The sequence below is a fragment of the Macaca mulatta genome, chromosome 9 (assembly GCF_049350105.2).
Source record: "Macaca mulatta isolate MMU2019108-1 chromosome 9, T2T-MMU8v2.0, whole genome shotgun sequence".
NCBI classification, from domain to species: domain Eukaryota; kingdom Metazoa; phylum Chordata; class Mammalia; order Primates; family Cercopithecidae; genus Macaca; species Macaca mulatta.
In genome coordinates this window covers 132,807,265-133,060,337 of record NC_133414.1, presented here as the reverse complement: position 1 = coordinate 133,060,337, position 253,073 = coordinate 132,807,265, and the positions used below count along the sequence as shown (strand labels likewise).

The 253,073-nt window shown below is 41.3% G+C and overlaps 1 protein-coding gene and 1 long non-coding RNA gene across 2 annotated transcripts; one reads left to right on the top strand and one right to left on the bottom strand.

Annotated features, from left to right (window-relative positions):
• Positions 1 to 42,032: 42,032 nt before the first annotated feature.
• On the bottom strand, positions 42,033 to 97,323 carry WDR11 (WD repeat domain 11). Its single transcript, NM_001266829.1, is given in 29 exon segments — positions 42,033 to 42,499; positions 44,267 to 44,346; positions 45,108 to 45,253; positions 45,701 to 45,798; positions 46,304 to 46,469; positions 46,980 to 47,075; positions 47,973 to 48,150; positions 48,887 to 48,952; positions 50,110 to 50,172; positions 51,111 to 51,219; positions 59,119 to 59,290; positions 60,016 to 60,130; positions 60,528 to 60,634; positions 62,870 to 63,017; positions 63,758 to 63,882; positions 65,838 to 65,946; positions 68,812 to 68,887; positions 71,199 to 71,305; positions 75,997 to 76,081; positions 78,555 to 78,731; positions 81,801 to 81,904; positions 82,196 to 82,391; positions 83,219 to 83,333; positions 83,773 to 83,938; positions 86,040 to 86,226; positions 88,646 to 88,819; positions 89,833 to 89,986; positions 96,045 to 96,156; positions 97,176 to 97,323. Coding segments are annotated over 29 exon segments (3,675 nt in total). The 5' UTR covers positions 97,262 to 97,323; the 3' UTR covers positions 42,033 to 42,341.
• Positions 97,324 to 97,502: 179 nt separating this feature from the next.
• Positions 97,503 to 182,742, top strand: LOC107000297 (uncharacterized). The gene is made up of 3 exons (XR_001447343.3): positions 97,503 to 97,989; positions 168,302 to 168,451; positions 180,887 to 182,742. It is a non-coding gene; the product is annotated as an uncharacterized LOC107000297 (long non-coding RNA).
• Positions 182,743 to 253,073: the final 70,331 nt, after the last annotated feature.

Below are 253,073 nucleotides of genomic sequence, written 5' to 3'. Positions count from 1 at the left end.
CTCCTGCCTCAGCCTCCGAGTAGCTGGGACTACAGGCGCCCGCCACCACGCCCGGCTAGTTTTTTGTATTTTTAGTAGAGACGGGGTTTCACCATGTTAGCCAGGATGGTCTCGATCTCCTGACTTCGTGATCCACCCGCCTCGGCCTCCCAAAGTACTGGGATTACAGGCTTGAGCCACCGCGCCCGGCCTCCATGTATAATTTTCTTTCTCAGCTCATTGGCCAGAACTAGTCACACGGCCCCACCTATCTGCAAGGAGGCTGGCGAATATGCCTGGGAAAGGGGATATGGCATTTGGTGAGCAGGAAATGTCTCCACCATTTCCACCATGATGAGAGGAAATATCTCAGCATCAATAAGTCTACAGTAATGAGTCTTACTAAAGGATTGTTTTAGTTTTGGGGACAGGGAGGGGAAATTCTGAGCTTTAATTAATGAGAAAGTACAGATGCACAAGGATTTTTATGTGCATCTCTATCCCAGTGGCAGAATAGGTTAGGACCCTGGTAAATATTTGATGGTTGGTGCATAATTGGTCAAGTGGGGTCTAAGAACTGAAAGAGGATGCTTAGTGGCTTCAGCAGAAATAAGCCAGTTAAGGTTTATTTGGGTCTGCCTTAAGGCCGTGAAGAACCCTGGAGTAGCATCCATGGTTCCCGCCCCTCCCCTCTATGAGCCCTGTCAACAAGGATGGTAGGAAATAGATTTATGAAGCTTAGAAAGAGATGAACTGAAAGTGTGTATCAAGAGAAATGTACATTTGTATTCATACCCTGAGTCCTCCAGTTTAAGCACATTAGAATTTCTGTAAGTGGTTTTGATGAGAAAGGGTCACCTTCTCTGTTGATAGTTGGCCAAGTCCAACTAATGCCTAAGGACCTAGTTGAACCAGGGCCTGGCTTAGCTATATCAGTTAGTCACTCAGATATTTACTTTGTCTCTATCATGTGCCAAATACAATGTGAAATGTTTTGATGGTTACCAAAGAAAAGTACGATGGGGCTACAAGGCAACGAGACAGGTTTCATAGTAAAACATGGTGCTTTTGTAAAATGTAGCCCAGAACACCTTGTCTTTCACAGTAGTCCCCTTCGAAGGCTGTGCATTTATTTCTGAGATGTAGTTGAGAAGGGCTCCTCCATCCAGTTGGAAATGTCTTTGGGCCCCTGGTCCGGTCTCAGCTGGCTGTTACCATTGTAACATTTCCTATTCCGGATCCACTGTCATCCTGCAGAGTTATCTGCGTTGTTTGCTGGAGTCAGCTCTCAATATCTTTTGTCTGTTCTCACAAATCAAATATATGCTCAACAGTGGAAAGGTAGCCACACCACCAAATATCTAGAAAACAATGTTCAGTAGCCTTGAAAGGCAAATCCCAAAGTATATTTTTAAACTCTCTGGCAGATTATATTTTCCAAAACAATACTTCTCATCCTACGTGCTTTTTGAGAAACTTACCATTCACCCATTGAGAGGTGGAGTGTAATTCCTCTCCCCTTAAATGAGGATGGGCTTCTGACTCACATGTACCCAACAGAATGCAGTGGAGGTAATGTCAGACTTCAGTGGCCAGATCATAAAGCAATTCAGCTCTGCCATGGGAACAGAAAACTAACTGGAGCCCTGAGAATCATTCTGACTGTTCTGACCGCCATGTTGTGAGGAAGCCCAAGCTATCCTACATGCAGAAACCACGTGACAACAAAGTGTGAGAGATTCCCAGTCAACCCCCAGCTGCTCACCCTCCCCCTCTCCCAGCTCCAGCCACACCCTCTGACTGCAACCACATAACAGACACAGGACCATTTAATCAAGTCCCTCTCAATTTCCTGTCCCACAGAAACTGGGAGAGACAATAAAATGTTGTTTTAAGCACAGCCATTGGTGTGCTTGTAAATTTTTCTCCATGGGAAAAAAAAAAAAAAAAAGCCACCCTGATTTGTAGCGTTCAGCTATTTCTGTGGTGTAAAGCTCCTACAATGGCCAATCTTAAGCTACTAATGTGATAAACAAGAGTTGAGATGCACACAATTGGTTCTCACGAGTAGTGTGAGCGGACTCCAGCACACCCCTGTATACAGTACTAGAGTAAATCTTTAAAAGGGACAGCTCTGAAGGCCAATTGCACTCCTGAGGATGTTTTAAAGTTCTTTTTCCAATTTATGTGACAGAGTCCAGAGCCAGGAAGCATTGGGATTGGTGGAGTCTATCTGTGCCTATCTTTGGCTAAGACACAGAATGAGGCCCACTGACTTCATAGTAGACAGAGCACGGAAACATCTTCCCAGACCTAAGAGACCCCTAATTTGACAGTATCTTCCGCAATACAGAAAAATATAGGGGAGCAAGACCTGCACCTGTGGAGAGGTAGATATGCAGATGGCTGTGGGTAAGTGAGGCCACAGCTCCTTGAGGGTTTTGAAGACTCTCCTCCCCTAGCTGGGCTGCTGAGGGATTGGATGAATGTAGAACGACCATGCAAGAAGCTAATGGGAGTGCCAGGCCCGCTGCTGCGTGAGAACACAGCCATGTCTCCTGCTAAGCATGTTTTCACCATCGCCCGGGAAAAACATCTGCCCCCACCAGCTGCCAACAGGGTCTGTGTGGGGAGATCACACAGAGGTGGTCAGGCTATTTTCAATAACTTGTTTTCTATCATAAATTTATATATCTTATTGTGGAAAAAATGAGCACATAAAAAGAGAAAATTATACCCAATTCTCACTAACCCCACTGAAAACTTTTGGATTTTTTCTTTTTTTAGTTCTTTACTATATACAATACGTACCTTTCGACATCCAAAGTCTTGCACTTAGCATGCCATCATGATCATGCCCCCACATCCTTAAATATTAAAAAAGTTAATGGCTGCATATTATTCTAGCATTTGGATGGTAGCAATTCTCATTACTGGTTAGAGAGCTTATTTCTCAAAATGTTTAATCCCCAAAGTAGGCATCCCCGAAAATAAGTCTTCGTACTTTTATCTGATTGTAGAGCATTTGTAGAAATAGAAAAAAATTACAAAAGTATGTGGCCACTTTTAAGGCCCTCAGTGAATTACACAAAGTCTCTGTCGGTGGAAAGTCACACCTGCAATGCGTAACGGTGCATGTCGTATAGGAATTTGACAGGCAAAGTGAATTTTTATTTTGTTTTTGATATTTGAAAATCTTGTTTATTGAATATTTGTATTTGTATTATTTACTTGTGTTCTTTGTCCAATTTAACAGTATTAGGATAGCACTTTTCTCATTGTTTTGCAATAAACTTTCACATAAAAATGGATTCTTTCTGACATTTATCCAAACATCTTTCCAGTATTACTGATATCTAGAAGTTTTAATGTTGTTGTCGTCAACTCAATCATCTTTTACTTTTTAACCTATTCCTAAGCATTTGTATCAACAAAGTCCTGCTCTCAAGATCTGAAGTTTACCTGTCTTTCATTTGTATGTTATTTTTGCATATAAGTGTTAAATGCATGTGGAATTTATTTTGGTATAGGGATTACCTTTAATTTTTTCCATATGATTGGTCTTGACATCATTTATTGACTAATCTCCCTTTCCTCACAGATCTTTACCACATACTAATTTTTTTGTCTATATTACCTCTACTAGGGCCTGTGTTTGAGACATTCTGTTATATTGATTCATCTGTTCACGGTTTAATTTGGCTATTGAAGCTTTAAAATACCATCCCCTCACCCTTTTCTCCTCATTGTGATAGAATATTTTTAATATACTTCTTTCTCAAAATATTCTGGGCTGAATTGTGCTACTAAAAATGTCTTCAAAGGCACAGTCCAGGCTACAGCAGACCTGGTGTGTACATAACTCTTGTTGACCTGAACAGTCAACACTATCTCCCTCTAAGAGGTCAAGTTTACAACTTTCTTCCAAGAAACTGATCTTTTGATTTTTCCTGGCTCACGGTGGCCTTTTGCTTTGGAATGGAGAAGCAAGAAGGACAGAGTGAAGGAACAGCTTGGGCCTTGCTGGGATACGTTGACAGGAAATTAACATGTATGGTCACCCTCTTTTTATTAAGAGAATCATGTGCTATTGGCCAGAAAGCAATAACTTGCACTTAGCTCTCTTCACTGCACCCTGGCAGAGGGGCACCCATAAATGAGACTGGTAGCTGTCCATTAAGGAACACTCAGCAAAGGGTAAAGTCTCTATTTGCAACCTTATCACTGAATTATCTTGGGTAAGCTATCTCATGGCGGAATTCCACCATACAACCTGTGACATCCTTCCAGCCTGGACATCCTTCCAGCTCCAACATAGGGCCACTGGTTACAGGCAGCCCTATCCAAATCTTGCAATGAAATCCTCAAAGTGTCTGCCTTTGTTTCCTGAAACCAGCATTTGTCAGAACTCTTCAACAGTGCTGAATTTAGACATCTTTTTGTTTTCCTGAGACTTCTTGCTTTGTGAATGATCCTTTCAAGATCCCAGGGATAAAAGTGTCCGCAAAGTTTGAAACAGATAAAAAGCAATCGCTTTCACACAAGAAGAAGAAAGTTGAGTTTTCTTCCCTTCCTCTCATTAGTTTAACTTCTGACTGATTTAGACATTTGTTACACTTTCCCTGGAAATGTAAAAGTTTAATTTGGAATGCAGTCACGGAGCAAAAATTCTGCTGAGTATATAATGCAAAAATATGGTTGCTAATGAGTGGCACTGATTTAACAGGAAATAAGGAAGAAAAATACAAATTTTGGAAGAAAATAAGCAATTTTATAATGTTTCCACTTGTTCCAAATCCAACTTCATTGCTTCAAGGGGTAGCTTGGAAATTTTTCTCAAGAAAGCACAGTAAATATTCCTGAAGGCGAACTATTTTCTGGCCTGGAAGAAATGGGTAGAAATGACAAATTTCCTACAACAACCTCTGAGAAATTTGTGTTGATGACACCTCTGATGTTAAATTCTTCTTTCCTCCAGCAATACATATAATGAAGAACAAAGAAGAAGGCAACAAATTCCCGCTTTTTAAATTAAAATCCTTTAAGTCCTTGTAGCTGCATTGTTTGTGTGTGAATGTGTGTGTGTTAAAGACATTTTGAGATAGTTTAGGGAGATATCACAAAAAAATCTTCCTCCTCCCATTAGAAATTCTGATTTTACACCGTTAATTGGCATTTTCAAAACACCAAGCGCCCAGTTTGAAGTCTACAAATAAAACACAAGCCCAGATGTTGCAGTTTACACTTGCATGCATTTAACACTTCATAAGTAGTTCATTAAACTGATAACATTTTAAACAGTAACACTGGCTCTTTCAGTCTCCCTCAGCTTGTAATTGTCCTGAGGCACCGAATGAACCCTTCCTAGGCTGAGAACCACAGGAATTTACATTCTTGACATGTATCTCTTAATTATCGACACTCTGGGGTCCCTGGCTGACTCAGGGAGGGCCGGCTCGGGTCTGCACGCCCCAGTGACCGCTCGCAGGGACAGGCCTGAGGGCCGGTGGGCCAGGGACACCGAGCAGGGACACAGCCTTGGGACTCACGCAGGGCTGACGTCAGACACCGAACGAACGGAGCGAGCTGGAGCCTCCCCACCTCCTCAAGCACCGCGGCTGGGTTCCCGCTGAGCCTCTTGGGTTTACTAAGCAGCTTCTTTCTGACCAGAACAGTTTTCCAGCAATGCCTCTCCCCATGTTTAACGGCCTTGGGATGAATGCTCACCTCCCTCTTGCCTTTCCTTCCAAGGATGGCATTCCCGGCTGCCCAAGTTCTCCCTAGAAAATGGGAGACCTTGGTTCGGCGTGGGTCCCATCTCCAGGGAATAAGCCTCTAGGCCCTGGGGTGACCGTAGTGTGGGATAGGCCGCGGAGGCCCGGGGTGTCCTCCTGTCCACTCACGGGACAGGCGCAGAACAGGGAAGGGAAGGGTTGCTAGCGGTGTGCCAGGCACCGTGCGCAGCTCCGCAGGCGTTTCGTTCAGTTCCACCACACGCGGATGCCGCAAGTACAGGGCGGACCTCGTCCCTCCTGCGGAGATGAGCCCAGGTCAACTTGCCCGAGCCCACGTGGCTGCAGACGATGCGCCCCGCGGTGCTGACTCGGCGCGGGGCACTGTGCTTAGGAGCCCTGTGCTGCCCCATCTCCGTCAATCCTACCAACTGGTCGGGATCTTTATCACCCTCATTTTCAAAAGAGAGTGATGACAGAAAGGAAGGAGGAATTGGGACTCAAGTCCGCCTGGCTGCCTTCCGACAGCGGGCTTGGCCTCTGAACTATGGCCCCCTCTGCAGACACGGGGTGTGCATGGCGAGTTAGAGGGTCTCAAAGCCTGGGCCCAGAGATTTCACCCCAGGGGATGGAGAACCCTCTTCGTTCGCCCCTCCAGCCGCATCAGGACCCCGGGCGCCCTGCGCTCCCACGCCTCCCGCCCTAGGCATGGTCCCCAGCCCCACGCAGCTGATAGGGAACGGATGGATGACTGAGCGGCTGCTGATTGGTTAACCTAGCTGGGCTGCAGCGAGGCCCGAGGCGGCCAGCGAGCTTCCTTCCCAGGCAGAGAGCCCCGCGGCCCCACGGAGCCGGGAACCGTAGCCCGAACCCCTGCTCCGAGCCTGGAGTCGGGACCCAGACCCGAGAGCGCGAGCGGGAGCCGGACGTGCAGGGGCTCCGCGGCCGGGTGCACAGCGCCATCGCGTGGCCAGCTCGGGGCCGCGGCTCCGTCCCTGTGGACGCGGCGATGGGCGGAACCACTGCGTCCCTTTAGGATCATCCCCTTATCTCCGGCTCTGGGCTCCGTGTGGCTGCAACAAGAAAGGCAATGGGCCAGTGGACTCTTAGCGGGGACGCCTTGGTCAGTTCTGAACTGTTCGCACTGTTCTTAGTGGAGGTAGCAAGACCCCCGTCTTTCCTGGTGGGCAGTGGGGATGTCGCGGAGAAGCTCAGGTGGCAAAGGGTGGTGGAACCTTTTGCACTTTCCAGAATACATGGGTCCATGGACATGGGCACGGCCATGTTAAGACTCACGTTCATTTGTTCAGTTCGCTTATTTAATTCATTTGTTCAGTGGTTCCTTCATTAATTCAGTCAAAAATATTGTCTTGAGCATTTACTGTGTGCCAGAACCCAAGATCGGGACTAAGGATAGAAAAGAGAACGCGGGAGGCTGAGGCAGGAGAATCGCTTGAACCCGGGAGGTGGAGGTTGCAGTGAGCCGAGCTCACCACTGTACTCCAGCCTGGGCGACAGAGTGAGAGTCTCCGTCTCAAAAATAGAAAAAAAGAAAAGAAAAGAAAAAAAGAAAGAAAAGAGAACGGAAAAGATGGCTTACCGTCTTTCTTGCCAGTCTCATGAGGCCAGAATATTTGAAGAAAGCATAAATATACACAGGATTATGAAACAAACCGATTATACTGATATGCAGTTATCAAAATATTTTTAAGCAGTGCTATAGTCGTATATTTTCTTTGTTGATAGAGGATGTAACGGGATCTACAGACCAATCTATTAACTACAGTCATTTCAAAATAGTGATGAGCCCAACTGATATTTTGAGATGATTGCATCAACTACGATGTGGTAGAAAAACAGCTGTGATTTCTGTTGGAGACAAAGTCACAGACACTGCTAATACACTGTGGCATGTTGCCTATTTTCATAATTGAGTAAACTGTAAAATCTCAGTTAGACATTAGTGAAAATAATGATGTAAATGTTTCCCTGTCCAAGTTCATGGAACCCCCTCCTCCAGATTTTATTCACAGACTCCTTGGTGAGCAGAAATAAACAGGGTGAGTGTGGACAGTGATGAGGGCTTGGAGGAAATCAACAGGGAGAGGGACTAAAGATAAAATCGGAAGGGAGGCCCTGTGTGGGATGCGATGATCGGGGAAGGCCTGGATGAGACCACGGTTCACTGTAAAAGTCCCATACAGAGGTAGGAAATGGCTACTAGGGACTCTGACTTAGCCCGTAAGTCTGCAGTCTTCTTGAACACTTGTATCTGGTGTTCAGGCCTGGACTCACCTTGTGACCACAAGGCCTCCCAATCCCAAAAGTCCAGGTCAGCCTCGTGGACATCCAGAGATTTCATCCCAGGGCACTGAAGATGAAATCTCTGCCTGGGCCCTGAAGGCACTTGATTTTGCAACTTTACCACCTAAACGTTCCTGGGTCACTCTTGAGGCAACCCATCCTGGGCAAGAGTAGTTTGCATGGCAAATGGAACTTTCCCAAGTTTAACCTGAAGAAGGTGGTCGGCATCGTGTCCTATTTAGAAACCAGGCTCCTTCCAGCCTGGGGATCCCCTGAATCTTCCAGATCTTTATCCACCTTTCATTCAACCTGTGATTCCCCAGGGCCCCTTCTAAGCCAGCAGCTGCGTGACATCTCTGTTCTCATCCACCCATTTCCAGGCAGCAGCGTGTTGGAGGTGGTTGGGGAGTGTAGTGCTGGGTCACAGGCAGCCTTTGTAACTGCATATGAACCAGTGTGGCAAGCGTGCAGGATGATGTCAGAGCTGGCACTGGCAAAGAACAACTTTGTTGACAAGAAGATTAATTAGACAAATGTAGTGCCCATCAGTTACTGCCACCGCCTCCTTGGGGGTCAGCTCTAGTCAGGCCTTTGCTAGAGATTTCTTTTTCGTCTTTGTAGAGAAAGCTTAATCTCCTAACAAGGCAGCCAAGAAACAGTTCATGGCGTGCCAGAATAGCAAGTGCATACAAGCATGTTCTGAAGTGAGGGTGCCTACACACCGCCAGGCTGCAGGGCTGGGGCTGGCCCAGCCTTGGAGCCAACTGGGCCTCTTCCTTCTACCTGTACAGACCCAGCCCCAGGAAGCGTGTTGAGCCCTGAATCCTTCCTCACAAGGGAAGACATCCATTTGTGAGCTCTCTTGGCTCCCTCTTCCTCTCTTGCTTTCCTGTGAGAGTTCCCCCTTTCATGGAGGGGTGGGCAGACAGCCATGCAGGGTCTTCAGAGCTCGGAGGCTTCCGCCACCTACACCTTCCCTCTTTATCCGAAAGGCACCTGCCCCATTGTCCCATTGTGGGAAGAGGCAATGAATGAATCGCTGAGTGGTAGTGGCCTTATTCATCATTCATCAAATACTCAGTAGGTTTATAGGCATATTACATCCCAGCAACACTGCAGTAAAGGAATGATTCCCACATATCAGGCCCTGGCCCTGGGTAAGGGGTTATATTCTAGAGGGGGAGGCATGGCAATGTGAACCTGTGGTAAAGGCCAAGAAGGAGCTAGGAGAGGGGATGTGGTGGTGAGGGCCGGGAGATGGCAGCTGTTTTGGAAAAGGTGCCCCTGAGAAGGTGAAATTAGAATTGAAACTTGAGGAGGGAGAGAATCTGTGGGGAAGAGCTGAACTGTTCGTACTGTTCTTAGTGAAAGTAGCAAGACCCCCGTCTTTCCTGGTGGGCAGTGGGGAAGAGCTGACTCCCTGTTGGCTGCAGGGGACAGGAATCTGACAGTGCCGAGGGAGGGGATGTTCTGTGGATATCTGTTGACTGCATGAATAAAACAAAATGTTTCCAAGCTGTGCTTCTCACACTTTAGTGTTGTGTTAGACTCCTTAGGAAGGAGGGTCTTGTTAAAAAGTAGATATCCAGCTCCACTGCTTCAGAAGGGCTGGTGCAGGGCCCAGAGAGCTGCATTTTAACAGCCCTTCCTCCAGGCAGCCCTCCCAGCCCCTCCCGGAGCCCCATCTCCAGGAAGGCACTCAGCCCTGGATTGCAGTCCTGTCTGTCTGTCTGTCAGGCCTACCTGAGGTTTCAGAAAGGCCTCACAGTCAGGATCCCAGGGGCCCAAAGCCAGTGTGGCTTTGGTGGGACCATTCTGACAGCTCCTTATAACTCCAAGGCCTCCACCTCCCACTGGCCAGCAAGGAGCCCTGGCGAGCAGGGGCGGGGCCTGCTCTGTCTCATCAGGCTCTGGGTCCCTGGGGCTGGGGATGAGCCTCCCCTGCATCCTGTTCCCCTTCTTTTAGAGTAACGGACACCTGGAACCCTGAGCCAACCTCCAGGTCTGTGTGGGCCTCTCTCCCTGGGTCCATCATTCTTCTGTGGGTGATGGTTCAGCTGGAACTGGGTGGGGGTGTGGACATGTGGGGCTGATGGGTATACACGCTGGTACACACACACACGTGTGTGTGCACTAGAAAGCCAAGTGGGGTGAGGTGTGAAGGGGGTAGGCTGCAGCCTGGCTGTCTGTGCTGCCTTTTTCCGAGAGGCAACTCCTCAGAATTCTAAATTCAAACCTTGCCTTCATGATGATGAAGATGTATTTATCAAGGTAGAAAAATTATGTGTTTGATCTTCTAACAACTGATTGGATTGGTAACCTTTTTTTTTTTTTTTTTTTTTTTTTTTTTTTTTTTTTTTTGTGAGAAGGAGCCTTACTCTGTCACCCAAGCTGGAGTGCAACAGTGCGATCTTGGCTCACTGCAACCTCCGCCTCCCAGGTTCAAGCGATTCTCCTGCCTCAGCCTCTCAGGTAACTGGGATTACAGGTGCACGGCGCCACGCCCAGCTAATTTTTTTGTATTTTAGTAGAGATGGGGTTTCACCGTGTTGCCCAGGCTGGTCTCGAACTCCTGAACTCAGGCAGTCCACCTGCCTTGGCCTCCCAAAATGCTGGGATTACAGGCATGAGCCACTACACCCGGCCTCAGATTGATAACATTTTAATAGTTGACACATGGTATGGGACCTTCACTTTTATTCTCATCTTGGGCCCCCAGAATGTTAGGATGATTGGAGACAGTTACAGGGAAGGTACCAGAACCAAGGAATTTTCCCTATGAATGGGGAGTATGATTCCAAGAACGGAGACTGTGAATTCCCAGTGTTGCCTGCCACCTATCTTTTCACCTTCACCACCCAGGCTTAACCTCCAGGCCAGAGATTGGCCAGGTCTGGTTGGGCAAACCACCGTCAGCGTCTGTTTAGCAAGTGGATTCCAGGACCACACCCAAACCTGATGAATGCCGTCCCTGCAGGTGGGGCTCAGGAGGCAGAATTTTCTGCCCCCTCCCGGTGACTTAGAGGCACTAGGAAATGTGAAATCCACGGTGGGGGAGAGGTGTGGGCTCTTCATTCAGATGGATCCACACTTGGAAACGAGGAGGGGGTTCTGAGCTTGAAGACCAGCTGGAAAGGCGCAGTCTGGGATTCATCTGCTGTCTCTGAACAGATGTTTGGGGACTCCAGGGTCACACATTTACAGGGAACTCCCTTTTCCAGCTCCGTGTAGAGGGGGCTTTAAATGCACGGGGCCCTACTTGGGAAGCCTCTCAAGTCCTTCCTACATCCATGAGTCCCTGGGGTTCCTCCTGCCCCCCGGCACCATGGAAGAAAGCTACCCTCATGTCCACTCGCCAATTCTCTTCTAGGAGGGAATGTAAAACTCAGCTTGGGACGGAGCGGAAAGGCCCATGCGTGTTCCTGAACCTACCACCAGCAGGAGGCCACGGGCTCTTCCCTCTCTGGGCTGGGTTTTCAAGATGATACCAGGATCCAACTCTAAGAAATACATTTCAATGTAAGGCATCACTTCACTTTTCTTAGTCATTGGAGAGCAAAGGGATGAGGAAATGTCTTTTTTCTTTGGCTAATGGTTTCGGCCGTGCTAAGCGACAGGTGAGAGAACTCATTTCAGCAGTGGGAGCAGCCGCCTGCCGGGGCGCCGTTTCCTGATCTCTGCTGCCCTCTGCTGTCCGGTGCCGGCTGAGACGTGCCGATGCGACGCAGGGTCCACAGCATCACAGAGCTGCATCCTAAGAGGTTGTTTGCCAACAAGGAATCTGAGGCTCAGAATGGGCTGTGACTTCTTCCAGGCCACACAGCAGGTCACCAGAGCTCCTGCCTCCCCAGCAGTCGGGCAGAGTCCTCTGGCTGACGGAGTCTCCAAGCGTGGTCGCCAGACCAGCAGCATCAACGTCCCCTGAGAACCTGTCTTCTGGGGTCTCACCTCAGACCTCCTAAATAATAAACTCCGTGGGTGAAGATCAGCGCTCAGCATCCTAGCAAACTCTCCAAGTAACCTGAGAACCTTTGCTATCTCTTTGGAAATCGAAATCCAGAAGAGAAACAGACATTCTTATCAGATTGTCCATCTTTAAAACTGAAATAAGACATGGAAAAATGCAGGAGTCTGACTCTTCGTTTTCATTTCATGTTTTAAAAGGTCAGCGCTGTGCGAACATTCAGATTTCCGCAGCTCACACGTATCTTAATCCGAACTTTGCAGCAGAGACTTCTCAGGGACAAATACTTAGAAGGTCTCTGCGATCAGGTGATGTCTATGGAACTCCAGTGAGTGGTAACATGCCTCCGCTCTTGAGTAGGATTTCTGCATTTTGGAGACGCACATCTGATGGCAGACGTAATCAAAGGCAGGGATTTCAATTTCAGAGACGGTCCTGTTTTGCATTCATTCATTCATTCATTCATTTGTTCATTTAGCAACTGTTGATCGAGCATTGACTATGAATTATAAAGACTATGCTAACTATTAGGGTAGGTGATCCCTTCTTTAAATTACAGCCCCAGGGAGACAGAGAGCAGGCCAGAAATTGCACATAAAATGGATTAGCTGAAATTAATTAGACAAAATCATTAATGAGTGAGGGCTATGAAGAAGACATTCTGAGTGCTCCCATCGGGAGGAGGGTGCAGGGAGAGGGAGGATTTTGAAATGGTGATGACTCATCTTATGAAGGAGGCTGTCCCAGGTGCTATGGGAGAGACAAGGATGCCTCAAGCTTCACCTTCTCAGGTGTGGTGCAGATGGAGCTTAGAGGAAACATTTCACAGGGTCTGGGGATTTGTGGGCAGAGTCTTTTTACAATGAGAATTAAGCAAAATTTTTATTTTTTTATTGTGGAATAATTGCTATTGTTACCATTTATTAAAAATTGATTCAGTCTGGGCACCGTGACTCATACCTGTAATCCTAACACTTTGAGAGTTGAGGTGGGGAATTGCTTGGGGCCAGGAGTTTGAGACTGACCTGGGCAATATTGCAAGACCTCTGTCTCTACAAATAGATAAATAAAATATAGTTAAAATCTGGGCCGGGCGCAGTGGTTCAAGCCTGTAATCCCAGCACTTTGGGAGGCCGAGACGGGCGGATCACAAGGTTAGGAGATCAAGACCATCCTGGCTAATATGGTGAAACCCCATCTCTACTAAAAATACAAAAAAACTAGCCAGGCGGATGGCCGAATAGGAACAGCTCCAGTCTCCAACTCCCAGCGCGAGCGACACAGAAGACCAGTGATTTCTGCATTTTCAACTGAGGTACTGGGTTCATCTCACTAGGGAGTGCCGGACAATCAGTGCTGGTCAGCTGCTGCAGCCCGACCAGCGAGAGCTAAAGCAGGGAGAGGCATCACCTCACCTGGGAAGCACAAGGGGGAAGGGAATCCCTTTTCCTAGCCAGGGGAACTGAGACACACAACACCTGGAAAATCAGGTAACTCCCACCCCAATACTGCACTTTAAGCAAACAGGCACACCAGGAGATTATATCCCACACCTGGCCGGGAGGGTCCCACGCCAACGGAGCCTCCCTCATTGCTAGCACAGCAGTCTGCGATCTAACCGCAAGGCAGCAGCGAGGCTGGGGGAGGGGCGCCCACCATTGCTGAGGCTTAAGTAGGTAAACAAAGCCGCTGGGAAGCTCAAACTGGGTGGAGCTCACAGCAGCTCAAGGAAACCTGCCTGTCTCTGTAGACTCCACCTCTGGGGACAGGGCACAGCTAAACAACAACAAAAGCAGCAGAAACCTCTGCAGACGCAAACGACTCTGTCTGACAGCTTTGAAGAGAGCGGTGGATCTCCCAACACGAAGGTTGAGATCTGAGAAGGGACAGACTGCCTGCTCAAGTGGGTCTCTGACCCCTTAGTAGCCTAACTGGGAGACATCCCCCACTAGGGGCAGTCTGACACCCCACACCTCACAGGGTGGAGTACACCCCTGAGAGGAAGCCTCCAAAGCAAGATTCAGACAGGTACACTCGCTGTTCGGCAATATTCTATCTTCTGCAGCCTCTGCTGCTGACACCCAGGCAAACAGGGTCCGGAGTGGACCTCAAGCAATCAACCAACAGACCTACAGCTGAGAGTCCTGATTGTTAGAAGGAAAACTATCAAACAGGAAGGACACCTACACCAAAACCCCATCAGTACGTCACCATCATTATCAAAGACCAGAGGCAGATAAAACCACAAAGATGGGGAAAAAGGAGGGCAGAAAAGCTGGAAATTCAAAAAATAAGAGCGCATCTCCCCCGGCAAAGGAGCGCAGCTCATCGCCAGCAATGGATCAAAGCTGGACGGAGAATGACTTTGACGAGATGAGAGAAGAAGGCTTCAGTCCATCAAACTTCTCAGAGCTAAAGGAGGAATTACTTACCCAGCGCAAAGAAACTAAAAATCTTGAAAAAAAAGTGGAAGAATTGATGGCTAGAGTAATTAATGCAGAGAAGGTCTATAAACGAAATGAAAGAGATGAAAACCATGACACAAGAAATACGTGACAAATGCACAAGCTTCAGTAACCGACTCGATCGACTGGAAGAAAGAGTATCAGCGATTGAGGATCAAGTGAACGAAATGAAGCGAGAAGAGAAACCAAAAGAAAAAAGAAGAAAAAGAAATGAACAAAGCCTGCAAGAAGTATGGGATTATGTAAAAAGACCAAACCTATGTCTGATTGGGGTGCCTGAAAGTAGGGGGGAAAATGGAACCAAGTTGGAAAACACTCTTCAGGATATCATCCAGGAGAACTTCCCCAACCTAGTAGGGCAGGCCAACATTCAAATCCAGGAAATACAGAGAACGCCACAAAGATACTCCTCGAGAAGAGCAACTCCAAGACACATAATTGCCAGATTCACCAAAGTTAAAGGAAAAAATCTTAAGGGCAGCCAGAGAGAAAGGTCGGGTTACCCACAAAGGGAAGCCCATCAGACAACAGCAGATCTCTCGGCAGAAACTCTACAAGCCAGAAGAGAGTGGGGGCCAATATTCAACATTCTTAAAGAAAAGAATTTTAAACCCAGAATTTCATATCCAGCCAAACTAAGTTTCATAAGTGAAGGAGAAATAAAATCCTTTACAGATAAGCAAATGCTTAGAGATTTTGTTACCACTAGGCCTGTCTTACAAGAGACCCTGAAGGAAGCACTAAACATGGAAAGGAACAACCGGTACCAGCCATTGCAAAAACATGCCAAAATGTAAAGACCATCAAGGCTAGGAAGAAACTGCATCAACTAATGAGCAAAATAACCAGTTAATATCATAATGGCAGGATCAAGTTCACACATAACAATATTAACCTTAAATGTAAATGGACTAAATGCTCCAATTAAAAGACACAGACTGGCAAACTGGATAAAGAGTCAAGACCCATCAGTCTGCTGTATTCAGGAGACTCATCTCACATGCAGAGACATACATAGGCTCAAAATCAAGGGATGGAGGAAGATTTACCAAGCAAATGGAGAACAAAAAAAAGCAGGGGTTGCAATACTAGTCTCTGATAAAACAGACTTTAAACCATCAAAGATCAAAAGAGACAAAGAAGGCCATTACATAATGGTAAAAGGATCAATTCAACAGGAAGAGCTAACTATCCTAAATATATATGCACCCAATACAGGAGCACCTAGATTCATAAAGCAAGTCCTTAGAGACTTACAAAGAGACTTAGACTCCCATACAATGATAATGGGAGACTTCAACACTCCACTGTCAACATTAGACAGATCAACGAGACAGAAAGTTAAAAAGGATATCCAGGAATTGAATTCATCTCTGCAGCAAGCAGACCTAATAGACATCTATAGAACTCTCCACCCCAAATCAACAGAATATACATTCTTCTCAGCACCACATCGCACTTATTCCAAAATTGACCACATAATTGGAAGTAAAGCACTCCTCAGCAAATGTACAAGAACAGAAATTATAACAAACTGTCTCTCAGACCACAGTGCAATCAAACTAGAACTCAGGACTAAGAAACTCAATCAAAACCGCTCAACTACATGGAAACTGAACAACCTGCTCCTGAATGACTACTGGGTACATAATGAAATGAAGGCAGAAATAAAGATGTTCTTTGAAACCAATGAGAACAAAGATACAACATACCAGAATCTCTGGGACACATTTAAAGCAGTGTGTAGAGGGAAATTTATAGCACTAAATGCCCACAAGAGAAAGCAGGAAAGATCTAAAATTGGCACTGTAACATCACAATTAAAAGAACTAGAGAAGCAAGAGCAAACACATTCAAAAGCTAGCAGAAGGCAAGAAATAACTAAGATCAGAACAGAACTGAAGGAGATAGAGACACAAAAAAACCCTCCAAAAAATCAATGAATCCAGGAGTTGGTTTTTTGAAAAGATCAACAAAATTGACAGACCACTAGCAAGACTAATAAGAAGAAAAGAGAGAAGAATCAAATAGACGCAATAAAAAATGATAAAGGAGATATCACCACCGACCCCACAGAAATACAAACTACCATCAGAGAATACTATAAACACCTCTACGCAAATAAACTAGAAAATCTAGAAGAAATGGATAATTTCCTGGACACTTACACTCTTCCAAGACTAAACCAGGAAGAAGTTGAATCCCTGAGTAGACCAATAGCAGGCTCTGAAATTGAGGCAATAATTAATAGCCTACCAACCAAAAAAAGTCCAGGACCAGATGGATTCACAGCTGAATTCTACCAGAGGCACAAGGAAGAGCTGGTACCATTCCTTCTGAAACTATTCCAATCAATAGAAAAAGAGGGAATCCTCCCTAACTCATTTTATGAGGCCAACATCATCCTGATACCAAAGCCTGGCAGAGACACACCAAAAAAAGAGAATTTTAGACCAATATCCCTGATGAACATCGATGCAAAAATCCTCAATAAAATACTGGCAAACCAGATTCAGCAGCACATCAAAAAGCTTATCCACCATGATCAAGTGGGCTTCATCCCTGGGATGCAAGGCTGGTTCAACATTCGCTAATCAATAAACATAATCCAGCATATAAACAGAACCAAAGACAAGAACCACATGATTATCTCAATAGATGCAGAAAAGGCTTTTGACAAAATTCAACAGCCCTTCATGCTAAAAACGCTCAATAAATTCGGTATTGATGGAACGTACCTCAAAATAATAAGAGCTATTTATGACAAACCCACAGCCAATATCATACTGAATGGGCAAAAACTGGAAAAATTCACTTTGAAAACTGGCTCAAGACAGGGATGCCCTCTCTTACCACTCCTATTCAACATAGTGTCGGAAGTTCTGGCTAGGGCAATCAGGCAAGAGAAAGAAATCAAGGGTATTCAGTTAGGAAAAGAAGAAGTCAAATTGTCCCTGTTTGCAGATGACATGATTGTATATTTAGAAAACCCCATTGTCTCAGCCCAAAACCTCCTTAAGCTGATAAGCAACTTCAGCAAAGTCTCAGGATACAAAATTAATGTGCAAAAATCACAAGCATTCTTATACACCAGTAACAGACAAACAGAGAGCCAAATCATGAACGAACTTCCATTCACAATTGCTTCAAAGAGAATAAAATACCTAGGAATCCAACTTACAAGGGATGTAAAGGACCTCTTCAAGGAGAACTACAAACCACTGCTCAGTGAAATAAAAGAGGACACAAACAAATGGAAGAACATACCATGCTCATGGATAGGAAGAATCAATATCGTGAAAATGGCCATACTGCCCAAGGTAATTTATAGATTCAATGCCATCCCCATCAAGCTACCAATGAGTTTCTTCACAGAATTCGAAAAAACTGCTTTAAAGTTCATATGGAACCAAAAAAGAGCCCGCATCTCCAAGACAATCCTAAGTCAAAAGAACAAAGCTGGAGGCATCATGCTACCTGACTTCAAACTATACTACAAGGCTACAGTAACCAAAACAGCATGGTACTGGTACCAAAACAGAGATATAGACCAATGGAACAGAACAGAGTCCTCAGAAATAATACCACATATCTACAGCCATCTGATCTTTGACAAACCTGAGAGAAACAAGAAATGGGGAAAGGATTCCCTATTTAATAAATGGTGCTGGGAAAATTGGCTAGCCATAAGTAGAAAGCTGAAACTGGATCCTTTCCTTACTCCTTATATGAAAATTAATTCAAGATGGATTAGAGACTTAAATGTTAGACCTAATACCATAAAAATCCTAGAGGAAAACCTAGGTAGTACCATTCAGGACATAGGCATGGGCAAAGACTTCATGTCTAAAACACCAAAAGCAACGGCAGCAAAAGCCAAAATTGACAAATGGGATCTCATTAAACTAAAGAGCTTCTGCACAGCAAAAGAAACTACCATCAGAGTGAACAGGCAACCTACAGAATGGGAGAAAATTTTTGCAATCTACTCATCTGACAAAGGGCTAATATCCAGAACCTACAAAGAACTCAAACAAATTTACAAGAAAAAAACAAACAACCCCATCAAAAAGTGGGCAAAGGATATGAACAGACATTTCTCAAAAGAAGACATTCATACAGCCAACAGACACATGAAAAAATGCTCATCATCACTGGCCATCAGAGAAATGCAAATCAAAACCACAATGAGATACCATCTCACACCAGTTAGAATGGCGATCATTAAAAAGTCAGGAAACAACAGGTGCTGGAGAGGATGTGGAGAAATAGGAACACTTTGACACTGTTGGTGGGATTGTAAACTAGTTCAACCATTATGGAAAACAGTATGGCGATTCCTTAAGGATCTAGTACTAGATGTACCATATGACCCAGCCATCCCATTACTGGGTATATACCCAAAGGATTATAAATCATGCTGCTATAAAGACACATGCACACGTATGTTTATTGCAGCACTATTCACAATAGCAAAGACTTGGAATCAACCCAAATGTCCATCAGTGACAGACTGGATTAAGAAAATGTGGCACATATACACCATGGAATACTATGCAGCCATCAAAAAGGATGAGTTTGTGTCCTTTGTAGGGACATGGATGCAGCTGGAAACCATCATTCTTAGCAAACTATCACAAGAACACAAAACCAAACACCGCATGTTCTCACTCATAGGTGGGAACTGAACAATGAGATCACTTGGACTCAGGAAGGGGGACATCACACACCGGGGCCTATCATGGGGAGGGGGGAGGGGGAGGGATTGCATTGGGAGTTATACCTGATGTAAATGACGAGTTGATGGGTGCTGATGAGTTGATGGGTGCAGCACAGCAACATGGCACAAGTATACATATGTAACAAACCTGCACGTTATGCACATGTACCCTAGAACTTAAAGTATAATAATAAAAAAAAAAAAAAAAAAAAAACCAGCCAGGCGTGGTAGCGGGTGCCTGTAGTCCCAGCTACTCGGGAGGCTGAGGCAGGAGAATGGTGTGAACCCAGGAGGCGGAGCTTGCAGTGAGCCGAGATCACGCCACTGTGCCCCAGCCTGGGTGGCAGAGCAAGACTCCGTCTCAAAAAAAAAAAAAAACATCTGGAAAATATAGCTAATACAGAGAAGGTGAACACTTGAAACCGTTTATAATCCCACCGTGTATACTTAACCACTGACAAGAGTTTGTGGAAGAGTCTTCTGGAATTTTTAATATTAATCCATGTATTCTTGTATTCTATTGCATTATACTGTGCTATGTTATATATGCCATCATACTGTTTTGTAGTTTGCTTTTTAAATTACAATGTAGCATGGTCATTCTTACATGTTGATTGAGCACCTCCTCTGTGTGAGGCATACGAAGTGTTCAGTGCTGGATGTACCCTGTAAACAAAGCCCACCGGGATGCCATCCTTGGGGATTTGCTAGGTGTAATAAATGGAACAGGGAAAACAGAAAGAACAAGGTACAGTGAGTAACAATAGCAGCAACCCCATTTGAACAGAAAGATTAAGGGAAGCCTCTCTGAGAAATGAAGGATGCAGAGAAGTTACCCTGGGTGCCAGGCAGGCGAAGCCGACTGATGCAGGGAATAGCATATCCAAAGTCCAGAGATGAGGCAGGGCTAGGCGCATCCCAGGGCGCTGATAGAAGGTGGGTGTGGCCAGAGCAGGGCGGGAGGGAGGCACTGTTTGACAGGGGCGTGACAAGCTCAGGGCCCCAGGTTGAGGCCGGTGTCCTCCTGTGGGACCCCCAGGTGGACAAGCGCCTGGTTACAGAGTACACAGGGACTTGATGGTACACAGCTTGGGGAGGGAATTCACATGCTCATCTCATTACAATGGAAATGCCTTATGGGCCTTTAAACTGCCCAATGGCATGATTCAGGCTTTTAGTTCTCACCCAACGCCAGGTGCCAATGATTTGGAAAGGAGCAAAGAGGGATGTCCAGAGGCCTGTTAGAAGGCTTTCAGAAGTCCAGAGCAGGGGTGACAGTTCCAAATACAAAATTTACATGTGCCTCAGGGTTTTTAATGCCTAGGATTCCATGGTATGGATGCACTAGGATTGCTTTAAGCAACACTGGGGTGTTTCAGATTGCTACAAGTACATCTTTGCAGCTGAATTTTTGTGCCCATTCATGTTTGCCAGGCAAAATGTCTACAAGTGGAATTTCTTAGCCACTTTAAAGACTTTACTTGTCTCAACAAATGATGCTATGGAAAAACTGTGTCAAATTGCACCCCCAGTAGGCGAGTGTCAAGGGCTTCCTTCACTGCTCAGGCCTCCTCCGGAAGAATGAGAAGTTCCTGGCCCACCCAAGGACCAGAGGAGCACCTGAGGAGCACCCGAGGAGCAGAAGCTGCTCCCTGGGATGAATGCGGCCCGGGGCAGGGTGGGGCTAGAAGGCTGAGCCCCGGGAAGCGTCTGGTGGGAGGGAGTGCCAGGCCAAGATGGGGGCATCATTCTGAAGATGGGAGGGAAGCTTCAAAGGGCTGGGGCAGCACATGGGGCAAACTCTCATCTGGAGGAGACACCCCCTGCCTACACCGGAAGTGTGGAGGATGATTTCCAGGCACCTAGATTGGCTGGGTGAGGGGTGGAGTCATTAATTAGTCAGGGAAAGGGACAAGCAGGGAAGGGGGAGCTATAAAGGGACGTGCATCCAGAGCCCATGTTATTCTCATCCCCTTGGGGTTGGTCCTCGGCGCCCAAGTGTACCCTGCACCATGTCCGATAACTGGGAGGGACTTCTGTTCCTGAAAATACGGCTGCTTTAAGAAGACAGTGGCAGGGTTCTAGGGCTTCCTGTGTGGAGAAAAAAAAAAAAATCGTGACGGAATGCAGAGATACTGATGGCCCACCAGCCAGGAGGGCAGGCTATTGGAATCTGAGAGCTCAGGGCAGGATGAAGGGAGGGGGACAATGAGTCTCTGCTCAGACAGAGCCTTAGAGGGGAGGCGCAGAGACAGGGTGGGGGCACATTGGGCAAACCATAGTGGGCTGGAACCTGGCGGGGGAGCAGAGGGGCAGAACTGAGGTGCTCACGGCCCACTTGCCTCTCTGAAGGGGCTGACATCAGTAACAAGGACCAAGGTCTCCTTTCCACAGTCGGAGCTAATAAGCGTGGGAAGCCACGTTCCAGCCCTGTGTCCTGGACCAGGCATGGCCCTAGAGCTCAACCTCTGGGGGTGACAGGGCCCTTTGCAAAGGTTCTGGTGACGCTGAGGCAGGAAGGCTTCCCTGAGGACAGTGGGTCCCATGGCAGGGCCTGCGTGAAGCAGCGTGGGAGTGTTTCCTGGGAGAGCAGAGGAGGGGCGGAGGCTGGACACGCACCAAGGTCTGGGGGCAGAGGACCTGAGAAAACCAGCGCCCAGGTGTGCACCGCACCCCACAGCTTGCTACCAGCGCCCACGTGTGCGCCGCACCCCACAGCTTGCTACCAGCGCCCATGTGTGCACCGCACTCCACAGCTTGCTAGCTGCTTGCAGAATTTTCCATCTCACCAGCACCAGCATTACCATCTTGTTAAAAGTAGAAAAAAAGGAGGTCAAATAGCAAGTGTCCAATCTAGCCAGGAAGTGACAGAGGACACCACTCCAGGTATTTTGTTGCCAAATTTCATGCCCTTTCTCCTGTCCTGTGACAGGTCCAGAAAGTGGGCCCAGGTGTGTGTGGACGTCTTGCTCGAAAATGGTCCTTTCTAAGCCACTGGGGACTTGGGCAAACGGGGTGGCTATCGGGACTTAGTCACCATCTTAGTCACCATCCCTCCCTTAGGAGGACAGGGGATTGAGGAGCGAAATGAACTCAGCTCTGGCTGCACATTAAAATCACCTGGGCTGCTGTACAAGCCTCAGATGCTCAGGCCCCAGCTTTCAGAACTCCACCTGAATAAGTGGTGTGGTTATATAACTTTAAACAAAATTCGCACATACAGTTCAGGTGATCAGGAATGAGGCAGAAACATCTGGGAAGTGTGTCCAGGATGGGCCCTAAGCAGTACAGCAAGACCAAGACGCCCTGAAGTGTTGCACATATGCCAGTTTCCTTGGTGTCTTAAGAGAGTGAATAAAAGATGCACCACAAGCCGGGCACGGTGGCTCACGCCTGTAATCCCAGCACTTTGGGAGGCCAAGGCAGGCGAATCAAGAAGTCAGGAGATCCAGACCATCCTGGCTAACACGATGAAACCCCATCTCTACTAAAAATACAAAAATTTAGCTGGACGTGGTAGCGAGTGCCTGTAGTCCCAGCTACTCGGGTGGCTGAGGCAGGAGAATGGCGTGAACCAGGGAGGCGGAGCTTGCAGTGAGCCAAGATCATACCACTGCACTCCAGCCTGGGTGACAGAGCAAGACTCCGTCTCAAAAAAAAAGAAAGAAAAGATGCACCACAATGCCTATGCTTATTTTTATTATTATCAAAGCCACAAACTGTCAACACAAGGGCTGATTTTTGGCCCAGAGATATATTTTGTTTGGCTTACACTGGACTTTTTTTCAGTCAAGCCAAAAATTGGCTATTTCACCTAGTTATTTGAATTTCTGGCTTCTTTTGAAAGATCAAGGGATCTGACATTCTGGGTCCCAATTTGTCTGTGCCAAGAGTCAGCTGGAGCTGAATGGCTGCTACTGATCTTTGAGAGCCTGCAGCCCTGGAACCCCCTCACACAGGGTGGGCATAAGTGCTACACCTTGACCATCCCCTCACACTCTGGTTGCTCCATCCCTACCAGCACTTGACTTTCAGACTTGCTCTAGAGCCTGTGGATCACAGTCATCCATAAAAGAAAGAAGTTTGGGTTCATCTCAACCTAGTCCGCACTCCAATCCAGCTGCACAAATCAAGGAGCCCATTGGCTCTCTTTGTGTGACACCAGAAATGTGTAAACATTTCATTCAATCCCACAAACCAGCCAAACGACGCCAGTCAAGTAGCCAAAAAGACAGCAGCACTGCATGTTTTTATTTTCCTAAATATTATAACCACAAACACATCCAGAAAAAAAAATAGCCATTGACCTCAACATTGCTGGTCATCTCCACACTTCCTGTTATGCACTGCGTTTTGTCATTTTGCTCATTAGCGGAATATAAACATCATGAAAACCTGTGGAACATTTGACAGAGACTTGCTTTCCTTTGGTGACCTGGGGGGCATACCTTACTTGGCAATTATAACAGGGCACGGTGCCGCCTGTAGACCACATAGATAGGGCAACGGGGCCTCTGGAATCTTACTCCATCTTCAAGAAGTGACCACAATGTTTTTTCCTGGGTTTGCAAGTGGTGACTGAGAGGCTGAGAATCTAAGTGGAGCTTTTAATAGACACAAGGAGCTTGGCGGGCTCTGCAAGGCTGCACTCTAAAAAATGCACCAGAAATAGACCAGACCTCACAAAGGTCAATGCCTAGTTCTGAATCATCTCAGGTCCTAATTGGATTTAAGTAACCTGGGGTTTCTAATGTTTAGCTGCCTGCAAAAAGCAAAAGTAAATCCTCTCTGGAGGAAGACAACATCATTCAAATTCTCAAATTAAATTTAATTTTAAAAATATTAATATTTTAAAAATACAGGCCAGGTGCGGTGGCTCACACCTGGAATCCTAGCACTTTGGGAGGCCCAGGTAGGCAGATCATGAGGTCAGGAGTTCAGGCCAGCCTGGCCAATGTGGTGAAACCCCATCTCTACTAAAAAGAAAAATAACAAAAATTGGCTGGGCATGGTGGCATGCACCTGTAGTCCCAGCTACTTGGGAGGTTGAGACAGGAGAATCACTTGAACCCGGGAGACAGAGGTTGCAGTGAGCCAAGATTGCACCATTGCACTCCAGCCTGGGTAACAGAGCGAGACTCTGCCTCTCCCTCTCTCTAGATAGATAGATAGATAGATAGATAGATAGATAGATAGATAGATAGATAGATAGATAGATAGATAGTGTCTGACAATCAAAAATGATCAGGCAAACCCAAAGGAATGTCACTAAAACTGACAAGTGGCATTTCTACAGAAATAGCAGAAGCTAGAAGACAATGGAATAGCTGCAAAGTGTTGAAAGATAATAATTCCCAACCCAGACTAGCCAGTGAAAACAGCCGTAAAGCATGCAGGTGAGAGATTACTGTTTAAACTGGGTGATGTGTCCATAGAGGTTTATTACATTATCTTCTCTACTTCTGTATGCTTGACATTTTCCATAAAGGAAATGAAAGCAAAATGAAGACAGCTAAGGCAAGCAGAAGCTGTGAGAATTTATTAACAGTAGACGGGCACCAAAGGAAATACAGAAAAGTGTTCTTCAGGCAGAGAAGAAATGATCCCAGATGGCAGCTTAGAGATACAGGAAGGTCTAAGGAGAGATAATGTTGGTGTGCCTAAAGGGGTATTCACCAAATAGAATCATAATTATTATGTCTTGAGGGAGTTTCGGATGCATAAAGAATTAAAATACACAATAGCAATTGCACCTAAACCAGAAGAGGGATAAACAGAACTAGAATGTTCTAAGGTCCTTTTCACTCACCTGGAAAGTGGAAGTACAAATTTACATTAGACTTCAATAATAAGTCAAGGACAAATGATGTAATCCAACAGATAATCACTAAGTGGATAGAAAAGAATCTATAAGCAACAAGACAACAGAGTGGAAAATGGAGTAATAATAAAAAAAATACTAATCCAAAAGAAGAGAGAAGGGAAAAGGAACATCAAACAGGTGAGAAAAAACGGAAGTAAATAATAAGATGATGGATTTAAACGGAACCACATTAGTAACATCATTGTATGTAAATTGTCTGATCTCCAGTTGGAAGACAGAGCAAATAAAAAACCAAGAACCCAATTACTTGGTACTTAGAAGGGATACATTGTTAAGAATAGCGAAGGCTGAACATAAAACAGTATAAGCACATGGGAGAAGAAAAATAGTGTAGCTGTGCTAATATCAAACAAAGTAGACATGAAGGCAAGAAGCAAAGACTGTAGATAAGGGTGACTTACAGACCCGATGGGCTTGTCCTCACCCCAGTAAAAACATGGCCGGTGGGCTGGGCACGGTGACTCATGCCTGTAATCCCAGCACTTTGGGACGCCGAGGCAGGCAGATCACCCTAGGCCAGGAGTTTGAGACTAGCCTGGCCAACATGGTGAAATCCCATCTCTACTAAAGATTTAAAAATTAGCCTGGCGTGGTGGCATGCACCTGTAATCTCAGCTACCCAGGAGGCTGAGGCAGGAGAATCGCTGGAACCTGGGAGGAAGAGGCTGCGGTGAGCCGAGATCGTGCCACTGCACTCTAGCCTGGGTGGCTGTTTTAAGACTGTGTCTTAAAAAACAAACAAACAAACAACAAAAAACAAACAACAACAACAACAAAAAACGTGGCCGGTAAATGTCCAGGACCCCAATATGTCAAATCACGAAGCAGGTGCATGGAGACCTGGAAGTGTCCAACACTGTAGAAGATGCTGGAGATGGTGTGGTGGGTAAGACCTGTCCAGGACTTATCATTCAGGTCATCACAGACAGGCCAGTGAGTGGTACATTATCGTCATGGTGAATGTTAGGTGTCAAATGGATTGGATTGAGGGAGCCCTCGATGTCTGTGAAGCATTGTTTCTGGGTGTCTATGTGGGGGTTTACATGAGATTGCGGTATGAGTCAGTGGACTGAGGGAGGAAGATCTGCCTTCAACGTGGGGTCACTATGCAATCAGCTGGGGCCTGGCCGGGACAAAGCAGGCAGAGGGAGGGGGGTACCCAGCTGGCTCTCGTTCTTCTCTCTCTCTCTTCTAAAGTGGGATGCCATTTTCTCCTCTTGCCCTTGGATATCACTCTAGATTGGCCTTTGTTGGGCTTGCACTAGCAGCCTTCCAGGCTCTCAGCCCTCCAGCCTCAGACTGGGGCTGTACTATCAGCTTCCCTTGCCCTGAGGCTTTTGGGCTTAGACTGAGCTATGCTAATAGCTTCTCTGGTTTTCCAGCTTGCACACTGTGGTGAGACTTCATCTTGTGACCATGTGAGCCAATTCCCCAGAATAAATCCCCTTTTATTCATATATATACGCTACTGGTTCCGTCCCCCTGGAGAACTCTGGCTAACACAATTATTATGTAGAGGAGCAGATCTTGTGGTGAGCTCAGGGGTGTGGGCTCAGAGGTAGGCTCCTGATCCAGATAAGGGGAGGCACTGGGGAGTGGGCACAAAACCTCAAGGATGTGTCCTTGTTTGTCAGATGATTCAGGCCGCTGGTGTTTCAGACAGCAAGAGCAACGCTGTGATGGTGCTGTGGGTTCAGAACCACACGAGTTTCAGGCCCATTTCGAGGGGTACAGATGGTAGACACTGAGCAGGACAGGTTGCCTGGCTCTGGATTTTGGGGGGATCTTTTATGCCATTCAAAAGCAAACTCTCGCCGTGGCGGCTTGAGACCTAGTGAAAAGTTCTGGACCAGGAAGCTGCATAATTACATGGATTTATGGGAAAAACTGGAGGGGGCAGAGTGACTTCCTTAAAACATGGAAGAGAAGCAAGGAAGGGATTTCTTCATTGCTGAAGTTCATAAAAGCACTGTCAGGCAGAGGCAGGCAGAACACAGAGGAAAAACTATGATTAACAAACCTGAGAATCCCCAAATACCATATCCTTTGCTTGGAGGGGCACAACTTGTATTTGGCATGTTAAAGCCTCTGAGAAGTTCTGCAGTAAGAAAGTCATTTAATTATATTTACTTTGGAAGTTCCCAGACAAATTTGATCACGATGCTTTAAAAATGTTTAAATATTTAAACATTTTGCAGGGCATTAACATTACAGTTAGTATTTTGCAGGGCATTACAGCTCCAGGGAGTACAGATTGGAATATATTGGCCAAAGGGATTCTGGGCTCCAGAAGTTAGAAAGCTAAAGCCAAAGAGATTCCCTGACTCTGAAACCTTCCCCAAGGCACCATCATGGGTCCAATGTCTTTGACAAGCTGGACGTTTCCCAGGCTCTGAGTTTGGGACTTGCTGGTGTTCACAGTTCCCTCTGATCAGCAGCGGACAACAGAAAGAAATGCCACCAAGCCTGGGAGGGCTGCTGAACATGGTGACAGAAGTCGAAGGTGCCGAACTTGTGGTGTAAATCTGGCTGCAAATGGGATTCCTAGGTCCAGAGGTACAACTGAAGGACATCCTTTTCTTCGTAGAAAGTGGCTCCTTACTTGACCAGGACTCTGAGTAAAACAAACACAAGCCAGAGGCCTCCTTCTAGCCACCCTTGGCCAGAGAGAAGGACAGGAGGGTCGAGTTAGAATTCTTACTCTTTTGGGCAAAGAGCAGGGGGATTATCTCTACAACTTGAAGAGGACCTGGGAGAATTCTGGGTCCTCGTTTTTGTTCATTGGAGGTGGTTAGCTTCTTCGAGCTGCTGTAACAAATGACCACAAATGTGCTAGCTTAAAACAACAGAAATCTGTTCTCGCCGTTCTGGAGACCAACTGTCTGATATCAGGGTTGGCAGGACCATGCTCGCTCTGCAGGTTCTAGGGTGGGACCCTCCTTGCCTCTTCCTAGCCTCTGGAGGCGACTGGCAAACCTTGGGGTTTCTCGGCCTATGGCAGCACAACTCCAATCTCTCTCTCACATTATCAAATGTCCTTCTTGCCTCTGCGTGAGTCTCTGTGTCCTCTCCTCTTCTTGTGAAGATAGCAGTCATTGCATTTCATCTCAAGATCTTTAATTACATCTGCAGAGACCCTATTTTCATGTAAGGTCGCATTCTGAGGTTCCAGATGGAGGTGAATTTGGGATGCTATTCACTCCACTACAGGAGAGTCAGATGTGCCAGAGTCCTGGCTGTCAGCTCAGGTGGACGCTCATGTCTGTGGCTCAGGGTGCGGGAGGATGGCTGTGGGAAGGTCCATCAGAGGCTGGGCCTGAGGCCCACCGAGCATCGTGATGACTTTATGAAAAGCCACTAGCCTCTCAGTTCTCAAACACAGCATTTCCATTCATACTCCCACTAATGTATATGAGTTAAGCTGCCTCAACAGCTGATGGCTTAAAGCCACAGTCTCTAATGAACATAAGGGTCAGTCTGGTGACCGAAGGCTAAAAGTGCCATTTGCTTCACAGGCCCAGGCCACAAAGGGAGGTTTTCCCAGGACTATATTCCATGTCATTGGTTCTCCAAGGCACAAGTGCCTCCCTGTGTCTTCAGATGGGAGCTGGATCTTCACGAACTTTCAGATGAGCTTTTGCCCTCCTTCTGGCAGCTGGAGAGTGAGCTCAGGCCACTCTGTATTAGTCGGGACTTGATTCTCCACTTAACAGTCTAATGGCCTTACGTGGTTTCACGTGGTCTAATTCACACCCAGCAAGACTCTTAGGCCGACTCACGAGGAGTGGCAAACAGGCAAGTTGGTCAGGGTAGGAAAGGAAAGCAGGGAGGAAGAGATGAGAGTAGGGGTGGGCCAGGAAACAAATACAAGGAAACGGAGCAACCTCTCTGGAGCTTTCTGAAAGTTTCATCCCCCTGCAAGTGCAGGCAACATCCCGACTGTTTATGAAATCTTAACAGTCACAATGCTTCCGCCTGCAAGCAGTGTTACAGCTTTATTTAAACCGCATTGGAGGTTTATTTAGTTTATTTATTGCATCTGATCCCACCGGGATTCCTGAGTAGATCAAACAGTGGAAGGTGGCCCTGAGCGTGGCAATCTCTGAGACCAGGGTTGGGATGACTAGTGGCCACTGTGACCCTGTCCTCATGAAGAATGACCCTAGTGCCATTGTCAGGAGCGAGCATTGTCTTTTGCTGGCCTTGTAATTAAAAACCGAGCCACCTCCAAGGTAGCAGGAAAAGCTTCCTGGTTCTGAAGCCCAGACGCTGTAGACTGATGTTTTGGTTTTCAGCCAACAGGTACAGTTTCATTTTCTATTCGTTCAAAAGAAAAGTAAGGGCAGAAGCAGCAGTAATGGCTTTCTTTCGTAGTTTTTGTATGAAAGGAGAGCAACCCAAACCAAAATGGTATAACTTGGTGCAGTTTTGCAAATAAGTTTACTTGGAATGGCCAAAGTCCACCACGCAAGAGAGTTTAAAAATGTTTTGAAAACTACATTCTTTCCAACAGAGCATGGCTAAGAAGACAGTCCTTTAATTCTGGCCCCTGCTGGATTCTGGGCCTTCCTGTCTCATTTGTTGACTGAACTCAGCCTCCCCCTCCTGCAGGAAGAGAACACTTGGGATTCCAGCGCCACTGCCGATCAGATCTTTCTAAATTCTCCCTCCTCTGGAAAGCCGTTTAGAGTGGAAGCAGCTCAGACCAGGATGTCAGGCAGGGCTGTATCTTGCATCTCAAATTTGTCACTTAATTGCAGCACGACCAACTGTCCCAGTTTACCCAGGACTGTCCTAGTTGAAAGTCTGGTGTCCTAGGAAACTCCTCCTTTTGGGGCAATCCAGAATGGTTGGTCACCCCGGTTTTCTCAACCTCTCTGAGCCTAGTTAACACCTCTGTGAAGTGGGGTGATCGTGGCTACCCTGAAGCTGTGAGGGTCAGATGGTGCATGGTTTGGCAAGTGCGAATCAATGGAAGCTTCACTTCCTGAGAGTCTGAGGTTAGCGGGGGCTCCCAGCAGGACACCCACTCACGGGTGCTGTCCCATCCAGGTCACTTGGATGTTTTCCATCTGTGATGTACTTTGACCTGGCCCAATATCCTTTCCATCCTCCTGTCCCTCACCTACTCTCTAGCTGCTTCCAGTGGGGCCCCTGTGTACATCCCCAGGAAACTGGGTCTGTGGGCTGGGGGATGAAGCATCTCTGGGGACTAAGAGTGGCTCCAGATGTCCTCAGGGCTGTCTTCAGCAAGAGGCAACAGGTTCCTGGTCCCAGGGTCCTGGGGAATTCCACCTGGGACACTGCTCCTTTACCAGGTCCCAAGGCTTGAAAGCAGATGGTGAGTGAAGTTAGGGGACACCCTTTCATTATTGGCAGCCACATAGGTTCCTGCAGAAGAAGAGGGTGATGAGCTACACAAACATTCACGTCCAGAGTCTCTAGATGAGCCTCAGTGAATCAGAAAATGAGACCAGAACGCCATAATCTAAAGGGAAGATAGAGGACCTGAGCTTTCAGCACAAGAATTTACCACAGTGGATGGACAGAGTAGTGCCCAGTGTCCTGGTCTTTCCCTGGCCTTTTCCTCCTGGTGCCATGACTGTGCCTTTGGGACATGGCTGCCTGGTGTAAGTCCAAAGGGCTGTCCAGGCTAAGTGCACAGACCTGTATGTGCTTGGTGGAGAATCTAGAAAAGACTGCGCTGCTGAATGTCCCAAGTCATCACAATTTAGAAAAGAATAGCATCAAACCCTTGTATAGCACTATGCGCCACACACTGATATGAGTGTTATCACTCAGCAACCCTATGGGATAAGTCCAGCGTGTGAGCCCCCATTTTGCAGGTGAGTAAACTGAGGCACAGAGCAGTGTGGCACGTTGCCTACTTGTACATAGCTCATAAGTGGTGGAGCTGGGATTCTAACCCAGGAGGTCTAATTCAGAATCCAGAGTTTCAATGCCTACACTAGACAACCAGTCTGATGTGGGAGATCTCTGGACTCATCTTACTGTTATCTAAAACACATTCTGGTGATGGAAGTTAAGAGTAATACAAGGGACAGCCTGGGAGGTAGTGAGCAGCCCATCATTGGAGGTGTGTAAGCAGAGACAGGATGCCACTTGGAAGGGACCATGGCAAAGCTGAGTCCTCTTACCCTGGGAATCCTAAGAACCAAAAAAGAAGGAAGGTTGTGGTTGCGTAAATTATTCAGAAGCTTGTAAAGGCTCAGAAATCTCATGAGTGTGTTTCTGTTCTCAGAGTTGCTTTTGTTTTGTTTTGGTTTGATTTGGCTTACATGTTTTTGTTGTTTTCTTCCCCATGAAACTTCTAGGCTTGGAAAAAATTGTTTGATGGTCTCTCAGCTTCGTATATAGAAAATATTTCATTTCTCTCTGGGAAAAGACATTAAATCCTTTTGCATCAGCCAAAGGCAGATCAGTTGAAGGGAGCCTTGAGGCTGTGCTCTGGAAAGAAGCCATCTGTCTCCATGGTTGAGGTGCCAGCCTCCTACAAGGCTTAGAGCCCTGGGTCATCCCTGGTACTGCAGTGCTGGGCCTTCCAGAAATCCTGGTGAGAGAGTGGCACCATTGCTCTGTTGCCTGCCTAGAAAGGCTTTCTAGGCCGGGTGTGGTGGCTCACGCCTGTAATCCCAGCACTTTGGGAGACCGAGGCAGGCGAATCACGAGATCACGTGAAACACGGTGAAACACCATCTCTACTAAAAATACAAAAAATTAGCCGAGTGGGGTGGCGGGCGCCTGTAGTCCCAGCTGCTCGGGAGGCTGAGGCAGGAGAATGGCGTGAACCCGGGAGGCGGAGCTTGCAGTGAGCGGAGATCATGCCACTTCACTCCAGCCTAGGCGACAGAGTGAGACTCCATCTCAAAAAAACCCAAAAAACCAAAAAAACAACAACAAAAAAAAAACAAAGAAATGGTTTCTATGGCACACCCAGCAAGTTCCTGTGCTTCTCGAGCAACTGTGCCCACTCTGAATCCAGCAGGATTCCATGGGGCATTCACAGCATGGATGGAAGGGAGGAAGGGAGGGAGGGAGAGGGGGAGGGAGGAAGGGAGGGAAAGCAACGAGGGGAGAAGGAAATTCTTCAGCAAATGGGTTTAGCTAGTATTGGCTGAAACACATTTAAGCAGGTGTCTTTATGGTAGGACTTCTCAGAGCCTTTGAAGTGCTAACGTGCACTGGGAAGCTCTGAGGGGAGACATCCAAATGCCTCGTTTTCCCAACTCATTTGGTCCCTATCCCGTTTGTTTTTTCTCAGGAATATCTTGTGGGACTGAGAAAATAATATGTTAACCTTAAACTGTCACCTCTGGATTCTGATCTTCCCTCTGCACAGACACTCACTCCCACAAACACGGAGCCCTTCTTGTGAGCCTACCAGGGGCTGAATAGGGATCTAGGGAGATCTCGGAAGGGACCTGTTTCTCCCGTTGGTTTACTGAGCTCCATTCGGCCAAGAGATAGGGCTTTTACAGCACAAATAGTGACAGGCAACGTTTTTCTGCCAAGCTGTGTTCTAAGAGCTCTATGACTGCACGAGGGAAGCACTGTCATTAAGCCAATTTTGCAGCTGGGGAAACTGAGGCATGGCAAATGGCAGAGCTGGGAATCACCTCTGGGGGTCTGGCTCCAGGGCCTAGCTCTTTACTGCCTGGGGAGCCACAGCTCAGGCACTCGCAGGGCTGCCGAGGGGACACGCGTGGACAGAGTGAGAAGACCAGGTAGTGGGTGAAGGACTCAGTTCACCCCTCTATTCTATACCCCACCCCAAACACACATACGTTCTAGAAACAGAAATACCAGCTTTTCAAGACAGAGATTGCTGCTCGGTTTCATACCCGTCTACAGATTTGAGAAAACAAAACACAAAACAAGACACATCATTTTTCTTCCTTGAAAGTACTTTTTTCTGTATTCATCACTTCAATAAATGTTGTCAGACTAACTAAACACTGCAGTTATTAAATTTTCTGAGAATTGCACTTAAATCAAACACCGTGTGCATTTGCTAAAGGAAATGGAATCTGATGAGAAGAGGGGAGAGGAGTCGTCTTGTTATATGTGCCGGGGGAAAAAAAAAAACTTTTTTGAAATGTAATTAGCCTATACCTGTTGGTCACCTTTCTAGAACACTGCAGACAGTCAAGGCACTTGTGATGGCAGAGTCAGGTGGGAAGGCCTCTGGTGCCTGGGGGGTGAGGACTCAGGCTGCTGCTGGCTGGTTCACCTGGTTCTGCTGAGCCCTCCAAAGGCCCCGGCTCTTAGCAGCCAGGTGCAGACAGACCCTTCCTGGGCCAGACCCGTGTGACCCTATCAGTGACCCTTTTGGGGACCTAAATGTGTGGCTGCTCGCTTCATCATGTGGGTTTAGGCTGTTTCAGTCTTGATTTAACATTCAGTTCCCCTCTCTGGCTCTTCCCTCAAACCGAATCACATTAAGCATATGGTGGATTTCATAATTTCACTAAGGCTTTGTAAAGTCCCGAGGAGGGGTACATGGCCCAGTCTGTGGCATTCCTGAGAAAGGTCCCCATTACCTGTGCATCTCCTTCCAAGGCAGCTCAGTGTCATCACAGCGACTGTGTTGATTGCTGACAGAGCAGGGCAAGCACCAAGCTCTGACAACACCCTGGAGGCTGTGGGCAGCCCCTCTCCAGCCTCCCACCCCAGCAGGCTGAGACGGTTCTAAACGAGCCCAGCAATCTGGAAACGGTGCTGCAGAACCACTTCCTTGCTGTAGCTGCTGCTGAACCGCAGGGAGCTCCCAGGACTCCCCTCAGTTCCGATTTTTTCTTTCCCGTCCCTGAGTTTCCCTCTGCCTGCCATGGCTTTGCCACCTTCTTGAGTTCCTGGGGCTCTTCGGACCACACTGAGACTGATTCCTCTGCAGGGGGGATCCTGGCTGCAGCCCCTCGCTGAGCTCACACCGGGCCCTCAAGTGGCATGTGCCCTCCCGCCTGCTCACCTCTGCCCCACTGTCCACACTGCCTGCAGGGGTCTCCTCTCCTGCTGCCAGCCTCTGGCCGGCCCCCTGCCCGCAGGGCTGCTCCCTGGCCCCCTTCATTTACCTGTATCTCCTCCCACCTCCCCAGAACTGCTGCCCTCCCCACTGAGTCTGCATCCAAGCCACAACTCAGGTATTCCCAATGACCCCAGTTGGCTGATCTCCACTGCGACCCTGTGCCCTCCTACAGGGGCGGTGAGTCCCTGGAAGGAGGTGGTGGCTCAATGAGTACTTGGAGCTTGGTGGTTCCCATGGATGGGATGGGGCGGGGGGTCCGGGGGTGCAGGGATGGGGCGGGGGTCCGGGGGTGCAGGGATGGGGCGGGGGTCCGGGGGTGCAGGGATGGGGCGGGGGGTCCGGGGGTGCAGGGATGGGGCGGGGGGTCCGGGGGTGCAGGGATGGGGCGGGGGTCCGGGGGTGCAGGGATGGGGCGGGGGGTCCGGGGGTGCAGGGATGGGGCGGGGGGTCCGGGGGTGCAGGGATGGGGCGGGGGGTCCGGGGGTGCAGGGATGGGACGGGGGGTCCGGGGGTGCAGGGATGGGGCGGGGGGTCCGGGGGTGCAGGGATGGGGCGGGGGGTCCGGGGGTGCAGGGATGGGGCGGGGGGTCCGGGGGTGCAGGGGTGGGGCGGGGGGTCCGGGGGTGCAGGGGTGGGGCGGGGGGTCCGGGGGTGCAGGGGTGGGGCGGGGGGTCCGGGGGTGCAGGGATGGGGCGGGGGTCCGGGGGTGCAGGGATGGGGCGGGGGGTCCGGGGGTGCAGGGGTGGGGCGGGGGGTCCGGGGGTGCAGGGGTGGGGCGGGGGGTCCGGGGGTGCAGGGATGGGGCGGGGGTCCGGGGGTGCAGGGATGGGGCGGGGGTCCGGGGGTGCAGGGATGGGGCGGGGGGTCCGGGGGTGCAGGGATGGGGCGGGGGTCCGGGGGTGCAGGGATGGGGCGGGGGGTCCGAAAGGACTGGAGAGACTTGAATTCTCAGGCAGGAGGAGACCTGCGGAGTGTGAGATTCGCAGTGGAGGAAGTGCCAGCTCACAGAGCCTGTTTCCGGAGCTGCCTCCAGGAGAGAAGGTGACCTACCTGGCTCCGGATCAAGTTCTTTCTGCTCAAAACAAGCTTTCTGCACTTGTAGGGTGAGAGATTTTAGAGATTTGGGGAATCAATCTTTGCTTCTTTCCTTGTTTCTCTCTCTCCTTCCCAGTCCCACCCACTCTAATCCCAGCTCCTGCTTATCTAAGCCCCTCAAGCAAGACTCTCTTCAGTGAATGAAAACTGACAATGTGAGTCTCAGCCTCCTTCCCAGGAGCAGCTAAACTGACAGATCCTTGATCTTGACAAGCCCTCGCAGCTTCCTTCTCTGACTCTCAGCCACCCCTGGAGGGAGACCCTATATCACCATTTTACAAGTGAGGCTCAGGTGGTAACTTGTCCAAGGCCAGGCAGCCAGATTGCCGGGAAGCAGGTGTTCCCAGCCCCACAGCTTTCACCCTGTTCCACATCTCTGGTCCTTGTGTTTAGAACCATTCTTGAGTGGGTTTGCCAAAGGCAAAAAACAAAACCAAGGCTCGGCTGACAGTTACTGAGGCCCTCTGAAATGTGCACTGGCAATTCCAGAAACACAAGCTCGGATCAGATCCTTAGCATTCGAATGAACTTATGTCAGGTTTGCTGCAACATGATCTGCTGAAACAGCTTTCTAATTCCTCAACGGGATGAGGTATATTTTCCTTGGCCTATTCTAGGCGAAGATCAGCAACTTCAAACAAGGAGCTGTTCTTCAGTTAAATTCCTGATTGATACACATTTTTGAAGAACACTGGGTAGTAAAAACCTGGAGGACTAAATTGTGTTGTTGGGCAGATAGTTCTTAAGAAAATGATCTGTGTCATGTCTCCCCAAATCAGCCTCGTTTCTTAGGATTCCCTCCCTTCCTTCCATAACATACCTGTGCAAAGGTAATGGTTTGCCAATTTCCTCCTTGAATTGTCTCCATTGGATTATGTTGCAGACTTGTACATTTCTCACTTCTGATTATTGTGCCACCTCCTGGCCCAGCTCTGTGGGATTATTTGAAGCCCCAGTCATTGGACCCTGTAGGATTCCCTGACCTGCGATGCGCTTCCCAAGTGGGATGTACGTGGGTCCCTGCACCCATGGATTCTCTTCTACGACAGTAGTGCATGCCACTTATTTGGGACACAAATATTTTTTTCATCTTCCAGCCTGCCTGAAGTACTTTGGCTTAAAAATGATGGTAGAATGCAAAAGATTGGAATAAAGTGAAGATCTCATAGCAGAACGTGTTCAGAAGTATCTGGAGTAAAATGGAGATTTGCTTACAAATATTTCACAATGAAATGGCACTTGGAGTTAAACTTTTCGATCATCTGTTGATGCCTTTTACCTCAGATTTATCAACAATAAGACTAAGGTTAGCCTGGCCGATAAATCTTGGAGTCTCCTGTGCCCATTCCCATGGCAACTTGGGCCTATGAAGAAGCCAGATGGGATGGAGCTTATAACAACAACCTTCTAAGGAAGTAGGTTCTAATGCACCTAACTGTAGAAAAATTACAAAGGACGTCATACCAGTCTGTAAACAATACGGCAGTTGGACAGCTGAGATTTCATCACCAGGAAGCATTTTGACCCTAGAGAAGGAGTTATTAAACTATTTTTCTGTAAAGACCCAGATAGTAAATATTTTAGGCTTTTCAGGCCACTTGATTCCCTTCTAACTTTTCAGCGCTATCATTGAAAACAGCCAGACGATGAACAGGTGGGCACAGTTTTGTTGCAGTAACACCGTATTTCTGGAAACAGGCAGGGATCAGGCTGCCGGATGTGGTTTGCTGACCCTAAACCTGCAACATCACTGACCAGGAACAGGAACAGCAGAGGCCCCATCGTGTACAGCTTTTCTGTCTCTGCTTCCACATCAGCTGCCTTGCTTCAAGTGATAGCTCACACCTGTAATCCCAGCACTTTGGGAGGCCAAGGCGGGCAGATCATGAGGTGAAGAGATCGAGACCATCCCGGCCAACATGGTGAAACCCTGTCTCTACTGAAAATAGAAAAAAATTAGCTAGTATGGTGGCACACACCTGTAGTCCCAGCTACTAGGGAGGCTGAGGCAGAAGAATTGCTTGAACCCGTGAGGCAGAGGTTGCAGTGAGTCGAATAGCACCACTGCACTCCAGCCTGGCGACAGAGCAAGACTCCATCTCAAAACAAAAACAAAAACAAAACAAAGCCAAAAAATACCCTAACTGCAAAGAGAAAATTGACCCCTCTGGTTATATTTTGTTTTGGTTTTGGTTTTTGAGATGGAGTCTCGCTCTGTGCCAGGCTGGACTGCAGTGGTGCAATCTCAGCTCACTGCAACCTCCGCCTCCTGGGTTCAAGTGATTCTCCTGCCTCAGCCCCCCGGTAGCTAAGACTACAGGCGACCGCCACCACGCCCAGCTAATTTTTTTCTATTTTCAGCAGAGACGGGGTTTCACCATGTTGGCCAGGATGGTCTCGATCTCTTGACCTTGTGATCTGCCTGCCTCGGCCTCCCAAAGTCTGGTTACATTTTTAAGGCAGTGACTACTGAGGATTGTCTTTTTATCTGTTCTTAAATTCTCAATGATTTGTTCAAATCCCATCTTTCTGAAGCAGCCCATCAGAGCCTCTTTTTTTTTTTTTTTTTTTTTTTTGACTTGAGATGGAGTTTTGCTCTTGTTGCCCAGGCTGGAGTGCAGTGGTGTGATCTCAGCTCACTGCAATCTCCTTTTCCCAGGTTCAAATGGTTCTCCTGCCTCAGTCTCCCAAGTAGCTGGGAATACAGGTGCCCACCACCACACTGGGATAATTTGAGCATCTTTCTTTTTTCCTTTTTTTTTTTTTTTTTTAAAGAGACAGAGTCTCACTGTCGCCCAGGCTGGCGTGCAGTGGTGCCATCTCAGTTCATCTCAAACTCCGCCTCCCGATTTCAAGCAGTTCTCCTGCCTCAGCCTCCCGAGTACCTGGGACTACAGGTGCACACCACCACACCCAGCTACTTATGTTTTGTATTTTAGTAGAGATGGGGTTTCACCATGTTGCCCAGGCTGGTCTTGAACTCCTGAGCTCCAGCAATCTGCCCACCTCGGCCTCCCAAACTGCAAAGATTACAGGCGTGAGCCACAGCGCCAGGCAATTTGAGCATCTTTAATTGTCCTTGGCTTTGCTCACTTTACATATGGAAGATGGGAAAGCTAAAAATCATGTCAGGTCACCTCAGAATGTCCTTCTTTCTCTTATACTTAGGACATATTTTATCTTAAGTCATACTTCTCAATGTTCTTGAAAAAAATAAGGTGGGAGTGGTGTTTATTTGGCATTTTTAGGCATCAGGCCAAACACCAAAGAGAAAGGCCTGAAATTGCCTGCAGGGACTCCTGTGAGAGCCTCGCCATCTCTCAGCGGGAGAAAAGCAGGGCTTTCCTGGGTTATTTTGAATGCGTGCTGTGTGCTGACCAAACAGACATGGAAGGAAAGAAAACATACAGGACCCTTGCAGGAAAGGCAATGCAAGGCGAGGCGGTGGCCGTCTGCCCTTCCGACTTCCTCTTAGACCTGCCATCTCACTGGATTCCAGCAGTTTTCAGAAGGGCCTTCCAAAAGCCAGCTCCTCCTTCCTTCTTTTAAAGCGGCAGCAACATGTCATCGATTAAAACTGCCGTTACATTTTAATTAAAAGGGTTCTTTCATTCACAAATCATTTTGAGTCAGTCAAAATAATCTCACGCAGGCTCCCAGAGAAACATCCCCACTGCCTAGAACATTCTCCCTTGTGTGCCTTCCCTGCGTGGCCCTCCTTTATTTCCGTAGCACTGTTACAAGTTTGTGCCTGAATGCTTTACTTCAGTCACATCCTGTTGCTGAGAATGGAATATCCTGGGTGGTCACAGAGCTCAGGATTCACTGAAACCTAACACCATCCTGAGGCAAGAGGAAGCCTCCAGTAATCAAACAGACGAGAGAGAAACTGTTTTCTTATTTAATGATGTCTACATGTTGAGACTCTCTGATCAGGTACCTGTGTGAGGGACATGAGGCTTGTATGAATCTGCTCTGTTAACTATTTTGAAAGAATAAAATGTCCTGCTACTACGTCCAAAGCAATGATTAGACCTAGAGCAAGACTGTGGTGGGGCAGCCAGCTACATTCAGCAGAGGATTTCATTAGCAACAGAGCAGGAAAAAGGTGACGGTGTGCAGTAGGAAATGGCTCTAAGACCAGCCAAGCGGAAGCACCTGCCATCCACCACCTGGCCTTCCTCCTGAAGCCCCACCTCCAGGGGGGCTCCTCCACCCCCACCCAGGCTTTGTGGCAAAGGGAAGGGCCCAGGCCTTGCCCAGCAGCTTCTGTAGGGGCCGGCACTGGGGCTGGGGGCTGCTGTCCTGGAGTCATTCTGTCTTATTCCCAATTTCAGCTGCTTGTTTCAGCTCGTGAAGACACCTCATTAGTGCGTTGACAACACATATTCTTAACGATCTTTCATGGAAAGATATTCAGAAAGGCCAAATATGAAAAACGATTCACACTTGTTCAGCTCTTGATTTCTAATGCTTGATGGAGGCGAGTGTGACAGTTTTCAGCAACGTGGCCATGAACATCACCAGAGAGCACCTGTTCTGTTTGGAAGGGGGTTTTCAGTTGTGTCTCGACACAGGCTTGGTCTCTGTGTCTCCGTGGGAGTCCTAACTGCTAACTAGCCAGCTAGACTGACACAAACCCAGGCTCTGGGCCTTGTCTGCTCACTGTGTTCACACCCAGCTGCCATGCCTGACCCTGCTTTGCTCTCACAATCAGGCAGTGCCTTAGTACCTATTTGTTGGCCTTAAATCCAAAGCATTTTCGTTTTTCAAAATGCACGACTCTGGTATAAAGCTTTTTCTTTCTCTCTGACTCCTAAGTTTGGTAATTCATATAATGAAGCCTTATCATCCAGTGTGATGGTATTTGAGGGTTCAGCCTTTGGAAGTAATTAGGCTGAGGTTGACCCCATGATGGGATTAGGGCTCATTTAAGGGGAAGATAGAGCACCGCTTGCTTCACGTGCATACACAGAGGAAAGGCCACATGAGTATGCAGCAAGAAGGCAGCGCTCTACAAGCCAGGAAGTTCCTCACCAGGAACAAATCTGCTGGCACCTTGGTCTTGGACCTCCAACCTCTAGAACTCTGAGAGATAAATGTCTGTTGTTTAAGCCACTCAGTCTATGTATTTGGTCATAGCAGCCAAAGCTAAGACAATGGTTGAATAAACAAATCTGGACAAATAATAAACAATGTAAAGAAAGCTGTATTTGCCCGTGGCCTTTAGAGTCTACTGCAGTGTGCCTAGGCAAAGAAACGGCAGGAAACATGAGCCACGTACAGGACCAATAATGGATCCTGGATTTCTTCTAGAACTGAGAGGTGAAGCCAGTTGGACTTCCTGGGTCAAGTGGGGACTTGGAGAACTTTTCTGTCTAGCTAGAGGATTGTAAACGCACCAATCAGCATTCTGTGTCTAGCTAAAGGATTGTAAATGCACCAATTGGCACTGTAAAAACGCACCAATCAGTACTCTGTGTCTAGCTAAAGGACTGTAAATGCAGCAATTAGCACTCTGTAAAAATGCACCAATCAGCGCTGTGTCTAGCTAAAGGACTGCAAATGCACCAATCAGCACTCTGTAAAAACGCACCAATCAGCACTCTGTATCTAGCTAAAGGATTGTAAACACACCAATCAGCACTCTGTAAAATGGACCAATCAGCAGGATGTTGGCAGGGTCAAATAAGGGAATAAAAGCTGGCCATCCCAGCCAGTAGTGGCAACCCGCTTGGGTCCCCTTCCATGCTGTGGAAGCTTTGTTCTTTCGCTCTTCACAATAAATCTTGCTGCTGCTCACTCTTTGGGTCTGTGCTACCTTTAAGAGCTGTAACACTGCGAAGGTCTGCAGCTTCATTCTTGAAGTCAGTGAGACCAAGAACCCACTGGAAGTAACCAACTCCGGACACAGAACCGCTTGCCAAAGCACCGAGCTGGGGACAAGTATTCCTGGGACAGGCCTTCCTTTCCATGGAGCTCAGTTCCTTGGCAGAGGGTGTCAGACTGGTTGGTCTAAGGGTAGAAAGAGGCTATGCTTCTCTTTAAAAACTGTACCTCTTGGTGGGTATGATGTGTCACCCAACAGGCTCAGGAGGGAAAAGACAGAAATGCTCACGCCCTCATCTCCAAGTGCACTAAGCCACGTTCCCACCCGGGAACTCAGAGGTAGACTTGCCTAGGGTGTGGGTGTCCTTCCTGCCCTGTGCCGTACTCATAGGATTCCCACATACAGGTTTCTCTGGATACAGCAGGAGCAGCCAGGCTTTCGAGGCTGGGTGACCAGATGACGCCTGAGGAGCCAGCTCATCACCTGGCCTCATGCACAGCAATGCAGAGAACACAAAGGCCTGGAGGGAAGTTTTTATTTATTTATCATGTTTGTAAGTTACAGACATTTACGTTTTCAGCAATAATTTATAACAGTTACATCTCATACTTCAACTATCAGAACAGAGAGAACATTAAAGTACAAATACTTCAAAAATGAGGTTACTGTGATGTATCATAAAAGGAGTTAAAATTCAAAATATCAAAGACCTCACCTACCGAACTAAACATAAATATTAAAACCTCCTGTAGCCTCTGAGCCTGAAGTTACAAAACTTAGTGACTGCTTAAACCAAGGAATTAACAGTTCTGTGTTTTCAAGGTAAGAAAACAAAAATGCTTTGGTAAGCTATCTTTAATACTAGTTTAAATGTTTCTGTCCTGTTTGTATCTTGAAAGACTGTATATAAGTACAGGCGCAGCATATATTTGAGAAAACATCTCACAAATTTCATTTACTATAGGTTTCTCAATCATGTTTACATTTAATCAATGAGAAAAGTGATTCAGTCTCTTGAATTTTAAGTTAAAAAAATTAGAAAGTATTTCCAGGGACTCTTAAAGCTCTCTCCAAAAGTATAAAATATTATATACTTTCAAAATCTTAAGCATTCACATTCTTTCTGAGATCAACACAGGATACAAACTTACTCCCAACATAGACGCTCATGTGCTTTTGGGCACACATAGCCTTAGAACAGTGGTCAAACAGCTCACAGGACCCTGTACTCCTCTTCATCCTGGACTGTGGCGGTGACCACAGTCAGACCAGCCCCCTCCCATCTGCCTTCCAGGTCAGATTCCCTGGAATTTATTAAGCTGTCACTCTTCGATGCGTTCTTCCTTGGAGGACTCAAGCTCATTTAGTAAGTCTTTGCCAGCTGCTCCAGCTTTTGAAGCAAAGAGAACGGCTCCCTGCTTAAAACCGAGGTTCTTCAAACTCCTGGCATAATCTGCATATACAGCAGTGATAAGTTTCTGTAAACCACAGCTAAGGAAAAGAAGAGTAAAAAGGGCTGTGATGAGGCTCCGCACAGGCTCCTAGAAACAGGAAAGGTGAGTTGCGTCTGCTCTGCTGGCTGCTCGGAAGGGACCTGGTGTCCACAGCGGGCAGCACAGGATGAACACAGGAGCCTTTTTGTAGGCGGAGGGTGATTCCCGGCTATAGGAGGCCATATCTCAGTCTGTACAATCACTACCTTTCGCATCAGCTGAGGCCAAAGCTTCTCCTTCCAGAGGACTCAACCAACATCCTTCCAGATTCTCCCACAACCTACACTCAACTAAAGATTGGAAGATGAATGATATGAGAAGAGAAACTCAACCTGCATATCCTCATTCCATTTGAAAGTGTGAGAGGCTGGCAGTTTGGGGGCAGATATTTATTTCTCAACATTCCCTATATCTGGATGTTGGGTTTTTAGAAAGGCCTGCCTATTGTTTTTAAAAACTTTTTTTTTTTTTTTTAAACAGCCTATTGGGTACTCTGTGCTGATGCTTTGATCCTCAAAATGGATACACTGAACCAGTCACCTTCCCAATGACTAGGTACATGATCTTGAGTAGGCTCAGGCTTCAGTTTAATTTAAAAAAAAACTTTCAGTGTAGGGCTGGGTGGCTCATGCCTGTAATCTCAGCACTTTGGGAGGCCAAGGTGAGAGGATCGCTTGAGTTGGAGTTTAAGGCCAGCCTGGGCAGCATAGACCTGCATCACTACCAAAACAAAACAAAACAAAACAACAACAAAAAACCCAGGCACAGTGGTGTGGACCTATGGTCCCAGCTACTGGGGAGGCTGAGGTGGGAGGATTGCTTGAGCCCAGGAAGTCAAGGCTGCAGTGAGCCATGATTGTGCCACTCACTCCAGTCTGGGCAGAAGAGTGAGACCTTGCCTCAAAAACAGGAAAAAAAAAATTTAGTTTAGTCTTAGTTTAATTTTCTGTAAGAAAAAAAAAAAATATATATATATATATATGTATATATGTGTGTGTGTGTATATATATACACACAGAGAGAGAAAGAGGGAGAAAGAGAGAGAGAACCAAGTAGCTGCCATGTAGAAATGAGAGCAAATTTAAGAATTCGAAGCAAAGTGTAGTGAGCAGCAGCAGGGCCACACAAGCACTGGCCCAAGTTCATTCTTTTCTGGTCCTGGGAGTTGCATTCTCAAGTTCACTCTTTTCAAAGAAACCGATGTTGCTCAAGTGACATTTAGAAGAAATAAAATGTTGCGGCTGATGGGTGGATCATGGTGGCTGGCCTGAGCAACACCCCTCTTTAAGTGCTGTATTTTGTACCATAGCATATTGTCATTAGAGGTGATCGTGGGAGTCTTTTTTAGTTATTCCAGTTTATTTTTTCTAGATAAATATATAAGATGTATTCCATGGAATGCCTGGTCTGGAAAAAGTACTATCTGAAAGTACCAAGTCCTTCTCCCTGTTCCCCAAATCATTCCTTCATCTTATTTTAAAGTTCAAACAAGACTTGGGGGCCCTGTCCTGCATAGTCCTTCCTGCCTCCCTCCATTCTAGTCAAAGCTGACACCCACGGTGCAGCCACCTTCTTTTCTGATTCTTTGTCCTCTAATTTCTCCCTCTTTCCTGGCTTTGGTGAATCAGAAAATCAGAACATGGATCTTTCACAACATAATATAGCTCCTGTCCAGGCAGCACAACTAAGGGAAATTCCAAAACCCATGCATGTCACTTTCTTCCTCGTCACTATAAAAACCTTGCAAAGGATATCTGTGTCCTCAGTGACTTCAAATGCTCCATACTTGAGGCAAGCTTCCACAAATAAGGCCGCTCTATCAAAGTATCGCATGCTGCTCAACAGAACAAAACAAGAGTTATGCTTTGTGATTTATGTCACTGGTGGGCAGCACCACTGAAGGGTATATTTCTGTATAAAGACATTTACACATTTTCCCTGGAAACCTTCGTACTACATTAAGATACAAGCACTTTTCTAAGCCCTGGTTTATTAAAAAAAGGAGGGAAGAATACTCACATCTCCAAACCCAAGCTTTTTAAAATTAATACTTTAAAAAATTGTGAAATAGTTTAAATACACAAAAATCTACAGAGATGACAAGTGCCCATGTACCCAGTATCCAGAGTTGACAAGTAATCTTTTGTCATATTTCCTTAATCTACCTCCCTTAGTTTTGAATAAATGAAATGCTCCACAATTAGTGATGGTTGTTCCTCTTCCAGATTTTCAGACAGGATGTCTCCACCTCACCATGCCTTCTGTCACCTCTCCCCCTGCTCTCTGGGCCTCCTCTCAGTTGCTCTAGTCAAAGCTGAATGGACCCCAATTCTCTGAAGACTTTTAAATTCCTTTTTACTAGGTGCCTGTTAGGTTTGATCAGCATATTAGTAGGAAACTATCATAGCTCCCAGACCAAATGAAGACGTAATGAACATGGACAGTTCCACTCTCCTTTGGGTTTTTTGACAAACCTGAAATGTATACTTCTCCTTTCACTTCACATTGAGTACCACCACCTGCTAGAACCGCGAGAGAACATGAAGTGACTGCTCACGGGCAGTCCTGAGCAGCCCATGTGAACTCTCGGTTTACCTGTGAAGCGTCTCTGCCACGCTGAAAAAGCAGCCCAGAGAGAGGAGGACCAGGAGAGCCTTTGATTTCTGATTGACTTGTGGAGAACAAAGGTGGTCAACCCACCGCTTTAAAACGTCGGCACACTCCTCAGGATTCAAACGGACCTGAGAAAGATGCCTGTGTTAACAACAAAAACATCCTGCGCTCTATAAAGAAAAAATAATAATTCCGTTAAAGTGAGATCTGTTTCTATGAAACACAGGCTAGGCTCTGCTTGACTAGAACACTGCCCCGAAGCTGCTGCACACCCTGAATGATGCTAAGTCTGTGCCTACAGGACCCAATACCTCTGGACTGTAGTTCAGGCTCAGACTCTAGGAGGAAGAGGAGGCAGCTGCTTTTACTTAATTGCTACCAATGCAAGATCCATTTTTAAATAAGTAATGCTATTTACACTCATAAAGAATAGGAAAAGGATGAAGGTTGCAAGAAAATATTTGCAAAGCAGCTTTGCAGCCCAAAAAATGTTTCAAAGTCGTAAGTCCAAAGTTCAGGACTGAACTTTCTATCCCAAATGTTGAGGGCACCTACTGAAACTTGGAACCACCTACTTTCGCCAGCCATGCAGCCCGATTCCACTCGCCGTATGTCTGCAGGTAGCGACAGGCATCTGCAGCCTTGTCTATCAGACAGAGCAACTGAACGCCCTCTGAAAGACAAACGCACACCCCCTCAAGTGACACTGCAGCTCTTTCTTTGAGAAGTCATTAAAAAGTTAAATCCCCATTTGACCTTATTTAGTCTTGCCCATTTTATACCTACTGAAGACAGGCTTGATTTAAATTTTGAAACATAATATTCAGGGTTTTACTGTTATTACTCAAGTAACCAGGGTAGGAAGCACAATACAGTCTGGAGAATAAGTAGGGAAAGCATAGTTCTCTCGCAGGTTTTATTGTTCTGGCTTGCCTAGGATTGTTGGATTTATGCCTATTATCTCAGCAATTATTAATAGAGCCCCCTTTCACTCTGAAAAGTGTAAACAGTTAATTCTGGTTTAGACAATTATAGTCATCTGATTTATAGGTAGCAATCATTCTTCTTTTTCTTCAGCATATGTAAAAAAGAAAGAAATGTCCCTACTAATCAAATACTTTGCTGGGAACAAGGTCTCATTTTTCAGAGAGATGACAAATATATCATGTGTGCCTTACCTGCCAGTTTGCCATTGGCAATCATATTCGTCGCCACCAACTTAATGGTGCTCTGAGAGGGGCCTGACGAGGTGACAGTAGTGACTAAACAGGCTTTCAGTGAATCACAGTAATAATGCTGGTTATCTGCACTTGTTTCCAACAGCAACTGCACAGCTCTGTCTGTCTAGTAAGAGAAACGGTTTTTCTAATTACGAGAACATTTTCCTCCAACATAACTTTTTAAAATTCATAATGTGGAAAACTAAAGGAAAACACTCATTGTCAAAAACTGCAATTGAATATTTTGTTTACAAATACAAAAATTAAACAGAGGTGCTACACTACTATTTTGAGACAAACAAAGCCAGAGTCTGGTGTATCTAGGTGCTCGAGTAATTGCCTATTTTAGCTTTGCACCAGTGAATTCGGACACACACACAAAAAAACAAAACAAATAGCTGGGCTCCACTGGACATTATGGAAGTCTAAATTACAAGCTGGTTAACCACATGTTTTTACTTTCTTATGAAGTTTATTGGTATTATTTTGAAAGAAAGCCTGAACTGTCTATAGGGAAGGAGGTACATTCAAGGGGAAAATACTATGAGATATATACATACAGATATATTGCTCTGAAATACTAATTAACTAGCAATTTAATGAAGCATGTAAAGAGTTACAAAAACTCACATACTTGACCCAAGAGTAGGAGCTGGTCTGTACATTTCCTTGTATGATCGTAAGTTGACCGTTTCACTTCCTGTAGATTAACCCTTTCTAGCTGAAATTTCTAGAATTGGAAAAAAAAAAAAGAAAAATTAAGCCTGGATTATGAGAGTCTGGAATTATTTAAATTTTACTGTACTTAATAAGATCACTTTAATAAACTACTTTGCCTTTTCAGGTTAATAATCAACTTTATAGCGTTCCAAATATTTAAGAAGAATTTGGAAAGAAAAAATGTTGATAGACATTATTGCTTGAATGCATGCCTGCCTGCCCACAGAAACTGGCGCTTAAGTAGAGCTGCATAAAAACCTATGTGCACTGAAGCATTCTGCAGGAGGTTAAAGAAATTCTGATGCGAACAGCAAATTCAATTCAAGTGTATAAAGTATTTGTTATTTATAGAAAATTAATGACAATTAAAATGAAGCTAACTTAAAAATGTAGACAAATTAAACAATTAAGACTGTTTAATAATAAAATTTTAATGCTTAGTAAAAAACTCAGTAATTGCCTATGAGCTTTTCAAATCCTGAATCAGGCTTTTTTTAATGCAAATGTACCAAGGGCTTCCTTCCTCTCCTTCCTTTCCTTCCTTTCCTTCCTTCTCTCCCTCCCTTCCTCTCTCCCTCCCTCCCTCCCTCCCCTCCCCTCCTTTCTTTTTTTTTTCTTTTTTTTTTTTTTGAGACAGAGTCTTGCTCTGTTGCCCAGGCTGGAATGCAGTGGCATGATCTCAGCTCACTGCAACCTCCACCTCCCGGGTTCAAGTGATTCTCCTGCTTCAGCCTCCTGAGTAGCTGGGACTACAGGCACGTGCCACCACACCCAGCTAATTTTCAAGGGCTTATTTCTATTACTGAACAGTAACTTAGTTTGAAAGTTTCCCAAGTTTAAGATATTGACAAAGATATAAGTAATCAAGATGACAGCTCTAAAGCTTTTGCTATGTGAAGTAGACTACCTGAAAGTAGGCATTTTCGCAGAGCACATCATAGCATATATCCAGTGGGTTGCTTAGTTTGTCTCGAGGAGCAGCTTCTTTAGGAGCTGTTGTGCTGGCTGACTTTTCCTGGGATAAGCTGTGCAGATAGTGGGCAGCGACAGTCCAGAAGTGCAGCTCCGATTCGTCACCATAGAGCCTGGCAAGGATGAAGCAACGTTTCAACTGCACTTGCAGCACACCTGGCCTGGATGGCTTGCTAGAGTAGACTGAAGGACTGGAAGGGAGTGTTGTCACATGTCCACTCGGATACTGGCATGGGGCCTGGCAGGGTGAAAGGGGGAGGCAGCAAGTTCTCCAGCCCTGCTACTGGGCCTCCAACAATACAAAGACCTGACTTCATAGGACCCCTTCAGACCCCAACATCTTTCCGTTCTGTGTTAAGAACAATTATTTACCTGGTTTGCCATTAGCATACCTTTCAATGTGGGACACTGATTCACATTAGGAAGAAGTTCTTCTGGGATAACTGGCTAGATAAGGTATGAAAGTAATGTGCTATTTATTCTGTAGGGAGAGGAGTCTTTTTTTTACAAGTGACAAACTCTACTGTAAGTCAGGATATACAGGTTGTTGCTTCTAAATATAATTTATTGTTATATTTAAATATATGCAGTTTGTATCTGATATTTTAAAACACATATTTTAAAAAGCTGTAGGAGGGAGTGCTTTCCAGAGAGAAGGCCTAGATCTCACATTTTAAATGCAATTTGATTTTTTTCCGATTTGTTATTACTACTATCAAAATTATTTTAAGTTAAATCTAAAGGATGAACTGATACATTTTTCTAAAATCTAAGTGTTTGTAACTAAAAACCCTTAAAAAAAACGAGTTGACTTGAAATCCTTATACAGAATACATCAAACAATATTACCTTGAAACAAGCAGGCACCTCTGCAAGAGAGTGAATTCTGGATCAAGCAACAGTTTCTTTATCTCACTGCGGAAGGAATCCGGACAAAAGTAAGACAAAAGTTTTCAATCAAACAATAAAGCATGGGGGTTGACCAATATACTCTTGAAATGAAAAATTCCAGTCAAATAACATGTGTAGAATTTACACAAAACAAGGTACTTTACTATGACACTGAAATCATAAAAGCTGAAGGGGGCTGAGAGTGTTCTCAAGGCTTGGAGAAGTAGCAGCTTTTGGCCACCACAGGGAGCTGCAGCGCTCTCATTTCTGGTTTATAGGCTTACAACAGTTTTTGAAAGTATCAGCTGCCTAACTACTGGAACAAGAATGCCATTGTTGACAAAGTCATTTTGCTAATCATCAAGAACAGTAAATACTTTAAAGAAGATGACATTCGTAATTTATTCTGAAACTATTCCAAAAACAAAGTATCTAAGGAAAAATGGTTAGTGCTTTTATAAATTCATGTTTCTAAAATAGTCAAATACTTAATATTCACAAATCAGGCAGGAAGATATTCTTTAAATCTATAGTTTCTCATTTAAACATAAATGTTAATCTTTGCATAGAAAAAACTAATTATTTTGAATTTTCCATCAATAAAATCTCACGTTTAATTTGTTAAATACTATAATTATATGTAATAGATTCTAGACTGCGAACATGTGTTATGCTTTCCCCAAGAACTCCCTGTAGGCCCATATTTTTTCCTTTCTTATTCCCAGTACATTCTGTTCAATGCCCTTGGCTCTAGGGAGCACATTCATTTCTTAGCCAGACTTGTGCACACCAGCACCTGACACAGAGAACTCATTTTAGAAGCGGGAAGCAGACCCAGAATCACCCTGCGATTCGTCTCCCACTGTGAGGCTTCATGGATGTTTGTAGCAGAGGCAGGCTGAGCTACAAGGACGCTCACACTATGCATCTAGTCCTGCCCTAATGTGAGACCGGAGCAGCTGGTGCTCATGAACTTGGTGAAGACAGATGCTCTCTCACTGTAACTACTAAGTACTTTTTCTGCAAAACAGACTCTAAAGGGAGGCAAACCTCTGTAAACAGAATGGTCTCTTCTTGGGCCATTAATACTTTCTAAAACATAACTTATTTTAATTTTGAAAAGTTGAATTATATTTTTCTTTCTCATATTCCTATTTTTTAATAAAACATGGAGTGCTTACTTAGACAATGAATTCAACTGCTCTTGGAGGAGATTCTTTATTTCTTCATTTTCTGGATAGTCACTGTAAAGAAAAGATTCTGAATGAGTTCATTATAGTCACTGTAAAGAAAAGATTTTGAATGAGTTCATTATCTCTTCACTTAAAACCATGTATTTCTTCACCTCAAAAAAGTTGTGTTAATATAGAGATAATCTTCTTTGTAGTTCTTGGTTAAAAACCTGGTGATAGACCAAAATAACAAAAATCTACTCAGGACCTCACCAATCAACTTTAATATCTGCTTGTATCTTATTGAGTCAAAAACAACAAAACGAGTAAAGAAAGTCTCCTTGGCTTTCAAGAAACCAGGAAATTTATTAGCAGGCTTTAAAATCTATCAGGTTAGATTCCTTTTAATGAAGAACTCAGCAATAACTAAAGGAATCTGCGCATTCACTAAACTCTGCAGAATGAGTATTTTGAGGAGACAGTGCTTGGAGAACAGACACTTCCTGGCATTACTTTTAAATGCCCCATCCGTGCTGCACATGGCAGGAGTTCAGTAATATTTGTGAATTTAATTAATAATCACTAATAGTTTCTGTGAATATTTTTTTGCAATGAGGCAAATATTGAGATTTATAAGACACAGTATACCCCTGCAGCTAATGATGCTGCTTTTAAAAAGAATGTGCCTGGCTCCAAATTCCCCTGGCTTCCATTGCCCTCTTCACACGCATCCTTTTCATCATCATGACACATCCATGTTCAGACCATAAGACAAGCACACAGACACCTGAGAGCAATACATGCCCTCACAGCTCCTCACTGACCCACACTTCTACAAAGGCCCCTGAGAACCCAGAGGCAGCCTGGCAATTCTGTAGTGTCTCTACCTTCTCTTGGCTTTAAAGGCTCCATTCCCTTTAAATGCTGGAGTACAGGCCATGGCTGACTTTCATGGGTGTCCTTCAACCCCAAGTAAATTATGAAAGAAAAAGAAAAATGAAAAAACTTACACATGAGAAATGTCCAAAGAATACTGTCCATTCCAAGGCTGGTGTAATAAGAAGGCTTTCAAGGCAAGGGAGGCCCTTGGAACAAGCAGATAGGGGCACCACACAGGCTCTAGACAACAAAGAAAAGTTTTTAAAAATAAAATGAAGTTTTACATTACAATGAAGCTTCAGCTGTAAATCATTTACAGAGAGCAACAGGTAAATCTGGAACAACTGAGAGAATATATTCAATGTAGTCACTGCTTAGAAACACAAGCCAAGAGCAGAGAGTCTCTGCATTCAAATCTGATTAACATATTCTTCTTCCCCTCATTTTATTTTATTTTATTTTATATTTTATTTTAAAGACAAAGTCTTGCTCTGTCACCCAGGCTGGAGTGCAATGGCGAGATCTTGGCTCACTGCAACCTCCGCCTCCTGGGTTCAAGCGATTCTCCTGCCTCAGCCTCCCAAGTAGCTGAGATTACAGGCACCCGCCACCATGGCTGGCTAATTTTTGCATTTTTAGTAGAGATGGGGTTTCACCATGTTGTCCAGGTTGGTCTTGAACTCCTGACCTTGGGCAATCTGCACACCTTGACCTTCCAAAGTTCTGGGATTATAAGCATGAGCCACTACGACCGGCCTTCTTTTCCCTTTTTAAATTTAAGTATCCTGTGTGGTATACAACTCTGGTACTACTTGAATAAAGGATTCAATGCAATGACTCAACAAATAACAATAAAGTTCATTATTTTTAAATATTAAAAATAAATATATTTACCTGTATGTGCCTTTTGTACTTTTGTTTTTCTGAGACTATTCAATTAACATGGCCTATCAACCTTGAGTATGTCACTGAAGGGATCAGGCCACCTGTGATCACTAGCATTCCCAGGTCTCACTTATAATGGCAGCCCTTGAACACAGGGGCTATCCTCTTAGACTCTAGGCCCTAGCATCCCCCACATCCAGCAGCTGGCTTACTTAGAACACTAACAAACAAGATTTGCCTAGTTGTCAACATGTTTCAGTGCAAAGCAGCAGAAGACCTAAAGGCTGCAATGCCCAGCAGCTCTGCTCTGACCACCCTATACTCTATAGGACTCGACCTTAGCTCTAATTTTCTAGGGCTGCCTTGGCTGTTACAACTCGGCCTTATTACCAACTCCCCTCCAGAATCCTGCACAGGCTTTATCCATGGATCCCTTGAATAGATACAATTATGTAAAATGACACAAACTTATAAACAGCTAAATACCGTTGGCTTATTTAAGTGACTGTATTTGTCCGTTTTCATGCTGCTGTAAAGAACTACCTGAGACCAGGTAATTTATAAAGAAAAGAGGTTTAATTGACTCACAGTTCCGTATGGCTGGGGAGGCAAACTTACAATCATGGCAGGTGAAGGGAAGCAAGACACATCTTACATGGCAGCAGGAGAGAGAGAGTGAGGGGGCAAGTGCCACACCTTTAAGCCATCAGATCTCCTGAGAACTCAGTCACTATTGTAAGAACAGTAAGGGCGAAAGCTGCCACCATGATCCAATCACCCCCCACCAGCTGCCTCCCCTGACCTGTGGGGATTACAATTTGACATGAGATTTGGGTGGAGACACAGAGCCAAATCCTATCAGTGATCCACATCAACCTTAGACTGTGCAATTATCCAGTATTATATCCAATATGATAGTCACTTAAAATATGGCTAGTATAATTAAAGAAATGAATGTTTGTCTTATTTAATTTAAACTTAAAAAGTGATTATTGATTCAGTCATTGAATAACTTTTAAGTATGTTTGAAACAACTTGAATACATTACTAGTTTTCAACTGAAAATTTCATAAAATCTAAATAGAGCTTGACTGTTTCTGCTGAAAATTTGTCCTCTAAATTTAGAGGGCAATTCAAGTTATTTTACAATAAATGTAAAATACTCACTGAATTTTGAAGAATGAATACTTTAAAAAAAGTAAAATGTCTCACTAGTAACTTTTAATACTGATTATATGTTGAAATAAAACTTTGGATATATTGGCTTAAATAACATTTTAATTAAAATAAATTTCTTTTTTTTTTTTAAATGTGGATACTTAAATTTAAACTTACATATGTGGCTCACATTATGTTTCTATTGGAAAGCTCTGCTTTAGAAAACTTCATTCTATGTAGTTAAATAAAAATTAAATTATACATAAAATATTTTATGTGGACTTTTCCATTTAAAAGCCAGAAAGTGATTGGAAATATTTTTAATAATACTTTTTTCACACCCAAGAATTTTAACATTGATTCAGTAAAATCACTTAAAATGCAGTCCAAATTCAAAAGTCCCTTGTTATTCCCCAAATGTCCTGAGAGCTATATTATTTTTAAAAATCTGGGGCCCAGTCAAGGCTGGTACACTGCATTGTCATGTCTCTTTAGTCTACTCCAATCTAGAACGCTCCTCCTCCCTTTTGGCTTTGGCCTTACATGACCTTTTCATTTTTGGAGTCCTGGTCAGCAGCTGTGGAGAATGCCCTACGTTCTAACTTCTCTGTTTTCTGATTATCAGACTCAGGTTAAACATTTTTGGCAGAGTCTGAACAAAGGATGTTGTGTACTTTTCACTGCATTGCACCAGAAGGAACATGTTAGCTGTCTGGTTACAGGAAACACTAACTCTGATCCTCTAGATAAGGGGTATTCACCAGAACTTCCTTATCAGGGCACCTTCCCCCCTATATAATTAATTAGTAAGTAACATGTGGGGGAAATACTGTCAGATTGCATTTCCTATTCTCAAACATCCTTTTATTCAGTGATCTGACATCCACAAGTGATCCTTGTTTGAATTAATTATTGTATCAGGGGCTGCAAACTGCTGACTTTCTCATCTTATTATTTCTGCATTCGTCAGCTGGCATTCTTCTGTCCACCTGAGCTTTTGCTTCTTGCCCACTTCCCCTTTCCTTACTGTGACTATTACTATTGAGTGAGGGTTTCTTTGGTATTCTGCACTTACATCAATACCACCATTAGTTTACATGATGCTCAGACTACCCCCAATTTGACAGGAGAAGCCTCTTATGTCAGGTCCTCCTCGGTTTTTCAATTCCTTACTTGAGTTCCGGCACCACGCAAGATGCCCCAGACCCATCTTGCACTTTTTGTGCCTCTGTCCTGAAATAAACTTTTTGTCCAAGGACCTCTGGCTCCTTTTAGCCTGGAAATGGAATTTACAAAGTAAAATCTGGGTGCTATGTGTGCTCACTGCCATTGAGTGTCATTGCAAGAAAACTCTCTGTGAGCAGAGCCAGGGAATATACATGTTCAAGAAGTCATGATTTTTTATCAATCCAAATCCACCCTTGGAGTGTTTCTTCCCACCACCGCCACTTCACATCTGCATCTCCCTTTCTATCAGCACAGACCCTGGTTCCCAAAAACTGCAATTTCGTTACTAATTTGTTCCAGACTATAACATGCACAAAACAGCTTCAGAATTACTAGTGCCACTGTCAGCTACTCAAGTAAAGTTCAACATTCCTTAGCAATTCTGTCCTTAGAATATAAACCACTAAAGGTGTGCAGTGAGTGAGTTCTGTGTTTTAGTTATTTGAACTGTTTTTTTTGTGTGTGTGTAGTTACGTTACCAATATTTGTTATACAGTTTGGTTCAACTGTGTCTTGTATTCAATTTTAGGGTTTGCTTTTTCTTTCACCCTTGTTTTCACTGTATATTTTGAATATGTAAAATACATAAATGGTTCAAAACTTGAAACTATATAACAAATATAGAGAAGTTTCACTGCTATCCCCATAGTCTCCATTTTTCCATCTACATCCTCTAACTATTCTCATTGGTTTCTGGATTATTCTGTGTACGTGTGTGTTAGTAAGCAAACATATGTGTGCATGCACCTATGTATAAAATTCACCTTTGCACACAAGCAGGCTATACATACTCTTTTACACTTGCATTTTTCACTTACACATATCCTGGATATCACTCCACATCAGGTCATAGAGCTATTCCTCACTATTTTACAGCTGCACAGATTATTCCATTCTGCAGATGTCCCCAAATTTATTCAACCAATCTCCTATGGCTAAGCAGTTAGGCTTTTTCCAAAATTTTGCTATGAATAAATTTGTGTGCATTTTGGTCACAATGTACGAATGTACATCTTAAAATGTATGAATGTACATCTTAAATTCTAAGCACTGGGATTGCTGGGTAAAAAGGTAAATGTGCACGTAGCTCTGTTAGATATTGCCCAATTCCTTCCTACAGGGGTCTCACTGTGAGCAATGGATGAGAGTGCTTATTTCCTCACAGCCTTGCCAACACAGTATATTTTCAAGCTTTTGAATCTGACAGGTAAGAAACAATTTTAATTTGTATTTTTCTCTTTTTAAAATTTTACTTTTTAAATTTCTTTTTCTTCTTTTATCCTTACCAGTAAGAGGTCAAATATTTTTCTTATTATAAATAAAGTTGAGTATCATTTCATATGTTGAAGGGTCATTTGTTTATCTGTTTTTCCCCTCTGTACACAGTCTGTGACTTGTAAATTACTTTCCCCCGGGTGATCATTTGTATTTGGCTTGCTTATTGAACACTTTATTTTATTCTTATTAAAGCTTTTCCTTTGTTTTGAATTTTTTTTTTTTTAATTTCTACTTAGTCATCTTTTCTTTTACATCTGGGCTATAAAGGAAGGATTGTATCTTGGAAAAATGAGGCTTATCTAACTACCTTCAGAAGCACTGAACACTTAGCACTGAAAAGGATGCAGGTGGCTAACTTACTTACCTTTCTTTCTATTCATCCCTCATAGATGACAATCTATATAATTCTCAAGTCAGCCCCACTCATGTTTTAGATGGTATATGTGTATGTTCTAGGTAGATTCATGTAGTACTTGTTGGTATTACATCACAGTATGTTTGGAAATGGTAAATGTCAGGGAAAAAAATTAATTATACATAATAATCTTGGAATGGTTCAAGGAAAGTTCTCATGCTGTGTGGTAATTTCTTAATCAATGAACAAATGAAAAGATACAAGAGAATTCACGTAGAAAGCAGCATCGAGTGTTCACATCATGCAAGCAAGACAACATTTACCAAGTCTGAGTAAAAGGAGGGAAATATCTTATTTTTAAAAACAAATACATGCTATTTCCCCAAAAGCAAAATATTGTTGACAGCATCCCAATGAGCATGAACAAACTGAAACTGACCCTAACTACTTCCCTCCCTCAAGTGAATTTAAATCTTTCTTCTGAAGGGTAAAGATCAGCCACGAAAAAGTAATAGGTGATCAACTCACAGCTGTAGAAACTCACCTGCAAGAGCTCATTCACCTCTTAAAATTACACAATTAGAACGCAAAAGCAGTTAGCATCACTGCTGTTTGTCATAGATTCTGCTCCATCTGGGCTAAAGTTATGTGAGGTGTGAATCATAACATCCCGGTTTTTAGCTACCTACATGACAGGAATGTAGAAAATCAGTAACCAAAGAGCCAAGAAGTAAAGCAGTAGAAAAAAGTTACTCCTCCACCACTTGGAAGAGGCAGCAACATTAAGGTGAGCTGGAAGTCTGGGAAGAAAAGGACCCTATTTTGTGATTTTGTTCAGTGTGATTCAATGAGCGGGGAAAAAGAGAGCTAAGGAACACTACTGGTGTTCGGGCAGGACACTTCTTCATTGCACTAGATCGTTCCAGGTTGTTCAGCATCCCTGGACCTCCCCTCATCTGCAAGTCATTGTGAGACATTTCTGAACGCCCCAAGATTACTGAAAATGACTGCGGAAAGCTGTGGCACATGAAGAGGAAAGGTTTGTGCATAAATCTGATTTTGGAAAGCTTCCTTCTATATATGCTTACTTAGGGAAAATGTGCTTAGCAGTGGCCTTTAACACGGGGGAGGAAATTAGGTTGAACAGTCCCTGATATCAAGTCAACACTATTTGAAGGGTGTGGAAACTGCATGATACTAGAATGCTATTAAACAAATCTCATACTCTTACATTCCTTTTAGATGTGGCTAAAAAGACTATTAAGATTTATTTTGATGGCACTTTATGTCCCTGACAAATTAGGCAGCAGATAAGAAAGGTTCTCCAACTCAAAAACAGGAACTCTAATCTTCTAATTTGACTGCCCTCTTTATTGGAGGAAGAAGTGGCCTATCTAAGCTGCTCTAAAAAAATGTACAGATGTGAATCAATATTTTATGATATTCTCTACTTATCAAGGAGAATTGAAGAAAACATAGGAAATACCAATGTCTATGACCTATTTTATTTTTATCCCACGTCAGTAAGCCCCAAATATACTTCTAATTCCTCAGAATAGAAATATACTATATTAAGCTTATTTTCCCCAAGACCAAATTGGCCATGAATCTGGAGGTGAACACACAGATGTCTTTTTTCTCACTTCACATTTACACTACCACAGTTTTCATTCTTTAACATTTATTGAGGGTTGTTCTGAGTTTAAAGCTCAATTTGTGGAATGAATACACAATTGCATTGACCTTTCCTGATTGCTATTTGGATTTTTTTCCTCTTTCTGGCTGAGGCTATAACATTCGAGATTGAGAAGAATTTTAAAAAATATATATTAGAAAAATTTTAAAAGAAACATGTGATCTAAAATCTGGCCACAGGCTAGATGTTCAAGTACGGTATTGAACATGGGTTAATATGGTAGACTCCATTTCTGTAGTCAGTTTAAGAACAAGCTACACCTTGACTTTGGAGCTTTTTAGATTCAAATTTTTTATTAGAAGTGAAGGAAAAGCTCTCCAAACATGTAGACTGCAGTTCCACACTTCTTTACCTAGAATTAGTAACTAATTTTTTTCAAAAACCACCCTTGAAGTTCCTTCAATTTCCTCAATACCTTTAGGTTTCAAATGAATACCAATGCTTGCCCTTTCCTAGGAGGCCATCCTGATGCTTCCCCAGAGCTGGCAAATGACTCAAGGACAGACACGGGAAAGTAGGTCTTGAATTCTGGCTTCACCTGCTGGCAGTTACACAGTAAGAAGTGGTGGTGCCCAAATGCAGTGGGCAGGGGTGGGCGGTGACAAACACCAAAGCACACCTAATGTAAGCTAAAGACGGCCCCACTAACATCAGCAGCAACTTGGTAGGCCTCAAGCATGAGCACAAAGTGAAAAACCAGGTTTTCAAAACCTTACTGTGTCTGAAGTGCCAAATACTGACTCTACAAAGGTTCAGAAAAGTCTCATGAAATTTTATATGTATCAGCCTGGAGTGTGCACCAAAGTTGTGCTGGGAGAATACTCAGGCAAGAAGTTCCCTCCTCTGCTCCAATTAGGATCAACTATCTTCCAAGGATGAACACTGTATTTCATCAGCCAAAAGCTGCCTTTTAAACTGATAAATGGATGCACTCACAATCATCCCATTCTTTTTTTTTTTTTTTGGAGTCACATATGGGGTATATTCTACTAAAATGTTTTTTATTCTGGTAAAAAGCAATATCAAAACAACCATACAAAAGAGAGCAAGATACTACAGTCTCCTAATCTGCTTGACTAGTCATTTTACTAGTCACAGATTGGCATCAAAATTCATAATACTCAGAATACTTTGCAAAGTGACTTTTCAATGATATATGGTTGCAAAAGATGTAAGGCCATTATTTAAAAGCCAGCAGTCTTATCACTAGATTTATGTCCTCTGATGAGTTCACCTAAATTCTGGGTAAGCCATTTTTATAAATGTAAACATCTTTTATCTTGTTAACAAACCAAAGAAAAGAGTCAAAAAAGGGGCACTTATAAAACCTGAGTTGGGAATAACTGACATCTATAGTTACGAAGACTGCAGCATCTCAGCAGTAAAAACACTCAAGCTTCAACTTAATATATTTTCTTAAACTCAGATTCTAAGAAAATAAGACTGAAATGAAACAAAGCAGCAGCTCTCTCCCCAAAATATAGCAGCTTGTGGCAAAGTAAAGACAGGTTCCAAAGACCCCATCATTAGGATTCCATACCGGTTAACTCCTGTTCATCCATTCTAAAGCACGCAGACTTCATAGACATCTCTAGGACTCTGATGCACCCATCATCTGAAGCCAAGATCACTTTATCTGACGTACACCAGTCCACATCCAATATACGAAAGGTCACATTTCTGCCACTTCTTAAACTGCTCACCATCTGAACCTTCAAGAGTGAATTTGGGCATCACTTCCAGACAGAAAAGGAAGATGTTTATTATTCTAGATTAAATGGTCAAGGAAGACAGTCTGTGGCAAAGGCCCAGTGCAAGCTGAGAACTCGGCAGCCTCTGGCAATCTTCCTTCCACAAAGAGGCAGCGTTTTAAAGGTCTCAAAGACAGTGATAATATTAAAAAATAAATAAATCGGCTGGGCGCGGTGGCTCATGCCTATAATCCCAGCACTTTAGGAGGCTGAGGTGGGCAGATCACCTGAGGTCAGGAGTTTGAGACCAGCCTGCCCAATATGGCGAAACCCCGTCTCTACTAAAAATACAAAAAATTAGCCGGGTGTGGTGGTGGGTGCCTCTAATCCCAGCTACTCAGAAGGCTGAGGCAGGAGAATTGCTTAGAACCTGGGAGGCGGAGGTTGTGGTGAGTCGAGATGGCACCATTGCACTCCAGCCCGGGTGACAAGAGCGAAACTCCACTTCAAAATAGAAAATAAAAAATAAAAATAATAAAATAAAATAAATAAATAAATCTTGAGTTGTTACCTTTAGAACAGAAACATCGTAAAGTAAAAGTTTTTAAAAGAAAATAATTTGTTATGAGAAACTTGACAAACTCATTAAGTACTTTTCTAAATCGGAAAGAAGTATTTTTTTTAACAAAGCACAGTTCCTATGGCTAACAATCCATTTACATTTTTTCCTCATGGAGAGGGCCTACCTCTTTGGTATCCCACACTTCGGCTCCATCATTGTACATTGCTATTAATTTTTGATTTCCTTTACCAGGAGCAAAACGAATCTTCCTCACCCAACTTCGGTGTGTAGGTATTCCTCTGAAGACAAAGAGACAAAAACACCAATACAATGTAGAGTGAGATCTGGTCATCAGAAGCTATATCTAATGTCTCTCACTATTTCCAGTTCTGACAGGTCTGATGATGGGAGAACCCTTTACTTGCTAGGACTGGGGGCCACATCTGACAGAAAGGGCCTGTCCTTTAAGGTCAGCTAAGACTTCTGCAGAAGCCACTTGCAGACAACTATCTCCTAAGAATGACTGGCTCGAGCTCCATCCTCCCAAGTTTAGGTGAAGGGACCCAAGGTTCCAAGCTACACTTCCACGAGTTTACTGATCCTGCTTGCCAAGTCACAAGCCTCTAATGGAACCATATCAAGATGTCATTTTTTTTTTTTTAAACAAAAGAACAAGATTTCATTCTTGGCTTATACCTGGATACTCTGCCTTTCAAGTCCCAGAAATTTAAATTTCCATCCATATCTCCAAGCACTAATGTATCACCTTTCCAAGCGATGCAGGTAATACTACCCATACTTCCCTAGAAAACAAGAGCAACAAACACACATAAATTTCACTATGCCGTATAAGACATCATGATAAATAAATATTTTAATAAAACTTAATTTAAAGGGCTGTGCTTTAGTATGCTTTTAGTCATCAAATCCTAAAACAGACTTCAGACACTAACAAAGAGCTACACTGCCTATCAATTTCAACTATGAAGAAATAAGAGATTGCAACTTGATAGACATTAAGTAGTTACTGGAACTAGATTTAAAGAGAGGGTATGTCTTTTGAGGAACAAATACCTCAAAACAAAAAAAAAGGAAATTAAAGTAACAAAAGGAGAGACGTAAAGGGAAGGTTTTCCAGAGAGCCTACTCAAACTTATCTCACACCGCCTTTAAATCCATTCCAAGGGAAACTTAAAGCTCTTTTATAACTAATTGTGTGGTGATTTTTCTATTGAAAAAAAGGATCCAGAGTTTCACTGATACCTTTTGGAACACTGTGGAATCATGAAGGTGAAGAAATGCTGTTTACTAAAGGCATATGCAGTTTAAATTCATAGAAAGCTTTGCACAGAAGCTACATAAAGAAGCACAATATCAGAATGAAATGCTGCTATAATCAATCTAACTTGGAGGAAGAAAGGAATAAGAAAGGAACTTGCAGTTCTAACAGATGCTTAGAGGCGGTATCATGGAGGGCTCAGCAGCCTGGGCTCTGGAGTCAGACTGCCTGGGCTTGAATCCCAGCTTGAAACTGGCATGTGATTTGAGGTATGTTTACTTAACCTTTCTGTCTTGGATTTATTGTCAATAAAGAAGTTCGTGAAATTTGAGTTGTTGCTAATATTAATAAATGTATAAAGGCAGTAGCCTTAAAGCAATGCCTGCCATGCAGTAGTCAATACATGTTAGCTATTAAATAATATTACTGCTATTTATTAAAAGAAATCTTGTTTTTGCATTTATTGTACAATATAAAAATTCAAATGGTATCCATGGTAAAAAGTAAGAAAATTCTAGTGGTTTGAATAATTGACCATTAGTAGACTAGCATACACACTGAATACTGCATAAACTCTGGTAATAGTCAAGAAACCAAACAAAAACTGGATTTAAAAATCAGTATTATAATAAATTAATTTAAAAACTTAGTTATATTAAAGAAATGAAATTCTGTATAATATGAAGCAACACTTTAAGATATCTACTTTCCTAACAATATAATAGAATGTTAATTAAGAAGTTGCCTTTGAAGAGACTTCTGAAACTAGGTCATAATAGATTCTGCAACTTCCTTCTTGCCGTCTCAGCTCATGTGCTCTAGGAGAGGCCAGTTGTCATGCATGAGGATACTCAAGCAGCCTTACAGAAAGACGGACATGAGGAAGAACTAAGGTCCCTTGTCAACAGTCAGCATTAATGTGCAATAGCCTTGTGAGTCAGCCATCTTGAAAACGGATCCTTCTGCCCCGTCACACTTCAAAAGACTAGCCACAGCCAACATCTAGATTGTAACTTTATGAGACCCCAAAGCCACCTATAAAATTATGGGGGTTGGCATTCTACTAGAGCATTCTATTTTTAGATGGCAATTTAAAATAAATATACATATTTTTAAAAATCCCCTCATGCCTTCATTTAACCATTATAATAGCCTGTATTAGTTAACATAAACATTTTCATGATCCATCTATTAAAAACTATCTATGAGATGCATGCTGACACAAATGATTAATGGCAAAACTTTAGTTACAGATTCCACAAGGCCATAAGAAGGAAATATGTTAGTTAGTAAATGTTAATAATACTATTACACTTACAACCTGATTACTATTATCCAAAAATAATACTAGATTGTAAGTCAAATCCTTCAGGGTAATGCCTGAAATGGAAAGAAGACAGATACTGAAGTCAGACAGGCCTGAGTTTAAAACACTGCTCTGCCATATAAGTAAGCTGGGTAACCTTGGGAAAGTTACTTATTCTCTCTCAGTTTTGTTATAGGTAAAATGGAGATAACTCCTCATGGATTATTATGGGGATAAAAATGAGTAGCACATAGTAAACATTTAATCAAAATAGTTACAGCGTTATTCTCCTGCAGTATTCTCTAGCAGGTTTAATCGAAGATAATATCTCCTTAAGTAAAGTTTATTTACATTAGGCTTTTTTGAAGTTTTCCAACTTAACTATGCCTTCACTGGATATGGAACCAACAAAACAAAATCTTCTGATGAAGATTTAATTAAGGTTGTACTCACATCTGGTGGAATCCGAGCACTATCTTTTACTGAGTTTCCTTCAACAGTGAGATGATAAACTTGGCCATCATTATCCGTAAATACAAAATGTTCCCGGGCAGAGATGTTCTGACTAAGTTCAGATTTACTTTCTGCCTCCTGCAGCAAGCTTTGGGATGGTGAAAAATAAGATAAAGACTTTTCTTTTCCCTAGAGTGATACCCATAATTAATTAACTTGCCCAAAGTACAGATGCATTAAGAGGAGGTCCAAAACTATTTTTTGAAAAGTCTGAAACTAATATTTGCCCAAACTAATTTTGGGTAAACACGAATCACTCCTAAACAGTCACAACATCAGAGGAAGTTTACCCTGGACAGAGAAAAATGGTGATCTAAACTTAATACAAGAGAAATAAACTTCATAGAGGTTTTTGCTATAGAACTCTTCTCAATAGAAGGGAGGCTGTACAGTGACCCAACATTATCTCTGAAGCTTTTTATCTGTAAGATTGGCATGGATGGGGTGGCGCACAAATTTAGGATTCCCAACACATTTTCTTTGGTGTGCATAAATGATAATATGATCTATCTCTATGTCTATGCTATGTTCATTTGAATTTCAGGAACTGAAGTGTATGGAGTAGAAGGGCACTTGGAATGATCACATGTACTAACAGAGGCTGATGGGTGAATATTACTGCATTTGTTATTAGTTACAATAAACAGTATAGTATAATAAAAATGATAAACTTTTTAGTAATCTGGGTATGTACTAAAAGATGAAACTAAGTATATTCAAAAGCAGAGTCCAACTTGCTACCACAGACACCTTTGGATGACACTTGTCAACTTCCCAGACATGACACTAACAGCACAAATGACAGTGTCAAGAAACCCTGTACTGTACCTGATCACAGATGATTCAACAATACTCAGCTCTGTGTCTGAGACCACAGTCTGGCGGGCCATGGCCTCTCGAGTAGCAAGTTGCTTCTTTCTCAGGCTCTTCAAGTTGTGAGATGGTGACCATTCCTGTAAAGCAAAAGCAGGCAGACAAACCGAGACGTGCTAGGTTTCCTTCTGTCAAAGAATCCTCCAGAACAGCTGGGCACACACACCACTGCCCAGTATCATTTATTATTACCGCACATGAATCCACAATTTGTTCTTTAGATTTTACCTACTTAGAGAAAAGCTGAATGAATGCATTTTAATTAGAGCTTTTATGGCAAACTTCCAAAAGGTCTGAGCTTTTGATATTTTTAAAAAATTTTACAAAATGAAAATAATGAATTCAACGATAGTATGGCCTATTCTCATCTCCTCCTTCATCTCTTGTGTGCACAGGATAAGACAATCACAATTCTCCAACCAGGGTCCTTTATCATCCATAGATCCCTCCAAAATCACTTGTTTTATTTATATATTCTTTCATATTCCGCCTATCGTAAAACCTTCAGTCCAACATCCTCACATATGTATAAGTTCTTAACGTGTAGTTATTTCACATGTATTTCTAATTTACATAAATAGTATGGTGTTTACATATAAATGTGTGTGTGTGTGTGTATATATATGTATTTTATCCTGTTTCTTACTCCTTCCACTGTATTTAAGTCCTCTTCCTCCTGTTTCTGCATGCTACATAACACTCCATGGCTGCATCAGCCAACTGTTAATCTGTCTCCTCTCTCTCGGTAAAAAACATGCAGATGGTCTCCAAACTCACATCATGACAAAACACACCACAGTCAATATCCTTGCAAGAGCTCGGCAGACACAGAGGATGTCTGTGTTTGCCCAAGTGCTGCCAGTGTGCTTTACAGAATGGCTGCATTGGTCTACATTCCTACCAGCAATGCACAAGGATTCCCATACCCTATGTTCCACCCACACTTGACACTACATGGCTTTCCAGTTTTTGTTAGTCTAAAAGGTAGATCCATATCATGGTTTGAACATCTCTGAAAACTGATGAGTCTGAACATTCCTTTATATGGCTTGTTGGCGTTTTAGGTTTCTCTGCCTCTCATTAGCTCTTCACCAACTTTGTTCATTTTTCCACTAGGGTTCCTGCTTTTTTTCACTGTTGATTTGCAGGAGTTTCTAGTTAAATTTAGATGCTGGAAAATTTGTTTTCCCAAAATGTCTTCTGTATTTAAGTTTGACAATGATATTTTTCATCAAACAAAAAGCATTAATCTTGATTAATTAAATGCATTAAGTTTCTTTTTCTTTTCTTTTTTTTTTTTTTTTTTTTTTTTTTTGCCTTTTGGTTTGATCTTCTGATGTCTCCTCCTCCCTCTAGGTCACAAAAATATTTTGCATTTTGTTATATTCAATTGTATAGCTTTACATTTTTTACATTTAGGTCTGTAGTGCTGTAACACTCACTTCTATATATGGTATTAAGTAGAGAACAAGTATTTTTCTCCATAAAGTAAGACAGTTTTCCCAACACCATCTATTACACAGTCCATCCATCCTCTTTGATTTGTGCTGCTTCACTGTATATTAAGTCCCCAAATATTCATGGGTCTATTTCTGAGCTCTTTATTATGTTGACTCACTTCCTATTCTTGTGCCAATATAATACTGATTTTATTTCCATGGTTTTGTAAGATGTACTAATATCAGGTAGGAATGGCAAACCCCACCCATACCTCCCACATTTACTCCTCTTTATTCAAGGATGACTTAGCTATTTAGGACCTTTATTCTTTCATAAATATTTTACTATATGTTTATCATATTCCTCAAAATATCCAAATGAAATTTCAATTGGAATTGCACTAATATAATATTAGGTTGATCCACCCAAGAAAATAAGAGTTATCTCCATTTATTTAGATCATCTTCTCTGAACACACATTTTTAACAAGAAAATATGACATTGGCAGTAATGATTTTGATTCAAGCTTAAGCAAAACATTCACCACATACATATATACCTAAATAAGCTATTTAATTCTTAAACTGTAACTTACCAAAGCAGTTATTGCAGGGAAGTTTTTGGACATTTCTCTAAGAAGGGTACAAGTCCTAACATCCCATAGCTCCAGGGGTTTATCTTTGAATACAACTGCCAAATACTGCCTAAAATAAAGAAAATTGCTAAATAAGCCCCTTTTTGCAAAACTTTCACCATGAATTAGACCAAATAAAAAGTTCAGTAAATTGAAAAACTCAGCTGACGCATTCTAAATATAGACAATTTAAACCACCATTTAGCACCCATGATGAACAGTCCTAAGAAGGTAAAGCTTTAAGATGACCTGTGAGAGAACATATAGTCTCACACAATTGGGCAAGTAGTCCAACTCGGAAGAAAGAGTGACACAGATTCAAACCCTGATGCCGCAACTTATGTTAACCCTCCTGAGGCTCAATTTCTCACATATGACATGGGAATCTCATCATGGACCTCAAAGCATTGATATACAGATTATGGTAGGCATTCAGTGAAAAAGTATGTAAAGTTTCTATCATCCTATTACAGTTGGTATTCAACGAATGCCACTTTATTCACTTTCTGTTAAGCCTGGAAGAAGTACTGAATGATGTCAATAAGTGCAATTCAATAAACATAATTTGAGCATTGATTACTCAATAAGCATTATGAGGAGCTAAAATATTATTCAGCAAATGATGGCTGACATAGAGGAAATGTGACAAGAGTAGGCAGATCCCTGTACTCCCTGTATGAAAGGACTGAGATTCTTCCACTCAGGACCACCTGTGACCCCCAACAGAAAGTAGAAATTTACAGAAAGATACCTGGCAAAACACCCACATAGTTGGAAGTTAAAAAATACACCTCTGAATGACATCCCATGGAAACTGTCAAAGCGTATAAAGTGAATTAAAATGAGAACATATTACCATATCAAAAATTGCAGGATACAGGAAAAGTAGTGCTTACATAGCATGAAATCTTTACATTACATTTTAGAGAATCATCTTAATTTAATTATCTAAGTTTCTATTTTAGAAAACTATGCAAAAAAAAGAAGAGCATATTTAAGAAGTAAGCAGAAGAACAAAAGATAAGCATGATAGTCAATTAAATTGAAAATGGAAAAATCATAGAGAAGAATCAAATGAACCAAAAGTAGTTTCTTGGAAAAGATCAATAAATAAAATTGGTTGATATAATTTACTGATATTAGGAGTGGGAGAGATAATCACTGATCATAGAGACATGATGAACAAGCTTATTTCAATAAATTAATAAACTCAGCAACTTCAACAAAATGGACAGATTACTTGAAAGACACCAATTACCAAAACTCAAAAAAAGGTAGAGAATCTAAATAGTCCTATATTTATGAAAAAAACTGAATTTGTATTTAAAAACTTTTCCACAAAGAAAATTTTAGGTTCAGATGGGTTGCCTAATGAATTTTTCCTATTTAGTAAGAAATAATAGCAATTCTACACAAACTCATTATTCAAAAAAAAGGAGAGAGAATACTTTACAACACATTCTGCAAGGTCAATATTACCCTGATAACAAAACGAAGGATATTACATAAAAATGAGACCAATATCCTTCATGAACATAGATATAAAAACTCTTCATAATATATCAAGAAATCACATCCAGCAATATGTCAAAACAGTAATACATCATGACCAACTAGAGTTTATTCCAGGAATGTCATGTTGGTTTAACATCTGAATATCAATCGATGTAATTCACCATATTAGTGAACTTCAAAACAAAAAGAAAAACAAAATAACACACACACGCCATATGATGATGTCAATGAATACAGAAAAAGCATTTGACAAATTCAACACCTACTCATGATACAAAGGCTCAGCAACTAGGAATAAAACTTTTTCAACTAGATAAAGTAAATATACAAAAAATATACAGCTAATATCATACTTAGTGTTGAAAGACTGAATGCTTTCTTAAAGATCCAGGATCAGAGCAAGATACCTGGCAAAGTTCTAAGTTCTAATCAACACTATACAGGAGAGGTCCTAATTAGTGCAAGCAAAAAGAAGGCCTATAGATCGAAAAGATGTAAAGGTGTCTTTACTGGCAAACGAGACTGTCTCTATAGAAAATCCTAAAGAATCAACAAAAGCACCTATACTAGAAGTAATAACTAAGCTTAGCATGGTCACCAGGCACAAGGTCAATATCAAAAAATTAACTGTATTTTAGTATAAAAATAATAAATAATTGAAATTTTAAAACACCATTTATAAAAGCATCAAAGAAAACACAAAATATAATTAACAAATAATATGTAAGACTTATACACTGAAAACTACAAAATATTGCTGCAATTTTAAAAGACCTAAATAAGTGGAGAAATACACCACGTTCATTACGTTTATGAATTATAAAACTTGTTAAGATGCCAATTCTTCCCCACACTGATTGATGGGTTCAGTGCAATCCCAATCAAAATCTCAGGAAGATTTTTTGGTAAAACTGATAGGTTGATTCTAAAATTTATATGGTAATGCAAAGATCTTAGAAAAGCCAAAACAAGTTTGAAAACTATTTTAGAAAGCTTACTCTTTGTAATTTTGATTGATTTTCATTTGGTTTCTATTTTTAATAATACTGCTTTACATGTTATTTTCCCTTGAAACAAAAAAACTCAATTTCTGGAAGCAAAATGGGTTTAAATTATACATAAAGAGAATGGATTCTTTCACTCAGCAACTCCATGCTTAGATAGAAGTGCGTAAGAACTTTATCCGAAAGTAAACAATTCATGCAAAAGCTACCTCATCTTTTTAGAAGTGGAGAATTAAAAGTGATAGCAACTTAATTTTGTAATCAAAATATTTTCTTTGGGCTGCATATCACTATTTCCTATCACTAAAAAGATTCTATGTGCATTCCAGCACATTCCCATTTTCTTAAAGATTAAAAAAATCCATGAGATTTCATTGTGATAACACCATAGATTTTTTTTTTAGGTCGACACTTACTTCAAATGAGATACTTTAATCATTTCGATGGGAGATTCATCATTGCCTCTTTCACCGCGAAAAGCAATGCTCCTACCTTTAATTACAAATATTTAAAAAAGTGAGAACAGTGCATAAAACATGTATGAAAAACAAGAAGCCACACCAATGTAATTTGATCGGTTCTACCCTTCCTACCCTCTGTTCTCCTATTCATTCTTCCATTTGCTTCAAATCTGTTTCTGTTTTTTTTTTTTTTTTGAGACGGAGTCTCACTTTGTCACCCAGGCTAGAGTGCAGTGGCGCGATCTTGGCTCACTGCAACCTCCGCCACCCAGGTTCAAGTGATTTTCTTGCCTTAGCCTCCCGAGTAGCTGGGATTACAGGTGCTCGCCACCACGCCGGCTAATTTTTGTACTTTTAGTAGAGATGGGGTTTCACCATGTTGGCCAGGCTGGTCTCGATCTCCTAACCTCCAGTGATTCACCTGCCTCGGCCTCCCAAAACACTGGGATTACAGCTGTGAGCCACAGCGCCCAACTGCTTCTAAGCTGTTTCTAATAACATAAGTTCAAAGAATATTCTCAAAACTGTTACAAATTAATGATCAATAATACATCACATATTCAGACATTTATTTTGTAAAAAGGCATTTTCATTTGTTACACAGTTTCTTGAATTCTGTAATTCAATTTTAGAAATTTAAAAAAACAATGATAAGTTTTAAGATATCTATAGGAGAGCAGTTGTCTGGTGCGAAAACTATTTATTTAAAGTAACATTTAATACAAACATTCTCATGTTTCCAAATACTAACTAGTGGGGGAAAAACTCTTGAAACATGTATTTAAGATTTTCTTGTCCCATGTGTAAAATACTAGTTAAATATTTTGAAAATGTTTCTCTGAAAACATCTTTATAAACTGGAAACTACGGAATAACTACCGTGTTCATGTATGCTGTAAAAGAATGAGTTACCCACAAAGGAAGCTACATGATTTTCTGTGAATAAAAAAAAGTATAAATTCTAACTTGTATGTTTAGTATCTTGTGATAGATTTTTATCTACATTAAACAAAAGAGAGAACATACTCAATTCAAGGCCATCTGAAGGCCTAAATGTCTTCCTGCTCTTCATTGAGATTCCATCATGTGGAATCTCAGTATACTCACTATTATTATACCCCAAACAGCCCATGTCCTGTCCTAACTGCACTAGTCTGCTGCCTTCCTTAGAAGCCCAGGCTATAAAAGTGTATAATCTATGAACTCAAATATCCCACTTAAGGAAATCAGTAACTGTTACTTATGTGCAAAGCAGATTTTAAGTTATCCAACAGTCCTCAATCTGAGCTGACCAAAACAAATACACAGGGATTTTTTTTTCTTTTTTTTTTTTAGTCAATGGTACTAGACAACAGCATTTTATCCCTGGGATCACTAGAGACAGAGCCAGTACCACTCTGTTGGCAAATTAGGAACTTGGGAATGAGAGTCAATGGGCATGTCACTTCCAATGAAACCAGAGCAGCAACACTGGACTAAAGATGGGGATGATTCCTTGAAGTTCAGTAACACACCCTGAGAAATAAGAACAACTGGATCTTTGAGAGCTTGAAAATACATATGGAGACTATAAAAAAGCGACCATGTACTTCATTTGTTTACAACTTACTTGATTTACAACCATTTATTTGATTTATTCATTTTACACACACATACACACGCTCTCATTGGTTAAGATCATCTGCATATGATTCATGTTGCTATACCATTTTAAAGAAACTCATCACAATTTTGTTTAAAAAAAAAAACCTCTTTGAAACTACTGCATATTTTCAAATTCTTCACTTTGAAATTCACTGGTTTTAGGCTTTTAACAATTCTGAAAAAGTTACCTTATTGGGACGTTTCCTACTGTAGAATCTTCAAAATCCCAAATTAAGTTTCTCTATTCATTCAGCCAGAGACTATTACAAGTTTTAAATTTGAGCATTTAAAAACAATCCTTAACCTATAAATTTTCTAAATGTTTCCTATGAAGGCCAAAATTTTCAGCAGAGATGCTAATAAAGTCCATTGATAGAGTTATTTTTAAATTGATCTTTTAAAGTTGGTTATATATAACAATGCACTTAAAAGTAGAACTGGTATCCTCCTATGTTTTAATGAATCTGTCTGTTCAGGCTAATGGTCCTCCATTTTACCATGTATTTGTGCCAACAACATTTCCATGCAAACAACAATGAAGCCTTTCTAGGGCAATTATTAAAGAATAAAAGGATAAATACATAAACATGAAATATAAGAAAAAACTCCAAGATGAAAGAAGTACTTTCAAACATGTTTTATAAATAGCAACATGTTTATTCAATATGACAAATCAATTTGAATCTTTAAAAACAAACCTGTTGGAAGATCAACCAGTTGAAGCTCATTTCTCACTAATCCCATATTGTTTGGTGTTGAGGTAGCAAAAGAAAGAAAACTAGTCAAACTTGTCCATTCAATACCCCTATAATAGGAAATGAGATAAAGGTTAAACTAATACTCTTTTTTATTTGAAAGGTTCATTTATTTGAAAAATAAGTTTTCCAAAGACCTAAATTGTATTACGCAAATTAATTAAAAAGTAAGCATGACCTTTTATCTTAACATGACCTTTTATTTGAGACTGTATTACCATACCTAACACATACAAAATTATTTCTAACTAAAACTTTATCTACAAATGTAATGACAAGATAGTTTAGTTATCAAGATTCACATCAGGCCGGGCGCGGTGGCTCAAGCCTGTAATCCCAGCACTTTGGGAGGCCGAGACGGGCGGATCATGAGGTCAGGAGATCGAGACCATCCTGGCTAACACGGTGAAACCCCGTCTCTACTAAAAATACAAGAAAATTAGCCGGGCGAGGTGGCGGGCGCCTGTAGTCCCAGCTACTCGGGAGGCTGAGGCAGGAGAATGGCGTGAACCCGGGGGAGCGGAGCTTGCAGTGAGCCGAGATCGCGCCACTGCACTCCAGCCTGGGGCACAGAGCAAGACTCCGCGTCAAAAAAAAAAAAAAAAAAAGATTCACATCAGTATTAACATGACTATTAAAACCTGGCCAGGGAGAGAGTCATATTACAGTAGTTTCAGCCTACCAGACCAAGACACAAACTAACGACCTAAGAAAATCCACATGTACCTCTCTATTTTGTTTACTTCTAAGTATCTTCCATTGCATTATAAGCTTCAAAGGCTTTGTCTGTTTACAAGCATAGAGAAGATACTCAACAGATAATTGTAAAGCATTGTGAGTTAAAACAAGCTTTTAAAAACATACACACGTTGCACTAACTGCTGTCATGAGTCCCCGGCACAGTATACACAAACCTTCAAGTGCTTCAGATTATGATTTTTAAAAGCACACTTAATAAAAGGTAGGAAAACAACTTTCTAAAAGTTAATCTTATTTGGACATGAAAATCTAAAATGTTTTGAGTTTACTGCTAGTAAGTTAAGAGATTTTTATAATACATCCGTGAAAGTTTTTTTTTTTTTTTTTTGAGACAGGGTCTCACTCTGTCACCCAAGCTGGAGTGCAGTGGCACGATCTCAACTCACTGCAACCTCTGCCTCCCAGGCTCAAGAGATCCTCCCACCTCAGGCTCTCAAATAGCTAAGCCTACAGTGTGTGCCACCACATCCAGCTAATTTTTGTATTTCTGTGAAATTTTCTTAATGGCTTTTGATTATAACACGAAAATTACATTAACTGAAACATAAAGCAGGATTTTAGCGTTCTCTTGGCCAGTATCTCTGAATATAAAATACAAATTATTTTGAAAATGTCAATGAAGAGGAAAAATTCATGTAAAAATAGAGTATCTTTGTATGATCATTCATGACATTTATCTCCCTAAGTAGTATATCCCTCAGAGTTAGTATCCCAAGTAACACTTATAATCAATTTCAATGTTACTCAACCATAAATATTATCTTAGCATGTATAAGTCAAGTATTTAGTGACATCTATAACCTGACTAATCCAGGATAATAAACCTTACTTAAAATTAATACCTCTCTGATTAATTAGCTATTAAAACTTTGTGTTTGAAAAAAATGACACCATGTTTGACTTTTCAGAAGCATGTGTGAAATTCTTAGCACAAATCTTGGCTCAGCCAACATTTTAATTTTACTGCCAACATGATTCCTACTAACCTATGTGCGTATTTCAGCAGGAGATGTAGCATATGTACTGTAAGGATAAGTGAAGAGTTCAGGCTCTGAGGCTTGAAAGGCCTAGAGTGAATTCCATCTAGCTCCTTCACAAATTACTCTGTAATTTTCAGTTTCTTACTCTGTAGACTGGAAATACAATACCTGCCCTATACAATTGTAGTGGGGATTCAATGAAATGATGCATGCAAAGTATTAATACTTAACATAATCCCTAGAGTAAGTAGTGATTAAATGGAGAGTTTCCCCTGGTTAGTGTTGACCATAAACGGAAACACCAGACACATAAGGCAAGGTGAAAGGAAATGTCGAGAGAAGAGTAGATGGGAAAGAGAGAGAGAGAAGATTCAGCAGTGCAAGCAGAGACTACTAGAAGTGCCAGAATGGCAAGCTACAGACACTGCAACAGAAAAAAAGAGACGACTAACAGCCTGAAAGAGTCCAAACAGACACCTTTGTCACTGCACCTCAAAAGCCCAAAGTTTTTAAAGACATTATTCCACGCAAATGTATTTGGGGAGATGCTGTACAGGAACAGCCTAAGGTGACAATAAACAGTCACCTGGGCTGCGCCACACAACAATGCACTTGAAACAATAAGACGATGCAAACTTTTCAGAGATTTCCATCACAATCAGAAGCTGTGATACTTAAAAGGTTAACCTGGCCTGGCACAGTGGCTCACGCCTGTAATCCCAGCACTTTGGGAGGCAGAGGCAGGTGGATCATCTGAGGTCAGGAGTTCAAGACTGGCCTGACCAACATGGTGAAACCCTGTCTCTACTAAAAATACAAAAATTAGCTGGGTATGGTGGCATACACCTGTAATCCCAGCTACTTGGGAGGATGAGGCAGGACAATTGCTTGAACCTGGGAGGCAGAGGTTGCAGTGAGCTGAGATGGCGCCACTGCATTGTAGCCTGGGTGACAAGAGCAAAACTCCATCTCAAAAAAAAAAAAAAAAAAAGAAGGGAAAAAAAGGTTAACCCTTCTCCATTAAGAAAATGCATGTACTCAGGATAATGTGTTTGCTAAGGGTTCACTGAGAATTTTTATACACAAGACCTACATTTAATGTACAGAAAACAGAAAATGACCTTTCTTATGCTTTCACTGAAAGATCATAAAAAAATACTGGAAACTGGCAGGGGGCAGTGGCTCATGCCCGTAATCCCAGCACTTTGGGAGGCTGAAGTGGGTGGATCACTTGAGGTGAGGAGTTCAACACCAGCCTGGCCAACATGGTGAAACCCCGTCTCTACTAAAAATATAAAATTTAGCTGGGCATGGTGGCACATGCCTGTAATCCTAGCTACTCAAGAGGCTGAGACACAAGAATCACTTGAACCCGGGAGGCGGAGATTGTAGTGAGCTGAGATCGCACCACTGCACTCTAGCCTGGGTGACAGAGTAAGACTCTGTCTCAAAAAACAAACAAAAAACTGGAAATTCATATTTTATATGTGTAACTCTACAATCTATCATTGATAGGACACAAAAGGAAAATAGCCTTGCGTTCAACAGAATAATGCTATGGACAGTACAGGTATGCATTCTGGAACAGAAAGCAAGAAGCACTCTTCTGTCAATTTAGCCTTCCCTCAGATAGCTCTGCATACACAGAACTCATAAGCAGATCAGGTTTTAAAAATCAAAGAATAAATGCTATGCAGTGTTCTGATGATGTTTAAACAAAGAATAAATAAGACAAATTAACAATTAAAATGACTTTATTTGAATTTGTCATAAGCAGTCCTACTGATGGATCATCACAGAAATGAAAAATATGCAGCCATAAAAAAGAATGAGTTCATGTCCTTTGCAGGGACATGGATGAAGCTGGAAGCCATCATTCTCAGCAAACTAACACAGGAACAGAAAACCAAACACTGCATGTTCTCACTCATAATGGGAGCTGAACAATGAGAATATATACACTCAGGGAAAGGAACATCACACACTGGGGCCTGTTGGGGGTTGAGGGGCAAGGGGAGGGAGAACATTAGGAGAAATATTTAATGCATGCGGGGCTTAAAACCTAGATGATGGGTTGATAGGTGCAGCAAACCACCATGGCACATGTATATCTATGTAACAAACCTGCACAGTCTGCACATGTATCCCAGAACTTAAAGTAAAATTAAAGAAAAAAAAAGAAAGAAAATGTGGTACATACACATCATTGAATACTATGCAGTCATAAAAAGGAATGAGGTCATGTCCTTTGCAGGGATATGGATGGAGCTGGAAGCCATCATCCTCAGCAAACTAACACAGGAACAGAAAAACCAAACACCATATGTTCTCACTCATAAGTGGGAGTTGAACAATGAGAACACATGGATACAGGGAGGGGAATAACACACATCAGGGCCTGTCGGCAGAGGGCATCTGAGGGGAGGGAGAGCATCAGGACAAACAGCTAATGCATGCGGAGCTTAAAACCAAGGTGATAGGTTTACAGGTGCAGCAAACCACCAAGGCACACGTATACCTATGTAACAAATGTGCACGTTCTGCACATGTATCCTGGAACTTAAAGTAAAAAAATTTAAAAATAATGAAAGATAATAATTTTGAACAAAATAAATAAATAAATAAAATAAACCTGAACAAGGCAACACAAGGACATCTAGTGAGAAAACAGCCTGGCCCTTAGGAGAAATAAATGAGGTGCAACAATATCAGTTGGTACAAAAATAGCTGTTTTTTGCCATTAAAATTGCAAAAACCGCAATTACTTTTGCAACAACCTAATAAAAGATAAAGCATTCTCTACTGCTTATGTTCTTTAGACAACAAACAATTAGTTATCATTCTTGATTAACATAGCCATTAGTTGGACATGAATATTATTTGAACTTTTCAAATAATCACCACTGCAGATAACATTATGGAGTACTCAATGTAGAAAAGTCTATGAGAATTTTTTTTCTGATATGATGTTTGTGATGTCACCATCACAATGACATACTTACTTGACTTCACATGAGTGGATGCTTAACTCCTTGTGTAGCAGACCACTGGTGAGATGGTACACCAGGACAGAACCGTTACTTGTACCTTTCAAAATGACATCATGGAAGATCATTAATTCAGTGGGAGTTCCAGCACTTTGCAAGAAAAGTCTTTTCTCAAGACTTTAATCACTTAACAACATTTATCTTTTATAAAAGAAACCCAAGCTATGTGCTTAAACAAACAAACAAAAAAGAATGAATTTCTCTGGTCCACTTCCTTATTTAAAAAAATGGGCCTAACCTCATGTGCTCAAAAACCTTGCTTAATTCCAGGAATAGATTTTTCACAGAAAGATCTTAAAACTTACACTAATACACATACTATTTGAAAAACACTTTCCTAAGCTTTTATACACATGGGAATTTATACTTTTTGAGATTCAGAAGGTTTAATATAGCTGATCCTCAAATAAGCAATCTAGCAGAGCTCATTAACCAGGGTTATCCGTTTTTCTTTACACAGTTTTGTTTTTGTTTTGTCTCTCATATTAAATAAACCCTGATGAGAGAGTAAAGTATGATGGTTAACTGCGGTTTCTGCAATTAAAGAAACCTGGGCTCAAGCCCTGGCTCTTCCTTATACTCTTGGATGAATCACTTGCCCACACTAAATCTGTGTTTTCATCTCTTTAAAATGGGAAGAGTAGAAAATCTATTTGTTGGAGATTAAATGGGAAAACATAAAGCACTTAGCACAGTAATTGGCACAAAGTAAGCACTTGGTTAACTATTAGTATCCTGTTATCACTACGATTAACAGTTTACAGTTATTATTCCTAAAGCTTTTCATGGTCTCAGGTAGTATGTCTGAAGTTTAAATGGAAGGGACATGGACATACATGAAAAAGCTTCAGTCTCTGTAGTGTTTTTATAAGTTAAGCAAGAAAAGTGAACAGTCTATGTGGACAATCACTTTCGCACTGCACATGATTTAAAAATTAATGAATTCATACAAAGAAAGAGGGTGGAAGTAAAAATGCTGGGCAAATTCCAATATTATCTTATTTGCTGAATAAAACTCCAGAAATCTTTTGCAAAACTATTCTAGAAAAACACATTGTACAGTTATTTACATCTATCATCTATTTTATAATAATACCTTCTGGCACTGAGAAAGTAAATTACTAAAATTTTTCAATTAACAGAACTTCATAATAATCAAATGATTTCTATAATCTGAAAGTTTTAACAGTGCTGAACCTATGATCTAATGCACTAGGGGCACTACAAGAATTAATTCCATAGTTGAACTCTTTATCTTTATTGGTGACACTCTAGACAAACCTTTAGGCACTTATATTTTTACTTTGTTATACTAAATTCAGTAAATGATACTGACTACATACCAATACAGCTTATTCTACAATGGAAATCTCAGACCTTGCCATAGCTCTTATTATATAGCTATCCCAAGAAGTAATTTTCCCCAAGAAATTGAAAAAATCCTAATTGACAAATCAGGAACACTGACATAATACATACATGCACATACGAAGCACACTGCTGAATCCTAATTAAAATCTATTAATGGTGAAATATTAATAGTTTCTAAAGCAAAAATTAAACATTTATCTGCATTATATAAACCTGGACAGATATACAGACAATTGAATCATAAAAATCAAATCGCTTTCAAAACAGAGGCACAGAAAAAAACAGAAGGGTACTACCAAACAGTAATACCCAAATGAGTCTTTAGCACTGAGAAGTCAGCCATGTTAGCCACAGAATAAACATGGTGAGGCTTTCAGTACAAATCACATGTTAATAGACTTGGGGAGAAAGCCAGAAGCCAGCCAATAGCATCTTAAGAAGAAATGCTGAGCTTCAAACAAATACACGGTTTTTCAAAAGTTTTGGAGAAATGTATTTTAATCATGTGTACTTAATAGCAAACTAAATTTTGTTTTTTCTCTATGCTGTAAAGAAAATTAGGTTCATCACATTACTATGAAATCAATGTGACAGCAAGTTGAAACCCAGAATAAATTTTTCTACCTATAACATACAAATACACAATTTCAAACCAAAAGGCAAATCTTAATTTATAGGGACCATAGACACTTTAAATAATATTTGATATATAACTCTTAGCAAAAGAAGAATCCTGCTGTTATTAAACTATTAACCCTGACTATACTTTTAGTCAATAAAGACCCAACGAAAACTGACATGACCTAGAGACTGGGGTGGTCCAATTACAGACAAGGAGCCTGGGATTCAGCACTGCAGGGATGAGCCTCCTGATAGTTCAGCGACGAATGGACAGCGTCAGAGACTCGACTGTCCAGTCTCAGGTGGAAGAAGACTTAGCGTTCCAATTCAATATAAGACGGTTGGAATAAAAGGACAGAAAAAAATTTTTGTTTAAAGTTCCAGGATGAGTATTTACACAGTTTCACTTAGCCTCTGACTCCTTTTAAAGCATCCTAAAAGAGAATAAAGGAACTTCTAGAAACTAGAAAACCTAAACGTCTTATAAAGTGAGTTAAAAAAAGACCAGGTCAAATACTCACCAACAGCCAGCAGTGGCTGATACATCTTGATGTTTTTTGTGGTCAACGGTGGACACATACGGATAGCAAACTGTGGTGCAGGCAGTCCTGAGAGCAGTCCCGTCAGCAAGAACTTGAGGTGCACTTCCCGCAGAATTGAACCTCTGGGATGTTCTTCCCCAGCAATTGCACTTTGCCCTGATTTGTAATAAAAATAACAAATATATTAACTATACTGTATGCAGATCTTAAAAAGCTAAAGAAAATTTTCAGTAGAAATGTTCTTCAGGTCTAAAAGTATAATGTAGTACACTAGTGGCTGGAGTTATTAGGGACACAATGACTCCATACCTGGTTATAGGACTTAAATTGCATCGACTAACACATCAAAGGATAGATTACTCCCGAGTCCTGCTATCCAGAATACAGGGACCTATGTATTCTAAGAGACACTGTTTCAGTCAATATTCCTGGTATTAAAGCACTACACAGGCTTCAGAAGAAAGCAAGATAACTTGCATTAGAGAACAGCTTCTTCAGACTGAACTACTGTACTGCATTCTCATTTTACTGCCTTTTGAAAGGGTTACTTTTCAATCTGATGTACGCTGTAAAGTACATACAAAATTGGTATTCATGAAAAACAGGTTTAAATAACTCATTCATAATTTCTAATAAGAAACCTTAATGTGTTAGTGTAATTACAAAACATAAGCTTTATAAGTCAATATAAAATAAATGCAAATATATATTCATAAATCATGTGTATAATATATAAGCCATCACTGTCAATAGTTAAGACTTCAATGGCATATTTCCCAAACACCATTTGTACTTAGGTTAGCAAGTCTCAAACTAAAAAGATGACTCCAATAAAAATCATTCTAACAAAATCTAAATATAAACAGTACAATAAAATCAAGACTGTTCATTAAAAAGGTATACAAATTTCCTTCCTATAAACCACTATAGAATATTGGGATTAACCTGCCAAAAATAGAAAGAATATGCATGTATATACATATACATCTACATACACATAAACACAAACATGTATATAGTGTGAAAGGAAAAATGTAAATAAGTAGGTGGTGAATATAACCTTTTGAAGCTGCAAAGTTGTTTTAATAATGTTATTTTAAAATCCACAAAACATATAGAAAAAATAGCATTTTAATCCTATTAAAATGATCCCTTAGGATTAGCCACATACTCAATACCAATCTCTCTGCCTAACTTTGGTTGAAAAAAGATGGAGGCTGGGCATGGTGGCTCACACCTGTGATTCCAGCACTTTGGGAGGCTGAGGCGGGCAGATCATGAGGTCAGAAGATCGAGACCATCCTGGCCAACATGGTGAAACCCTTCTCTACTAAAAATACAAAAATTAGCTGGGGGCGGTGGTGCACACCTGTAATCCTAGCTACTTGCCAGGCTGAGGCAGGAGAATCGCTTGAACACAGGAGGCAGAGGTTGCAGTGAGCTGAGATTCGCCATTGCACTCCAGCCTGGTGATAGAGCGAGACTCTGTCTCAAAAAAATAAAATAAAATAAAAAATTAAAAAAGATGGAATATGAAGGAATAGGAAGCTTAACAGGTAAGGGCCACACATACATATGTTGGCTTTGAGCTGACTCCCAGGGAATGCCACATTTTTCTTCAAGTATTTTCCATCAGAGGCAATTCATAATGTAGGGCAGATTAGGCCTTAATAAGTATCAGCATTTATCCAGTGAATATAAATCAGCCTCTGTATTTACCTGAATTGCTTTCAATTATCACTAAGAACACAGTGAATTTCAAATTAAAAGTTCAAATTAAAATGTTTTCAAGTATGAAGCTTTACTTAACACTTTAAAATCAACTACATTGTCAAGAACTGCTATACAACCTGTATCCATTTGTCTCTTAAAAATGTAATTTATATCACTTAGACACCTAAATAGCATAAAATTTCAAACTTCTATGGGCTCCATATAACTGATTAGTGCTGTTCTCGTGTGTGTTTATAATTCTTTTCACTTTAAGTTTTCATATTAAGAGTAGAAAAGGTGAATTAACTAAAAAAATTGTGTTACCGATAAAACAAATTTTGCAAAACAAGTATTGTTCAGGCTTCCCCATATGGATTTATGTCTGGTAGAATAGATACCAGAGAGAAAGAATTTTAAATATAATAGTAAGTATCACTGAACAAAACAATTTCATGACTGGCAGAAATCATGAAAAACCTGAGGCCTAGAGATGGATGACGGTCTTGCCCAAGATGACAGTGGAGCTGTCAGGACCAGAGGCCATTGCTAAGGAGCAGGCTCCGGAGCCAGGATTACCTGGGTCACACTTTGGCTCTTCCTGTGTGACTGTGTGGTTTAAAGCTTTAATCTCTCTGGGCCTCAGTTCTTATATATATCAAATGGAGATGATATTACTTACAATGCAAAGTTGTAGCAAGGTAATACATAGAATATTTAGCACAGCACTTAACACAGTATTAAGTACCCAATAAATGTGATCTGATTAATGTAATTAATAATGTAATGCTTTTTTTTTTTTCTTTGAGACTGAGTCTCGCTCTGTCCTGAGTGCAGACTGGAGTGCAGTGGTGCAATCTTGGCTCACTGCAACCTCCGCCTCCCAGGTTCAAGCGATTCTCCTTCCTCAGCCTCCCGAGTAGCTGGGACCACAAGCACGTGCCGCCACACCTGGCTAATTCTTGTATTTTTAGTAGAGACAGGTTTCACTATGTTGGTCAGGCTGGTCTCGAACTCCTGACCTCAGGTGATCTGCCCGCCTCAGCCTCCAGAAGCTCTGGGATTACAGGAGTGAGCCACCACGCCCGGCCAATGCTCCTTCTAGTACATCACCTATCTAGCGTTTCAACAACAACAATAAAACCCTCCTTGGTTCATTCCAAGCTGAGGAACCAGCAAACAGCAAGGTCCTGAGTTGGCATGGCATAATAGCTCAGCATTGGCTCTAGGTCCAAAATCCAGATGCCTAATGTCATTGCTTTCATTTATATCAGTCTCTCATGAATGAACGTCTTCTATTTCTAACAACTATAATGCAAACCTATGCTACTTCAGGCACTTTTCTACTTAAGTATTTTAAACCCCACTGATTTATTTAGGAAAGAATGATTCCATGTTCTAGTTTTCTCAAGCATTAACTTTTTTGACTTTAAAATAATTACAAGTGAGTGATTCTATTAATTTTGCCCTTCAGAAAGAATACTTAACATGGAGTTAGAGGGGAAAAAAGCTTACCAATCATGTTATCTAAGGAAAGGTCTGGGAGTTTGTTCTGTAGCACTCCTACAGGAATTCCACAGAAAGACACTGGTGAATATAAAGGTGACACACCAGAACTACTGCAAAGACATAATAATTAGAAGGTTTTACATATTTAAAATCTGTATTACATATTAGGAATTCAAATTATTAAGTCCAGATCATGGCATTCTATTTTTATATTATTCATTCATCTTACCCATAGGTGAAATAGCTCTAGCAGATTTACATAATTCCCCAATAATCTAAAGCCTTAATTATTACCTTAAAAATATTTTTATAGAAAACCAGCCCTCCTATTTTTATGATTATGGAAATTTTTTATAAAACAGAAAAAAAAAAAACCAAAACCATGATCCTGTTGAATTTACCTGTTCCGCATATTTCGATTACAAACTGCAGACTTGAGTTCCCATATCATGACCCTGCCATCACTCACTATGAGGGCGGCTGCATTCTCATTGACAGGACAGCATACCATACTGAAGGGACGGACGGTTTTTGTCACCCTGATTGCATCACACTGGCTTCGTAAATCATAGGTAAGCTCCTGAACTGGATCTGGATCTTCACAGAAAATTGTTTTAAATATGAGAAAGTAGCCATATCAATACCACTACTGTTTGTTTTAATTTAAATAAAACCTCAACTAAATTTGGGTATCACTCCTTCATGAATGCAATGTCAAGCATGGCTTCACTTTTTACAATTACTATTAAATTTTTTCTGAATATAAAGATAATTCACTTAATGACTATACTAAGTTTAATCTCCAAAATAACAACTATAATCAAGATATCTTGTTTTTCAATATTTTTAAAATAAAGACAATGCTTTGAAAAAGGATCAACAGTGATATATAATTAATGAATAAATTTCCATCATAATTTGTAGTAGTCTATAAGCCTGAAAATAACTGTACTTTCCAAAAGATGTGAAAATCACTTTGATCTTTACACAGTATATAATTTCACAAAAACATTATTTCCATTCTCCAAGATAAGACTGACTTGACCACTGAGACTTAGTAACCTCTGTCACTTTATAATGGAAGTTCTTACAGCCAACAAGTCAAGGGGGTATAATAATAAAGGCACACAAGGTTGAACATGCACTGAAAAAACATTCCAGAAGATAGTATCTACTTGGCTCATGGACATGATCAAGCAATACAAAATTTTACTCTCTTTGATGTATACAGGAGGCGCACTGTTTTAACATCAAGAGATTAATCTTGGGCTTATACTTTTTGATGTCTTTATTATAACCATGTTTTAAACTTCCTCAAGGCAAGGAGTATCATTAACTCTATGCCTTGGCTGGTATTTGCCACATCAAGCTTTATAAAATAATTTTGAAGAAAAAGATAACATTATTGTGAGACAGAAACTTACCTGGTTCCTCATTTGAAGTGGTGAAAATGTTATTATAAGATCTTCGAACGCGTAAAGTTATACAACCATTTTCATGTAGACAAAATAAACCATCACGTTGAAAGCAGGGTATCACCTTTAAATAGACGATTTATTTATTTTTTAAAACACAATAGATTAATAAAGTATATACTGTGAAACTCAAACTCATATTTAGGTAATATGGGTGAAAGAAAAAAAAAAGAAACAAAAATAGACAAATCTCCAAACTTTAAAACTAAATGTACATTTAAAATATCCATTTATAATCCTAAAATAATTTGTCTTTATCCATGTAACTTAAATAGTTCAATAAATATCTCAGGATCAGTCACAATTTCTAGGATAAATCAAACCAATCAAAAGTACAGAAAAAAACTCAATCTAAAATCAATCTAAAATAGTGTTGTTAGTCTTTCAATAAATCGAAAAAAGAAAGTGGAGAACTGAAGACAAGACTTATGCGAGATTATGGCCTTCTTTTAATATAACACTCTTAATAATTTTGGGTAATATAATTTATGAATTGTAGATACCTGTAAAAACGGAACTCCTGTGCGTTCTATTGCAATCACACCCACTGTCTGATTCACCTCAAGGTCAAGGATTAAAATCTCTCGAGGATAGAGCAACAACATGTGATTCCTTTTTGAAGGCAGGTATGCCAACTGAAGGCAATCATTGAGAGTTATGAATTCAGCACTGAAAAAAGTAAACATTTTACTTGGGTCAAAGACTTCATTTATAGGAGAGCTAATAAAAGATTTAATTTTGTACTTTACACATAAAAATTGACAATAAAAATGCACAACTCTTGCCTGAAATGACCAACATGGGTTGGCATCCAAAACTTAGACCTCTACTATGTACCAAAATCCAAGCAATAATAATATTGTATAGGATGGGTAGAAATGTCAGTGTTTCTAAGTTTTTGAAATATTAAGTAAAGTAGTATAATATTATTAAGTCTATACAAGACATTGTAAATGATGATATAATAATAGCTGGCATGGATAAGATAGTTTTATTTTACTTTTACTTTGTCATTAAAAGTACTAGACAAACTGTTAAAATCAAGACTCAGGATGAAAATATCAACATTTAGGGTAATTAGGGCCCCTGGACCAGGAGTTACTGGACTATCTGTATGGCTTTGGGTAAGTAACTTCCCCTTGGCTGCCTTCATTCACTTTTAAGCTATCTTAAATCTTTTTTGAGACAAAGTTTCACTTATATTACAGCATTTTCTTGTGTGTAAATAAAACAGGTCAAACTACAAGGATTTTAAGAGACTGTTAGGGTCTGAAAAATCGTTTTAATAATTTGTGATTGATTTGTGATTGCCACATACATTTAATCACCTTTTCTATATCAAATATATTTCAATAGGAATAGACATACAATTATGTACTATTTTCATTTTACATACTAATTTTATTAAAAGGCTTTGAAATTTAAAATAAAGTTAGTTTACAAGACTAGAAAGAGGCATTTTTATTGCATTAAAATCCTGACTGCCATGTCCTAGTTAGGTGAGCTTGAGTAACTGTATTTAAATTGGTGTGGGACTCAGTTTTCCTTATTTGTAAAATGAGAATATTACTACTGCCAGAATTGTAGTAAGAGTACATGAATTAATAGATGTGAAAGCACCCAGAGCAGTTCTACTTGAAGAAATAATGTATTTCCCCAATAATTCATATCAGAGAAAACTTAAGAAATATAAAACTAACTTATAAAACTATTCAGACTGCCAAATAATTTCTTGTTTATGAGAGGGAATACCTAAAAATAGAAAATTCTCTTAAGATACTTAAGAAGTAATCTTAAGTCATTTTGGCACAGGGTGAGAGATAAATTAACTGGTGAGCTTAACCAGCCTATGGTTTAATATATAAAAGTAATACTTACACACGTGCAAAATGTATTTGTAGAGCTATTTGTACCACATATTTTTCAAGTAGTTACTTACCAAGCCTAGAGAGAGTAATCTTGGCATACTAAAAATAAAGGCTATCTGAAAATGAATGCCAAAACAAACAAAAAAGCCTGCCAAAGCAATAATATACAGATTATAGCTATAGGAAAAAGAAAGAAACCTATTTCGAATACATCAAATTACTTAAAATAAACTTTTATTCAGTTGTAATTTCTTAAGCAATAACAGCCGACATCTTCTAAATAAATTACTAAGTATCAATGGCATTATATGTTTACTTACATTATCGGGTCTATTGATCTTTAAAACAACCCTACGAAATACTTTAAAGCGTTACATTAGAGACTGGGAGAGAGAAATTTGAGTAAGATTAAGGTAGTTTCTCAAAGTCACATAGCTACAGCTTCCCCCGGAGCCTTGACTCTTACCCAGGATGGGAGACATCCTTACCTGCATAAGAAAAACACTCCGATTTTACTGCTTAATGAGAATGCACAGCACTTAAGTCAGGAAAATATATTTAAAATGAGTATCCAGCTTTTGTGCCCAAATTTTTAATGCATTCAATGACCCAAACTTCAGGATCATCACGATTTTCACAAGTAAAAATCAGAATTCAAAAATTTTAATCTATAAAAGTTAGTGGGGAAGTTGAGCACAGTTAGTGGAAACAAAGCCAATGTTAAATGCTGAATCTCCTCTTAGGGCAGGGAACAAAATAAATATGTTTTTCCTCTAATAAATTCAAAATTAGAAATGAGAAAAAGTGAGATTAAAAAAAAATCAGTCTTTGTACATCTCCAAAGATGATGCTTTCATATAGGATAAGTAGATGAATGTTGTTATTTTACACTTGTAACTTACCTAGGTTTCTCTTGAGTGATTAAAATTTTTACTTTATTTAGAGCTTTCTTGGCACCTGTGGCTGTGGCCAGCTTGTTGTGAGCTGGGCTAGAGTGTGGGCTGGATATGTAAACTTTTTTCCCAGGGCCTGAGGGAGGCTTGGATGGGGAGAAGTCTGAGATGAAAACAATGCCCTCGCTGGTGAGCACTATATTGAGAAAAGCAAAACTTTGATTAAAGTTTAATCAAGTTTAGCATACAGTTTTATTCCAAGACAATTTTGAGAGCAATATAATGATAATTTTAATAATATATAACTGGCAATGTTACGCAGTCATAACATAATGGGAATGTTCTCCAAGTTGAAGAGAAACAGGTGATCCATTACAATTCATCAGAGGCCTCCAAGCTTGGCATTCTAAATTATTCTTATATTAAAAAGATAACATAAGGTTATTGGCAGAAAGAACAAGTGTTTGTTCTTGTAAATAAATTCAGTGCATGGACTTTCATTAAAAATCTTTCCTTATTATCCCAAGCACTTTGGGAGGCAGAGGAGATCATGAAGTCAGGAGTTAGAGACCAGCCTGATCAACACGGTGAAACCCCATTTCTACTAAAAATACAAAAATTAGCCAAGTGTGGTGGCACACACCTGTAATCCCAGCAACTCAGGAAAGTGAGGCAGGAGAATCGCTTGAACTGGGAGGTGGAGGTTGCAGTGAGCTGAGATAGCACCACTGCACTCCAGACCAGGTGACAAAGCGAGACTCCATCTCAAAAAAAACCAAAAAACAAAGAACAAAAAAAAACTTTTACATATCCCATAACTTAAAAAAAAAAAAAAGCCATACTTAAGATGCTCTGCATATCACAATTAGCTAAGTTCAAATATTTGATTTGATGATACCAAATTTTTATCCTGAGCTACTCAGACTAAATATATTTCCTTTTTCTTCTCAAGCATCAGATCAAACCTTGAGATGATTAAAGAATATTATTTTCCCTTAATATTTAGAAAAAAAAGTAGTGGACCCACAGTGACTTACTAAGTGTACATGAAACAAAAATAGTCAAGGAAGGAGCACTATATTTAGCAATACAAATTATGCCTTTTTATGACTGAAAAAATGATCTCCCTCAACAAGGGACTAATACTGGAAGATATGAGCAGAAAAACCTTACTACCCTGGGTCCCGGCCCTTAGCAAGGCTTCTCTAAGCACAGGGAACAAGGGCGCATTCAAGAGTTACGACAGCCCTAGCAGCACATTCGATCTGAGTAAACCAAAGGTGTTAGGTCAGCTGACACTCTGAAACACACAATGCTTTCATCAACCAAACTGCAGAGATGTAAAGAGCTGATGCAATCAAGTTAGATGAAAGTCTTGCTGCCTTTTCAGGTTCCAGAACTCATCCTTCAAGGTCCCCTTTGCCTCCCTTTCTTTGTGATGCCTTCCTTCCCTGACTCTGCCAACTGGGCCAGCCCTCCTAGGTGTTTCCCCAGCACTGCACCTAAGTGAGTAAACTGGTGACCGAGTGAGTGTATGTATGCACACGTTCATAAACATTTATATATGTAAAAGCCTAAACACACTGTAGCATATTTATACAGCCACATTTCCCATGTTGTTATAATTTCGACTTGTCTGCCTTTCTTTTCCTCCTTTAACACATGCAGACACCACATGCCCCTCAATGAAAGTTGATGGGTAAAACAATTTTGAGTCATTCAAATCCAGGAAAAACATTCCTTACCATAGCTAATTTCCTTACCTCCTTCACATTTCTGATCATTATCAAAGTGAAGCCTACTTTGACCACTTTATCTCATACAACTTGCATGCCCTCATCTCCCATTCTTCTGCATCCCCTTTATCCTGTCTTTATATCACCTGTCACCTCTTACTACACTAGAATTTATTAATTCATTGTGTTCATAGTTTATGATATGACTTCTTCTCACTAGAATGCAAACTCTGTGAAGGCTCCTGCCTTCTGGGTTCCAAGACATCTTGGTTCCCAGAAGAGTAGTAATAGCGCAAGAAATATCTGTGGGATGATTAAATATTTTCTAAACAATTTAGCCATAAAAATATCTAAAGCAAATCTCATTTTTAGACCATTAGCTCAGGAAAACATTAAAAGCATATTAGCAAAAACTACCTCTGCAAGAAAAAATTTGCTTAGGCTTATTTCTTCTTTACATGCATCTGTTTATGGCACTCAAAATGAATGGCATGAATTAGTACAACTTTTTAAAAAGCAAGAACTTAACTTGGCCACAGACTGAATGAAACCCTTGATTCAAGTTATTTAAATGTTCTTAGAAAAACTAATTAAGTCTGGAGTGTCAAAGTAACTCTCTGTCCCTGGCTAGTCTAATACCATTTACAAATTCAACACAGAGAAGGTGTAGCTTGCTGATTTAAATTTTTAATTATCACATTTGCAAATGATTGAGTATATGTATTAGGAGCTGCAGATATATGGACTAGACACGCTTCTCCACTTCGCTCAGTCATTTTAACATTATAGATGTATAATGTGTGTGTCTATATCTCATGTACATAGCATTACTATATTATAAATATCTCAACTCGTTTTCCACAAACAACTGTTACTCACAAGTTAAATGTGAGGGATCAAAAGGGTCAAAAGAAAAAGAAAGAATGTTATCTGCGTAGCTCTTCTTCCATAGTTTGGTGCCAGTGTCTGCATTCCAGAGCACAATGTAATTTGGTGGGTGGATAGCAAGCAGTAAATCACGGGAAGCATCTTGATTCCACAACCACTGAACATCTGGAAAGACCAGATAAAGAAAGGCAAAATTCAGAAACCACACTCTCCAAAATCCTTGGCTAACTTGTCCTTGATGTTTAGTTTTTAAAATATAATCCTTAAAAACTTAACTACCGGCCCCAAATGTGACGTGTGTGTGTGTGTGTGTGTGTGTGTGTGTGTGTGTGTGTCAAGATTCCAGGAAAAAAACAACTTATTTTATATAAAAATAAGTTGTCTGGTTAAAATCTCAAGGTCAAAATTTTGAAGTAATCTGAAATATTACTTCAAAGAAAATAAAAGGCAATTTGCCCTAATCATTACTTAAAACTATAAAATCAATACGAAACTCTCCTAGCCACAACCAAGATGTCAGACTTTCCTAATGTTTCTGTGGAATTACTTAATGGAACTTTACAGTTTTTCATGGTTTTTCAAAAAATAAACAGAATATGTAAAGATCCAGTTCAGTACCTAGTACACAGTTAAGTATTTAATAAATATTTTTAAAATAGTCATTTAAAAAATTCATTCAGTCAACAGAGCCACTAGAGGACTTGAGTCTAAAGAATACTGTACTGGTTTTAGGTCAGTAACATGAAATAAGCAAACAAGCAATCTATATGAAAATGAGAATAAAATGTTGTTCATCTCTGTTAATGAACAAATTACTTAATGTAGAGTAAGCACTGATGGCTAGTTCCTAACAGCAGTGGCCAACTTGCCTTATACTGTAGCTTAGATTATAAGATTGTAACACTTAATTTTTCTTATCATGCTTGACTGAGGCTGATATTGAAATTAATGAGTTTTACCAAAGCACAAATCAGTTGAGATTTGAAGAAATATGCCTAGAAGTTTATTATAATAAGGAAAGAAAGCCAGATTTAGATCAGTAGAATAGGCAAAACACAATCAAGAGCTAACTTGGAATTGATAAAATTAAATCAATGGGGGAAAACTCCCAAAACCAAAAAACCACTCCAAGAGTAAGTATATCAATATGCCCACTTGGCTGAGCAGACTTTCCTCACCCTGGATGGGCTTGGCATGCTCTTGGATCTCACACTGAGCTACTCCTGCTGCTACATCCCAGACGATGATCTTCCCATTGACATCAGCAGAAGCTAAGCGCAAGCAATATGGTGAGCCAATGTTATGGTGATAGTTTTCCCTGGCCCATTTAACCTAGTATCAAGAAGAAATCAAATCAAGTAAATACTTGCACTGGATGAAACGGAACATAATTTTCACAAAACATCAACCAGAACCCATACTACATTTATATTATATAAATATTTAGCAAGAATAAACAGAAAACTGGTTTTCATTTTGAAGGCAGCATTTTTATTACTTTGGTATATATTTTTAACTGCAGTTAAAAAATTGTTTTTTAACACATCACAATGCTCCTGCTTTAAAATATGAAAAATGATTCACAGCCTTAATATTTTGGGAAACTTAGGTTAAAACCCCAGGATGCCTTGGAAATCAGTTTTCCTAAAATCTAATTTATGACAAAATACCTAAAATCATATTTAGCAGAATGTTTTTTCTGTATTCTAGTCTCCTAACCAAAAGGGGACAACTTAGAAACACAAAAACCTTGCAGAGGGAAAGTTAGGAGAAGGCAAATGTAAACAAAAAACTCTAGCTGTCTCCCTCTTTCACAAAACATTAAGTTTTCCTCTAAAAAATATATGTATATGCTTCATGTCTCTAGCAACAATATTAAGAAAAGAATTTTTAAAATAAAGAAACACAAGAACTCCAGGGCAAATCTGATTAAATTCTTGAACAATGAATACTGACAGAGTAAGGGATAAATTTCATAGTCCTCACTAGGAGTCAGGTGTTCCCTGGTCACTACCACCCCTCTCTTCTCAGTATCCTGTTTATTTTCTTCAAAGAATTAACTACACAATTTGTACTTATTTTATTTACATTTTATTTACATTCTTTTTGCCTGTTCATGAGTCCATCAACTGTCAGTTCCATAGGGCAGACCATGTAGTCTCTGTTCACATTTCTATTCTCAGACTTAGTACAGTGTCCAAAGCTCCGCTTAATAAGTAGATTTAAATACCACAAATCTATAAATATATACAAATGTATATATCTATACACGTATATAGAGATAAATACACTCATATATAATGCTAAGGTAGGAAAGTAAGCCAACCAGTTGCAGTAGTATTCATGAAAAAGATGGAAACAGCGTTTTCTGAAAATGAGTGTGAAGGTTTTCCTGGAATAGATCTTTTGCTCAGGCAAAAATTTTTAAATGAAGTGTGTATGTGTATATATGCATATGTATGTGTTTATGCATATTTGTATGTGTATATGTTTGAATATGTATCAGTTCGTAGGTATAGAATGTGTATGAATAGAATATGTATAGTGTATATATGTGTATACAGTCAATTCTAGTTATTTATAGATTCTGTATTTGTCCATTTACCTACTCACTCAAATTTGCAACCTCAAAATCAATACTTGCAGTACTTTTGTGGACAAGTGCAGAATGGTGAAAAAATGTCACCCAACATACATGTGCGTTCCCAGCTAAAGTCAAACAAGAATTCTTGCTTTAGCTTTTACAATTGCAAAACAAGTGTTCATGTCATGATTTATTTAGTACCACATTTTTCACATTTTTGTTCTTTTTGCTGGTGATTTAACTATTTAAATAGGTCCCCAGGCATAGTGCTTCTACTGTTTCTAAGTATGAGAAGTTGTGATGTGTCTTACAAAAAATACATATATATGTGATAAGCTTTGCTCAGGCATGTGTTGTTGGCTATGAGTTCAATGTTAATGGATCAATCGACATATTAAATAATACGTCTTTAAATGGAAACACATATAAAGCAAGGTTATGCATTGATCAGTTGATGAAAATGTTGTGACCAGAGCCTCACAAGAACCTAACCCCTAGGAGCAAACAAAGTTTCAGTATTCACTAATTCGGTGTACGCAACAACTTCACAGAATATAGCTATCATGAATAACAAGAATTGACTGTCTCTATGTGTATATATATATTTGTATATGTGTATATATTTGTATATGTATATGTTGAATCCCATTTAGGTAAACTCCAAGCCATGTATATATAAACATATTTTTTAAATAATCAAACTAATGAAAACCAAGGTTAAGGAAATCTTGAAGGTAATCGGAGGAAAAAAGAAATAATGCTGAGAAACAAAGACAAAAATTTTTCATCAGAAACTATGTAAGCTGGAAGATAGTGGAGCGATTTTGTTGTTTTTTTTTTTTTTTGAGACAGAGTCTCACTCTGTTGCCCAGGCTGGAGTGCAGTGGCACCATCTCAGCTCACTGCAACCTCCACCTTCCAGGTTCAAGCTGTTCTCCTGCCTCAGCCTCCCAAGTAGCTGGGACTACAGGTGTGCACCACCACACCTAGCTAATTTTTGTATTTTTAGTAGAGATGAGGTTTTGCCTTGTTGGCCAGGCTAGTCTCAAACTCCTGACCCCAGTGATCCATCCACCTCGGCCTCCCAAAGTGCTAGGATTACAGGTGTGAGCCACTGTGCCTGGCCAATGGAGTGATATTTGTAAAGTATTACTAGAAAAAAAAATTGTAAGCCCAGAATTCTATATCCTTTGAAAATTATCTTTCAAAAACAAAGGTGAAATACTTTCTCAGAGAAATAAAAGCTAAGAAAATCAACCGGTATTAGACAGGCACTTCAAGAACTTACAGTAAATTCTTCAGTAGATGGGAATATAATACCAGACTGAAACTTGGACCTACATAAAGAAATAAAAGCTCCAGAAATGCCAAGGGGCAGTGTAGGGGAAAGGAAACAGAGAGGGAAAGAGAAGGTAAATATATTTTTCCCAAAACACCCTATACTTTACATCAGACTTGATGAAAGACTGAATGCTTTCCCCCTAAGCTCAGGAACACGACAAGAGTACCCTCTCACTCCTCCCATTCATTGTAGTAGAGGTCCTAGCCAATGCAACATGGCAAGAAAAAGAAATAGAAGACACACAGATTATCAAAGAAAACATTAAACTGCAGTCACTTGCAGTGACATATCTACTTAAATAAATTCACCCAAAATTACTATTAAATAGATCTAAGTGAAGTTAGCTAAATTACAGAATATAGGTCAATAAACAAAAATTAATTGTATTTTTCCCTACTTCACATCATATATAAAAATTAACTCAAAATGGATTAAAAGCTAAAGCTCTAAAATTCTAAGAAAAAACCAAAGGTATATATATCTTCTTGATATTGGAGAAAGCAATGGTTTCCTGGATATGACACAAAAAGTACAAGTAACAACAATACAAAATAATAAATTGGACTACATCAAAATGAAAAAGTTTTGTTCTTCATAAGACACTACCAAGAAAGTAAAAAGATAACCCACAAATTGAGAGAAAATATTTGCAAATCATGTATCAATCAAGGTCCAAAAATATGACATGAAAAATTCTAGAAATAAACAATTCATAAATTATGCACTTTTCTGAATAGCATGATGAAATCTCCCACTGTCCTGTTCCATCTTGCCTCAATCATATATCATCCCTTTGTCCAGAACATCCATGCTTTATCCAGCACTTGCCCTTAGCAGCCACACTGATTATCAGATCAACTGTTGTGATATCTCAGTGCTACATTCAAATAACCCTTATTTTACTTTATAATGCCCCCAAAGTGCAAGAGTAGTAATGCTGATGTATTGTTATAACTGTTCTCCTTTATTATTATTAGTTATTGTTAATCTCTTATGCCTAATTTATAAACTTGATCATAGGTAAGTATGTATGAGACAAAATGGTACATACAGGGTTCGGTTTATAAACTTTATCATAAGTAAGTATGTATGAGAAAAAACACTATATATATATATATATATATATATATATATATATATAGGGTTTGGTACTATCTAGGGTTTCAGGCATCCACTGGGGTCTTGGAACATTTCCCTTCTGGATAAGGGAGGACTACTGTATACAAAGAAACCTTACAACTCAATTATAAAAAGATAAATAATATAATTTTAAAATGGGCAAAGGACCTGCATAGACATTTCTCCAAAGAAGATATACAAATGGCCAATAAGCACATGAAAAGATACTCCACACCTTTAGCCATCAGGGAAATGCAAACCAAAGCCACAATGAGAATCAATTCATACCCATTAGGATGGTTATAATCAAAAGAACAGAGAATAGCAAGTGTTGGTGAGGATTTGGATAAATTGGACTCCTCATACATTACTAATGGGAATGCTAATTTGGAAAACAGTCCAGCAGTTCCTCAAAAAGTTAAACAGAGTTACCATATGAGTCAGTAATTCTACCCCTAGAAATATACTCAAGGGAAATGAAAACACAAGTTCACACAAAACTTGCACATGAATGTGCAAAGCAGCATTATTCGTAACAGGCAAAAAGTACAAAATATCCAAACGTCCATCAATAAAATAAATGTGATACGTCCTTACAGTGGAATATTATTCATCAGTAACAAGGAACAGAGTATTGATATATGCTACAACACAGATGAACCATGAAAACATTATGCTAAGTGAAAGAAGTCAGGCACGAAAGACCACAAACTATATGATTCAATTTATATAAAATGTCCAGAATGGGCCAGTCTACAGACACAGAAAGGAGATCAGTGGTTGCCAAAGGATGAGGGAAATGGGGGAAATGGAATATGACTGTTAGTGGATACACGGTTTCTTTTTGAGGTAATAAAGTTCATTGTAATTGTGGCTGCATAACTGTGAATATACTAAAAATCATAGAATTGTAAATTTTAAATGAGCAACTTTTATGGTATGAGTATCTCAATAAAGCTATTATTTGAAAAAGAAAAAGACTCCAAATCTCTATCTCTAATCCTGACCTCTCTCCTAAAGCTCGGATCACTATAATGCAATAGATTACAGGCACCTCAGACTTTGCTGTTGAAAACTAAAATTCACTGACGTCACAGATGCTTACCGCTGATAACTGGAAACACTGTCATTCAATTACACCAAAAGAAACCTTGGAGTCACTCTATTCTCTTACTCTCCTTTATACTGATCACTATAAAGGCTATCAGGTTTACCTCTTAGGCAGCTCTAATATATGACTTCTCCATGCCCCAGCTTTATTTTAGGCCCTTAGAATTTCCCGCCAAAATTACTGCAAAAGTCTCCTAAATGATCTTACTGCCTCCAGTCTTGCATTTCTCCAGCAGATCCTCCACTGCTGCCAGAGTTTTTCTAAGATACAAATATGATCACATCAATCTCCTACTTAAAAATCTAAACTCCTGCTGGGTGCAGTAGCTCATGCCTGTAATCCTAGCACTTTGGGAGACCAAGGCAGGTGGATCACGAGGTCAGGAGATCGAGACCATCCTGGCTAACATGGTGAAACCACATCTCTACTAAAAATACAAAAAATTAGTTGGGTGCGGTGGTGGGCACCTGTAGTCCCAGCTACTCAGGAGGCTGAGGCAGGAGAATGGCGTGAACCCAGGAGGTGGAGCTTGCAGTGAGCTGAGATGGTGCCACTGCACTCCAGCCTGGGCAACAGAGCAAGACTCCTTCTCACAAAAAAAAAAGAAAAAAAATCCAAACTCCTTCATAATCTTTTAAAACTTTCAGAACAGACAGCTGAATCTCTCTGGCTGCCTCTTATTCCATCACTCTTACAAGTGTGCCATCTTTATGGCACACTACTTACTTCTGTGTATATTCTTGCTCTTCCCTGCAATGCTCCTTGTCAATTTTTTACTTGGCTAACTACTGTCTACTAGTCTTGAAACTGAAAAGATGTCTGTGACTCTCCTCACAACCAGGCAATATGAAGCTCCTCTGTTTTCTCACAGCGTGTTAAGCAAGTCTCACTTATCATACTACCACGCCGTGAGTCTTCCTTACAAGGCGGAGAATTATCTCCATATCCATAGCACATGCTAAGTGCTCAAAACTAAGGAATGACTGAGTGGTCTTGTAAATGGTAGAACTGGTGTCTTTCATCTGCCTTAAAATGATCTAACAACTAGCATTTAATAACTCATCCTGTATTGACATTAAGTCATATATATGAAAATTCTAGGCTACCCCAAATAGATTTTTATATTTAAAAGCTATTCAACACTTACACGTAAGACTTAATGAGAGCTTAGTGATACACAGTATTAAACTTTAGACTAGACAACATGTTAGGGTCAAAATGGGATTTTACTTACCTTGACAACATCAGCTTTATGCTTTTCTAAAACTTGAAGAGTTTGGGCAGTAATGGAATCAATCACTACCACAAGTGAATGACATCCATAAGCAATTAAACCTTGCCAGCCCCTAGCAAAACAGTAATGTTAAATTTTAAGTACAGAACAAAGCAGGACAACTTCTTTCTGGTCAAGCCTAAATAAATGATAAATCTAATTCATATGTACCACCATTAATAAAATCATTTAAACCCAAAGGCCAGTATTTATCATTATCCTATTTGAATAAAAGATCTGGCTAAGCTTAAAATGCTTGTTGAAATTCACTTTTCATTCGGATAAAAAAAGTTCTAAAAGATATGAAAACAGAGACCGGAGGACATAGAAGGGAACTTGTGCCCTCTGATTGTTTTTGTGGGCATACGTCTTTCGCTTACCCGATTTCTAATCCTTAGTATCCACAATGTGCCTGGGGATACCGCAACGAACCCCAGTACTTCCAACTAAATAAAATGACAAACACTGCACAAGACGTTTCGGTCCTCCTAACAACATCCCACAGCCACAGAATTTTGCTTTACATTTGTCTAATGAGTAATTTTCAGAGCTGCAGTGGTAATTTATAGTGAAAGCATACAGTAATAGAGACGACCTGTTGAAGACAGGAATGTCCTACACAGTAGGAGCCCGAAAAGAGAAGGTGGAAAGGGCAGGTGAGAGAACAGGCGCCTAGCACAGGGTCTGGCACATTGTTGAAGGAAAATAGGAATACAAGAGAAAGAAAAAGAAAAGATAGGATGGGAAAGAGAAAGTGAACAGGGAACTAATGGTGGAGAGAGAGAAACCTGTAAGCTGGAGGAGAGGTAAAGAGAGGGGAATGGAATAGCAAAAGGGCAAGGTGCAGAGAAAACAGCAGAGAAATAGGCGAGAAAGAGGGGAAATGTATTTGCATGGGGGAATTTCCCACACGGGGCTACTATCACTTTTGTAACAACAAAAATCCACCAACTAAAAGCAATCTTATTGAGTGAGGGCGGCTGCCTGTCTTAGCGAGGCCAAACTAACCAGGGGGTGAAACCTCTTGTTCTTCCCCCTTCCCCTCACACATTCCTGGCCGATCCTGGCGACCTGGAAGCCCGGCGCCCTCACCAGTCCACCGCCGCCTTGTTGTGGACGTTGAGGGCCCCCGTGAGGGTGCGCGCCGACACCTTGAAGTTCACTGTGTAGGGCAACATCCCGGCTGCCAGCCCAGGACCTCGGCGCTGACCCGCAACCAGGAAACGGCGGACACTGTGCTTCCGTTCCAAACAGAGTCCGGGTGGCCCCCTGGGCGCCGCTGTCAGGTTCCGCTGGATTCAAGTTCTACAGGCTCCGGGTTCCACCGCTCCCGGATTCCATCGCCCCCAGGTTCCGTTGCCTTCAGTTTCCTAGGATGCCAGGTTCCGCACTCTCCAGAGTTCCGCCGCTTAGGTGGTTGTGCTAATCTGCGGCAGCCGGAGCTGTATTTGGAAGAAGAGGCGCTGCCTCCAGTCAAGTCTGTTTTTTTCAGGTCGGGACTGTAGGCCTTTGTGCCCTGCTGGAAATCGTGAAAAGCAAGAGAGAAGAGTCCCAGTTATTCTTTCTGCCTTTGATAAGTGAATTTAGGGCAACTACTAGCGCCAGTAGGCATGGGGGATCTACCGATGAAGAAGACACGCAGTCTCCGCTCTCGTGGAGTTTACAGAGAATAATGAATTAGATTAATTAAGAAATGAATGAGATTAATTGAATGAAATTGCCGGACTGAATGAAGTGAATGTCCCGAATATAAACAATTTGCAAATACAGATAACACTGCATATCTTGTGTTGGCAATACTCCCTTCGCACTTGAGGAAGAAGCACTATGTCTGGGGCCAAGTGTGACCCTTTGTCTGTTGTTGGGGTACCTTTCATTTCGCACTTTCTCCTCTGCTGCTCTCCAGGTCAGACCCAATCCCTCCCTCTTTGTGCTCAGTGTTGGGTTTATACGCTTTAACTATAGCACTTAATGCAATGATTTCTTTTCAGTGATGATATTTGCAGATGTGTGTTTCTCTCCCCAGTGCATTGTGAGCTCCTTGAGCAACAAAAGGGACAACATATTGGTGATTTTTCATCACAGGTTTTTGTGTCTAGCTTACCACTCTTGTAAAACAGCTTTCTCAAAGATCACCTCTATCCTCTTAGTTGTTCAAACCAATAATCATGTTTTGGCTTTTAGTTGATCATGTTTTGCCGCGGCTTCGCTTCCTTTCCCTTGTCTTACCTTTCCTTACCCCACACCCTAACCTACTGATGTTTGTGGGCCACCAAATGTGCCCCTAACCACAGATCTAAATTTACCACTCTCTTATTAAAAATCTTCCATGCCTCCTGTGAGAAGATTGCTAATTTGTTCCCCAAATTCATTCTCTCTTTTTTTTTTCTTAGGGATAGAACTTCAGTTTATATCTAGGCACATTGTCCCTCCATTAAATGAGTACATTCCCCCACTCCCTTTACAACTAGACCCAGCCATGAGACTAACTAAATGAAAATGGAAGTGTTTCATAGTGACCTCTGAGAAGTCACTTTGCTGTTCTGAGCCATTTCAGTAGTTATACCTTACATTATTATTATCTTCAGATATATCTCTCTCAAAGGGGAGGCCAACACATTTTTAAGTAATCATAATATAGGAAAAATCATATATTCCCTAGTAGACTTAGAGTTCCTCTCATAAAGGAACAAAATCCTGGTCTTCCTTTTGCCCCAATGTCTGGCACCTTTCCTGACATACAGTTGGTCTTCAACAAATGATTGACGGTGCAGGAGTTCCAAATGCCCACTAAGCATAAGGTCAAACAGGCACAAAGTGACAATCAGGCATCAGCGCAGTAGCTCACAGATGAGGGCAGGCGGCAGGTAACCAGCCCTCCCACTCCCTGGTAAGAAAAAGCCTCTTGGAGAAAGACTAATTAGTTTAAATCTGCAAGCTACCTTGAAGATATGGATGTTGGATATTTAGGGCAAGGACAGGCTGGGTTTGGGACAGTAATGTATCTGCCATGATACAAGAGTGTGTAATTAAGTATGTTAATGGATTTTCTGGCCTTCTCTGAAGCATCTGTCCTGGCCAGAGTGGAAGACAGAATATTGGACACACTGGGCAATTGATCTCTTTAATAGGACAGAACTTATGCTCCTCTTTATGCCTCAAAAGCTACCATTTCGCCCCATGCCTAATGACATAAACTCCAAAGCCTGGTAATGCACACTCAGGGCACCCTGCCACTGCTACATCATTTGCATCCCTAAACTAGGACAACTTTTTTACCCTTTTCTTTTGAAGTCAGTGGAGATAAATGCATGTGAACTTCTGATTCCTATTTTGATTTGGTGGTGGAAACACAAGAAATGGAAGAAATAATATGTAATGGAATAAATGCCTTACTTTATAAGTACAGTAGCTTCCTTTTGAGCACTCGCAAAGTGAATACTGTGATAAACCTTTTACCTGCATCATCTCATTTCATCTGCACAAAGCCACAAAGACTGTATTATCACAAATATTTTCACAAGTTCACAGAGCTGCCCAAGTTTATACAGACAATAAAAGGCAGAGCCAGCACTGGAACCCAGGGGAGTCTGATTCTGAAACGTATGCCTTTAACCACATTGCCTTCCATGTCATGTACTCCACAGCCCAGTTGGAAGAAACTCCAGCTGCCTGGGAAGCATGAGATTTAAAAAAAACAACAGCTTTACTAAGACATAATTCACATACCATACAATTCATCCATCTAATTTGTTGTGTTTTAATATATTCACAGAGTTTAGCAACCATCACCATAATCAATTTCAGGACATTTAATCACTTCTAAAAGAAACCCTGTACCCATTAGCAGTTGCTCACCATTTTCCCCACTTACCATCCCGCAACTCTAGCAACTGCTCATCTACTTTCTGTCTATATACATTTGCCTATTCTGGACAGTTCATATGAAGGGAACCATAAAGCACGTAGTATTTTATGCCTGGCTTCTTCTGCTTACCATAACGTTTTCAAGATTTGTCCATGTTGTATCATATATCAGTACTTTATTCCTTTTCACTGCTGAGTAATATTTCATTATATGGATATACCATCTTTTATTTATTCAGTCATCAGCTGATAGGCATTTGGTTTGTTTCTGCTTTCTAGCTATTTCAAATATGTTGCTATGGACATTCCTGTACATATTTTTTATGTGAATATATGTTTTTAATTCTGTTGGGTGTATACCTAGTAGTACAATTGCTGGCTCATATAAAAACTCTATATTTAACTTTTTGAGGAAACTGCCAGACTGTTTTCCAGAGACTGCACCATATTGCATTTTTGTTAGCAGTGTGTAAGGATTCCAGTCTCTCCAAATCCTGGTCAACACTCATTGTGATCTGTCTTCTTTATAATAGCCATCCTAGTGGGTGTGAAGTAGTTCTCATTGTAGTTTTGATATGCATTCTTCTGATGGCTAATGATGCTGAGCATCTTTTCAAGTGCTTATTGGCCGTTTATATCTTCTTTGAATAAATATTCAGATCCTTTGCTTATTTTTATATTGAGGTATCTGTCTTTTCACTATTGAGTTATAAGAGTTCTTCATATACTCTAGAAAGTCTCTTTTTTCTTTTTTTTCTTTCTTTTTTTTTTTTTTTTTTTTTTTTTTTTTTTTGAGACAAGGCTGTGACCCAGGCTGGAGTGCAGTGTTGTGATCATAGCTCACTGTAGCCTAACACTTCTGGGCTCAAAGGATCCTCCTGCCTCAGCATCCTGAGTAGCTGGGATTACAGGCAGGAGCCACGGTGCCTGTTTGAGTCTCTTGTCAGATATATAATTTGCCAAAATGTTCTCACATTCTGTAGGTGGCAGCATGGACTTTGAGCGACTTAGCTGAGCAACACATTCCCAATAAGGCAAAGGGCTGTGGTCAAGGTCTTATTTCCAAAACCAAGCACTGGCCTGGTTGTGGTCTGATTGTGGAAAGCAAAGGGAAAACAACTCTGACAATGAGAACTGTATATCTAAGCACAATGTGCATTACTCCCAGGACTAATTGAATGAGTCAAAGGGAAAATTTTCTTTTTTATATGTTTCATTATTTGTGTAGCTTTTATTTGCATTTCTGTTTTATTTTATGTGAAATGGCAAGATAATGAGCAACTTTAGGCACACTGGTGACAGTCCTACACAGTATCTTCTAGCACCATGGGCTTCTCTGTGCACAAGTCCATAAAATCCATGCATTCTCTGTGTTTCTTTAAAGGCTTTCAAATGCCCTTCTATTGCTAATGCCAGGTATCATTTCTTGAGCATTTAACCATGTGCTAGGAGATGAGCTAAGGATTTTCCATGTGAGCTAAGCCTGTTTCACTTTTTAACCCCTCACACTGGATTTTCTTCTGGCCCTGGAGAGTCATGGAAGGTTAGCGTTAGTAATAGGAGGGCGTTTGTTGGGACTTTGGGCAGATTACTTGACCTCATTAAGCCTCCTTTTCTCCTGTTATTTGTGGGGAGCAGAGTAACTATTCCTGGATGATGAAAAACATGAAATCAGATAACATATTAAAAGAACCCAAAACAGCACCTAGCTTCCTACAGTACCTTATTATTTGCTGACCGTGCTGGAGCATGAATCTAGCCTCCTATTTTCTTTCTTTCTTTTTTGAGACAGGGTCTCACTCTGTCACCCAGGCTGGAGTGCAGTGTCATGGTCCTGGCTCGCTACAACCTCTGCCTCCTAGGTTCAAGTGATTCTCGTGCCTCAGCTTCCTGAGTAGCTGAGATTACAGGCATGAGCCACCAAGCGTATTTTTTCATATTTTTGGTAGAGACAGGTTTCACCATGTTGGCCAGGCTGGTCTCAATCTCCTGGCCTCAAGTGACCAGCCCACCTCGGCCTCTCAAAGTGCTGGGATGACAGGCGTGAGCCACTCTGCCCAGCTGAGGCCTCCTGTTTTCAATAACAACACTGACCCAACTAAGTTATACCATCTCGAATTTGAAGAGAGATATTTATATTTTCTCTTTAAGGAGTGGCTTGCAGGAGAAGAAATAATAAGGATTTGGGTAAAAATGGAGTTGAATTTGCTGTGTGAGTCACCAGGACACCAAAACTGCAGCCAGTTTTCTGTTTTTTAAAAAAGTTGCTGTATTATTCTTTATGTTTCCAAAGAGTAGGACGAGATTGTCCTGAGGCACTTTCAGTATAGGTGAGGGCTCTATGAACTCCTGCTTTGGCTGTTGCTGGCACCCAGGCCTCTCAATTCAGTCTGTTCACACTCAAGGCTGTTTTAGGGCAGACTTTGATTTACAAGTTAGTCTTACTCTAAGTAGAAATGCAAGTATGACACACAGAGATTTAAAAAATCAGTGGTAAATAGTTTTAGACTAGCTCTAGAACTAAAACAAGAGCTTTAGGGGGTCATAACAGTGAATGCATCATGCAGCATTTGGAAAATTACTGCTGAGGTTGACCCAGAGGAGGGGTTAACTCCACTCTTTTTAAAGGGTCAGGCTGTCTTCACACTCAGTGAAAGACTCAGCTGTTTGAGCTGCCAGGCGTGCCCCACCCAGTGCTCTCCAAGAGCTGTGGGCGGGAACAGCCACTCTACAAGTCACAGGCTGCTTACTTAGGCCGATGCTGCTCAGGGCTTGCCTCTGGTGACTGCAGGAGTTAAGTTTTAAAGGAGAGGGGCTACAACTTGTGTACCTTTCAGTATGCTGTTGCCTCCAGTCTCATCCTGGTTTGACCTGCACTGAGCCTCCCTTTTCAGTCCTGGTCTCAACTCAGAACACTTTCCTGGTGCTTGGCTGCTCCAACTGCCACCAACTCTAGCATCAAAATGTGCCAAGACCTTTACTGCATTTGTTAGATTATTTTCCTTATAACATTGGCACTTTAAATCAGCTAATCCTGTATTATTTAACCAAAAGCATTTGAATTTCCAGCAAACCTTATTTTGTCAACCTTATTTGGGTATCCCCAATCCCAGTTTCTAAATGAAGGAACTCAGCCTTAGAAAGATTAAGTGACACTCACGATCACATATCTAGCTGAGGACAGAGATGAACCTTGACCAGGTTTTCTCACTGCTAAGCCGGGGCTCTGTCCAGGATATAGAGCTGCGTCATGTGAGATTTAGGAGTGTTTGTGAAGTTCTCACAGGGGTTGAATAGGGACCAGGAGAGCATACTTTGCACAGCAAGACATTTTGAAGAAACATCACCCAGTAACATGGAAGACAACGTCAGCAGCAGAGTGGGTGACCGGCTGAGTAGGGAGAGCACTAAACCAACAGCTCAGATCCAGCATCGATTTATCTTTTCTCCTTAAACACGTTCCACTCACTACTTACTTCATTGTGGATAATCATCAGTCCTATGTATTATTTGACTACCCTCGTTATTAATCTCTTTTTATGTCTCTACTTATTATGGGTGATAATCACAGTACAATGGATTAGTCAGTGCACTTTATGACATGGTGATTAAGGTTTATTAGACTGAAGCATGTTTCTGAGAAGAGCAGTCATGATGAAATTCATTTATCCTGAGCAGGCTGTCTGGGGGATATGCTCTTCTAACACCCTTGGCACAAGGAGAGGCAGCTGGGTATTGCTGGAAACAGTGAGGGCTTTGCAGTTTTAGGCAGATAGACAGACAGGAGTCCTACCCTGTCCCGGCTACCTCCTAGCTCTGTAACTTTAGGAAAGTTTAGAGGATAAAAATAATACATAATGGTACTTCATAATCATTAAATGAAATCATATAGGTAAGGTGCCAAGATAAAGTCACTAACTGATACATTGTAGTTAACATAATGTAGAGGGAAAAACACCAGGTGAGGAGGTAGGTGATTTGGGCGCCAGACCCAGGGGGTCCATCACTTGCTGTGTGCTCTTAGAAAAGTAACCTTGCCTTGCTGAGCGTCAGTTTCCTCACCTGAACAATGGAGCTAATAGTAACCCACCTGGGAAAGTTCTTGTGACGATTAAATGAGGTCATGTATGTAACGGAGGCAGGGGACAGGTGCTCAGTCAGTGCTTTTACTGTGGTCATGAGGACAGAGCCGAGCCCTGAACTCCAGGTCATGTTGCTAAACCTCTGGCCTGCTCTCTGTATGAGGCCTGAGCCCTGCTCCCTCAGCCACAAGTGGATCGCAGCATGTCTCATCCCTGGGACTACATAGATTCTGTCAATGTGTGTTTTTCCAGTGATTGGCTGTTTTTAAAGAAAAAATGAGCTACAGGACTTTCTTATTTGATTTCTTCATCAGAATTTTGTTAGTTCAAATAAACAATGTCTGAACGCTGTGCTCATGGAAGAGCATTTCATACATTACATTAACCTAACAAGTTTGTATGTGGTGTGTGATCATGATTTCTGGAGGAAAAAATAATTCTATTGATTTCTCATTTTTAACGAGCCAAGCTTTGGTGGAAATAGTTTGTGAGATGCTGTAACAAGTTTAAGGATTTCATAATTTTAGCTGGTCTTTCTCAGAATCCTCCAATTGTTGCAATTAAAAATAAATGCCAGTTTACCACTGTTTCTTTGGATCTCTGAGTATCATACTTGTGTTTCTACTCAGGATAATATTAACTTGTAAATCGGAGTCTTCTCTATAACAGCCTTGAGTGTTGATGTGGTTTGGGTGTTTGTCCCTCCAAATCTCTTGTTGAAATGTGATCCTCAGTGTTGGGGGAGAGGCCAGGTGGGAAGTGTTTGGATCATGGGGCTGGATCTTTTGTGAATGGCTTGGTGCTCCCCTAGTGGTCATGAGTTCTCCTTCTATTAGTTCAGGGGAGAGCTGCTTGTTTAAAAATCCTGCCACCTCCTCCCTTTTCTCTCTTACTCCCCCTCTTGCCATGTGACACGCTGCTCTCCTTCACTTTCTGCCATGATTGTAAGCTTCCTGAAGCTCACCAAAAGCCAAGCCGACATTGGTACCATGCTTGTACATGGCACTGCAGAACTGTGAGCCAACATACACCTCTTTGTAAATTACCCAGTCACAGGTATTCCTTTATGGCAACACAAATGGACTGATACAAGTGTGGACAGTGTGAACTGAGTACAAGTGTGAACTGAGAGGCCTGGATGCCAGCATTGGACAGAGCAAGGGCTCATGGTGTCCTAACCTATCATGGAAGTGCCTCAAGACAATCTCATCCTACTCTTTTGAAACATAAGCAACAATATAACAACTTTTTTAAAAAAAGAGAAAAATGCATCCATAATCTTCATTTGCTAATGTGATTATTTTTATATTTACACATTTCCCCCTAGTTCTTGTCCAAATGATATATTTTACATATTTATATAATATGCACATATCTTGTTAATTTTTTTCTTTGAACATTCTATCATAATCATATTTATAATCTTTATGTAATCATCATAATTACCATTTGAATGATTTTATCACATTTGTTAGAGTGCATATAAAATACTCATTTAGCTCTTCCACTATGACCTAACATTTAAGTTACTTCCAATTTTATTATAATAAAGTTACAGTAGGCATCTGTATACTTCTTGTTGGTTTAATTATTTCCTCAAGATAATTCTCAGAAGTAAGTAGAACTATTTTTTTACTTTTAAAAATATCTATATTTAAGAATAAATAAATACTTGTTGAAAATACAGGTCTTAGAAATGCATAAACACAAAAATTAATTATATTATCACTAGCAAGAATGTCTTCTTTCAACTGTCTTCCTTTAAAATGTCTATATGTATTATTTTTATGAAATTGAGGTTATTATATAAAGTACTATTTTTACTCTTCTCTTTCCATTCAATGATTGGATGTAAGCATTTGCAATATTTTCCTAATTTATCATGTCTTTTATTTTCTGATTTTTTCGAGATACAGAAATTTAACATTTTTAGTGGAATGAAATACACTGACCTTTCATTTAGTGTGTCCTTCATTGCCTGAATGCCAGACTGTCCTTTGACAATATAGTGTTCTATATTTGCAATAACACGTCTGACTATAGGCCATATAAATAATAAATAAATAAATAAATATATAAATAAACTTTATCTGAAGTTTCAGGTGTTTCCAAACCTGGAGCCAGATTTGGAAAGTGCTGGAGGCATTATCCCTCTTTCCCCCTCACCCTGCTCCACTCTCTGGCCTTCAGGGAGCCTGGGCTTCCCAGCCGTACCTTGCCTTCACTGGTCCCTGGGTACCATGATGTAGCTCAACAGGTGGGAGGCTGGGTGCAGGTAGCTGGATACAGTGACCAGACCCACATATCTTTCTCAGGATAAACATAGCCGGGTGGTTGTGGAACAAGCCAGTTCCTGAGAATTTGGCTCCTACCTTGAAGGATGGTCTTTTGAGGAGGACCTGTAATACCCAGGGGTTGCCAGTCAAATTAATTAGATAAGTCATACCTGGCTTTGCTTTGTGCCAAGTTCCTCACATTTTTTTTTCATTTGCATGGATAGTTTCAATAGAGAGTAGAGAAGGAAAACAGTAATTAATCCTCCTCATGGCAGAATGTAGTGATTATAAAAATTAATTCCCTGTAGGAATCAGGCTTAAATTTCACTTACATTTTTAAAAGGGAAAACCACTAGAATTCTTGCATAATTGTAGAAAGGGACATCCTATAAAACTTGGTGAGCTGAATAACAATGCCATTTATTGAGAAGCAGCACAGTAAGTAGAATTTTATTTGTGATTATATGTTATATGCAGTACTTAATATAGAGCTTGCATATGTACATAGACATATGTTTTACATGAGAGGACTTCAAAAAGCTTATGGAAAATGGAATTAAAAGATAAAAAATATAAACCTGTTTTCTCAACATAAGCTCCATCAAGTTCAAGACACTTCGGTAAGTGATGATGCTAGCCATTCAGTCTATCCGTGAGGAACCAAGGGCCGGGGAAATTTAACTATGTCAATGCAGTCTTAAAATTATTAACCCAAGAAAAATGGATGCACTTTAAAGATTTTTTTTAAGATCAGGAAACAGAAAAGAAGTCAGCAGAAGCCAAATCAGGACTGCAAAGCAGATGCCTGATGATTTCCCAACAAAACTCTTGCAAAATTGTGATTGTTTGATGAGAGCAATGAGCAAGGGTATTGTCATGGTGGAAAAGGACCCTCTGGTAAAGCCTTCCCAGGTGTTTTTCTACTAAAGTTTTGGCTCACTTTCTCAAACTAAGCAGATGTTATCATTCTTTGGGCCTCCAGAAAGCAAGCAAAATGCCTTCAGCATTCCAAAAAACCATTGCCATGACCTTTGCTCTTGACCGGTCTGCTTTTGCTTTGACTGAACTACTTCCATATCTTGGGAGTTATTACTTTGATTACGCTTTGTCTTCAGGATTGTACTGGTAAAACCATGTTTCATCTTCTGTGACAATTCTTCACAAAAATGCTTCAGGATCTTAATCCCACTTGTTTAAAATTCCCGTTGAAAACACTGTTCTTGTCTGTTGCTGATCTGGGTCCAATGGTTTTGGCACCTATCGAGAGGAAAGTTTGCTCAGCTTTAATTTTTTAGTCAGAATTGTGGAAGCTGAACCAGTTGAGGTGGCTATGGTGCTGGGTATTGTTCTTGCTATGAATCATCAGTCCTCCTCAATTAGGGCACACACGAGGTGAACGTTTTCTTGCAAATTGATGTGGATGGTCTGCTGCTGTGGGTTTCATCTTCACCATGGCCTCATCCCTTCCTAAAATGAATTATCTATTTGTAAACTGATTATTCTTTGGGGGTATTTTTCCCACAAACTTTTCGTAAAGCATCAACAATTTCACCATTCTTCCACCCCGGTTTCGCCGTAAATACAATGTTCGCTTGTTCTTCAATTTTAGCAGTATTCACATTCCTCTGATAGGGGTTCTTTTCAAACCAATGTCTTATCCTTCTTAGTGACTCAAACCAAATCCTGTTCAGACATGTTATATAACAAGTCAGTACAAGTTTATTTTGGTGCAAAAAAAAATGAAATCCATGTATAATTTCTTCATAATGTATATTTTTCATGAACTTTTGAAGACTCCTTGTGTATGTGTGTGCATGTGGATGTATGTGGATATATTTATACATAAATAATCACAAATACAAAAATATATATACTTATATTATATACACATATATACACATACAATGTTTTAGTTCCTACCATAACTTGCCAGCCATCTGGTAAAATGACAGTGAGCTTCAAATATTCTCATTTGTAGCCTTGTTTTTCCTAGATGAGCACCCTCTGGGGGTTCTGGAAGTAGAGGATATGAGTACTGTGAGTTACTATTGAGAGCCAGGGCAGAACAGGCCAACACAACAGCCATTCTCAAAGACATTTATGGTGTCTGTGATTGAGGAATCCATTGGTTCTCTGCTGCAGTTAGCCCATAAGAACAGTCTTTACATGGTAATGTGTTCATGTTAGAGTTATATTGGTATTGCAGAATTTGCATTAGGGTCCATTGATCTACAAAAAGAAGTAGTAGGTGCCTTAATATGATGTAGGTAGTAGGTGATTCAAAGAAGTAATAATAATGCAACATCAATTTCTAAACAATGGACCCTAATGCAAATTCTGCAATACCAATATAACTCTAACATGAACACATTAGACCATATAAAGACTGATCTTTCTAAACAATGGGGAAATTGTCCACCACTAAACAGTACCTATTCTTCTAAAACACAGAGCTGGGTGCAGTAAAATTTTCTTTCATCTCTAAAAGTCAAGGGCTCCCAATGGCCTCCTGGGAAATGGTGCTCTACCCCTACCCCATCCATCTTCATTCAAGTTTGCACATATTCATGAAGTATCTGTTAAGTCTAGCACTACAGACTCAACTGTAGTACATGTACCAATCAACAATTAGCGGGGATATGGCAGTGCAGTCAGCAGATGTAGAGACAGGCTTCAGGGGGCTCACATTCAACCAGGACAATGCCACTTTTCTTCCATTGCTGGGCCCCTGTTGATAATCTGCTTCCTTTGCCTGGAACATCCTTTTGTCTTTCTTTGACTTACTTTTCCTCCATGAAAACCTAGTTCTTTCTAGAATCTCAGATTTTGAGGCTTAATACCACTAGTTTTAATGCTGCCATATTATTTCTTTTAAAGAAATACATTTTCTTTATTTTTCTGACTTTAGTATGTATTCATGAATGAAATATTGGTAAATTTTCAAAAATGTATCATGGGGCAGGATGCTGTGGCTCACACCTGTAATCCCAACACTTTGGGAGGCTGAGGTGGGAGGATTGCTTGAGCTCAGTAGTTCGAGATGAGCCTGGGCAACATAGCAAGACTTAATCTCTACTAAAAATTAAAAAAATACAAACATTGCCAGGCATGGTGGTAAGCACCTGTAGTCCCAGCTACTCAGGAGGCTGAGGTGGGAGGATCACTTGAGCTCAGGAATTCGAGGACTGTGTGAGCTATGATGGTGCCACTGCACTCCAGCCTGTGTGACAAAGGAAGACCCTATCTCAAAAAAATAAAAATAAAAAAAAGTACCATTGAAATATTAGTGACAACAACAACAAAAATGTATAGAAGAAAAAAATAACTATTAATCTTATCTAAAGGTAACTATTATATTTCTATCATTTTAAATGTATTGTTTCATCTGCCTGTTCCCTTCTTTAGACCTCTTGGGGACACATATTCATGTCTTATTTATCTTGTGCCCCCCTCTCTGGCTCTGTGACTGTCTCACATAGTAGGCACTCTATACATGTTTGTTGAACTGAACCAGATTAATTAACTTAAATGCTTTTATTGCTACAAAAAAAGAGAGAAAAATGACCATACTAATAATTTTAGGGGAATGTTGGAAAAGAAACATAAATTTCTCTTGCCAAGTAGAGGGATATAATGAAGGCAAAAGAAGTTGAGTATAAAAAGAAAGTATAGTCAAAAAATCAAATGACTCTGTTGAAAACTGCTACAATAAACAGATTACCCTTTGGCAAATCTTTTTAAAAATGAACATTATTAGAAATATGAACATGTCACAGCAATGAAAACAAAAAATTTTTTCATGCATACTTGTATATTATAAATTTGAAAGTCTAAATAAAATGAGTGACTTTTCCAAAAAATACAAATTGCTATCACAATATTTTTTTTTTAAATATGAAAGAAACAGTAACTAAAGAGGAGTGCATAAAAGGAATACACCTGCCCTCCTCCTCATTGCCCACTGTTCACTTGGGCCAGTTGCGGTGGCTCACGCCTGTAATCTCAGCACTTTGGGAGGCCAAAGCAGGTGGATCACTTGAGGTCAAAAGTTCGAGACCAGCCTGGCTAACATGGCAAAACCCTGTCTCTGCTAATAATACAAAAATTAGCCAGGCACAGTGGTACACACCTATAATCCCAGCTAATTGGGGGGCTGAGGCAGGAGAATCGCTTGAACCCAGGAGACAGAGATTGCAGTCAGCCGAGATTGTGCTACTACACTCCAGCCTGGGCGACAAAGCAAGATTCTGTCTTAAAAAAATAATAATAATAAAGGAAAAAAAACTGATTAAATACCATTATCTAGAAAGCAGTGTAAAACCTCTGGCCAAAAGATAGTGTATGTATAAATGTTTCGAGTTACAAACAACAGAAACTACTCTGGTTAACATAACCAGAAAAAAAGATTCATTGTAAGAGGGTCTGGAAACTAGCACACTCAATGGGAAGACTGGAAAACTAGGTTTGAGCAGGAATGAAAAGGAGGTGAAGCATGACCGAATGAAACTGCACCAGGAATCTGCTCAAGACCCCACTGCTCCTAGCTGGACACTCACTGCTGCTGGCCTTGCCACCGCTGAACATCCTGCTCCTCCTTCCTGCAAGACTCACCCCTACATCACTGGACTCTTTAATCCACAACAGCCAATACACACACACACACACACACACACACACACGCCTCTGACTGCCTCACTCCTTTGAGTTCAAAGTCCCAGACAGAGTCATCTACTTGGCTGTGCTAGGTCATGAGCCTGACATTCTCACAACATAGAAAATATGTCTGGATTCTCCAAATGAAAAATATCTACCATGGTCTGTTGATTTGGGGGCTCATATATGCTTTTTCCTATATTTATGCTTCTAAATATCACTCCTGCCTAGCAGTTTTATTACCTTTCATGAGTCAAGATGCAGTAGTCTGCTCTCCTAGGAGAGCCTCACCAAAACCCCACTAGTTATTGGGTTAAGTCATATGAAATTGTCATTTTTATAGGTCAGAAAATGGTTGAATGCCATCATTTTCATATGGTTCAGCCTAACAGTACACTTTGCTCCAATTTATTTAATCTAGCAAAACATAGGGTTGTGGATAGGACAATGGGGCTCCTTAGCCCAGTGCCTCCTAGGGACACTTTTCTCACAATTAAGGAAGTTTCCTTTTCTCACAATTAAGGAAGTTTCTAGAACAGAAGGGATGCTGTGTGGGCTACAATGATGTATCCAGTAAGTCATGGAGGATGGTGTTGGCAAAAGCATCATGGGCAGAAGCAACACATCTAAGTCCAGGTAGGAGCACCTATTCCAGTGAGGGAAAAGCTCTGCCCTTCTATGGTGAAAAGCACCTGGTATGATCAAGCTGCTGCCAGATTATTACACCATATTGGGGTTTTAGGTTTGGTTGTCACTGTCATCAAATTGTACTATCAGCTGTGGCACTGCCAAGGTGGTCTTTAGAGAGAAGTCCATGTTGTGGAGCCCACGCACAGCCTCTGCTTCATGAGCAAGCTCTGGGCTGGCCTGGGAAGAGGGCTGACCGACATCCGCACAGTGGCTACCTTTTGAGGGGAATTCTCATGAGTCACAAATATTCTCAAAGTCTGAGTCCAGGCACAGAGATCTATCCACGCATCTCGCCCCCAAGCCTCCTTGTGATACCATCTCAATATCCATTAACAGAGTGAGTAAACTACATTTTCTCCTGCACACTAGCAAGAAACAGCCTTCAACACAGAACAAGGGAGCCCCAGATGAAAGTGGAATTGAACTTTTATTAACTAGCACGTGCTATGTCTCCTTCTCTCATTCTTCTGCCTAATTCTCCTATCAGTCTTTCAGAACTTGCCTGAAGAAACATTTCCTCCAGGAAGTTTTCTCTGATGCCTGTTGTAGGTTGTGTTTCTCTGAAGCAGGTGCCAAGATGGGGTTTGGTATGCCAAGTACCAAAAGGCTAGTCTCACTCCCATCATGCCCCTGCAACAGCACCAAGTTTATTTCCCGGCAGCCAGTGGGCAGGGCTGAAAACTTGCCCCTGGCTATAAGCCTCCCAGCTGAGAAGGCAAGCCAATTGACAGTTCCTCAGCTGTCCCATGGAGCCTGCAGAGGCATTTCACCTCCCTCAAAGCGTGTGTGGATTCTCTCAGTTTTCCTGCTATGTTCCTGCAGTAGTTCTTGGAGCAAAAGTTCACAGTGTGAGTCTCCACATGCTGCTGTGTCCGTCTAAGTGGGAGCTGCAAGTTAGTCCTGCCTCCTACCTGTCCTTTTGACCCCCCAGCTGACTTTTGTCTATAGGCTTTGACAACATTAAGGACACATGTTCTCAGAGAGGTCTCCCATCATTTGGAGGTCAGGCCCCCTCACCTGCCATTCTCTCTCCATAACTCATCACTACTGGCACTTTAGTGTAAGTGTGTTTATCTCTTCATCATGTACCTCTTCGCTGAGTGTCTCCCCACTTCAATTGTAAGAGAACCTGTCTCTCGTATTCATGGATATTCTCCAGGGACTAGGTCAGTGATAGGCACATTATAGGTGTTCAACAAACGTTTGTTATATGGATGAATAAATGAAATTGTAAGCTCCTTGCAAACAGAAACCTGTCTCAGGCATCTTTGTGTCTCTAATCTCCAGTAGGCAACCGTGATATTGTTTAATTCATTTTATGAGCCTTTGTCTCTACTGTTATGTTACCCTTGAAACTCAGCTTCTGTTGCAACAAGCGCTTACCTCAGGGAAAAACAGGGAGTTCTTAAGTGGTGCTGTCTATATATACATTTTTTTTCAAATATTCATGTAATTTTTTTCTTTTTTGAGATGGAGTCTCGCTCTATCTCTTAGGCTGAAGGCAGTGGCATGATCTAGGCTCACTGCAGGCTCTGCCTCCCGAGTTCAAGTGATTCGCCTACCGCAGCCTCCCGAGTAGATGGGAGGACAGGCGCACACCACCACGCCCAGCTAATTTTGGAATTTTTATTAGAGACAGGGTTTCACCATGTTGGCCAGGCTGGTCTCAAACTCCTGACCTCAAGTGATCAGCCCTCCTCAGCCTCCCAAAGTGCTGGGATTGCAGGCATGAGCCACTGCGCCTGACTATATTCATGTGATTTTATTAAACTATGAGGAGACCTCATAGCTGATTTGAAGTACTATGAGTCAGTGTTGAACACGGAATCCTGCTCCTGAGTCTGGACTGCATGCAGTGTGATGATCTGCATCCTTTGTATGTTGTGTGGTTTCATGGTCCATTGTGGAGCTCAGAGTATACAGTTCTTCAGCATATATCTTAAAATCTATCATTTGAGTACACTTTATTGAGATATAATTCACATATAAAATTTTTGAAGTGATTGAATATACTTACCATATGAGGAGCAGATAATGTAGGTGTCCTGCCCATGCCTCCTATCCGACACCTTTACCATCTTTGTGGACAATGGCTCCTGATAAAGGCTTTCTACTCCCAGCTGCTAGTGCCCTGGGGTGCTTAAACAATGACTGAAGTTTACAGGGTGAGGTGGAGTATAACTATTCCAGCTTCCTTTTCAGCTGACTGGGACAACGTTGTCCTCCACTGTTTCCAGAGCTTCTCTGTGGAACCAAGCCATAGGTTCACCTCCATGGGACTTCACTAATATTGCAGCCTGACTTGGCTTCCTTCCCTTTCCAGTCCCACTTCCCATTTCCTAACTGTTTTTCCAGGAACACTGTCTGGTTAATCACTGTCATGAAAGACCCTTGTCTCTGGGTATGCTTGTGGGGAGTCCAGCCTAACACAACACATGGCTCATGGCCATTGTTTCTCTGTGTGATCCAAAGAAAACCTGCATCCCAATCTCATGCCGGATTTGTTCAATATGGATTCCTGAGTCTCATCCAAACACAGTGAGTCAGAATCTCTAGGACTGGGGCACAGAGATCTGCATTTTGAACAAAGCTGATCCCCCATCCCAAGATTCTTCTGCACCCTGGAGTGTAAGGACTGTGGTTCTAGTCTGTACACTTGATGTCAAGATGTTGCAAATGCCCTTGTCTAGATGAAGACTTTACCATACTGCATTAAGGGTCTGCAAGAGAAAACCCAGCAAGGATTCTCAGAACAACCTGAGCAATTTTCCTCACCTGTTTCTCCTGATGAAGGCTCCTACTGCTTCTTATGAGGTGAGGAATATGGAGATGCGGGTTGAAGAATTGTATTGCAAAGTGTCTTTGTGTTGAAACTGCAATCTAAAAAGGTAAGTGGGCTATTCAGACTTTGAGCTAGTTAGCATTATTGGATGCCTGTCTAGCCATGTATTTCCTGTTTCTTGTCTAATAGAAACCAGACTTGATTCTGCTATCTACCCTTTCCCAAATACTCTCTTGGATCCCTAGTGCCTGACTAATGGTCCTGATGGGTCCAAGGGGTGTTCCTCCCTCTTTATCAGGGATTGGTTCAGGAATTGGCATGTGATATGCAGCTGGTTAATGAGATATGAGAAGCATTTTGCTGGAAATTTCTGGAAACATACTTATTTGAAAGTCTGAAGTCTTCCATAAGAAAGTCACCCTTTCTCTTATTGGATGTGAACAAAGGAGTAGACCTGGTTGCTGCTAGAAGCCACTCTATGACCAACAGGATGCTTTAGGATGCAGTTGAGCCTGGACAGCAGAGCAGAGTCCTGGAAAGAACCTGGGTCTTGATTATACCATGAACCTGATTCTGCCAATTAAACCAAAGCCAACCGTATCTTTTGATGTCCTCTTTGTTAAGCAATGGATCCCCAAATTGTTTAATCAATTTGAGGTGGTTTTCTGTTACTGCAGCTTAAAGCATCCAGATTGACATACTTTGACACTGAAACCAATACACCCTTCAAGAGTTGAACTGTGATGTATAATATTGACATAAGCAGTGTCTGAGGCATTCTTTGATAAGAGCCAGTGAGCAGTCCATACTCCTTGTCAGTGGATGGCATCAGATACAGAAGGCACACCTGCCTCCTATCAGAAAGCATCAGGCTCCTCTGAAGGCAGGAAGCATCTGGCTCCTGCGAAGTCAGGCTCCCATGTGTTCCTGCAGCATCAGAGCTCGGCAGGCCCCGTTTTTGACCAGCATTGCAGCCGCCCAGCTAGAGTCTGGACACTCAGCCTTGAGTTGCTCCACTGCTTTTCTTAGGACCTCATTCTGTTATTGATTTCTCCATTGCTATCTCAACAGGAAGGGCAGGGCAGCAGTCACTGACTTGAGTAGTGCTTTTATTTATATTCATGATTAATTTGTGGAGGCCCAGGGGGAAGACAGCAAGTGAAAAGCTGTTGCCTGGGAAATGAGATTCTTTTTGGACCTTTCTGAGAAACATTGAGTTTTTGATGTTTCACACAAAAAAACTGAGCTTCATCTAAGAGCTGAGCCACCAGGGAAACCCTCCTCTGTCAGGCTAGAATGCAGGACTTGAGAGCCTAAAGTCATTGTTGACTTTTTACTCTGCCTAAATGTTTTCAAACTGGCTTGAGAGAAAATTTGCACTCTCCTCTGAAAGTTAGATCCACTCGTAATAAACTCCACACTGACAGAAAATTCCTATCAGCAGCAGATTCAGGGGGACCCCAGCCGGCTCTGCCTCTCCATCCTCCCTGGCTGGTGTTGGCTTACTCTGTGGCATGTTCCTCTTTTGTGGGCCCTCACAGAGAGGATATCTGTGGGACCTGGAGAGGATAGGATTATATACCATGGAAGAACTCCCTGTTTTCCCTTGCAATAAAAGCTTGTTGCAACAGAAGCTGAATTTCAAGGGTAGCATAACAGTAGGTTTAATAAAATATTAAAAACCATGCCATCCCAGATGAATATAGGGATGCTTAGATCAAATAAAAAGATGCTCCAAATCAGAATTTTTGGTTGCAGGGGACAGAAAACCAACTCAAAGTAGCTTTGACAAAAAGAGAATTCTTTGGCTCACAGAATCCAAGAAAGGAAAACCTCAGAACAGAGAGGGGCACAGGTGGGACAATTGGAACTAGGGAGTCAAGTACAGACTAAACTCTCTCTGCTTCTCTCCTTTCTCCTTCTCTCTCAGTGTTGGCTTTTTTCTCTCTTGCTGCAGACTATTTTTCACCAGATGGCTGGCAAGGTGATTGTCAGCATGTTTTGAGCTGTATCTCATTGCTTCCTATAACTCTTTCCCAATTTCAGAACATCTCATGAAGAAGAACTTTAACTCACCCATTTGGATCAGGTACTTGGAAGAACCTGTTTGGCCAAGGAAAGCCAGAGAACCCATATAGCCATGTGGATGGGGAAATGTTTCTGGAAGAAGGAAAGGGTTCAGCAGACAATCCCTGAAAGGCTCACTCTGCAGAGCCTTGACCACATAGGAGAATCAGTCAGCAACCATCACAGTTGGAATTCACTGTGAAGATCACCTTTTCCAGGTAACCAGGAATCAGACTGACCAAGGGATATCAATGGTCATACCACACATTAGAGGGAGAGGAGAGACTAGTACTGAGGTCTCTTGGAGTTGTATTTTTTGTTTTTCTCTCTATATGCTAGAAATACAGTAAAAAAAAAAAAAAAAAAAAAATTGAGTGTGTTTGTCCTCAAAAGAAATGTACTTCTCAATTTCTTGTCAATCCCATGACATACAGAAATTTGTAGACTGTGGTGGCTTGTTATTGTTATTGCTGTTGAAAGAGGAATTGAGAATCTCTACCTTCTTCTATGTTAGAAAGGAGGAGGGGTGGGGGATGCTCCCATAATCCAGGTGCTGTGCTCAGGGCTTCACATTTGTCATCCCATTTAATTCTCACAGCACACTATGAGCAGGCATCCGCATTTTACGATGAGGAAACTGAGGCTCGGTAAAATAAGGTAACTTGCCTAACATCTCCTAGTGAGTAATGCTGGGGCTTGCTGGCAGGCAGCAGGTTAGAGATCCTTTCCATGGACCCCCCATGTGTGTGGGGTGGGGATAGAGGCAGTTGGCTGAGAATCTGCTCAGTTCTGATGTGACTGCCATCCCTGCTATAGACTCCTAATGAATCTCTGAGGGATGTTTATTATTAAGAGTTGCCTGTCCTCTATTCTCCCTGTCCCAGCAGGAAAGACAGCAGCCCTGGGAAGAGACAGATACCTGAGTCCAGGTAACTAGAAGCCACCTTCAGTCTAGGGTCTAGAATCGGCTTGAGGAGACCCTTACCACACCCACCATATTGCCTGGGCCTTGAGCTCAGCAGCACCCATACAAACCATTGTTTGGAATGTTATCGGTATCTTCTCTCTTAACAAGGAGTAGGCCAAACCTTTTTTTTTTCTTCTTCTTCAAAATTCAGATATTTGACTTTCAACCATAAGCACATCATAATGGAAGTGGTGGGTTATCCAGATGGAGCCTTTTTGCAGTTTTCCCAATGATATTACAATATGTATTTATTCCCTTCATAGTCTACGAAGAGGCTAAATTCTTTCATAATGTCACCTTGTGACAAAGCCGACAATGTTAATGAAATCGCTCTTCTCCCTATTGTCCCCTCCCCAAGAGCAGTCATATCTTATCATTGAATCTCAGAAACTCTTCACACAAAATCACCTGAAGTGCTCTGGGGGACGGTATTGTAAGGATGAATTTGTGCCGTGAGTGTGAAATTCAATTTATATATTTTCACCTGGTTGTCCAAGTATAAGAAGGCTTTTCCAGTGTTTAATGGAGCTGTTTATCTGTAAATATAAAGCACTAATGCAATGTGACTTGCACAGATCTGGAAGCTGCCTTTTTTTTCTCTGGCATGAGTACCCAGTAAACAAATAAAAGGACTCTGGAATCAGGCAGAATTGCAGATGGCCTCTTTTCTCATGGAGAAGGTGAATCTCCAAGGAACCATAGAAATGAGCCAGACTGTACAATCTCATTGTCAAGGCACTTTGATTCCTAATCTAGAACATTCTCTTCTGAATTCTGATTCAGTGCTTCTGAATTCTGGTAATAGAAGCCCTTTAAGATCATGAATGTCTGGAATTTAGATGTAGAAGAAAGCCTGGCCACGATGATAGCTCTATTCCAATAATCCTATAGAAATTACTGCTGCTGCTGTTATTATTGCATCAATTTCTTATGTAGAAACTTGCAAACTGTTTTAGAATCATTTCATGCAAAAAAACAAGTGCTGACTATTGTTAAAGAGGGTTCAAAAATTGCTGACAACTAAAGAAAGACTCTGATGAGGAAGTAAATAACCGAAGTAATAACCAAGGCTAATTATAGAAATCTGAGAAGAGATGTTGCATACAATAATGATGGTAGTAGCTAACACTGCATAGTGTATGCTGTGTACTAAGTGGATTATATCACTGAACTTATTTAAGCGTTAACCACCTGAAGAGGCAGGCATTACTGTGATTCTCATTTTATAGATGAGGAAACTGAGGCATAGAGACTTATTCAAGGTCACACAGCTATTTATGCAACCTCTGTTGTTTTTGCCTGGTTAATACCCATGTCTGCTTTTGGCATGAATGCCACATTTATCTTTGGGGAAACCACTCACCCACCCCCACTCTCATTGCCTTGGTTTGCCTGGGGTCACCAACTCCCTCCCTCCGTGTCCTCCAGGGCTACTGCCAGTGTGTACGTGACTCAGGTCTAGGCCATCAGCATATTCCACCCACTCTGGCCAGAATGGATGGCTCAGGGATGGCCACAGACACAGTCAAGCTGCAAACTTATGTAAAATGTTGAGAAAAGAGAATTTCTCTTTGGGCTGAACTCAAAGCTGGGAGCATGTAGGTCTGGGGTTACAGGACCCTCAAGTGGAGAAGGCAGCCTGAGTGGAGTTACCCAGAGAAAAGCAGAGCTGCAGAAGGAGAGACCTTGGGCAATGATATTGTCGAGGTCCTGGATTCAGCCATTCCCAAAGTCTGCACTGATGAGACTTGTCCCACTTAAAAAAAAAAAAAAAAGAATAATCCAGTGATTTTTAAATGTTTGCAAGGTTGTACAATCATCAATACTATTTTTTTTTTTTTTTTTGAGACAGGGTCTGGCTCTGTTACCCAGGCTGGAGTGCAGTGGTGCAATCTTGGATCACTATAGACTCTGCCTCCCAGGATCAAGTTGTCCTCCCACCTCAACCTCCCAAGTAGCTGGGACTGTAGGCAGCATTGCTATGCCCTGCTAATTTTTAATTTTAATTTTTATTTTTGTAGAGATGGGGTCTCATAATGTTGCTCAGGCTGGTCTTGAACTCCTGGGCTCAAGTGATCTACCTGCTTCGGCCTCCCAAAATACTGGGATTATAGGTGTGAGGCACCATGGTTGGCCTAATTCTTCAAAAGTTTCATTTTTCATTACCCTCAAAGCAACTCCGTACTCATTAGCAGTCACTCTCTATTTCCCCCGTCCTGTCAGCCCTTTGCAATGTCCAATCTACTTTCTGTCTCTCTGTATTGCCCTATCCTGGACATTTCATGTAAATTGGATCATAAATAGGCAGCCTTTTGTGTTCAGCTTCTTTCATTTGCCATGTTTTCAAGGTTCATCCATGTTGTAGCATGTATCAGTACTTTCTTTTTATGACTGAAAATAATATTCCATTGAATATTTATATCACACTTATATTTATCTGTTCTTCTATTGATGGACATTTCATTGTTTCCATTTGTTTGGCTATTTAAAATAATGTTGCTGCATAAATTCCTGTACAATTTTTTTTTGTGTGTGAACATCAGGTTTCATTCCTCCTGCTTATACCTAAGAGTAGAAATGCTAACTCTTAGGGTAATTCTATGTGGAGACTTTTGAGAAACTGCCAGATTATTTTCCAAACTGACAGAACCATTTTACATTCCAGCCAGCAGTCTAAGAGAATTCCAGTTTCTCCACATTCTCACCAACACCTGTTATTCTCTGGCTTTTTTATTTAGCCATTCTAGGAAATGTGAAGTGACATACCATTGTGATTTTCATTTCCATTTCCCTGATTACAGTAATGTTGAGCATCTTTTTTAGTGTTTATTGGCCACTTGCATATCTTCTTTGGGGAAATGTCTGTCTAAATCATCTGCCCATTTTAAAATTGGGTTATTTTCATGTTTTTATTGTTAAGTTGTAAGAGTTCTTTTTATATTCTGGATACTAGACCATTAGCAGGTATATGATTTGCAAAATTTTATCCTGCTCTAGTATGTCTTCTTACTTACTTGCTAATGTCCCTTGACACAAAAAAGTTTAATTTTGATGAAGTCCAACTTACTTATTTTTCTTTAGTTGCTTGTATATTGTGTTATATCTTAATTGATATGTGCCTTAAGTGCTTGATCCATTGTCATGAGATTTACAACTATGTCTTCTTCTAAGAGTTTTATAGTTTTAGCTCTTACATTTATATCTTTGACTTATTTTGAATACATTTTTACATATGATATAAGGTAGGGGTCGCAATTCATTAGTTTACCTGCATACATTTAGCTGTTCTAGCACTATTTGTTGAAAAGACTATTCTTTTTTCCCCTTTGAATTGTCTTGGCACTCTTGTCAAAATAAATAAATAAATAAATAAATAAGAGCCAATGACCATAAATGTGAGGGTTTATTTCTGGGCTCTCAGTTATATGCCATTGATATATCTCTCTGTATGCCTGTACAACACTGTCTTGATTAATGTAGCTTTATACTAATTTTTGAAATTGGGAATTGCAAGTCTTCCAAATTTGTTCTTCTTTCAAGAGTGTGTTGGCTATTTTGGGCCCCTTTCACTTCCATATTAATTTTAGGATGAGCTTGTCAATTTCTGCAAAGAAGCCAGCTTGGATTTTGATAAGAATTGCATTGAATCTGTAGATTAAATTGGGGGGTATTGGCATCTTAACAATGCTAAGTCTTCCAATCCCTAAATATGCATGAGATGTCTTTCAATTCATTTAGGTGTTTAAGTTCTTTCAACAATGCTTTTAGTTTTTAATGCATAAGTCTTTTTTAACTCTTTTGTTAGATTCCATAAGCATTTTATTCTTTTTGATACTCTGACAAATAAAATGTTTTCTTAATTTCATTTTGTATTGTTCATTGGAAGCATATAGAAATACAACTTAGTTTTATACGTTAGTCACATATCCTACAAACTCACTTATTTACAAGCTCTAGTAGTCTTTTGGTGTGGATTTCTTAAGGTTTTCTATTTACATCATCATGTCATCTGCAAATAGATACAGTTTTGCTTCTACCTTTCCAACCTGGATATCTTTTATTTTTTTTGTCTAATTGATATGCCTGGATTTAAATCCCTGTTCCTCCATTTATTATCTCTGTGTCTCTGACAAATCATTCAACTTTGCTGAGTTTTCTCACCTGCAGAATGCAGATATTAATTCTTAGTCTAGTAAGGATTAAATAAGGTGGTGTTTCTAGAAAACGTGGTGCATACCACTAGTAAATTTAGCTGAGATGATTCTAGATGGTACACATACATTATTGAATAACATTGCATTTCAGCAAGAATGTAATTCCCCTTTCAACTTTCTTTCATATTTTTTTAGAATGACTTTAGGAGGAAACTTCAATTTCGCCTACACAGATCTTCTCCAACTCTATCAATGTCTTTATTGATACAGAGAGAACAGATCTGGGAGCAGAGTTTTTGGCAGGCATCAATATCCATCTGCTACTTTCTTTATGGATGCCTGATATATGGCAAGCTATGTTGATTTTCCTCTTATCATTTATCATACAAATTTAATTAAACCAAAAATGTGGAACAATGTCGATTCATCATTGATATGGTGGAGATGGTACCTAAATGAAAGAATTCTGGGACACATCTAAATAAATTAATGTATGTAAAAACATGGCCAAATAGCAGCTGCTCAATAAAAGACTTTTGACTCTAAACCTATCATGTGTCTCAACTTCTCCACTTGTAAAGGAGAAGACCATGAATCAAGAAGTCATGTTGACAAGGCATGGCCAAATCGTTGATGTGACTCATAAATTTAAAATAGAATCATCATTCAGGCTCTTGCTTCAGATCTTTATCTTTTTGGCTTCCATCCCTGCCTTGGGCAAGTTTGTCTTTATGAAGATCCTCTCTCCACTGAGGATAATTCATGCTCAGAGATGGCTACTTTGTTACATATAAACACAATTAGAAATCAGAGAGTCAACTCTGAAAGTGGCAATAACAGATGGAGGGTCATGCCAGGTGCGGTGGCTCACATCTGTAATCCCAGGACTTTGGGGGGCTGAGGCGGGCAGATCACCAGAGGTCGGGAGTTTGAGACCAGCCTGACTAACATGGAGAAACCCTGTCTCTACTAAAAATACAAAATTAGCTGGGTGTGGTGGCGGGCGCCTGTATCCCAGCTACTTGGGAGGCTGAGGCAGGAGAATGGGGAGAATGGCGTGAACCTGGGAGGTGGAGCTTGTGGTGAGCCGAGATCGTGCTACTGCACTCCAACCTGGGTGGCAGAGCGAGACTCCATCTCAAAAAAAAAAAAAAAAAAAAAAGATGGAGGGTGATATGTGACTCTGATGGTGGGTAGGACCTTGCCACCCCTGTGGTCTAGATAAGATTGCCTCTGAATTCCCAACACAAAGCCTCTACAATCATTCCTGCAATTACTGATGGATGTAGAGTCCTCAGGCTGCCACCCCTGCCCCTGGGCCCCTGCTTTAGGGTGTGTTGATTCCATACCACCTGATGATTCAGGTGATTGATTCAGAGCTAACTTGGCACTTAGCTCTGGTTTAATGTTTTGAGATTTTTCCCTTAAACTCCACTCACACAAAAAAGTTACTAGTAGAATCAACTTGACTGATAAGCTGAGGGGGAGATAAAGGAGGTAATATTGTAACCCCACAAACAGTCCCAGCATTTACAACAAGCTTCTCTGCTTGAAAATGGTCCACCACCACTGCAGGATTCTCCTGTGACTCTCCCTCCCACTGCTGGTCCCAGCCCTATCCCACTGACTTCTCCCCCTGCCCACACCTCTGCTCCTTTTCTCTGTCCCTCTTTCTTCTCTTTCCATTTCTCAGCTTACTTCTTCCCACAGAAGCCCCTAAAGAAGCCAGTGGTGTAACTCTGAGTCCAAAAATGAAGACCTGACAACTCAGGTTTTGGAGTTGGGGGAGGCACTGGTGCAAGGATCAGAGTCCAAAGGCTGGAGAATCTGGAGTTCTGATTTTGAAGACAGGAGAAGTGTGTAAAGGCTCTGCAAGAGAGAGCCAGAAGTTGCCTTCTTCCACCTTTTCATTCCATCCAGGGCTCTAGCTGATTGGATGGTGCCCGCCCACATTACAGATGGATCTTTCCCACTCACTCCTCCACCTCACGCATCAATTTCCTCTGCAAACACCCCCACAGACACACCTGGGGCAGCCTAATCATTCAAACCAAATACCAAACCACCTAGGTTTCCCTTTTAGCAGAAAAGAGAGATACTTAGTGCCTACTAAAGCGTTCTTAATGAAGTGAATGAGAATAAGCAATGCTTTACCAGCTATCTGGATGTATCCCTTAGTCCAGTCAAGGTGACACCCCAAATCAACTATCACACTGGGGATTTTTAAAAATCCATTTTACAGATGAGGAAACTGAGGTTCAAAAACATCAACTTGCACAAGGTTACACAGTTAGAAAGTGACAGGGCCACATTCAAACCTAAACCTGTCTGTGTAAATCTTGAGCTCATGACCACCAACCCATTCTTTCAAATACTAAAGGTAAGCATTTCTCACTCCCTGATTTTGCGTGCTATTTCAGGTCCCATCACTGTCCGAGGTAGAATTGACACAGATTTGTACACTGAATCCTACTTGTACAAAGCACTAAAATGGTGGTTCTCATACAGGGACTATCTGGAATTGTATTTCGTTGTCACAAATTGGGAGAGAGTGGGGAGGTGCTGCTGGCCTCTAGCAAGTAGAGGCCAGGGATGCTGCTAAACATCTTACAATGCACAGGACTCCCGCCCCCGACCCCTTCTCCCCAACCACCAAAGAATTATCCAGCTCCAATGTCAATAGTGCTGAGGTTGAGAACCCCTGTATTTCATAAACTACCACTTGGATTCTAAGTAAAAATAGCACAATCATACTCTTTTGCCTCTCTTGATGTAGTGTGGCATTTGCCAAGGAAGCAAGTACAGTCTTGGAGCCAGCCCACAGATGCTGACTCTAAAATGAATGGCTTCTTAAAGATCCCACTGGGTGGGTGGACCAGATATTTTATTCTACAAACCAGGACACTGTGAAGGGAGACATTAATTATAATTACTCCATGAGAACAGGCATAAACCTGGAAGAATGCTCTCCCCCCAACCTGAGTTTCACTGGTGAAAACATGTTAATTGCAGAAGCCAGTGCGGCAGAAAGGATCAAATGCTGCAGCATGTGTCTTGGCGATGTCTTCAAACTCTCCCAACGTAAAGGTGCATATTCCCACCAATAACTCACAACCAGATTAGATTTCCAAAGGCCCTTCCCAGGTCCCTCTGCTCTCCACGAGGGTGACACTTAGCGCCATCTGTTGGTGGTGTGCAGAGCTGAAAAGCTTTTGCTCTGCAGCCAGTTTCGCTGCTAGTTTTGAAAGTTCATCATTTGAACATTGGCAAGCCAAGGATCTTCTATAGTTCAATTTGTCTTGGCCAACACCCTGCCAGAGAAGTCATGTGTCATGGTTGTTTTGGATAGTAAAGCAAGTGGGCAGGTCTGGAATCTGAGTCTCTAGGTGCATTACTGAGCCCAGTTATTCTTTATGTCAAAAGAAGAGGCAAGTGGTGACACGTGTTAAATACATCCCTATGGGTATAACTAGATTTCAAGAAAAACTTGAAAATTTTTTTTTACTACAACCTAACAACCGTAACTGGGTAGTTAGGTGACTGAGGTGTGTGCCAACAGTACTCCACCTGCTTCTTCCACTCAAGAGGGCATATCCAAATGGAAATGAGTAGAAGTAATTTTATTATAAGGATACCATTGGATACTCTCTACTTTATTATAAAGAGATTTATTCACAGACTTTAGTGACAGCAATCGCCTGTGACCTGCCTCATAATCTACCATGACTCACCAGTGTATTGGACACCATGCTTGGGAATGGGGCTCCCTTCCACAGTGCTCTGTCTCTGGGGAAATAAATACAAACAGCAAGAAGTAAAGTAGAGCACTCCCTGTACTTCGGGTCTTCTAATTGTTTTTCTTGTTTTGAAATTTCCTGGTTAAAGCTCATGAGTTTTAGGTAGACAACAGGAGATACATTGGGCAGTAGGGAGGTCTGAAGTGGCCGTGTGCAAACCAATCATGGAAAGATGGACTGGTGGACAGGACACACACATGAAGGATAAAGAGGCCACAACAGGGTGAAGTTTTTTGATAAGGAGTGGGCTAGGCCGGGCACGGTGGCTCACCTCTGCAATCCCAGCACTTTGGGAAGCCGAGGCAGGTGGATCACCTGAGGTCGGGAGTTTGAGACCAACCTGACCAACACGGAGAAACCCCATCTCTACTAAAAATACAAAATTAGCTAGGTGTGTTGGTGCATGCCTGTAATCCTAGCTACTCGGGAGGTTGAGGCAGAAGAATCGCTTGAACCCAGGAGGCGGAGTTTGCAGTGAGCCAAGATTGTGCCATTGCACTCCAGCCTGGGCAACAAGAGCAAAACTCCGTCTCAAAAAGGGAAGGGAAGGGAGGGGAAGGGGAAGGGAGGGAAGGGAGGGAAGGGGCGGGCTCCCACTCCCATCTCCCATCTGCAGGACAGGATACTGATAAAGTAAAAGGTTAGGTTGAGAGGTTGATGCAGGGCTTTATCAACGATCTGTCTGATGCTGCAATTAGTAGAGGGAAATAAGCGTGCTGTGTTTCTTTCCTTTAGAGAGATGGTGGCAGCTGTAGGCAGAGAGTGGCCCACTGACAACCAGAAGAGGAAGACAAATGATCCTGGCACCTCAGAGAATTTCTAATGGAGTTTTCTCCTCTGCATTCCATTTTTCCTTGCCACAGATCCTGAGTTCCCTCTCTTGCTGGCTGAAATACATTCGTTTCTGTTGGCAGACACAAATTTGACAGTGTGGTGAGCTGTGGGCTATGATTCAACCTGATAGGCACCCAGGGTTCTGAATGAAAGCCAGGAATGGCTGGGGTGGGAGTGCTAACCATGGAGCTGAGCGGGCCTCCCGGAGTTCTAGAGGGGCCCAGAGGCCTCTGCAGAGCTGGACTGTACATTGTCTATCTTCCTCTTGTCTCCCATCCACATGGACTTCTCTGTTTTCTTTTCATCCCATTCCCATCCCTGTTTCACCTCTCCCCCACCATCCACAGCACAGAAGGCTTCTCTGTCTCCCTGTTATCCCACTCCCATCTCTGCCTAACCTCCTGCCACCTCTCAGCACAGCTATAGCACTTCAGGAATCTCCTCAATTGACTTCTGATTGGGGTTGGGGAAGACGTGTCTCTCTCTGTAGCAACTGCTGCTTACCTAAGGCAAGGAAGCTTGGACAAAAAATGAGTCTGGAGACATCAGCCTGTTGGAGCTCAGCTTGCAGAGTTAAAAGCACATCTTGTCAGAATCAATGAATGGGTAGTGGGTATGAGTCTTACCCTACATCTGTGCACATGATAAATGTCAGAGTGTTTTTATTTTTCTAAATCCACTTTAATCTGTTCTGAGCTCCCACCAACCAGACTCATTGGAAACTTAGTCTTGTCATAAGATACGGGTTTTGCTTCTCCGCTTCTAAGTTGTACGCAAGCCTAGAAAATATGGGCAGAGTCCAGGATATTTACAGAGGGCTCCTCCAGTCTGTGGCTCATATTCTTTATTTAAGAAGTACAGCTCAGTGCCCTGAGGGTGGGTAGCTGCAGGGCTTCCTTGGCAGGCTTCATGTGGGGTCTTTTCTGGGCCTGGGAGGCTCACTCCTGACTCATTTCATAGGAAGTCCTACCAAGGCCCCATCCACAGTCCCAATCCCAGTGTGCTTCCTGGGAACAGGACATGGGTTCCTACTATCCATGCAAGGCCTCTTGAAACCTGGGGAAGCTTGAATTGACCTCATTCCCTATCTGTGGTTTCAGCATCACCTTACTCCTCACATTTTACCCGAACCCTTCCCTTATCTGTGACCTTCCAGCATAATTGTTGTGTGAGTCCAGATTTTTGTTAAAGACCAAGCTGTCAGCAAAGTCCGGTTCCTTCAGAGGGCTGTGAGGGAGAATCTGTCCATGCTTGTCCCCCGGCCCCTGGTGGTCTGCCAGCAATCGTGGGTGCTCCTTAGCTGGTGCTGCATCACCTTGACCTCCGCCTTCATCTTCATGTAGCCTTCTCCCCATGTGCTTGTCTGTGTCCAAATCTCACCTTTTTATAAGGACACCAGTCAGCTGGGATGAGGGGCTCATCCTACTCTAGTATGACCTCATCTTAACAAAGTACATCTTCAATGATCCTATTTCCAAATAAAGTCTTAGGTTTTGGGGGTTGGGGCTTCAGCATATGAATTTTGAGGTGGGGGTAGACACAGAATTGAATTCACAACAGTGATCAATTTTCCCCAATTTGTCTGAGACTGTTTTGGTTTTAAAACTGAAAGTCCCATGTCCCTGGAAACTTCCTCAGTCCCAAGCAGACCAGGACAAGTTAGTTGGGGACAATGCCAAAATAGTAATCAAAAACTAATTCTTGGTGACTTTCTGCTGTATAGGTTTCTCAGGAACTTCAAAGGAAAGGCTGGCCAGGGACACACACATTTGGGTGTTCCTGGGTTCTTAGATGAATGTCACTTCTTAAACTCTTGACACACTGCAGATGTTCACTAAGCATTGATGGAAATGGAGAGAAGTTTCAAAGAGAAGAGAGCTCAGATTTGGGATATGGGACAAATGTGGAGGCAAACAGGCAAACTTGCTGCTGTTTAAAAGTTAGGTTTTAGAAAGCTTGTGTAGATGACTCCCAAGGGGTCCCTGTGTGATATGACATGATCTTGAAACAATTCCCTCAAAGCAAGTTTTCTGATTACTGAACCAGCTAATAGAGTAATCAAAATAAACTCTTTCACAAAAGTCACTATCATTTGTGAGCAGGGGAATAATTTCAGAAAAAGGTATGATTTTGGCAAATTACAGCAGCTGCTCTTATTAAATAAACATTCTCTTTTCATAAGGCCAAAGATGCATCACAGCTCAGATGAGACACAGTTGATTAAAAAGCATATTGTTTACAGTCTGTTGATAATACTATTTCTGAAGCAACAATTGGATATAGAGTAAGATTTATAGGAACTCCAAATACTTGAACTAGAATAGATTTGCTCTCCATTACCCAGAAATTTGTGCTCCTTTCCGTATTGCTAGCAGCCCAATCCTAAAAGACAGTTTTCCTAGTTTTAATTAAAACCTCAGAAAAGTTGGTCTATGGCAACCAAGATACCTATTTTACAGATGGAAAAATGGAGGTGCTTAGTGCCTTGTAGAAATGTGATTAGGGAGCTGGACAGAAGCAGAGTCATCTCTGACCTCAGCTTCAGAGTTCTAGGGAGTCCAGCTGCACTTTCCCATCATTGCTTCAAGAGGTAACTGACTTGATATTTTCTGTGGACCCTGGGCATTCACCCCTGCAGCCAAGGGCTTTCGTCTTCAGCAGTGTTCAACCTGTGCCATCTGTTCTCCCTGATGAATGATTACTAGTGAATATTTGGCTTTGCTCTCTTTCGTTTTGAAATCATTACAGTGTTTGCTCCTTTCTAATGAGTAACCACCACCTGCGGTTGGAAGTCAGCCCAAAGGATCTGGCTGGGTTTTATCACCACTCCATGTTCTGTTTCATGCAATGAAGCAGAAACGCCGTCATCATGTAAAGAGCTCTCCAGTTGACACACTCATCTGTCTTTCATTTTCACTTGTCTCTCCTTCATGCAGGGAGACAGTCACAGGGAATCAACTGAGAGAGGCAGGAAGCGAGGTAGCCAAGAGCTGCGTGGTGAGAAGGAGCACATTAGGCTTGGAGGGCGCTGGCTGCTCTTTGGTTCTGCTGCACTGAATAAAAGCCACTCAGAGAGTAAGCTTTTATAGCTATCTATCCATCTATCTATCTATCTATCTATCTATCTATCTATCTATCTATCTATTTGTATTGAAATATAATTCACATACCATAAAAGTTAAGTGGGAGCTAAATGATGAGAACTCATGTACACATAGAGGGCAACAACACACACTGGGACTTGTTGGAGGGTAGAGGATGGGAGGAGGGAGAGGATGAGGAAAAATAATGACTACTAGGCTTAATACCTGGGTGACAAAATAATCTGCACAACAAACCCCCATGACCCAACTTTACCTATGTAACAAACCTGCACTTGTACCCCTGAGCTTAAAATAAAAGTTAAAAAAAGAAAAAAAGAAAATAACATGTCATCCACTACATTAAGATCCAGGCATTGACTGCAGAGTTTACTCTCTAAGGATGCTACCGCTCTGCGTCTCAAATGTAAAAGTTTTTTTTTCCAAAATTCAACATCCATTCGTTAAAAAAACAGCAATCTAAAAACAGGGAAGCACAGCATTACCTGATGAAGAGTCTCTGCCTAAAATGTACAGAAATATCATACCTGAAGGGTGCAATATTGCATATGTTCCCTCTGAAGTTAGGAATAAAATTTTCCTTGCTTTGATTCAACATTGCCAAAAAAAAAAAATTTAAGTCAGTGCAGTAAAATAAATAAAATGTGTAAGACTTATAAAGGTACAAACAAAATTGCTGTTATTTTATTTTGCTGTTATTGTAGACAAAATTTTGTTGACACAAAAATTTCAAGTGGAGCTACAGAAAAGCTACTGAGAAATAGGACAGTTCTACATGGTGGCTGGATAGATCAGTATAAAAATTAATACTGTTCTTATTTCCTAGGAACTATTAATTAGAAAATTTAATTTTCAAAAAACACTAAACTTGATATTTGTAACAGACATTTGTAGATACAACAAAATTTTTAGAAAACTTTACTGAAAAATTTAGAAAGCGATATAAATACCAGTTCATTGGCAGGAAGATTTAATATTATAAAGAAGACATATCACTTCTACACTTTCATTGTTAGTCTAATAAAAATCCTAACAAGACTTTTCTCAGAATTGGACAAGCTGATCCTAAAGCCTTATATAAGAGTAAAGAGTGAAAAAATTCCCAGACAAATTTAAAGGAAGCGGCCATATGTGTGGTAAGGGAGAAAGCTGGGATGGGGAACAAAATTTTTCTTATTAGATAGCAAAGCTTACTGTATTAGTTCATTTTCACACTGGTATAAAGATTGCCTGAGACTGGGTAATTTATAAAGGAAAAAGGTTTAATTGACTCACAGTTCAGCATGTCTGAGGAAGCCTCAGGAAACTTACAATCATGGTGAAAGGTGAAGGGGAAGCAAGGCACCTTCTTCACAAGACAGCAGGAAGGAGAATGAATGCAGGAGGAACTACCAAACACTTATAAAACCATCACATTTCATGAGAACTAATTCAATATCATGACAACAGCTTGGGGGAAACTGCCCCCATGAGCCAATTACCTCCATCTTGTCTCTCCCTTGACACATGGGGATTATGGGGATTATAATTCAAGATGAGATTTGGGTGGTGACAGATAGCCTAACCATATCACTTACCATGGAGCTGTAGAGAATAAATCAGTGCAGCATTGCCTTGGGATGTCAGGCAGCCTGGACACTGAGCCACATATAGATGCAAGCTTGATATATAACAGAGGCAGCTTTAAAATTAGCAGAAGGTAATAGACCAAACGAGTAATTCTAGCACATTTTCAGAAGAAGATAACATTTGATCATTATCTGCCATCATATTAAAAATAATTCTATAATGTAAAAATATGAATGTCAAAAACAAAACTATAGAACTATTAGAAGAAAACATGGGCAAATATCTTTATGAGAACTGAATAGGAACCGATTTGAAGAAATTTTTTTTTCAGGATAGGAAAAGTACAAGTCACAAATAAAAAGTGTGATACAGTTTTCTAACTAAAATTATAAACTCACTTGCCAAGAAGCAGGAAAAAACCTGAAAAGATAAGAATAGATTTTACAACCCATGTAAATTTACAAAATATCAGTAATCAGAATGTATAAATACCTATTTAAAAGACAAACTCAATAGAAAGATGGGGAAAATAATATAAATAGGAAATTCCCTGAGGGGGAGTCCTTCATGATCCATCAACATGAAAATATTCTCAACCTCTCACACAAATAAGCACATTTCAAAATGAATCAGCAGTAAGACACACAGACGTCACTTACATTAGCTTAGGACAGTTAATAAGCATGTTCATACCTAGTGTTGGCGAGGATGTATAGGAATGGGCATGTTGTACCATTACTGGAGATGCTAATTGGTCCAAGTGACCACTTCAGACAGTGATGTGGCATCTCTCAGTACATTCTCCTTTAGAGAAACCCACATTTGCACAAAAGGAACATATCCACGGGTGTCAGTGCAGCTCTGCTATTTCACAGCATGTGAGTGGAAACTACCCATCAGTAGAGAAATAGATAAATAATCTGAGGTCTCTGAATAAAGTGGAGGCCGGAAGTAAATCAATATGGTACCAAAGTAGGTACATTTCCAAAACGTAAAAGCAAACAGCAAAAGAAATGAACAGTATACACCAAGGGTGTATTTCTGGTATAAAGTCAAATTAGTCATAATATATTACTCCTTTTATGTACCACAAATTAGCTATGTGGATTAAATTAGCTATGTGGAGTTAAAAAAAAAAAAAGAAAAAAAGAAATGAACAGTATTGTTCCATTTATCTAAATTTTAAAAACACAGAATAGTGTATATACTATTATAGTATCAGGGCCAAGGGAAAATTCTCCTTCACCTTCTAAAGGTTCACTGAAAATCACTGACAAGAGGGAGATTAATAAGAGAATAGGCATACACATTTATTTAGTGTATACGCAGGAGCCTTCAGAACAAAGACTCAAAGCTACAGGGGATATTGTCCATTTTTATGCTTAAGTTCAACAACCATGTAGCAATATGATTGGACAGAAAATGTATGATCTAATGCTAATAGCCGACTGAGTGGGGAGAACCAGCAAGGCCCATCTGTCTAGATTCTTCTTGGCCTCTCAGAGTTTACACACCTTCCTTCTGGGTGTGAGGCAGAACCCTCTCTGGAATGGGGCTCTGAAGACCTACAGTCAAGTAAGGTAGGTCAGAGAATTTCTTCATGGTCCGTTTTTACACAGAAAGGTGGAGGAAAAGTTAAAGTAATATTTTTTTAGTTTTATGGCTGGCTTTGGGAAGAGGGGTTCTGCTTTCTATGACCTGCCTTGGGGAAGAGAGATTCTAATTTCTCTGCCTAGCCTCAGGGGAGAATGGAACTGAGAGGCAGGACAGCAGGAGAAGGTCGGAGAAAAACTTTTGCTTCTGAAGCTGCTTCTGAGGCCTGCATTTTGGGCTTTGTTTTCTGAGTCCTAGCAGTAGAAACGGTAAAAGTACATTCATGACAATAATTCCCATTAGCCTTATAGTGGATACTTTTTTTTTTTTTTTGAGACGGAATCTTGCTCTGTCGCCCAGGCTGGAGTGCAGTGGCCGGATCTCAGCTCACTGCAAGTTCTGCCTCCCGGGTTCCCGGTATTCTCCTGCTTCAGCCTCCCGAGTAGCTGGGACTACAGGCGCCCGCCACCACACCCGGCTAATTTTTTGTATTTTTTAGTAGAGACGGGGTTTCACCATGTTAGCCACGATGGTCTCAATCTCCTGACCTCGTGATCCGCCCATCTCGGCCTCCCAAAGTGCTGGGATTACAGGCTTGAGCCACCGCGCCCGGCCTACAGTGGATACTTTTGAGGAAAGGTAAGAAGGAAGGAAATGAGAAGTGGGTTGGGGATTTAGCTGTATTTGCAATGTTTTATTTCCAAAAGTTGTGAGCCAAACATATATGACAAATGTTAGCTGTTTGCTTTTGGTGAAAAGACATTATTTTTTGTACTTCCTCCATATATCGTAAACATTTTCATAATTAATCAAACCTTTTTAAAAGATTATGTAAATGGCAAAAAGTTTTTTACCTGTCGAATAATCTGCCTCTCCCAAAGTTGTCCATGCCCTACTCTCCAAAACCTATCAATATATAATTCTTTTCATGGCAAAAGAGACTTTGCAGATGTCATTGAATTAAGGATCTTGAGATGAGATTTTCCTGGATTATCTGAGGGGGCTCAACATAGTTACAAGGAATTACAGGAATACAGGCAGCCTTTAGGAGCTCGAAAAGGCAAGAAAACAGAGTCTCCTCCAGAGCCCCCAGGACAAAATGAAGCCAGATGAGACCCTGATTTTAGCCTCATTTGACCCGTATCGGACTCTGATCTCCAGAACTGTAAGATGATAAATTTGGGTTGTTTTAAGCTATCAAACTTGTGGTAATTTGTTAGAGCAGTCATAGAAAATTAATATATTACCTCATCCTAATTTCTGTTTTTAACATTAAAATGAGGTCTGTAATCTGATAGGTCTCTTAGTCCATTTGTGCTGCTATAACAACATCTCATGGACTGAGTAATTTATAAACAATAGAAATGTATTTCTCAACGTTCTGGAAGCCGGGAAGTCCAAGATGACAGCACCCGCATCCAGCGTCTGGTGAGGGCCTTTGTTGCATCCTTACACGTCTGAAGGCAGAAAGGCAAAAAGGACCTAGCTGGTTCCCTGGGGCCCTTTTATAAGGCGCTAGTCTCACTCAGGAGGGATGACTTCATTGCCTTCTAAAGGCCCCACCTCTTAATACTCACACATTGGGTCTTAGGTTCCATGTATGAACTTTAGGGTGACACATACATTTGAACCATAATACCAGGGAAATGTTCTAAGGTTTATTCACTCAACAAGTACGTATTGAACGTGAGTGCTGCTATGCCCCAGACACTCTGCTGTGGACTTAAGATAGAAAAGTGAGATAAATTTGACAAAAATTCCTGCTGTTATGGGGAAAGAGTGGATGGAGACAAAAAGAAAAAATAAAGTTAGAACATAAATAGAATATTAGTACAGTGGTGAATGCTACAGAGACAAGAAATAGAACAGGTGTGGGGCTTGGGAGTATGGAGGGTGTGCTTGGGTGAGAAGTGATTGCAATTTTCAGAAGGGTGCCCCTGTAGTCCTCATCAGGAAGGTGACACATGAGCCAGCTCTTGGAAGAGATGAGGGGAATCTGGCCATATGGACGTGCAAAGGAAGAGTGTTCTAGCAGAGGGAACAGTCACTGCAAAGCCCTAGGCTCAAGTATGCTCAGTGCATTTGTGGGACACAAAGAGGCCAGTGGGGCTGGCACAGAGAGAGCAAAGGGGAGGGTTACAAGAGCTACCTCAGAGAGGAAGGAGAGAGGAGGGTTGTCAAGATGTTCCCCAAGTTAGTGCCTGCGTTTGACATAAATATAATCCTAAAAAGCCACCAAGAGTTTAAGACTACTTTTCCATCTTAGGAATATTTATACAGAGGCAGCCATGAATGCTAGGGCCTGTCACCCTGTTACTTTTCATGGCAGTGTGTGGGTAGCCCAGGCATGGGCTTGGCGTGAAGGAATCTATTTCTTATAGGGACCCAGGTAGGTTGGGGTTGGGGCAATGGCTATCAGCTTGCCCAGAATTTATCCAGTGGCCTGAGGCAATGCTCCAGGAATGCTTAAAGCAACTGACCTCCTTGGCTCCCACCAAATAATGCTGAGGTCTGTCAGTAGAATTCATTTTTCTAGCATTAGCACCAAAAGTGTCCAGGCAGGCTACAGCAAGCAACACACCACTGGTGGGGAGCCCCAGGCAGATTAGAGAAACTGTGGCCACACAGAGTAGGGGAAAGAGCAGGGGACCTCCCTGAGCCTCAGTTTTCTCCTCTGTAAGCAGAGTGTGCTAACTCCCCAGGATTATGCAAGAGTTGGAAGGGCAAGGATGTTGGGGAAATGCTGGGCAAGCAAGCAGCAAGTGCTCACAGGATGCTGAGGCCAGGGCTTCCCTCCCTCCCTCCCTTCCTTCTCTCCTGCTTAGCGTGGTGTGGGGTCCAGGAACAAAATAATCTAGAATACGAAGAGTGTGATAGGTGAGGTGTTGGGAAGGTCTGCCGGATAGGCTGCTGGTGGCCTTCCAGCTGGGGAAATCAGGGAGGCTTCCTGGAGGGGTGGCAGCTGAGCTGGCTAGGATCCAAATGTGAGGTTTGGGGAAGGGCCTCCTGGGGAAAAGCAGCAGCAAAAGCAGCCTTGGAAAGAGGAAAGCAGGGGACCCAGGGCCCTCATTCAGGGAGCGAGTTGTGCATAAGAGTAGGTGTGACAGCCAACAGAGGGAATGGGAGGGAGACTGGCAGGAGGAGGGTCTGAACTTACATTCTTTGCAGAGCCTCAGCTGGCTTTTGAATTTGTATGGAGTGTAGGAAGTGAGCAAATCAATGTATGCTTTGAGAAAATTAATTTGGTATAAGTTCCTCCTGAATTTCATTGTGTTTCATATGAAAATTTAGCCTTGGGCCAGCATTGCATGCAATTCTTAAAGTGTATCACTTTACAAATTAAAAGGGGACACTCTGCTCCTGATACCCTTATATAGAGAGTTTTACTTAATTTTACAGAAGGGTACACTTTTACCTGCTCCTGTTCCATGCAACTAAGAAAAATAATTTTTTTAATCAAGGATATTATTTAGGGCATTATGTTTGCCTTTTATTTTTTAAAAATTGTTTGTCCTTCTATTTTCACGCCTTTAGTTATTCAGTACAGCCTTCATTTTACTAAAATCATGTTCCTGTCCTCTTGAAACACAAAAAACTTGTCTAATGCCAAAACCATAAGGGAAGAGTGTTCTCTGCCCCAGATTTTGGCCTATATGCCTCTTTTTTCTCTTTAGTCTTAATTGATTGTTTTATGCATTGCTCTTTTTCCCCATATCTATTTTTGTTCTTTCTAGTCTCATTTCAGAACTCACTCAACCATTTCTGCTTCTCAAAGAGATGCTATTCTGTTGATAATAGAGAAATCTCCAGGTGCACTGCCATTATCTAATTCTGGGATATTATTAAGAGCATTTAATTCAAGCAATCATGTTTTATTAGAAAAGAACGACTAAGTCTTGGATTGAATTGACTGGGGCATAACTCTTTTAGGGTTTGTTATTATAATTTAGAATTATCAGGCAATTTCTATGGCTGTTTGAGGTGTCTGTTTTTACTTGTAATAATGATTCTTCTAATAAAACCTTCTGTAGGACGGTGTTTTCTTCTTATTAAGGGGCTGATATGCTTTATTTAATATAATCATCTTAATGCTTCAGGAATTTTTCTATTACTTTCATTATAAGATTGGGGAAACCCACGCATAGGACTTAAATGGCTTACCTAAGCAGACGACACCCTCACTTGAGCCTTCGTCTGTATTCAGGTGTTTTTTTTTTTTTTTTTTTTTTTTTTTTTTTTTTTGAGACAGAGTCTCACTCTGTCACCCAGGCTGGAGTGCAGTGGTGCAATCTCGGCTCACTGCAACCAGCCTCCACTTCCTGGGTTCCAGAGATCCTCCTGCCTTAGCCTCCTGGGTAGCCGGGATTACAGGTATGCGCCACCACGCTGGGTAATTTTTGTATTTTTAGAAGAGACAAGGTTTCACCGTGCTAGCCAGGCTGGTCTCGAACTCCTGACCTCAGGTGATCTGCCTGCCTTGGCCTCCCAAAGTGCTAGGATTACAGGTGTGAGCCACCGTGCCCAGCCTGTCTTCAGGTTTATAAGTCAATTCTCCTTCTGTATTTATGTTAACACTAAGCCCACGTGTTGCATGTCATGCCTGAATTTGTGCATCCCAGAAAAACTGGCTGTTGCGAAACAATTTCTACAGAAAAACAGGGCTAGAAATGTTTTCACTGGATACTGATAACTGCTTCAGTGTGACCTTCAACTAAATTATTATCATTATAATCCATTTTAATAGAGTTGATGTGATGGTGGGCCCCAATGTCAATCTATTATTATGAATCATTTTCTGTATTGTGAAATCAACAACTTTTCTCTCATTACTATTTATATTCTTTTGGTATTGCTATAGATTAGGGTTTCTCAGCCTCAGCTCTATTCACATTTTGAGCCAGATAATTCTTTCTCTGGGGAGCTGTCCTGAGCACTGTAGAATTTTAGGAGAAGCTGTGTTCCCTACTCAATAGATGCCAGTAGCAACTCTCACCCCAGTTGTGACAACCAAAAAGTCTCTAAGTGTTGCCAAATATCCCCTGGGGGACAAAGTCATCCTTTGTTGCAAACCACTGCTGTTGATGATATGGGAATTAACATATTTTATTCTCTTAAGTTATTGAAATCTCTAACCTAAACATGCATTATTAATTACTTTGAAGCACACTTACCCATTGATCCTCCCATATCATCAATAAGAATCCATTGAGAACATCTTCCAGTACAGAGAGGAGCCAACATCTGGTTAATTCAAACACAACCCCTGGGATCAGGTAATTAAACATGTTCTTAACTAGCTGTCTTACCAAAATCAATACAAACTGCAGTTTCATCCATCTTAACTACAGAGCATGTGTTTTTCTAGTAATGTTCCTTGTCGAGCTTTTAGAGCTGGGAATTGAGAAAACAAGCCAGAATCGGCATCTTTGGTTACATAATAAATGTGTTTGACACACACCAACCTGAGTACTCTGCAAATTTGATAATCATTTCACCAATTTTTGTATTAGATCATTTTAAATGAAGCAACCCTTTATGATGGGGTAGGGGGAAAAGAGGTAAGGGTCTGGGGAAAGAGGCATACATGAGAAAGGGAGGACAAAGAATTCTGGAGGATGCCTACATGAGGCAAGTATTTCTGGATTCCAGGTTGATAGACAAGAATCAATAGGCTGTGGTTGTTAAATATACAGACCCTAGACTAGACCATCCAGTTCACATCTCAGTCCTTCTACTCATTAATGATGAACTTGAGGAAGATATTTACATTTTCCCTGCCTCACATCTTATGGTGTTGCTATCAGGATTAGTGAGTTGAAAGAAATAAGGCACTTAGAAGAGGAGCCAGCAGATAGTTGCTAAATGTTACTTGTTATTCTTAAAACAATATAGATAGCTTTGCATATAGAACTACCTGTTGACACGGAACTGGAGAGAGGCAGTGTGTGGTCTGGTGGCTTGGGTTTGGACCTGAGCCCTGCCATTCATCACTGGGTGACGTCTGGACCTTGGTTTTGTCGGCATAAGTTGGTTGTAAAGATTAAATGAGAAAAGGTAGGTAAAGCCCCTGGTGAGGGTCTGGTACGAAAAGCAATAAATGCCAGTTTCTTTCCACAGGCTTGAAGACTTCAAAGTCTTCAAAACCTAATTCTGGCTGGTTTTGAGACCCAGGAAAATTCCTTAAAATCTCAGATCCTCAGCTTTCACATCCATGGACTTAGCAGATCCATCTTTCCATCTGTCCATTCAATACATTTCATTCAATCGTCAGTAAGTTGGCCCAGACTAAGCCCTGGAAATCTTTAAATCCCTCATTTAAAAAATTATGGACAATTTCAAATGTCTGAAAAAACAGATAATGCATAACCAACCCCCATTTACCCACCACTTAATTCGAGCAAGCCACCTTCTGGCTTTAGACTTCAGAAGGCCCTTGAGTTAGGATGGCATGGAGGGTGGAATAAAAACACCGAGGGGTTTCTGTTAACTCCAGGTTTAATACGAGTTACCAGTATGATGTGGCGATAGCCCAAACTAATAACTTCTTAGCCTATGTTAAAACAAGAATCACATTTAGAATAAAGGTGATGATGCTGTTCTCTTACAAGCTGCTCAGGCCCATCCTGGAGTTTTCCATTCTGTTTTCACATCACATTCAAGAGGCCCCTACATCAATAAGAAAAGGTCAAGAGGCGAAACAGCAGGATCATTACACAGCTGGAAGCTGTGAGTACTGATTATCATTGTCACTTATTAAGCTCCTGCTGTTTGCAAGCTGTATGCCAAGTGCTTTCTACAAATTATTGAATTCTCATAAACACAAAAAAGTAGGTGTTATTGCTTTCACACCCTTTTACGGATGAGACAGAGTATAAGATGAAACTGAGGGAAAGAAAATTTGAAATTCATCTCGTTTGCCCAGTAGGTCACTGAGCAGAGACTTGAACCCCAGCAGTCTGGTTCCAGGACCCACATCCTGAGCCCTACACCCAACCCCAGGAGGCTTAACCTAGAGAAGAGAAATTGAGCTCCACAGTCTTTCTTCAAATTCCTTGGAGGGCTGCCTTGTGGAAGCCCTCTTTGATGGACTTTGTGTGGCTCCAAAGGGCAGATGCAGGTTCTAGGTGTAGCAGTAACAGGCAGTGGGTTTCATTTCAACACAAAGTGCTTTTATTCCTTAGGCTTGGAAGACAGTGAGTTCCCTGTCATTGGAGATGTGCAAACAGTGTGGTGGTGTGGGAAGCAGGAAGAGAGCAATCAGGCAGATCTGATTTGCAACCTGGTTCTGTCACTTACTAGCTTCGCGGCTTGGACATAATACTACTTCTCTGAACCTCAGTTTCCTGTCTGTAAAATGAAAATACTTAAAAGGTTGTTTTGAGAATTAGAGATGCTATTTACAGAGGTCCTGGCTCACGACAAATACCTGATAAATGGCAGCCTTTTTTCAAATTTCTGCATAAACCCTTGCATCTGCTGGGGGGCTGGCCTGCTTCCCCTCTAGGTTCTGTGCATCACTCCATCCTGACTTGTCACCCAGGAGTCTTGACTTTTTAGGATTGACTCCAAAATGACTTTATCCATCACTGTAAAGTGAACATTTTGCAATACTCATTAGATGCGTATTCTTATTAACTTTTCTCTGAATTCATCCTTTACAGTGTCATGAACTGAGAAAAAGAAGCAGCAAAAAGACTAATGGTTAAGGGCTCCATCTGCTGCATCTTGGTTTACAGCAAAAAAGGCCGAGCACTACCCAACCTTGGGAGTATCTATTTTTAAGCAAGCTAAATTTCCTCACATTATGCAGGCTTGCATGGAAATGTGGACTTGAATGTCTGAAGTATGAATGTTAAAGTATCTGGGGGCTGTGCTATGCTGGCTTGGCTTCCCCAGGCACTTGAGGCTGGGTGGCGAAGTGTGCAGAACTGCAGGAGAGGAGCAAGCATCATCTGTAACAGTACAGTGTTGGCCAACCCAGCTCTTACTTCATCATTCATCAAAATGTTTGCTGTTTCAAACTATTTGAGTCCCAAAGAGAATATGTCATCAGCATTGTCCTCTAGCAGGCTACAGCAGGTCATAGGCCAGTGGGTTTCCATATTTTTAAGGCTGTAGAGCCCTTTTCTTCTGTAGAGCTCTTTTCTTTCATGGATTGATCCAAGGGACACAGGTAGGTGAGACAGGTGAAACGGATACCCTTTGGGTTGAAGTTGGGGTGGGGAACTGGAGGTTGCTGTCTGTTGGCCCCCTGACCACCCTCAACAGCTCCTCCTAGTGGTCTGGAGGCATCACCTTGAACCTCTAGTGCCCCTGGAATCCAGATTGACAACCAGTTGGACACAGCCATTTCAAATCCCTTTCTTGTTTTAAGAGGCTTCTTTGACTGCCACCTTTTACACACAGCAGGCTTGCAAGCCCTTCTAGCACCCACAGATGGTAAGAAATTGGAGGGACTTCCCTGCTGACTTGGTCGTCAGAGCCAACTGAGCATAACACAGTCCCTGTTTTGAACCGAGTCTTTTAATGTTGTTTAATAAAACAGAATAATTTTGCTTTGTTTTGCTTTCTAACCTTTTTACTGAATTGCCATTATTTTCAAAATGGATGTTAGTGGAGGAGGTGGTAATACAATCACTACTAGTATTTTTTGAAGGAAAATAAGGAAATAACTGTTCACTTGACATTGCCATGATTTTAACGGTTTGGGGAAAGGCCACCAGAAACAGAATTCTGAGCGTGAATAATGATTCTGCCATGTCTGGGAAGCTGGAGGAAGCTCTTATGGACACTTGACTGATCCTGCTTAGACTTCAAAGCATCTAGACCAGGGCCTGGCATATAGTGGGTGTTCAATATGCATTGACTGGATGAGAATGAACCCAGGTTTCCAGATACAGGATAGCTTCATGGCACTGTCCTGCATGTTGCAAAAATGTAACTCCAGTTTGGGCCTCTTAGGATTTCACTGATCAGTTATTTCCACCTCTCTTCTGGCAGAAAAGGAAGAGGCAATATAAGATAGGATACATTTACATTTTAAATTTTCTTTTAGTAAAACAGCTTCTTTTAAGAAAAGACAGTTGGGTGGTAGCAATTGGCACAAGTAGATGCTGAAACCAATTAGTGAGATGACATGAAGTAAGACAGAAAAAAATGTAGATTTAATTGAAGAAAGTTGCAATATAAAATCAAGCTGCCAGCCTTTAAAATTGTAATTAATTTTAGGGGAAGAAAAAGCTCGTTGAATCGCTCTCACTGCTCTCTCACTCAAGTGTTTGCGCATCCAACTGTCTCATTTAACTCTTCCTTCCCGCAAGTTGCTCTTCCAGACAGCTTCTGAGCCATGAGAAATACCCCTCTCTGGGTGACAGTTTTATGACTCAGTGGCTTCACAGAAGCTCATTCCTCTGGAGATGTTTTTAGTGATCTCCAAAGGATGCTACATCATAAAGTCTGACAGAAGACATGAAATGTAACAGTGGACATGATCAGGCTGGTAACTAGCATCCCAGGTCTATCTGGGGTCATAAACAATGGCGCTGTTGGAAATGATGAAAAAGGAAGCCGTCGGCTAATGAGATCAAACATCCAGTCAAGGCAGGCATTAACCCACCTGCTCATGAGGTAGTTGGCACTTTCTAGATTCCCACGAAACAGTGAAGGAAGCAGAGAGAGGGAGAAAGGATTCAAGCAGAGTCTAAAAATTCCTCCCACAGTAGCCAAATCTCTTCTTTTTTTTTTTTTTTTTTTTGAGACGGAGTCTCGCTCTGTCACCCAGGCTGGAGTGCAGTGGCCGGATCTCAGCTCACTGCAAGCTCTGCCTCCCGGGTTCACGCCATTCTCCGGCCTCAGCCTCCCGAGTAGCTGGGACTACAGGCGCCCGCCACCTCGCCCGGCTAGTTTTTTTTTATTTCTTAATAGAGACGGGGTTTCACCGTGTTAGCCAGGATGGTCTCGATCTCCTGACCTCGTGATCCGCCCGTCTCGGCCTCCCAAAGTGCTGGGATTACAGGCTTGAGCCACCGCGCCCGGCCGCCAAATCTCTTCTAACTCAGCCTCACCAGTACTTGAAATCCTACCATTATAAATCCATACTGTAGTTGATTTCTCCAGGTGTCTTTTTTTATTTTTTTGAGATGGAGTCTTGCTCTGTTGCCCAGGCAGAGCCTGGCACATGCAGTGGCATGATCTCAGCACGATCTTGGCTCACTGCAACCTCCGCCTCCCAGGTTCAAACGATTCTCCTGCCTCAGCCTCCCAAGTAGCTGGGATTACAGGTGCCTGCCCCACTGTGCCTGGCTAATTTTTGTATTTTTAATAGAAACTGGGTTTCACCATGTTGGCCAGCCTGGTCTTGAACTCCTGACCTTGTGATCCACCCACCTTGGCCTCCCAAAGTGCTGGGATTACAGGCATGAACCACCATACCCGGCTCCAGGTATCTTTCTAGAAAGACTCTGATCTGAGAAGGCACCTCTGTATGCTAGTGTGAGTTAATTGATCACATACATTTCCTCATTGGCAGTAGAGATAGAGGCAAAGGGGAGCTTTGAGTAACAGGACCTCGATGAAACCTTTGTGTGCCCATCTTGTGATTGTCTTCCAGTGTGTGCTGAGTTGTATGACAAAAAATGAGACAATGGGAAAGTTACTCTTGAAGTCTCTGTTCTCCTTGTACGGGCAAATAAAGCAGAAACCCCATTCACAGGCTCCTTTCTCATGACCACTATTTGCACAACGCTCTGCATAGTGAGGGATGTTATGTCATTTAATCCTGACTGCAAAAGGCAAAGAACCTGTATTGTAAGGAAACAAAGGAGCCGGAGCATGTGCAAAGAATGTTCACTTCCGGCAATAAGTGGGTCTGAAGATTGTGTTTAATTCTGCTTGAAAGTATTGTGGGCATATTAATTTTCATTTCAGAAATGTTATCCTCATTTCTCACCAATCTTTAATGCGCAGAGGCTAATTATTTTAAATTTCATTGTTCTTGCCCTTGAGCTTGTCAGTGAAATAATAATCTACCATGAAACATGTCCATGTTCTGCTACCTGAAGAATCCTTTGGCAAAGTACATCATAATACTCTAATTGATCGATTGTTTAAATTTTTGCTTTAATACATAGATATATTTAACTCAGCAAGGAAACGAGAAGGATAGGTAATTGGATGTCTTTTTCTTTTTTAATGTAAACTTTCTTTCTCCCAGGAGCACACACAACCAGGAAATTCTGAAGGTGAGCAATGAATGAGCCACGGCTTGTTTTTTATAAGTGTTTATAAAATCTATAGTGATATCACCTCTTTCAATCCTGACTTTGGTAATTTGTATTTTCTTTGTTTTCTCAGTGTGGATAGGTATTGTGTCAACATGCTAAAGCAAAAACTAACTTTCTCAGAATTTCCTTCTCTGGTTCTGACTCAGGTTGTCCCCAGGAGAAATTTACATGAGATGTGCAAGACAGTGTGAAAAGAAAATATCTTGGGGGCCCCAAGTCACTAAGTTGAAGGGAAAAGTCAAGCTGGGAACTGCTTAGGACAGACCTGCCTCCTATTCTATTCAAAGTCACCCCTCTGCTCACTGAGATAAATATATACCTGATTGTCTCCTTTGGAGAGGCTAATCAGAAACTCAAAAGAATGCAACCATTTCTCTCTTATCCACCTATGGCCTACAAACCCCCTCTCCACTCGGACTTATTCTGCCTTTTCAGACAGAACCAATGTTCATCTTACATATGTTGATTGATGTCTCATGTCTCCCTAAAATGTATAAAACCAAACTGTGCTCTGACCACCTTGGGCGCATGTTGTCAGGACCTCTTGAGGCTGTGTCACGGGCATGTATCCTCAACCTTGGCAAAACAAACTTTCGAAATTAACTGAGACCTGTTTCAGATTTTTGGGGTTCACAGAAAATTAAAGTGGCAGCCCGTGGACGTATGGGAAGGCGTGGCTGGCTGAGCTCCTGCACATTGCTGGTTCTTTGGTGGTTCATCATATAAGTGGGGGCAAGAGCCAGGCCTACAGCGCCCCTCATTTCTGGGCTTCTGCCTCCAGCTTTTCTCAACCCTGGCTGAGCCGCTTATGCAGCTGCACAACAAGAGCACCAGCAGCCCACTTGAGACGTTGTAGTTGGACGCTCAGAGGCAGTGGAAGACCCATGCACGTTCCAGCTTGTGGCCCTGAATCCCAGTGGGTCCTCTAGGCTCCAGTTTGTCCTGGGTTTCTCCCACTCCTACTCCAGGTTTTGTTCCTGATTGATGGCTCTGTAGGCTTTGCACACTGAAGCACTTGTTTCACAGACTGTTTAACCAGTTATCCCTGACAACGAAGGAATCAAACTCTGTAAAATATTTAAGGAGGTTTATTCTGAGCCAAATATGAGTGACCAAGGCTTGTGACACAGCCCCAGGAGCTCCTGAAAACATGTCCCCAGAGTGGTTGGTTTACAGTTTGATTTTATACATTTTAGAGGGTCAGAAGTTACAGACAGACATCAATCAATACATGTAAAGTGTTTGTTAGTTTGGAAAGGCAGGCAACTCAAAGTGGGAGGGCTTTCAGGTCATAGGTGGATTCAAAGATTTTCCGATTGGCAATCGGTTGTCTGAAGACCTGGAATCAATAGAAAGGAGTGTTTGAGTTAAGATAAAGGGTTGTGGAAAACAGGGTTCTTATTATGTAGATGAAGTCTCATAGGTGGCCACCCTTAGAGGCAATAGATGGCAAATGTTTTCTATTCAGACCCTTAAAAGGTGCTGGACTCTCAGCCAACCTCTTTAGGATCAGAAAAAGACCTGGAAAGAAAAGGGGATTCTCTATAGAATGTAAATTTCCCCAAGAGACAGCTTTGCCAGACCATTTCAAAATATATCAAATAAGTATATTTTGGGACAAAAGACTGATTTCTTTCAGGGCCTGCTACCTGTCATGCAATACTATACTAGAGTCAGGTTGGAATTTGGTATCTTATTGCTACAAAGTTTGTTTTCTCAGTCTTAGAATCTCTGTTTTAATGTTAATGCTTATCAGTTGTGCCTGAATTCCACATGGAAGAGGTCACAATGAGGCATGTCTGACCCCCACTCCTTTCCATCCTTGCATTAAATAGTTTTTCAGGTTTACTTTGGAATGCCTTTGGCCAAGAGGAGCATCCATCAGTTAGCTGAGAGGCTTAGAATTTTATTTTTGGTTTACAGCCCAATTGCATGAGGTCAGATTCCTACCATATTCTATATCCCTCATATTGGCTCAGATTCTCTGATCAATCCTCAAGTGAAGTCTTGTTGTGGTGTTATCAATGTTACCATTTTATTCACAAAAGTAGCTATTGTCCTTGATCATTTTCTCTATTATTTATCTGTTTTCTATTTCTTTGATTTCTGCTTATCTTTCTTCCCTTAAACTTATTTTGAGTTTAATTCACCCATGTTTTCCTAGTTTCATAATGTGAAAACGTATTTTGAAAGAAGAAATATTTCAAGTCAATGATTTCAGATTTAAATCTGTAACTGCCCAATCGGTTCTTCCTGCCCACTGCACAAACAAAATCAATTCACGGAGACTCAGGCATTGCCATAAAAAAGAGTTTAATTAATATGAGACTAGTCACACCAGGTGAGAGAGGAAGTTATTACTCAAATCGATCTCACTGAAGGCTTGGAGGTTAGGGGTTTTTCAAAGATAGTTTGGTGGGCAGGGGGCTAGGGTATGGGTGCTACTAATTGGTTGGGGATGCAATGATAGTGGTATGAAATATGGTCCTCATGAGCTGAGTCAGCTTCTAGGTGGAGCCACAGAACTGGTTGAGTCACAGGTCCAAATGGGGCCATCTGGTTGTTAGAAGTGCAAAACCCTGAAAAGACACTTCAAAAAGCCAGTCTTGGGTTCTACAATAGTAATGTTATCTGCAGGAGTAATTGGGGAAGTTGCAAATCTTGTGACCTCTGGAAAAACGTCTGTAATTGTGTACCTACTTTACATTTTAGCAGAATTCCAGCCCCTCTCATTCTCCTAACCTGATGGCCTTTCATTAGTTTTACAAGGTCAGTTGGGGAAGGGCTATTATCATTTAAAATAGAAACCAAATTTCTCCCAAAGTTAGCTTGGCCCATGCCCAGGAATTAGCAAAAACAACTAGCCTGTGAGGTTGGAAGTGAGATGGAATCAATCAGCCAGGTCAGATTTTTCTTTCTATCATAATTTTGCAAACGTGGTTTCAAAGGTATACATTTCTCTTAAGTCAGTGCTTTAGCAGAATCTCTGAATTTCTGACATGTGTTTTAAAATCATTTTTCTGTACAAAATATTTTCTTATTGCTTATAATTTCCTCTTTGACCTGTGCATTTTTTTTACAAGGGTGTAGTTTAATTTTTAAGCCCTTAGAGACTTTCTAGATACTTTATTGTTATTGATTTCTAATTTAATTTTATGGTTCTAAATAAGCTTTTAAAGATTTCAATATTTTGAAATTTATTGAAACATTTTAGAACCTAGCATATGGCCTCTCAGTGAATGTTCTGTGTGTTCTTAAAAAGTGAATGTGTATTCTACCACTGTTCGGTAAATGCCAATCAGGTCAAGTTTGTTGATAGTCAAATCTTCTATATCCTTACCCATCTTTTTGTCCAATTTTTTCTGTCAATTATTGAACAAGAGGTGTTAAAATCTCCAATTACTTCTATTTCTCTCTTTAACATTGTCATTTTTTTTTCTTTGTGGATTTTGAATTTCTCTATACATTTTGTATATATATATATATATATATATATATTTTTTTTTTTTTTTTTTGAGACGGAGTCTCACGCTGTTGCCCAGGCTGGAGTGCAGTGGCGCGATCTCGGCTCACTGCAAGCTCCGCCTCCCGGGTTCCCGCCATTCTCCTGCCTCAGCCTCCTGAGTAGCTGGGACTACAGGCGCCCGCCACCGCGCCCGGCTAGTTTTTTGTATTTTTAGTAGAGACGGGGTTTCACTGTGGTCTCGATCTCCTGACCTTGTGATCCGCCCGCCTCGGCCTCCCAAAGTGCTGGGATTACAGGCTTGAGCCACCGCGCCCGGCCATTTTGTATATTTTGAAGGTCATATACACCTTGTATTGTCATGTATTCTGATGAATTGACCCTTTTGTCATTACTAAATGTGCTTTATCTCTATTCATATTCCTTGCCTTGAAATTTATTTTGACTGGTATTAATATAGCCACATCACATCGTGTTTATGAAGCTCACATTTTGCATGGTATATCTTTTTCTATCCTTTTCCTTTCAGTCTAAATCTTTATATTTAAAGTGCATTTGTCTTAGACATGCTTTTTTTGGCCACAGGATAAGAAGAAAGCCACGAAAATTACTAGATGCCCTATGATGAAAGAAAAGGTTTCTAAATGGCATTATATCTGGATAACTATAAACCACATATTAGCTTCTATGACTTTAGGCAAGTGATTGATTACAAATATAATTTTCCTGTAATTTGTCAGTTGCTCAGCTCACACAGATCCTTTTGACAGCTGTTTCTTAAACAAGAAAAATATGAGACTGTCAGAGACAGTTTAGGTTGCTGGTGTTACATCTTGCAATAAAAACATCATTTGAATGAAATGAGATTATAAGAGTTTGCTGCTAACTCTGAACAAATACCATCATCTTGCAGCATGGCAGTGGATCTGGCAATGGCAGTTTGATGACTCTAATCAAAGCACTTATATGAAGTGAAGTGAAAAGAAAGAGAAAGGAAAACAAAGAAATTATTTTACTCTAAACAACAAGTGCCTTGAAATTAAACAATCTTTAGTGGTTAAATGACCTTATACTCACTCTCTTTTCCTATCCATCACCAACTCGTACATTCTAATCTTTCAAATTGCTAGACTGAATTAAAAATTGTTTTCTATACAGGGTCAGGAAAATATGAAAATATAGCCATATTATAATTATTATAATCCATATTTATCATTATCTATATTTTACACCTAAGATTTACACTTGTTTTGCACAGGAATATTTGGATCAATTTCAAACCTAGAAGTGTTTTTGAAAGACTTATTTCTTATTTTTATGCTAAAGTCTCATAAACAGTATTTAAAAGCAGCTAGCAAATACGTGCTGAGTGAGAACAGGAACACTGTGTAATATTCTTGCTGAAAGTGCAAAACTTGATTCTGATCCTAAGGGAATTCCAGATAAACTATACTAACGAACATTCTACAAAATAATTGGCTGCATTCTTTAAAAATATCAGAGTCAGGCAGCACACCAAGCTGAGGAACTGTTCTAGATTAAAGGAGATTAAGGAGACATCACAACTAAATGTAATGACTTATCCTGGACTAGACTCTGAACCAAGTGGGGAAAGTAGCTGAAAATGACATTACTGGGACAATTGATGAAATCTGAATATGGACAATCATTGGAAAATAGTATTATATCACTCTTAAAATTCCTAATTTTGATCATTGGATTGTGATTAAATAAGAGAATGTCTTGTTCTTAGGAAGCACACACACATCAGTACTTAGGGGTATATGGACCTGATGTCTGCAACTTACTCCCAAATGGTTTGAGGGGAAAAATCCTCTTTTTTCTCTCTCTTTATCCCTAGCCTATAGAAAGATGGTGAGTCTGGACAACGTACCTGTGAGTTCCTTGTATTATTCTTACAATTTTTCTCTAAATTTGAAATCCTATCAAAATATAGAGTTACCAAAACAAACAGACTGCCAACAAATTGTCTTTCTCATTAACCTACATGTCTATTAGAGATTAGGAAATCCTTCATTTGCTTTAGCAAAAAGTATCACAGCACAGACTTCGGGCCAAAGACTGATTTGAATTAAGACTCCCTGTGTGAACATGGATAAGTTACTTAACTTCTCTGACCTTCAGGTTTCTCCTTTACAACACAGGGATAAGGAGTCCTATCAAAAAGTTGAATGGATTAAGTAAAATTATATACATAAATAATTTCATTTGGTGTTGGACATACAGTAAAATGTAGCTCCTGTTGTTTAAATTGATTAAGGGGTGTCCAATAGTATTCAGTATTGTGCTATCAATAGAAACAAAATGCAAGTCACACATGCAATTTAAAATGTAAACTTTTAAATAAAATTTAAAAACTAAAAAGAAGCAAGTGAAACTAATTTAAATGATTTAGTTTTATTTCATCCAATATACCAAAATATTAAATTTCAAAATGTAATCATTATAAAACTTACTAAAGAGAGATTTTACATTTCTTAATTTACTAAATACTCGAGACAGCGTGTATTTTATAGCACCTCTCGATGTGTTCTAATAACATTTCAGATGTTTAACGGCCACATGTGAGTGACTGCCATACTGGACTGTACAGGTGTAGGCATTACGAATCGGACTTTTTCCAATTTCAACACTTGTCATTTTATATTTCTATGAACTATTATCATAGTACTGTGAAGTGTTACACAATATTCTTTATTTAATATCGATCTATCATTTCCCTTATTACATATTTTCCAAAGAAGCTCAAAGAGGGTTGTATTTCAGCTATGACCAAACACTCCATCAATCCACATTCCTCCATTGGTAGGACAGTCAGGGACTTGCAGTGAGTAGAAGGGCTTTTTACGTGACCCCACATGATGAGGAAGCATTAGAGTAACCAAAGGCTAATTGCCCAGGAATGCTCTGGTTTTGCTGCCTAATTCAAAGAGGTGACTGGTGCTTGTAATCCCAGCACTTTGGAAGGCCAAGGTGGGGGATCACCTGAGGTCAGGAGTTCAAGACCAGCCTGGCCAACATCGTGAAACCCCGTCCCTAATAAAAATACAAAAAATTAGCTGGGCATGGTGGCGGGTGCCTGTAATCCCAGCTACTTGGGAGGCTAAGGTAGGAGAATCACTTGAACCCAGGAGGTGGAGGTTGCAGTGAACTGAGATCATGCCATTGCACTCCAGCCTGGGCAACAAGAATGAAACTCTGTCTCAGAAAAAAAAAGAGGTGACTGGTATTTTGGAACAAGATCAGGGAGGGAAACACATATTGGGCACGATGCTAGGGGCCTTATTGCTGGACACTGACCCCCTCTGAGAGTCTCCAGCTGCTTCCCAGAGGTCCCCAGGGAGCTGCTTTCTCAGGCATGTGCAGGAAGCTGAGTTCCAGCCCAGGGGTGTCCTGGAACTGGTTGTACCAACCCCATGGTGCATATTTCTCCCAAGTTTGTGTTCAGCGTCACCTAGTTTGTAGCTTGAAATTGGCCACGATGGGAGTATTTATACCGTGGAAATGAGCAAATGCTGCAAAGCAGGGCTTTCCCCCTGCCCAGAGGGCTGGCTTATTCACACATCACTTGTTCCAGCCTCTATTGTGCTCCTACACTCAACACTTTCTGCTGCCCATAACTGCTCTAGGGCCTTGGCTCTGCTGTCTCCGTTGCTTCCATGAAGGGCAGCCTGTGCTGGCATTGCACAGACCCAACAGAGGAAAGGGACCTGCTCCGCCCACACCTCCTCCACTCTTTCATCTGCCTACCATGAAACAACCTCGGTTGTAACTTTAGCCAATAAAATGGCTGTGTGAAGATCCAGTTTTTCCTAATAAAGGTTTCAAAGTGGCCCACGATCTAAGTTTGAAATACAAACTCAAATATCCATCAATTAATGAATGAGTAAATAAACTGTGGTCTATCCACACAAGGGAATATTAGTTAGCCATAAAAAAGAATGAGGTACTCATACGTGCTCCAGTGTGGATGAACCTCAAGTATATTAAGCTAAGTTAAACACACCAGACACCAAAGGCCACATATTCTAGGATTCCATTAGTATGAAATGTCCAGAATAGGCAAACCCTTAGAGACAGAAAGTAGATTAGTGATTGCCAAGGCCTGGAGAGATCAGGAGATGGGAAATGAGAGTTAATGGCTTTGGGGTTTCTTTCTGCGGTGATGAAAATGTTCTGAAATCAAATGGTGGTGATGGTTGCACAACCTGGTGAATGTGCTAAAATCCACTGAATTGTACACTTAAAAACCATGAATTTTACGGAATGTGAGTTATTCCTCAGTAAAAAAAATAAATAAAAACAACAAACAGCAAAATTAGTGAGCTGTGGGCAGTTCCTCTCTCTTTGGAGCTTACGGGGAGGTGGCTTTTCAGCAGCATGCCCTCTGTCTCCAAGGATGCCGGGAGCAAGGGGGTGCAGCTTCCCCTGCTTTGTGGAGAGAATAAGGAGGGCCTCGCTTGGCTTCCTGCTGCTCCTCTGATTAGAAGCACTAAGGGGATCAAGGCTGTGACTGCCTATGAGAAGGGAAAACTAATGCTCCATTTCCCACTCAGCCCCTGGGCGGCTGAACTTCTCCCCACCACTTGCAGAGGAGCTATGCTGGGAAGAGATGAGCTGATGTCGAGCCCAGTGTGTGTGTGTGTGTGTGTGTGTGTGTGTGGGAGGGGGGTGAGCTGATGTCCAGCCCAGTGTGTGTGGGGGAGGGGAGTGAGTTGATGTCCAACCCAGTGTGTATGGGTGGGGGTGAGCTGATGTCCAGCCCAGTGTGTGTGCGGGGGACGGGAATGAGCTGATGTCGAGCCCAGTGTGTGGGGGGGAAGGGGGTGAGCCGATGTCCAGCCCAGTGTGTGTGTGGGGGTGGGGGAGGAGTTGATGTCCAGCCCAGTGTGGGGGAGAAGGGGGTAAACTGATGTCCAGCCCAGTGTAGGGGACAGTGGCTGCCCCATTGAAGTCCTGGTTTCTGAGAGATGGACATGACTGGTCACTGCAGACTTGCAGGCACCCCCACTGCAACATCAGAGGAGAGTGGGTGTGTGGCCACCAGCAGCTGGGAGAAGATGAGGCCAAGTCACATAGGAAGGACCTGGGCTTGGGAGAGCAGCTAGGAACTGAGACCCTCTAGTGGGGCCTAGAAAATAAGCTAAAGTACCAGAGATGCTTCCCAGGAGAGAGTGACCACAGCAGGGCGGTCACCAGAGAGATGTCTGTCCTCCAGCCCCTCGCCCAGCTCCCCTCCCCAACCAACCCTAGGGCCAGGAGGAGGGCCTGTGCATAAAGCAGTAATCTGTGGCTCCTCCCCTCCTCCAAGACCTGGCTGGACTTGGAGCAGTTTTCACTTACGTCTGAGCCTGACCTTTAAAAATGGGCAGGACCACATCTGATTACCCAGATGAAGTGACTTCAATGAAAGTGTCTGACATTTAGGACGTCTTTACAAAGCCAGGAAGGAGGGCTCTATGAGGCATAGCGGGAATAGTCATTGTGGAAAATTGTTTCCTGTTGTCCCTCACAGTTACGCTCCTCAGTTAAACCAGGCAAGAGACATCACTGAAGGATTTGAGAAAAGAAAGGGAATTAGAGCAACCCAGACTGCCTCTCCAGGGAATTCCCTGGTGACCTGGCCACTTGGAAGTTCCTGGATACGTGCAAGAGACCTTGGGTTGATGGAGAGGGTAAAGGTGGTAGTTTTCATTTCCTTCTTTTCATCCCCATCAAAGGCTGCCCTTCTGAGTCTTCAATTTCCAGACCAACCTCCCTTAAGGTGACTGACAGTGGGGACCTCAATCTCACCTACAGGGGTGTGGACTGATCCAATGGTCTCAGTGAGAGACCCAGACAATATTTCTACATGAAGCATGTTCTGGATTATCCAGCCTCAAATGACACTGGGGTGGGACAGTGCTAACCCAGGTGAAGTGAGACTAAGCCAAGTTCAGTCCAACTTCTTTACCAAGGCTGTTCCCATAAAGCTTTGAAGATCTTATTCTTTATTCTCTCCTATGTCACCTTGTTTCAGTAGGCACTGTCATGCCCATTTTACAGATAAGAAAACTGAGGCTCTGAGAAGTTGAGGGACTTGGTCAAGGCCACATGTCAGTGAGTGCCAGACATTTCTGCAACTCCTACAAAACCAGAAGTTCTCCAAATCCAGACCATCTCGATCTACCCCTGTGACCTGCCAAAAGAAGCTGGTCTTCCCCATTCTCCTGCCTCCGCAATGCCATTTGCCTTTCAGTCTCCTAAAAAGAAGCACTTACTCTCCTCCCCAAATTGCAGAGGGAAGCTTCAAATACACTTCTAATCATTCTTTCAGTACCCAGCAGTATACATAAGTTATATTTAATAGCATCAACCTACTTTATAATGACTTTTTGGAAGTCAGGAACATACCCATAAAGACTAATTCCATTCTAATAGATTTTGAAGAAAACACCACTAAATAGAAGACAGTACCTCAAAAGCAGTTTAGACAATGCAGAAAAGTAAATGTCTCCCAGAGGAAGTGGGGGTGGAAACGGGAGAGAAAAAGATCAGAAGTTTTTGCTGTGCATAATTCCTGGTAATACACCTTGCAACTATGTCACAAAACATAACTCAAAGCAAAATGGCCATGTCAACACAGCTGTGTCAAAATGTCCTGCTTTGGATGGGGGATTCTTCAGAAAGTGGAGGGTGAGAGGGCCCAAGAGGATTGAGTTGGGGCAGAAAGGGAGGTGAATGCTCTGGGCTTGTTCTAATTGAGTGCTAGCTCATCCTCAGCCTGGGGCTACTGGCTGGGGACGTGGCTAGTGGGTCAGAACAACATGCCTATCTTTCTTCCTTGTCGTTCATAGTACTGAGTGCAGGGCACGTAGCAGGTTCACAGTAAATGCTAATCACGTGATTGGATTTTAGTCATCCAATAGGTAGGCAGAAGGATGTTTATGTCAATTACAACAGCAACTAAAACCTCTACCCTCAAATTCCTGGTATAAGCTAAGATCAATAAGAGTATTAATAGCCAGTAATAAGCACAGAGAGTATATAAACATGAACATGATGGGCTAAGGATACATTAGATTTAATTTGCTTTAATTATATATGCTTATGGAATATGTAATTCATTTCTTTAGAGGGAGGGAAGGACAGGAGAAAGGAGAATATGAATTGTTAGGGGTGGCCTTTCTTGCAATTCCCCAGAATGTTTTTCAGCAAAGAGGAGCTGGGTAGGAGCACTGCAAAAGCAGCAGGAGTTGGGGTATAAGGGGGTGACAGTCTTGTCTCTACTCTGAGGAAGGTCTCAAACCATCTCATCAGCTCCAAGGAAGATACAATTACCAGCCCTGAGGGTGGCAAAAGATTAGGCCCCGATTCCATCCCCTCAGGGCTGAAAGCAGGTCTAGCACACAGAGGTGGTACCCAAGGCCAACCATAATCAGTGATGGATGCCTTCACTCTCCAGAGTGGGAGTCCTGAGTGCAGGAACCAAGTGCTGCTCATTAATCTATCTACACACCTTGCACAGAGCCTGACACAACACAAGAGTTCCATGAGCATTTGTTGAATGAATAGGGGAGTGAGTGAATGAACTGCTTCTTCAATTTATATCTGTGGCTGGAAGAAATTCCCCTTTTTACTTTTGAAATACTTCTCTTTTTGTTTCTTTAAATCATTTCCTCTGTTTTGTGACAATGCAATGCACCACTTCCCTCACATCCTATATTCCAATTCAGCTTGGAACCTTGTGCTGTGCACAAATACTGAAACAGTTTAAGAAGCGCACCAACCCTAGGTCAACCTAAGTTCATCCATCATGGTATGGCTGGAATGTATCTGAAAAGGGACCGATGTCCATTTATGTGCACACGATGTAATATATCAAAGCTTGTTTATCCTCAAGAGTTCCTGGCTAAACTCTGTCTTTCAAGATATTCTCAGCCGCAGAAATTTCCTCTTCACATGTCAGGCAGCTTGCTCTCTGTATCACTAAACACCACGAACCCCAAGCAAGAGTTTTGAAGCCCTGCCCTAACAAGCTTTAAGGACTTGACAACCTTATAGTCAGGGCAGAGACAGCGTTTCTGAAGTATAGCCAGTAAAGCACGGCAGGTCTGGATCACTCTAATATGCAGAGAAAGCCAGTGATGAAGCCAACCAGAGGGGGTGCTGTGGCTGGACAATGTACTTTGGGGCCAGAAGCCCAGGGCCAGGCCAGCCTCAGCCCTACTGAACAGCATAACAAGAGGAATAAGACTTGAATTTTTCCAGCCCTCTCTTTTTATTGCTACATAATAATTGTACACATTTATGGGGTACATGAGATATTTTGAAACATGCATTCAATGTGTAATGATGAACTCAGGGTAATCATGACATCCATCACCTCAAACATGTATCATGTTTGTGTGTGCTGGGAACATTCCAAATCTTCTCTTCTAGATATTTTGAAATATACGATAAACTATTGTTAATCACAGTTGCCCTACTGTGCTGTCGAACACTAGCACTTAATCCTTCTATCTAACGGTATTTTTTACCCATGGGTGAGTGATGACAGGAGCCACCAGCCTAGTTTATTCACTATGAAGGCAACATAAAGGATCTGCTGGCCAGATTTTACTTGTTAAATCCGTTAGCCTCATCTCCCGGAACACTGACCACATGCCAGAAGCTGTTCTTAATGCTTTGCATGGATGAATACATTAGCTCATTTAATCCTCAGGATCCCATGGGCTCATTCCCATCATCATTCTCATGTTACCAAGGAAGACAACTGAGAACCCGAACAGTCTATGGCTTGTAGGTAGCAGGGCCAGCAGCGGAACAGTCGGTGGGATGGCAAAGTCATAGTGCCTGTCTCTCATCACTGTGCTGGCAGTGTTGTCTTTCAGTTATGGCTTTTGGGCATGAGATTTCACCTATCTGATACTCATTACTTTTGCTAAATGGGGCATAATTGGGTAGTAACATCCACTTCATTAAGTTGTGCTGAAGATGAAAATTAATAGCATCTAGTGATGTGTTTGGCCCATAGTATCTGTTCTATAAATGGAGTAATTTTCATTATACTTAAGGTTGGAAATGGGAAAACATGAGTTCAACTTATATTAAGTTTAATTTCCTTTGTATAGAAATACAGGTTGGGCTAACTAATAATAGAAATCTGCCTATGTTGATTTTACTTCAAGAAATAACTTTTATAATGTAAATGTCACAGGGCTACTTTCTGTGATGCATATTTCCTGGGACAGCTTTGGGTTCCAATAACTATTAATTCAGTGTGTTAATATATCTATCCCACAGGCATGGAAGGTTGGTACTAAACTTGGTAGTCAGGTCTCTTTGTTTGCTCTACATTGAAAAAAAAAAATTACATTTCCTTTTCCTTCCTGCATCCCTGCAAGAGAATCTTCCATTCATTGATTATCTAACCTGTCCCAGGTCAGCTCTGCATCCATCACAGCTTTGCAAGGAGGGAGCCTGAGTTTCCATGAAGTTCTGCCACCTGCTTAAGGTCCCACAGCGTGGGGACCCAGCTCCCTCTAGCTCCCCAACCTGTGCTCACTCAAATGCACTTCTTGCAGCAGGCCAGGCCTTAGAAATCTTCGGGCTTCAAAAAATTGTGAAGACTTTAGCATTAAAACCATTTTTTTCAATGAGAGATAGGAAAATTAAGAATCACCCATTTTTAAGGGGAACAAGACACGTGGGACCTATTGCAGGGTGTGGGGGGGATGGGGAGGGAGCCTAGATGATGGGTTAATAGGTGCAGCAAACCACCATGGCACACGTATACCTATGTAACAAACCTGCACGTTCTGCACATGTATCCCGGAACTTAAAGTAAAATAAAATAAGATAAAATAAAATAAAAAGAATTACCCATTTTCTTATCCCCTAATAGTAAATGGGATGAACACTAACCAACATCATCATTAAGAACTTTCATTGGCCGGGCACGGTGGCTCATGCCTGTAATCCCAGCACTTTGGGAGGCCGAGGCGGGCAGATCATGAAGTCAGGAGATTGAGACCATCCTGGCCAACATGGTGAAACCCCGTCTCTGCTAAAATACAAAAAATTAGCCAGGCGTGGTGGTGCACGCCTATAGTTCCAGCTACTTGGGAGGCTGAGGCAGGAGAATTGCTTGAACCCGGGAGGTGGAGATTGCAGTGAGCCGAGATTGTGCCACTGCACTCCGGCCAGGCGACAGAGCGAGACTCCATCAAAAAAAGAAAGAAAAAAAAAAAAAACAAACTTTCATCATCTCATCATATTTCACCATGTGGAGTTGGGGAAACCACCTTCTACATACAAATCCCCTGTTACTATGGTTTTTGTCTTGATATTTACCAATTTTCTTCTCTGCATTATTATAAAGTAAATTACAGACAACATATCATCCCTAACAATTTCAGTATGTACCTCTAAAAAATAAGGACATTTTTCTATCTAACCATGCCACCATGATCACACCTGAATGAATATCATCTAATTGTCCATATGTATATTTGAATTTCCCCAATTGTCCCAGAAGCGTCCTTTATAGCTGCCAAAATTGTCTTTTGAAATTCTTACCCACGGATGAAAAGAGCTGATCATGTCTGTAAAACGGCACTTGAAGGCATGTCCCCATGCAGGGCATCAGAGGAGTCTTGGGTGACTCCAATATAAATTCATTGCCAAAACACAACAAAACAAAACCATGTATGCGACACCTCTATAATCAGGCAGTAGCTTTTGCAGATTGGAAGTACAAGTCAAATTTAATATTGAGGTCTGGGCGGCGGGTTTTCCTCTGTTTTTTGTTGTTGTTTTTTTTAACCTATCTCAGCTGGTGTTAACATGCCTAATTCCTCTCACTGCTGGAGATAGCTTACCTTCCCCTTGGGTGGATGTCCTAGGTCACAGTGAAGTGGCAGCTAGGAATGTGGACAGCCCTCACCCCAGCTGAGTTTGAGGGTCTCCCAGTTTTGAATCTCAGTGCTTTAGGTAGGAGGTACAGATGTTGCAGGAACCTCACTTCTTCTCCCGGTAGGATGACCAACCACTCTGATTTGCCTGGGACTTTCAGTTTTAAAATCAGGATAAGTTGGTCACTCTACTCCCCCAGGGTGTTCTGCTCGCCCTTCGTGGCAAAGCTCTGCTCTTATTTGAGCTGACATGTCCGTTAACCCGCAGTATTTACTCAGCCCCTATTATGTGCCTAGTAGATAACTAGGGGAGGGGGCTACAAAAGAAGGGGGATGGGAACTGATATTGATGACCTACTGCAGGGCTATCACTTCACAGAACCAACCAATTCACTCCCCAGGTATGGTCACCATGAGGGCTGGGGTTCTCTCCAGTTCTCTCTCTGTCTGCATGCCAGAACCAACTGGGCAGCTCCTCCAGGAGTTTCTAATTCAATCAGTCTGGGGTGGGGGGCCTAAGCACTCTTATTTTTAAAAAGTGCTTCTAAGTGATTCCAGATAACCCTTTTCCTGAATCTCAGACCATAAGTTTCTCAGTGCAAACCTCTATGTGACTGATACTAGTTGGCATGTGAGAGAAAACTGATTTGTTCATCTGACACATCTTGCTCCATATAGAGCAAGAGTGACAGCAGCTTTGCCCTTGAGGGACATGCTCACCCACTCGGGCCCTGGCAGTCTGGGTTTAGAGGCTGGCTGTCTGCAGGCTGTTCAACCTTCTATGCTCTACTGGGGAAGATGGGAGCCCCTAGTCACCCAGATCCTTGTCCAGGTAACCTCAGGTGATCTCCTATGGTCATTGTCTGATGAACCAGATTATTACCCCACACTGACCTCTATGAGGCAACCTCCTTCTAACAAATGAAAGCTACAGAAGGTGACCTCCTAGAATATCTGTCACATAATACTGACATACATTTCTTGAATAAAAGTTGGTAAGACATGACAAATGCACATGAGAACATAAGGTCAGCATATACCAAGTACCAAATGAAGAGTTTCATCAATAAGCAATGTAGGAGTGATGGAACACTTTGGATGGTGTATTAGTTTGTTTTCCTACCCCTGAGACTGGGCAATTTACAAAAGAAAGGGGTTTAATGGACCTACAGTTCCACATGGCTGGGGAGACCACATAATCATGGTGGAAGGCAAGAAGAGCAAGTCACATCTTAGGTAGATGGCAGCAGGCAAAGAGAGAGCTTGTGCAGCTCTCATTTTTAAAACCATCAGATCTTGTGAGACGTATTCACTATCATGAGAACAGCATGAGAAAGACCTACCCCCATGATTCAGTGACCTCCCACCGGGTTCCTCCCACGACACATGGGAATTGTGGGCGTTACAATTCAAGATGAGATTTGGGTGGGGAAACAGCCAAACCATATCAGATAGGGTAGGGTCAGAAGGCTTCCTGCAGGAGGTGGATAAACTTTGGAAGGTGGGCAAGATAGAAGAGTAGAGAGAAAGCAGGCCCTGCTCAGAGGAGAATGTGGTCCCCTATCATCATAGTCACTTGTTTGGAGGAAAAAATAAGGGTATCACTTCATTTTCAGATGCTTGCATTGTAAGGCCACTGACATCACCAGTGAATATAGCTTAGAGGTTAAAACCATAAGCTCCAGAGACAAGCTACCCGGGTCCAAGTTGGGCTTCCTGGTTATGTAACCATGGGCAAGATAGAGTTCTTTTTCTATAAAGCTGGATTAACAATGATATCAGCCTAATATGATTGCAATGATGATGACCAGATAACATACACAGAGTGTGCAGTACAGAGCCTGGCACATCATAAGCATCCAATAAATGTTGGTAATGATTGTTGTTAGCATTATTCATTAAAGACTTGATCAGTTACTATAATCACATGGGTCAGACATCTCTCAAAAGTTTAAGAAAAGTTCTTGGTGAAATCATTACTCACAGAAGATGGCTCTCCTTTACTGGAATGGGGGCAAAGCTGACATTAAACCTCCAAGGCTTGCCATGTTTGGAGAATCATCAGCATAACACTAGATCTATCTGTGCCCAGTGGATAAGCAAGCTGATGTCTTAATTTGCTAGGGTGGCCATAAAGTGCCACAGACTGGGTGACGTAAACAACAAAGATTAACTTTCTTATCACTCTGGAGGCTAGAAGTCCAAGATCAAGGTATCGGCAGGGTTGATTTCCTCTGAGGCCCCTCTCTGTGACTTGTAGACTCAGCCTTTTGGCTGAGTCCTCACATGGTTGTCACCCTGTGTACGCAAATCCTTCATATCTCCTTTTGTGTCCAAATTTCATCTTCGCATAAGGACACAAGTCTGAGTGGATCAGAGCTCACCTTAAAGGCCTCATTTTTAACTTAATCACCTCTTTAAAGACCCTACCGCCAAATACAGTTACATTTCAAGGTCCTGGGCGTTAGGGCTTCCACATATGAATTTTGGGGGGACACAGTTTGGCCCATAACAGCTGGGTTCTGCTTTACACTCTACTTCTGTTGATACCGAGGAGAGGGAATTTCCCATGGCTTTCGTTGTCTGCATAGGGAGGAAACCTGGAGTGTTTCAAGTGTACGTAGCACATGGTTCCTGTGCTAGCTCAGCCTGGTGAAGCTGCCTGAAGCAGTCATAGGAGGTGCAAACCATCCACAGTTCTCAGCATAAACAAAACACTTACTTCCAAAGTGCTTCTGAGAAGTGAAAATGAGATTTTAAATATAAATCATTTGTCCAACACAACCACTAATATGTGCAACCAATATTTCTCACCAATGGATGGGTCACAAAATAAATGTACAGCCAGTCTTTCATAATGAAATATGTGTACTCTTTATAATTGCTAATGATTTAGAGTAGATCGTTCTCTCGCTTAGTAAATGGAGCTTTCACATCTTTTGTCTTAGTTAAGTAAAATGCAGTCATGTTGATGGTGTTTAACCAAAAGGAAAGACAGAATAAGGTGGCTGTTTTTAAAGGTTTTAAGTGCCCATGTGTGTTTTGTGACATGCTTTCTCAACTTTTATATTGATGATAACCTAGAAAGTTTTATGATAAATAATTGGCTTGTGGTGCTCAAATGCAGAAGGAATTCCTAGTCAAACTATTGCATTACAAAGGTTTGGTCTCATAGGCTCCTTTAAAGTTTGTTTTTTGTTTGTTTGTTTGTTTGTTTGTTTTTTGAGATGGAGTCTCGCTCTGTCGCCCAGGCTGGAGTGCAGTGGCGCAATCTCAACTCACTGCAAGCTCCGCCTCCTGGGTTCACGCCATTCTCCTGCCTCAGCCTCCCGAGTAGCTGGGACTACAGGCGCCCGCCACCACACCCAGCTAATTTTTTTTTTTGTATTTTCAGTACAGATAGGGTTTCACCTTGTTAGCCAGGATGGTCTTGATCTCCTGACCTCATGATCCACCTGCCTCAGCCTCCCAAAGTGCTGGGATTACAGGCGTGAGCCACCGCGCCCGGCCTTGTTGTGTTTTTTTAAGTAAGCACTTGGATCTTCAGAATGTTTCATTTGCATGGGTCTTTTCTGTAAGGCAGCACACAAAAGAAAATTAAATTTACTTGAAAATTCTCTCTGCACTAACAGCCTGGAGTATCCTCTTTACCATCCCCAACACACACACACACACACACACACACACACACACAGAGGCACACACACACAGACACATACACACGCAGGCACACACACTCGTGCACATACACACACAGCCCTCCCCTTAAAAGTAGTTCAAGCCTAGAAAGTTCAGTTTGATTCTAGGGTTATTTCTAAAATTCTCATATGTTTTTTGCAAGCTTGGAAAGCTGCCCTAACAAAGCCTAAGGTGATAGGCCTTCAGGTGTCTTGTTTTACTTACTAAAAGTATTCACAATTGAAATTTAAATTCTTGAATCAAATTTCTCTTTCTGGGAAGGTCTACGACTTGGGTTTTAAGTGTCCTCTTAGCCAGAATCCAATTCTATAGTCTATGGCCAGCCATGAAGCCTGGATAAAAAGGAAAAAAAGCCTTGTGACGTAGGCTTAATTTACATGACTTTATTACTTAGAAGCTATAGATTAGCCCTTAAAGCATAATTCTTGCCAGTGACGGGATGCCATAAGGAATTGCTGTGTTCAGAAGAATAGTGATGTTCCCTTTCATTTATATGATGTAAATCATGTATGCTATAATACCACCGAATACATACACATACTCTAACTACACTCACCCTATAACACAGATACACACACACTGTAACTAAAATGTTGTTGGGATATTAATGAGGAATGTCCCTGTTTTATTGGGCAAGTATAATGCCAGTCTGCTGTATACCATAGAAACAGGAGGGCAGAGCCAGCAACATTGTGAGCCTGGACCTGGACCCGCTCCACTGCTAGACAGATGCTCTCATGCTGCACCATTGCAAGTCACCTTTGAGTCGCCCTGGCTTCCATGAACTTCCTGACCTTTAACAGGTCTGCAACTGCCCTTTCAAATCACCTGAAAAATAATGGAACCTATTCATCAGCCACCTTCCTAAAAGCAACATGTCGGGGGAAAGACACTGTGAGGATGGGTGGAGGAAGGTGGGGCTTCCCAGGGCCAGTTCAGAGGATGTGGAATAGCACCGTGGTCTAAAGCCCAGGTCCTGGACTCCAACAGACATATATTTGAGTCCTGACTCTGTTACTCATCAGCTTCAAGGGAATAAGTAACTTGCCAATGCTGCACAAAAGGTAAATTCCTGGCCAGGCACGGGGGCTCATGCCTGTAATCCTAGCACTTTGGGAGGCCGAGGCGGGTGGATCATTTCAGGTCAGGAGTTTGAAAACAGCCTGGCCAACATGGTGAAACCCCATCTCTACTAAAAATACAAAAAAATTAGCCGGGCATGGTGGTGGGCGTCTGTAATCCCAGCTACTCCGGAGGCTGAGGCAAGATAATCACTTGAATTTGGGAGGCAGAGGTTGAAGTGAGCTAAGATCGCGTCACTCCACCCCCACCTGGGCAACAGAGCGAGACTCTGTCTCAAAAAAAAAGGAAATTCTTATTGCATAGGGTCATGAGGATTAGATGGTGACAAGCACATGAGACTGGTGTCTGGCACATCCCATCATATTCACTGTTATGGTTATTACTGCAATGCTTACATGGGCACATGGGTGCAGCTCTGGGGAAACTTAGCCATGGTTTGATATTAGTGACATCAATAGACAAGTTAGTGATATCAACTGGTTGTCACCAACTCGACCATCTCTTGCTACATTTCCACTTCATTTTGTGCTATGTCAATACACTTGAGCACAAAGAATTGGAGAAACTGGAATTGATTGAAGGCTTGTGAGCCATTCCAAGCTTTTCAGAAAACTCGAGATTGCCAATATTTATAAACAAAGCATCCTGCTCTGCTGCCCGTAGTTTGAAGAGCTTCACTTCCTAGTGAAAGTGGCCAGTCTGTGATTTACCTGCATGGGACCTGCCTGCTGATCTCTGCAGGCATAAGCGTCTTTGCCTGGGCAGCATCTACTGCTTGCCATCTGAAGGCTGGACTGGAACTTTGGGTCCTTCACAGTTGGATCAACTCTAGATTTGGGGGCTTCACTCTCTAGGGACAGTCTCCTGGTGAAGGGAAACCATTTTCCGTTGACACTGAGGGTTGAATATAACAGAGAAATAAGCTCCTTCTGTACTGCACAGATGTCAAGGGTGAGTCAGGAGAGGAGGATGCAGAGAGCTGGGGACATCTGAGCAGCAGGGTGCCTCAGCTGGCAACTCAGCAATTCCTTATTAGCCCAATCCTTCGTGGAACCCTTGCCAGCGTTTCCGCAGTGCCCTACAGATCATTCATCAAGGCAGAGGCTGTAGAAGTGCTTCTCCCTGCTGCAGGGGCTCCCTGAAACTTCCGCCATCTCTCTGCAGACCTGTGGATGGCAATTGCCAATGGCATTTCTCTCAGCTACTATCTCTTAGGGTTCAGACAACTGAATAACTCAGCCTTAGCTTGTAAAGGTCACCTCTGGGATTACAGAGGCTGCAGCTCACAGCCCGTGGTTCCTGCTAGGGTCAGGGGGCAGCTCAGGTGCCCTGCAGCTCCTCCAGGGCACGTGACAGCTGCTTAGGCCACTTCAGTGTCACCAACCTACCTGTGCCTGCCCCTCCTTCCTGCTCTGCCCTCTTCAGTCTCTTTCCCTGAGGCTCCTAAGGGAATTTGATTTCAGGGCCTCATGTCTCTCATCAGGACATGTGGGAGCAGTGCATTCAAAGGGATTGAGAAAAGGCCAACTTTGTGTCATTTTTTTCCTGGCAGTATTCTTGGCTGTGCCAGAGATCGCACCAGGACAAAAGCAAGAGGTAGCCAGGCTCAGAGCCAGAGTGGAATGGTGGGAGAGGCAGTCGGGGGGATGTTTTCAACTGCAAGGAGTAGAGTAGCCAAAAGCAGACTAAAAGCAGTTTAAGCAATAAGGGCTATTTTTCCTTCCAAATAATAAGTTCAGGAGCAGTTTTTTTCCTTCCAAATAATACGTTCAGTAACCCAGTTATGTCTGGATACCAGGTTGTTGCCTCTGCTATCTTCCGAGTTTTCCAAAAGTCCAAAAGCAAGATGGGGTGGAGCTCTAGCCCATATCTCTCCAGGAGGAAAATCTTTCCAAGAAGATCCCCCAAGGTATTCCCACTAACATCTCTGAATAAAACTAGGTGTCATGGCTGCCAGTGGCTCAAGAACAACCGGAAAGTGAGTTTCTAACCTTTTGAGCTTCTGTTTGTCATTGATCCAGGTTCCCCCAGCAGGGGAGTATAAGCGGGCACGGCTGCTGGAAAGGCAACAAGCAGTGATGGCGACAGATGCTATCATTTATGAGGATCTGAGTGCTAGCACTGCATTTTTACTGTAGAATTTTACAAATACATATTTTGTTCTTCCTATCCCCACAATAAGACAATATGTATTAAATTATGCTGCATAGTCTCACATGTGCATCTATAAAAATCCAGTCTCAAAAGTGGGTTATTGGCTGAGTGCAGTAGCTCACACTGTAATCCCAGCACTTTGGGAGGCCGAGGCAGGTGGATCACTTGCATCCAGGGGTTCGTGACCAGCTTGGCCAACATGGTGAAACCCCCTTTTTACTAACAATACAAAAATTAGCTGGGCGTGGTGGTGCGCACCTGTAATCCCAGCTACTCAGGAGGCAGAGGCAGAAGAATCGCTTCAACCTGGAAGGCGGAGGTTGCAGGGAGCCAAGATTGTGCCACTGCACTCCAGCCTGGGTGACAGAGTGAGACTCATCAAAAAATAAAAATTAAAAAGTGGATTATCCATGCATGTAAGAAATAGCTTCATTTTCAAGAAGCAACAAGATAACAGCATAAATAGCTGGTGGTAGAGTAGACATGCCTTTATCCCTTCATGGAACTGGAGGATTAGGACTTGGGATCTGCTATTAATTTAATGCTTTAGCAAATTAGTAATCATAATGGTGAGAAACCCTAGCCTTTCTTCCCAGTTCCTTTCATCAATAGTCAAGGAGAGCACAGTGAGATGGAGAGGTATTGCTGCTATCACGTGTACCAGGAAACTTTGAAAGCAAATGTAGATATGTATAAAATATTTCCAACATTTTATAAACTATACCACAGAATTAAAGATAACTCAAGTTTTCTAAGGAAGGAGAAAGAAATCTACCACATGCCCATTCTACAATAAAGTAACTGAAACTCAGAGGTGCTAAGTACTTAGCATCAGACCTAGAAAGTTAGTCTGTCTGGCACCAAATATTGGATTTTTATTACTGTGTCACCCAGCAAAAATCAAACATTTTAAATACTCACATGGATTTTTCTTAAAATTCTTCCTTTCCAATGTGTAGTGAGTACTCTATTTTATTTAAATTATACTTTAAAATTAGATCCAGTAGCATTTGCCATTCATGAATTTCTTTTAATTTTATATTTTGCATATGAGATGTAGTTTGATTTTAAGGAGCATGCAAATTTCAAAGGCACTGCTGTGCATATCCACCACATTCTTGTCTACATAATGGCTTACTGGGCTGGGCAGTCAACTCAGGCAACAGCAGCTGCCCTGGGACAGGTGAGCACTCAGGTTGTGTGTGCAGCAAATGGCGGTGAGGCTTATGCACCACAAAAGAGATGGACTCAAAGGGCACTAACTCGTCTGAAACTCACCAGTTTTCATTGGGTAAACCAGGTGTAAATGTGCTGTATAACACCCATCCTTTCATAGCCAGTCACAGGTCATAGCTCTTGTATTAGTCAAAGATTTCCAAAATGCAAAACGTCTATCATTCTTGTATTATTTGCTCTTGTATTAGTGAAACATTTCCAAGATGCAAAACATCTACCATTCTTGTATTTATTATTTTTGAGGCAAGATGCATATAATTGTTAACAAAAGATGTGTTTTTCCTACGGAAAAATAATCTACTGTGAAGGTGAAAGATTTTTGAATGGGGTGACATCTATTGTATGTAAGTGAAATTTTCACACAATAAAATAGAGTTGTTAGAAGAAAGGTCCTTACGTAGCATCTGTTTGAATCCCCTTGCTCTGAAGATGAAGAAATTGAAGTAGTGAAAGGTGAAATAATTAATCTAAGAACATACATAAAGATACCCATTAAATTGTGCTGAGTATTGTTATAATACGATTGTTGTTTTTAAGGCATTATAGCATTATTGTAGATATTTTTCACACATAGAAGAAAAATAAGCTCTCCTCGAATTCCTGCACTCTTAATTATTTTGGAATATTTTTCTTTCAATTTTTTTCTACTTTAGTGTCAGATTTTCTAAGACTCCCATTTCCTATGATATATTCTTATTCAGATACCAAGCTCATTAAATGAAAGGATATTTGAAATAGCTACTAAAATGTTCTACGAATGAAATAATTTTGATTGGAAAAGTGTTGGTTTTCCAAGGTTCTCTATCCACCTGGAGTAGATAGTCTTTTGAACATACTTTCCCATCGTTAACTGAACATAGCTGGGTATTAGCACATCACCAGAGCTTTAAAACCAAAACTCCATCAGATCACTTATTTTATCACTGTTTCCACACTGGACCTCACTAAACTGACCAGATATTTGATCAACACGTAGACTAAATCCAGGCCACTGAGTCAGGAGGCTGTACTCATGATTAGAATCTTCATCGTTCTTTCTGGAGTGTATCTGCATCCATTCTGTTCTTTATTCCCCTCACTGACATTCTAGAAAGGGACTGTTGTGACCCTTTTCCAGGTGACAGACCTGACACTCAGGGAACAGGAGTTTAACCATTGTAAATGTCTGGAAACCACACCTTCTGACTTCAAAGCATGAGTTTTACAATTCGACTGCCTCTACATTGGACCTGAAATTCATATTATTGGAATCCTTTAACCAGAGACGAGGCAAGGGAGCACTAGGAAGTTTCCTGAATTAAATATGAGGCTAGACTCGATTATCTCTAATGTGACTTCATCCTTTGAAAGCCTGTAGTTCTACATTGTTGTCCCTTCACATTAGTCCTGGTGCTTGGACGGTGGATGGACACAGAGTGGCCAAGACACAAAATATCCTGCCCATAAAGCTAAGACCCAGTGGGCCAGTTTCAGAGGAGTATCACATTTGAAGAACTGCAACTCATGTAGGGGATTTAATTTTATTCAGGTCTCTCTCAACAATTCATGGGGGATCCAAGAGCAAAATCTACACCAAATCTTTATAACTTCTCTTGTTCTGTTCTCTGCCACTCCCAATTAGTCAGAGATTTCTCACTCCTATGCCATGAGTACACTCTCTCCCATCCAGATGGTCCTGTTCCTGCCACCTTAGTGTCTTGTTTTCCTATCATGACCCATTTGACCAGTTTCATCTTCCCACCCCCGATGAAGCTGCCTGGGAAATACATTCTTCTTTCCCATCTCTTTTCTCATCAGGCTTTGCATAAGCTTTTGCCCTTTCTGCTCTCAGAAATAAGGAAAAGAGGGAGAAATACAGAAAAGCAAAGCTGGCAATTCTGAAATTGTTATATATAGGTAGTGGATAAAGTCTGAACTCCTTACACATTAAAAATATTGTGTCTTCTCATATAGAGGAAGCTATTGCCCCAAAGTTGTGTGTCATGCCTGAAGTGTCTGGGATCCCTGAGTGCCTGTGGTGCCCAAGAGCTATGAATCTGCCATCATCAACACAGAGGGCACCTTCTGAATGGGCTATGTCTGCAGTGATGCTGCAAATGGAAGGTAATGGGGGAGAGAAATCCATCTGGATGAAATGGAAGCTGCTTTGTACTCTTAGGCTGGCATATGCGGCCCAACTTATGGTTAGCACTGGTGAGATTTTGATGTGTGGAGGGCAACCCATGTGCAGTGCAGCTGCATCTGTACCCACAGGGCAGAGGATGCAATGTAACTTCTCAGCTAGTGTAGCCATGTGAATGGGCTCTGAAAATTTTCATTAACCGATGCATTAAGATAATAGAAAAATAATGATGCACACAGGACAATTGCTTTCATTAAAGTGTAGGAATTAAATCAGAACATCTTTTCTTCCACTCCCCTCCATGTAGTTCAGAAGAGACTCTCAGGGGTTTTAAGCTCTCTCTCAGGTGGAAGAATGTTTAAATAAATTATATAACTTTAGTTCATTATCTCCCAATGCTTAGAGCTTTATACTTGTGATGAGATGGATTTGTTTTCTGGTTTTTTGTTTTTTTTTTCCCTTTCCCCCTACCTCCATCACTCCAGGCAGAGCTCCTGGGAATGTTTGGCAAGGTTAATAAAAAGTTGGAAAAAAAGTCTTTGGTAGGGTGGCATAAAAGCATATCAGAGCTAAAGCTGGCAAACTTAGAAGAGGGGCCATTTGTCCTCTTAAAGCTCAAGTCTGAAAAATCCGAAGGAAGAAAGGCTTCTTCAGCTAAGTGCCTGCCACTTCCTCTCCAGAATTGAGCCTAGAGTGATACTCAGAACCTGAAGATGCCACACACACTTCTGGGATGCAGCCAGGGGCCCTAGGGTAAAAAAATAGCTCAAATAAATCAAATAATCATGGTTGTGAGGTCAGGGAAGGAGACTGGAAAGAAAGGGAATGCCCACGTGTGTGCCCAGGTTAGAGTCTCTATGGAAGGATCAGGAAACTAGAACACATTTGCACTATCCTTTGGACTCTGAGTCAGCCAAATGTAAGGCCTCTTCTTACATGATGTACCTTACCTAGTGCCCCAAATGGCATTACAACTAAATATAATGCAGTTACGAGTACTCAGTTGCAGAAACCTGTACTACATCAAAATGTTAAACTACAAGTACAATTGTTTCCCTTAAAAGGGTCAGGGGGCCGGGTGCAGTGGCTCACGCCTGTAATCCCAGAACTTTGGGAGGTTGAGGCGGGTGGATCATGAGGTCAGGAGTTCAAGACCAGCCTGGCCAACATGTCGAAACCCTGTCTCTACTAAAAATACAAACATTAGCTGGGTGTGGTGGTGCGCACCTGTAGTCCCAGCTACTAGGGAGGCTGAGGCAGGAGAATTGCTTGAATCTAGGAGACAGAGGTTGTAGAGAGCTGAGATAGCACCACTGCACTCCAGCCTGGGTGACACAGTGAGATTTTGTATCAAAAAAAAGAAAAAGGGTCGGGGCAGTTGGATTAATATTTTAGAAGTCAGTGTTGGTGGTGGTCACACCACCTGTGACACACACACCTGTGATGGGGAGGCAACTGTGAGAGCTCTCAAATGGCTGTGCCACTCTGACACCTGTGAATGAATGAGAGAAGGACAGGAAAGGGGTTGGGCAGGAGTCTCAGGCTACACTGCAGTTCCAAGCAAGTTTCAGGAAGACCAAGAGGGAGACCTTGAGCCAAAGTCTTGCATAAGAGGGGTCTTGCGTCTTGGAGGAATGACTGTCACCAAAAAAAAATGCAGTCCTAAGGGAGGCCTCACAGTTTCCCCACCTACAGGTAAATCTGAAGAAATTTGCACCGAAGAATGACAGTTTCACCTCTACCTCCCCCATTAGAGATTCAGGCAGAACTAAATTTGGTGGTTGGATTCTACACTGCTGTGCTTGGAATCAACTCGGCAGTTTTGCTGATTTTCTTTCTTTGATGAACATTTAAAAAGAAGATCCCAACTGAGCTGCTTCCTTTTTTCTTTCTGGTAATAGCCTTGAACAGTGGGAATGAAAAGGCTGCGGATGCCTGAGTGCAGAACTAATTGAAAGTAGCCACTGAAACTAATGGTACTAATGGGGATGGAATACAAATCTCAGAATTCTAAGGAGTTTGGCCAAACTTTTGAAACGAGTGGTGCACACCTGCTGCATCTGCTTTCTCCACCCACCCACTTCCCTGTTCCTCGTAGTCTGTCTTTGATCTCTGTCCCTCTGCTGAAATTGGTCCCTGGGAGGTCACCAAAGCCATCCTGCACACTATATTCACCAGTCTTTTCTTGCCCATCCTGGGTCTCCACCTCTCTGCCAGGTGCCACTGCAGATGGTCACCTCCCTCCCTTCCACTGCTATCTCCATGCATATGATTTTCTGTTTGTTTGCAACTCTTGATAGCAAGAGTTTCTGTCTCCATTCACTTCTGATCTTCCTCTTATTCCCAAATAGAGAGATTCTCAATGCTCTGCCCTCAGCCTTGAGTGCTTAACAAGTGGTAGCTATTATGATTATTCTTTAAAATTCAAAAGCTTCGATTTTCTTAAAACCAGTCCTAGTACATCCTAGTACATGAGTAAGTATCTGGCCACACCCGGTTGGGGCTCTGAGTAGGGACAGCCCCTTTAGAGCATGACATCTCCATTTTGCCATAGATCCTACCACCTGCTTTACTCACTTGTGTGGCTGCCTGGTCTGTCAAGGCCATGGAATTTCTAACCACAACCTTGCAATAAGTTTCTTTCTAATCCCCTTGATAACCATAAACATCCTTCTCTGACCTGAGCACATCTTTCTGCGGGAGAGAAGGTAGGGGCTGGCAGCTCCTCTCTGCAGGTTCCTTCCAGTTCTGTGCCTTTGTCCTAAAGGCAGCATCAGCAGTCTCTTCCTTTTTGATGAGGGGTATCAGAGGCGTTCGAACCAGAGAGACTCCATCTTGAGTGAGGGCTAGGAAAATGAGGTTGAGACTTGCTGGGCTGTCTTTCCAGAAACTGAGGTATTTCTAGCCTCTAGATGTTTACTGTTAAGGAAATAGATTGATAATGTTTGCTAAACAGACCTAGACTTGGAAGTGTCCTGATATTCCAATATCTTGAGAACAAAGGCATTTCTAGTTTTGCTTTAAATACTGATTCTTGCAAAATACAATAATTAAGAAAATCAGTCCTTTATCATAAACCCTTATAACAGAGCACATCTCCCCAAGATTTATTTATTTAATTAATTAATGTATTTATTTTGAGATGAAGTCTCGTTCTGTCACCCAGGCTGGAGTACAGTTGTGCCATCTTGGCTCACTGCAGCCTCCGCCTCCTGGGTTCAAGCAATTCTCCTCCCTCAGCCTCCCAAGTAGCTGGGACTATAGGTGCGTACCACCACCATGCCCAGCTAATTTTTTTGTATTTTTAGTAGAGACAAGGTTTCACCATGATGGCCAGGATGGTCTTGATCTCCTGACCTCGTGATCCACCCACCCCGGCCTCCCAAAGTACTGGGATTACAGGTGTGAGCCACTGCACCTGGCCTAATCTTTTTTATCCTGTATATAAACAAGCATTGTACTGAGGGTGGACACATTCCCCCTCTTACTTTCAGGAATGCCCTGCTTTGTCTATCGAGTGGTCCTTTCACCACTTTACTTTCCTAATAAACTTGCTTTCACTTTGCACTGTGGACTCTCCCTAAATTCTTATGCAAGATCCAAGAACCCTCTCTTGGGGTCTGGATTGGGACCCCTTTCCTGTAACAGGGGCAGACTTTTCTCTTTTCTCTTCTGATGTTTTACTAGCTCAATGTTAGAATTGCTGCCCCAGCTGTGAAGGCCACTGAGCATTAACTAATGCAGGGACTCTCATCCCTCATACACAAAGACGAAAAGAAGTATCAAGGAAGAAGAGGAGGAAGAGATTCTGGAGCTAAGGCAGGAGATCAAATTCAAACGAGAGTTTACAATTCAGTGCACAGATTCCAGACTGAAGAACCCAGGCCCCTGCTAAAGCCGTAATTTCTCCTCAAACTTCCAGAGAGCCAGTCTCTGGGAGCCAATGCCAGACACAGAAAGTATCATGCAGTGAGAGAATGCAGGGCTTCTGCGTATTGCATAGGTTTTGCACTCTTACGCGGATGGTTCATTTGCATTTAGGTGCATTCATCTCCAAGTACCTTAGAACTTAAAGTATAATAAAAAAAAAAGAGAGAGAGAGAGGAAGGAAGGAAGGAAGGAAGGAAGGAAGGAAGGAAGGAAGGAAGGAAGGAAGGAAGGAAGGAAGGAAGGAAGGAAGGGGAGAGCTAGCTGAGTTAGACTAGAGTTTTCATTCTAGTCTCACCACTTCCTTGTTTTGTGATCTTGGAACAACCTTCAACTTTTCCAACTCATTATTTCTTTAGTGACAAGTGGGGATAATCCCACCTCCCAGGGCTCTTAGGGGTGCAATTTGATATGATAATAGGAAGATCTAGCACATACCACAAACATAGTGTTACTGGCAGCAAATCTGCATGGGTCTGCAGCAACCTCAGTTCTTCCCACCTCAGAAGAAAGAATTCAACTGAATGGGCATGAGGCAGAGTGAGAGAACGAGGCAAGTTTCAGAGCAGGAGTGAAAGTTTATTAAAAAGCTTTAGACAGGAATGAAAGGAAGGAATATACACTTGGAAGAGGGCCAAGCAGCCAACTTGCGAGATCACTTGACCTTTGACTCGGGGTTCTATAATATTGGCATACTTCTTGGAGCTTGCCTCTCTTCTCCCCCGATTTTTCCCTTGATGTGGGATATCTGCATGTACAGTGGCCTGCTAGCACTTGGGAGGGGCTGCTACAACCCTTTACTGGAGTTGTATGATGCTCACTTGAGGCATTCTTCCCTTACCAGTTGAAGGCTCTTAGAAGGTCATAGACCAGTTAAACTCCACCATTTTGCCTCTTAGTGTACATGCTTGAGTCCACTCACCCAACTCCTGAGATCTTATCAGGAAGCTGCTGATCACCAGTTTCAGGTTTTTTCTGTCTATTGGGAGACTGCCTTTCCGTAGTGCTGGCTGCAACCAATTATTATTTTAGAGAAACAGTGTAACAACCGCCTGACCATACTACTTGATGGTCGCCTGACATTCCTGATGCCTGTGGGAGGGAACCCTATCCTGCCCTTTTCATGCATGACTAGCTACCTACCATAACAATAGGAGGCAAACAACAGCCAGGATCATCCTGTACAGCTGCATAAGTTGTGCACTGTGCAATGCCAAGGGTGTCATTCACATTGTCTCTCCATAATCACACGCAGCAGCCCCACCTGCAAATGTCGGTTCGCTTTATCTCCTTTCCCCTAATGAGAGTAGCTAAAAGATAAAGTGAAAAGATTAGAGAGAACAGCAAGGGGCACTTGGTAACTACACGACTGACACAGATGTATTAAAATCATGTGACCATCTTCTGCTTCCTCTACTTGACAAAAGGGGACCCCTCAATGTGTCATAAACATTTATGTACTAGGCACGCTAGGCTCACAATAGGCATTTCTGTCTCATTTCCGTAGAGCACAGTTCTTTATAGCCAGTGGTCCTGTTGTCTTCACCCCTGAGTGAAAGTAGAAAGCTGTTTCCATCCAAGAGCGTATCACTGGCTTCAAGCCACCTCCTCTTAGAGTCTTAGCCCGTGCCTTTTCCCCACATCTCACACCAAGCCCCGCATCACTGTAAAGTCAAACTAAAATCTGGTCTAAGAAAGCCTTTGTACTGTCATACTTGAGTTCTTATGGAGGAACTGTAACCTAACATAGGAGGCAGGCAAACCAAACACTAATGCAGGACTATGCTTCTGTAAGCTAGCCGAGTCTCAGTCAATCCCAGCAGCCATGCTTGAGTCACTCATAGGCAGTTAACTGTTCAAACCATGTGCAAAGGAGGTTAATGCAGAACTGTAACCAATCCAGCTGTTTCTGGACCTCACTTTTGTTTTCTGCATGCTACTTTTTTTTTTTTCCCCTGTCCATAAATTTGCTCTGACCATGTGGCAAGTGCTAGAATCTCTCAGAATCTGCTGTGATTCTGATGGCTGCCTGATTCATGAATCTTTTTCTTTTTCTTGCTTAAACTCTGTTATATTTAATTTATTTAAAGTTTTTCTTTTAACACTGTGTATCTGGTCCATCAGTCCTTAGGGGACGGTCCTTTGGTATTTAGTGATAAGAGAGTTTTGGGGGTCATGAGGGTAGCCCCAGCTATGGAATCTCAGCATCAGGGCAGCCTTCAGAACTCAGCACTGCCTCACCTATCCACGCCTCTCATCAGCCTCTCCCTCTGCACTTTGCTCACATTTCCCCCTAAAGCTTTCCTTGTGGCACGAGATTCTTGATGTCAAGATCTTCCTACTGGACATCAGTCAGATGTGTGAAAACTGAAAATAGATAATATATTTTAGAAGAAGACTTCTGTTCTCTGAGAGACAAATTATGAAAATTCTTACTAGCCCTTTAAGGCACAGAAAATTATATTGTCAATATATTGCCTTCTATTTTATACATGTTCTTCAAAATCAAAGACTGTTAACGTCTATTGCTTTTCATCTTTGTTTCAATTGTATGCATTTATAAGACCAGTAATTCTTACCATTAATATCAGCCCTCCAGCTTTCATTTTTACTGATTTTTATGTAACAATTTTAAGATGCAATAAACTGCATAAGTACACACTGATGTTGAAACACAGCACCCGAATCCAACTGGTAGCTGACAGGTAGCCACCATCCAATTACCCAAAATGTTTCCTAGCCAGCTGATGTACAAGAGTCCTGATTGGGGTTTGAATGCCAAATATCTAAAAGATAAGGGCTGAGCGCACTGATAACTAAATATCAAACTGGGAAAACGACAGAATCAACTGCTGTCTCGAACTCCAAGTCCATTAGACGGGGTGAGCCTCAGACACTAAGGGCCTTGTGGGGGAAAAGCAAGCAACTGCTTTGGTCTGTTCCATGCATCTGTCTTCTCTGGGTTGACACTGCAGAAATCCATAAGGCTGAGGTCCTGTGGTCAAGGTAGGACCAGTACTCTGGGCCTGGCCCTGCTGGGTTTTGTCACCCACTTCTAGACAACTCTGCGGGGCAAGACTGTTTTCTGCCAGGTACCATTACTGGAGGGCTCCAGACCTCGAGAAATGTGTAATTAAGAAACTTATAATCATCCTACCCCTTCCTTGCTGCTCTCACCCCCAGAGATTCCTGCTGAGGGGTTAGTAGATCACTCAGAAGACAATGGAGAGCCACTGACAGGGTTTAAGGCAGGGAACCACAAGCCTAGATTTGCATTTTGAAAAGATAATTCAGGGAACATCGTACATCTACGCGGTCCTTGGCGGGGGGAAATGCTAGAGCTGAGAATGGATTCCATATTAGATCAGAACGATGTTTCCTCTCATCCTGCCAGGAACTGAACTTTGTCTTCTCCATGCATCAAACTCTCAGATAGGATGCTCCAATGGTGGACACACACAGTGTATTTGCTGTTGTTGTTGTTGAGTTAGACACTTAGAGGATTGAATTGTTAACATCATTTTCTCTTTTTACCAACTTGTTTTCATTGATGTTACCTTGTACTCTATTCCTCCCCAACCCATGTAGCTCTGTCCACCCTAATTTTCCCCAAGATGTCCTGACCAAGTGGGAACAAAAGGGATCAACTGTAGCACTTGAGTTATTTCCTCTCACAAAAGTCTGCACCTGCAGTCACTTTCAGTCTCTCTTGGGTGAGAGAGAGTAGAAGGTAGCAGAGTGGAGTGGGAAGAACTCTGAACATGAAGTCCAAATACCTAAGATTTCCCCTGTTCTGCCTCTTCCTTTTCATGTGACCTGGGGTCGCGCCTCCATTAGCTTACCTGTAAAGGAGGACCAGGTCACCTTGCACATCCTGTAGCAGCGAGTCTATGATTCTGCAGTTGGTTCACTGTGCTACTTGCTGGGGATATGGCAGGAACAAGAATGATAATCCTTGCTTTCATGCTGCGCTGGCTTCTTCTGAATTTATTTGACTTGGTTATTCAAATGAGTTTCAGCTGCCTCTGCAAGAAAACAAGCATCTTCCCGAAATGTGTTGGCCCTTCTCCAGAAGTTATGCAAATGACAGAGATGCTGGTTTATTAGAAGCAAAGAAAGAGGCTCTCTTTCCTGGGCAGCCTTCAATGGTGGGAATCCCTAGTGCCTCTGCTAGCTGGGCATTCTGTTACAGTAAAGGAGCCCATGAATGCTGAGAACTTGGTCACAGGGTTTGAACCAAGGTAAAAAAAACTCACTCTGGCGCATCAGGGGTGACCTGGGATAGGGCGCGGAGCTTTGCCCTCACTGAGCTCTAGCAAGGAAGGGTGAGGCCCAAACCATGGCTTTGCTTAGCTTCCTACCTGGTAATTTATCAAGCACCAGATGATGCAGTATTATATAGCCATTAAAAATAATAAAGAGATGTGCATCCATTTATAGAGAAAAATCTTCACAATATGCCAGTAAATAAAAAGTGAACTATAAAAACAGAAGATACAATAAAATTCCATTTTGATTATATGCTGTCTATATAAGATATATAAAATAGCTAATATTTATTGAAGACTTACTGAATACCAGCCATCGAATTAAGACGTTATACATACTCTCTCATTTGATCATCCAAAAATGCTGTACAGAAGTACAATTTAAAATCCCAGTTATACAGATAAGAAAACAGAATCAAACGAAGTTTAAGTGAATTTTCAAAATCAAAGAGTCAATAAGCGATAAAACTAGGCTATAAATCCAGTCACTCTGACTCTGGCCCCTAGGCTTTTAGCTGTCTGGTGGTACTATATAGGCCTCTGGAAAGTTTAGAGCAAAGTACTGATACTGGTTATTTCTTGAAATCGGTCATTTTCTTCTTTTAGTTTATCTGTGATACAAATATTATGAAGATAATATGCATATACTTATGCAGTACATATCTTACATTGGGAAAAAAACAATCTCAATTAGAAAACACACAATTAAAAAGGTAATTAGAAGGAATGCAATCGGAAGAAAGACTTTTGTAAATCTTTATTTCTGTCTATTGAGTTCTTGAATGTATTTCACAGGCCAGTTTGTAGTACTATTTGTCTGCCTGTAATCTTTTTAAATACTCCAAGGTCTAATTGTTTAGTTGCTTAATGAAACTGATTCCCTTTGAGGTTCCCTAACAAGCTTAATAATGCCTTTCAAAAAGAGCTGAGTAAACAGTTAAATGGAATTACATAGGCATGACTATTTGCTGCTTAAGTCAACTGTGATATTCTCAGACTTCATAATTGGTTATGCAATTGCTAACTCTAGGGCAAATGAACATCTCATACTTCCTAGTTTGTCGGTATAAAAGAAAATCATTTAAAACTTTGCTTTCTGATATGTATTTCATGGTGAGATGTTGGAAAAATATACGTTTTCAAATGCTGAACACACTTTTAGAAAAGGTCATGCTGACCATTGGAAAATTAGCTGGTATATATAACTTCATCATTTTAGCAGTTCAAAGCACAGCATAGAGTGGGATGGAGAGGAGGAAAATCCATATGATGCCTAGGGCACACTCTCTGAATTTGAAGCAGCATGGACTTCCTCCAGATCAGAGGTAGATGCCTAGTGAATGCATCAGTGCTATGACTCCCCAGAACGTTATCATTTGGGGAGTTTCTGTTCAGTCCTCCAGATCTCCAGGGCCATTAACCAACAGCCATTTGCTTGTGTTCAGGCCTAGGGCTTAGATCTAAGGGTAACAGCATCATCCTTGGGCACGTACAAACATGGGAAGTTTTTATTCCTTGGTGGCTCTGGCTCATTTATCTTTAGAGTTTATTGCCAGTGATAAAGAACTCTTACATATCCTTAAATATGATGTTGTGACATGAAAACATGAGATTCTCAATATTAATGCTCTCTGGCATAGCAATTGCCTTATTAATGCTGGTGGAGATCTGGTTTCCCTAAGGGATAAGATGGCCCAATAATAATACAGTCATCCCCAATATTCATGGGGGATTGGTTTCAGGACCCCCCAGCGCCAGACACCAAAATCCACGGATGCTGAAGTCTCTGATACAAAGTGGCATAGTATTTGGATAGAATCTACACGCTTTCTTCTGTATACTTTAAATCATCTCTAGATTACTTACAATACCTAAATACTGTGTAAATAGTTGTTATATGGGTTTTCTTATTTGTATTTTTGTTGTATTGCTATTTTTAATTTTTTCTAATATTTTTGATCTGTAGTTGGTTGAATCCACAGGTGTGGGACCCAGGGATTCCGGGGGGCGGGCTACAGTTACAATCATAGCTCCACTGTAGCAGGTATCACAGCCTGTGGCAGACTAGCTGGGTGTGCGTGTGGGCCACAGCTTTGATAACAGTCATAGAGCAACAGTAATGAATTCCTGCTGTGGCCACATACTCATAAGCTCTTGACATGCACTATTTCTCTAAATCCATTCCTATCACCCTAGGAGGCAGATCCTCTTATACCCATTTACCCATGAGGAAATGGAGGCTCTGAGAGGCAAAGTCACTTGCTCAGCATTACAAAAGCTGCTGTAGAGGGGCAGTGCTAAGGCTTATAGCCATACCTACCTAGCCCCAAAGCCCCTGTGGATTGAATCTCTGTGCCATGTTTTCTCAACACAGAACAATTTTCAATGTGGAAGATACCCAGGTGGGGAGTCCTGCATCCTGACTGATGAGGGGGTGGGGGAAGGAAGCCTCAATCAGAGCAGCAAACCAGGGAAGTTTATTTCTAGTGTATTGCACCCCACCCCCACCACCCAGTACAGTGCTGGGGAGAAGCCATATGCAGACTGTCACCCTTGACTTTGAAAGGTTCAGCTGCCATCTGTAGAAGAGGAACTCCAAGCAAAACGACAACTGTCTTTCCAATTCTACCACAGATGCCATTTCACTCTTGCAAAAAACTGTGTTTATTTCCAGAGATATCTTTGAAACTTAAAATAGACAATGACCCTTGCTTAGTCAACTTGCGGCTGCCTCCTCGTCTCCTAATGGTGAATTCCAAAAGCAGCGGACAACCCCAGGTCTGGTAAGAGGAGAATGAGACCAGTGGGGGAGCTCAGCCAGGCTGAAAGGATAAAGTGATTGGAACTAAAAGGGCTAAAGATAGGCCAGCGGGAGAAGGGACTCCAGAGAGAAGGGAGAAGCTAGGGAACATCAGGATGAACCCCAAACCTACTGATGCCCCTTCTATCCTCAAATCCTCTCTCTTCAAACACAAGTTTCCAGTAGCACAGCTAGCCCCCAGCTCTCCCAGCACTGGGCCCTCCCCTTTCAAGACCAGACTAGGCAAGGCCCAGGATTCAGGCCGAGTTAGCTCTGACTCTGATAGTGCCCCATCCCTCATGTCCCTTGAACATCAGTTGCTCTGGCACCCACCATTAGATCTGATTATCCAAGATTGTGGATTCAATTCCTCTTGTGCCCTCTTGCTGCAATTCATTTGATGTGACTCTCCAGACATTTTGTGCTAACTTGCTATGAGTTAGGCTTTGTGCTGCATCCTGTGAAGGATCAAAGGAGTTGAATCCTGGCTCTGCTACTGGAGAGCCCTGAGAAAGTTCCCTAACAACTCCCCTCCTTTTCGGTAAAATGAGTATACTATACCCACCCTGCTGGGCTCTTGGGATGTCATCATCATTAAATATATTAAGGCACCAAGCTCAGCTTGGAGGCCGTTAGGACTTTGCTAGGTGGTATGGAATGGAGGAAAATGACCCCAGTTAAAGGCTCACCTGCAACCAAGGCACAGCTGCAGGAGCGTGGGGCGTACGTCCGGAGAACATGCAACAGCAGGCAGTAGTATATGGACAGAGGCTGGAGGAAATGTGAGAGAATAGGATAAAAAGGTAAGTGTGGGGCAATGGTTCCACCATGGTGCCCTGGTGACTTGCACCTATCCAGACAAGCTACCTCTTGAATGACTTGGCACAATGCCTGTACTCCTTCAAGGACATGAGGTTTGTATGAGCTGCTGTGAAGCCATCTCCTACTCGTCTTCCTCTCTCCTTGGGAGGCTGTCATGAATTAGTCTCTCAAGGTCTTCAGGGTGCTGACAAGGTTTGGCGCTTTCCGCCCTGTTTTCCCCACTCCAAAAGTAGAGCTGTAGAACATGAAACTGTTCAGCCAAAATCTGCACATGTCCCAGCTCGTGGTGTAGTCATCCGATCCCTTTCATTTCACTGTTGTCCAGTTTGGTGTTTGGGAAGGATCACGGGAAACTGGCCCCCCTTTTCACTGTCTATATAAAAACAATAAACTGTCTAAATCTATAAGTGGTTCACTGTCTATTACCAGCCAAATTAGCCAGGCTTTGGCCTTGGCTTTGTTTTGTCTCATGTGCATGAGCTTGGCAACAAGTAGACGTTGAACTGTAGAGATGGAATATTAGGGTGGAATGTATTTCTGAGGTTTTTGAGCTATATCATCCTTTTGAACTTCTGACCTTTTGCCTTCTATTTTCACAGCTAACCCTAGGATAACTGGCCTCTGACACTTGAGCCATCCCATCTTCTGTCGTAGGTTGCCCCATCCATCCCCTCAATGCACCTGACCTTGAGGACCACTGACAGAGGAGCAGTCAATAGAAATTAATTGCTAAATATCCAGAAAATCTCAAATGGTATTTAATATGCAGTACATCAAAAGTAAAAGTTCCTTAAGTTTTCATCCAGAAAAGTTATTTATAAGGGATGAATGTATAAATATGTTGTATGCAAATATTATATTCAAGGGCAAGACCATGAAAACAGTTTAAGAATCCAATGACAGGGAATTGGATAAAGACATTGGAGTGCACTTGTCAAAACACAGCTATCAAGAATGATGATGTTGAACAATCATTTAGCAATATAATTGTCTAGGACCATGGGGAGTCAGATTTTACCCAACTTGTAAATTAACAATGCTGCCATAGCTTCATGAAAGAAGACACGAGACCCTTGGGTCAGGAACAGAGGTCTCTAATACTCACAGCAAATCAGGAGTAGGAATTTCAGGGTACTTTTTTCCCTGCCAGTTTCTCAAGTCCCAGTTCCCACAGAGTGACAGGAAAGGGCCAGGTAACACTAGCACTGCCATCAGTGGCTGTATTACAGAACAGGAACTCCAAGCTTAGGAAACCCAAATATTTTATAGTTAACAATAAACACATCTGCCATTGTTCTGAAGGGATATGCTATCCCAATCTTCCACACCTGTTCACTATATAAATATCCATGAAAAGATAGACAGGAAAATAGGTGGAGGGTGCCTCTGCTCACAAGATGTGCAGAAATGTGAGAGGCTCATGGAGAATTGTTTCCCTACAATGACAAAATGCTGACAATACATTGTTATGTAAAATAAAGCAGGCATTTTCACCTCATTTTCATGAAATATATGTGTGTTTATATAGATATTTAGAAAAGTACAAAAGGACATTCATCCAGATATCAATAGAAAAGTTTATTATTTTTTGTTAGTTGTAAGTTCAAACTTTTCTAGTGAACATAGATTACTTGTGAAATTATTTTTAATTATTATTATTATTTTTGAGATGGAGTTTTGCTCTGTCACTCAGGCTTGAGTGCAGTGGCATGATCTCAGCTCACTGCAACATCCGCTTCCTGGGTTCAAGCAATTATCCTGCCTCAGCCTCCTGAGTGGCTGGGATTACAGGTGCGTGCCACCACACCCAGCTAATTTTTGTATTTTTAGTAGAGACAGGATTTCACCATGTTGGTCAGGCTGATCTCGAACTCCTGACCTCGTGATCTGCCCACCTTGGCCTCCCAAAGTGCTAGGATTACAGGCGTGAGCCACTGCACTCCTCCTAAATGTCAATTAATAACTGAGGGAGCCCTTAAAATACCCCTGCTGACTTCCACATGGGTGTGTAAAACAGAATCTGCTCACGTCTTACAGGAGATAAGTACATGCTTAACGTTTTTAGGAGAGACCTGCCTTTTGACATGGAGAGCTGTAGCACTGTTGACAAGAGCATACCTCCTTCAACTATGCAAACCACGTTCACATCAGAGCTGCCTACGAATGATTATTTTCCATAATGCTATGCTCCCTCCTGCCTCAGGCGAGTGTGAGTCAGGAAGTGTATCCAGGGTATCCCTCACTTTTACTCATTTTTGCCAAATGCAGTGCAAGTGTATAGACTCTTTTTCATATTTATGTTGGTTGCAGAGCATAAATCTGAATAGGTTCTCCAAAGTAAGCTTTTTCTGCGTGCATTTACTCCCAATGATAAATATCGTGAATTGCTTTATAGTAATCATTATGCTTTTCTGTATTTTTTACAGTTAGTCTGTGCTATAAACTTGTTTGGTTTAATGATTTGGGTGATCTTTCTCTCTCTCTCTCTCTCTCTCTCACACACACACACACACACACACACACACACACACACTATACAACACACAGTTTCTTGTGTTTAAACAGGGATAGTGATTACCTTACAGATTGTGATTAGGATCAGATAAACTATAAGTAAAGCCCTGTGGGATAATCTGTGGGACAAAACTAACACAATTTCAAATTTTCTGCAACAATTAAACAGTATTTTATAACTGACAAAACTAAAAATGAACTTTAACTTAAAATTTCTTATTACACAATTGACAATTCAATTAACTTTCAAATATTAGTGTCTCTGTGTGTATATGTGTACACAAATATACACAAGTTATTCAACTTAAAAATATATTTTCTAATAGCTATTTAAGAGCCATCAAACTTTCCAAGAAAAGAGATAGCTTTTTAAAACAAGTATTTCAACTTATGATAGTTACTTGCATAAATTGATAATTTAACTGGCTAATTATTAAATCTATTGTAGACAGAATGAAGCAGCATTAGGAGAGGGTATTTATCATTTGTCTGGGGCTGTCTCATAACTTAGTTGAGATTCTTTTGGTTGTGAGTATCACAAACCCACTTCAAATTAGCTTACGCTCAGCTAAAATTTGCTGGAAGGATCCTGAGGCAGTAGTTCCGAAAGTCAAAGAAAAAGTCAAATAACTCATGATCAGGAAAGGACGCATGAAGTAGGAACCTCTAGGGCCCAAGGTTGTGGATTTTTCTTCTAGAGACTTGATAGCCACATTACTCAGCAATATTTTCTCATTTGCTTTTTCTTTTGACCTTAATTCTGGAGAGAGCGGAATTGAGTGGTCCAGCTTGGGTCAGGTGTCCATAGGTCCACACTTGTTGTAAGCACCTACGGCTGAGAGGTCAGGGTCACATTACAGAAGTATGGCTTCTGGGGCCCAGGCCCATGCGTGTGCACGTGTTGTATATATGCATTTATCTGTGTGTGGCAGGGAGTGCAAAGGTGGATGGGGTGACACTCAGGGATCTGTGGCTGGACTGGCATCCCGAAAGTTCTTCTCCACACGTTTTTGCTTCAGAGGGATAGAAATTTCCATTCCTCTTACATTTTTATAACATTGTTAGATCGCTTCCTCACTCTGGATTTTGGTGTTCTAACCAGAAGTTCATAGGCAATATCTAAATGGCCTTTGAGCTTCCACGGTGCACATTAACACTTCATCTAGCAACTTGGAGAGTCCATCTCAGTAGAAAATTCCCTGGTTTCACTTGGAAACACCCACTCCTCTTAGTAATGGAGCTGCCAAGAATGAATCATGCTCAAATTTGTCCTTTTAGCAGAATAATGCTGCCCTCTGACATCAGCTGAATAGGTTTTTATCTTTTGGGGAAGTACATTTTCTTCCTCAATGCAGTTTCATTAGTATTTGTGAACTGAGCCCCCATGCTTGGCCTGCATGCCTGTGCCAGGCCCTCGCTGCCGTCCACTCCCCTTAATTCACTGATCATCTGTACAGGAGTGGCTGGAGGAAGATGGAACTTAGCTCTGACTGGGGGCAGGGACCTGGTTGTGAACCCTTGGCCTAATGGAGACTTGGTCAAGTAGTATCAACTGTCAGGACTTTTATTTCCTGATCTGTAAACTGGGATCAGAATCCCCCTTTTTTGTTGTTGTTGTTGTTGTTGTTGTTGTTGTTGTTGTTTTTGAGGCGGAGTCTCGCTCTGTCACCCAGGCTGGAGTGCAGTGGTGCAATCTCTGCTCACGGCAAGCTCCGCCTCCTGGGTTCATGCCATTCTCCATCCTCAGCCTCCCGAGTAGCTGGGACTACAGGTGCCCGCCACCATGCCTGGCTAATTTCTTTTTGTAGTTTTAGTAGAGACGGGGTTTTGCTTTGTTAGTCAGGATGGTCTCGATCTCCTGACCTCGTGATCTGTCAGCCTCGGCCTCACAAAGTGCTGGGATTACAGGCATGAGCCACTGTGTCCGGCCCAGAATCCCCCTGCCCCCCGCCTTTTTTTTTTTTTGAGTTGGAGTTTCACTGTTTTTGCCCAGGCTGGAGTGCAATGGCACGACCTCGGCTCACCGCAACCTCCGCCTCCTGGGTTCAAGCGATTCTCCTGCCTCAGCCTCCCGAGTAGCTGGGATTACAGGCATGTGCCACCATGCCTGGCTAATTTTGTATTTTTAGTAGAGATGGGGGTTTCTCCATGTTGGTCAGGCTGGTCTTGAACTCCCGATCTCAGGTGATCCACCCGCCTCGGCCTCCCAAAGTGCTGGGATTACAGGCGTGAGCCACCGCGCCCAGCCCAGAATCTCCATTTTATCCAAAGAGCTGAGAGAAGGCAGTGGGGGTAGTAAGTATGAATGTAGTTTGGATGCTGTAAAGTTCTATGTAAATATTAAGGATATTCTCCATTAAAAAATCCACCAACCTCATTCTCTTGGGTGTGTTAAATCACATGCATTCATGTTTCCAGTTAACCAGAGACCCCACTTTTTCCAAACCATGTGGCAGAGGAATAAAATCTGTAATTATTTTTGTTTGAGCTACTTCTTTCATTTTAGAAACTGAAATCATCAGAGGAAATAAATATACTGTGATATTCACATACACTTCTATGAGAGTAATTAGGAGAATCTTTGGTAAAGTTACATATAAAATATCCCCAGGAGATCCATTTTCTACTAAACCATTCAATAAAAATGAAAAACAGTCCTCCCAACTCTACTCCCACCTAATTCCCTCAAGATCCCAAATCCTTGTAGTTTTATCAGGGTTACTTATATTTTGTTGCAAATACAATTATTACCTTGTTATCTAGGCCCTTAAGATGTCAGAGTTTTATGCACATAGGGTCAACACATGATTCTGTATTATTCAGAAGAGGTAAATAATTCGTTCTCCTGCAAAAATAGCCCTGTATCTATAAAATATCCTTCCCATTCTGAAGATAATTTATGCCTCCTGACCCCTCAAAGAAAATGAGAGTTTCTGGCCATAGGCTCGAGGTGCATCCCTTAGTGGCTCACCCATGTGTTCACAACCACATCATCTAACAGCACATCTAACTCACCACACTAATTTGCCTAGTGAGCCACGTTGGCCGGCACCTGAAATTCAAAACAGGATTATCAATAGCATCAACAGCTACAGAGGGGTCAAGGAAAAGGATTATACAGGTCATTTGTTCAGAAAGAAGGTGGCCACTGGTGACTTTGGAGAGGTCACTCTAACAATGGCAGAATGGCAGAATGAAGAAGTCAGAATGCAAAGATGTAAGGCAGGTTTTGATGCTGAGAAAATAGGAACGTAGGTAGTTATTTGCTTGACAAGTGAACTAGCAATGAAAGGAAGAGGAGGGGTAGAACTATGCCTCAAAAGAGGCAATTCATTTATTTTCTTAGTTGTATAACCAAAACATATTCACGTTTGAAGGCCAAGGGGAAGGAACTAATGAAATCTACTGATTATAAGCTGTGCAACCTTTGACAAGTTACTTGATTTCTCTAAACCTTAAAAGCATCTCTTGTAAAACAGGGGTAATAATACTATACATTTCATTGGGATATTGTGACTTTTAAGTGAGGTAATTTATGAAATGCTTAGCTTCACATAGTGCTAAGTACCCATTAAGTGATCAATAGATAAAATACTGATTTACAAAGAGAAATAGGAGGAGGAAAAGGAAGAGTCATCCAAGGCAGCAACAGAAGATAGAAGAGGAGGAGGAGATAGCATTGAAGGAGCTAGAAAGGAACCCCTGCAGCTGGAGAGGGTGGCTGAATGTGCAGAGAGAAATTTTCCACCATAAAGAGGAGGATAAGATAAAGTCTAGGCCGGGAGTGGTGGCTCAAGCCTGTAATCCCAGCACTTTGAGAGGCCGAGGTGGGCGGATCACGAGGTCAGGAGATGGAGACCATCCTGGCTAACACGGTGAAACCCCATCTCCACTAAAAATACAAAAAATTAGCTGGGCATGGTGGCAGGCGCCTGTAGTCCCAGCTACTCGGGAGGCTGAGGCAGAAGAATGGCGTGAACCCAGGAGGTGGAGCTTGCAGTGAGCAGATATCAAGCCACTGCACTCCAGCCTGGGTGATAGAGTGAGACTCAGTCTCTAAAAAAAAAAAAAAAAGAAAGAAAGTCTGGTGGACATTTCCAAATTTCTCAACAAAGGACACACAGTTTTGTTGAGGAAACAAAACTGGAAGGGGGGTTTGAAGACAGGGAAAAGAGCCCAGGATTGCCATTCTGAAATACACATTAAGACTTCACAGAGGTGAACATGGAGATTATAGAGTAGCCACAAGAGCCCATTTGAAATAAAAAGAGAAGTCCAGGGCCAGGCATCCAGGAGTAGAACAGCAGGTTGGGACAGAGCAGAAACTCAAGGGAGAGAAGACAACTGAGAAGAGGTGAGGGCAGGCTGTCTTCCTTTTGTCTTTCTTTCCCTTTCTTTCCTTCTCTCTGATTTCCTTTCTTATTTCTTCTTTAAGAAGTAATAAGCAGTAGAAAGAGTTGTTAATCATTCCTTCTTCAGTGTTTTCCACCTTCTCATGAGACTCAAAGAATTGATGTCTGTTCTGTAGGCTCTTGTAAAACTTATTGAGTTCCTCTGAAGAAGGAACTGTACAGATGAAAATAATAGCACTAATAAATGCTGAAAGTCTCACAGTATTAACATGATTATATGCAGCCTGAAAATGGATTTCAGAGCCAGAGAAGCTTAGGTATCTGAAAGAAAAATGTAAATGTAATTGGAAATCTATCCCAGCCTTGTATCTGCATGCACTATTTACTCTGTTTTGGGGCTTTCTTTGTGATTAAGCTATTAAAATGCAGTCACTCCCCCTTTTTAGGCCAGTCAAAGCAATGTAATTTTTTTTCAAGCAAAGTATAACTATAAAAAGTTAAAATACAGAACATGGGCCAGGCGTGGTGGCTCACGCCTGTAATCCCAGCACTTTGGGAGGCCAAGGTGGGCAGATCATGAGGTCAGGAGATCAAGACCATCCTGGCTAACATGGTGAAAAACTTTCTCTACTAAAAATACAAAAAATTAGCCGGTCATGGTGGCAGGTGCCTATAGTCCCAGCTACTCGGGAGGCTGAGGCAGGAGAATGGCTGAACCTGGGAGGTGGAGCTTGCAGTGAGCCGAGATTGCACCACTGCACTCCAGCCTGGGCGACAGAGCGAGACTCTGTTTAAAAAAAAAAAAATTAAAATACAGAACATGACATTACATATCATCTAAAATATCTTTGAATAAATTTATCAGTTTATTGAAGCAGTGTTTAGTGAGAACCTACAATGTGCTAGGCATTGTGCACTTAACAGGGCTATAGGCCTCATGGTTCCCATAATCATCAACACTCACAATCTTTAGAATAAATTTCAATTCTGGACAACATGGAAAATTAACATAAGCCATTGCCTCCCTTCCTCAAATCCAACTTCGGAGATTTTAGGGAATGAAACAGAAAACATGTTGATGGATACCAGCACGTAACACCAAAACCATGAAAAACCCACGGGAAGATGAAAGATAGTTGAATTCCTATGTGATAGGAAGATGATCGCCTACCTATATCAGGAGAAGCCCAGGGCCATAGATGGGAGACGTGCTTGGAAGTGCTGGCTGAGTGCACCTTTTATCTCTCTTACCCTGACCTCAGTGGGCTACTGACCTCCTATTGCTTCAGTGGTAAAGCACCTTCCCAAATCAGAATGTATCAGAGCAGTTAGCCAACATCGGGGCAGAGCTGGAGACCCTCTGGAGTGAGAACAAGTGTGGGGAAGCTGACCAGCCCCTGAAAATTTCCTCCTCACCTCTCCAACCCCAAAGCAGAGACGAGCAGTTAGAAGAGAGAAGTTCCCAGGGCTCTCTGAGGGTGAGGTCTCAGGAGGTACAGGGTAGGGAGAGGTAGGAGAAAGCAAACTGCAAGTGGTTGATTCCTGATAGAAACACCAGAGGCTGTGCAGCTTAAAGCATACTCCCCACCCCTAAACTCACAGTCTAAGATTTTGATTCTCCTTCAGGTATACATTAGTCTCCATGTCAACTGAAATTCCCAAGGGACATGCAAGGTTTGGGGGTGGGGATTTAGGAGTCGTTTATTAAGACTTCTCTGGAGCACACCCCCCCCCCCGAAAGGCAGTATACCAAGAAATACCTACTAGAGACACTTAAAATGAGCCTAGTCAATATATTTTAAAAGGGAAGGAGTGATATTTGAACACGAAGTAAGAACAAGTAGTTACAGATAAGAAACAATGGGAGATCCTGGGCATGAAAAATATAAGCATAGAAATGAAAAACTCAGTAGATGAGTTGAATAACTGGATGGATACTTCAAAGACTAAACTAGTAACCTGGAATTTCAAGTTGAGGAATTCTTCCAGAGAGTACCAGGAAGGGTTGAGATGAAAAGAATAAAATTAACATTGAGAGACATGGAAGACGTCAGCATCGATTCAATGCATGTTCCAGGAAGAAATAAAACAGTAATGCTGTATGCAAGAAGACAGTGAAATAATATTTTTTCAATGCTGAACATAGACATTTTTGGACCTAGAACTTTGTAACCAGTTAAGGTTTTATTTAAATATGATTGTGAGATAAAGATATTTTCAGGTTCACAGAGCCTAAAAATTGTTTCCCATTTCAATAACATCTTTGAAAGAAATACTGTAGCAAAGAGGAGAGATTAATTCAGGAGAGAAAAATGAGGTATAGGAAGTATGGGTGAGTAGATAAGTTTTATTTTTGCTTAGACATGCAATGACCTCCTATACTTCCCTCTTACAAAAACCAAAGCATAGCCATGACCATACAAAGTAAACACTCTCAATGAGTATAAACTTAGTTATTATAAAAATTACAAATTAATGTTATAACTTCATGGGAATTTTATAAGGGGAAACCATTAAATGAATAGAAATAAGAAGTTAACTGTTCAAGAAGAACACGTGATTTATCCAGTAGGAGACAAGAAAGAGGGAAAAGGAACTGCTTAAGTGCTGTTGGATTTTTAAAAATGAGATTTAAAAATATGTTGCTTCCAGGAGATATATATATATATATATAACAAAAATACAGAAAAATTGAAAATATAGACTATACAGATATTAATAAAAACAACAAACTCTCGTATAACGATGCTCCCATTAGACAAAACTGAATTAAAAGGGGAAAACATCACATGAGTTAAAGAGGAAGGTTATACATTGTGAAAGGAGCTAGGAGAGAATATAATTAATTGTGAATCAAAATGCATCTTAAAATATGTAACTGAATATAGCAACAGAGAGCATGTATAGATCAGCAGCTATAGCTGGAGATCATAAGACAACCTTTTTAATAACTGACAGATCATATGGAAAATATAAGCAAAGAGATACATTTGAATTAATAGGATGAGTAATCTGGACTGTGTATAAAAAGCTATATTCTTAGCATTCTTGGAGAAATAACAAATAGTATCATGTAATGAACACAAAAGAAGTCTTAATAAGTTCCAAAGAATCAAAAACCAGTATTATTCTTTCCTATAATGCAATAAAATTAGAAATTAATAACTCATACAACTAAAAAATTTGTCCTATGTTGAGGGGAGGGGTTAGATAAGCATTCATTGGTCAAGGAAGAAATCATCAGGCAAATTGCATTCACTTAAAGGTGAGTGATAATGAAGGTGCCACATTTTAAATTTGTGAGATGCAGCTAAAGCAATATTTAGAGGGAAATTTAAACCTTTCATTACATATAACAGAGCAACAACAAGAAAAAGGTTACTACAAAAAAGTTTAGCATTCAACTCTAAAGGGTAGAAAAAAGGCAATATAGTCAACACAAAAGAAACAAGAAGGAATGTAATAATAAGGATAAGGACAGAAATTAATGGAACAGAAAAAAGCAATTTACATAATTAATAAAGTTGATTCTTTAAGACTAATAAGATAGACAAATTTCTGGCTATATTAATCAAGGAAAAAGGGGAGAAGATGCAAAGTAAGCATCCAACAGAATTTGAAGGTGAAAATACCTACCAATATAACTGCAATAAGTAAGATTTGAACAAACACCCAACATATAAAATGAATAAACACCAGTCCATATTTATATCAATAAGTGGAGGAGAATAGACAAATTTCCCATGCAGAAGAATTCCAAATAATTTATGTACTCTGTCCTCGAGGTGGAGTACTCCTCACTTCCAAAAAGTGCACACTATGGAAAGGGGAATGAAAAGCATCACTTCACAGTAGAGACATCTGGACAACCAACCCTCAGTCAGTGATCCCGGTCAACCTCAACAGTGATGAGTGATGTTGGTATTGTGTACACTTTATGCGATGTGATGAAAATGGCACTTTATCTTTGTAACCTTCTTTCCCCCAAACACATAATCCCAGTCTAACGATCCGAAAAACATCAGACAGATCCAACTCAGTGACATTCTATAAATACCTAACAAGTAGGGAGAATCATTTGAACCTGTGAGGCGGAGGTTTCTGTGAGCCAAGATGGCACCATTGCACTCCAGCCTGGGCGAGAGGGTGAGACTCTGTCTCAGAAAAAAACAAAACTAAACTAAACTAAAACCAAAAAATAAAACAAAAACAAAACTGTCTAAGTCATCCAAAACAAGGAAAGTTTGAGAACCTGTCCCTGCTAAGAAGAGCCTAAGAAGACATAACTAAATGAACTATGGGATCATGGGATCCTAGAACAGAAAAAAATGTATTAGATGAAAACCAAGAAAGTTAGAATAAACTGTAGAATCTAAAATAATGTATTAACACTGGTTTATTAACGTAGCAAATATACCATACTAATGGAAGATTTACTAGCAGGGGAAACTGGGAAAGGGCCTTATGGGAGCTCTCTGTACTATCTTTGTAACTTTTTGTAACTTTGAAAGCGTCCTAAAAGAAATATTTTACTTCAAAAAAATACTACGAACAAAAGCAGTGATAAGTTTGAAAATCTAGAAGACACGGACACATTTCTGAAAACAGAAAAATAAAAATCTGACAAAGATCAAAGTTTGGGTGCCTGGTAAGGGTTTGGTCTCTGCTTCCAAGATGGCACCTTGGACGCTGTGTCCTTACATGGTGGAAGGTCAAAAGGCAAAAAGGGGCCAAATGCTGTGTCTGACCTCTTTTATAAGAGTCTAAATCTCATTCACAAGGGAAGAGCCCTCATGACCTAGTCACCTCCTAAAGGCCTCACCTCTTAATACTTTGCATTAGAGATTATGCTACATGAATTTTGAAGGGGCATAAATGTTTTCCATCACAGCAGAGGTATAACGATCAGAAGGTGTACAGGCGTTAAGGGGATAATAAATAACACCATCTTTACGCCACATCAAGTCAGAAAAAATTAGAAAAAACATGTGAGTAAGGTAGATGGAAATAAAACATTGCCTTATAACCGATGAAGCTGATATTGAAGAGTGGGCTTGTATCAGCCAGTCCAGTGGATTTGCAGACATCTTACCTCTGACTTTTAGAGATTTACGCTGCTGCTGGCACAGACAGACAATTAGGCTGACCTCACTGCATAGCTGACAGTGTGAAGGAGTTCTTGGGCAGGTGAGCTCCCAAATGGGATACACAGAAAGGACTGAACTACATATGCCTAGTTTCTTCTGAACTCATCAGTTAAATCAGTTAAAGGAGTAAATAAGGATATAGAATTAGACCAGAAGTGAGGAAAAGAGGAAAACTTTAAAGGTAATTAATTTTTGATTTTTAAAAAAATAATAGATGCTGGCGAGGTTGTGGAGAAAAAGGAACACTTATACACTGATGGTGAGAGTGTAAGATTAGTTCAACCATTGCGGAAGACAATGTGGAGATTCTTCAAAGACCTAAAGTCAGCAATACCATTTGACCCAGCAATCCTATTACTGGGGATATACCCAAAGGAATAGAAATCATTCTATTATAAAGACACATGCATGTGTATGTTCAGTGCAGCACTATTCACAATAGCAAAGACATGGAATCAACCTAAAAGCCCACCAGTGATAGACCGGATAAAGAAAAAGATATGTATACATATATACCATGGAATTCTATGCAGTCATAAAATAGAATGAGATCATGTCCTTTGCAGGAGTGTGGATGGAGCTGGAGGCCATTATCCTTAGCAAAACAACACAGGACCAGAAAACCAAATACCGCATGTTCTTACTTATAAGTGGGAACTAAATGATGAGAACATATGGACACATAGAGGGAAATGACACATGCTGGTGCTTTTCAATGGGTGGAGGCCGGGAGGAGGGAGAGGACCAGGAAAAATAACGGTGTACTTGACTTAATACCCGAGTGATGAAATAATCTGCACAACAGACCCCCACGACACAACTTTACCTATGCAACAAACCTGCATTTGTACCCCGAACTTAAAATAAAAGTTAGAAGAAAATAAAAAATAAAAGTCATTATTTATAGATGACTTGCTCATCCGTAAAGCTTATTCACATTTGAGTCCTATCCAAATCAATAAACTGGTAATTAATATGAGAGTTTAGTAAAGTTTCCAATTAAAAAATATCAACATACGTAAATCGATAACATTTGTTTAAATAGTCATCAATTAGAAAATACAATAGAAAATAAGACATCACCTATAATAGCTCCAACGCTAAAGTATCCAGTAATTAATAAATAATATACAAGGTCTTTCATGAGAAAAATACCAGAACTCTATTAAGGTATATTAAAGGAGAGCTAAATAAATGGGAATATATACTATGATCATGAATGGGATAACCTATCAAAAATATCAATTCTTTCTGAGTTAATCTGTGAATTCAGTACAATTCCAAGCAAAATCCTGGCAGTCATTTGACAGAACTTGACAAACTGATGCCAATATTTAAATTGAGGAATAAAACCTCACAAATGGACAGGATCATTTTGAAACAGGAAAACAAAGTGGAAGGAATTACCTTACCAACTATCACATATATTGCAATGCTACAGTAATAAAGAATGAATACTAAAGCACAGTAATAGACAACAGAATAGCCTTGAGAGAAATCCATGAATCCATGCAGACTTGCTATGTAATGAAAACGATCCCACACATGTATGGGGAAATAATGGATTATGTAGCTAATGATGTTGAGAAATCTGGTTCATTATATGGAGATTTTTTTGTGTGTGTGTATATATACACAAACATACATGCATATATATACATATATACACACTATATAAACATTTATGTGTATATTTAAAACTATATAAATTACAAATGGATGAAAAGATAAGTATAAAAGGTAAGTGTTTAAAGCTGACAAGAGAAAAGGTAGTAGTATTTTTGTAACCCTGTTCTGAAGCAAGGTCATGAAACAAGGCTGTAATGAAAATGATGGACTGTACATCAAACAGAAAGACTTCTGCTCAAGGGACATCACAGCAAAGCTAAGAGTTAACATGTTTTCAATGCCTAAAATGCTTAAGAGGTTACAATCGAGAACTTACTCGATTCATGCAATTTAGCAAATAAAAGGCTGTATGATGGAACTTGAAGCAGCAATCAGAAGTAATGAACTATATTTACATAACTGCAAGATTAAATCTCAACAACACATTGTTGAATGAAAAAAAACAAGAAACAAAATTTATAGCACCATATATTTATGTAAATTGCAGCATATAAAAATCTATCCAATATGCTTTTTGATGATATACATGCATGTAGAGATTGAGTAGATTGAGCACCTATTCAGGAAAGGAGTAGGAGTATGTGGTTTAAAGGGGTCAACTCAGAGAAAATGTTATAAAAAATAAAGGCTCTGCATCACTTGACAATGATCATATGCTACAAACTAAGAAGCATGTTGAATTCTTTCATGTGGATTTATTATGGTTGAAGGAAAAAGGAAGAAAGAGGAAATGAGGCAGGGGAGAAAGGGGAAGAGTGTAACAGAGAAAGGGTCAATCAGAAAAATAGAGAAGCAGAGATGTCCCAAGTGGTTTTCATTGCTCACTTCCCAATGCCTCATGGCTATAGTTCCCTTTTGGTCTTATTGGTGCATAGGGAGAGTAGGTTCAGAAGGATAGCGTATATTTTGACAAGAGGAGAGGAGTTGTATGGTCTGTTTTCATACTGCTTTAAAGAAGTGCCCAAGGGTGAATGATTTATAAAGGAAAGAGGTTTAATTGACTCACAGTTCAGCTTGGCTGGAGAAGGCTCTGGGAAATTTACAATCATGGCAGAAGGCAAATGGGAAGCAAGACGCTTTCTTCACAAGGTGGCAGGAAGACGTGCTGAGCAAAGTTGGGGAAGAGCCCCTTTGAAAACCATCGGATCTCGTGAGAACTCACTATCACGAGAACAGCATGGGAGAAACGGCCCTCATGATTCAATTACCTCCACCTGGTCTCTCCCATGACCTGTGGGGATTATGGGGCTACAATTCAAGATGCGATTTGGGTGGGGACACAAAGACTAACGATATCAGGGGCTATAAGAATAAGTGGGGAGGAGGGTGTTGCTTTACTCATCTATGAAATAAAAAGTGTATTCTCAAATACATATAGAATGTGCAATCACTTAGATTATATCCCTTCCGATCAAATAAGCCCCCTCTGGGACTGAAATCTATCTTCAATTTAAAGTCTTGTTTCCAATGGCTCACAAAGAAAATCTATTTTATACTCAAGTCACACTTCAGGGGTTGCTGAAGGCAAAATGTAAAGACATTCTTGGGATATGGCTTCCACTACTTTTTTTCTCCCCTGAGCATTAGATTTCAGATTACCGTCAAAAGACAAAAAATTACAACTTTAAAGATCTTAATTGGCTTTTATTCATGATTCAAGAATTGGGCAGCCCTCAGAACGAGAGCAGGTTCAAACAACTCCAGCCAGCAACGTGATTAGACAGTATTTACTGACAGAAAATGGAAGTGAGATATCGAGACAGCTTAATTGGTTACAGCTCGGCATCTTGCCTTATTTGAATCAGCTGGCTGCCTGCAATTGACTGACTGAAGCTCAGCTGCTGTAACCAACTAAAGCCCAGCTGTTTACCCAAGTGCACTCCTAAGTTAATTAGTTTCACTTAGCATGAGTGACTCCATATTGGTCTGGTCTGTTGGGCCCAGTGCAGCAGCCTACTCCAAAGCAATAGGCTCCTACAAATTTTATTTAACATTTTAAATGAAATGGAATAATATTTAAATAAAATGTTTCCACTACTTCTTTTTCTCTTCTGGATGTTAGATTTTGGATTACAAACCCATCTCGGGGAAGTTTCCATGCCTTCGGTGTTTGAGCCTGGATCACTGAATAAGTGGATGATTCGTTAACCAGAATGGTATAACTTCCACTCTCCACTGTCATTTCCTTCCATCTCTCCAGCTGCCTGCCCTTTTCTCTAAATGCCTTTTATTTGCAGCATTTCATCTGAATTCAATTCATTGGTCTTCCTCTAATTAGCCAAAAGTATCTCGTTATCAGCCTATGACTGGTTAATTATCTGATTACCTGCAGTATCAATCAACAAGTCATCTCCTCTGATTTAATTTGTAAGCTCACCGCCCTGAGACGTCATGAGTTCCTTTCCTGTCAGACATTTATTAAGGGGAGAGGATTTATTGCCCTCCCAGCGGATATTTCTTTCATTGTTATCAGCTTCTCATTACAGTTGGTTAAACCTCCATTGTGATACCCCCTGTAGTCTGGACTTAAACTTCAAAAGCTGTTTTGTACTCTGGGGGACTCAGTAGTATCATGAGCTTCCAAACAATAACTTTCGGAATCACACAGAAAAGCTCTTACTAGAACAGGTGTGGGAGGCTTTGAATCTCCTTTATGCCTTTGGTTAACAGAATTTAATAACTGATATTTCAAAAGGCCATAATTAGGTCCTGAATTAATGTTTCTTTACACAAATAACTTGGCCTGATTTCTTGAGACCTACAACTTTTTTTTTTTTTTTTGCGTGGGGGCAGCAATTGGATGGGATTGAGTCTTAGACAACAAGATTTTTAACAAAATATGTGTTTTCATTTTGGTAAAGTTTCCTCACCTCAAGTGTACAAGAACTCCATCTATTCAAATGTTTCTGAGCTCCTGTTATTGCCAAGGCTTATGCTAGGTATTGGGGACACTGAGGTGAAGGTGAGACAATTAGTAGATAAGTACTGCTTGGTTTGTAAGGCTGAAAAAAGTAATGAAATGAAAACTCTTCTAACGTGTAATACCTTTGGTTTGGATGATGTTTTGCAAAAAGGGTCAAAACAAAACTGTTCCTTCTCTTGGAAAAACTCCCTGAATAGACTAATGCTGAATTTCTTAGGATATATATATATATATATATATTTTTTTTTTTTTTGGCTTATGTTACCCTATTACAACTAGAGAACATCAACAGATGTTTAATTCAGACCCTGAATAGCACATATTGTTTGAAACCTCTGTTTTTCAGCAGACGAATATGGACCAAATCAATTGAGCTCAAAAGAGAAACTACAGTATTATTTTAGGCATTCAATTTTCAATTGATTTTCTTGTTACAAATATACTTCTGTATGTACAACTTTAGAAGGAAAAGCATCTATATGTTATTAAATTGCCCTTCTGTCTTTCCAGGTTAGCTGAGTGACACTTTGACTAACAAATAATGTGTGATGTTCTTCCATCCTCAGAGAGGGGAACAGTTAAATTCTAAAAGCAAGAGACAAAAATGCCATGTTTCATGTATGAGTCAAACTCCAAGGACTTGCAGGAGCTCGCTGTTTGAGGCAAGCTCCAAGGACTTGCAGGAGTTCCCTGTTCGCAGCCAGTGCTAGTTATCTTGGGATCCTGCAGTTAGAATTGTAGGGTGCCTTATATGTCCCCAAACTCCTAATAGTGGGACTATGATTAGGTATGTCCAATTTTGAAAAGAGTTTGGCATTTCTATTCAATTTGAGGATACCCAGACCTTACCTATTGACTCAGAACCTCTATCAGCAGACAAATACTGTACAGAAACTTATACAAGTTTATACCAGTATAATGATTCCAGTAGCAAAGTGCAAATAACTTTAATGTCCATCAGCCCGTAGAGGGTAGAATGGATAAGTGGTCATATTTACATAGTAGAACAGTACAGCAATCAGAAGAGTACACTACAATTATACACATCTACATGAATGAATTTCACAAAGATGATGTCAAGTGGAAGATACATGTCAAAAAATGATAATGGTAGGACTCCATTCATATCAAGTTCTAAAACAAACAAATTAGCAAATCTGTTAGAGATAAACGGGAAACTTAAAATTATAAAGAAGGCCAATAAAATGGTTACCATGAAAATCAACATACTGGATATGACTAGGAAACGGCACACAAATGTTGAAGGGAGGGCAGGCAATATTGTTTTGTAGGGGGCATTGCAGAAAATATTATCTCGAGTGTAGTTGCAAAGGCATTTTATTTGTGATGAGTGAACTGTGCATATGTTTCTATGCACTGTTCTGCTGGTCTGTTACATTTCAAATAAAAAAAAAAAATAGTCTCCCTTTCTTGGAAGTATGATCCAGTGCTTTTGACTCAAGCCTGTCAGGAACACTCTAGACTGGCTTCCCTCTACTCTAGATGCTTGGGGCTCAATCACACTCATTCCGGATCTGCTCCTGCATTTCTCCATGCCCCAGAGGGTAGAAGCAATTAGTTGATGATGCCCTCCCTGCAGAGCACAGTCTTTCCCAGCGTCAGCCCCTGCCAGCTGTATCTGCACAATCTGCATCTCTTTGGGGGCTCACTCTGTAAGCACAGACTGCAGCCCACTGACAGCTTCCAGGGGGTTGCTGACAAAAGCTACAGTAGGGCTCAGAGCTGCACTTCTGGGTCAACGTGAGTTGGAAACAGTGGCAAGATTCTCATTTAACCGTGGACTCTGATTTCAAACCTTTGGAGTGTAGACACCAGGTGGGGAGTATTAGAGTTTGATTGAAAGAGAAGAGAGACTAGGGGAGGAAGCTGCTGATGCCAGAGGAGACACCCTCCCTCTGATGAAGCCTTTTCTGCATATGTATGATCCTTGTATTACCAACTACTCCAGGGTGAGGAAACACATAGGAACTGACATGTTGGTGAGGTTAAGTGAATTTATTCATTAATTCAACAAGCATGGCTGACTAACTTCTGGGGCTCAGATAAGACCTGGCCTTACGGTGAAGAAATTTTAAAACACAGATCACACCCTTGGGAAGCTCAAAGACAAAATACAAGACAGGTATGTAGGCAACTGCAGGTACATCTTCTGAATGTGTATAATGGGAGATACAAGCACAAGTGCACAGAAGAGGGGTGTACCTGACATAAGGGAGGGAACAGGAGAAGGGGCATAGCTACTTGGTTGGTATTCGCTGAAGTAACTGTGACCAAACCTAAAATCACCATCTTCTTCCCCAAACCCTTTCCTCCCGCTGTATCTCCAATCCAGAGATGACTTCCCATCTTTCCCCAGGAAAACTGAGGAGAGGGAAAAACCGAAGCAGAAAGAAATGAGGAGTCATATTTAGATCTGGTCTCTCTTTGACCACCTCTTTTATTCATTGTCAGTGCTGGGTTCTTCAAGGACTGCCACTCAATGGCACTCTTCCAGACCACAGGTCTGAGCAAATTGAGAAAGAAACAAAAAGTAGGAGATGACACCAAAATGTTACCTTTTCTCCCTAGAGAGGCTCAGTAGAAGACATGGCTTTAGGTCTGTGGACCAAGAGGGCTTGCAAATACTGAGCCTCAAAATTTGTTAGGGTCACCCATGCAATCGCAGCAGCAAGACAGGGCATCCCACGTGGATTGGCTGTCCAGATAAGATTTAGGGCATGAAGAAATGGAGTACTTGTATTCTTGTAGACAGGCTCACTCCCAAGGGCTAAGCTGAGCTGAACTGAGCATGCCCAGTTATTCTTTCCAAATTCACCAATTCAATGTCACTCCACCTCCCTCAGGAAGGAAGAGAATACAAATAGTATAAGAGTCCAGGTGTGTGCTGAAGAAAAACCCTTCCTTATGGAAACCCAGAGTGTACAAAAGTCTAGTCCTATTTGCTAAATAGCCCATGATTTTGTCTGCTCTCTCCAAACCCATTGCTATAACTACTGCCTTTGTCCAGACCTTCTCCAGTTAATTGCCTGAATTGCTCCTTCCTACCCAAATTGTCTCCTGAATCCATGTCTCAGGCTGAGTAACCTTCATATAAACCAATATAGTCTTATCTTTTCCACCTTAAAATACTTCCTTGGCTCACCTTGGTTTCCATGATCAAGCTCCAAGTCATTTGCTTAAGACACAAGTTCTTTAATCAACTATATTTTGCCAATCTGCCCCGATTTATTCTTTGGACACTTTGTCATGTTTACCTCATTCCAGCTAGTTCAAATTACTGGCAGTTCCTTTAACAAACCAAGATCCTTTATATCTTCCTCACTCCTCCATCCTTCTGCCTGAAGTGTCTTCTTTTTCTTTCTCTACCTGGGCAACTCTTACTTGACCTTCAAAACAGTGTCACTTCCACTGACTTTCCATCCAGCAACCCCACCCCCCATCCATCTGACTTAAATATCCCTTTTCTCTGCTCTACAGCACCTCATGTATGCCTCTGTCCTAGTAGATGTCCCACTGTCTTCCATTTTTTGCTTGTTATCTCCTAGAAAACTGAATTCCTTGAGGGCAATGACACTTATTTCTTGTCTAACCAGCGCTGAGTCCTAAGTCTGACACAGAATGGATGCGCAGAAAATGTGTGTTGAACAGATGAATGATCAGACAATCTCTACAGGTCATTCTTGTTTTGATATTCCATGATTTAATAGACCTAAGGCATCATAGTAAAAGGAATAGAAGCAGCTGGGGAAAACATAAAAATTGACATCTGGACACCCCTTTATAGTTTACAGAGCCTTTTTATTTACTCCTTTGCCTGTTCCCACTGGGCAATCATGACTTGACTCTGGAGCCTAAACATTGGTGACAAAGTCACCAGTAGACTGAACTCACTTATTTTCTGGTGAGAGCTCTTTCCATGCATGAGGGCAACTAGCCGGATAGGTGTGGCAAGGTGGTTTTGTGAATGTTATCTACGCTGCACATAACACAACAGTAGGAGAAAGAACCTTGCCCAAGACACTCTCCATAGATAGTCTTAGGGTGGCCTTTTTATTAACCATAAAATACTCTTTCCCATGTGATCCCAGCCAAGGGCCTCTCCTCAAATCCCTCCCAATTTTCATTCATCTTTTTCTCAACATGGAGCTCTCACACCACATGGGGGATGCTTGGACTCTGATTACTATGTACCTCATTGTGTGTGTGTGTGTGTTTCTCATAATGACATTAGAAGCCTTTCCCCATAACAAGGGTAACCAGAAGTAGTAGATGAGAAGTTCAGTTTTAGCAGAACCCTGTGATCCTCATGGTTGGCTCCCACCATCTTGTGCCCAACCCTCAGCCTCTGCCCCCTTATCACGTCTGTGTCTCCCAGTGTCATGCTGGACGTGACATGCTCCTTTACATATCTTATTTTTACCAGTGGAAAATAAAGTACAAAATGCTCTCAATACATTTACCTCTAGAAGATCTCTTACCAAATGCATTATATACACTTAATTCTTAACCTATAAATTCCCATAATTTACTACAACAAATACTCTTCTCACCAATATTATGTATTATTCTTGTATACACTATCTTATCTAATTTTCTTAACAATCCAACTTTGTTGGTCTAACTATTTTCCTCATTTATAGGTTTTAAAAGCTCAGGCTCTGAGAGAGTAATGGCTTTGTTTAAAGACTCCATGCTGATAAGGGATCCAAATAAAACGAAAACAGCAACAACCCAAACAACTAGGTATTGAATACCTTCTACAGGTCAGGCATTCTTCTAGGTACTTGAGATATGAACAAAACAGATAGCGCATAATATTGATGAGGGGAAAACTTATTGTATCAAAATATTAAAATTTGTAGATTAAGAACTAAGTATATGTATTGCTTTTGGTAAGAGATTTTATAGATCCCATTCTAGAGCGGGAGCTAGACAACACAGAGAAAGAAATTGCAGAGAGATTTTGAAGATAGTAAGTAGAACATGATACGAGGTCAGAATATGGAAGGTAGAGGCAGAGAATAATTTTAATTAGGGTGGTCACGGAGCTCTCATTGAGAAGGTGATGTTGGAGCAAAACATTGGGTATCTGAAGGAAGGGTGTTCTAGGCCAGTGGTCCCCAACCTTTTTGGCACCAGGGACTGATTTCATGGAAGACAACTTTTCCATGGACTGGGGTTGACACAGGGCATGGTTTTGGGATGATTCAAGTGCATTATATTTATTGTGCACTTTATTTCTATTATTATTACATTGTAATATATAATGAAGTAATTATACAACTCGCTATAATGCAGAGTCAGTAGGAGCCCTGAGCTTGTTTTCCTGCAACTGGATGGTCCCATCTGGGGGTGATGGGAGACAGTAACAGATCACCAGGCATTAGATTCTCATAAGAAGCATGCAGTCTAGATCTCTTGCATGTGCAGTTCACATTAGGGTGCTACTCCTATGAGAATCTAATGCTGCCACTAATCTGACAAGAGGCAGAGCCCAGGTGGTAATGCGAGTGATAGGGAGTGGCTGGAAATACAGACGAAGCTTCCCTCGCTCTCTTGTTGCTCACCTCCTGGTGCAGCCTGGTTCCTTACAGGCCATGGACTGGTACTGGTCCATGACCTGGGGGTTGGGGACCCCTGTTCTAGGTAGGGGGGGCCAGTGTGGAGGGAGGAGACCCAGGGGCTGATGCAGGGTGTGCAGAAGGAGAGTTGCAGGAGGTGATGTTGCAGAGGTAAGATGGGGGTGATAGTCACACAAGGACTTATACCCAGGCCTTCTGACTCCAAGTCCAGAATTATTTTTACTGTGTAGCCCAGAAGAAACCATAAGGAATGCTATGCAGCAAGAAACAGTTATTAGAGCCAAAAATAGAATAAATCAAAGGTATACCCTGGGCCATCTATTCACTGACATGAGAAAGTTGTGATGCCATTTCAAACATCACGATTTTCACATCTCATTAGGTTAAAGTGACCCGTGCACTGTGGACAAGACACAAATTGCTCTGGGTAACTTTTCATGAGCATAACCTGGACTCAGCATGTATATTCCCCTGTAGTGAACAATCAGGTTCAATCTTAAGAGAAACATCGGAAATATTTTGAAATTTCACCATCAGTCCTTTGAATAGCATTATGGGGACCTTCCATTTCTACCCTGTGCATTACTTCTCTGAACCAATTCCTCCCTGCTGCAGAAGACAGAGGGAACCATAGTTTAATGAGAGCCCAAAATTTTGATATCAGTGACCCTCCATTGAATCTCATTTCCCTCAGGGAAAGAGTCTGAAGACACAGAACTTGCTTTGGATAATGATAGCAAATTGGCAGAAAGACTCTAGCTCAAAATGACAGGATGATGTGCATGTTTGCTGGAGAGAAATGCCTTTATGCACAGCCCCTGAAGGGAGGGACAGACAGGCAGGCTCACTCAGGAGCTGATACCTGGTGTGATCACTGCCTGCGCGCTGATTCCCTCTGCTGCCTGAGCATGCTGGGTCCTGCCACCGCACAGCACATCTTTAAACAAGCATTTGCATACAGCGCCATTGCCCTCAGAATTGACTTGGAAATTCATGACAGTCCTAAGTGCCAACTGTGGCACACAAACTCCAAGCTACTTTGTTGGAAAGGGAAGTTCATAGAACAAGATAAAGACAGGATGGGGATAATTTTTAAAGTTCTTTCTCATCTACAGAAAACTTACAACCTCCACAATGATGTAAAAGTGTAATCTTTTCTTTGGGGGACATGGGCTTTGAACACGAGTTTGAATCCTGGCTCTTCCTTTATTAGCTTGTGACCTTGGATACATTTCTGACTTCTCTGTGGGTCTGTTTCCTCATCTTTATCTTGTAGGACTTTGGTGAAAATTAAGTGGGATAAAGTATACAATACGCCTAGCCAGGCGTTTGGCACGGAGAAGGTGATCAATGGCCATTATTACGATAGGTCCTTAAAAATCAGTTATATTAAAATGAATAACTTGAATAATTTCTTGGCCCATAAGTACTGACTATAAAAATGGTAATTTTCCCCCTTAAGCTTTCTGTTCCTATCTGCCAAAATCTAGACCAGAGCATCAGGAAGAGGTAATGGCTATGAGGTAAAGTAAGTGTCTTACATTATGTTGAAATACTAATATAAACCATGTGTCCTTACTTTCCTACAAAAGGGCAAATTTCTCATTTATAGTCCAACAAGAGAATTTAGTATCTGGCAGCAAGAGGCACATTCCACTCCTGAACATGATGGTTTGCCTCTGCAAACATGCTCTGATTTCCAAGTTGGGGCAGAAAGAGCAAGACATGAGAGCAGCTTTCAATTTTAAATAATACTTTCTTCTCTAAAAAATTTTTTTTTGTAAAGTTGGATCTGCGTTTCCCAGGTTGGTCTCAAATTCCCAGCATCAAGTAATCCTTCTATTTCAGCCTCCCAAAGTTCTGGGATTACAGGCATGAGCCACCATGTATGGCCTGAAATAATATTTCTTAGCTAATAGGAAATTTTTTTTAGCATATATAAAAGTTCCTAGGAATCATAAGAAAAGGAAAAAACACCAAATTTAAAAATGGGTCAAAGACTTCAACAGGTATCTCACAAAAGAAGATATCAGATGGCTAAAAAGCATATAAACATGCTCAATATCATTACTTAATAGGAAAAACAAATTAAAATCTCAACAAGATAGAACTACACACCCACCAGAATGGTTAAACTTACAAAGACAATATCAGATGCTGACAAGGATATGGAGCAACTGGAACATTTGCACACCTTGCTGAAGGGAGTGTAATTTGGTCTGATCGATCACTGTCGAAAATTGTTTGATGTTACACTAAAGCTAAACATTACTTACTACTCAGCTATCCCCTTCCTAAGTATGGGCCTACGAGAAGTGAATGTATGTGATGACAAACATCAGTGCTTAGATTCATGCACACGCTAAAAGTCATTGAATTGTACACTTAAGAAAGCACAGTGGCTCACATCTGTAATCCTAGCACTTTGGGAGGCTGAGGCGAATGGATCACTTGAGGTCAGGAATTTGAAACCAGCCTGGCCAACAAACCCTGTCTCTACTAAAAATACAAAAAGTTAGCCAGGCGTGGCGGGGGGCACCTGTAATCCCAGCTACTTGGGAGGCTGAGGCAGGAGAATTGCTTGAACCCAGGAGGCAGAGGTTGCAGTGAGCCAAGATTGCACCACTGCACTCCAGCCTGGGCAACAGAGCGAGACTCCATCTCAAAACAAACAAACAAACAAAACAAAAGAAAACAAAACAAAAAGAATTGTATAACTTAATTCATGTAGGTTATACCCTGCCTGATTAAAATAAAAAGAGGTGAAGGGAAGTATCTTTCCATGAGGAAAGACATGGAATGACATGGAAAATGTTCAGGCAGAGTATGGGTGACTATCAGGAATCATTCACAGAAGACTTCACATTAGGATGAAAAGATCCACATTGGGCTCCTCACCTTCGTAAAATCTGTAGAGATCGTTTGGATTAGAAATGTGCTTCCATACTGTGCAGTTTGTAATACAGAATTCTAGAGAGAGGAAAATGGAGTCAGAGATTTCTGTCTTGTAATGGTCTAAAACAGGATTTTTTAACCAGGCACTAGATTTTAAATCTGTTTCCATACTCGTTGCTTTTACCTCAGTGGAAGGTGCTTATATGAGGGGACCCCTTTAGCACCTGTCATGATCCCACGAGCCCTGCCTACAGGGATGTTATTTCTGCATCCCAGTTGAGATGGTCTGACCTCTCTGAATGAGGAGCAGGACAGTATGGTGGTTACGAGCAGGGCGGGTTGTGATCTTGACTTGAATAGAAGCATAGTTGTTAAGAAGGCAGGCTGACATTGACTCCCTAGGTTCAAATCCTTTTTGTCCTAGAACAAGTTACTCAACCCTTCTAAGTTTTATATGCCAAATGGGAATAGTAGATTACATGATATAACACACACCAGGGCCAGGCACACAGTAAGTACCTAGGGGCAACACCACTCTCCCAGGGGATAAAAATTGTTTCTTGGGGGAGAAATTCTTGGGGATTACAATAGTTTGTGGCACTCTAAAAGGCCACAGCACATAGGGAGCTCTATGGTATATCTGTGGTATCACAAGGAGGGTGGTTAGATAAACCATGTCTTAAAAGACTCCATAGGGAGGTGATAATGGAATAAGGGTTGGTCAACGCTGGATCGGAGCCTCCCGACTTCATTCCCTGTCTGCCTCAGAGCCCTCGTCCTGCTCCCATTCCTCCTGCAGGCAAGGCTATAGGCAGCTTGATGGCTAATGAGTTTGCTGGGTCTGTCTCCAGGTTTTACATCTCTCTCTGTCTCTTATTTCATGAACCAATGACCCATGAGCCACTAGAAAATGCACTTACTTCAAACCTGATGAATTGTAGCTTTTCTAGGATTTATTTCTAGTCCTTCCCCCACATCCTTCACTTTCTCTTGCATTAAGTTCTTTAGCTTGTACCTTTTCAATTTGTTTTCTTTTTCCCTCTCCAGAACCTTCTGTTTGATTGTTCTTAAAATTGGCCTTAACAACAAAACAAAACAAAAATTTATTCTGTTGTTTGGAGAGAGGTCCCCAGACCAGAGCTCTGTGAAGTCTAGGAGGTACTTCAACTCTTACTTCTCCAGGATGCTACAGGAATCAGGAAGAGGAGATCAAGTGAATTTAGAAACACAAGCTTTTCCCAAAGCATAGCCCCCGGGAAGACCACCTTGAGTCAGAAAAATGGAAATCAAACAATACCTGGAAGTCCTGAAGGGTAGACATGTTACTGGACAAAACCCTCTGCCCTTTCTTAGGTAGGAAAACATAGGTTTTGTACAGAATTACAAACCTGCTATCCACCAGAGCACTCAGAACTGTGGCTCACAATTAAGTGCTGGTGTGCAGCTTCATTGCCCTATGTGTTGCCTTTTGTAACGTATTTTTCCTGGTTACCTAATAACTCACATTTATCTAAACACCATAGCATCTCTGAGGCTCTGACTCATCTCCTTATTTGGAAGATGCTAGCTATCTCCCCATGCTGGTGTTTTAAAATCCAGCATTAATTACAGTAATTCCTTCTCTCCATCCATACAGGCACAGTGCAGAAAGAAGTGAAAAGTTATTTGTTTCTTTTTTCCTTCATAAAGAGCCTAAAGAAATGTTTTAATTAACTACAAAGTTAGCCAAGATTGGATTTTATTTTTTTGATTTTGTAGATGGCCTCAGTGCAAAAATATCTGGCTACTGTGAGCAAAGGGAAGAAATAAGACTAAATGTGGCATGCCTAAATATTCAGAGTGGGATAGTTCTCCTTCTTATTGTGTGTGTCAGTCAAAAACCCAAAAAGGTGGGACAAGTGGCAGAACTAGAACCATCATCCATTAGCTCTCAGTCTCCAAGATTCAAGTGGCAGGCAACTGCTAAATTCTGGAATGATGCAGTGAGTTCTTTGTAGGCCATATATGAAGTGTGCGGAGGAATACTCATTTCTGCAGAAAGTAATAGCTACCATCAACTTAGCACCAGCAATGTGCTAGGCTCATGGCTAGGCACTTTGTATGAACTATCCCACTGAATTGCAACCACATTGCGTGGGGGATAGGTTCTGTTCTGATCTCTGCTTCTCAGGTGAGGAAACTGAGGCTGAGAGAGGTTAAGGACTGCCCCGCGGGCAGCAGAGGTGGGATGGGTCTTAACCACAAAGCTATCAAGCCTCAAGGAGCCAGACTGCAGTTAACAGTTGATGATCCAAGGACAGGGCTGATGGACGTGACAGTGTTGTGTTCTCCCTCTCTGGCCTTGCACAAACTTCATCCTTTCCCTCTGCTTTGGCAGAGGGAGAATGGCACAACCTTGCTGAATAGATGCCCACATCACTGGTGGTTTTCGATGCTTTTGATTTTCTTATTCCCTTCCTTTCCCTCTCCAAGCCCCTGACAATGTGCCACTCCACTCCTCCTGGGCAGATCCTTTTCTCATTAAGAAAACAGAGCTAGCCAGGCATGGTGGCTCACAGCTGTAATCCCAGCACTCTGGGAGGCTGAGGCTGATGGATCATTTGAGGTCGGGAGTTCAAGACCAGCATGGCCAACATGGCGAAACCCTGTCTACTAAAAATACAAAAAAATTATCTGGGCCTGGTGGTGGGCACCTGTACTCCCAGCTTCTCAGGAGGCTGAGACAGGAGAATTGCTTGGACCTGGGAGGCAGAGGTTGCAGTGAGCTGAGATCACACCATTGTACTCCAGCCTGGGCAACAGAGTGAAAAGAAAGAAAGAAAGAAAGAAAGAAAGAAAGAAAGAAAGAAAGAAAGAAAGAAAGAAAGAAAGAAAGAAAGAAAGAAAGAAAGAAAGAAAGAAAGAAAGAAAGAAAGAAAGAAAGAAAGGGAGAGAGAGGGAGAAAGGGAGGGAGGGAAGAAGGGAGAGAGAAAGAAGGGAGGGAGGGAGGGAGGGGGGAGAGGGGAGGGAGGGAGGGAGGGGAAGAAAGGAAGGAAGGAAGGAATAGCTGATCAGGCAGGGGCTCCGGGGCTCTCCCTCCTGACTGCTTCACACCTGCCATGTGCCAGGTGTCAGGATGCAGTGGTACATCTCATAATGACATTAGATTAGTGTGCAAGACTGGCCTGCACACTGCCTGTAGCCATGTCCCACTTCCCACGGGTCATCTTGGTGCATCCCCCAGCCCTCCCATCACCAACTCTGTGTCTGATTTAGGCCATGTCTGTGTTTTGGCTGGGCCACCGTCACACCCATCATCCGGGTGTCCTGCCTCTGGCCTCACCTTGCTCGACACCAAGCTACCTTTCTGCATCTCAGCCCTGACCCATCACTTTCCGGCTGACATTCCAGTGTCCCCTCAATGCCAAACCTCAAACATTTTAGCTGTGACAACGACAAGTGTCACAATCTGGCCAAGTCACCTTTTCTCTCCCTTTGCCCACACCTGTCCTTTTGCTCTGTTCTGTACTCTCCTCTATTTGGTATGTTCTGGCTCCTCTCCTGAGACGCAGTTTACATTGTCTTCAGCAAATAGAGAGTATCTTATTTTGTAGAAGAGGATGAGATGGAAACTAGCTTTACACAGATGAAAAGATTTCAACAAAGCTTCAGACATACATTACCAAAAATGGTGAATTATTTCTCTGGAGGAAGAAACATATCAGATACTTACTGTAAAATAATCTGTACTCAGAATATTACAAGTGTCTCTGAGTACTAGAGTGACTTTAATAATCTGAAAATGCTCCTTCTGACCACTAGATGGCACACTAAAATACCAGGCAAACAGCACACCTCCTTAATTCAAAGCAGGTATTATTACTACAATTATTACCACAGTTTATTTATAATATTTGTCCACACACCACTTACTATAATGCAAACACTACTCATGGATATGAATATTCAGAGGATGAATTTTGTTATACAATCCGATGTCCAGTATCCCCAGGTATCTGCAGTGGTCCCAAAACGGTTTGGGACCAGTTTCATGGAAGATAATTTTTCCGTGGATGGCGGGGAGTGGTTTTGGGATGAAACTGTCCCACCTCAGATCATCAGGCATTAGATTATCATCAGGAGTGTGCGACCTAGATCCCTCGCATGTGCAGTTCACATAGGGTTCTCGCTCTTATGAGAATCTAAGGCTGCTGCTGATTGACAGGAGGCGGAGCTCAGGCGATAAGGCTCGCTGGCCTACTGCTGACCTTCGGCTGTGTGGCCAGGTTCCTAGCAGGCCACGGACTTGTATGGGTCCTTGACCTAGTATTGGGGACCCCTGATCTATAGGATCAATATTAAGCTCTGAGCCCAAAGTACATCCACCCTCTCCACTGAATCCATCCCAATACCTTTGGCCCTGAAAGATACATTTTTTCAGTCCACATAAATAAATAGTTCTCAACCTGCAAATGCCCAGAGTTTAATTCATTTTTCTGACTAGACCCAAACAAGCAACTCGGAACCAAAAATGTCTCTGTTTGCTACCACTTAGGAGTAAATGACTGATTTTGACATTCCTTGGGTCTCTTCTCTGACCCTGTTCTCCTCCCACCTCTGTCCTAATTAGTGCCTCAAGGACTTTGCTTTTAGGGAAGCCAATAAACACTCAAACTGGTGCATGCAAAATTATTTTTACTGCATGTTAAAGAGTAATTATGGAACAATATGCACATGATGTTCCCACACAAAAATCTTTTAAAGCGATAATGAGACTATTTCTTTGTAGGTGGAGATGTATTATTTGACTCACTTCCATGAATTCTGGTCTAATCGTATCTTATTTCCTTCATTTTGTTTTAGTTCTTGGAAGAGCTCTATTGAAATTCACTCTTATCTTCAGCCTCAGCACTGAGCTGCATTACATAAACATGAGTTGCTTCTTTATGACCATTTGAGAAGAGAAAAGAATCTCATTTCCTTTTTTAAGGCAAACACGGTCCATTGTAGAAACTTCATACATTAAATAAGCCAGGTTTGCAAACAAAGACACCCAATAGAGAAGCCCTATGCATATAGCAGATTATTGAAGGACATTCTCAGCCAAGTCACACACACACACACACACACACACATATATAAAGGGGAGTTCATTAGGAGAGTTGACTCACGATTACAAGGTAAGATCCCACAATAGGCCATCTGCAAGCTGAGGAGCAAGGAAGCCAGCCCAGGTCTCAAAATCTCAAACGTAGGGAAGCTGACAGTGCAGCCCTCAGTCTGTGGCTGAAGGCCTGAGAGCCCCTAGCAAATCACTGGTGTAAGTCCAAGAATCCAAAAGCTGAAGAACTTAGAGCATCCAACATCGGAGAAAGATGAAGGGCAGAAGACACAGCAAATCTCTGTCATTCCACTTTTTTCTGCCTGCTTTATTTTAGCCATGCTGGCAGCTGATTAGATGGTGCCTACCCAAATTAAGGGTGGGTCTGCCTCTCCCAGTCCACTGATTCAAATGTTAATCTCCTTTGGCAATACCCTCACAGACACACCCAGGACAATACTCTGCATCCTTCAATCCAATCAAATTGACACTCAATATTAACTATCGTGCTTATTTTCAAGGCTGATTTGTGTACTTGTAGGTTAAAAAAGCTGTTGGATTCCACATATATTACAAGCAACAACCAAGTGATTTGGTCATTTTAATCAACAACTGTGTAAAATAAGTAAAAATAATTTTGTAAAATCTCAAAAATTAATAAATGGCACAATTTATGGCAGTTTGATTTATAAAATTCTCTCAAATATGATATTTCTTTGCTTCTCTGAAAAGCCATCTTGAATGGGTTAGATTGGAAATCGTTTTATAGATGAAATAACAGAAACTCAGAGAAGTCAACCAACTTGAGTTAGTGAAGGCTGATTCAGGACTAGATTTTCTGATTCCAAACCCACTGTCCATCCTGTAACACCATCAAGCTCATTCCCCTCACCTCTACATCATAAACCTGCTGGCTGTTTCACTAGTTTGACCAGTGGATTGGATGATTTAATCAGTTAATGTGTTAGTCATAGACAAAGAAACCTGTTCCTTTCCAAGCTTAGCCATTTACTAGCTGTTTGACATCTGACTTTGAATGAGTCATGGAAATATTGTCCAAGCCTTCAGTTTCCTGAAGTTGGGGTTAAAGAATACAGTCAATAAAAGAAAATATACTTTTTAATTCTCAGTTGGTTAGAGTTCAGCATCCTCCTCTTCATTATTATTATAACAACAATAACTACCCTGTCTTCTGTTCTGATTGCATACCTCTACTGTTCTTAGTGCTGGACATTAAGAACTCATTCATTCCCATAACAACCTAAAGTAGGTACTCTCCTTACTCTCATTTTACAGATGCAGAAACTAAGGCATAACAAAGTTAAGTAACTCAATATGGTTAAACATCTAGTCAGTAGATGGGGAAGGATTCAAATTCAGGTAGTTTTGCTTCAGTATGTGCATTATTGCATAGAAAGCACCTAGCCCAGTGCTTGGCACAGCAAAGCTCAGTAAACATAGTTATTATTGTTATTATTGCTAAATGCAAATCTTACAAGTTTATTAGGGGAGGGCCTATACCATTCTCATACTTAATGCAAAGGAGACATTAAGTTCATCTATCTGGAAAGATGACAACTATGGGGATCTCCTGGTGGCTGAGCCCTCATCCAAGTATGCCCAAGCCAGCAGCCAAAGTGTACAATTAATGTAATAATTCCTGCTACCATGTGCAAAGCCTTGAAAGCAATTAGTTCATATCCAGCTATTATTAAGAAGTTATTTTTGTACAAAGATACTGTCTTCCTTTAATTTCTACACAAATGCAAGGGTGCCAACACAAGTATAGTTTATTTAAAGATGTTCTGGTAGGAATTTAATTTGTCCTTTTGAAGAAGCTACAGAGGAAATGTACAGAGATGAGTAAGACAATTTGGAAGTGTCCTGAGCTACAGATAAAGAAAGGGTAGCTTCTTTCTCACTGGAACTCAATATCAAACTCTCCTCTCAGCTTGATCAAGGACAGAGTACATAAGTCTTTGGTGACCAGTGACCCTTGGAGGTAATATCCCAGGCACTGGTTTATATGAGTCGGAATTATCTTAGAGTAAATCCCAGCACACAATAGAATGGGTTACTTTGAAACAGTAAAACAGGGACTGCAAACACAGTGCATGCCAGGGTTTTAGAGTGCTTTGGAGTGGGGCTTGTTAAAACTACTGGGTAAAAAAAAATACCTAAGCACAACATTTTTAGAAGCAACAAAGTATAGAAGAAAGAATATTGTACTTGGCACAAGACCTGAACCTGAGCCCAGCTCTGTCCTTACGGATTGTATCCCACAGACAAGTCACTAACTGGCTTGATCCTCAGTTTCTTCTAGAAAATGGAAATAACATAAACTATTTCCTACAGTTCCTATTCATTTTGAAAAATCTTGAAACAAATAACATGAAAGCACTTGGAAAACTATAAAATCTGAACTCAAGACATTTTAAATTCATTCTTAATAACAAAAAAAGAGAACCACCTAAGAAGACATGTCAAAATACATGGAAGAATCAGTACATTAGCAATTATATGAATAGTGCTGTCCTTTAGGCAGGTATAATCTAATTCTCATTATATTTATTGTACCAAATTATTTAAAATTACATTCAAGTTATGCCATGCAAATTATAGTCAGTGATGAATATGTTGAGCAGAAAACTATGTGATTTAATATTTACCATGTAACAGATCTAAACTGGCAAATATCTTAAGGGAGTGATTTAGGCTATTATTAAATAATGATGAAAAATCATTTACTCCCAATGTAGTTCCAGAATAAAAAGACAAACTTCTGAGGGGGGGAATATAGGAGCTTCACAATGGCTTTGGATTAAGGCCTCGTCACTATTGACTGACTTGGATGAAAACTGCTGGCTGCTTAAAGGTCAAGCTTTATTATTCACCAACTTTTATAGTCATTTGTAATATGGGATGGTATGCAGAATCAGGATCTCCTTGGATTCTCTTCTGAATACCTAAGGAGTCAGAATTTATCAAGAGCATGTGGGTATAGTACATTATTGATTCCTTCTTCTGCACTTGTAGAGTTTTTGTGGAAGATCAGTTGCACCCTAGCTGAAATACACATGGATTCTGAAAATAAACATACATATGGGAAAACATAATCCACTGCGGATGAAAGATTTATCAGCCTGCCTCTTGTGACCCATATGGCAGCAAAATTAATGGCTGCTTAGAAGCTATGAATTTAGAAAAACCCTTTGTAGATGGGAACTCATGTTTACCCATGCTGTATGTTAAGTAGCCTATGAAACAGCTGAACCATTGAGAAGCATCCTTCTTGAACTCTAATTTGTACACAGTGGCCCTATTTACTTGGAAAGTCTCTTTATTTTCTAAGGAAGAGAGCATCCAGTGCAAATACTCTAATAAACAAACAAACAAAAAATAATACCAAGGCCCTACAGGATAAACCAAATTCCACAAGCCAGTTTCTGAGAAAAGTTACGAGGAAAGGGATTTGTATACTGTGTTGTGGAACTGAAAAGACAGTTTTGTCAAACTTGTCTCCCTTTTCAAATACATTCAATGCAATGGATTTTTTTTTTTTTTAAATCTTAGGTAAATGATAAGAATCTTAGGTACTATTATGGGAATGATTTTGGAAAAGACCAGTGAGAGCATTTCTTATATTTGCCCCCCTGCAATAGGGCAAGACAGTGACAATAGTTAATCTCTGAGGTTCTTCCCTTCTCTGACATCCTATGATCTTATGATTTCCTAATATTTAGGTCTACCTGTCAGATATTCAGCCTCCTAAACCTATGGGATTTAGGACAAGGATCACAAACTTAGACATTTTAAATTCATTCTTAATAACAAAAAAAAAGGAATGAATACTCTAGCAAATGGCAATTGTGGGGAATGAGGGAATGCATGTCCCTTCTAAAGGGGGTGTTAAGGATTGAATTGTGTCAATGCAAATTTATATGTTGAAGTTCTGATTCCCAATACCTAAGAATGTGGCTTTATTTGAAAACAGGGTTGTTGCAAATGTAACAGGAGACCTCCCCCTTGTGCAGGAGACCTCCCCCTTATCAAACCATCAGATCTTGTGAGACTTATTCACTATCACAAGAACAGCATGGGAAAAACTGCCCCCATGATTCAGTTACCTCCCACCAGGTCTCTCCCATGACATGTGGGGATTATTACAATTCAAGGTGAGATTTGGGAGGGTATACAGAGCCAAACCATATCACATACCTAACTCCCAGATCTTGGATTCCAAAATGATTCTTCAATTAAAGGAGCCAGGGCTCCATGGAGAAATGCTGACTGTAGGACCGAGGAAGTAAATAGACAAGATGAGCCTGGAACATCTTATCATGCCAAAACGTAAGGAAAAGCTCAAACAAACAAATCACCCCACAATGATGGGGTATGTCAAAGGGACACAGGAGCCAACTGAAAGAGCTCTCAATGGTTAAAGCTAAGAATTTTAGCAAAACTAGTAAATAAATAAGACAGTATTAGATTATAGCCCAAAGTGTTACATAAAGTAAATATTCACAAGTCTACACTGACACAAACAAATGACTGAATTAATAAATAATTGAGGGAAAAGAAAGAAATTTCCCATGCAGAAGAATTCCAAATAATTTATATGGTTGCTCCATCTTTGAAAAATAAAACCGCTGAGTCCTCAATTGTGGGCTGAAATCTAGTGATTTCCTTTCAATGCACAGAACATGGAAATGGAGGGAGAAAAAGAGTAACCTAACTATTGAGGAGCCCGATAAACATTTATTCAGCCAGGCAAACCACATCAACATCTACAGTGAGAAGTCATCTCGATAGATTGCACCCCAATGGCAATTTATCTCTGTGGTCTTCATTTACAAAGAACTTTCAGAGCACCTCAGGAAGACAGGGCACAGAGACTCACGCTCTTCAGTGCCTCAGATAGGAAGTCACACTTGCCATTTCCTGTGAGAGCCCATTGGCCAAAACTTGTTCCAAGGTCCCAAACTAACTACATGGGAAGCAGGAAGTGCCAAGAAGTTCATGGAGAATTGGATTTGGGAAGCAATAGTGAATTTTGTGAGTGACTATTTTGTAAAACCAGCACACTTGAGCCAAATACAAGAAGCTTAAATAGTTAGGGCTTCGAATTTCTCTTGAGCACAGCATTACATCAGCCTGATAGATTTCTTTAATCCACTGGGCTGCAAAATATTTGCCTTTTCTTCACTTCATAATCTCCTGGCAGTGATGCATGTCTTGCCACCAAGTAATGGTGGCCTGCAGGGATACAATACTAATGATGTCATTTAGAGCTCAAATTTTTATTCGTATTCTTACATATCTATGCTCTGGTATTTTTCGGAGAGATCCTGATAATTTCAAAATAGGATTTATTTTCTTTAGATCGAAACTCCAGTTTTAAAGCTGACTGGTCTACCCTAAAATAAATAACGTATATTGTCAATCAGCAGACAGCAAACACCACTATCATATTTCTTAACTTAAAAATGTTCGAGAGCCACAAATAGCTGAAGTTTTGGCTGAATGACTGGCTTTCTTCCCTCTCTCCCTCCCTCCCTTCATTCTTTCCTTCCAGAATAATTCAGTCCAAAAGGGAAGGGGGTTTGGAGCCCACACAAGGAAAGCATCCCTGGAAACAACTACTATTTTACTAATTTCCAGCAACGGGATGGGGACTGTGTGACAAAGGTGAGCTGAGCAAAAGTGGGAGTTCCCTGGAGGGAGGGAGGTTGTCCAAGGCCAAGAACCCCAGCCCTGTCCTCACTGGCTGCATGGCCATGGACGAGAAACTTTGTCTGAGCTTCAGCTTCCCTGCCAAAATGAGTGACTGGCCTACAGCAGCAATGTTCACACTATGGTGGCCCCTTGGGATCCATGGAGGGTGTGAAAGGCAAGAGGAGGACTATTCCCGCCCCTCAACCCTGTCCCAGTTTTCCCTATTGTAATGGGCCCCTGATGCAATGGGCCCCTCCTCTCTTCAAATACCTGCAAACTCTCAGGGACTTGTGCCTCACAGGCAAAGAGGTGATACTGTCTTCTGTTCTGTGATCCTGACAGGCCTCAACATATGAATTTGTTTGTCTGATGGTTCCTGTTGCTAAAAAATAAATTATGTCAGATTAAATTGGAAAACCTATATTTTAAAAACTAGTTGGTATGGTCATTTTATCTCTGAGGCTTTTGCTCTGACATTTCACTGAAATGTGTGTAGATACTTTGTGGACAATGTTGGGAGGTAAATAAGAAAAATAGAAGCTTCTCACACACTAAGCAGAGGGTTTCTCTCTACATACTAGGAAAATCATAGAGAACTTGACTACAGATCCACATTAATAGTGGATATGGGTATGTAACACACCCAAATCTATTCGTTACCATAAGCAAAAGAACCAGAAGAAAGTAAATCAACTTAGCTGAAGGCTTTGGCTGGAAGAAGGAAAATCAAATGCACCGTTCAGAACACCATAGACACTTCCGACCTGCTAAGACTATCACATACACACATAGGCGCACGCGCGCGTGCGCACGCGCACACACACACACACACACACACACTCTCTCTCTCTCATGCACACACTACCACACAGAGAACAGTTAAACAGCAGCAGAACTTATTGATATGGCTCTAGGTGAAAGATTCAGACCAAAACTACTGTTAGAGTTCAGGGTATTAGTGATCAGAAAACTCCAATCAATCCCAACGTTACAGCTGTTAGAACTGAAAGAAAAGACTCAAGATTTTCTTTAAGGTGTTCTTTCTGCCGAGGTCCCAGACGCCTTGGGACCTGTCCACAGCCACACAGTTTCTATTGTAATTGGTGGATGTGGGAACACAGACCAGGTGTCCTGCCTTCCAGCTCCATGCTCTCTTGACTTTGCCACTGCTAACCTCAGGGGCCTCTTGAAGTAGGATCAAAGGCTTATTTCAGGAACCCAGCGGGAGAAAGATTGCACTGACTTGACTAACTCAAAATCATTAGGCAAACAATGACCCATGCACAAGTTTCCCTTTATTTCTCTTGCTGTGAAAAAGAAAATCCAGATCTGTATAAGGAGAAACTTTATTTGAAGGATTACAGCAAAGGGCATGGCGCTACAGGAGGATCAGCGGCCCATTGCAATAGGGAAAATTCTCTGACCATGACATCTACAAGCATCTCCAAGGTCAGCTATTAAAGGGCTTTCCTTTCCTAGGGAGGAGTAAGCAAATCTGGAAAGAGCCAAGTGTGGGAAGGGGGATGCAAGGGTGACATAATTGGCCAGTGGATCATAGAATGTCTTACCCAGAGGCCAGTCTATTCCTTGGGAGAGTCCACTAGTGGGGAGATATGTGCTGGCTCAGGCTAAGAGTGGGTCAAAATTTAGGGATCTGGGGCAAGGAGAGAATCCTCACCAAGGTTTGGTTAGCAAGGATTTTGTTTGGATTGATCACGGACAGTTCAGCGAATCATTTATGAGGCCAAATAATGAAAATCTGAAGGGTGTCTGCCTAGCTTTGCCATGGATGAACAAGGGGGTCATCCATGATTTTTGACTAAATCACATGGGGAAGGATGGTTCCCTGCAGCAGGCCAGTTCCAGAGCATAAGGGAATTGGGCAGGGGGAGTAGCATTCCTAATTCTCACCATTTTCCAGGATAACAAGCTCAGTTGAAGTTCAACATTGCCAGAGTAAAATGAAGCCTTTAGTGTTATCATTTCAAAAATCAACCCCTCATTTCCCTACCCCACAACCCTCTCTGTGAAAAGTACTTTATTTTAAGAAGGGAAATTAATTTTGTAAGATTTCTTGGATTGAACCAAGTCTAAAAGTTGGCTGGGTGACTGCAATGTCCCTTCTGATAATTGAGATGGGATATTGATTTTGAAATACTGAGACTCAAGCTACACTGCCCACTACTTCTTTCAATTGACTACTTAAAGTCCATGTTTTCGTGCTACCTCTTTTCTGACTTACAGATAAAAGACTCTAAACTATGATGAAGCTAGAGACAGAATTGTCTATATTCTGCCACACAGAGGGCCATTTCTATGGGACCTTAGCAGATATTACCCAGATACCACAGATGCCTTCCTCCTTCTCAGATATTTCTTTTACTTATAAAAGGTTTAAGCCTTCAATATCACAAATCACATGAGCCCTAATACCTCCTCTCTCTCAGTTTCTGCAAACTCTCAGGGACTTTTGCATCATAGATATTTCTTCCTCTCTACACCAATCTGGTCTCAAAACTCTGTGCTTTCAAGCTTTCCATGTGACTCACTAGCAAAAGGTATGTGTCGGTCTAGTAATTTTTAGGAAGATTGAAGGGCACAACAGAGATCACACAGCCGTCTCTCCTCCTGCTGTTTCTCGCCCAGGGAAGACAGTTTGGCTCACACTCAGATTTATCTTTATTTCTTACTTTTCACCCATAAGCACTTGAAATTGTTTTCCAAACAATCTGTGGCCATACCAGCTTTACTGGGAGTTATGTTAAGCAAAGACAACTAATTGTATACCTTTCCACATGGACAACTAAATCTTTGCTACTCGGTATGGTCCAGACCAGAAGCACTGGCATCCTGAGAACTTGTAGAAGTGCAGATTCTCAGCTACCTCCTAGAGCTACTGAATCGGGATCTGCATGTGATCCCCGGGTGATCACATGCACATTCAAATTTGAGACCCCTGGAATGTAATGTAGTCTGGATCAATTCCTTTCACCTTGGAGTTAATTGGTGTGGTAGATTGAATAATATCCCCTCAACCATCCAAATTCATGGAACTTCAAATTATGATCTTATGTTGAAAAAAGGTCTTTGCAGATATCATTAAAGTAAGGTTCTCAAAATGAGATCATCTTAGATTTCGGGTGGGCCTTAAACCCAATGCCTGGCATCCTTATAAGAGATGGGAGAAGAATATTTGCAATACAGAGGGACAGAGAAGAGGACCATATGAAGATAAAGGCAGAGATTACAGAGGTACATCTGTAAAGGAAAGAATGCCAAAGATTGCTGGCAGTCTCCAGAAGTTAGGAGAGAGAATGGATTCCACCTCCAAATGGAACCAAGGTTACCAGTACATTGATTTGGGACTTCTGGCCTCGAGAACTATGACAGAATATATTTCTGTTGTCTTAAACCAGTTCGTGTCATTTGTTACAATAGTCACAGGAAGCCAATATACCTGGTGACACCTGGGTTTAGGTGTCAGTCTGAGTTTTGTTTCCACTGGGTCATATCACTCCTTTATTTTCCTCACCAATCCTGAGCTGGTGAAGGCTTTGAAGTTTCTTACAAATGTGGTCAGACTGTGATCTCATGCTCCCTGCCTGACTTTGACCATGACTAGCCTTTTCTCTCTTGGAACCTCTTTTACTTTCCGACACTTTCACTTTCTCTGCTTTCCCCTTAGCTCTAAGGTTCCATCTCTCTCTTCTGCTTCTGTATTCTCTGTCCTGAGCTCTCACTTGTCCTGCCTGTGTGGGTCTATTAGAATCTCCTCCTGGGCTGCATTCTTTTCTACCTTAGCTACTCTGGATTTTGTTGTTGTTCTAGAGAACTTCATTCACTTTCTTTTTTGAGAAAAATGTGTATTAATCCTCCATAAAAATCATACAAATTAGGGTGGAAAATACCAGATTTGAGCAATCCCCTAAGTGCATTCTGCTTATTCTCATCTCCCATATTTGGATTAGGGAGAGGGAATTCTTTCTCTCTGATACTTTCTGCTTCTTTAAGTATCTGTAGACTGCAGGGAGAACCCATGTCCTCTATCACACACAGAGACTAAATTCAAAGCCTTCCTTCTGAGATGAGCAATAGTTCGTTCATTCATTTGAATTATTTACTTCTGTATATAAACCAAAAAGTGTCTGAGACAGATCTCAATCAATTTAGACGTTTATTTTGCCAAGGTTGTGGATCACGATCTGTAACAGCCTCAGGAGGTCCTGAGAACACGTGCCCAAGGCAATTGTGTTATAGCTTTATTTTATATGTTTTAGAGAAACCTAAGACATCATTCAATACAAATGAGGTGGGACAACTCAAAGCGGGGTTGGGGGGAAGTTACAAGTCATAGGCAGAGATTTTCTGATCAGCAATTGGTCAAAAGAGTTATTATCTAAAGACCTGGAAACAATAGAAAGAAGTGTCTGGGTTAAAATAAGGAGTCATGGAGACCAGGGTTCTTATTATGTAGATGAAGTATCATAAGTGGCCATGCCCAGAGGCAATAGGTAGCAAGTGTTTCCTATTCAGACCCTTAAAAAGTGCTAGGCTCTCAGCCAATCTCCTCAGGATTAGAAAAAGGCCTGGTAAGGAGAGGGGATTCTCTACACGATGTAAATTTCCCCCCACAAGAAACAACTTGGCAGGGCCATTTCAAAATATGTCATAGAAATATATTTTGGAGTAAAATACTTCGGTTTCTTTCGAGGTCCTGCTATCATGTGATGCTATACTAGAGTCAGGTTGGAATTTTATCTTACTGTTACAAAGAGTCTGTTCTGTCAGTCTTAAGACCTGTGTTTTAATGTTAATGCTGGTCAGTTGTGTGTCTGAACTCCAAGGGAAGACAGTAATTGAGGTATGTCTGACCACTCCTCTTCCTGGCATGATCTGAACTAGTTTTCCAGGTTTGGTTGGGTCCTCTGGCTAATAGGGGGGTCCATTCAGTTGGTTCTGGGACTTAGAATTTTATTTTTGGTTTATATCAATCATAGGGGTAACATTCAGAGTGAAATGAACTAAAAACCATTCTTTGCTCATTTGTACTCTCTTGTTGAAAGACTTTCTTGTTACCAAGACAATATGTTGTCTGGTCATATAAGAATTACAGACAGTGCAAATTCACTTTCAAGATTAAGCAATTGAGTATATAATCATTCTAATGCATTGTGCTTAAAAATGCTGTTTGCTTTGCAGTTCGCTGAAGAGTTCCCACTCAGTCATCTTGCTTCACCGAGAGCTTTCATTTGATCTTGAAGAATTGATTCTCTTAGCAGTAAGAAATGTTCTTCCTTATGCCTGCCAATACTGTTTTTTTAAAGTCTACTTTATATGATATTAATATAGCCACACCAGCTTTCTAATGCTTAGTGTTTGCCTAATATATTTTCAAACTTAGAAGTAATTGAAATGTTTCTTGTCATCAACATGTAATTTATTTTTTTAAATCCACTTGATCTCTGCTTTTTAACTAAAATGTTTATCCATTTGCATTTAATATAATTTTTGATATGGTTGTCTTTAAGTCTTCTATTCTGGTATTTGTTTTAATATTTATATAATTTGTTTGTAGATGGAATTTAAAACATATTCACTTTCGTTAAACATCACTGTAAATTTAACATTAATTATCAGGCCTTGAACAACCATAAAATCCCAGAGTTATAAGGAAACTTAAAGACCTTCTAGTGTTACTCCAGTTGGGAGAAGAGTCTTACTGAGACATATTAAAATCTACAATTGAGATAAAATCATTATCTGACCAACTGTTATCAGAAATCATGACACTTCACTTAATTCTTCTTTAGACATTTCCTAGAGACTTGAAGTTTTCCACATATAAAACCTTATCTCATGGCTTTTCACTATGTCCCTAGTATGGATAAGAGACAACTATTTTCTCTACAGGCTTTCATCCCTTTCCCCAGACATTTCCTTTTATTAAAACCAAACCAAACCACACCAAACCAAAAACAAACAAACAAAACAAAACAAAACAAAACCCTCAATGCATTCTTCATCTTCTTTGTGCAGACACTATGATGGAGCAAAGGAGAGGAGGCTCAAGAGTGTTAAGGCCCTGACCCAGGCCTTTGGAAATCCCAGCCTAAAGAAGCTTTGAACTTTTATCTCTTGTATCAGGCACTTGATAAAATCAGAGCTGACTTCCTTCCTGAAGTTGAGTTTACTTTTTTTCCTTTTTTTTTTTTTTTTTTTTAATAAGCAAGGAGAAGGAAGTTCCGTGGCCCTAGGAAACCTAGAGAACCGGCAAAGGATTATTCTGCTGCTCTTTGTTTTTTAAATAAACACTATACAATTGAACATCTAGAGATAGCTGCAAAGATTGCAGCCTTTTGCTACTGAGGTCAATTTTTTACATGGCCCAGAATAATTGGGCTCATTCACCTTTTTAGAGAATGGACAAAGGGTTACGGTGCTCCTGGCCAGCATGACGTAAAGACAACTTCATTACTTCATTGAAGACAGTTAAACGACAGGTCATGCTCTATATTTCCTGGCAAACAACTGACTCAATTTAGGGGCAAAGATTTCTCATAGAAATGTCACAAGTCTTTTGTAGAATAATGAGAAATTTATATTTCAGATAAAGGTATTCACAGGTCCTGGCGAGACTTACTTAAGGTCTAGACAATGGTCACAATTTACTATTTCAATTTGTCTCTCGTAGAAGGGAAAACTCACCAATCTTGTGATGAGTGTTAAGAGGCCTATCAAGGGGATTGACTGCAGGGCTCCTGGACCACCTGTGATTCACCTGTGTTTTAACAAAAATGGGAGCTCCCAGCCTTGTTCACTCATTTCTGATGCTAAATTCCCATTATCTTTTTCACTCACTTTGGCTTTCAGGCTCTAGGTATAGTTGGAAAAGTACACAGGCCTTACAGCTCAGAGGGCAAAAGCCAAAGTTATAAGAATAAATAAGTGCTTTCCATCTTGACAGGTGATTACAGTTTCAGACCAACCACCTGATTCTGTGTGGTGACTGCACAGAACTTTTGCTACGGAAGAGAACATTTCACTGAGGGCTGCTGGGTGCAGTACCTTGAATGTCTGAGCTCTTGACAATGGGATCTGTCCGCACATCACCTGCACATCACTCATGCAACAATAACAGCCTATTCTTTGTTTTCTGTTGGTGAACATTTGTTATTTCACTCTCTATTACTGTTGGATTTGGATTGCCATTTCTTCCCCTTTTTGCAAGTTCTAGATTTCCAATTTCTTAAGGACTAAACATCTGACCTAATGAATTCTAAATTGCCTAGAGTGTTTTGTCATGGAATTGTAAGTGGAGTTTTACTTCTCCAGGGACTTTTAAGAGCTGAAACCTTTAAGATCATGTAGATTTAAGCCCCATAAGTGCAGAGAGAGGGTCTAAGTTGTTTATGCATCCTTCATAATCCCCTTTGTATAAGGTCGATGCTCACAACAGGGTTTCTGAATCAAATCTTCCAGAGGATATTAGGGCTCAGGAGATGGATAAACGTTATTTATCAAATGAGTGACTGAAGATCACATTCAACATCTTCCTTTCTAAAACTTACTATTATTTCAAGACTCAGCTGAGATTCCACAGCTGCTGAGGCTTCTCTACAGTACTTCAGGCCCACAACTTCCGCCTTTGATGAACTTTGCAGCTTCTCCTAGAAGAAATATTTTTAGCCCTAAAATGCAGAACTTGCTACGCTGACTGTAACTTCTTTTTTCTTTTGAAATAATCTCCTCTTCTTCCTGCAAATGCATCAGATACTCTATTAAAAGGGAATATCCACTCTCTACCCCCATTCTGGCTTTTTGACATCTCACCACCTTCCACTTTGTGCCACATGCCAGTGATTGTTCCCCCAGCTCAGGGAATGCTGTGCCTTCTGGCTCAGAAGGCCTTCTTGGCCGCAGTAAGCTCCCTGTGCACATCTATTCCTCTGAAGCTGGCACCTCTCTTAAGTAATGTTGGTGCCTCCTCACTCCCCTGCTGGCTGGCTCATCACACCTGTCAGCTGAAGGGCTCTTATTGATCTTCGTGTTTGTTTCTCCCCACGACATTATTCTTGGCTCTTACTCTGTCACAGCACACTGAACCAGGCTGCTCTCGGGTGAGGTTTGATCCTCCCGTGCTCTGCTTCTTTGTGAGGCCAGTGACTGGAATAAAAAGCTTCATGTTTTAAGATAGGGTTTCTTCGTCTTGGCACTATTGACATTTTGGACTGGATAACTCAGTGTTGGGGGGTGTCCTTTGCAATGTAGGTTGTTTAGCAGCATCCCTAGCCTCTGCCCACTTGATGCCAGTAGCACCCCCACCCCCAAGCTGTGGCCATGAAAGATGTCTCCAGATGTTGCTGTGTCCCCTGTGGACAAATTTGTTCCTGGTTGAAAACCGCTGCTATATGCGGACACAGTCACCTGCTCATGAAACCCAAAGACAGAGGCCAGTGCTCTGTGATTTTCTACTGTGTGGGGGTGACTTGGAATTAACCACTAGAGTCATGTCAGAGTGAAGTTCCGTGTTCAGGAAACAAACACACAAATATAAACTGCCTTTGCAGAAATGCCAGTGTACTTTCTTGAAAAACATGAAAACCTTTTGTTTGTTTCTTAGTATACACAAAAGCATGTTGAAGAAGAAGGCATGACTCTGTGGCTTAGTAAGATGCCTTCACATTTTAATGGTGTTTTAGAGTTTAATAAAGCATTCTGCATCTATTAGCTCATTTAGGTCTTCAAGGTACTAAGTGGACTATTATTATTATTATTATTATTATTGCTTTGTTAAAATCACCCTCTGGAGACTGATTTCAGAAAGTTTAAACAATTTCTGTACTGGATTTATTTTCTTGCTAGACACATTAAGGACATATATATTTTTTCCTTTCGTCATAAACTGCAAAACAGAAATAATTTTATGAAAAAAGTCAAATAGGTTCTATTCTGATTGTTTCTCACTCTCTCCCTTATCCTACCCCAAATGGAAACATTCATTCAATCGCCTCTAATGGATGAAAAAAGAAATCTCCTTAGTGGTATATGACCAGGAAGGGGCTTTTGCTATTTCAGAAGTTGCTTGGTAGGCATTCTGCATCACTAACGCCTCTGGGTAATCAGTTTGCAAAACAGCAAGTGTCCCCAGCCAGCCCATTATTGCCAGCACTCCCTTCTCATTTTCCTAGGTTTCTTGACCTTTACAAGCTCATCACTGAATGCCTGTTTTAATGTGTTCTCTTCCCCACTGCTTTGTCCTGCCTTCATCAGACTAAGTGATAGGTTTGATTTGAGGCTTCTCACCCATGAGAGGATGTTTATCACAAACATCACTAAAATGATCTTATCTTTGGCTCAGTAGAGTGATCTGCTACCAGCAGCCCATAACATTAAGATGATGACTAAGCCCTTCCCAGGCAGCTGCGTGCCACCAAGTTCCCTCTGATTGTGCAAGGGGTGCTTTGGTGAAAATGACTTGATCTGTAATATGAATTGGTGTAGCCACAAGCAGAACCATAATGGGCTCTAGCAGGCCCAAAGCTGTGTTAGAAAAATAGTTGTTTTAATTTGCCATGTGATTTTCAATGGGCATAGGTTGAGCACCTGAAATTTGGCACTTAACAAATCGAGTTCCAAGAAAAGATGCTAAATGTATGGTGGGACATATGAAGAATGTGAGAGCGTGGAATTTGCCCAAGATGGGGACCCTTGTTCTGACCACATGAAGACACCTGAATGCTTTACCTGTATAGCCAGACCTAGTGTGACTGCAGTAAAAATGTGGTCTGGTGACGCTCAGTTTAGGCTCACAGATTCTAGCTGTTCCAAGGAGCCCTGTCAAAAACTTGTGGGGCAGAAGATCATATCTGGACCATCTCCTACACAGAACCGTAGACACCACGCTTACTTACCCAGGGTGAACTCACAGTGATGTGGAAAGTGGAGCCCATGATATGACTATCAGAACTTCCTTTGAAAATCTGCAGAAATTCTCAACCTTAAATATTCCAGACGTAATTGTGAAATTCCCTGGCTGACTGAGGAATCCATTATGAATCCCCTTCTTTCTTTTTAACAACTGAATTTGCTGAAGCCAGCTGCCCTACTGTGGAGTTAATTTTCATTTCCTTTTGTGCATTCTCAACAAAGACCTTACAGCTACAATGATTCCTAGACTCTAACCCATGGCTATTATACAGTGGGCAACCATATCACAGGCTGTGCAGATTTCTGCTTGAAAAATGACTCATCAGGCATGGGATAGGGTTTAAAGTAAAATGAATCAATGTTGAGAGATCACAGAGATGCTAAACTACAAACACAAACTCCAAGTGGGCTGCTCCCCTCTTTGCACTTTTCTCCAAGATAAAGCCTGCAGAGGCCCCGACCTTTCTGGGTGAAATATTTCCCATCAGAACTTCCCACAGGCCATGATGTCTGCGGTCAGAGGCCAGGGTGCAGCACTGCAGCACAACATTCAACTGAAACACAGAGAATCTTACAACTCGGGAATGCACTCCCGAATGATGGATGTCAACCACAATCTTCTCTCACATTTACAAAGCCTGGTTCAGTTTGCAGAGAGCAGTCTGAAATGCTCCTTTATTTGAAGTGTAATCTGGGGAGCTGAATTTGATGGAGCTGCCGGCAAATGAATGGACAAAGAGAGGGACTGCGTGGGCTTTGTCTCCTGAGAGGGCATTGCAGACAGCTAAGGCGTCTGGAAGGTGGATGGATTCCACTCATTAGTAGCTCCTGCTCCAAGGCACAGCATAAGAAAGATTTTCCTATGATTTCCATCACTTGTTTTGTTTTTAGCTGGAAAAAGTGTGTTTGCTGGGCAGGAGCTGGTGCTTCCCTGCATGGCTTTTTGAGATCACCAGGTGAGGCGGAGGAGCAGCTGTGCAGCAGGCTTCCTGCAGCAGGCCCTGAGCAAGCTCATTGCCCAGGAGGCAAAGGTTAGCCACAGGCTGATTTTAAACATGGATGAAGCCAAATGCTGGCTGCCAAACATTTATTTTTTACAACTCAGCTGACTCAGCGCGTAAGTCCTCATCACTGGGGAAGACAGAGTCCACTTCCCACTCACCCCCACCTGGCCTTGTGCACTGGGAAAACCTCACTGCAGAGTCTCAGGGGTAGAGAGATGTTTTCCAAAGTAGGCAGAAATCATCCCAGAGCCTTGGCAGGCCCACAGGACATGGGTCTGCTGGGGACAGCCGTTCTGCCGGCCAGGCCCAGCCTCCTGCATCTTTTCCTAAAAAGACTGTGTAGGGGGCACAGAAGAAAGAGACTGAGTATTGTAAGGCTATTTTCTCTTTGATCCCTAATATATCTGTCTGCCTTCCCTCATTTGTTCTGTTTGCTCACACAACTAAAGCAAGTTCACTATGGAAGAGTTAAACACACACACACACAGAGATACATTAAAAGGGAAGATGAATCTGTTCTCCTATTACTTATAGAAAATGAATGGCTTTCCTGCCTGTCATTTCTGTCTGCGTATATTTATAGATACCAGAAATGCCCTCATGGTCCACAAACTCATTTGCCCTGCTCTTTACAGTTTATAAATCTTAAACATCTTCCCACGTTATTAGCTTTAATGACTGTCTGGTATTATACGGAACAGAATGCACACAGCTGGAGAATATTTGAAAAGATTAATATAGGTTTCTTCTCCCTTATTTACCCTTTCTTTCCTCCCACCCCTGACCCCAACCCTTTTAAGCAGATGACAAGCTCTGTGTTTTTTGACCCAGTGAGGGTCTATGGCCAGAGAGAAAAAGCTGCCAGCAAAACATTTTCTGTCCTGGGTGTTGTTCCTAGAGGTCCAAGACCATGAAGGGGTTACGTGGGGCAACTCTGAGGGTGACACCAGGTGGAAGGAAGTCTTGAAGGATGAAGGCAGTAAGGGATTGTTATTAAGAGGTCTTTCAGTTAAGTGCCGTGGCTCACTCCTGCAATCACACTGCTTTGGGAGGCCAAGGTAGGAGGATCACTTGACCCTAGGAATTTGAGACCAGTCTAGGCAACATAGTGAGACCCTGTCTCTACAGATAGTTTAAAAATTAGCCAGGCATGGTGCAGTGTGCCTTTAGTCTTAGCTACTTGGGAGGCTGAGGTGGGAGGATCATTTAACACCAGGAGGTTTTTGAGGCTACAGTGAGCTGTGATCACATCACTGCACTCTAGTCTAGGTGATAGAGCAAGGCCTTGTCTGTGAAAAAGAAAGAAAGGAAGAAACTTCTGGGTCCTGTAAAAGCAGGGCCCACAGGGGCAGCTGGAGCTGAGGGGAATGATCTGACGGTGTCCAGATAGGCAGGATCCAAGGACAGGGCTCCCGGCTTCAACAAACAGACCCTTATCCCACAGCGGCCCAGCGTCAGTTGAGAGCCCCACAGCTGAAGGGGGCCACTGTAAAAAGAAAATTATAATGACTACCCCTCCCACCTTACTCCCCTTCCCACCGTCCGTGGCACTGAAAATAGTCCCAGAGCCTTGTCAGGACCTGGAGGCAGAGTGGGTTGAGTCTTCAAAATAACCCAGATCACCTTTCCCACCAGCCTAGAAGTTTGTAGGACATGAATTCTGAATTAGGTCAAGTCAGAGTCAGTGAAGGAAATGCGAGTTCTCATGGGGCCGGGCTTGTGAATGAATAGTCAATGAACTTGTATTGAGCCCATCCCATAGTGTTCAACATAAAAAGTAGTTTCCATTTTTCCACCATTTGGTCATTTTAGCCTTAACTTTTATTTTGCCATACGATTAAATTCTTTTTTTTTTTTTTTTTTTTTTTGAGACGAAGTCTTGCTTTGTCATCCCGCCTGGAGTGCAGCAGCATGATCTTGACTCCCTGCAACCTCCCTCTCCCAGGTTCAATCAATTCTCCTGCCTCAGCCTCTCGAGTAGCTGGGATTACCGGCACTCACCACCAAGCCTGGCTAATATTTTTTTTGTATTTTTAGTTGAAATGGGGTTTCACCATGTTGGCCAGGCTGTTCTTGAACTCCTGACCTCAAGTGATCTGCCCGCCTTGGCCTCCCAAAGTGCTGGGATTACAGGTGTGAGCCACTGTGCCCAGCCTGATTAATTTCATTATACAATTTCACTTACCATTTTATCTAACATTTTTGCCTAATTTAAAAAATTATACATGTGTATCTGATTTTATATGATCTATCTCTCCCTATATAATTTTTATATTATCTATCTATCTATCTATTTTAAGATATAGACAGGATCTCACTCTATTACCCAGGCTGGTCTGGAACTCCTGGCCTCAAGCAGTTCTCCTGCCTTGGCCTCCCACAGTGCTGGGACTACAGGCATGAGCCACTGTGACTGACCAACTTTATATATTTACTCTCAACATTTCATATTTGCATCCAGCCTTTGTACACAGCCAATGGAAAGTACAAGCACTAGCAGCTGTAGTGAGGTGGACATGAGCCCCAAGCAGGAGAGTGGGTCTTGTCCTCCCTCCAGCTGATCCCACAGGGACCATGCCAGCCTCCCAGAATAGACCCATGTTCTTTTCAGGGAGAGACAGAGAGGGAAGGCCACCTACGTGTAAGCAAAGCACAGACCAGAGTTCCCTCTCCAAGTTATCAACAGGTCCAGCCCTCCTCACAAGCACCTGAGCTGCTGGAGCAGTGGGGCTTCCTCCCATTCCAGGCTATCTGGCCTTTTTATGAGGAAACATGTGGCCCAAGATACCCTTGGTATTATTCCTGTCTATCTCCCGTGCTTGGGCTTGGCAGGGCAAAAGGGTGGCTGCTCAATGGAAGTTGGTCTTCCGAAGTCTCCGGCAGGGACAAAACCTCGTCTTGTAGGGTAGTCTCTAGAGCCACCTGTTACGGAGACCTCATCTGGTGGGGGCAGAAGTCAGACTGTTGTGTGCTGAGGAGCAGGCGGAGGCTGAAGAAGTAAAGACTCCTCTTTGGGGAGGTGAAAGAGACAGATTGGACAGTAACTACAGCAGATATAGTTCAAGAGATTTATTTGGGGCTGGGCGTGGTAGGTCATGTCTGTAATCCCAGCACTTTGGGAGGCCAAGGCAGGTGGATCACCTGAGGTCAAGAGTTTGAGACCAGCATGGCCAACATGGCAAAACCCTGTCTCTACTAAAAATACAAAAATACAAAAAGTAGCCAGGTGTGGTGGTGCGTGCCTGTAATTCCAGCTACTCGGGAGGTTGAGGCAGGAGAATCGCTTGAACCTGGGAGGCAGAGGCTGCAGTGAGTTGAGATTGCACCACTGCACTCCAGCCTGGGTGTGAGACTGTGTCTCAAAAACAAGAAAAAAAAAAAAAAAAAAAAGAGAGGGAGATTTATTTGGAACAAGAGAGTAATGTATTTCTAGGCAGAGGGGAAGCAACATGAAAAGAGAGAAAGGTTGAAACTGTGGGTGAATATTCTTTACTTCATTCTCTATTGTTCTTCTACAAAAACATTCAGCACACAATAAAAAGTTAAGAGAAACACACACACACACACACACAAGAAAATACGACTTATGGTCAGTGGGGAAACAGAGTAAACACAGAGATGACCTAGATGTTGGGATTCTCAGGAAAAGACTTTAAAATAACTGGCCAGGCACAGTGGCTCATGCCTGTAATCCCAGCACTTTGGGAGGCTGAGGTGGGCTGATCACTTCAAGCCAGGAGCCCGAGACCAGCCTGGCGACAGAGCGAGACTCCATCTCAGAAAAAAAAAATAATTAATTAATAAAACAAAATAACAATGACAAATATGTAAACCTCCATTGGTTCACTCAGGTGTTTACCTTTTCCTCTAAATATGAAGAGAGAGATGAAAACTATTTTTAAAATGGAAATACTGGAAAGGAAAAAAATATACTCTTATCAGAAATGATAAATTCAGTCAATAGGTTTGACAGTAGTGAGCACATCGGAAGATTAGTGAAACTTAAGATAGGTCCATAGATATGGTCTAAAATGAAACACAAAGAGAAAAGGAAAGGAAAAATAAAACACCAGAAAGGGAGCATCCAGTGTCTGTGGAATAAAATTAAATAGTCCAACAGAGATCTCACGGTAGGATCAGAAAGAGGGAGAGAGAATAGGCCAGAAAATTGTGTGAATAGATAGATGACACATAGATAGATAGATAGATAGATAGATAGATAGATAGATAGATAGATAGATAGACAGACAGACAGATGGATGGATGATAGATAGATAAATAGACAAATGATAATTTTCCAAAATTGATGGAAGGTATGAACCAATTAATTTAAAAAGCTTGCCAACTCAAGAAAGATAAATAAATACAAAGCAAACTACACCTAGGCATACTGTGATCGAACTTCTAAAAAGTAAGTTGAAAAGAAAGTTAAAAGCTGCTAGAAAAAAAAAAAAAAAGAAGGAGCATTACATACAGGGGAACAACAATACAAATGGAAGCTGTGTTGCTTCTGCTTTTTCATTTGAAACAGTAGAGGTCAGAACACAGAATAAGGTCTTTAAAGTCATAGTTTTAAGAAGCAAAGGAAAACAAAACAACAAAGCAAAATTGTCCATATACAAGGATATGAATTCTCATCCAGCAAAACTATCTGTCAAAAATGATGATGAAATAAAGGCATTTTCAAACGAATAAAGACTGAGAGGTCTCCAACAAACCTAAACTACAGAAATGCTAAAAAGAATTTCTTCAGCTTGATAGGAATTGATACATATAGAAGCTCCTGTCAGCATATAGAAATGAAGAGAGCTTCAGAGAGGATAAACATCTGATATTCATTTTTTAAACTTTTTAAAAATTTTAAGATACATACCCAGACATACATATTTATTTTTTAAAAAGACCATCAAAGCAAAATAATAACAATGTATTGTGGCAGTGATCGCATGTGGAAATAAAGTGTATGACAAGAGGGACACATAATGCAAGAAGGAATAAGTGAAATGATAGCCTTATAAAGTTCTTACATTGTGAATTTGTATATTATCATTTGAAGATAGACTGTACTAAGTTACAGATGCACATTGAAAAAACCTACAAAGAGGTATAGCTAATACGTCAGTATAAGAGATAAAGTGAAATAATAAAAATATTTTATTAATCCAAAAGGATAAGATATCCTGACCCACTAGATAAGAATATCTTGGCCCACTAGAATGTCTTGGGAAAAAGCTAAGGCTGTCAAGACCAAGGAAGCAACTGGAACACACATTCCTGGTGGAAATATAAAACAGTATGTGTGCTTTGTATAACGATTTGGATGTTTCTTAATATGGTTCAGTATACATCTATGTTATCAAAACTTTCCTCTTGGGTATTCATTAAAGAGAAGTGAATGAATATATTTGAAAACAGTGAGACTTGTACAAATACATTCATAATAGTCAAAGTGCGGAAATAATTCAAATGTCCACTAATAGGAGAATCAATAAACAAATTGTTTCATATCCTCTACAACTGGACACAACTCAGCAACAACAACAACAACACAAATGAACTGCTGACACATACGACTACAACATGAGTAAATCTCAAACGTGTTGCAGGAAAGAATTCAGACAATAAAAGAGTGCATATTATATGAAGTTCTAGAACAGTCAAAACAAATAAATAAAAATACAAATCAGAAATTTGTTGCCTTCGGGAGAAAAATTAACTGGAAAGAGGCATGATAGAATTCTCTAGGATGAGAGAAATGTCCTATATCTTTTTTGGATTGTGGTTACACAGATTTATGCAATTGTCAAAACTCATAGAACTGATATACTTAGAGTTGGTACATTTTATTGTATTTGTATTTCAGTGTAAAAAATAATAATGAACCTACTTCTCCCCGGGACTATAATACTGTTATAATACTGTTAACAGGAAGTTCTAGTGACAAAGATGTTTGCAGAATTTTAGAGCAGTCAGAATTAAAGATTTGAAAGCAATAGCAGTAAATGTCTTTATTTCTCAAGTCTGATTCTGAAAATACGTATAGGAACTTGAACATCACCATTAACACCGTCCTTGCTGGTGCACAACAAGGAATGGAATCCTTGTTCTGGATTCTCTCCAGAGAATCTCTCAGTGCATACATCAGGCTGGATCAATGTAGAGTTCGCATTTTGTGATCAATAATACTGATTATAATGATGGCTAGCATTATTTCCCATTTTATGAGCATTATCTCATTTCATCCTTCCTAGGGCCTCCTAAAGTGATGGCATTTTTGTTCCCATTTTCTCAATAAGGATCCTGAAGCTCAGCATGGCTGTATTATTTGCCTGGGGAAAATAGCAGATATAAAATTCAAATCCAGCTCTGCCTGTGTCCACAGCTGAGTTCTTAATCACTATGTAGCACTGAAATAAAAAGTATTTGAAATTTTATTTTAAATATAACTGAGTTAGGGAGGGATACACGATATTTAAAGAAACCAAATGAGTAGTATTTTGGGTAAAATGAAACAACTTTGTAATGTAATGAATCAGATTATCTGTTGCATAAATTAATATTTTCAAATCCATTTCTCATGATGGAACATGCCTACGCAGCCATGGCTAGGAGGGAGGAATAGCATCTGTCCTCGCCCAGGGACCCTTCCTTAATTAGGCTGAGTAGCAAATACTCAAGAGAGGCAGGTCTTCCCTTTCAAGAAACTCGATTAGAATATATACTCAATAACTCTGGCTTATGTCCCATCAGTTAGAACTGTGGCATGTGGCAGGCGAAGTGTCACTTTTGGGAAGCATATTGTTACTCCCAATTAAATCAGGGTGGTGACTGAGGCAGAAGGATGCTGAGTGGCTAGCTAAAACCCCTGCCAGAGAGAAAGAGAGAGGCAGAATGGATGAAAGATGGAAGTCTGGGTTTAGTAAAAAGCACAGGGACAAGGTATGAAGCAGGGAAGTCTTGGTGACAAGGCAGGAAGAACTCCTCTGCCATCTCAACTGGACACCAGTGCTGGAATGGAGGAGGGTCTTGGCTGGTTCTTTCTGTCCTCGCATTACTCAGCTCAAGATGTAGAGGCCTAGGGAAGGGAAGGGAGTCCAAGTGGCCTGTTTGGATGAAGAGGCTGCACTGAGGTTACAGAAATGGTGCCTTCATGGTCCTTTCAAAGTAGATCGTACCAGTGTGGAGACAGCAGCCTTCCTATCCCCAAAACTCCGTGCCACTGTTAGGAAAGGAGAATGATGCCAAGTCGCCACAAATTTTTTTTTGACAAGTATTTACAGTTGTCATGCTGGTGCATGAGTTGGAGTATATGTGCTTAAGCCGTGACTATTGCATGAGTGAGTGCATTGGGGTTGGGGAGAGAGGCTAGATCCTCTCTCTTTAGGAGGTTGACAGAGTAGTAGTCCCTGCCCTCTGGTGCTGCTGTAAATGTGGATTGCATCAAATCAAATAAAATTTAATTAACTTGAGGATTATTGATTTCCAAAAGGGAAAAGCAAATATACTGTAGTATTTATCAAAGTGTGGCCAATGGACACATTGCATCAGAATTACCTGGAAAGCTTGTTTTAAAACAGTCATTTGTTTATTCATCCATTGAGCAAATAACATATTGATTCCTTCTACCTGAGAGGCATAGTTTAAGGAGCTAAGAGCAAAAGAGTAACCAAGGCAGACATCATTGCTAACCTCTTAGAACCTTCAGTGTCATGAGGAAAATAGTCAAAACTTAAAATTCTAATGAAGTAAAATCGTCACACATTGTGATGTTGCTATGAAAGAAGCAAATCGGTTGCTAAGAAAGAGATCAACAGTGAGGGACTTATGGGGAAGACATCCTTTAAATGGAGTATCCAGCCAACACCTTCCTGATGAGACGTTTAAATGCCTGAGCTTTATCCCAGATCCACAGAATTAAGCCATGTCAATTAGTAGAAGGAGATCACTTCCTTTCCTAAACAGTCATATAAGTCAAATAGTTCTCTTGGAAGAAACAAAAGAAATATTTGCTATTGAAGGGATTCCAATCTCATAAGATATAACACTTGAACAATTGGGGGAATCTTTTTATTGGGAGATTACACTGCATTTGAATCTTCTAGGGTTTGCTTCCACCTGATTCTTCTCTCCTTCCTGGGCACATGAAAAGGATATGCCAAGCCAAGTGACTGCTTCCAGCCAATGGGCTGTGATGAGAAGTTGCAGGTGTCTTCTCTGGCTTGAGGCACCTAAGACTGTGAGATATCCAGCACCTTATTTGTCCTTTCTCAGAGACCCTAGAAGCCATTGTCAGCTGGCAATGTCACAAGGTGGTGGAGCCTCTGTCAACCTGAGTCTCTCAGAAACTCAGGGGAGCCTTTACGCTTCCTACCAACTCATACTTGGCAGGTATGAGTGAGAAATGAAATTGGCTTAAGCCACCGATATCATTTGTTACAGCAACATACCTGAGCATTGTCCTGACTAATAAGAAAGAGTATGAACTGTGCCTCCTTCCCCAGAACCCACAGTTATAGAAAACAACATAAAACGAAAACTAAACCAATCAAACAAAAACCACCTAGAGAGCTACTGAGATATACACTATACTGTGTTCATAACAATCACTAAACTTTATTGATCATTAAATATATGCCTGACTCTATGTTAAATAATTTGCCTGTGTAGCGAATTAATTTAATAAGCCAGACTCGGTTAAAAGCAAGCCAAAAGCAACTTTATTCTTTAGTCTACTTACTACCTCTGAGTACTGTGGTAGGATTCATTTCTTCCCGCTTTGTGGATGGCTCTGTAGCTTGGGAAGGACCCACAGCTTTTCTGATCACCAACAGGTAATAAAAAGTTGACTTCTTCCAATACAAATATTCCAGAACCTCACCCAATTTAAAATGTCCTCCAATTCTGGCTTAGGCTGCCCTAGACTTAGAGAGTGGGTAGAAGATGTATGAGTTTGGCTTCTTCACAATTTTAGTTTACATATGAGTATGTAGTTAAATTATTGACTAAAACATCATCTAAATGCCCTCTGGGCTTAAATATTAGAGAAGTGTCATCACTTGAGAAAGACAGATGATATTCAGTTTGTATTCAATATCTTTAAGCAGTAGTAACAAAAAGTCAAGTTTTATTTTATTATAGTCACAACTTGCAGGGGTCAGAGAAATATTGACTGCCAACTACTTTCCTGAGTTTAATTTTGTTACTCTTACGGAACAATTCGCCAACTGTATGACAAGTATGAAATGGAGATTTTATATTGTTTCCCCCAACTAATTTTTTTTTACTATTTATACAAATTTTTCTATTGATGATTCTGTTTGTAATTCAAAAGGTCTCAAAAACTGAATCAACCTATACTATTTTCTGTCCTTATTATTTTAAGAAACAAGAGTATATACTTGACTTATGTTTCATTTTGTTAATTTTTTTGTCATGAAAATCCCATATAATAAGAAAGAGGGCACATTTAATGTTAAGATTCAGTAAACTCATTTTCATGAGAACATTTATAATAGGAAGAGGATCATCTGATGCTAACTTCTTCCCCTGGTTGGTTTACTATTGCAGTTGTCAGTCTAGATGCCATGGTCAGAAGGATCTTTATGTAATTTAGACACATCCTGTGTTCTTGGAACTGAGATAATCAATTTTACATCTTCTATTTCACAAGCAAAGTGGAAGAGACTCCTGATGGAAATGAAATGAATGTTTAGTCTAGGCAAATATACAATTGCTCTGTTAGCAACGCCTCCATCCAGAAAGATAAATTAATGTAACACATTTTGGCAGGATCTACTTGAATAAAATACATTTTGAAGTAGGAATTGAATAGGATATAAGCTCTGATATTAAAATGCAGAGATATATGTGTATCAAAATTTCTTCTTCAATCCGCTAAAGCAGAAAATTGCTGCACAGAAATGACCAGAGAACCCTTACCCTCAGAAGGTGATACCAGTAAAAATATTCAGCACTTTGGCACTGGGCACAGTGGCTCATGCCTGTAATCCCAGCACTTTGGGAGGCCAAGTCAGGCGGATCACTCAAGGTCAGGAGTTCGAGACCAGCCTGGCCAACATGGTGAAAACCTGCCTCTACTTAAAAAAAAAAAATTAGCCAGGTGTGGTGGCAGGCATCTATAATCTCAGCTACTTAGGAAGCTGAGGCAGGAGAATCACTTGAAGCAGGGAGGTGAAGGTTGCAGTGAGCAAAGATCATACCATTGCACTACAGCCTGGGTGACAGAGCAAGACTCTGTCTTAAAAAAAAAAAAAAGAAAAAAATCAGTACTTTGGGAATGATATCAGCATGATGGCAGAATGGGAATTATCGGACTCTACTCTTCTCCTCCACAGAAAGTTCTACTAGCAACTATCCACAGATGAGAATATCCTTTTCAAAACTTCAACAAACCTCTTCCACTTTTCTTATGAAATAGAAGATGTAAAACTGGTTATCTCAGTTCTGAGAACAGAGGACATGTTTAAATTACATAAAGATCCTTCTGACCAAGGCATCTAGATTGACAACTGCAATCTAGATCTAAACCAGCCTCAGGAAGGAGTTAGCATCAGATTATTCATCCTCTTAGAATACATTTTATTCTATTTCCTCTTCCTTTTGAAAACCTCAACCTCAATCTGGAAAAAAAGCCTGTGACATTCACATCATTGGCAGAATTGAGCAAATTCAAATTAGAAGGGTGAGTTCACTGTGACCATGCCACTCCTGCCCCCTCCCTAAAGTCACCACGATGCCAGATGAAGAGAATTTCCCTGGGCTCACAATTTCTACACGGGGAAAGGAGAAACAAAGGCAGTCATCTAGCTTCCCTAGAATTCTGAGGCACTTCCCAGGAAACCCACTCTCCTCTCACCTCATGGGAAACACTAGGGGAAATAGCATGGCTTGATTACTCATGGGTCAGGTAGAAACAAAGAAAGTGACCAGCACATGGATCTTGGTGGTACCTCTGTGTTTCTGCCAGATGTAGCACTTGATAAAAGGTATCAGACCACCTCACAGTGCACCCCACCGAGCTGAGCTACTTGCTTCAGAAGGATGATGGGAAGCGCAGTCCTGCTTGAGCCCCTACTCTACTAGTTTTCCCACTCAGCTTCATAACCCACCCCAGTGACCCCATCCAGGTAGGGAGATTCCCACCTTCATGGATTTCAGAGAAGCAAAGGGCCTAGAATGGCTTGACCTGGAAAGATAAGCAGTGGCTCAACACAGCCAAAAACCTGGCTCAACAACCTGATGTAGATAGGGAAATTCCTACTTCCATGCATTTTAAAGAAATGTAGAGGCCAGTCCTGCTTGATCCAGGAGGTCAAACAGCGACTCAACTCAGTCAAAAGTCCACCCCACAGCTCCACATAGACAAGGACACAATCCTCAACTGGTATCTCTAAGAAACATAACCCCAGGTTCTGCCTATCCAGAGAAGTGACTCTTTCTAAACTTGAAGCTCAACCTGCAGCCTTGTCCAACTAAAGATCCCAAATCCTGGAACTGCCCAGCCAGGAAACACATCTTGTGACAGGCCTGGCCAGAGGCCATCACAGTACCCAGCCAGCAGCTCTGCCTGATAGTAGAGCCAGCTGGTGGTCTCACTGGTGATTGGAGCCCAGCCAGTAGCCCCATTTGACATCAGAGCAAAGGCAGTGGCCCAGCCGTCTAGAGAACCCATAACAAGTTCTGCCTGCCTGGGGTCATCATCAGCAGGCCCTTCAAATAATCACAGGCTAGACTAAGTAGGAAAGCTCTATCCTGGCCAAAGGACATTGGTAAATGTCAGAAGAGAGGCCTGTTTCCTCAAATGCACAGACAATAACACAAGGGAACAGGGATTACAAAGAATCAGAGAATCATTACAAAGAATTAGAGAAATAATGGATGGAAATTTCCATAATCTAGGGATAGATGCAAATGCCCAGAAATGAGAAGCAGAAGTCTCCAAATTCAGCCAAAAGACAAGTGTACCAAGACATACAACAAAAAATAAAAATAAAAAAATCAAAGACAGGGCTGGATGCCGTGGCTTATGACTATAATCCTATTACTTTGGGAGGCCAAAGCAGGAGGAATATTTGAGCCCAGGAATTCAAGACCAGACTGAGCAACATAGTGAGACCCTACCTCTACAAAAAATAAAAATAAAAATATTACCTGGGCATGGTGGCACACACCTGTAGTCTCAACTATTTGGGAGGCTGAGGTGGGAGGATTGCTTGAGCTCAGGAGGTTGAGGCTGCAGTGAGCCATGATCACACCACTGCATGCCAGTGTGGGTGACAGAGCTAGACCCTGTCTCAAAGAAAAAGAAAAATCAAAGTCAAAGAAAAAAAATCTGATACATTCTGAAAGCAGCAACAGAGAAGAAGCATATCATATACAAAAGAGTGTCAATGTGACCATCAGCAAATTTCTTAGCAGAAACCTTACAGGCCAGGAGAGAATGGAATAATATTTTCAGAGTGCTGAAGACAAAATAAAAAAGCAAAACTTCAAACCAAGAATACTTTGTCCATCAAAGCTGTTCTTCAAAAATGAAGGAGAAAGAAAGATTTTTCCCAGACAAGCAAAATCTGAGTGAGTTCATCACAAGATGCATCTTGCAAGAAATGTTAAAGGTAGTTCTTCAGGCTGAAAGAAAAGCATACCAATGAGTAATACAAAAAACATTGGAAAGTATAAAACTCACTAGTACCTGTAATTACATGGTCAAATTTAGAATACTCTAATACTGTAACAATGATGTTTAAATTACTTATACCTTTAGTATGAAGGTTAAAAGATAAAACTATTTTTAAAACTAAAATTATTTAAGTGGCCTACAGTATAAAGAGATGGGATTGTGGCAGTAAAAGATCAAAATGTGGTGAGTGGTTTTAAATGTAGACATTTTTTATGGCACTCAAAGTTAATTTCATATCAGCTTACCATAACCTGTTATATCTATAAGATGGTTTTTGTAAGCCTCATTATAACCACAAAACAAAAACCTATAATAGATACACTAAAAATGAAAAGTAAGGAATCAAAACATAATACTGGAGAAAATCACTTAACCACAAAGGAAGATAGTAAGAGAGGAAGAAAGGAAGAAAAGATCTACAAGACAACTAGAAAGCAATGAACAAAATGATACCAATAAGTCCTCACCTATCAATAATTACTTTGAATATAAATGGATTAAATTATCCAAATAAAAGACATAAAGTGGCTAATGGATAAACAAACAAGACCCAAATACATGCTGCCTACAAGAGACTTACTTCACCTGTCAGAACACACAGACTGAAAGTGAAGAGATGGAAAAAGATATTCCATGCAAATGAAAACCAAAAAAGAGCAGAAGTAACTATATTTAAATCATACAAAATAGAATTCAAATTAAAAGCTGTAAAAAGAGACAAAGAAGGCCATTGCATAGTTATAAAAGGGGTCAATTCAGCAAGAGAATATATTAATTGTAACTATGTCTATCCAACATCAGAGTACCTAAATACAAATGCTTCTCAACTTACAATGGAGTTACAATAAAACCATCATACACTGGAAATACTGTAAGTTGAAAGTATGTTTTTTACTTACAATATTTTCCATCATTAGACAAGGAGTGTACTGAATGTGAATCACTTTCACTCCATCATAATGTCAAAAAATTGTTAAGTCAAATCATCACAGATCAGAAACAGTCTATATATAAAGTAAATACTAACAGATTTGAAGGGACAGGCTGATTGAAATATAGCAATAGCACTAGACATCAACATCTCACTTGCAGCAGTGGATTGATCATCCAGATAGAAAATTAACAAAAAAAACCATTGTATTTAAACTGCACTCTAGACCCAAAGGACTTAACAGATATTTATAGAACATTCTATCCAACAGCTGCAGAATATACATTTTTCCCAACTGCACATGGAATATTATCCAGGATAGATTATATGTTAGGCCACAAAACAAGTCTTAACAAATTTAAGAAGATTGAAATCATATCATTTATTTTTTTCTATCCACAATAGTATAAAACTAGAAATTAATAACAGGGGAGAATTTCAGAAGTTTTACAAATACAGGGAAATTAGACAATATACTGTTGAGCAACCAATGGGACAATGAAGAAATTAAAAGGGAAATTTAAAAATGTCTTCGAACAAATGAAAATGGAAACACAATATACCAAAACCTGTAAGATACAGTAAAAGCAGTTCTAGGAGGGAAGCTTATAGCAATAAATGCTGATATCAATAAAGAAAAGAGATTTCAAATAAACAACCTAACGTTGTACTTCAAAAAGCTAGAAAAAACTAAACCCAAAATTAAGAGAAAAAGTGAAAAATGAAGATATGAGCAGATATAAATAAAACAGATGAAAAACTATCCAAAAGATCAATGAAATGAAGAATTTGTTATTTGCAAATACAAAATTGGCAAACCTTAGTCTAAATAACTAAGAAAAAAGAGAGAAGCCTCTAATAAATAAAATCAGAGATAAAAAGGAAACATTACAACTAATACCATAGCAATTCAAAGGATAATAAGAGACTATTATGAACAATTAAATAGATTGGATAACCTAGGAGTGGATAAACTTTTGGACCCATTCAACCCCCCATGATTGAATCATGAAGAAAGAGAACGTGTGAATAGGCTAACAATGCATAATGAGACTAAATCAGCGATAAAAAGTCTTCCATCAAAGAAAGGCCCAGAACCTGATAGAAGCCAGAATTCACTGCTGCAGTCTACAAAACATTTCAAGTAAAACTAATACAATTCTTCTTACACTATTTCAAAAGATTAAAGATGAATTAATACTTTAAAACTCATTCTATGAGGCCAGCATTACCTCGATACTAAAACCTAACAAGGACACAATAATACAAGAAAACTATTGGCCAATATCCCTGATGAAGATAGATGCAAACATTTTCAACAAAATACAGTATGCATCCCTTAACAAAAAGGACACATTCCGAGAAATATGTAGTTCAATGATTTCATTGTCATGCAAACATCATAGAGTGTACTTAAAGACACCTAGATGGTATAACTCACTACATATGTAGGTTACACAATATAGTCTATTGCACCTAGGTGACAAATATGCACAGAATGTTACTGTAATAAACACTGTAGGTAACTGTAACACAATGGTATATATTTGTGTATCTAAACATAAAAAGGTACAGTAAAAATACGGCATTATAATCTTATGTCATATTTGTAGTCTATCATGGACTGGAACATTGTTATGTAATGCATGACTCTACAAGCAAACCAAATCCCAAAGCACATTAAAAAGATCATTTCCCATGACCAAATAGGATTCATCCAATGGAGGCAAAGATATTTCAACATATGCAAATCAATAAATATGATACACCACATTAAGAGAATGAAAAACAAAAACCATATGATTATTTCAATAGATGCAAAAACAGCATTTGGCAAAACTCAACATCCTTCATGATAAAAACTCCAATCAAATTAGATATAGAAAGAATGTACCTCAATACAACAAAGATCATAAATGGCAACCCCACAGCCAATATCATACTGAATGGAGACAAGCTAGAAGCTTTTCCTTTAAGATCTAGAACAAAACAAGAATGTCCATTTTTATCACTTCTATTTAACATAGTACTGGAAGTCTTAGCCAGAGCAAGAGAAATGCCTTTTATTTCTTTCTCTTAGGCATGAGAGATGGAAAAGCATGAGAGATTATAAAGGATGAAGTTAATTTTCCATGTTTGCAGATGACATAATCTTATACATAGAAAACCCTAAAGACTCCACTGAAAACCTACTAGCACTAATGAACAAATTTAGTAAAGTTACAGAATACAAAATTAACATACAAATTCAGTAGCATTTCTATACATTAATAGCATATAATCTAAAAAAGAAATCAAGAAAGCAATTTTATTTATAATAGCTACCAAAAAATACTTAGGAATAAGTTTAGCCAACAAGGTTAAAGAGCTCTGCACTGAAAACTATTAAACATTGAAGAAAGAAAGTGAAGAAGTCAAATAAATGGAAAGATGTGTTAAGTTTACAGATTAGATAAGTCAATATTGTTAAAATATCCATGGTGCTCCCCAAAACTTCCAGTTTCAATGCAATTCCTATTAAAATACCAATAGCTTTCTACACAGAAATAGAAAAAATAATCCAAAATTTTGTGTGGAACCTCAAAACGTCCTAAATAGTCAAAGAAATTTTGAAAGAACAAAACTGTAGGCATCAAACTACCTGACTTCAAAATATACTACAAAGCTATAGTAATCCAAACAGCATGGTAGTGGCATTTAAACAGACAAATAGACCAATGGACTTGAATAGAAGACCCAGAAATAAACTCATGCATCTACAGCCAACTGGTTTTTGACAAAGGTGCAAGAACACACAATAGAGAAAGGAAAGTTTTTGATAAATTGTAATGCAAATATTAGATATCCACATGCAGAAGAATGAAATCAGACCCTAATATTTTACTCTATTAAAAATTCAACTCAAAATGAATTAAAGAGTTAAATGTAAGACCCTAACTATGAAACTTCTAGAAGAAAACACAGGGGAAAATCTCTATGACATAGGTCTGGGCAAAGACTTTTGGATAAGACCTCGAAAGCACAGGCAACAAAACCAAAAAGAGACAAATGGGGATTCAACAAACTAAAAAGCTTCTGCACAGAAAAGGATACAATCAACAGAGTGAAGAGACGAGCCACAGAATGGGAGAAGGTATTTGCAAATTATTCTCTGGACAAGAAGCTAATACTGAAATGTACAAGAAACTTAAACTACTCAATAACAAGAAAACAAAACTAGATGCCCATCAACAGTAGACTAGATAAAGAAAATGTGGTACATATACACCACGGAATACCTTATAGCCATATAAAGAATAAAATCATATTCTTTGCAGCACCGTGGATGCAGCTAGTGGCCATCATTTCAAGTGAATTAATGCAGAAACAGAAAATCAAATACCACATGTTCTTACTTACAAGTGGGAGCTACACAATGGGTATACATGGACATAAAAATGGAAACAATAAACACTGGGGACTCCAAAAGGGTGGGGAAAGAGTTGGAAAACTACCTGTTAGGCTCTGCATTCACTAACTCCCAAACTCCAGCATTATGCAATAAATTCATGTAACAAACCTGTACATGTACCCTCAACTCTAAATTTTTTTTAATGAGCAAAGGACTTGAGTAGACATTTCTCAAAAGAATGGACAACAGATACACCAAAAAAAAAAAAATGCTCAACATCATTTATCATCAGAGAATTGCAAATTAAAACCATAATAAGATTTTACATAACATCTGTTAGATTGGCTGTTATCAAAAAGATGAAAGATAACAAGTGTTGAGAATGTGAAGAAAAGGAGACATTTATACATTGCTGGTTTTATTATAAATTCAGGCCGGGCATGGTGGCTCATGCCTGTAATCCTAGCACTTTGGGAGGCTGAGGCTGTCAGATCACGAGGTCAGGAGATCGAGACCATCCTGGCTAACATGGTGAAACCCCATCTCTACTATAAATACAAAAAAAAAAAAAAAAAAAAAAGCATGGTGTGGTGGCCGGCACCTGTAGTCTCAGCTATTCGTGAGGCTGAGGCAGGAGGAGCTTGCAGTGAGCCGAGATCACGCCACTGCACTCCAGCCTGGGTGATGGAGCAAGTGAGACTCTGTCTCAAAAAAAATTATTGACCTCCTACTATGTGGTGGGGCCAGGGGACACAGATGAACCAGACAATGCTATCCCCTCAGTGAGACCACAGTTGATGAGTGGGAGCCATGTCTAACACAAATCCTCTCACTATTTGGGAGCAACATCAGACACCATTTCAGGGCATGCATATCATTTCCTCCCACAGTCCTCCACCCACCCTCTGTGTCCCACCCAGGATGTCACAGCTGCTTGTCTCTCTCTAAAAATGCAATTTGCACTTTCAGAGAGAAAATCTTGTATCCATAGGCTTTCTGCCCTCTCAGAGTTCTATGGGAATGATGATAAGTAGCTATCGGAATTGCATACAGTGGGAGAGGGACAGATTAGCAGGGATCCACTTCAATAAGTGCCTGACCAATGCTTGTTGGTTGGACTTAACAAGTAGCTCTCACGGAGGAAGTTTTGCTTCTGACTAACAGCATTTATCCCATGCCAAAAATCATCAGGAAACAGTGATACAGTCAGCAATCAAACAGCAAGTAAATGTCCAGCCCCAACCAGCGCCCCTGCCACACGTGCTAAAGGGACAAAAGAACGCTTTCTGAGTGTGCCTCCAGCTGAATGCAAGTGCACAGTAATCTTTGGAATTTTGCTGCCTGGTGACAAAACTTTTAAATTAATCCTGGCTCTGGGAAGTGGAAGTCCTCAGAGTCCTCATTACTTCGTGCTACAAAAATGTAAGTGCCCACAGAACGAGAAATGAGCAAAGGGGCAGTTTGGTAGTGAGGAGAACATGGGTGTGGAAGTGAATATGAGTAAGTAGCTAATATCATCTCACCAGTGGGAGCCCAGTATGTTTGGAAGCTGGAACACCCACATGCTCAGATCTCTTCTTGGGATACAGGGGCAGATATGCACATCAGAACGACGGAAGCTTCCTTTAGCCTTTGAGAGGCGCTTGGTGTCCAGGAGACAGTATGTGGCTTTCTCTCCTGATCTTCATCCTCAGTGGCTCCACCAGCAGCCATCTCACTGCACTGACAAGAGTCATCAAGGGCTCTCATTAAGGCTGTGGGGAGTCAGCTGCCCCATCCTGCATGCTGAGATTTGCCTGATTACAACATCTTTCATTTTTTTTTTAAAGGAAGTGTATTCAGTATATTAGCATCCTAGAGAGAAAATGAGCATATTAAGGGCTATTTTAAAAGTCCAGGAAAAAAAAAACGCCTTTTAACATAGTAGTTTTCAATTTATTTGAGCATAGAACCTCATTTAAGTGTGTATAAACATTCATTAACACCTCACCTCTAGAACACACTTTGTGGAAAAATCCTGGCCTAGATGATCTGTAGCCTTCAGGGCTTCCATGATGCTCTGCCTAGAAGAAACCACCAGGGGAGGGAACTGTTCATGGTCCCACCGTGCGTGGGTTTGAGCTTGCTATTGGTCACCATTACACTCACCTGTCTAACTCATCCATCACCTACTTCTGAAGGGTCATCCTGAGCATCACTCACCATAGCCTGCCTAGCATAGAATCCTCTACGATCTAGAATTCTAGTCCTAAAGTGATCCTTAGCACTTGTTTGATACAACCTCATTATTGTATAGATGAGCAAACATCCAGAAAAGGGAAGTAAATTGGTGGCTAAGACAGAGATGAAATTTGCGTTTCCTGACTTTCATTCAAGTGTTACTCTGACTATGCTATTCTTTCACCTGTTACCTGCCTCCTGTCTACCTTGTTTGGGGACTGGAAGTCCTGGTTACACAGATAACCTGACATCACCAGATTGAGTCTAATGTGCACCTTGTCATTTCTCCTCCAAAGCCAGCTCCATTTCAATTCCAGTTCCAGATTCTACTTCCCAGTAAATAGCACCACCATTTTTCCCATTACACATATTTAGAACATAAGAGCTCTCTGGGACCCCTCTCATCCCTAATGTCCACTTAATCGCTTCTTCACTGGAAAATATATATTGAGTGCCCCTTATGCAGTGTGCCTGGGCCAGGTACTGGGAATGCAATGGTCAGTAGAAATGACTCAGTTCCTGCCCTCATGGAGCTTGCAGCCTGACAGACAACACAGACCGTCCCGGTCTTTCAGCTCTGCACCTATAGCTCATCGCCAAGTCCTGCTGTGCCTCCTGTGAAATCCACTTCTCTTAGAGACCTGAGTCCTCCTCTCATCACTGGGAAGGGCCCTCATCACATCAAGTCTATAGTGGTGGTAGTGGTGGAAGCAAAATTTTTTTTTTTTTTTTTTTTTTGAGATGGAGAACTCTCACTCTGCCAGCCAGGCTGGAGTGCAGTGGCACGATCTTGGCTCACTGCAGCCTCCACCTCCTGGGTTCAAGTGAGCCTCCTGAGTAGCTGGGATTACAAGCATACGCCACCATGCCTGGGTAATTTTTATAGTTTTAGTAGAGACAGGGTTTCACCATGTTGGCCAGGCTGGTCTTGAACTCCTGACCTCAAGTGGTCTGCCTGCCTCAGCTTCCCAAAGTACTGGGATTACAGGCATGAGCCACCATGTCCAGCCGATGGAAGGGAATTCTAACTGGTCATTCTACCCTCTCCTGTGGAGACAGCATCAAAATTGTCAGGAGACCAAATTCATGTAACATGTGATTAGTCAGTGAGTTACCTCTACTGCTTAGGAAGAGCGTCAACAATGATGCAGTCATTCCAATGCATCATTTTTGTGTGTCTGCAATGCAGTTTACCAAGTCTGTGCTTAAAAATCGTGTTTTTAAAAGTTGTCTTTTCTGTCTCACTTGTAAGACCTTTGTAAATGTGTTCAACAATTGGTCATTTTTTTTTTCTTTTTCTTATAGATCTCTGGTTGAGCAATTACTTAGAAATTAGTTAGCTTCCAGTCCTGAGTGGTCCAGTATTTGATGATAAAGCTATCTCGGTATCTCTCACGTTCTTTACAACAGTGGGCATGGCATTGACTCTGAATAGATGCTCAAATACTCACTCTCTGGCTGATGTGCTTTGTTAAGGCATTGACACTGATGTGATAAGATGTAAAAATACTCAAAAGCCAAAATATACAATAGGGAGGCTGAATTTCAAGCAGAAGAAATGACACTTGCAAAAGTCTTACAAGGAGACAAGAATGACAACTTTAAAATAAAAGAGTGACAACTTTTAAAAACATGATTTGAAAGCACAGACTTAGTACAATGCATTGCAGACACACAAAAAAGATGCATTGGAACGAGTGCGTCATTGTTGATGCTGTTCCTAAACAGTAGAGATAACTCGTTGACTGATCACATATTACATGAATTTGGTCTCCTGACAACTTTGATGCTGTCTTCACAGGAGAGGGTAGAATTATTTCCAGTGTCCTTCTTTTACTTTGGGAGAAACATACAGCCAAGGTAGAAAAGTGGAAGTAAATGTTGCTCTGATCTAAGAAGATGTGGAAGGAAACTCACCAATCTAAGAGGTTTAAATCTTGGGTTCTAAAGCTTCTTCTGTTCACAGAAGTTGCATGACATTCAGCAAAACCCCTGGCCTGCTGGTTGTGGGTTAGTAGACTAAAAATCATAGCATTTGCTTTGCCCACCTCAGGAAGTTTGTTTTTTTTTTTTTTTTGAGACAGAGTCTCGCTCTGTTGCCCAAGTTGGAGTGTAGTGGCGTGATCTCAGTTCACTGCAACCTCCCCTTCCTGGGTTCAAGCAATTCTCCTGCCTCAGCCTCCTGAGTAGCTGGGACTACAGGCACCCACCACCATGCCTGGCTAATTTTTGTATTTTTAGTAGAGATGGGGTTTCACTATGTTAGCCAGGCTGGTCTCAAACTCCTGACCTCAGGTGATCTGCCCACCTTGGCCTCCCAAAGTACTGGGATTACAGGCGTGAGCCACCATGCCCAGCCAGGAAGCTATTTTTCACATATTTATATATTAATTCATGTACCTTTTTGTTCAATAAGTATATATTAAGCACCAACTGTGTACCTGGCCAATGGGTTCTTCCTGCCTGCTGCACAGACGAAACTGATTCACTGAATTGCAGTAGAGAGTTGTATTAACACGAGGCTGGCCATACAGAAGACAGAGTTATTGCATGTTGGAAAGTCACTCTGGCTGCAATGAGAAAATGGATGGAGTTGGGGGAGGAAGTCACAACTGTAAGAACAGTTGGAGAGAAATGGGCGTGGCCTAGGAAAGGAGGGGAAGAGCCGGGGTGGAGCAAGAGGTATAAGGAAATGGGTAGCAACAGACTTGGTTATGGAATCAGTTCACAGAATGAGCATGGCAATATTTTGGAAACTATAAGCCATGAATTTTATTGTGCTCTTAACATAAAGACGGTTCAAGCATACACTCTTCCCTCTGCTCTTGTCAGGACAGATATCAGCATTTTTATTAATCCTACCTAGAAAAATAATAACACAGATAATAGTAACACAGTAATAGGTGTTTAGTAAAAGCTCAGCAATATGCTATTAAAAGGGTTATCTTATTCCTAAAGTCTTCTAATATTGAGCTTTAATTTCTCTTATTTTTAGATGTAGCTTGCTATTAATTCAGTCTCTAAGTACATAAGGTTTGTATTGAGAAGGTAAAAATGACAAGGATGGACACACCACTGCATGTAAAATGTGAGCAGAACAGAATTTAAAATTCTGTGTCAAGCCTTTCCCAAAGGAAACAAATGATGAGGAAAACCAACCCTTATCTGTATGCAGGTGAGACTAGTCCGGGAAAACCCAGGCTATTTATTAAAGTTTGTAATGGTGGAAAGAAAATATTTTGATGGGTGGGTGGGGAAGAGGTAGAGGGTGTTCCAGGCCAAGGCAACAAGTGAAGGTCTCTCTCCACCCTACTCAAAATGGAAGTTGAAAAGTAAGGTTGTGCTTAGCTCCTGAGTTTTACTGTAGTTTAAGGCAATGTATAAAGGAGCATTGGGAGTTAAGGCCAGAAGAAAGCATGGAGTCATGCTGAGAAGGGCCCTAATGGCTGGACCTGGCACCCAGACACATTCCCTCCCATTCTGACTTGACTGTAGCTTCTGATCTGTCTGAGAGAATAATGTCTAAAGGTCTGAGCAAAGCTGGGAGCCAATCCATTTCCACTGCAGAACATCCTGCACCTTAGGCAGAATCAACATCCAAAGGAGGTATTACAAACATTGCCGGAGACCCTCCCACTCCTGCTGTGGCATTCACAGGGAGCTCTGCAGGATTACTCCTTTGAACCCACTAGGAAATCAGCTGGAGTGTCTGCAGACTCCATCCATTTCCAGAACACTTGAGGTGAAAAATGGGAGAGGATAATTACCAAATGAAGTATACTCCCACATGGCATCAACAAGTCTCTTTCTTTCAGTCTTGGGGGTTGTGTGCCCTCTCGTATCCTGAAATGTCTTATCTTCGGTTGGAGACAAGGCTGCTCATGGTTTCTGTTTTCATAGGTGAGGACATCGATCTTTAGAGCAAAACTATTTTGGAGAACCCTGCGTTATTCATCAGACAAAATGGCAAGCCAGCTCCAGGATTTGGCAGGGAGGCTGCACATCTGTGGAGCTAGGATGCAGGTTGCTTTTCCCTCTAGAGGCTCCTCCCGGACATCTGCACCCTCTTGCACTCTGATTCCTCTCACACATCGGATGTGCCTTCTTCACGGGCTCTAGAGACCCCTTCAAAGGCGCCTAGAAGAAACACAGCATCAGGTGCGGGCACAGAACAGGCCTTTCCCTGTAAATGGGATTCTGCAAAATCCTTTACTTCCCTTAAGAGAGTCTTTAAAACATTTCTTTGTAATGGTCACTACAATACAAGTCCCACTAGGCATGTGTATGCCTCCTTCTGGACTTTCCTGGGCAGGGCTCCGATGAGAAATGTAAGAGAGAGAGACAGAGAGAGAGTCAGGAAGTGGCGGGGAGTCGGGGGGAGGTGGCGGGGGTGGGGGTATCTAATAAAATGAGCCAGCCAGGTTTTGTGGGTAGCTTGAGCTTCTGTCCTCCTCACAGATAACAGACAAACTGCCTCCCAGCTGCCCTTTGTGGGTAATGCTTGTTTTGTGTCTGCCTTGGGGCCTGAAGCAAACAGAGTTTCTTTATGCTGGAAGTACAAGGTGTCAAACCCAAGCCTTGGTTGTGAGGAAGACGGCCTTCCTGACTGGGCCAGCTATCTCCAATGACTTGAATAATTGTCCACAGGCTGTGCAGGGCAGACACTTCTGAAGATACCTATGGTCCAGACTTTTGAAAGATTCATTAATGTCTCTTGGCAATGGACAGGGGAAAGTATAGACAAATACATCCGAGCAAGATGATGGTGAAAAACCACCCCGTTTGCTGTGTTCACTGAGCCATTAGCTGAGGGATAAATTCCCTCCAACCCAAGCAATAAGACTCCCTTCCTTTATTTTGATTCTGTTATACAAGGTTTTTAAAAGCCTATGTCTAAGATGAAAACTAGTTGAATTGCTTTCCCTAGCCAATCACTCACTCAACAGATAGTCGTTGTGTGCCTACTATGCGTCCGGCCATGTACTGTGTGGGGGATACCAGGTGAGCAGACAAGACAGGACAGGCCTTGTCTGTAGAACACCAGCCCTATATTAGCTCTCTGTGTCAGGAGAAATTAAGAAACGCAGTAAGACCCAACGATTTTTTTAAGCTATAAAATGAGTAAGAAGAAAAATCATTCTGAAAGCCCAAAGGAAATGCATCACTCTGATTCACTCCTGATATCAAAACACCTTTTTAGAAATTTATCAGACATATTTAATGATTTATAAAATTACTTGGCCTTTTGAGACAGAAATAGAATGCCGCAGGGAGGAATAAGCTCGGGAGGCAAGGTTAATCAGATAAACTAAGAAGGAAACGGAAGGGTCTAATGAAAACCTGAACTGGAGGCAAGAAAGAACAAAATTTACATAAAAACTAAATCAAGGACATTCAGGAAGAAAGTGAGTTGCTCTTCCAGAAAGCACAGGAAAAGGCAAAGATACCAAAACAATAAAAGAAAAGATACAAGATGCAGAAGGTAATGAATAAGACTGAACTAAAGTGTTACAGGTTTTCCAAAGGAAGAAAAAAAACCCTAAAACTAAAATAATAAAGATGTAAAAAGAAACAAACTTCCCTGAGGTGCAAGACAATATATACTTATATAGAGAAGATTTGCCATGTGTCAGGTAATGTTAATAAAAATAGACTCATGTTTAAAAATATCCTGGCCCTTTATTGAATTGCAAGAATAGATATAAAATTGTATAAGTGTTTAAAACAAGAAAACAAATCAAATTAGAAATAAAAGTAAACAGAAAAATAGATGACCTCTAAAGGAACTGGTATGATTTTTTTCCCTCCGTAATGCTAAAGACTAAAACACAAAGAAGTAACAACTAAGGAGATATGAGGACAAAGGATTTGCTCCCAGGGATTTTCCAAGGCTAAGTTGCTGGTTATGTGAAAAACTAAAAGAAAGACATTACCACAAAGACAAGAACTCAGAAAAAATATATCTTTACTTATTTGGTGAAAAAAGAACACTTGAAGATGTACATCGATTTTAAGCATGATAAGAATAAAAGCTAAGTACTTAGAATGGGAAAAATGTGTCTGTAGTAAATCCTAAAATTAGCTTAAAAGTTAAATTCAAAAGAAAATCTGATTACAAAAATAAAATTTTCAAATATATTTATTGAAAGGAAAGAAAAGCAATAATTTTATAATGTAATACATGTATACAATGACAACCTATATTAACAGAGGACAAGAATAGAGAGAAGGAAGAAGCATAGTAAACAGGAAATGAAAGGCAGTACTTCATTTTTGCCTTTGATCATTACAGGACCGTAACTTAAAGACTGTCTGAAAAAACTTGATGGTAGTTACAAATACAATTAAAGTCAGGATCTATACCTGTCAGATGATTACAACTGAGAAAGGAAAATAAGCATCCTCATTCTCTCTTCCAGTACCCTATTTTATTCTTCTGAATATATTTATTTTTGCCTGCCTTCCTCCATTCTAATGTGGGCTCCATTAGAAGAGTGAATTTGTTTTATCTACTGCTCATCCACCATGCATACAGAAGCAAAAAAATACATATGCATTTCTTTCTTTTAAGTTACTTTTTTTTTTTTTGAGACAGAGTCTTGCTCTATCGCCCAGGCTAAAGTGCAGTGGCGTGATCCCGGCCCACTGCAGCCTCTGCCTTTTGGGTTCAAGCAATTCTCCTGCCTCAGCCTACCAGGTAGCTGGGATTGCAGGCACGTGTCACCACGTCCAGCTAATTTTTGTATTTTTAGTAG